The 242,866-nt window shown below is 40.6% G+C and overlaps 10 protein-coding genes across 21 annotated transcripts; 5 read left to right on the top strand and 5 right to left on the bottom strand.

Moving 5' to 3' along the window:
- Positions 1-3,077: 3,077 nt before the first annotated feature.
- Positions 3,078-8,158, top strand: ccnj (cyclin J). Of its 2 annotated transcripts, none has more exons than XM_085428816.1 (6): positions 3,078-3,233; positions 3,473-3,562; positions 3,911-4,121; positions 4,214-4,513; positions 6,726-6,885; positions 7,174-8,158. In XM_085428816.1, exons 2-6 carry the CDS (start codon positions 3,494-3,496, stop codon positions 7,496-7,498), a joined length of 1,065 nt encoding a protein of 354 aa, XP_085284942.1. In that variant the 5' UTR covers positions 3,078-3,233; positions 3,473-3,493; the 3' UTR covers positions 7,499-8,158. The 2 variants fall into 2 exon arrangements, with proteins under 2 accessions (XP_085284942.1, XP_085284944.1); XM_085428818.1 differs by lacking the exon at positions 3,078-3,233 and adding an exon at positions 3,257-3,362.
- Positions 8,159-19,223: 11,065 nt separating this feature from the next.
- Positions 19,224-38,219, top strand: btaf1 (BTAF1 RNA polymerase II, B-TFIID transcription factor-associated). Its single transcript, XM_085428814.1, has 38 exons — positions 19,224-19,632; positions 21,302-21,425; positions 22,233-22,347; positions 22,880-23,023; positions 23,618-23,817; positions 24,918-25,051; positions 25,224-25,353; positions 25,434-25,502; positions 25,603-25,692; positions 25,799-25,898; positions 26,443-26,615; positions 26,849-26,989; positions 27,105-27,229; positions 27,632-27,752; positions 27,915-28,019; positions 28,229-28,378; positions 28,986-29,128; positions 29,267-29,441; positions 29,572-29,775; positions 30,030-30,450; positions 30,604-30,788; positions 30,887-31,043; positions 31,340-31,449; positions 31,570-31,771; positions 31,906-32,054; positions 32,456-32,608; positions 33,114-33,235; positions 33,669-33,836; positions 33,983-34,060; positions 34,164-34,293; positions 34,394-34,535; positions 34,649-34,779; positions 34,931-35,053; positions 35,531-35,683; positions 35,888-36,099; positions 36,203-36,362; positions 36,635-36,805; positions 36,948-38,219. The coding sequence occupies exons 1-38, from the start codon at positions 19,619-19,621 to the stop codon at positions 37,092-37,094; spliced, it is 5,571 nt and encodes a 1,856-aa protein (XP_085284940.1). The 5' UTR covers positions 19,224-19,618; the 3' UTR covers positions 37,095-38,219.
- A 10,532-nt stretch (positions 38,220-48,751) lies between these two features.
- On the bottom strand, positions 48,752-87,929 carry cpeb3 (cytoplasmic polyadenylation element binding protein 3). 8 transcript variants are annotated; one of them, XM_085428800.1, is made up of 11 exons: positions 87,780-87,929; positions 85,183-86,084; positions 78,283-78,436; positions 69,482-69,538; positions 66,234-66,257; positions 64,693-64,860; positions 63,070-63,159; positions 55,056-55,174; positions 53,862-53,976; positions 53,169-53,350; positions 48,752-50,966 (listed from the first exon to the last, which is right to left on the bottom strand). In XM_085428800.1, the coding sequence occupies exons 1-11, from the start codon at positions 87,916-87,918 to the stop codon at positions 50,739-50,741; spliced, it is 2,178 nt and encodes a 725-aa protein (XP_085284926.1). In that variant the 5' UTR covers positions 87,919-87,929; the 3' UTR covers positions 48,752-50,738. The 8 variants fall into 8 exon arrangements, with proteins under 8 accessions (XP_085284926.1, XP_085284930.1, XP_085284932.1 ...); XM_085428804.1 differs by having other exon boundaries at positions 78,352-78,436; XM_085428806.1 differs by lacking the exon at positions 87,780-87,929 and adding an exon at positions 87,473-87,697.
- Positions 87,930-88,482: 553 nt separating this feature from the next.
- Positions 88,483-111,536, top strand: marchf5 (membrane-associated ring finger (C3HC4) 5). The gene is made up of 6 exons (XM_085428810.1): positions 88,483-88,930; positions 99,436-99,638; positions 107,392-107,522; positions 107,603-107,786; positions 108,268-108,434; positions 109,843-111,536. The coding sequence occupies exons 1-6, from the start codon at positions 88,887-88,889 to the stop codon at positions 109,957-109,959; spliced, it is 846 nt and encodes a 281-aa protein (XP_085284936.1). The 5' UTR covers positions 88,483-88,886; the 3' UTR covers positions 109,960-111,536.
- A 1,154-nt stretch (positions 111,537-112,690) lies between these two features.
- Positions 112,691-134,761, bottom strand: LOC146656008 (insulin-degrading enzyme-like). The gene is made up of 25 exons (XM_085428799.1): positions 134,586-134,761; positions 133,616-133,800; positions 131,525-131,732; positions 130,240-130,409; positions 129,283-129,405; positions 128,644-128,756; positions 128,373-128,535; positions 127,980-128,072; positions 127,731-127,822; positions 127,423-127,503; positions 127,181-127,284; positions 124,952-125,054; positions 124,733-124,855; positions 124,263-124,345; positions 122,927-123,071; positions 120,942-121,052; positions 120,733-120,853; positions 119,810-119,901; positions 119,087-119,198; positions 117,403-117,570; positions 116,694-116,966; positions 115,873-115,934; positions 114,436-114,508; positions 114,272-114,339; positions 112,691-113,603 (listed from the first exon to the last, which is right to left on the bottom strand). Exons 2-25 carry the CDS (start codon positions 133,773-133,775, stop codon positions 113,508-113,510), a joined length of 2,937 nt encoding a protein of 978 aa, XP_085284925.1. The 5' UTR covers positions 133,776-133,800; positions 134,586-134,761; the 3' UTR covers positions 112,691-113,507.
- A 499-nt stretch (positions 134,762-135,260) lies between these two features.
- Positions 135,261-162,769, bottom strand: LOC146656007 (insulin-degrading enzyme). Of its 4 annotated transcripts, none has more exons than XM_085428792.1 (25): positions 162,655-162,769; positions 158,844-159,028; positions 158,059-158,266; positions 157,068-157,237; positions 156,174-156,296; positions 154,781-154,893; positions 154,431-154,593; positions 154,063-154,155; positions 153,832-153,923; positions 153,525-153,605; positions 152,551-152,654; positions 151,605-151,707; positions 151,386-151,508; positions 150,918-151,000; positions 149,957-150,101; positions 148,003-148,113; positions 147,794-147,914; positions 146,635-146,726; positions 144,439-144,550; positions 142,799-142,966; positions 142,302-142,574; positions 141,885-141,946; positions 140,123-140,195; positions 139,959-140,026; positions 135,261-139,065 (listed from the first exon to the last, which is right to left on the bottom strand). In XM_085428792.1, exons 2-25 carry the CDS (start codon positions 159,001-159,003, stop codon positions 138,970-138,972), a joined length of 2,937 nt encoding a protein of 978 aa, XP_085284918.1. In that variant the 5' UTR covers positions 159,004-159,028; positions 162,655-162,769; the 3' UTR covers positions 135,261-138,969. The 4 variants fall into 4 exon arrangements, with proteins under 4 accessions (XP_085284918.1, XP_085284915.1, XP_085284916.1 ...); XM_085428789.1 differs by lacking the exon at positions 162,655-162,769 and adding an exon at positions 160,805-160,955; XM_085428790.1 differs by lacking the exons at positions 149,957-150,101; positions 162,655-162,769 and adding exons at positions 149,182-149,326; positions 160,805-160,955.
- Positions 162,770-163,452: 683 nt separating this feature from the next.
- Positions 163,453-190,061, top strand: kmo (kynurenine 3-monooxygenase). Its single transcript, XM_085428785.1, has 15 exons — positions 163,453-163,573; positions 163,824-163,893; positions 164,037-164,134; positions 164,691-164,780; positions 165,508-165,556; positions 166,984-167,071; positions 179,370-179,535; positions 179,635-179,706; positions 183,739-183,860; positions 184,348-184,495; positions 184,569-184,626; positions 184,719-184,801; positions 186,785-186,886; positions 186,984-187,043; positions 188,399-190,061. The coding sequence occupies exons 1-15, from the start codon at positions 163,511-163,513 to the stop codon at positions 188,543-188,545; spliced, it is 1,416 nt and encodes a 471-aa protein (XP_085284911.1). The 5' UTR covers positions 163,453-163,510; the 3' UTR covers positions 188,546-190,061.
- Positions 190,062-190,077: 16 nt separating this feature from the next.
- Positions 190,078-199,723, bottom strand: opn3 (opsin 3). Its single transcript, XM_085428786.1, has 4 exons — positions 199,282-199,723; positions 196,478-196,797; positions 191,343-191,594; positions 190,078-190,809 (listed from the first exon to the last, which is right to left on the bottom strand). The coding sequence occupies exons 1-4, from the start codon at positions 199,598-199,600 to the stop codon at positions 190,534-190,536; spliced, it is 1,167 nt and encodes a 388-aa protein (XP_085284912.1). The 5' UTR covers positions 199,601-199,723; the 3' UTR covers positions 190,078-190,533.
- Positions 199,724-223,405: 23,682 nt separating this feature from the next.
- Positions 223,406-235,156, top strand: LOC146656004 (E3 ubiquitin-protein ligase TRIM21-like). The gene is made up of 2 exons (XM_085428784.1): positions 223,406-223,549; positions 229,109-235,156. Exon 2 carries the CDS (start codon positions 229,118-229,120, stop codon positions 230,771-230,773), a length of 1,656 nt encoding a protein of 551 aa, XP_085284910.1. The 5' UTR covers positions 223,406-223,549; positions 229,109-229,117; the 3' UTR covers positions 230,774-235,156.
- A 316-nt stretch (positions 235,157-235,472) lies between these two features.
- Positions 235,473-238,615, bottom strand: LOC146656003 (uncharacterized). Its single transcript, XM_085427605.1, has 4 exons — positions 238,153-238,615; positions 237,007-237,155; positions 236,129-236,293; positions 235,473-236,051 (listed from the first exon to the last, which is right to left on the bottom strand). The coding sequence occupies exons 2-4, from the start codon at positions 237,061-237,063 to the stop codon at positions 235,884-235,886; spliced, it is 390 nt and encodes a 129-aa protein (XP_085283731.1). The 5' UTR covers positions 237,064-237,155; positions 238,153-238,615; the 3' UTR covers positions 235,473-235,883.
- Between the last annotated feature and the right edge of the window lie 4,251 nt (positions 238,616-242,866).

Raw genomic sequence — 242,866 nt, 5'->3', positions numbered from 1 at the left:
TCTTCAGAGCTGACCCACACTTTCTAAACCACCGACATGACCCTATCCATGGATTTTTAATTACAAACTGTGCCATCTGTCCTTTATGATTAGTTTACAAAAATCACTTTTAGATTTTAAAGTTGTCAGAACAATGCCCCCCTAACAGAGTTTAAATGAATGCATCTGGGCAGCATTGCAGATTTTAGCTGGGTCTCCAGAGGAATGTTGCCTATTTTGAGACACCAATGCCAGGAAGTAAACAGCTTTATGATGCTAACCTTAAATAGGATCAGTAACTTAAAGGTTGTTTACATCATCTGCCATTTCTCTCCATGTGCTTTTTGAATGACTCTGCAGTGGCTTGGTCACACTACTGAGCCGGACAATAGCTGTCAGCTGCACTCCAAGTAGGAGCTGCATGACACAACAAAGAAGAAGAAGAAAAAAGCCACTGGCTCCCTCCACCCAGGACACCATTCGTTTCCGCCGACAGACAGTTTCAGTCCTTTATAAAGACGGCTTCCCACCGCCTCAGCAATATCTACCACAGAGTGGTTAGCATTACCAATCCTCTTAACCCTCACCCCCTGCATGCAGCCACACTCCCAGACTGCTCTTTCCATTATTTAAATGCATCACGGAAGCAGTGTGGTGTTTTCTTGTAAAATGTAAAGTTGTTATGCGCCAGACAATATTTAAAAAGGTTGTCTTAAGTGATGTTAATGTTAACCTTTAAAATGTTATCTTCAAGTTACTGATCCATTGTTGCAAGATAAGGACTAGGTGTGGCTCAGTCAGTCGTACCGGCATCCTTATCACAGCCCCTGGGAAGCCACCAGGGAGTCGACCCTTCTTTGATCTTCCTTTGTCACCTGATAAAACTTGTCCCCAGCATTGGTGGCTCAAAATAGTCAACATTCCTCTGTAGCCCCAGCTAAAAATCTGCACTGCTTCCCGAATGCACTCATTTACATATATCAAATCAATTTCCCTCACCATCATCACTAAAATGGGTTCTTCTGCTAACCTGGAAAATCTGGAAAAGTGCATTACATAGAATTCCCCTTGCTCTTGAAGTTATAGAGGAACAGATGTTACTTTAACCTATTTGAGTTAAATTAAATGGTCCTGTGCCTCTGGGACAAACTGACCCATTTTGGAGTTGCATTACAAAAAGTGACTGATTGAATTACTTTGCCTGCACAGGGATTTTTTTTACATGTATATTGGAAAAACAATTATTCTTCTATTGTAAGTTTTAAAGGTCATCACACTCTCCTGGGAGTAGATAAAACTCAGTTAGGTAAATGTAGCCACAAAGAAAAGAATCACTTTCACATTTGTTATCACAGCTGTGTACACAAACACACGTGACGCACATGTAAATTCAATGAGCATTTTCTTTTTAGTAGATTTTCACCATATTTCATTCATTGAATGTGCTGCACTGATGGATTGGCCCACTATTTTAGTTTTTACTTTCACTTGATATTTTCACTTTCATGAGAGAAAGGAACAAACCAGTATCATCTAGCCTAGAAACCAACAACCTGGTTAGAAGGAATGGTTACAGTGACTCAGCACTACTGTGAGACAGCAAGACAAACAAGACAGATATGAGTTTCTCTAAAACTAATATAATATAATATAATATAATATAATAATTGAGAACAGAAAAAGTAAACCCATGTCAAACATTTATGAGAACACGAATAAGAAAAAGGTTAGTGACAAGAAGTGGGTGGGTTCTCAAACAACTTGTGAGCAACTGAAGCTGCTGTAAATGACACAGGATACTACTGATGGACTTATGACCTGACAGTAAACAGTGGTGATGCTAGAATCTGTAGGGGTCCTAGGCAAAAATTGACTTTATTCAAGTGTCTCTCCCTACTGTTCAGGCTAGACTAGCAGCATTAATTATTTCACATTATATTTAACCATCATTATGTTCATTATCTCCACTCACAACTGTCTTGCCGGTTTTCTCCACCTTCCCTTTTTTCTTCATTGTTTAACTACTCTTCATTTGTGAAGTGTCTTCTGCTGTTGTTGTTAGGGTAGTTTAACTTCTTCCCCTCTTTTATACCAGTACTTAAGTAGAGTTTTTGTGCCAAGACCTATCGTTCAGGAGAATACTGCAGAGTGCTCATGCTCCAGCACTGATATAAATGGTAAAGAGTTGTGGCGACGTCACTGCTTGTGCACAACACGACCAATGTGCTGAGTATAATTGCAAACTTTCAGTGTCACCATGCTGTAGGGTAAACCAGACCCCGCTGGTATGGCCCACCAAGAAGTTACCTCTCTTGCCTTGTGACCAGCTTGCAGTGGGAGTCAGTGGAGTCACATCAGGCCCCCCTAAAGAGGTCAAGTCTCTTTGACTGTCTCTGCAATTTTGTTTTTGTTTGCTTTTAATTCAAGGGCACTGGTTGCCACTGCTGTAGGTTAAAGTTTGTCAGCACTTGGGGGACCTCTTCTGGTGTTGGGCCCCAAGCACCTGCCTTTTTTGGCTGTTGGCAAGCTGGACCAGCTGTCAGCTTCAAAGCAATGCATGATGAGCTAATCACTTCCCATGCATCTTTATTGTTTATCTGAAAATGTGGGCAGTACAAAAAATGAAACTGCTAGAAAACTGTTCTTTTACCAGCTTTCTGTGTTTGGCCCGTTTTAACATTTTACAATTCAATATAGATAGCCTATAGGAACTGCAATATTGGGATGTGGGCACAAATTAGATGTTGCCATTCCCATTCATTGATCATTGGCTGCAATAGGAAAGCAGCTAAGCTGACTTTGCAGTGATTGGATGTTGACAGTTGTTGCTTATCTGTAATTGGTTGCAACCTGTGCAGTACTTGTAAAGACAATGGAATGATGCTTTCAAGTGATAATCAAAAACAAAATCTAACAGGTAAACTGTGTTAAACAGCTAGATGTTGCACCAAAATGTTTTACAATGCACATCTTTCAATTGAAAACATCTGTTGCACTTTATCGGCTACTAGGTTGGTTGTAGTGTAGTGGTTGTAATATTTCACCTCCAGTTTTCCCGGCTGTCTTTCGGTTGGTTGTTCACGAGGGGTCGCAACTTTTCGAACAGCACTTGAACGCACCAGTAGTGTTTGGACTCGTGTTGCCGACTCTCAGCAGCTACAACAATGAGTGCGAGCAGAGCTTGTTTGGCTAGTTTGAATTGAAGTTTTCTTCAGTGAAACTGCCCGTAATATTTCACTACATGTGCTCTCTGGGTGAGTCTCCGCTTCGGGTTAGACAGGAGTCGCGTTTCTTTTCACATTCTCACCTCAGAAAAAGAAGAGAAAGATGATTGACTTCACTGTTCCCACTTCTGATCCGCTATCGTGAAAAGTGACATGGCTGTGTGTTTGGAGATTTAGTGTCATTGTGCGGCTTTTTTTTTTTTTCCTGTGCTCTTTCTGAGACACGTTTTAGTTGATTAACTGCCATTCCAATGTTTTGTCTTTGCCAGGTTTCCAAAGCACTGTATTAAATGGAGCTGGAGGACCAATGGTGGAAAGGACAACTTGCTGCAGATATATACCAGGCGCTGCGATACAAAGTGAGTCACACCGGGTCATTTATGTGGTGGCTGCTAAAAATGATGCAAAAACTATGAGAAAGGTTACCTGTAGTGTCATCCTTCACATTCATCAGTAACTTCTTCTGTCGTGCTGTTTTACATTTTGATGTTGAAATAGCAGTGCAAAACTGTAAATAGTGAAATCTGAGTTACTCTTGAAAACGATATTGATTCCTTATTTTAATAGGCATGAACTTGTCTTTGCTCGCTTTAAATTGCTTGCTGCTTGAGTAATCTCATAGGACTACAGCAGAATAAACCTAAAGTCTAGTTCAGTTACAATGAAAGATGTGTCTTTTTGAAATCTCAAAACACGTTGTCCCATAGGAGCTCAAGTTACCTTCCTTCAAAGGTCAGTCCCCTCAGCTCAATTTGAGGCGATACTTCGCAGACCTCATAGCCATTGTCAGCAACCGCTTCAGGCTCTGTCCTACGGCCAGGCACCTGGCCGTCTACCTGCTGGACCTCTTCATGGACCGCTATGACGTCACGGTGCAGCAGCTTCACATGGTCTCGCTCTCGTGTCTTCTTCTGGCCAGTAAGTGTGCAGCTGACTTCACTTTTCAACACATCTAACTAGTAAGTGTCCACACTGGTGTGACAGATTGGGTGATTGTTCTTTGCTTACAGGTAAGTTTGAGGAAAGGGAGGACCGGGTGCCAAAGCTGGAAACACTAAACAACCTGGGTTGCATGAGCTCCATGAACCTGGTCCTGACCAAGCAGGGTTTACTGCATATGGAGCTGCTCCTGTTGGAAACTTTCCAGTGGAACCTGTACCTCCCTACGTCGGCCCATTTTACAGACTACTACCTCTCTATTGCGGTCCATGAGGGTGATCTGCATGATGGCTGGCCTATGACATGCCTGGAAAAGACTAAACTATACATGGCCAAATATGTGGATTACTTTCTTGAGGTTTCCTTGCAAGGTACCATGCATTTTGGATGTATTTGTGCAGTGCAGTCTTGCTTATCAGTATTATCAGTTTCTAGTGGAGCTGATAACGTTGATTTTCCAGTTATCAGAAGCTCCTCAGAGCCTATCCAGATAGCAAACAGTAGTTGAAACAGTTAAATCACTATTCGTCTGTCAACCTACATTAAATTGAATCAACGTTGATTATCAGTTTTGCACCGTCTGTTAATACTCAAACAGCACTGATCATCATTGCTGATGATCAGTGGGACGTCACTGGTATTTCAACTGATATTAAAGAACAAATTACTAATAATATTTTTGAAATATTGTATTGCAGAGGATGTTAGATTAAATATCTAACCTTAAACATTAGGGTTTAACATGTAAATACCAATGTATAACTTTACATCGTTTTAAAGCAAGAGTTTATTCTTCTTCTTTTTTTAGTGGAAGTTTAGTTTAAAGTCCTTTTTGGTGAATTCACTCCTACATTGTTTCATATGTAGGATTATATGGCTTCAGAACTGCCACAAATCTTTATGGCGCTTTCAACATGGTGCTGAAAACAATCCTCCGAGATTTTGGTTGTTGATATGTTGATATGATAGCATCACAGTGTTACTCCATGGTGCAAATCTCCTGTTCCACCACATTCCTAAGGTGTTCTAATTCACTTAGATCTGGTGACTGTGGAGGTCGTATAAGTACCATAAATTCACTGTCGTGTCCAAGAAACCAGTTTGTTACGTGCTTTTGTTCCAGCTGGGAGCAGCCATAAAGGCATGGGTACAGTCAGCAACTGTACTCAGGTAGGCAAAACAATGCTAAATTAGTAATAAGGGCACCAAATTGCACCAAGAACATATCTGCAACACCATTAAATCACCACCGCAACAACAACTGAGTGTCATTAAACCAAGGGAATGTTTTCTCAGTCTTCGCCTTGGTTTCCTGTTCTCAGTTAGCAGGAGTGGCACCCGGTGGGGTCTTCTGCTGCTGTAGTCCATCTGTTTCCAGTTTCAATGTGTTCTGCATTCAGATGCTCTTCTGCATGCCTTCGTTGTATCAAGTGGTTATTTGAGTTACTGGTGCCTCTTAGAGATGGTCACATGTGAAAATCCCAGTACATCAGCATTTTCCAAAATATTCAGTGCAGTGTGTCTGGAACCAATTCCAACAATTACGCCACATCCCAAGCCACAACAGCTCAAAAACATTTACCACTGTTTACCACACCCCAACTCAGCACCTACACTGGACAAATGTGCAGTACTCCTAGCAGGCTTGGGCAAAAACACTTTGAGGTTTTATCAATATTTTAGCATGAATCAAACATTTTTATAGCACTAAAATCTCAAACTTAAAGTTAACATTTTTTTTTAATGTTGTCTTGTAACATTGAGGGAAAGTTAAATTAAATTATTTATCACAGGTTTGCTTTCTCATTTCTTTCCATATTACCTTTTTAAAAAAATTCCACTAACTGCTTTTTTTAAATAAAACATTTATACCTACACATTCAGAATAATAAGGAAATGTAAGTGGAAAATAACAGTGTCCACCCACAAAAGTTGATCTTTGAGTTTGCTTGGCCAGTTTTTTAAAGAGAAGATGTACTTTAATTGTCATTCATGACTAGTGAGAAAATAACTGTTCTTTGTGTTTATCCTTCTAAAATTAATTGAATCCTAAAATAATACAGTATAACAGCTGCAGTAATGGCAGTCTAAATTCTACTTTCTAAGGCTATCTAGCATTATCAACAATTTAGCTAGTTTTATCTTATCTATCATAATTAGATTCTACATGCTAATTTAGATGATTTGAATAAGAAATTTACTTTATAGCATGTTGGTTCTATGTATATTTAAAATTTTCAGTCTGGCATTTTAAGTTATAAATGGGTTACTGAGAAAATACATTCAGTCCTAGCAATAGCTAAAGCTAGCAAATGCTGGCTATCGCAGTATTTAGCTTAGCACAGATATTTTAGGTCTTTATCTGTTTGTCTTTTGAAATGTCTGTGAAAGTAGCATCGATGCCCGATGGTTTAGCAAACTAGTGTAGTTCCTGTTAAGCCATAATGCAGCTACTGTAGCAGATCTCAGTTTTTAAATTCATTTTGGACATAATGTCTGTTTTCATGAAGAAAAAAATGTAAAAATGAGGATTGGGGTTTTTGGGGTGTTAAATCTGGGGTGCTTTTTTTTTTTTCTCCTCAGATCATGTCTTTTTGTGTTTTGCACCTTCACTGGTGGCTGCTGCGTGTGTGGCCGCCTCACGCCTGATCCTTCACCTGTCACCTACATGGCCACCGCGACTGCAGCGCCTCACAGGCTACGCATGGGAGAACCTAATCCCGTGTACAGAGAAACTACTCATGTGCGTATCTAACAATAACCTTGCACAAAGTTGACTTGTATATGTGCTGAATATGAAAGTGAACGCTCAACACGGTTGATTAAAATGACTTGGGACAGTTAGGTGCTGCGTTTCAGGTTTGAGTGTTTTGACACTGATGCCTCACAATGGCACAGCAGAACAAAAGAAGCCAAAGCACAACAGAAGCACACACCTTACACATACAAGAGATTTACATCAGCACTCGGTGTGCAGCATTGACTCTTTTTGCTAATCAACAGTGCAACTCTTTGCCCCTTCTTTCCACAGTGCACATGACAGTGACGTCAAAGAGGCCAACAAGCAAAAGTGTCAGCAGCCCAACCAGCAGCAGCAGCAGGGTCAGACAGCTTACCACACCTCAGCTCAGTACCTCAACCGAACAAATGCGCAGTACCCCCAGCAAGCTCCACAGCCAGTCACAGCCCCTAACCACCTGCCTGCCTCCTACCTCAGCCACTCCACTGCCAACGGCCCCCAGAGCATCAACACCCAAACCATCTCCACGTCGCTGGACCCAAAGTCTAACATTCCCAACAGGGCATTCCAAGTCAGCATGCACTATACTTGCGCTGCTCCGTGCTTTGACAGATGATGGATTTCCAAGGTTTAGTCATTTTGGAAGAGGTAGAGTTAAGATACTGCCATCGATTTCACCGGATCAGAACAAGACGAAGAGGGAGGAAAAAAGAAAAGAAAAAAATCTTGTTTTTAATTTGAAGAGTCTTGATGAGATTGGTGCAGCACTTTGAATCACAGTACACAATGTGCAATATGCCAAGTCTGCTGTAGTTTTCTTATTTGTTTTTCAAGATGGTTCAGGTAAGAATGTAGTTGTGAATTGCCTCTTGGCACAGTTTGCACCCTGTATCCACTGTCACTGTTACTGCGTTACAGACCAAAAGTCTCGTATTCAGTTAAGCCAAAGTATTTCAGAAATACTATATGTACAGTTACTTTGTGCCTTTAGCCATTGTGACTATTAGTATAAGTTAAAACTGCAGTAACAAAAGGGGATTGACATTGTTTTGTAGTTGACGTGAGAGTTAATGTTTCTGTAGCTTTGTGGGTTTTTTCCACAAAAACTATTTTTGTTTGTTTGGATGAATGTCATTTGTAAGACAAGGAAATAATATACCCCCTAGATGTCACAACGTACAGTATTAGCAGAGTAAATGTTCTCATGTGGATGGAGGACAGAGTGCATTCTACAATGACTGTTTTAAATAAAATATAAACCTGTGTTAAACTGTGATTCTAGTCCAGTGGATTTGTTGCAATATGTATCATTAAGTATAACTGCTGCTTGCATGACTGCAACTTACCATCACTTCTGATTCTCTGATTTAACGTTCAACATGTGGTGTAGTAATCATCTAGGAAAAACTCATTTCTGACTTTGCTACAAAAATATGACCAGCTTTATTCTTCAACACATTCTGAGTTCTCCTCGTGATTTCTTTTGGAATAGTTCTCCACACTTCTGGAAGGAGCTCTTCTTTGGGTGTTGGCTTTTATTCTGTTCTTTGTCTGCTATAATAATCTGGGCTCTAAGGAGGCCCATCAATGGTTGATGGTGTTGCATTGCTTTTATTGTATTGGCACTGTTTGGGGATCATTGTTGTACTAAAAATTGAAGCGGTTGGCAATCAGATGATTTCCAGATGGTACTGAAATAGATTATAATCTGATGGTACTTTTCTCCCCAACAGACTGGTTCAAATGCAGTCTGAAACCATGACACAGCTGCCACTATGTTTTACGGCTGTAGACACTCACTATTGTATCTCTCCTGACATCTTCTGTATGTATGACCCTAATTTGATTGGAAAATTTCAAATCTAGATTGATCACTCCATAAGTCTGTTTTGTATTTACACTGGTTCTCAGCGCAGTTCTTGTGTAATTTTGTATACCTTGGCATTTCTTAAGAAGAGAAACATGGTGACGGTTCTCCTGATGAAGCTTCTGATGAGGTTTCAGTGAGCAGTGGATGGATGAACAGAAGGTCCTGTGTCAGGTCCTGTAATAGCTCTTTGAGAATCATCTTGTTCCTGCAAAAATTCTATTTATGTCTATCAGACTGTGGTGTCTTTGGCATTTTCCAAAGATTCAACTAAAGAGATTGGAACAAATTTGTAACAGGTTTCAAGTAACAAAGTGCCTAAAATTATTTAAAACGGATTCTCTGCTAAGATGTCCGTAACAACAGAGGTTAATGAATAATTTATAGGTCATTGTCAAGTGGCTTTATCTTAATTGTACTGATTGTCCCTAGCAGCTGACTGCTCCATGCTAAATTTTAGTCATTCAGTCAGAAGAAATTTTTAACTTACACATAACCAATAGATTTAATAAGTGAAGCAGAATACAACCAAATAAATGTGTTAAAGTTAAAAATCAGTCTGACACCAAAACAATTGAAATTACTTAAGATGAGCAAAAACAGAGTTTAAAAATGGCTCGCTTAATGTAGTAAAAAGAGAATATTAAGTGACACTTTTGGCTCAGTATGAGAGCGCATACTGATGAAATGTCTGAGTGGGTGTTACATGTTGTGTAGGATCAAAATAATCAATTAACAAGACAAGTGTGTTGCGATCCAATACAGAAATTTTCCATGTTTTAATTTTGCAAAATCAGAGTCAGATCTATAACATCCCTGGTACATGTGTGCCTTCCCTACTCCGTTGTCATTTGTTTAACATTTGTTTGTTTGACACAGCATCCTGGTGGCAGCTAAAAGGAAAAGACAAGCTGTGAATGAGAGCATTTGTTTTATGTCTACATCTGTTATGCTTACATTGTGTTTCACACCTTTTACAATATGTTGGATATGTACATTAAGGACATTTTTTGAAAAGACAACCCACAGTCTGCAGAGGGCAGTGTGTGCCACATTTCTTATGCTGCTTTTCTCTTCAGCTTTACATCTATTGTGTATTCTCTCTTGTGAGCTATAAAATCATCTTTATCAGACAGTTGACCGAGTAATATCCTAAACACGTCAGCCAGCTATTCAACTGAGTGTGCGTTAGACTGCCTCTAAAATTATACAATTATGTGGTTAAAATGCAACTACAGTTGTTAAGCTCTAGACTTAAGATGTAAAACCACTCTCTTGTTGCTTAGATAAACTCTAAACCAATTTGGTTTCCTTCCACTTCCACGTTTTTATTTATTAACTCCCGGGTCTTTAAAGAAAACCCTAATTTCAGCAAGTTCCTGTTATAAAACAATGTGGTCAAGCCTGACTGAAACAACGCTTCCAAATAAACCTCTGAAGCATGTCTTCCTGCCTGTCGTGATGTGGCAAACCTACAAAAATAGAATTTCCGATCTAGGCTGTGGGCTGCAGAAAGCTTCCTGTGGAGGAGGACATAAAGTGACGTAGTCTTCTTGCTTTGTATATGTTGCTTCCTCTACTAATCTGTGCATGTAAGTTCACCAGAAGTTCACAACTCTGTTTTATCTTACTCAGATTATATCCTCCCATATTTTGGCATAAAAGCTGCAACTAACTCACACACCTTTTTTCTTTTATGTGTTTGGTGCGTGGCCTTGTCATTTCAAGAAAGGGCAGTAAAGGTTAGTTAAATGACCTATTGTACTTTTCTGTAGTAAAATTTCAAAGCAGCAGTAGACATATCACCACTAATGAATTAACCAGACTAACAGGTACATGGTTTGTTTACATAAAGTCTGACATTGCCTGGTATTCTCCCAAATCTTCTTTAAATCAGAAATTCTGGGATTGGAAGTTGCACATTGTGAAAGCAAATCTATCAACACTTTTGAAGTCTGAGATTTTGAGTTGAGCCTAAAAAAAAGTCAGCAACCTCACTAGCAGGCATTAAACCAAAGACTCTTCCACTGGGCTTTGTTTATTTGTTCGGTCAGTCTGTCATTTTTGTCATTTTTTGTTTTTGTTTTTTAGGAACATATGTCATGGAAAAACAGAATAGAAATAGAAACAAGTTAAACAGTAAATGCAAAAAAAAGTATTTGTCTGCCTTCACAGTGATTATATGCTCTAATTCATTCGAAAGGTGTTCCATTGACTTGAGGTCTGGACTCTGTGCAGGCCAGTCACGTTCTTCCACACCAAACCATCTCATCCATATCTTTATGGACTTTGCTTTATGGACTGGTGTGCAGTCATGTTGGAACAGGAAGAGGGTCATCCTCAAACTGTTCCCATATAGTTGGGAGCATGAAATTGCTAACAAATCCAGACTCGTTCATTGGATTACCAGTGGGGTAGCCTGTTCCATCACTCCAGAGAACATGTGTCCACTGCCCTAGAGTCCAGTGGTGGCATGCTTTACACCACTGCACCCAAAGTTTGCATTGCTCTTGGTGATGTAAGGCTTAGATGCATGCTGCTTGACCAGTGAAGCCCATGAAGTTCTCTACGCACTGTTTTTGAGCTCATCTGAAGCTTACATGAAGCTTGGAGGTCTGTAGCGACTGACTCTGCAGCAAGTTAGCGACATCTGCACACTCTGCTCCTGGGCATCTGTTGACCCTGCTCTGAGATTTTACATTGTCCACCACTTCATGGCTGACTTGCTGTCTTTCCCAATCACTTCACTTTGTTATAACACCACTAACAGTTGACTGTGGAATATTTAGTAGTGAGGAACTTTCACGAGTGGACTTGTTGTACATCCACACAGGAATTCACTAAGCAGCTGAGAGTGACCCATTCTTTCACAAATACTCGCAGAAGCAGTCTGCATCACTAGGTGCTTGATTTCATACATCTGTGAACATAGAAGTGATTGAAACACCAGGATTCAATAATTTGGATAGTGAAGAAATAATGTGCATAAAAAGAGTCTTTTACAGCAGAGTTTTATCTGCATAAGAAGGGCTTCATCCTTCTACATGTTATACTACTGCCTACTGCATGTTGCATATACTTACCGGCCACTTTATTAGGTACATTTTGCTACCAGGTTGGACTCTCTTTTGCTTTCAGAACTGCCTTAATTTTACATAGATTCATAGATTGATCCAACTACATGATGGAATCATTCCTCAGGGATTTTGATGCGTATTGATATAACACTATCACACAGATTTCTCAGCTGCATATGCATGATGCAAATCTCCCTCTCTACTGGATTGCAACAGGGTGTCTATGGAGCAACCAGCAGCTTGTTGGCCCGGTAGATCCATGTTTTTATTTCTTTTTATGTCAAATCTGACCCAACCATCTAAATGTTGCACCACAAATTGAAACCTGAAAACAACATTTTCTCCAGTCTTGTACAATCTTGGTTAGCCCATGTGTAGTCTCAGTTTCCTGTTCTTAGCTGAAAAGATTAGCACCCAGTGTGGTTTTCTGCTGCTGTAGCGCATCTGCTACAAAGTTCATGTTGTGCATTCAAAGATGCTTTTCAACATATCCTGATTTTAACAAGTGAGAATTCGAGTTACTATTGCGTTCCTGTCAGCTTGAAGCAGTCTGGCCATTCCTAAGATCTAGTATCAAAGAGCCAGAGACCCCAGAGAGCTGCAGGTCACTTGATATTTTCTCTTTTCAGATCTTTCTCTGTAAACCCTGAGATGGCTTCAACAACTATGCCACATTTAAAGTCGTGTAAATTACCATTTGAATTTAACCAGGTTGTCTCAACCACATCCACATGACTAATTCTAATTAGATATTTGTATTAACAAGCAGCTAAACAGGTGTACCTGATGAAGCAGCCAGTGAGTGTATGACATGTGTAATATACTGCAATCTGATAAAGTAAGTGGCTACGTCCTTAACTACACTACAAGGATAATAAGAGTGTATTATAAACAGAAACACCACTGTGATTTCACAACCCCATGCTGCAAAAGCCTCCTGTCCAAGTTCCAAGTTCAACTTTATTGTCACTTCAACCATATACAGTTTAAAAATACACAGTGAGGCGAAACAACGTTCCTCCAGGAACCAAGGTGCTACAAGACAAGTTAGTGCAAAAAAAATAATAATATATAATATATCTAGTAATAATATTGTGCAAAAGAGCATTTACAGGTTGGTGTGTGCGATGGTTTGGTGGTGTAGGTCAGTGTGTTTGCGCTTTGTGTTGGTTAGTCAGTCCAGTCTCAATGTTTTGAGGTATTTGAGTTAAGCTGAGTGATAATGTTAGTGTATGTGTGTGTGTGTGCGTGTTTATCAGTCAGTCCCTTTTTGCTGAGGAGACGGATGGCTTGTGGAAAAAAGCTGTTGCACAGTCTGGATGTGCGTGCCCGAATGCTTCGGTACCTTTTTCCAGATGGCAGGAGTGTAAAGAGTGTGTGAGAGGGGTGTGTCCGATCAGCCACAATGCTGGTGGCTTTGCGAATGCAGCGTGTGGTGTAGATGTCCTCAATAGAGGGTAGAGAGACCCCGATGATCTTCTCTGCTGTTCCCACTATCCGCTGTAGGGTCTTGCGGTCTGATATGGCACAGCTCCCAAACCAGACAGTGATGCAGCCGCTCAGGATGCTCTCAATAGTTCCTCTATAGAAGGTGGTCAGGATCGGTGGTGGAAGCCGGGCCTTTCTCAGTCTTCTCAGAAAGAAGAGACGCTGTTGGGCTTTCTTGTGCAGGGAGCTCCTTGACTGGATTTCAGAAAGAATCACAAGGAAACATATTTTATAGTAATCCAACAGGAAAGCAGCCCCCACAGTTTCAGTACAGAGAGTTCAGGACAAACATTTTTCAGATGGGTGTTGTTCATGTGTGATAACACACACACCTGATTTTGCTGGGTGCCGCACAACAGCACAGAATAACTCTTTCAGAATGGAGGTGAGACTAATGTCTAACTGGTTTTGACCAAAACAGTAGAAGTCTGTGGTTAGAAAATTGGTTAGCAAACAGGAAGAAGTTAGAAAAATAGACAAACCAAAATAAAGAGCAAGCTCCTCTCAGAATCAAGTCATTCTTTAGCTGTGAAGTTGTATCTGCTCCCTCAGGGTAGGCAGACAAAGGTTCTTGTTTCTCCACGTCTCTGTTCACAAGACAGCAGTAAAGGGAGATGAGTGTGAGGACTGCTTACTCCCAGGCGCACGTTGCAACACATTGCTGTGATTCATGTTGTTTGGCTGAAAACTGAGTTTTAAATTTGGAAAGACAATCGCAACGACTAAAGGAGTTTAACAAGAAAGATTTGTCATTTAAACTGAAATGAGCCCAAATGCGTTCACACAGCACAAACAAATCCTAGTCCTAGCTGCCGTACATTTAGTTGTAAAGCATTTTTGAGAAAACCAGAGGGAGAAGAAGCTAGTAGATTTTAATTTACTTGTCAAGTCACATAGTTATCAGTATGTAACTGGCCTTAAATCAGGTTACATTTCAGGTAATGTGATTAATTATCTGACTGTAATCAACAGAGAAGAAAACAGTCAAGTGTCACCAATGAAACAACAAGTAAAAAAGTTTTTTCTAAAGATATTTTCATAATGTTTTCAAGGATTTTATTTTTGTCTTCAGTTTGACTTTTCTCTTTCATAGCAACTTCTTTCAAAAGTGTTGCCACCTCCTCATCGTTTTTATTTCAAGCCAGTTGTATTTCTGAAGGTCACACTTTATTTCGCCGTGCCATGTTTCATGAGTTTTCTTGTCACCAACCTCTCACCTTTCTAGCTGTTCAAAAGTCTCCTGTATATGACTGTTTACAGCCTGTGTATTTAGTATTTTTTTTTTTAGTATTTATTTATTTATTGTCATTGTCAAGAACAATGAAATTGCGTTTGGGGCTTCCATACAACCCAAAAAAAAAAGAAGAAAATAATAAATACCCCTTAAAACCCAAGTGTACATATTTAACCCAGTGTGACTCCAATGCAATAAGACAATCCTTAGCAATAATGTTCGTAGAAATTCAGACAAAGACCTGAGAAACATGACAAAATACAACAATGCAACCCATTCAATATTATTGTACTGTGAGATATGATATCAGATATGATAGTTATCTATTTAAGAAAGGGGGGGGGGGGGGGGGGGGGGCAGGAGGGGGAAGAGAATAAAGATATGATGCACCAATGCAGACCAGTTCATTGCTATTAAGAAGTTGGATATGGTTATTGTCCGTGAGAGGGGGGCAGAGAGTTCAGGAGCCTCACAGCCTGTGGATACAGGCTGTTGGCCAGTCTGGATGTTCTGGCCTGTATAGACCTGTACCTTCTCCCTGAGGGCAGCAGATGGAAAAGGTGTGCTTTAAACAATCAAACCACCGGGGCCAAATTTAGCCAGTTCCTGCAAACTTCAGCAACAATGATGCCAGGGGAGTCCAGCTGCTGCTTTAACTACACAAAGACACAGAAAATAACATGTCTTTTGATTTACTTAGCTTAACAACATAGAGCACCTGTCACAGTTGACTGTTTGTGAGAATCGTTATTCACCTTAGACTCTATATAACATTTTTATGTAGCTGCTATGACATTGTCAACTGGTTTTGGACTTTTATTGAAACCATAAAATGTGTTTTTTATCACCTGAAGCTATGATGATGCTAGAAACCTTGGTTAACAACATAAATCCAGATGCTGTACTAGTGCAACAGGCCAACTGTATCAACTGCACACAGTCTAATAGAATAACTAATACCAGAAACTAAAAGTGATGTCAGATAGAGCATTTGAAATGGCTATTAGAGGATTAGAAGAACTTATTGGCACTTCAGCATCAGCTTCATTTGTAGTCCTTGAGGTTATCACTTGACTTCACAGTCAAAGAATGACTCATGGTTGCAACATGAAACATGAGACTGTCAGCAGCTGGTTAATTAAGTGCTATCTTGGCTTGAGGCATTCCTCAGAAAGATACAGTACTGTGAAGATTTAAAGGACCAATAGGGAGTAGCTTACACTGCTGAGAATGGATCTTATCGGTGCACTTTTAGGTCCACCCACATCTGAATGGTATAGTGTGAAAGTGACTCCTTGTCTCCATGCGCTAGCCAAAAGCAAAACTCAAACAAGCAAAGTGGATACTGGCAAGAAGGCATTAAAGAGATCCTGAACTGTCATTCAGTATCCCTGTACCAGGCATTTTGTATCAAAAATGTCAGTAGTTTTATCTCAAAATGTTTGTGTTAGTCCATTATTTTTATAAAAAGTAATGTAAAAGTAAAGTAATAACTGTTAATTATTTCTGTCAGTGTCTGAGCGGCACAGACATGCCTGGTTAAGTTATTTCATTTTGCTTATTGTCTTTAATTATACTACTTCATATTGTGATAATAAATACATATGTGTATTGTTTATTTTCCCCGCAAGCTACATAGTCAGGCTAAAGAGAAACTTGTTCAGTTTTAAAGACAACTAAAATTCATCTGTAAACCTTGGTTGTGACGTTTACATGGAATGTCATAATGTTGGTATGGCCAGTAAAAATGACCATTATTACTGGTCAATAATTCACAGTCCCAATTGTAATACACATTGTACCCTACTGGATTCACATCCAGGCTGTCAGTTACCCACAGGGTCATTATTTAACCTCAAACTGCTGCCTCCATTGTAATTAATTTATATTATTCTGTATATAACACAGTAATGATTGCCAACATCCACAAAACATTTTGAAATTGAAGTTTAACCTAAGGTTTAGCAGTACTTGCTGTAGGGTCTGTGCAGGCCTGATGATCGTCCAAAAAGTCTTCGACTTTACTTGAATGAATTGTTGTTTGTTTAGCTGTTTCTCTGTGATATTTAAGGACTTTATTTCTAATTCTTCATATTGCATTTAGTGGCAACTCAAACAAAATTCTGTGGCGGTCAGAAAATTTGATGATCTTTAAGCTACATGAGTGATATGGGTTGAGTATGACTTTTGCAACAAACGGCAAATATAACACCAAATTCGTGGGAGGATGATAAGATGAATATAATACATACTAAAATCAAACGATTTGGGATATATAATAAATCTTAAAAAAAAAAAAAGATGTTAATAATCTCTGTGATGATCATGCAAACTTCTGTTCAGATAGGCCAAACTGTTAAGGAGGAGATGTGGTGCATATATACATATATTCTATGATTGATCAATATATTTATAATCGATCTTTAAGATATTGCTTCAAAAAAATGCCAATAACCCCGAGGGGTTTCAAGATGGTTGTCAAGTGACAAGGTGCTAACATTAGCATGCTAACATTAGCTTTCTAATTGTTGATGAGATGCAGCGTGCTAAATTAGTTCTATGACACAGTAAAAAAGTTTTTTAGTTGGGTAAAATAATTCTGTTAGAGTTTTAAAGCTCAGTGTGAGACAGAGTGTTAAGCCTTCAAATGGCTCTGCTGTTTCTATAATCCAGTGTCACCTAGCTAGCTAAGCATTACAAACGCTCACACTGTACTGAGCTAACACGTATTCAGTAAATTTGATGTAATATTGTTAAAAGCGTGGTTTAGTTTTAATGAGAGTCCACTTACAGATTAAACAGGGATCACATTGGGACATTACACACAAACAAAGAGGAAAAATAAAAAAACAGTTACATTTTAATGCTCAACAGCAACTGATCCTCCTCAAGATTTATGAGCTCATACACTTTACACACACTGAGGGATAAAAAAGTGAAGCTCTAAGAAATATATTCTCTATCATATTGCATGTTTAGTTTATGTATTTGCCACAACTGCGTTCAAAAGACAGTACAGATAGTACAAATACATAAATATCATCGAGATCTTAGCAGTCAATTGAAAAGAGATGTGGGCTCCTGATATGTTGCACTGTGACTGTGGCTGTAGAATGTTTGTAGCTGTGATCTGAGAACTGTCAGCCCTATATTTATGATCGCTTCATTTCAAATAACTGCAGGTATTTCTGCAGAAAATCCACTTCAGGCATGGATGAAGTAACTCTCTTGTGATATTATTTTTTCAGACAAATATTGTTTCACACATTTTTACATTAGTTTTCCAATTCTTTGTCTAAAAAGTGTTCCTATTCTTTTTTAAACCTGTTAAAAAAAGCCTAACTATAGATGTGTTGTTGTGCAATCAGTGAAATCAACTGCACTTGATATCCAGCACAGAACAGACGGGAGGATGGTGACAGTAAATGTTCAGGTTTCAGTAAACTAAATCAAGAGAATATGTTCACTAATTTAATTATGTTGTGGAGAAAAAATACAAGATTAAACGTATTTGAATTAAAATGACTTTTATAATCCTCTCTAAACCTATATAAGTGGGATTTGGTGTAATCTAAATGTGAGCACAGATTGCATTCCAAATCGCACTGCCCTGTGCTTATTTTAGATATTGCATAACAATGTTTCATAACAAAAAAAAAATCTGAAAAAAGACAGGATATTCATTATGTGATAAAAAATCATTTCAGGTTCAAATCACTGAATTGAAATAATTCCAAAGGCCTGAGTTCTTTACAGTACTATCTATAATACTATCCATGACACTTAAAACTCTTTGTGCACTGTGCATGCTGTGCTTAGTCTACGTGACAGCTTGTGTATCTGCAATCTGGTGTTTTTTTTCTCATACAAAAAATATTGTTGTAGATGCTTGATAGACTAGAAAACTACACTTAAAATAAACAAAGAAGCTTGATTTGTATGACAGCACTTCACGAATCCTGTGGTCTGTGACAAGGCAATTGAGGTTTTTTAAATTCATCCTTTATGTCTCATTGCAAAGAAAAACAAAGGCCACATATTGGGATGAAAGTGGCTACACCACACATGAACACTGAATAATCACACTTTTGACAGAATTAAAGGCTATGAAAGGTGTCATTTAAAGACATACTGAGAAATGATAGTCGCCACTTTTTTGCTTGTATTCATGAGAACAGCTACCTTGGAAGTAAAGTGTTTGTGTTTTAGCCCCCTTTAGTGTTTCTTCATGCTTCTATAAGGAAGAAGACACAAGAAAAGCAAGAAACTGAGAAGATGAACCTTTCAGGACCATGGTCAGCTCAAGCTCAGTTGAGACGTTGAATCATCACGACTGAGAGAAATGTCTGCAATTTCTGTGGAAATACACTGAAACATTTAAAAAAAAAAATCCATCTTAAATAATTTTATACTAGATGCAAATTCAATCAATGATATAACTATGACACATATTCTGCTGTTAATATGTTAATATGATATAAGCTGCTAACATATAGAATAAAAAATAACTATAGCAATATAAGGTGCAACAATGTATAGACACATCTGAAGAAAAAAGTATTCTTTTCGGGTGTTTTTTCCCTTTCGATTCGTTTCCTCTTTTAACGCGTGTTTTGATTGGCTCTCTCCGACCCTTGTAACCAATCAGCCTCCGCCTGCTATGGAGGAAGGAATAAATGCAAGATGGCTCCTCATATAAAAACAGTCTTCTGGGTCGTCCTCAACGTGCAACAAAATAACTCTTTAAATCTTATCAGGTTAAAATATTTATCTGCGAAGAGTTCTGAGGGGTGAACTGGGCTTTATGTTAATGGTACTTGGCGATATTTTGTGGAAGAAGACAGCAGAGAGACGACCGGGGCAACTTTGAAGACATGAATTGGTTGTGAACTCTCTCTCTTTGGTAGACAGAAGCACACTGTTGGGGCCTCGGCTAGCTAGCGGTAGCTGCTAGCTAGCTAATGACTGTCTGCTGTTATCTGTCGTACTGGAAACAGCGTAGCAAGAAAAGTTTCAAGTTGTCGGGTGCCTGTTGGATGTAGGACGCTGAAGTGCCCACAATAACTGACCATGGCTGTATCGAGGTAAGATACGTCTGTAGTAGCTCTGTTTATCTATCCCAGGGTTTTTTTTTTTGCTATTAGCTAGCGGGCTTGCTAATACCTGCTAGCTTTTGATTAGGAAGAGAATGGCATGGCGACGCCTGACAAACGTTAGCAAGTGTAATGTTACAGTGTGAATTGGTCGCCTCTTGTGATATCCCTCGAAGTGTTAACGTAAGTTTGGGCTCGTGTTCACTTTCAGGTGCGACATTAAAATACATCCCAGTACTCTGTAACACTCTGCTGATGCCGGCGTTAAGTACAGGTTAATTAACGTTGCTGTGGAGTTATGTCAGTAAAGCTGCTTTGCAAACAAGAGATGCCACCACTGGCTAGCCGCCTCTGCATGCACAACCAGTTAATGTCAGTGTCCGGAACAGTTGCACCTGTAAGTCAACCGTAAATACACTCAGGTGTAGTCCACCTATAGTTTGTTGGGGGATTGTTGTTATGTTGTTTCTCTGGTACTGAAGACTTCACGGCTCTTGTGTAGCTGATGGCATGTAAGTCCAGTTTTCTGATTCCAGCCCAGCAGGTTTTCCTTATAGATCAAGAAGATCCTTTATGAAACTTCTTAAGTGCTCCAGTTCATGCCTTTGCATTGTAACAAAACACAGAGATGGCAGGGATAATTTTGACTTAAGTGTGTTTCAGGGGCTAGTTTAGTTTTCATAACAGCACACTAAACAGGGGTCACATAGGAACACTGCACACAGAAGGGGGGGAAAAAAAGGGGGGGGGGCATCCTTCTTACCTCCTCTGCCTTCAGAGTTCATTACACAGAGTGAATCATGAAAATCACACACCCACATCTGAAAGATTTTAAAAAACACAAAAGAAAAGCCCATTGCATTCCAAAGCAAATGCTGCATTGGAAAAGTTCTGAAAGTAAATGACTCCAACAATGGTTAAATATTAGAGAAGTATACTTCTCTAATATTTAACCAGTTATGTTAATATTAGAAACCTAAACAGTCACACTTCGATGATAGTTTTTTTTTTTTTAAGTCCAAATTTTAAAACTGATTTTTAGAGACGTTTGATTTCTTCCAAATATTCTTGTTGTAAACAGAATTTCTAAAATTTGTGTCGAGTCCACGTGTTGTGTGTATATTAGTGTGCGTTCATCTCTTGTCCAGATTAAGTGTTTGTAGAACCTGAAGGGATATCTGCACATCCCTAATCCACTTCACTTTATTAATAGACTGCTAATGACCTTGGTGAAAGACTGGAATCATTAGGCAGGTTGCTTGGGTGCAAAGCCAAGAAAATAAAGTAGTGACTCTTTTAATTAGTTTACATCTTTAATTATTTGCACCGTAGAGCATCAAAAACAGATGGACTGATCGTAAAATTCCAGGATGATGCAGATTTAATTAATTAATTAATTTTAAATTAACTCCAATTATATTAATGGGTAACATTGAGAGCTTCATTCTTAGGAAAAAAATGCTTTCAGTATCTTAAATCTTCATTACATCATGTTTGAACATTAAGTGATCCAACAGGTTAATGTTCTGCTGCCACTGTTAAACATTGTGTAATTTGCTGACTGGACAGTGGCTGTCAAGAAGGTCCACGCTGATGTTCTACTGACTACTTTCAACCTTGATTTGTTTTCTTTTGTGTGCTTCTTGTAACCTGTCTTTAGACTTGACCGATTATTTATCCTGCTCGACACTGGAACCACACCAGTAACCAGGAAAGCAGCAGCCCAGCAGCTTGGAGAAGTGGTTAAACTCCACCCACATGAGCTTAATAACCTCTTATCAAAGGTGTGTATTTTCATATAATTGTGATTAGCTGTGAGGGTTGTCACAGGCTATCGAGCAGAAAAAATATTTTTCTGTGTATATTCATGTGTACATATGTGACAAATATTTTGAGAATTTCTTGCAAAAGAAGAACAATATTTTTAAGTTGTCTGTAGTAGTGCAATGCTTCTGGTGACTTGACGCCATATTTGCTTTGCATGTTTGCTGTCCAAATAGAGTTGGTTATGCAGACTGCAACTGTTTTTGTGTAGTTGCTGGTGAACTTTTTCTCAGCTTCAAGTTGGGACTTAAAGGGAAAGAAAACCCAGCAGTATCAGAATGTCGTCTTTGTTTGTTTTTTCTAAACAACCCTGTTGGCTATACCAGCCTGAGTATCCATAAGTGCTCTCACACTCAGATGTGTGGAATATTAATAATGTCTTAAGGCATCTGTGTTTCCAACCAGATTAATGAGCTGAGCTTCATTATTGTATACAGAACAATCCTATAGTCTTGAGCTTTGTGAGATTGTATGGGGTTTAACTGGGGCGCTTTTCTCTTATCACAGTTTACAATCAGGTGTATATTAAGTTGCAGTGATGAATGCTCAATTTAAACATGGGCAAATTTTCAAATAACAATGTCAGATTATGTACAAGTAATTCCTGTGCATCACAAGATCAGACTCTATATGTTTTTGTTTTTGTCAGCAGCTGTCTTAAAATATGGCTATCTTGGGTACACCTCTTTGGCTGTATCTGTTAAAACTTTCTGTTTGCAGCCAATTGTACAAAGAGTCAATGCAATCTCTTTTCTGTCATTTATAAGGTCTTGACCTATCTAAGGAGTCCCAATTGGGACACCCGTATAGCAGCAGGCCAAGCTGTAGAGGCCATTGTGAAGAATATTCCTGAATGGAAACCAGCTCCAAAGCCTAAAGAAGGTGAGCATTTGTGCCTTCTCATTAAAATATTTAAGTGATGAGTTGGAGGTATATGCATCACAATAATCATTTGTTTTTGTGAAGTGATCTATTCTTTTGGTCAAACATGCTTATGAAAAAATTCAGACCACATAGGTTTGACTTAGGTTTCATATCAGTTCATAAAGTGACTGTTTTGTGTGAAAACTTGCGTACTAATTATTAGGTGCTTAAGGGTGTAATTGAATACATACTGGTTTAACACATGATGCCCTCTGTTGTGAACTGGAAAAGATGCCTAAAGTAGGTGTCCATGCCCCAAATTGATGTCTTTTTGTCTGTTTAGTTTCACACTAATTAATATTTTTTGTAAAATAGTGAAATGTTGCATCATTGTCTTTTTGTTTTTGCGAGTTATAACCTTCTCTGTGTTATATGCTCTGTGCTAATTTACCTACAATTTGAATATTGCACCTTCCCTTTCATTTTCACTTGGCTACACCATTTGAAATGACAATTTAATATTATGAAACTTTGTGTTTGTTCTGTAAAGAGTCCTGTGAAGACCTGTCTCCAGAAGAAACATCTTGCGACCGGTTGAGTTTCTACCACTTTGACATCTCCCGCCTGCTGAAACACGGGGCATCTCTGCTGGGATCTGCTGGGGCCGAATTTGAGCTGCAGGATGACAAAACTGGTTTGTAGTGACTCTTCAAATATTATTTCAGCTGCAATAACATCTATGCTCTTACACCCTCTCCCATGCACACGTCTGAACCTGCACGGCCTCTTGTCTGATTGTATGTGGCGTTTACCAAAGTGGAAGATTTTAAATCTGCATTTTCCTGCTTGTTTTTTTCCATTGAGGAAAGACATTATCTAATAAGTTTTTGATTTAAAATGAAGACCATTGTAACAGGTTGAAATGTGTTTGGACAAATGCCAGTCAAACCTGACCATTAAGACTGCTTTGTTACAAATTTGAATACAGTTTGAAAGGAGAAAGTTGTTCGTTCTTATCTTTTGGTGGTCATTTGAATTTGTAGTTCCTGTGTATGTCGTAACGCACGTAATGTCGTTTCCCTTTGGCCTCATTTGACTTCTCATTCTTGGTCCCAATATTACTGTTTACTAAATTTAACAAGTTCAGTGTGACATTCAAGACCATTCATAATGCTGTCTGTTGTTTAACGTAAATCTTTTGTTTGTTTGGGGGGTTTTTTGTCAGCTACATGCACTTTGAGCCAAAGTTTCTAAAGTTTCCAGCCAACTTCCTGTCATTTGTTCTCAGGTGAGATGGACCCCAAAGAACGTCTTGCATGCCAGAGAAAGCTTCTTCAGAAGAAGTTGGGTCTAGATATGGGTGCTGCTATTGGGATGAACACAGATGAGCTGTTCAACGACGAGGACCTGGACTATACCTGTCAACCCAATGCCCTCAGAGCACACGGAAGCAAAGCCACAGCTGGATCCAGCTCCGGAAACCACTTGGTGAGTCTCACTCGGACCTCTCGAGTCACCATATGTTAGCACACATTTTGTCTCTTTGAGTTTAATGAATTGTCAAAGGGAAGTCTTAAACATATCTCTCAGTGTAGCCAGAACTTTTTAGGCTTAAAAGATGCTATTGCAGTTTATACCTATACCTGTTGCACTGCAGTATTAAAAACTTGTCTGTGCCAGATTTGTTTTTGTTTTGTTTGTAAATGGGTCATGTAGTTTGATTTTCATGTCGTGGGCCCTTTTTGTGAAGTTCTGCACGCTTCCTGTGAGTATGCACGGCATAGCAATAGAGTAGATTCATCATCTTTTTTTATTTCTGCCTCATCAATATTTGTGGCAGCTTCCAGTTGTTGAAACTGTCACTATGGTTCTTCATTTGCTGGAACACTTGTTTGCAGAAAGTCAAGCACAGGATGAGGAAATTAAAATGGTTTGTGTGTGAATAGGCAGAGGGAATGCTGTTGTTAAGTCAAATTGTTGAATGTTGTCATTGTGTTTCTTAAATTTGTAAAGTCTTAGTTCAAACTATAGAATCAAAGACATTCCTTTGTCTCTGACCACCTGTCCAGCCAATTTGGTGCTGGGTGAGGCTGACGTGGGTTTTATTGTAGATACATTGTATCTGAAAGATCTGTTTCTTGTGTTGTACACTTCCTGCTTTTATGATCCTTTTGGTGAGCAGGAACACACACACATACACAGTGCCTTGTCTTAGCACCATTGGGGGGGTTTTACAGTGGGAGGTGCTTGTGCTGTGATGTGTATTGTAACAGTTTGTCAATAGAGAGCTGCTCTTTGAAGGATTTGGGCTAGAGACAGGTGATGAGCATTATGCTCCACCACCTGGTTCTGACCAAAGCTCTCCCTCGTTAGCGAGTTAAAGACCGGTTGAAGATGTTCTGTCTTGTTTTTCGTTCTTCATGAGGAATAAGTCTCTAAACTAGCGGGGCCTGTGGAAACAGACTCAACAGCTGTCAGCTTAGAGTTGCTGTTTATTATAATTGGAAAGTTTTCTTGAAACAGTATCCCCACTTTGAGATTCACTAGAGGAGGAATTTCTTAATTAACACCACTCTTTTGTTTTTTAGACCATTCAGGCAGCTGAATTGATCGACTCAGAGTTCCGACCAGGCATGAGCAGTCGTCAGAAAAATAAGGCTAAGAGGATGGCCAAGTTGGTAGCAAAGCAAAGATCCAGAGACATGGATCCTAATGAAAAGAGGTAGGACTATCTATATATTCTGGATTCTAATCAAAACTGTATGTTTGGAAGATTGCATGTGTTGTATTTTACATGGGGTTTTGTTTTGGGGTTTTTTTGTCAGCGTACTTACAGTTTTTTAAGATTCGAGAGTTATCATATCCTGTGACTTTCATTTGTCTTTAACCTTTAGTAACGACAGTTTTGAAGGTGAACCTGAGGAGAAACGAAGAAAAACCACCAACGTAGTCACTGAGCAACCAGCAACAGAGCATAAGATCCTAGTCGACAACGTTCCGGATAACTCCAGTCTATTCGAGGAGGTAAGCAATCAGAAACAAGTCGGTGAAGCTGGTATAGATGACAGTGTCAAATAGCTGATGCGTTATTGTTTTCTCCTTAGACGAACGAGTGGCCTCTGGAGAGCTTCTGTGAGGAGCTTTGCAATGACCTCTTCAATCCCTCGTGGGAGGTAAAAACACAATACTTATTTTCACTTGATAATGTAAGTTGAATGAGAGGGGGTAGAGTGGGCTCAAAGAATAACCACATGTGTTGTTTTTGTTTCTCAGGTTCGTCATGGTGCAGGCACCGGTCTTAGAGAAATCCTCAAGTCCCATGGTGCTGAGGGAGGGAAGGTGGTGGGAAGCACTGCAGAACAGGTAGGTCTCAACCACATCTTCAGGCTTTTTTTTTTTTTTCTTTTTTTTTTTAAACAGCTGAGTGAGAATCGGACATGACCCAGACTGTACTGATATTTTGATGCAGATGTTACGGCAGCATCAGGAATGGATAGAAGACGTGGTCATCCGGCTGCTGTGTGTCTTTGCTTTGGACCGCTTTGGCGATTTTGTATCTGATGAGGTAGGTTTGTTTGTTTATCAACAAATGTTTTTTGAACATATTTGTCCTAGAGTTTTTCCACTCCTTTGTACATTCCCTTACGCGCCTTACTGAAAGGTTCAGCACTCTCCATTCCAGGAATTTGCAGGCTGTGTAGGGACAATGCTAAAGGTTACTGTTTTGTTTTTTTGTTTTTTTTGGGGGGGGGGGGTTGTTTTGTTTTTTGTTTTGTTTTTTTTTTAAGTGTGACATGTATATAATAAACTTTTTTTTTTTTGATTGGGTGCTACATTTCTTTATAAAATTCCTTCCAAAATCACTGTTTTCAAAGAAATTAAAGTAAATTCTCAGTAAATTATTAATTTAGCATAAACTAGATAAACTAGGACTTCACAGATGCAGGGAATTGAGGTCTGATTGTGACAGTGTGTTACCATGTTTAGCCTGTAGGAGGAAGCCAAACTTTTTACTTATGTTTGTCAGATGTGTGTCACTCAGCTCAATCTGTGTCTTTGGCTTTGATTTAACTCTTTCTATCACAATCTTGCTCTCTTCCTTTTGACAGGTAGTGGCTCCTGTTAGGGAGACGTGTGCTCAGACACTGGGTGTGGCCCTTCGCCACATGAATGAATCTGGTGTTTCGAGGACGGTAGATGTCCTACTGAAGCTGCTGAAAGAGGACCAGTGGGAGGTGCGTCATGGAGGCCTGCTGGGAATCAAGTATACCTTGGCTGTTCGTCAGGTACACCATCTCTATCACTGTGCATATGATGAGTTTTGAATAAGAATAGCAAGATTCGACATTGTATTTGATTCAAGTAGCGTGTGGCCATGAATGTGAATTGTGGGGAACAGGAGGTGTTATACTTGGACAAAAAGCTTTTTTCAGACTGGACACATATGTTCTCGTTGTTATCTCGCTTTCTGATGCTGTATACACACATGCTGATTTTCATCTTCTCTTTTGTGTCAAAGGACTTGATTGCTGTTTTACTTCCCCGTGTGCTCCCTGCAATCACAGACGGCCTACAGGACTTGGATGACGATGTCAGGGCCGTGGCAGCTGCAGCCCTCATCCCTGTGGTCAGGGGCTTGGTGCAGCTACTGCCCAATAAGGTGTGAAACAAAACCAGTTTCAATTTCTGTGGTGAAATGTGCATTCTGTTAGTAGTTAAACTTTCTGCTGTCCTTGTTGCTTATTAATTTAGTCTGAAAACTTAATGTCTCTCAGGTACCCTTCATAGTGAACACACTATGGGATGCACTTTTAGACCTGGACGATCTGACTGCTTCCACCAATAGTATTATGACTTTGCTGTCCTCGCTGCTAACCTATCCACAGGTTCGACAATGCAGGTCAGTTTCAAGCTTATGCAAAAAAGAGACTAATAAAGTAATATATCAAAAAATACTGTTGATTTATTGAATAATAGGAGACTCACAATACCAGAAATTGGTTCCAGCGATTCCATATTTCAAACCTTGACTCCAAACCATACACAGCTTTTGCAGGGTGTCTTCATAAGAGCATTAAGTGCTGTCATAGAATTTTGTCAGTGACCTGACATTAACTGACATTATTAGTAACTTGGGGTGAAAGCCAACTCACAACAGTACTTTGTGTTAAACACTTTTTAAATGACCTAATTTTCCATAAAAGGGCACAAACAGACAATACACCCCACAGAACCACAAGCACAAAATTAGACGAGCGCCAACAATTTAGCTATGACCCTTTTTTTTTTTTTCTCATCCCAGCATGCAGCAGTCACTAACTGTTCTGGTTCCTCGGGTATGGCCATTCTTGAGACACACTATATCATCAGTAAGACGAGCAGCACTGGAAACGCTTTACACACTACTGTCTAAAGCTGACCAGGTAAAGATCTAACAATAATAATCGGATAGTACATCTACATGTATTTACAAAAATATGAGCAAAATATTTCTTTTGTTTTGTTTTTTTTAGCTCTTAAACCAGCTTTAAACTGAATTGCATCCCTAATAATAAGGTGGCGTTTTTGTGGTTTTGCTGTTCCAGAGCTGTGCAGTGTGGATAAATCCCATCCTACAAGACATGCTGCGGCATATCTTCCAGTCTTGCATACTAGAGAGCAATGAGGAAATCCTTGAACTGATCCTAAAGGTTTGTTACATGACTCACCTAACTACTTTGGGTTAAATGACAAACTCTGTCCAACTTTGGTTATAAAACACAGCTGGAACGATACAGACGATGCTGTATTGTTGATTTTTAATGTAAATGTTAAATTTTTTATTTTTTTTTATACTTGGATAGCACATATGGGAGACTTTGATTTTTTTGCATTGTTAATCTGCGTCTTTTATGTGCAGGTGTGGATGGAGCTGCTGTCTCAGGCCCCCCAACAGTATGTGGTAGCAGCCAGCTGTCCATGGATGGGTGCCTGGCTCTGTCTCATGATGCAAGCTTCCCACATTCCAATAGACCTGAACATGCTGCTGGAAGTAAAAGCCCGCTCCAAGGTTGTATACTTTATCTTTATACACATAAAAACTTTTATTTTCAGCGTATCTTTTGTTTTAGAAGTTGGAAGGAGCAATTTTACAGTGACAGGAATTAATATGATACATTTAAACAAAAGGTCAGCATGACATAATTTGGAATGATTCAGTGTTTCCACTTCTATTTTTATCAATGGGTTCATGCAAATAATGCAGATTCCCTATCACACAAGTCAGTGCACCTTGCTGTGGTTGCTAGGTTACAGACTGGCAGACAATAAGAGTCTTACAGCCATGTTCTGCATTTTTGAGCCAGTGGAGCTTAAACCTTAACCGTCTGGAGGAGGAAATAAGAGACAGGGGATGCACTGGCACACAGAAGCGTGCACCCACCCACCAAGTGGCTTAAATGCCGGTTTAACAAGGTGTGGCGGAACTGAGGAACAATAAAAAGAACTTGGGATGGACAGGTTTGCTTTGCATGTAATGAACTAATAGTGTTAAAAGAAGGGAAGCGGACAAATGTCTACAGAAGGTGTCTTTCCACTCTTAAAACCACGTCAAACATGTAGATTTGGCATCTTCTGAAATAAAACAAACTTTAACTAATATCATGTTGTTCAAACAGGATAAATGTGGCACAAAGGGACGTCAAGCAAGCAGTCAGGTGAAGGAAACTGTTCAGGAATATATAGCGGGTGCAGAGACGGTGACAGATGACCCAGTTACGAGGGACTATGTAGTAGTTCGTGCTCGACTTATGGCTGCCAAGTAAGTTTTCATAGTTATAATGGGAAGAAAACTCTTTAACTTAATGATCTTTAACTCTCAAGAAATAACTGGAATTGCTGACTAAATGATCGAGGTTGCGTTTGCACTGACTGCTCTCTTTGTACCTGTGTAATCCAGATTGCTGGGGGCTTTGTGTCGGTGTATTTGTGACCCTCAACTCAATGCTGCATCCCAGGAGATCAGACCAGCAGAATCTTTGGCTCAGCTATTGCTCTTCCATCTCAACTCCAAGTCTGCCCTGCAGCGAATCGCAGTGGCATTAGTGCTTTGTGACTGGGCTGCACTGCAGAAGGTAAAATTCAGTTGTTGAGATTTTTTTTTTTTTTTTTTTTTTTGTTAAATAAGATTAAGATTTATTGACTTGGCAGCAAAGCAGAATCGGGCTTTCAGAAGCTGAAAGGTTTTCTCTCGTATCTTTTCAGGATTGTCAGTCGGTGTCATCCACCGTGCTGCCTCGTCTTCTGGCCATTCTGTCTGAGCAGCTGTATTATGATGAGATCGCCATCCCCTTCACACGCATGCAGAATGAGTGCAAGCAGCTGATTGCACTGCTTGCTGATGCCAACATAGACCTCAAGGACCGCCTCAATTGTAATGTTTTCACCATTGATCAAGCCAGTGAGCTGGTAAGTCAATACACACACATGTGCACTGATAAACCTTTGACACACGATTATCAGATTGGTGAAGCACCGTGATCTTTATTAGGATTTTGCAGCATGTTTGTCATCTAGGTATGGTGTCTCAACAAAACCATGAATGATTTTTGATCAAAAACTGTAACAATTCTTGGCTTCGAAGGTTAATGGATATTGCACTCTGTAACACATCAGACTCTTTTTCAATCACACCCTTTATCCCCCTCCTGCTTGTTCCCTAGGTAACCACCATCTTTGCAGAGTCAACAGCCGGGTTTAATGTAAAGTCCAAACAGTGGCCAGCCCTGGACAGCAAACGGCAGCAGGCTCAAGCGACTGTGATGGAGACCAGCACAGAATGGCAGCAGCTGCATCTGCGTGTGCACATGATCGCAGCCTGTGCCGTGATTAACCTGCAGGTGCTCCCCGACAAACTGAACCCACTCGTCAGGCCTCTGATGGAGGCCATCAAGAGGGAGGAGAACACCCTGATCCAAGGTTATGCTGCCTCTTTTATAGCCAAGCTGCTTCAACAGTGTGCCGGACGCTCGCCGTGCCCCAACCCTAAGATCATCAAAAACCTCTGTGCCTCAGCCTGTGTGGACTCTGCAACCACGCCCTCATCTGCTTGCCCCGTACCTCCGACACAGGAAAATGCCAAAGGTGAGACCTTTTGAAGCTTGGCTCTATTTTCAGTCTGTCAGCTACAAACAGGATTTTAAATTTGGGGTTTCAGTGATGTTTTAAAAGGTTTGACTCGTGAATATAAAAATCATGTGTTAACACTGATGGTTTTCTTAATTGTCATGCTTTCAGGGGGTGGCTTGGAGAAAGACGGCATGCATCACACGGTCAATAAATCTCGAGGTATCATCACTCTGTATCGCCACCAAAGAGCTGCGTTTGCCATCACCAGTAAGAGGGGTCCAGCTCCTAAAGCGCCAAAAAACCCAACCACAGAGCTTCCTCCTGGCAGCACCATCAGCTCAGAGAATGATGAGGTACAGAAGAACTAAAGTACATTTTCAACACATTGAGCTTAAAACCAACAACGCCATGTTGTCTTTACTGTTCTTGGTCTTTTTTTCTTTCATTTCAGAGCAGGAAGCCATTTCTTATTCAGAGACGAGGTGCAGAGTTCGCCCTAACAACTATTGCACGGCACTTTGGTGCAGACCTCACAAAGTCTCTGCCATACCTTTGGGAGAATACGGTGGGACCACTGACGTCAGTGGCAACAGAAAATCAGTGCATTGGTATGTTGATTATGTTGATCAGGTTTTGATCTTTGATAGACACTGGTGAAAATATCGTCACCTTGATTTTCACCAATATAGACCTGTAACTGTCACTTAGGAACATAAACTGTGCTATTTTAGATTTAATTGTAGATATCTTAGAAACGAAAAGCTGTATAGAGTCTCACGATTCAGTGATCAGTGGAATGAAAGGCCTCCTTTCACCGAACCGATTCTCTATATCCTTCCATGTTTTCACATCGTTAAGATGTACAGAGTTGTTACTCTGAATCATTGTGTTTCATGTGTTGTAGATAGGCAGGCCCAGCTGGAGAGGGGCGACGCTGCAGCTCAGGAATTGGTCAACTCTCTACAAGTACTGGAAGTCATGGCAGGAGCCATGGCTGCCGAACTCAAGCCTTTGGTAAGTTTGATCCATTTTGACTGATTTACTTTGGTCATTTTTTATGATTATCATGGATTTGGAATCCGTGACATTTTATGGAGATTGTTGGACTTTTTTTTTTTTTTCCTTTTCCTGCAGTTATTGGAACACCTGCCCCATTTGTTCACCTGCCTCCAGCACCCATACACAGCAGTACGTCACATGGCAGCACGCTGTGTTGGTGTGCTTAGCAAGATAGCCACACTGGAGACCATGAACAGTTTCCTTGAGTGTGTATTACCCTGGTTAGCTGCTATTGATGACTGCACCAAACAAGAAGGCGCCATCGAGGCTTTAGCCTGTATCCTTCAGTGACATTACCTTTCAGTTTTTTTACCTTTCTGATATAAGAGCACTCCAGAACTGATTTATTTGTGCCTTTATTTAGTGTATTCCTGTGCTGTATTTTACTGTCCTTGACCAAGACTCCTGCAGGTGTCATGGAGCAGCTGGATGTGGACATTGTGCCCTACATCGTGCTGCTGGTAGTACCAGTGCTAGGCCGCATGAGCGACCCCAGCGACAGCATTCGTTTCATGGCCACACAGTGCTTTGCTACACTCATCCGCCTGCTGCCACTAGAGGTACGAGCACCCAGACAGCAGGCTAAAGTGCAGTTTTAATAATTATTTAATGTTTACATCAGGGATGTCAAACTCCTTTTACACTGTGACCTACATACAGGGTATAGAAGTTTAAGTACAAACTTGATCCCTGGGGTAGCTGTATATTAGAAAAAGAAGTACAATTGCCTCAAAATTTCTGCTGAGAAATAGTACTTTAGTAAATCTGTCGCCATGAATCCTGATCAGTAAGAAAGCTGTAAAACTTGTGAAAGTCCAGAATTTATACCTACCTTTACATTTTCCACAGCTGTACAGTGGACAGGATTGGAGCCTTTGCTGGGCAAATTTTGGCCCCCGAGCCTTATGTTTGACACCTCTGGTTTGGACTCTGAGTAATGTATTTTCCTCTTTTCTACCAGGCGGGTATACCAGACCCTCCTGCCATGTCTGCTGACCTGATCCGGCAGAAAGCTAGAGAACGTCACTTCCTGGAGCAGCTGCTAGATGGCAGAAAGTTGGAGAACTACAAAATCCCGGTGCCCATTAAAGCAGAGCTCCGGAAGTACCAGCAGGTTTGTGTCACGTTTAAGGATGCCCACCCTGTGGATATTTTGACACACGAACAACTTCTGGAACAGTTTAGTGCTTTAGTCTCATCACCTCCAGTGTGACCGTATTTCTGCCACATTAAAGACTGAGGTTCCCTTAAATGCGGAAGGCTGGCAACATAGATAGAGATGCTGACAACAAATGGTTTACTTTACAGTAAATTTTAAAGCAGTCAAATGGAGGTTAAGTAAATGTGCTGGCTCTTCTTTGAACTGGCTTCTAGCAGCTCTACTGAGAACGAATCTATCTCTGTAATACAGAAGTGAAGACATCCTGTTTGAAATGTTGCTGAAATCGCTGCCATATCCTCAGCATCACTAATGTAACTGACTCATAGGCACTGAAACTGATGGGTGTCATTGAAGAGATTGTTTTGATGACTTTTGTCTAATCATTAGTATGATTAACCAGTGAAACATTGATATTCAGTGTTGTGGTATTTGAGCGTTGGTGTGTTTAATCTTGCAGGATGGAGTGAACTGGTTAGCATTCCTGAACAAATACAAGCTGCATGGGATCCTATGTGACGACATGGGTCTCGGCAAGACGCTGCAGTCCATCTGCATTCTGGCAGGCGATCACTACCTCAGGTACTAACAGCACTGTTACAGAGATGGAGTACGTGCTCAAATATATTATCTGTTTAAACAGTGCTATGCTACTCTATGCAGTCATTGTCAGAGGCTTAATAAGTGTGAGTTGTTTTACGCCCATTTTTAATGTGGTTTAAATGCAGACAAAACACGAGTAACCTCCACGAGAATAATTTTTATAGGTATTACTCGTCCACATGCCTTATTGCCCTATAAAAGACAGAATATGGTTTGACAGCTTGAATACCAGCGGTGGTCTGTCCAGGCTCGGTGCATTCTTAAAGCTGCCTTTGATCTTTGACCTTTAAAACTCTGATCCAGTCTCATGTTTGAAGCGCTGTGTTAGAAATTGTGACTGTGTGTGTGTGTGTGTGTGTGTGTGTGTGTGTGTGTGTGTGTGTGTGTGTGTGCGCGCGCGCGCGCGCTTCAGGGCACAGGAATATGCCAAGACTAAAGCAGCAGACTGCAGCCCCCTGCCCTCTCTGGTGGTGTGTCCTCCCACGCTGACTGGCCACTGGGTGGACGAAGTGGGCAAGTTCTGCGCCAAAGAGTACCTCAACCCGCTGCACTACACTGGGCCTCCTACAGAGCGGATGCGGTAAGGATTAGTCAGAGTTGACTGCAGGAGAATGATTCATGCTCTCATTTTTTTTGTAAAATTGAATAAGTGAGGAAGAACAGTTTGTGTGTGGGTAGAGATAAATGCATTTATTTGAAGCTAAGTAAACATGTACTTCTTTTCAGGCTGCAACACCAAGTGAAAAAACACAATCTTGTTGTAGCCTCTTACGATGTTGTCCGAAATGACATAGATTTTTTTAGGTGAGTGCTACTCCAAAGGTTTTTTGTTTGTTTGTTTTTCTGTTTGTTTTTGTGTTTTCTGTTCTGCATTTTAAAGTGATTTTATTTCTTTTTACTTTTCTAGAAATATAAAATTTAATTACTGTATCCTCGATGAGGGTCATGTGATCAAGAATGGGAAAACCAAACTGTCCAAAGCCATAAAACAATTGGCTGCCAACTTCCGAGTCATTTTGTCAGGAACGCCCATTCAGGTGAGGCTTCCTTTGTGATCTGAAAAGGAAATGGAGATTTCCATTCTTTCCATGTTTTCTGCAGCTCAGAGTGGAATAATGTTTAATGCTCTAACTTCAGAATAATGTCTTGGAGCTCTGGTCGTTGTTCGACTTCCTAATGCCGGGCTTCCTCGGAACAGAAAGGCAGTTTGCTGCACGCTACGGTAAACCAATCCTAGCCAGCCGAGACGCCAAAAGCTCATCGAGGGAGCAGGAGGCAGGTATGTGAACCCCCTAGTTTTTGTTTGTTTTTTCAGATATTAGATTTTCTCTCATTCTATCTGGTTACTCTTACTGAATGTGGCCTACCATTAATGTTGCCTTCTCCATGTAGGAGTCCTGGCAATGGAGGCCCTGCATCGACAGGTACTACCCTTCCTTCTGAGGAGGATGAAGGAGGATGTCCTCCAGGATCTTCCTCCTAAAATAATTCAGGACTATTACTGCAACCTGAGCCCTCTACAGGTATTGACCCATAATGACCTTGGAGACATTCCACATTAGTATGATGAACAGTAGTTGGAATGTGTGTTTGCAAAGTCTTGGTTGGAATCCATGCTGGTAAAACTTGTTAGTGGCACAGTTTTATTGATTTTGGCTTCGTCACTGCCTGCAGGTTCAGCTGTATGAAGACTTTGCAAAGTCTAGAGCCAAGGCCAGTGTGGATGACAGCATCTCTGTAGCTTCTACAGAGGAGGAGGAAAAGCCCAAGCTGAAGGCCACAGGCCATGTCTTCCAGGTATGTGTGGTTTGATAAATGTGGTCTTTGCGGTTCATATGTGAAGAAAGTTTGTCCTGACCATAATGTGTAGCTTTGAATTGTTCCTTTCTGGTAAATGGAAAAGCAAATGTTTCTTAAATATTTATGCAGTAGAATATGGTGCCTGCATACCCCCCACATATTTTCCACACCATGGCAGAATATAAGACAGACAAAACAGTGGCCTGCTCATGAAAACTGTAGGCTTATAATCTCTCTTTTGCCTTTTACCCTTAAAATTTGACATTTGGAGATTTGACTCGTCAGTGAGGAAATTCTTGCTTGTCAGTGTCACACGGTTTCCTCATTTGTCCTCCTGATGACTGACATCTTAAAATCTGTATCAATGTTTTTTATTATTTGCATCTTATAAAACCTTACATGAGTTTTTAACAGTCTTTCCTTTGCTGATGGTTCGCCGTGTTAATAGTTGGGTTTATGTCTTCATTCTTTAAGGCGCTGCAGTACCTGCGGAAGCTGTGTAACCACCCCAGCTTGGTCTTGACCCCTCAGCATCCAGAGTACAAACGCATCACTGAGCAGCTGGCAGGACAGAACTCAAGCTTGCGAGACATTCAGCACGCGCCAAAACTATCTGCTCTCAAACAGGTGAGATATCACTCTTCAGGTCATCTTTCTCACATCTTCCGTGGACCAAGTGTTTGATCCTGATAACTTTTTGATTTTACACAAAGATATGTAGGAAGAAGAGATTCTATAAGGATGTTTGTTGTATTCAGTTATCCAACCGTTCACTTGTATCTGATTTCAAAGATGCCCCATGCCTTCAGTCTAACACGTTTCTGCTCTCAGCTGCTGTTGGACTGCGGACTTGGTGGTGGTGGAGGATCAGAGGGGGCCACTGAGGCAGTGGTGGCCCAACATCGTGTGCTAATCTTCTGTCAGCTGAAGAGTATGCTGGATATCGTTGAACATGACCTGCTGAAACCCAGACTGCCCACCGTCACATACCTGAGGCTGGATGGCAGCGTGCAGGCCGGCCAACGTCACTCTATAGTTTCCAGGTTAGCTCATCTGTACAGTTGCTCGCTGTCAAACACAGAAGTCTGCTCAATGCGAGTTTGCTAAATGAATGCAAGACTAGGATTTCTTCTTTCTGTGCCTCAGGTTTAACAATGACCCATCAATAGATGTGCTGTTGCTGACCACCCATGTTGGTGGTCTGGGTTTGAACCTGACTGGTGCAGATACCGTGGTGTTTGTGGAGCATGACTGGAACCCAATGAGGGACCTGCAGGCCATGGACCGTGCCCATAGGATAGGACAGGTACTGTTGTTGAACACACTTGCTCAGCAGAATATCAGTGTGTAGACAGATTTAGGCAGTCCAGGTTGTTTTGATGACTCTTAACCTTCCTCTGACACTGAAATTGCACAATCAAATCCCGCGTAAAGAATTGACTTTCTTTTAGTTTCACATTGGATCAGCCTTGGATTGTATCAAGAGGCTGCTGCTGTCTAAAGCTAGTGATGCAAAGAGAAGCAGTTGAAATTAGATTGGCATGAAAGCATTTAGTACGTTCCATTTGTCTTTTGCAGAAACGGGTGGTGAACGTGTACAGGCTGATCACACGAGGTACGCTGGAGGAGAAGATCATGGGACTGCAGAAGTTCAAGATGAGCATCGCTAACACTGTTATAAGCCAAGAGAACGCCAGCCTGCAGAGCATGGGCACAGACCAGCTCCTCAACCTCTTCACACTCGACAAGGTGAGAGCAGCTCTGTCCTCTAGTGTTTGTACTATTGTTACTGATTTCTAATAACAGTCAAATTTTTATGTTCTCCACTAACACATGCACGCATCTTTCCCCTGTGTTTGGCTGAACTCCCTTGTCTGTAAATGTGTTTCAGGAGGATAAAGGTGAGAAGGGCGAGCAGTCATCAACCTCAGGAAAGACTTCCATGAAGTCAGTGCTGGACAGCTTGGGAGAGCTGTGGGACCAGCAGCAGTATGATTCAGAGTACAACCTGGACAGCTTCATGCACTCTCTGCAGTAGCACTGTGTGCAAGTCCACCCAGCATCCATCAGGCGTCTTGCCCTCTGGCCGAGCAGGACCCGGTCAGAGCGCGAGGAGACCCCTATTGCTGCAGCCACATGCCTAACACCGCCACCTTAAATAGAGTAACGTTAAGGAGTCCCTGAAGGATAATACTCTCAGTACATTTCCCACTGCGATTACTTACCCACAGCCAAAGACCTGAATCGTTGTCGTTCTACAGTCGATAGGTATGCAGCAACATCACTCAAACTTATTCTCATGAGGTAAGTTACCCAGGTCCTTTGCAAACCTGAGAGAATAAAACCATGTGATGATGTAACAACTGTGAAAGACGTCGTCTACAGTAGCGGAACGTTTTCCACTCTTTCAAGTGCACAGTGTTTCATAAGTAAAGTTATCATTTATAGTTACAGCAGCAGGCGCTACTTTTACAGCCTTCTACCCTCTGCTCATATCACATTGCCAGAGTAAACAGTGTTAACTGCTTCAGATGTTACTACCTAGATGCACCTTCCTCATGTGCGCCCTCTTCTACTACCGCCGCCACCTCTCACAAAGTCTTAAAACACCGTTATACCCACCTCTCTGCCTGATGGATCCAAACATGTTTTTGTATGAGAAAAGGAAACAGGGAGAGAGTAACAAGAAGCCACAGGATGCCGTCACACAGTGCTGGCTTTTTATAGCACAACGCTGAGCTCAGGAGCGGGTTGTGCTATGTCAAGACGACTCCCGTTCTTCAGACCATGCCCTGGAAGAGTCTGTTCACAAAAAATGTGGTCATCAGGAGGCCCTGTTTGAGAAACTATATTCTGTGTCCACCTTCTCCACATGTACTGTAAAGAGACTGACCCGGGAAAGCACTGCGCGTCAAAGCAAGTTTACAGAGATGGAACTGAGGAGGCCAAGCTGTGGCTGGTACCTGAAACTTGTCATAAGTATTTTTAAAAAATGAATAGACTTGTACATAATTGTCTAATTGCTGCTTTTTGTTTATGATCTTGGGATTGTAATAAATTCTACAAACCTTTGAGTCATGTATTTTTCTTTGGACATCAATGGCCAGTAGATGGTGTGGTTGTACATCCAGGGAAAATAAAAACTAGAAGTGAATACATGTAACACATTTCCACATTGGTCTAATTTGAACCTAGGTAAATGCAAAATTTACCACTCCACAGGAAAGCATGGTTCAAATGGATCGGTGGGTAAATTTAATTTGTCTGATGCTAATTTGTAACTTTCTAAAGACATCTTGTACAAAAAGTGCTCAGAAAAGTGGGAATTTTATCAGAGGAAGGAGATTGTGCTATGTTTTGTTTCTTTTAAGCTAACGTTACAGTGTGTTTTTCATTCTCACAGCTTGACCTTTACATTTTCCAGTGTAATTTGTAAGTGGCCCAAGAGCACAGACCTTTAAATGTTACTGCGGGGGCCAAAGAGCGTAATGAAAGTTAGTATTGACAGATTTTTATTTTTCATGTTTGGGGGGGTTGCAGCAACAAACTCAGAAGCGGTAGTAAGCAGTAGCAGCATTAGAGCTCCATGTTTTTGAGTCACAGTCATACTGCAAATAATCAAGACAACAGAGGTCCAAGTCAATAATCATCAAATCCTCACAGAGGTGGAACCAGTGCTCCAGTCGGGTAATAAAAACTTTAAAACTAAAAGTCATTAAAAGCAGTGGGATGTTTTTTGTGGGGGAAAGGAGCATATTCCTTCATGTGATAAGATCACAACATGAGACCTCCAGTGTTCGTCTACCCAGGGAGCGCCCATGAAACAGCAGGGACAATGCGGTACGCTATCCAGATCGACATGAAACGCGTATCCGTAGACAGGAATGTAGATGGTAGATGTATAGATATAAAATGGTTGGCATCATCAGAATCATGATCTTTTTCATTTGTAGGCACACTTGATTAAACAGATATAAAATGTTGTCATTAGGGGGGTTTTTTTAGTGCCAAAGAAACTGGCAGGGGGGGCAGTTAACTTAGAGGGGTTGTGAAAAGCATTAGTATAAACTGGTTTAAAAAAAAAAAGGCCAACCAGACCAATACAGACATTTCTCCAACCTTTCTCCTCCCAAAACATCCAAACAAACTCAGCATTAGCTCAGAGTAGGTTCATTAATCATAGTGACCTGATTGTTTGATTATTATTGTTACTATTATTTGATTCTGCTTTGGCTCATATTTCTGCCAGTGGACACCTAAGCATGCTGTGAAGACAAAGCTTTGACTGACACTGCAGACTGCACCTACTTTGGGATCACCCTATCCTGATAAACCTATTCACCCAGACAGCGGATGAAAAGGGTGGATGTTTTGTTGCAGGAACGTGGGGAAGGACAAAGACCAGCAGGCCTTCCTTTAACTGCAAGCAGTAGCAGCAGCTGAAAAGGCATTCTAGCATCACATGGGCCTGTGAGCCATTCATATACATATTCATATGGTTCAAGCAGCCCTTCCACCTAAAACAAAGTTACACCTTTTCAGACCAGGAGACTGGGTGCTTATCGGAGATCTCCAGAGAACCAGCTGGAATGAGAAATGGTGGAATGGCCCATTTCAGGTACTGCTGACAATCCAGACAGGAGTCAAAGTTGAAGGCTGTGCCACTTGGGTCCCTGTCAGCCATTGCAAGAGGATTACAGAACCACAGTAATAACCCAAAGGGTTAAAAAAAATTCCATATTGACGATGAAGAAGACAACAAGGGTGTACAATGTGCTCTCCCCTTTCAACCTACAGCTATGCTGGAACGAAAGAGTGAGGGGTGAAAGAGCGCCCTCCTCCAACAAGAGGATTTCTTATTACTGCTATATTTTGCATACAAATTTTATACTACAAGAGTGATTAGAAATAATTAAAAGGGTGGAAATATAGTAGAAAAATGTGTGTTTCACCTTATTAAACCTCAGTGTACTGTTGTTATTTATCTGTAATAAACTAATTATAAACTGTGTTTATAATGATAAACACAAAGATTGTACCTACACTATAAAGGAGCCGTTATTATTTTGCCTGTTTGTCATTGCTGGTATGAACCCTGCTCTGGCTGGATTGATCCCTTTCAATAAATCTCAATAACTTTCTTTCAATACAGTATATCTCAGAAAATCAGTTTGGTTTTGATGCTCAATTTATTTTTCCACAACAGGAAACTGTTTGTGTTCTACACTTGACTCACAAAACTCAGAGAGATGGAACAAAAGGTAGAGCAGGCCACCTGCTAATTAGACGGTTGGTGGTTCAGTCCCCGTCTGCTTCAGTCTGCATGCCAAAGATCCTTGAGCAAGATACTAACTCCAAGTTGCTCTTTGATGGATGGATCCGTAGGACTATGAATGTGTGTGAATGATAGATAGAAAGCACTTACATAGAAAAAAGTGCCTGGGTGAATGAGGCAAGTTGTATAAAAAGCACTTTGAGTGCTCAGTTTTAGTCCATTTAGCTTTAACACACCCTTGTCGTGATTCCTGGTTCACTGACCCAGTATTTTGAGTTTTGTGAGTTCATGATTTACCTTGGGTTTATGAAGTTATTTATGTTCTTGCTCTTCAGTGTTTCATCCTTTCAGTATAATATTTTCCAGCACATCTCTGTAGTGTGCACTTCCAGTCTGATTTTGTCAGTGCCTTGTTTTTAGTTACATTTCTGTCATTTGCTGTGTATGTTATTTTCGTGTACTTAGTTTGGTTATAGTTCTTGTCTTGTTATGTTAGTGCACCACCTTCCCTCTGTCTCCCTCTCTTTCTCTGAACTGACAGATATGTGAAATTATCTGATACTTACCCTTCTTGATTCCTCCTCTTTAGCGCTAGCTAGATTCTCACGTACAGCGACTACAACTTTGTATAACTGCTATAAATTGTACTGCTGAACCTGAAGTAATGAGTCTGTTGTGAAAATGTAAGAAGCAGAAATTAGAGATAACATTTGTTTAAAAATGTCGTGAGTAAGTGTAAAAAGTGTCAGTTTCTCTGTCCTGGATTATTCTGTTTTAATGGGATAACTGACAGTCATCCCAGCAAGAAGGCACAAGGCAAGCCATTTGCTGCCGCCTATAGGTTAGTTTTGCACATTTACACTTCACTCAATCACCTGTTAAACATCACATGAAGCTGTCACAAGATAAACTGACTGTAAAGCAAATTGATGACTGAAAGCTGTTGGGTGTTTACTTACTTTTCATCTTTTAAAAGTTCATTATGAGCCAAACAAACACAGTGAACACTCAAGCACATTGTTCTAGATTATTATTGTGTTAATCTGAATAACCTTCCAATAATTCACAATATAACGTCTCTTTTTTTCCTTTTATTTTTCTTTTTTCTTTTCTTTTCTTCTCCTTTTTTTTCTTTTTCATAATATAACTTGAGCTGACCTCAAGAAGTATTAAATAAAGAATCCACTTTATTTTCTTTCTATGCATTTTGTAATGTAATATTTTTGCCAATTTATGGAAATGTCATGATGTGATGGACAGTGTTGGGCAAGTTACTTTGGAAAAGCAATTAGTTATAGTTACTTGTTACTTTTTTAAAAAAAAAAAAAAAAAGTAGCACAACCTCACATGTCATATTGTATTAACACAAATGATCTAAAATCAGACAAAAAAAAAAGTAACAACCACAAACATGTTTCATGAATCATTAACTTGAAATGCAACTATAAATTGTAAATTTTAAAAACCTATGCACAAGTTTTGTAAACAAGAAAGTTATTTGCAGCTATTTATGTACAGTGGGGCAAAAAAGTATTTAGTCAGCCACCGATTGTGCAAGTTCCCCCACTTAAAATGATGACAGAGGTCAGTAATTTGCACCAGAGGTACACTTCAACTGTGAGAGACAGAATGTGAAAAAAAAATCCATGAATTCACATGGTAGGATTTGTAAAGAATTTATTCGTAAATCAGGGTGGAAAATAAGTATTTGGTCACCTCAAACAAGGAAAATCTCTGGCTCTCACAGACCTGTAACGTCTTCTGTAAGAAGCTTTTCTGTCCCCCACTCGTTACCTGTATGAATGGCACCTGTTTGAACTCATCATCTGTATAAAAGACACCTGTCCACAGCCTCAAACAGTCAGACTCCAAACTCCGCCATGGCCAAGACCAAAGAGCTTTCGAAGGACACCAGGAAAAGTATTGTAGACCTGCACCAGACTGGGAAGAGTGAATCTACAATAGGCAAGCAGCTTGGTGTGAAAAAATCAACTGTGGGAGCAATCATCAGAAAATGGAAGACATACAAGACCACTGATAATCTCCCTCGATCTGGGGCTCCACGCAAGATCTCATCCCGTGGGGTCAAAATGATCATGAGAACGGTGAGCAAAGATCCCAGAACCACACGGGGGGACCTGGTGAATGACCTGCAGAGAGCTGGGACCAAAGTAACAAAGGTCACCATCAGTAACACACTACAACGGCAGGGAATCAAATCCCGCAGTGCCAGACGTGTTCCGCTGCTGAAGCCAGTGCATGTCCAGGCCCGTCTGAAGTTTGCCAGAGAGCACATGGATGATACAGCAGAGGATTGGGAGAATGTCATGTGGTCAGATGAAACCAAAGTAGAACTTTTTGGTATAAACTCAACTCGTCGTGTTTGGAGGAAGAAGAATACTGAGTTGCATCCCAAGAACACCATACCTACTGTGAAGCATGGGGGTGGAAACATCATGCTATGGGGCTGTTTTTCTGCCAAGGGGACAGGACGACTGATCCGTGTTAAGGACAGAATGAATGGGGCCATGTATCGTGAGATTTTGAGCCAAAACCTCCTTCCATCAGTGAGAACTTTGAAGATGAAACGAGGCTGGGTCTTCCAACATGACAATGATCCAAAACACACCGCCCGGGCAACAAAGGAGTGGCTCCGTAAGAAGCATTTGAAAGTCCTGGAGTGGCCTAGCCAGTCTCCAGACCTCAACCCCATAGAAAATCTGTGGCGGGAGTTGAAAGTCCGTGTTGCTCGGCGACAGCCCCAAAACATCACTGCTCTCGAGAAGATCTGCATGGAGGAATGGGCCAAAATACCAGCTACTGTGTGTGCAAACCTGGTAAAGACCTATAGTAAACGTTTGACCTCTGTTATTGCCAACAAAGGTTATGTTACAAAGTATTGAGTTGTATTTTTGTTATTGACCAAATACTTATTTTCCACCCTGATTTACGAATAAATTCTTTACAAATCCTACCATGTGGATTCATGGATTTTTTTTTCACATTCTGTCTCTCACAGTTGAAGTGTACCTCTGGTGCAAATTACTGACCTCTGTCATCATTTTAAGTGGGGGAACTTGCACAATCGGTGGCTGACTAAATACTTTTTTGCCCCACTGTAAAAATGCAGCCAAGTTTTGTTTTTTGTTTTGTTTTTTTTAAATAACCATTTCCAGCTATTTACAGAACAATCAGGTGTTCTGCATCAAATAAGATGCCACGCAAATTATTTGTGCCAGTTTAAAAAATAATTTTTGTCCACTTTAAGACAGACGAGAACATCACAAGCCTGATAGCTGCAGGCCTGACAGCAGGTGTATCACTCCTGTTTTCCACCTGGAGACAGCGTTGCAGTCTGCACGTCTTCAAGAAGAAGAAAGGCCTGAATCTACAGATCTATGAGCAAGATTTTCCTAACTGACTTCAAACGTTTGAGCTGTTTTTAATGATAGTGCATGGTTATTGATTACAGCAGATCATATAGGAGTATCAGGACACTGAAGAGACTGTTAAATAGATATGAGCAAAGGTGGAGTCTGTCATCCTTAAAATGCTCCTACGATAGGCAGCTGGCAGGATTGAATGACGCCTCTTTGGTGAAGTACAGATACAGGCTGTAAGCAACCATGAGCCACTGTGTGACAAACTAATAAACATGCATAATGTAGATTTGGTAAACACATAGGAGCCACTAATATGAGAAAATGAATGAGTTAGGGAGAGTTTGCTATCAGTCTCGGAACTGTTCAACTCAATTTTGTTTGCAGACAGAGCTAAAATGTTGCGACTTTGTTTAAAACTGGTGACAAAATTCTGATCAGATACAACCAGAGATGGGCAGTAACGCGTTACTTGTAACGTTAAAAGGTTATAAAACAAGTTTTAAAAAGAGACTTTTCCATTTGATTACATTTTGTATGATGGATTATGCAGAAAAAGTAGAATTGGGCTGAAAGATCTATCGCTTTATCACCTATTCAGGTTGTAAATCGTGTTTTTAAAAAGTAACTAAGTAACTAAGTAATTAATTACTTTTGAAAATAAGTAATCAGTAAAGTAACGGGATTACTTTTTTAGGGAAGTAATCAGTAATTAGTTACTGATTACTTTTTTCAAGTAACTTGACCAACACTGGATACAACTACATACAACATACAATATACACCACTGCTCAAGTGTTTGGGTCAGGTTGAGCGGTCCTTGTTTTTAATTTTTTTAAAAAGATCACATTTGATTTCCTGTAAATTCACCATACTTTCTTTGGTTGTTTTGTTCTTACTTTCTCTTTTCCCTCACCCCAGTGTGTCCCCAACGATGTGGCATGTGGCTGACCCTCACTGGGTCTGGTTTATCCTGTTAAGAGGGACTTTTTCCACCCCACTGTGTCCACATGCTTGCTCATTATTTGATTGTTGGTGTTCTTTTATGTGTATACTTTGTGTATGGACTATACTTTTGTAAACATTTTAGAAAAGATAATTAAATGCAGTATGGACATTGGGTGTAGGCTGCAGGAATGTGGAAAGATAAGAAACATGTGACCAACCCATCATTACACATGATTCTAAATAACGGTTTTAATTATGTTGTACACAAACATAACTGAAATGTGATTCTGATGATAGTTAATCATGCTTGATTGCTCAATACTGATACAAATTTAGGTGTTTCTGACTGTAATCCACTTTCTGTACAGTAGGCAGACCTAAAACAACCTTTTAAGCATCATTGTGTTCATAAAAATGGGCGTCATACATAACAGTCCATCATTTTTGGAGTTATAACTTTTAGAAATTTCTACATCAATGACATTGAGCCTTATTAAGGAAAGCTACCATACCTGTTTGACTCTTAAAAAGCTACAATGCTTAAACCGACACAGTGATGAGCTGTTATCGTGTTGGAGGACTACTTCCTGCACACAACTGCAGGAACTCAATACCTCAGGCCAAGAAAGCAGTTCATGAAAGTACTCGTGGCACTGTAATGTTTAATTTCTGCCGTTTATTGAGATAAAACGTAATCTCGATGTTGGTGAGCTTTAGACATGCAGCCTCTGCTAGCTCTGGACAACATAAAGGTTGCCATTTCTGAGCTTCCAGTCTTTTTTTGAGCTAAAGTTAACTTATCGTAACTGTAAGGAGGAAGATTAGGGCCAGTGAAGGAAATAAAGAACATTTATACAGTTCAGAGTTTTCTCATAATTGTGAATCTTTGAAATCTCAGAATCCTGAGAATTTAGTGAGAATGTTTAATATGAAGTCTGAGAATTCAGAATTTTTGAAGAAAAAAAGAAAGGGGAGAATTCTGACTTTTCTTAGAATTCTGCATTTTGAGAATTATGTTTTTGTTTTGTTTTTTTAGATTTCATGAATCCACATCCTTGGCGGAAAAATTCTGAATTCTCAGAATGCAAAATTCTGAAAAATCTTTTTTTTTTTAAATCTCAAAATTCTTACTTCTTACTTTTTCCTCTTTGTATTCTGGAAAAAAAGCAACTTTTTGATTCGCCCTACATAATGACTACAGCTTAAAGCAAACTGGCCCCCCAAAAAACCTCTCACCTCAGACCACTAAAGCTCACCAAGCTACAATACTATCACCTTAACAAATCTGTAAAGAACAAAATCGAACGAGATGCAGTTTTACAAATTCATTTCTGCAGCTATGTTCAATGCTTGGTTCAGCTAACAGCCTCCATGTTTATTGATGAATACAGCAGGAGAGACAGGAGTCAGTTTTTCTCAAATAAAATATTCAAACGTCAAACCGTTCTTTCCTTGAAGGCAGGAAAAAGGGTGAAAGTACAGATATATATAGAGCAGCCACATTAGGCCCATGCCTGCTATAAATGATTAATATTGTACAGGTCACACATGCTCCTTCCAATTTCTATATGTATCATACAGTGCAGCTACGTTTACATTCATACTTAAATACAGTCACACCGGTGTGCTCTGTGGGGACTGAACCACGTACAGCATGTGTCACTGGTGTTTTTAGAAGGATCTGCTGAGTAGAATAAAGTATGTGAGCTAATGAGTAGCAATTACTGGAACATAGCACTGAGTAGCAACAGCAGTAAACGGTCAGTGGTGTCACCCATCTTCCACAATTACATCACAACATACTACATGTATGCTCCATTCTGCCATTTTTATTTTATTGCCCATTCATCTGTTTACATTGCGAATCACTTAAACATCACCAACCACCAATCTGTTTCTTTGTGAGTAGGGTTTTTTTTTTTCATCTTTAGATCATTTTCACACTAATGTAAGCAACATCAGCAAGTTATAACACATAAAGCTTAGCATTTCAAGAAACGAGACACTTTAGTAACAATATTACAAAGGGGTTTTTTCATAGCTTCCAAAAAAATGAAAAAGTGAACAAATGGGAAAAAAAATAAACTTTTAAAGAATTAGCATAATAAAAATTAATTTATTCCAAGTAAAAATACAAAATAATATTAATGACATTGACCAGATATGAAAGTCTCCCCCAGAAATAACTATTAATGGTTGAGAAATAAGTCTGTAAAGAAAAAACATGAAATAAAAATGAAAATATGCAAATATGTTTAAATTCTTCTTTTGTTTTTTAGCAAAACTTTCTAAAAATAATGAAAATTTCTCAGTACAAAGGCTACATTACTACTGGAAGGTACTAGCAGGTAGAGTAGGTAAATACACAGTAGAAAATGATTTTTAGTGAATCACAATGCTTGCAATGAAAATAATTCTGCAGTAAAGATTTATGCCTCTTTTTTCTCGTTTTCTTCTTTTCTACAAACAGTACAAACAGTATTGCACATTACGACAAAGAATCAAGGTTGTTAGCCTTTAAAAAAAAGGGACTAATTCAAGTCTTGCTAGAATAGAAGGCCACCAGTCTATTGATGCACCTTGGGGGCTTCAGATCAAGTTACAGGTGAAAACACTTGTGTCTGTTTTGTGGTAAAAATAACATTCTTTTCACTCTACCTCCAGCCGTGACTCTCACAAGTCTTTCTCGTCAGGCTAACGAATCGGGGTTGCTCTTTTTTCCCTCTTTTTTTCTTACAAAAACAAAAAAGGGAGCACAAACGTTTAGGAAACATAAAAAACTTCTCTTAAAAAAATAACGAACAGAAGATCTCTTTCACAACTCTGGTCAGCATAGTAAATGATTGATTATAAATATACAAAAAGGTGGGAAATATGTGTCGTTTTCCTCTTTGAGCACCTTATATTCGATTTCCTTAAAGAGCTCTCCTCCCTCCGATGTTTCGACCAGTGGGGCGCTCACCCTCGCTGCCACTGTAATAAAGTAGACTCTCACTAACTACATATTATTAGTATAAAGCTCTAGCTCCTTCAGTTGTTGTCTTTTTCCAAAAAAATAAAATAATTAATTCTTAAAATAAAAGCAAACTTTAAAAAAAGCATGATAAGATTTAAAAAAGAAAAATCAACCATCTGTTAAATCATTTCTCTTGAAGAATTAAATTAATATATATTTCTCATCTGAATAAACTTACTTAGAAAATATCTTTTTCTCTCCTAATATATTTCAAAATTGAGGTATTGCAAAAGATCTTGTCAGTCAGAAAGCACACTTTATCTCTCTTTTTTTTTGTCTTTTAACAAAAAGAACAGCTGACTGTTGAAAACTGGTCAGATACAAAGAGTAGTGCATAACAAATAGCTATTATAGAGAAGGAACAAACATAGAAAACCTTTTTTTTTCTGGGTGGGGAAAGAAATGTCACAAAAAATACCCAGAATTCACTTTCATAGGGATGCTTATTATTACTCATGGTTAGCCTCAGTTAAGAAGAAAAAACGTATTGTTGCTTAGTTTCGATTTCTTGGTGAAAAAACAAACAAACACACAGTTTAACTGAGTAAAATGGAAAGAGAGGAGAGGGACTGCAGGGGCGCCAATCACAACTCACGGAATTAAGGAAAAGGGGAAGGGGTAACACGCGATAACTCGCAATGATGCAGGATCCCATTCAGATTGTCCACAAAACTGCTAAAACCAGTGTAATGTGGCCCAGCCTCCCAAAAAAAAAAAAAAAAAAAAAAAAAAAAAAAAAAAAAAAAAAAAAAAGCATACCCTCCCCGTCTTCAGCAGTCAATACTTAAAGTTTCTATGCATTGCATCCACCTACCCGCCCATTCCTGTTTAAACTGCACCATAACCTTTTGATAAAAACAAAAATATATATCTATATGTCCACCTTTTTTTTCTTTTTTTAAGCAGGTCCATTACTTCAAGCTTTGCAGGAAAATAAAAATCTGGATAAATGTGGTAATCCCAGTTTGCACATCTGCATGTTCCGGCAACGCTCCTCCTTCCCACCCATCCCTACCCCTTCCCATTTAGCGAGAGCATGTGCAGGGCTCAGTTTATCAAGTGTCCAGTAGCTTCAGTGTTAAGTTTGACTCCTCGCCCCTAAACGCCTCTCTCTTTTTTTTTTTTTCCTCATCCGATCTGCTGCGCCCACGTACCGTCCAGTTTCCTCATCCCGTGTGTCAGGTGGTCTCTGTTAAACAAAGTCGAACACGTGAGCTCTTTGGTTGCACTCTGGGACGTAAACGTGCGCTTTTTCTCAATGGTGGAAAAATAAAAGGATAATTTCAACTCAGTTCTCAGTCTAAGCTCACATTGGTTGCGTCTCCTCGGACCCAGTTAATGTGCATTTAAAAAAAAAAAAGATCGACAGCCGTCCGAGTACACATGTGAGAGACTTCTGTGTGTACTGGTGCAAGAGTGTGTGTGTGTGTGTACGTGTGTGCAAGTAGGTGTGTGTACAAGAGAACATATATACGTGTGCATACACTAGTTATGACATTTCACAGGACTTCTATGTCGGACACTGACGACAGTTAAAGCGAATCACAGTTCTAGGCATACTCAGACCTAACTACGTACTGTATAAAAAATTGCACAATTCTATCAACAATCACTGCAAAAAAGGGAAAAAAGTACTTCACCTATCAGACAGTTTTTTTGTTTTAATGGTAATCCTACATTTTTTTTTTTTGGGATTTGTGATTATTAAGGTTTTGTCTTTATCATATTATCTGGATGCCTGTTTGTGCAGGAACCCTCTGGTTCCTCTGACCAGCTTTTCCCTGTATCTGTCCAGTTTGGTGTGAGTCAAACCTACGTCTGTAGTGTGCTGTGCAAACATGGGCAGAATCGAATAGACGTGATATTGAAAAAGTCTATTGCATGCAGCAACCTGATTGAAATAAACATGCAGTTAGGGGGCGACCCTCCCCATCCCCCCCCCCCGCCCGGTCCCCACACACGCACACACAAGCACACGCACACACACACACAAAAGTTAGCCGTCTCTGCCTGGGGGCGCCCCCTCCCCCTGCCGCGGCTCTCATTTAATTTAGGAGGAAAAAAAAAGAAAACGTAAAAAAACCCACGAGGTGCTTCTCTCTACATCTGCTGTTATTTTACACCCTAGCCTGAATAAAGTTATGGTATCTGTTTATACCATGGATTTAGCAGCAAAGCTATTGCAGCATTACATTTACATAACACTAAAAAATAATGTTATTATCAAAAATAAAGACCTAGAAAGCAAACTGATCTGATTGCGCATATGAGGTATTAATATTTTCAGAGTCAAAATGGAGAGCGAATATAGCCGTGTTATTTTTTCTCTTTTTAACTCCACACTACTGGATAGCTGTTGAATCTTGCTACATCTTATGTCACCTATTTTGCTCCTCAGTATGCATTAATTTCATTTGCCTTTGGTAGTTCTTTTTTCTTCTTAAATCAGGGGCAATATAACTACAGGTTTTGAAAATAAGTGCATGCTCCTTTTACGTAAAATTTAAATTATCTATAGATGTATAGATAGGTACAAAACAAAATATATATATTTATATATATTTATATATGTATATTTTAAATATTTGCATGGTCCCACCTCTGTCTTAGTAAAGGGGAGGGAGGTCCAACAGGACGTACCGCACCACCTAGTCAACAGAACAGGGAACTAAAAGTAGCCAGGGGCCTAACATACCATCCTGTGTGCGTGTGTGTTTGTGTGTGTGTTTAGTAAGATTTTGTGCCAAAGTGCAAATTCTAAGCTCATGGATTTTCGCATTTCAATTCCCCCACAAAGCTTCATCGTCGGGGGGAACACTAGACGATGAGTTCAGAGCTGTGTGCTGTGAAGAAAGTCCCATGTGTTTGATGGTATCACTTCTGCCTTTTTTTTATCATGAGGTGTTTGTGGGATGCAGGGTGGATGGATGGGGCTTTGGGGAGGAGGGTTCCAGCGCTGTCCCAGGCTGCAGGAGGATTTTTTGGGGGCAGGTTGGCGTGGGTTCACTGGGGAGGAGGGGCGGGGGGTTAGGCAGGGCTGGCTCTTGGACTCAACCAACTCCCTCAGCTCCAGCGGAAGGACACGTGTCGAGGGCGGTCGCCCCCTTCCTTCACCAGTGGCTTGTGAAACTCTCGGCCGGCTCGTGAGTGGATGCTGGCCCAGCAGTACTCGCAGTAGTACTGCAGGCAGGTGACGTTGGCACAGAAGAAGGGGGCGAACTTGCCCCCACAGCGTGCCCCCTGGCACTCGTCGCACATCTGGTCGTCCAAGACGTACGGCTTGACCTCCACCTGGCAAAAAAAAAAAAAAAAATCTAAACAAAACCGCATTTTAGGTTATCATATCCAAAAAACACAGATTGAAGTGGCGTACGCTCAGATTCATAAAAAATTCACTTCCTGTTCAAGTAAACAGTCTTTGAAACAAAGGGCTCAGTAATACTGTATTCACGGCGACTGCTGCCATAATCTGTCAGCCTCAACAATGTTTTAAAGAAAAAGAAACCAGCTAATGCAATCGTGTTCACTGTGAATGAGAACAGATATTTTTAGATATGAAATGACAGACAAATCAAGGAAACCTGATAAAACAGATCAGCTGCAGCTGCCTCCCCGTCAACGAGCAACGAGAAACGGAAGCCCGGTTCAGTGAAACTACCATGTCCTCTGGGTGTCATTGCATGATAATCAAAAAATAGGGCTGCTATGAGTCACTGATGGATTTTAAGCAATCAATAAATAACTCCAGGCTACATCCACGATCCTTTCCACAGGTGTGGGGTCAAACAATTGGTACAGATCTACCGTTGCCATTAAACAGTCTGCATCGATTCCCAGTATAAAAGATGGGTGTATCCATCATGGCATCTCCCACTGGTTCATGAAACCACATGAGACTAATGAAAGCTGGATCAGTTAATTAATGTTGTGTTTTATTCAGTGATTCAGTAAAAGTAGTGATTGAGCCCATAAAGTCAGGAAAATGTTTACCAAGGTAACAGAGCAAAGATTCAAGGGCCATTTTAGCATGGACTGCTGTACTATCAGGTCTTTTTGCAACCAAAGAAGGCGCCCTCTACTGGCCATTAAAAATAAAGTATGCGAGCTGCAGGTTTTTTTTCCATTTCCTCCAGTTTTTTGTTGTTGTTGTGTATATATGTGATTTGCACAGTAACTGTGCTAGAATAACAGCTGGTTTTCTCCAGATGTGTTGCCCATTTAAGTCATAGTCCAGAACCCCCGTTCATTGTGATCCGTTTGACAATTTCTAAAATAAAACAGGACAGGTATCCACCCATCCACCAATATAATGAAGCCAGGAGACAAGAAATGAGAGCTCAGTCACCATGGAGACGCCTCAGCATACAAGCAGGCAGAGGTGGATGTTAACCTTGTTATAGTGTGGCCACAAAATGAAAGGTTATCAAATCCTTCAGCAGTGGGAGACTGTGCTTAGCCAAACTCTGCAGCAGCTACAGTGGAATATCCACTGCTGAGAGCAACGAGCTCACGGAAGACAAAAAAGCAAGAAAGCCAGAAAGAAACGGCCAAGCTGCCAGGCCATTAAACACCAATTTCATCTCGGTGGACACAGAGCTGACCAGAGGTAATTAGCTCACATGTGCTATCATCAAGAGCCATTTACAGTTAAGGGAGTCACAGACAATGAAGGCGAGAAGAAGGACGAAGAGAAAATGGCACCAGCTGGCATCCTAGTTTCTCACCACAACTGAACATGAATTTCAAGAATGCGCTCCACTGTCTGTGGTCTGCAGTGAATATAAATCCTTTCAAAACTCTTAATTCTTTCAACTTGAATCCTTTTGTTGCAGCCTAATGCCTAAAACAACAAAACAAATGTAAGATGGACATCTATTTACCGCATAAAAGGAAGAAATTTTGCTAGGTATCTGGTTCAAAGACATGAAAATAAATATTTTGTTGTGTGAATGTTTTTGATGCTGTAAAGTGGTGTTTTCGGCAAACAGTCCAAGTCATAATAAAGACACCATAAACCCCCGACTGAAGATAGATGGTGATAGCTGAGGTGGGTTGGACAGCCCCGCCCTGCAGAGGCTCAGCTTCCTGGCTGACAACCAGTCTCCCTCGGTCACGATCTGTCCCGCTGCAATTGGCCGGCGTGCCTAAAATAACCACCCAGCAGCACAGCTCCAGTGAATATACATGTATAGGGAACTACTATAATTAAACCATCCCTATGTGTCGGGACTCAGCCAAAGGCCATAGTCATTACACATCCAGGCATGGCCTTTCGTTATTGTAGGCTATGTTGGGTAGCTGGCTGAAATCCCTGCTATAATGAAAACTCTGATACATGGAGGACTCAAGCAGAGTTCAGCTCCACAGCTCGCCATAGGAATGACTGTGAAAACCTCACTTGTGGTCGAGACGCTGCTCTCTTTCAGAAGAGGGATCGCTGTGAACGAAGCTCACGAAGCTCACGAAGCTCACGAAGCTCACAAACTCACTCACCCTTTTGTCGATGTCATTGTGCTGCAGCTGAACGAAGCGAGCGCTGATGGCAGCGATGTAGCTCTGCTGATTGGAGAAGGCCACGCGGCCGGCTCCCTTTGGGTATTTGAGCTCTGGGTCCGTGTCGATGCCAGCATAGCAAACACCTCCGTACAGCCTGTCCATGATCATAGCCAGCTCCACTGCGGAGAAAGGAAGGGAAGAGAGGTGGGGGTGGGGAGAGAGATGATTAGTGCCACAAACTCCTCTCGGGAGTTTCTGTGAGTTTGCAAGTTCTGAGTTTAGTTTGTTCTTCAAATTGAAAGCCTTCAGTTACGCTTGAAAAAGCAAAAGAAGTGTCCGACATAAAAATCTGCCCTGCTACACTACGCATCAGAGCAGCAGTCTCAACTCAAACTGCTGGTGTAATTAGCAGGGGGTCACATTGCAGACAAGCCAGCAATGTTTAGCCCAAGAAAAGAAAGACTGAGCCTTCCATTACACCATGAATTCTTAACGTGATGACCACTTGGCCTCCGTCCTGGAAACCCAAGTAGAGGATTGTTTTCTCACAGGAAGAACTTTCATTATAGCCTCCAGCCTCTGAGCTCCATGCCAGCCAATGTTATAAAGGCAATTTAGAGGCTCTGGGAGCTTGCTGGGGGAAAAAAAAGAAAAAAAAAAGATGTCCTCTCATTCATATTTCTGACTTACCTGCACGCAGGGGCCGTGGCACCCCCCCAACAAAGATGGTTTTGCGGGGATCCAGAGGCTGGGAGCCATCCATGACAAAGTCACTGTCGCTCAGGTTCCAGGGACGGATCTGGACCTTTGTGTAAAAGAAAAATGAAATGTTCCCACTTAGAAGTCATTGTGTGGTAAGCTGGTTGTGCATTTGGTTTTAACTAGATAGCAGTGTGGTATCAATCAATTATGTTAACTATACATTAGTTTAATCCAGAGTAAATTAGAAAGATAGTAGCCCACAATCTTCTACAAATCAATGGTCCACAGACATTGTCTGAACAACACACCACACAGTTTATCTCAATACAAGTAAACTATATCTACATATATCTCCATCTCTCTCTCTCATATATATGTAGATGTATAGATGGATAGATGGATAGATATATATCTCTATCTTAATGTTACACAACTTATATGATTTCCATATAGAATGTACACAACTTAATGTTAGAAGCCTTAGAGTCTGTGCTAAAATAAGAAGGTTAACCAGCTAAACTTAAACACATAAACATGCTGGAATTGGCACTGAGAGCCAGACAGCATGCTAATTTTAGCAGTTGGCTCAAAGCACTACTGTTAACCTCACAGGCCACTAGCATGGCACTTGAATTTTTTTTTGGTGATCAACTGGACCCAGCACCAAATTTGGATTCAGGAGACAAACACCCTCTCTACTTTTAAGGTTGTGCTGAAATTTTATAAATATTAAAAAAAAAAGAAAAAAAAAAGAAAAAAGAGGGCTGCATCAGGTGACCCTGAACATTCCCTTAGTTATTTATTCTTTTCACTCTCTGAATTTGAATAAAAGACAGTGTGTCTTTTATTCTGTAAAGGGAGTTTTTCCTTGCCACTGTCACCAAGAGCTTTCTAACAGGGTCTAAGGCATCATTTGATTGTTCAGGCTTTTTGTATATTTTAGAGTCTTTACCTTACAATATAAAGCACCGTTACACACTTGTTCTTGTGATTTGGCACTATATGAATAAAACAGAATCAACTTTTTTTTTTAAGAACCGTGGGCATACTGTCTGGGCAATTTAAATAAGTGAACTCTCATTAATTCAAGAAAACACATGTACCCCAAGAAAATATGGAGGGAAATGTGGTAGCCATGTCAAAGTATGTTGCACCATTTCAAGAACTTTGTCTTAAACTTACTGGTTTGTCTTTGATTGTGGGACTGGATACACACAGGTAGAGTTTTCCATCTTCCTCAATGCAGGCATCAATCAGGGCCTGAACAGAAGATTCTTCCTGGAAAAGCAGGAAGGCATAGCCTAAAAAGGAAAAACAAAAACAGGGATTTTACAGGAAGAGAGAAAAAAAGAGTTTCCACAGAAACTACATTTCCTGTGTTTAATAGTCACAACCTTGTGACCATGACACTTTAAAGTCTGTCTTCAAGGCAAGAATTCATGGATATCAGACTTTATTTTTTAAATACAGTGTCACAATCCCATGACTAAGCCCCACACTGTTTTCCTTTGAACTATTCATAGATTCAGACAAGCAGGGCTCCAAGTGCACAGATGACCTTGCAGCCTGTTCTTCCATACTCATCAGCCTTGCATTCATATACGAGACATTCAGATGTTCCAGGCACCTTGCCGCCTGCACAGCCTCAGATTAAATGGCACGGAGTGCTTCACTCCTAAAGGAACCATGCAAAATTGATCAGCCTAACGCACTGCAGATCTTCCAGAGTCAGGTAGAGAGAGTTTGGTGATGTCTTTGAGAGGCAGAAAGAAAGAATGAGCAATTCAGACAGTCACTCTGTACTACTGAATTATTTAGCACGGAGAGCAGAGACCTCATCCAAGGTCAGAGCTATTAAGCCACTTCAGGCACCCAATTCAATAGGGTACATCCATCACGCGGTGCTACGGGGATAACGAGCAACAAAGATCTGATTTATAGGCTGAGCATCATGAGCGCCATATATTGAGAAAAGACAAAAAAAGAAAACTTTTTTGACAGATGGATAATAAATACAGGATGCATGTCTGAAACTGATAAAGGTAAATATCCAGTGCAGCACATCAGCCAAAAAAAGGCAGGAGATGATGCCACACAGTCACCTCTGAATAACACTAACCTATTATTTATTTCTCTATTTATGCCAGAAAGGACCCGGCAACACCTGTGGCACCCATGAGTCAGAGGATTACGAGCTGCTGTCTGAGGAGTTTGAGTGGGTTTCTACCGGAGGACACTCCGACTCCAGTCACTTCACCTATTGCGTATCTCTAAAGGCCATTTGTTCCAGTGAGAACCCAATTATCTTTGACATCGTATCACCCTAACAAATGCAAAACCCAGTGACACACACTGACATGGACAAATGCACGAGTGGCAATGCGACTTTGATGTTTTAACATTTCTGAGTAGAGTTGCTACAGTTTAGATAAGCAGAAACTGGAGGAGCAAAAAAAAAAAAAAAGGTCTGACTCAGCAGACCCCGTGGTGTGTAGATGCATCTGCGTGCATGTATTAGGGAAGGGGGGATAAAAGCAATACAAGAAAGAAAACTGCCGCCAGTCTCAAAGGTAAGCTGAAAAAAAAAGCAGGTGCGTAAGCAGATGCGGGTTTGTCCTTAGGAGAAAGGGTTTTTGTCCGACTGCGACTGAACGTGAGGCATGTGCCCTGATGCATGTGACGCGTCTCGCCATCGCAGTGATGTGGCACTGCTCTCCCTCTAGCAGTGATGACTACTGCATCTTCCTGACATCGGCATCTACAGCAGCAGAAAACACTGCAGCAGATTTCCATGCAGTGTATGAAGCTTCAGGATTGTGATCTGATGACTCTGAAGAGCGAGAAAACTGCGACTGCGCAGAAAATACTGAAAAGAACCCAAAAGCAGCATTTTTGCAGAAGCCACCAAACACAAAACTGTGTTGGAACTTAAACTGGTCAGTAGATGGGAAGAAAAGTAGTCCTTCCCTGAACGCCACACTCAGGATCTGCAATACAGCATGTCTACCACTTTCATGGTGAAAACCTGAGTGTGTTTAAGAATTCACCTCATACTTTGTAGAGCTACCTTTTGAAGCAGTTAGACTTGCAAGGTTCTCCGGGCACGTCTCTTTCAGTTTAAAACATCTGGCAACTGGGATTTTCGCCGGTTCTCCAAGGTGAAACTGCTCCGGCTCTTTCAAGTCAGATGAGTCGTACTGGTGTAAAGCAGCATCTTCAAGTAATGCCACAGATTCTCAATTGCACTAAAGTTTGAGCTTTACCTTTAAACCACTCCAATGTGGGATTAGAGTTGTGTTTAAGGCCATTGTCCTGCTGATAACAGACACTCTTGGCCTTTCTGGCAGACTGAAACTGAAAAGTTATGCTTTATTGGGGATTTATGAATCAGTGGCTACAACGTAACGTCAGACCCACCTGAAACCCTACGCTATGATCTACAGCTATTTGATGTGCACCTCCCCACACGAGTCTAAATCAGCTCTTAGTTTTGTCTGATCAGCAAACTTTTTTGGAAAATCTGCCACTTACCCTTTCCAACTCCAAATGTTTTTTACATACTGGCAACCTTTCCATATAGATCCACTCCATGAAATGGACAGTTTAATGCTGATCTATGGACCGATACTCCCATCTCCACTGTGGAACTTTGCCACTATATCAGTATTACCTTTCGTATCCACGTTAAATCTCTGAGATATGGGTGAGATATTCTTTCCATGTTCTTTTAATAAAAGAGTCATTTGGCTCCGGTTTATACTACTAATCCACGTGACCTCTGAAGTTAACTTGTTGGCATTGCATCTTATTTAGGGATTTACAAAGTAAATCAGATGAATCCATTAAGATTTATTTGTTCAATTCCAGGTTCATTTCACTTTGAAATTCATCACTAAATGATGGTAGGTGGGGGGGAGAGTTTTCCAAGACACCCCAGATGATTTTTTTTTCATTTCGTCTTCTGACAAATTCTTAAAAATGAGATATGTATTAACAGTATGTCAATTAGATAAATATCAGATTTTGCTAGCACAGCAGCAGTACACAACATTAAGTCTCTGTATGCATCTAAGCTTTATGCAAATAACCCCAGGGGACCTCACTAATTAAAGGGTTTTAGCTGTTGGTTTTGCAGGCTAATAAGCTCAGCGGGGCTATGATGTGTTCCCCAACAACAAACTGTACCACTGTGAGCAAAACAATAATATCCACAATGCAAAACTAATTAAAATCAGCTGCTTGAAGCGACCAACTAATCTCTGTCTTTTTTGTAACTGGTCCTTACAGAGCTAACCCCCGTCCGCACCACACACAGGAAATGCACAATCAGACATGACATAAAGAGGATTTTTGTGCATCACCATCTTCCTGCACGTGCCTCATCATCACCCGACATAAGACCCCCTGTCTCTGGGTTGCAGGCTTACATAAAGAGGGTTTGTCATTGGGAGAAATCATGTGGTTTAATGCTGACATTCCCCCTCGGAAGAGAGAGAAAAAAAAGGCAACTGCAGTCGTGCACAAGAGGGGGGGAGGCATGAAAAGGCAGAGCTAGCCAGCAGCTCATACAGTCTGAAGGAGGGAACAACGTGTTCCATGACCCAGGACAGAAGAGAGAGGCGGAGAGGGAGAAGGAGGAGGGGGAGAGGAGCAAGAGAGAGGTTGTTTTTTTTTTTAAAGTGAGAAAAGGTAGGAAGAGAAGGGAGAGAGGGTGCATGAATGGCTGCCTTACAAACGGAGTTTTAAAATAGCAGAGGCGGCTGAGGCGAATGGGAAGCTCCTGCTTTAATGTGCCCGGTTAGGAAGTTGTAGAGTTGATGCAAAAGACCTAAAAGTGATGCAGTCATTTCTATTTGCTACACCCCACTTTGCACTGCAACCAATACGTGAACTCCTGTCACAGCATTACACCTGTCGGAGGGGAAAATCTCTCAGCAAACATCCCGTTAATACAAACAAAAAAAAACTTTATACAGTCCTAAACTAGACTTCCGTGGTTGGACAGCTTCACCAGAATAAGAGCCTCATAATTCTACATGTCACGATCAAAATAATACTTCAGCCAAGGCTGCTTGTTAAAGTGGCCTGCGCAGATTCCTCTGGCCACTCTGTCCCCCTCCAACGCTCAGACATCTGAATGGTGCTGAGGATTTCTCTTTTTCCATCATCCTTGCGCAGTGCAGAGGCTTATGCCGCGGGAGGAGAGCACAGATCTGCATTGGCTCGTGCCTGAGATTTATAGGGCTTTGCTGCTGAGCTCCGAGCACTGTCTAGCGAGCGGGCTGGGGGTGGGTGGGGGGTGAGAATATGTACACCAGCAGTATTTCTTTCCTCCTATAGAGCGCAGTTAACAGACAAACAAAAGGCCCCCTCTTGGACAAACCGATGACTTCACGCAGGACCGAGTCTTTCCAGCAAAGGAGGCCAGCTGATTGACTCATGTGGAGAGAAAGTGTCACGTCAGTGGCAACAGGATGACATTTTGTGGAGTAAAACAAAAGACGTGAGCTGCTAGTTTGACCTTTTTGGGAGATCAGGTGGGAAGACTGATAACAATTTCATGTCTGCACAGCTAATATGAATACACTAAAGTGCTGAGAAGTAGTTGGAACCTTTAGTAAAGTCACAACAGTCGTTGTTTTCAGCCGTCGATAGAAAACGAATGCCGACATCTCTCTTATTTTTAAAAGAACGGCTCCATAATGACTGCTCTCTGAACTAGTTTCTACTCGATCTGCTTTCGTATCTTTGAATTTGATAGCGTGAGCTTGGACTTTAAGCAGTGCGCCAACATCTTTCCACTGCTACATCAAAGTCATACAGTGCAATCCTATTCTGCCCATTATCTCATCAATTCAAAGTTATGTTGACTTTGCTGAAATCCAATCCGCAATGGCTAGATAAGCTGAGCGAGCGTGGTCACAGTGTGCACCTCTCTGGCTTTAATGGGGACATTTAAATCCAGAGCTTATCATTAATACTCTCACAAACAGTGCTCTTGTGCACATACTTCAAAGACCTGGATGAGATGCAAAGGATAGAAGATACTAAACCTCCATGTATGCTATATGTGCTGTGAGAGAGGAAAGGCTGCGACTCTGACACAAAATGTAACGAGACAGGCCGCTGACAGCAGGAGGAGGAGGAGAAGAATAAGTAGGGAGAGGAGGAGGAGGAGGGCTTGGCTGGATGGATGAAGGGGGACACAAACATCTGCTCTCCTAAAAACAAATACAGGCCCCTGAGGCTCTGAAGCAATTGCAGAGTAGTCGGCGGTAGAGCAGAGGAGCGGCGAAGTGAAGCGTCACTAATCATCTCAATTTGAGGAAGTCACTCACTGGATATAATCCCCACACAAGTGCGAGAAGATAAATCAAGCCCTGAGTATTGGCGTGCCTCTGCAGCACTTCTCTGCTGCCATTATTTCAGCCTTTCAGCATTTAGATAAAGAGGGGGATGTAGATGACATTCAAACAAGTCTGGCACAAGGTAACTACAGGATGCAGAGCAGTATGTTTGCAGTGCTCAGGCTATGCCATGCAAACAACAACCACCTTCCTCCTCCTCCTCCTCCCTGGTCACAGACAGAAATAGCTCCCTAACATTTGACGCTCATTGCCAACAATAGTGATGACAGTGTTTAGGCGACAGGAGAGGGTGTGAGCGGCAGCCCCGCACTGACCAGAGCTTACTGTTCACACCCCCTCCCACAAACATCAAATAGGGATGTTCCATTTAGTTCATAAAAGCAAAATACCAGTATCATATAAAGCTGTAAGAGCTTGCACGCTTAAGGGCATCAGAAACACAAACATCTACCTTTTATCTATTTAAAACTGTTATGTGGAACATCAGGCATGCAGCTAACTCAGTGCACCATTTGCGATGGTTTGGGGTCTTGTGTCTGGCCACCTGATAAATGCAAGTGTAACTGTTAAGGAAGGTATGTCTGTCTTTAAAGAACCAGATACTGCACTATAGTAACCAGTAGGTAAATGTGTCCTCTGGTACTGAGGATAGCATCCTAGAGATCAGTGTATAAATGATCTCCAGAATAAGGTGATAATTGAACAAACTAAAAAGGCCTCTTTAACATACCGTATTTTCTGCACTGTAAGGCGCACTTAAAATCCTTTATGATCAGCGTTGCTGCTTTACCATGTGTAATAATTACGTTTAACATCCAGGCATCCATGAAAACAGAATTTATTAAATTTAACGGAGTTAGAAGTTAGCAGGAAGTTAGCTCGCTAGTTTCCACCTAAACATGATATAGCATGTTCTGACTGAGAGATTTCTGAAAAAATTAAAACATACGGCTCTGCTATCACTCCCAAAATAAATAAAGACAGAAAATTAAACAGCAGTGACGTTTGTAGGGTTACTGAAGTTGGGCTAGCTGGTATAGAGTGATGTGCTACGTGATCGCTAGCGACATAACATAAACAGTGAAGCTAGAGGATGAATGCTAACGTTTTTCGACGCGATAAAAGTTAGCGTGAGGGTTCCCGATGGTTAGGGACAAATGCAATCGCATGGCAGGATGCTGTAAACGGACCAAGCTTCAGTTACGAGAACAACTGAGATAATCCATCCACAATACGAGGTTAGTCATTAATATACTGCAACAACATGGCAATAGAGCAGCTGCAAGAGAATTCAACGTTAATGAATCAATGGTACGGAAGTGGAGGAAGCAAGTTTTGTTTCCCTTAATGCACCTTATAATCCGGTGCGCCTTATCGTCCAAAAAATACGGTGAGTCTTTGAATCCACTGTAACTACAACAATATTCCTTCTCCATAAAAGTGCCATGAGAATAACATGGCAGTCAAAGTAATTTCAAACTCTTTAAGCATTTTGGATCAGATTTGATTCTATACATGCAGTTCGTTTGTTTGTTTTTCTCTGGTGACCAAAGAAACTAAAAATTAAATTAAACTCTAAAATCAAAAACAGAGAGGCCAATAATAGACCCGTTACAGCATAGGAACAAAGAGCACAGCTAGTTCATGTTTGTCCTTACTCCAACCCTCTCCTTGCACCAAGAGAGTATTACCCAGCCCCTAAATTCAGTCTCGGCCACAATATGAGTCATCCCTGAACCAAAACGCTTTCATAACTGTAGTCACATACTCCCGGCAGTTAAATGTGAATCAAGGCGGAAAGTGACAGCCATCTTCCATTCGGTCAAGCTTGGAAGGACGTTTAACACGGGGAAAAAGGCAGATGACCTCTTGACGCCAATCCCACATTTGTAAATCATTCGTCGCACAGCGAGATGCACACACACACACATACACAAGTGTGTGTTCTTACTCTCACGCCCGGAGCTATTAGTGCTAAAATCTCTGTCACCAGGCATGTGTCCAAGCTCCCTCTGCCAGTTAATACAGAGAGTGTGATATAAACAGAATATTTTAGCGGTTTCTCTCTGAGTTTTGGGAGTGTGGTTTAAAATTAGAGCAAGAGATGAATTCCCTCTACTTACTGATGAATTCTACACAGATCCCCAGTCCTACATGTCTCCTCCCCTTACATGGCGGCATCCTAAGCTCATTCATTCCCCTAAAAGGATGCTGCATTTTTTCCCCCCGTGGTTTTGGATATTAGTAGACCCAAGCCTATTCAAAATAATCCTCCCAAGCTAAAAAAGAGAGGGGGATGTTGAAAAATGGGAGTGGGGGATAAATTGGCAGAGATTTTTGCAGGTCCTCCAGATGCAGTGTATTACCATCTGCCTATGGAATGTCAGTTATTTCCAGAGCGTCTTTAATAGCTTCCCTAATATGACACACTGTAGCTCCCAGGCCAGAGGGAGTGATGTAGAGGCTTTGAGGAGGGAGGCGCGACTCTGATCCGCTGCCAGAAAATGACACCCGAGAGCCTGTGCAGAAAGGCGAAAAACTTTCACACTCCTCAGGTGCTCACTCGAGCAAACACTTCTGGGGTTAAAACTCTTGGTGGCCAGTTATAGAGTCATTACACGCTGTATGTGTCTCTCTGTGCGATGCCTAAAGGTGGTTGCTAACATAAACAAACACCTCTGAGGTTGCCCAGCAGGATCTGTGGATTCTGCGTAATACGAATCTTTGCAAAACTCCAAAATGGCGATGCACCTGAGGTGATATTTATTGGTCTACACTTTGATGTCTGATGGGAAAATAGAGATTATGGCATGAGAACCTACTATTACCTTTAGGGGGGAAGTAGGATTTGCTCTCAGCTTTGTGGGGCCAGTCTACCACCAGGTGCCCATAGCGACGGAAACTGTTGGTGATTTCATCTGCGAAAATAAAGAAAAGACAAGAAGGAAACATGAAATTGAAAGATTCTCTCATGGTTGTTCATGTAAAATGTATGTAAAGGAGTGTATGCAGAGCTGCTTTCTATTTTTTGCGCTATTCCTTCTGCAGTAGTCGCTACTGCATTAAACGGGAACAGAAGCCGAGCACATCCAGTGTGCACTGGAAACTCATGCATTTTTCATTCTGGTTAGGGCAAAGTATTGTGCAACAACTCAGTAGCACATATGCTTGTTCACTATATGGACACAGACGAAAGAAAAAAAAAAAGACACAAAATGGATACATATAAGTAAATATCCCAAATTAATGACAGGTTGTTGTTAGGTCATAGATGTTAAAACATAGAAATCACCATCATTAAAAGAGAAACTTGGGACTAAGAGACTAAAAAAATGAAATCAAAATCAAAAGTAGATTAGCTCAAATATGATAAGGATTGCAGTGTCCCCCACCTCTTCCCTATAGAGCCAATCTGTAGCCGAACTGCAAAACATAACTAGTCGTTTTGTTGCAGTGATGCATGTGCACAACCGAGGCTGATGGTGACAAGGGTATCTAGGTTTTATTATGGTAAACATAAAGGTAAGTGCACCTGCTGTTTTTCTTGGTAAAAGCCCAAAGCCTTTAACCAAGATGGCTGCCAAGTGGTGAGACTCATGCTAAACCTGTTAAATGCTAGAGGCTAAACTAGCTTCACTAATGTTTAGCATTTGATCATGAAACAATATTTTCACTTCGACTTTGATAAATTGGTAAGATTCCTTTTCTTTTTTTTTTCCTTTTTTCTAAAAAAAAAAAAAAAAAGTGATTTATTGGGTCTAAATATACGGCAAATTTAATTCTGCATTTTTACTGAACAGGGGCTAAAATTCATACACTTAGCAGGTACTTTCTACGGGTCCATAAAATAATACATTGCGGGAAATGCATTCATTCATTTTCTCACAGGGAGCTTGATAGAAAGAGTGTGTGTACAATAAATATGATGATATGACTGGAAGCTAGTTAGCTTAGCTTAGCACAAAGACTAAAAACAAATGACAAATGTTAGCCTTGCTGAATTCATTGTCTTTCTAGTCTCTTTGCTAAACTAGTTTTACAAACTGCTGGCATTCGCTTAATATTTTCTGAGCACTTTATATGTTTTTATAAAAAACCAAAACAATAAGAGCATTTCTCGGTATGTGCTATGATTAGGGAATGGTTAAGTGTGACAGTGTCAAATTGTAGAAATTGTAAAAGTTTTAATAGTAGAAGTTCAAACTGGCGGTGTGTAAATTATAATCCTCAACAAGGAGTGTCAAATTGCCCTCAAGTACGACTCGCATATGCCAGTTTAACTTTCAGTGGCAAACAGCCAAAAACACAGTCTGCAGTTTGTGAAACTTGGAAGTTTTAATATATCACAGAGTGGTGCTGACACACAAAGAAAAAAAAGAAAAAAAAAAGAACCTGTCATTAAAGGATTGTGTTTCTCCAAATGTATAAATGAAAAATAATTCTTCCTCTACCTTCGTCTATGTCAGGAGGGAGGCCTCCAACAAAGACCTTCCTGGAGTAGCGCTCCATCCTCTCTCCGTTCTGACCACGGGTTGGCGAGTTCAGGCCTGGAGTTAAGGAGGGGTCACCATGGCCGTCGTCAAGAAAGCCATCTTCATAGGGAAAAAGACAGGAACGACCTGGGAGAAGAGGAAGAGAAGAAGGACACCAGGAAGACGGACGGGGGAAAACACAGGAAGATGGAAACGTAAGAGAGAGTGTTAAATACGAAAAAACAGAGGGAGGATGTGAGAGATGTGGTTTGTAGTAGCAGCAGCAATTTTAATATTGGAGATTACCACCATAATTCTGACTATAAGCTCTGTCTGCCGGGCAGTTTTCTTCCACCTCTTATTACGTCCACTCTGACTCTTATGTGATAAAGACGTTATATAAACATGCAGATTTATATCTGAACTATCAGAAATTCTGCAAAAGTCTCAGATTCTGCTGTAGTGTTACCTAAAAGGCTAATTGTAGCTTTTTGGAGAATTTAGGCAGACATATATGGACAACCATGCTAATGGTCTTCAACATCACCATATGGTTATAATGTCTGTGTGTCCACATACTTTTGGAAACAGTTTCCAAATCATGTTGTCACAATGTTATGCTAATCATTATTACAATCAGGTTTGCTAGCGTTCAGACACCACACTGCACGGCTGATAATGAGAATAGGTGGAGCTGGAACTGGTGCATTACTTTAGAGTATTGTTTTAAATTGTGGCATTCAGGAGAACCGTTCGCAGCGCATTATCAGACCTTTATTTGCGTCCATGTCTGTACTTAGGGAACAATTACAAAGCAATTTTATTCAGGCATGATTCACTGCATGTCACTGGCTTCACCATGCTAATGCTATAACCTATAATCCCCAAGCCCTGTGCTGCAGTGACCTTACAAATGTCACACAGTAGCTTTCCTTTTTACTCTAGAAGAAAGACAGAATTGGTTAAAATGCACATCAAATCAGAAATGAACCCTGCTGAAAGCACCCATCTTTGCCATCACGATGATTGGGTTACTTCTGAGTCAGCGTACTCTGTAAGGAAACCCTTAAAATCGATTTTGGAAGCACTTCAGCCAAACATGCTGGAAGATTGTTTGATTTGAATGATACCAAAGCAAAAACTGCTGATACTTTTCTTTTAAGATTTGAATGCATTTGCATACAACACCAATAATTTCACTACAGATCATATCGTAAATATTAAAGATGGAAATCTGACTCAGAATAGAGAGAGAAAAGAAAATTGTCGGATAGATTTTTTTTTTCCTCTCACCATCAAGCAAAATAAGAGTCATACAGAGAGATTTGATGGACCCCTGCACCCCTTCCTAATTAAATGCACAACATGGAAAACACTGTGTTGAAATTAATATGATTTCATTCCATCACAGCACAGGTGAAAAGCAGATAGTGACACCACACTAAGACCCCCCTCAGCCTCGGAGAAAGAACACGGCCGACATGGCAAGCAGAACCCCCAGAGAAAATGCCACACGTTACCTCTTCTTCGGCCATAGCTCCGGGCTGCTTGTCAGCACAGTGGGGGAAGGGGAGAAACACAAGGAGAGACAGAGGGTTGGGGCAGGAACAAGGATAGGAAAGAGATATAGAGACATGGGTATTGTAAAAGAAGAAGGAAAAAAAAACTAGGAACATCTCTAAGGCAACAGTGAAACCACAGATGGCCACACCTAAGCTTCAGCAATGGGACGGGAGTGATTATTACAGCCTGGCACCAGCCTTCAGTAAACCTGCTGCACCTGCCTTTGCAACAGACAGATACTGCACGGCAGGCAGGGAAGGCGATAGGTGAGGTTTGGCTACGGAAATGACCGAGATACCCGACAGCATAATGCAACGCCCCAGAGCTGGCGATTGTAATCTTGGCTTAATAAACCCGCAGTGGCGCGAGTCCGTCCTAATCTTCTGTGAATATTCACAAATGAGGCCATAAAGTGGAGTGCATGCAGAACAGCAGGTAAAGCAGGTTAGTCATTATCATGGCCTTGGTAAAATATTAAAAGGTGTTCTTAGGTCTGGGCTTGCAGACCAGGTCCAAGTGGAAACTTCCCACAGGATAAGAAGAGTGTACGGACGAGGTCGGCAGCGTTGGGGTTCTGAAAAGGATGGCATGCAGACGGGGGCAGTGGAAAGCAGGCTGTGATGTCACAGCTCAATTGATCCAAATATACAGAGGCCAAAGTACAGCACTGTGATCAGCTAGATCCCCAGCTAGACACGTGCGCCAGCTTTTAAACTGACCTCAGTTATTGTTTTTTTACATTTTACTGCTCATTTTACTGCCATGAAATGATAAGCTGTAAAAATATAGATAATGGAGGATATTAACAGAATTTGCTCACGTTTAGCCTTTAACAAACTGAATTAAGAATAAATTCATTATTAGAGTCAGAAGGGAGGGGTATTCAGGATATGTTCACTCACTAATGTCAATCACAAATGGTCAGCCTGTGAGTGTTTTCAGTCTTTGATTTGACAGCCACCCGTCGTTCGTCACATAGAGTTTTAAAACACCAAGACTGTAACAAAATTGGCATCTTCTGTCCTACTTCTAACCATTTTAAAATTCTTTACTGATCAGAGGTCATGTGATAATGTCTCCATCAACCAAACCTATTAAATGTGGAACTAACTAACTTTTAATGAAACAGTCGTTGTCTTTACGTGTGGTCTGTGGTTGAGTTTGTAGACATTTGTAGCATTTTCTATTATATGTTGTCAGACATTTGAAAATGTGAAAAAATTTTGGCATTGGTACAAATGCCACTTAACAGTGTTGCTTCTAAGTCTACAACCTGCTGTGTTTGATTTTCATTCACCATACAAGTCTGTAGTTTACATACTGGCCATACTGAAGATAAAGATGCTGAGACACAGTGACAATAAAGCTACCGAGTAGATCTAAGGGAGGAGAGCCACTGACTTATAATACTGTATCTGAGGCCAAAAATTAACTTTCATGCTTCATAAGTTTTGAATGCAAGAAAAAAATATCATTTCAGGACTTAATCTCTGAAAAGTTCCCACAAACAATTTAGCTTTCAATCTCGCTGTGATCCAAACTGAAGCCACAAAGCACAAAGTAGGCAAAATGCGGTGCAAATGCCAACAAACAGCAGGACACCCTCCTGCCCCTCTAAACTCATCAGTCACAAAGCAGACCTCAAAAACCAATATGGGCCTTTGCATTGTGAGAGCCCCATTATGCGACTTGCCCCTCTGGCTCCTCTCAGGGAGTATATATTGTCTCTGAGCCTCTTCTTCCTCGCTATGTTTTCATTAAGAAAAGATCTGGCTCACCAATCCAAAAAACCTGGGCAGTGTCTCTACAGCTTTGCCCTCTCACCGTCTGGCCTTGGCAGAAACAAAGTCACCTAGCAACCAGGGCAAAATGAAAAAAACGTTGTGCTGGGAAACCGTCAGATGCCTCTCTGAGAGAGAATACAGCCAAGGAGGGAGAGGAGGAAGGAGAAGAGTGAGGGGTTAAGAATACGTACAAACTTCAAAATGTGTGGTATCTGAGAGAGAGAGAGCAAATGCTTGACAGGAAACTCTTTGTTTCCTCTGGGCATGATGAGTTTGATGCGTCCTTCTCTACTCTGCTTCAAAAGCCTCAGAGACACTTCTGCTAAGCTGTCAAGTGAACAACACCAATAAATCCGGAAGGAGGACCTACAGTCATCACTTTCCCATCTTTTGTTTTTCACTTCAAGTTCCAACGCCATCTGCAGAAAGCAGAACCCTTGCAGGTTTTTACAGCCTGAAGCCTCAAAGCTAATGGGATGAAATGAAGGAGAAACACAGAGTGAAACTCTCAAAGTTGAAACCAAAGCTTCCCCTGTCTACACCGATCACAGGCTGCGGAGTCAGCTGACAGACGAGGAAGCTATGGACAGATCTGTGCTCGCCTGAGCGTTATCCCATGACACAACAGTTTAACATCAAACCGAGGCATGTTCTCCGAGAATAGAGATGATGAAAAGAAGAAAATGGGGAAGGAGCATCGGCGTTGTCAAGATGCGACAGTAAAAACTGCTTAGCTGAGAAATTTCCTTCTGCCTTTGCCCATTTCTGCACCCTGTAGGCTGACTGAAAATATCCAGAGAGGAAACCAAGGCTTCTCGGATTTGTTCTGATTACCAGTCATGAGAGAGATCCTGTATTTTTATTTTTTTTACTGAGGTTTGTACCCAAAAATGGAAAAAAAAAATAGATACTAATGATAATGATAAAGAAATATATCTTTAATAATCCAGGAAATCTCATCCCAGATCCCATCAAACAAAGACCATTTAGAAGGAAAGACCTCGGCTGAAAAATTCTGTGGCATTCAAGTAGCTGCATATGAGATAAAGAGTTGATTTTCCTCACTGTCTCATCTCCCGTCACTGTTGGGTCATCTGCCATCTGTTGGGACACTGAATCTAGCCTTTCGGGGTATTTTTGGATGTGTTTTGAGTGGTTAGTAAATAGCACTTCCTACAGTGTTAAAAGGTTTGTCTTAGGTTTATGGTGTCAGGGAATCCAGGGCTTCGTAGAGGGTGGGCAGGTGTACCCAGCTCATACTGTCAGTGGCCCCTGTGGCGAGGTCATATGTTTAACATGGAGGTATCAAACAGCGTGCCTCCCACTGTTGGTTATTTTTGAACACAGAGGACAAAAAAAAGCAATGGTGACATTTATCTTGAGCAATAATGATCAGCCCCTACAATGAAAATGTGACTTACTGTTCAATGACATTATGTGGTCCGCCCCAGGATGATGAAAGTTGAGGCCCATACGTCCTGCCAAAGAAAAAAAAAAAAAAAAAAGCACGCTTTTTACAAAGAAGGGAAAACGTGGAATTTTCTGATAAAAAGTCAGCCTGTCGACAGACATTCATTTTGATCTTCCACTGTACTGTGTGCAATGGGAAAATGCCAGCCAGGATGAGCATGACACAAACAGCAGACACATTTACACAACTTGGTAGAATGGCATAAAAGACAAACACAGACAACAGATGCGGGAAAACGAGGTTGAGACACACATCCTTTTGTTGTCACATATCTCATATGCACACATGCTCGAGCAAACAAAACCAGCTACAAGGCTAAGAATTCATCAAAGCTGCTATGGTTACAGTGTGCGCATGTTACAAGAACCATCTATCTTTGCTTTCTTGGAAGTAAGGTGTCTAAATGAAAGACTTCCTGGTTATCGTCCTTCTTGTACAAAAAACAAACGACAAAATGCACTACCTAAAGAACCTACCCATTTTAAATAATAAAATGTTACCTTACAGCCAATGTCATTCACAGTGACAGCCACAGAAACTCAAAAATATCAGCTCTATATTTTAGCAACAACTAAAGAAAAAGGGAAAAATAAAGCAACATATTCACAAACTTACATTTCACACATTAATATTAAGAAAATACCCTTTTGGTCCTTTATTGTTCACCTATGCAAAGTGTTATTTCAGTCACTTCAGCGACAATTTGCAAAGTGCTGGGGTTGGAGGGAACAACTATGTCCCTATAGGTTAAGTGAACTTTGACTTGCTTACACCATAGCCAGTCTCTTAAACGCTTCAAAATGTGCCCACAAAAGACAGATACTGGGGACAGCGAGGGGGGACTTTTCCTGGCTCGTGAAGAAGAGTGGAAGATGCAGATAGACCTGGTTGAAAACCAGAGAGGCAGGCTGGAGGGAAGGATAAGGGGGAGGCCACCCTGTAGCTTCACAGATGTGCATTTCCAAACTCCTCAAACCCAGTCAGAATCCAGCAGACATTAGGAGCTTGGAGACAAACAAAGCCAGTGCATTCACATTCAAGTGTCAGTAACCAATGATCATGAAGAGGTAAACACTAAAAAAAACTAGTATGTGTCCCTACAGTGGGGGGTGTTTTTGTTTTCCAACTCTTGACAAAGTTCATCCACTACGTTCTCTATCTCCCTACCCACAGTCAAGTCAGGCTGTCATCAAAGTTCAACAGCCCCAAGGGATAGCTGCACAGAATCATGTATCGGTAAACGTGTGGGTGGTCTATTTGTTAGTTCTTCGACCAAATTACAGGGTTTAAACCCAAATGTCTCGCTGACTAAAGTGTGCTTGAGAGGATCCAGTTCTACTTTCTAGCAGGCCGTGCACTTTAACCTAGTAATACTGCCAAGAAGATCAAAAAATACACACTAGATACTGGAGACTAGAGCGTGCGCACACACACACACAGAATACAGAAACAATAAAATGTTGCTGATTGGAGGGCAAATGTTGCAACAGGTCCTGAGGGCTCTTGCCTTTCTGCCGAGATTAGTCATTTTGGGTGACATGGGGGTACAGTTACCCTTCTGAAGCCTTAAAATAACTCTGGGCAGGTGCCATCTGTTTCCCCTAGGAGAAGAGTGGCAGGGCCAGAGGGGCCCCTGAGTTGCTGCTGCTGCCACTGCTGTTCTGGTGACATTTCCTCACAGAGAGCTATTCTCGATCCGTCTCTCCCAGCCGCTCGGGAGAGATCCACTACATTAGGCACGGCTCCAAAAGCACCTCCAATTCCCTCGCCTGACCTGATCCGCAAAATGGAAAATTACCTCACATCGACCACTTAGGTAGAAATGGATAAAGAGTGGGCTGTGGATAGATCATCAAAAAGCAAGTTGGCATCAATTTAGTATATGGCATCTCTGTCTAAGCAGAGCCATCGTGTTTAAAGTCGGTGAGAAACCTAGAAAATTTTGGTTAACAGTAAAGTAACAGCTATCATTGCTGAAACTACAAGAATCCTGTTCTGCAAGTTTTCACTAGAGTCCACGTGGCTCATCACCACATGTCTCACATGTCAACTGCTTTGCTAATGTTTTGCTTGTTCGTCTACCTTATAGCACATTTTTAACTGTGTGTAAGCGATATGTTTTTCCCCCAGTTGCCAAGACATTTACTTAGCAGGAGGGTGCCCCAAATCTACACTTCTTGCTGACTAATGCCAAAAAAATACAATTACCAGTACTAAAAAGGGAGTAAAACACTTTGGGGGAAAAGGGGAAAAAAATGCATTGACTTAACAGATGACTCAAAAGACGAGAGGAGTGGATGTTTTTCTTAGAAAACCTAGTCAGAGTTATTTTGTGTCTCTGTCAGAATAACCTACTTCTTCCCCTTCACACCAGCTCAAGCTGACACTAACAATCCACAAGATGATTGCAACAGGGTCAAAGTTCCTTTAACTATCACGCCATAATGTTCAAAAAGAAAATGGTGAGAACGTGTTTCTAGTGGTTAAACCCAGTGAGTCAAAACTGCTCCCCACAAAACCATGATATACCTTTCCAGCAATAACAGAGGATTTCCAGAATCCAGTTAACTATGATGCTCTACTTGTCTGAGGAATTAAAGCTTTCAACACCATTTCATAGTTTGTGAGATCTGGGCAAACCATGATTTTAATAAACTAAACAAGCCCAGGCTTGTTTTGTTGCCTAGGCAGGATTAGCTCAGTCATGCTTGCTGGAGTCATGAATTTTCCACCACAACAAAACATAACACTGACAGTGCAATTTATTGGAAGCAAGGTGTGATCTAACCTTTAACACAACCAATAAATACATCATCTTATCTCTATAGAGTCACCACTGTCTGTTTAAAGTACAGGGTTGTGCCTTTTAAGTTGAAATCATCTGGTGTGTTACGAAGGGTTGAAAGTTTAAGGGGTCAGAACAAACAGTTGCCCAACAAAGCAAAGTCCTTTAACCTTGGGTTAATTTGGTTCAACCCCTACCTCCGAACCCAAACCAAAGGAAGATTCTCATACATGACGGTTTCATACCAGTGTGATATTAAGTAAGAACAAACTTTTATCTTTCCTGGGGTCCTTCAAAGTAAATTTTCCCCTTATATAGGAAACAAAGTCCAACATTTAGGCTCAACCTTTAGAGGCTTTCAAGAAAAGTAGGAGAAAGGGTGGGTGGGTCTCCTGCTTTTCTTCAGTTAAGTGAAGAAGTGCACAATTAGATTGTTAGTCATCTCATTTGTATTATGTTTCCACTTTGTGTTTTCCATTACACAGCCCACAAAGTCAAACAGCACTAGTGTTTGCTATCCCTCGATTACTTTCTCCACTTGACTAAGTCTTAAGTCAAGATTTCAACGAAATGGTGCCAAAATAATGAAGGACCAGCATTAGGGTTCAACATTGATTCAGTGAAGTTAAAGTTGACACAGCGATGTTGACTGAACATCGTTCCAGTGATTGTTTACTATCCGGTTTATAATCAATCAACCATCATAACATAGACAGTACTAAAACACAAAACTGTCTATAAAACCTCAGTGGCAAACTGCTCGCAGTCTAAACTAGTTTTTTCTTTAGGACAAATGCTCAAGAAAACATTTCAAATGTGCAAATTAGCTGATCATTTAAATAGTCTAAGAACATCCAAACATACTGTAGCAACACGTAACCCCACCTCCCACTCTATGCAAAATCACAATTACCTGATAATATAGCTGGTAGTTTTTACGTTTCCAAAGCCCAGACTCATCAGGGGTGAAAATGGTGACACAGACTGGACCTTACTAACGTAGCCCAGGATCACCCTCCTCTCCCTATAACTAATGTAAGCGACTAACTACAGGGGTAGTGATTGATCTCCTGTCTCTTCTATTCCAAGCCACACTACACATGTATAATAAGGGGGATCTGTTCAGGATATGGCAACAAAGAGTGCCGAAATGGACCCAGAACGTACATTGTATCGGCTATTCAATAGAGTTCAAACAAAACAAGAACACAAACACAAAAACTGACTAATCTTATCATTTTATCGGTATGCATGAACAACCTTATGGTCTATGCTCTTTACAGCTATTGCAACTGCAAGACTGGGCTTAGACACGATGCTTTAAATGCCTACAACAATGCAAAAGCAATTTTTTTAAATTAATTGTGGTATCGATAGCATTAGCCTTCCGAGGATGAAGAAAACCAAACTATTAGGGGCATCAGAGTTAACCTTAAGCAGTGAAATCACATTCACCCAGGACCTTATAGTTATTGGCAAAAATCGTAGCTGTAATGTAGCATAATCCCAGAGCTAGCTTATCTTAAACTCTGTGGAAATAATGCTAAACCAACAATGTGATACTTTTACCCCCACCCACCCCACAGTCACTGTCTGTGTTTGCTTGTAATGCATGCCCCCATAGGGATCTTTCCTTTGAACGCAGTTTAGTCTAACTTCAAGCACCTAAAGATACATCTAAGTTATGTTCGCTACCATTTATTAAATCAAAAAAACTCAACAAACCTCAGAAACTGACCTTTCAGAGATGGCCCTCTTCAGTTTTTTGTACCAGGGCAGAGGTCAGGGGCTTTTTTGAGGGTTGTTTTTGAGAAATCAGAAAGCACGGTTTTATGTTTTCATAAATATAAGTATTTTTTTTAAACTCTTCAAAACTATAGAAACACCACAAATTTGGGATTCTGAACAGTTCTCCCCCGTCATAAGGTGATAGATTTGTAACCATAATGCTAAACTAGAGCAAACTACAGCAGCTGTTTCGATAGCAGAGCCTATCTTCTAATTGAAGTCTCAGAGGTGAATAAAGCCAGCACATTTAGCAAATGCTGAACCAACCCTTTAAATACACAACTGAAATAGTACCTCGTTATGAAAATAAACTACTTCCAGTCTTCTAAAGGCTGCTCTCACACACTGAAACTGATGCAAATTGTAACTGATGCAAGATCGTGTGATTCAGACCAGCTGAGGCAATGTGTGTGCGTGTGCATTAGGAGAGACACATTGTGGGTGGGGTGGGATCTACACAGCGCTTCCACGAGGGTTATAAGGACTTTCGAGCATCTCAACTCATTAGTGACAACATCTAGAAGTGTGTGTCTGTGTGTGTTTTTAAGGAGTGGCTGCAGTCACACCATCACACCTCTTGAGCTGTCTGATCCATAGACAGGAATAAGTGACAGCTCAACAGAAGAGTATATGAGGTGAGAGTGCTTTGCATGGAATGCCAGAGCTGATTTACATGTCAGCAAGAATTTGAAAGTGTGTTTCCTTCGTGTGTGCATGCACGTGTGTGTGCATGTGTGCATCAAATGCTACCACTGGCAGCAGAGGTAGTGGTTGTTGTCAGAGTGGTGGTGTTTTTCCAGCACATGTGTGTGTGTTTGTGTGAGTCTTTAGTCCTCCACACATGAGCTCAGCTGACCTGTGTGTGTGTGTGTCTGCAAAAAGGGTTCGTTTGTTCAGATGTCCCTGTGGCCCTGCTCCCCTCAACCAGGAGTAAAGAGCTTTTAGAAAGTTTAAAACATTGACTGTAATGGAGCGTGTCTTTGAAGCAGAAACTTCTCAAAACAAGAGCTCAGAAGAAACAAAATGAGGTGGTCCCACCCCTGTCTTTAAAGGGTGTGTGGATGAGGTCACCTCACTGATTCACACATCACAATACTGAGTACTTTTTCTTCTTAAGAAAGAGAAGGCGGCGCAGGGACTCATAAAACACTCAAGGAAAAACAGCTATTCCAGGCACAATGAGAACTATGTGAGAAATGTCTTTGATGGGATTGATGTGGGCGGTACCCACTCGGTTGGGAATGCAAAACTGAGCCTACTGGGTTAATTTGTTTTGACTGGTGGCTTTCAGCTGGTGAAGAGTCTCCCTAAAGTAAGATGTTGGAGTCGCTACAGCAGTAACTTGCCTGTGAAACAACAATAAGTGTACATTCAGTTAAGATTTACTGATCAGATATGTGGATTCTTAAGTAATGACAATGTTGTCGTGGATATTTTTTTCTAGTTTTTCAGAGATACTCTCGTTCTGAGTGTCAGAAAGTTTGATCAGGTTCGACAGGTCAGGCCTCAGTGCCTCTGGAACAAAACCTCCTGTTCCTATTGCCATTCATGCTAGCCTGGCACTACCCAAATGTGAAAGATGATCTTAATCCACAGACTAATAAAACTTAAAAAAAAAAAAAAAAAAGCAACTGCACCGTTTACAGCGCACAAACACACAAACTTTCACAAATTTAGAAAGTTACATATAAAAATGACATTTTCTTCATCCACTCAGAAATGATCAACCAATCAGATTTGAACAGTCAGGGTTAGGATCTTCTACCTACATGGCTAATTTTCTAGGTAGCCTTAATCAAGGCATAAGCTGCTTTTAATTTCTAGTAATGTCTAGTTGGGGTATTTTCTCAACGTTATTCTTGATCACATATTGCACTCAGCAGAAAACAAACAAGTTTGCCATTTAAAATATTCAGTATGGTTTCAGCCATGGAAGGCAGCCCACATTTTGCCCACTTGCCAATAAGGATCTAGTCTACTACATGTTTAAATGTTGCTGCCCTTAATAGTCAGTGACAGAAGAGTAGTCTGTTAAATGTATTTCCCCATTTCCTCCTTAACAGGTAGGCCAATCTGAATGAAACATTGCACAAACATTGTGTAGGTTAGCTTTGTCAGAATAAATTGGAATAAAACCAAGCAACTGTGTAAACATATTTTGTGCTGACACGAAATAAACCAAGGCTATTGCTGCTAACACTGGTAAGATTAGCCAAACTCTGCAAGCTAACCAAACAGAAAGTATTACATGCAGATTTTAACATGTGAGCCAGGAAGTTAACAACTAGCTAATGTCTGACATGAGTACATCTTTGTTGGCTGGTGTCCAGAAAAGATATGCAAAACCTTAAAGTTGTAGCAAAATTTAGAAAATTTCGTTACAACTTCATTGTTAACTAAAAATGATATTTCTGGGCTAGATACATTTTCTTGCAACCAACCAGTCAAAACCAAACAAAAAACAGAACAAAAACAGAAAATCAGCTAACATGAGGTTTTTAAACAGAGGAAAAACAAAACTGCAATCTGTCAACTTGTCACGCTAACCTGAACATGACCCCATATTTGGAGCACGTACGAAGTGATGCTTTCAAAATTTATGAGCCAAAGTTACATTTTTGCAACATTTCTTCAATTACTGGAATTTTGCTCGTCAACCCATTTGGGAAATCCTGCCTCTTACCCTGTTCCCTCTGGACCTTACACTTCTGCTTGCAACAAATGCTGCACATGACCACAGACGCAGAATTTCTTAATGAATTACTTTTGAAAATGTCACAACTGAAAGATTTACACAACTAAATGGCCCTGAATTATCAACACATTATATTGCAAAAAGGTTTCTTTACATAATGTGGTTGTATTAGTGTTACTTCAATACTAATTCAGCATTGTCAGGAAGATTTCAATCTAGGATTACACGGGTCAGATAATTGGAGTTAAAATACCTTCTGAGCCAGAAAAAAAAAAAAAAAAAGCACCAGCAACAGATTATTCAGCAGACAGGGCCGGGGCACAGGGCCCTTTTCAAACAGTGAGAAGGTACGCTAGCAGGGTGGAGCTGCTCTGTGGTTGGCACCGCAGTTTACTACAGCCCCGTGCTGTCTACATGACAAAGTGAGGGGTAAACAAGCCAGGAGAGAATCAGGAACACACACACACCCATTTTCATGATCCACCCGCCCTACTTTGCTCATATCTCCTACGTGTCCGTTGTGCTTTCACAAACAATCCCAAGAGAAGCCCTGCAGGACATTACGACACCTTTCCAGTAAAGTTAAGCCGGGGATGTGATGAGCGCGCAACAATGCTCGCTCAGCACAAGATTAGGAAAACAGACTTTATGCATGGGAAAATGACATTCTCCGCTCATTATGTACCCCTCCCACCAACCTTTCCATTGTTAAGATAGGAGGACAGAGAGGGTATAAAAAAACCTACACCCAACCTGACAGGGCCCCATCTGGGAAACAGGAGTTTTTACAATTGACACGTGACTGGTGCTACAAAAATATTGACTCAGAAGACCTGACCTACACCACACGGCCCAAGAATTCTACGAAGAGGAATTTTTAACCTTGATTTCACAATCTGACAACACTTTTGAGAAATGCAATTGTATTTTTAAAAAAATACATGTTAGTCTAAATTCATCTTTGTGTTGTGTTTCAAATCATCTGATATGCTATGTCTCTATTTCATCTATGACACATGTAAGTCCAAAATTACAGGCAAATAAAACATTAACCACAAATACACTCAATTGCGCAACACGTTTACCAAACAAAATACGAGTCTTGTGACATTATCTCTTTATCCATTGATTGTTATCACCATATACAGGAGGCAACAAAGACAAAAAGAGGAAGTAAAAGAAAACAACAAAACATTTGTACAAAGGACCACTAGGTTCACCTCTGGTTTAGAGTGCACACACAGACACAGACACACAAAACATATGTGAGGTTTTGCAGGTAAGGTTCATAATGATTCAGATTCACTTTAATTTTAAACAGAGTGTAATGATTCATACTGGATTGGTTAAGAGATCGGCAAATAGAGCAAATGAAAAACAGATGTATCCAGAGATGACATATGCCCAAGCGCAAAAATTAAAATTAAAAAAAAAAATTAAGCAACCTAAAAACTGCAAGCATGGACGTATGAATATTCCTAACCTGCAAAATGATTCCTCCATATAATATCAGCGATAGTCATTGGTGGGCCACCGGCAGGGTGTGGTTTACCTTTGTCATGGTCAGTCCTTATCATATCCATTAAGGAATTCTCCAAAGAGTGCAAGCTAAAAGCATCAAAGGGCCGATTCCGGTCCTGCAACACAGCAAAACAGGAAGAGCGTTCGCATTAGAGTCATCACAGTAGATCGCACGCAAAACAAAGATGGGAAAGTATCCTGTAATGCTACAATGGGAGCAGAACCGGTACTGTACTACCTGTTTAACACACATTTGAAAATGATAAGACAGTAAAATTATAAACCTGAAAAAAAAAGGACAAATCAAAAAACTATGATTTGAGGTGACAATTTTTAAAAATGTACTGAAGATTTAGATCTTGCAGATAGTTATTTAGAATAAAACTTGAAATAAAATTAAAAAAAAAATATATATATATATATATATATATATATATATATATATATATATATATATATATATATATATATATATATATATATATATATATATATATACATACATACATACACACACACACACACACACACACACTCTGAAGAGGGACGATAGGTTTCTATTTCTGCCTCGTCATCATTGTGGGAACAGCCCTGCATTCCAGTCGTGATCTGCTTTACCTTCTTCAAAACGTGGCAAACTTTAACTGGCATGTTTAGCTGTTGAATTTCTGGTTAGGTACCCTGCTCAAGGGCACATCGCTAGCAACGACTTGCATCTGTCGGCAACTCCCTTTTTTGTGTGTTAAAAAGAAAGAACATTCTTGCTTTCCCCATTCAAATGCAGCGTGTCTTCTGAGTCACAGGACTAATGGAAATAAGGGATCCAGACTTGAACTTAAGTAGGTGAAGTAGGCCCTGGAGATGCCAGTAAACAGGTGATACTAAGCAATGATCTATGAGTCAGTTGCCGGGCTATCCTGAAAGCATTTTAGTATTTCACATTTACTGTTTTCAGCCTATGGTTTCCAGTGTAGAAAAATAAAATGTCACTATTGTGTTGTTGAGATGTTCCTTCATTTTAATAGTCTATTGCTTGTTTGCACAAGGTGACACATGCACATCTTCTAGTCTTTTTCACTTTCACAACCAATTAGGAAATCAGTCAACGCTTGACTCAGCTCTTGATTCAACAAACAGGATCATCCGTGAACAGATTCAGACCTGGTGCTGGGATAAGATCCAACTTTCAACCTTTCACTTTCATACTAGAGTGACACTTTTTTGGATACCATATACTGAAGAACTGTGAAGTTGTTTCTCTGTTTATGAAGCTAATGAAGCCAATAAATCTAAATAATAAATCAAGCATACAAGGATTTAAAACAGTCTAAAACTGAACCCCAGATTATTATGTAAAGGTTATAAAAGCTGTCCCTTCTCGTCAAGTCAATCAGACAGGAACTCAGCTTCACTTGAGAAAACTGGTTTTGAAACCTCCCTCAATAGTTAAAGTTAGATGCTGCAGCTGTCATGAGGTACTGAGAACTTTTGTTTGTGTGTCCTTTGGTATGCATTTCTGCCTGACTGTTCACGAAACCTCTCAAACTTTCAGATCTTGTAAGGCAGGTCGTTCTACTACATCCCAAACAGTCGGATTAGTACTATATCAGACACCTCAAGGTTAAACAGCTCCCTGCTGATGAAGTGCATGTATTCCTGTTAGGTGTGAATGAATTCATGAGAACAACATGTGTGCCAAAGGTAAGGCCTGAAAGCGCCCAACCGGAGCTAGAGTGGCGCGGCCTTGGCAGCTGTGTCCTGTGTCCGCCGCCTGAGCTGGGCCTACATTGTTTGCAAACCACAGCTATTGTTGCCCATTCGGCTGAGCATTCAAAAGTGTTATTCCCCTCACTCTGGACCTGACAGCGCCACACAGATAAAAATCTGCCCACTTGGTACAAACCGTAAACACTTAAAACGCTGAGCTTTTAGTTTCCTCTCCCACCCCTCCTTTCTGACACATATGGATGGACGCGGTGATGGGTAGCAGGTCGGAGAACTCGCAACAGTGAGATATTATGCACTATAAATCGCAGACAGAGCTAATTCTTGAACTCTTTATGCGAGTTCCCAGAGCGTGGAATGCAGGGTCGACTTCATCTAGCTTGACTATGCTGCAGCTCATCTTTCCTTGTGATCCACACATAAGACATAAGAGCATTTATCGGGGAGATCAAGATAAGAAAAAAGCCAAACATGAGTATCTGTTTGTAATAAATGAAGGGTGCTCATAAGGTAGAGGGCTGGCAGATTTATCATTAATATATTTTTTATAAGTTATGCATTATTGTGACCTTCACAACGTCTTCTCTATAGCGCAAGAAAGCGATCGATGAGAAAAGTCCCAAAGGTAACAAGAGAGCATAATCGTTATGATTAAATTACAGGCTCCTGTTTCTCTTGAACAGCATTATAATGAGCCTTCCTAATACTGAATTAAGAATGATTAAATTCAATATGTGCTTTCCACTGAGCAACATATTTTACATAGGCACAATAAATTCATGAACTAAATGTCTGCAGCACATGCAGCAGAGTAGCATCACATTTATGCAAGTGGATCTGCTGAGTCATGATGTCATCATGATAAGCAGCTTTCTAGTTTATGCAATACACTACTGGAAAGTTAAACAATGACTCAAATATTTCCCCTTTTCAGCAAAACTTTACTGTGTATATATACTTGGTACACTGTAAGTATACTGTATACAAGTATACACACACACGCGCTATAATAGACAAAACTAAAGTGAAGTGTACACATTACACCTGTAGGAGCTGCTTGGCTGTGGAAACCAATACCATGAAGCTCCCAGTGCAGTTTTTGTGCTGATGTTATTGACAGGGGTGGTTTGGAGCTCTGCAGTTATTGAGTCAGCAGAGCGTTGGTGACTTTAATGCACTGTGCGCCGCAGCACTCGGTGACCCCACTCTGTAACTTTACGTGGTCAGACACTTCGTGGCTGAGCTGCTGTGGTTCCTAAATGCTTCCACTTTACAATAACACCACTTACAGACGATCACAGAATGTCAAGCAGGGAAGAAATATCAAGAACTGACTTGTTGCAGTCATGGCATCCTGTTACACCATGCTGCTCAAAATTCGATGAGTCTTTTAGGATGAGCCATTCTTTCACAAGTCTGTCTGGCATATGAAAAGGGAACACTTGTTTTTACATGCCATGTGTGCGCACAGCTATACCCCATCATAAATTAATCTGTTGTGCGGTTTGTTCTACAATTCTTTTGATTTGATTGTTGAATTTAAGACAGAATAAAATAAAATCAAGCAAATACCGATCTATCAAAATGTTTGATTACTCAAAAGAATGAAGTTTTGAGAAGATACTTTGATTTCCCCCAGAAATTTAGACCCTAGTCCTTTTGGTCGAAGCACAAAGTTGCTTTAAAGGTTCTTAATCTCGGAGGAAAGTTCCTAGGGTGGAGGACTTGGAGTTGTCAGTTAACAAACGGCATGAACCTTTTATCTGGCTCAAGCTGCCATGGGGAAAAAAAAAAAAAAAAAAAAAAAAAAAGGAAAACTCCATGCCAGCTATACCTTTTTAGATGCATTTGAATACAAGAGTCCACCTGTCCGTCTGTCTACTAACACCCTTCTGAATCTGTATGTGATTACAATCACAGAAGGCCAGGGTATCGCCCTGGAAGATCATGTGAATGTGTGTGTCAGGGTTCACACTGACATATTAAAGTGAATTCCACACATTCTTCTGCCTTCCGAGCAGCAGCCAGTGTCAGGCGCACATGTGACTGAACCTTCAGCCTGCGCTACATCGGGAGCATGTGAGTAATACCGAGGGAGAGCTAAACTATGACAGCAAGCACACCTGTCACCAGCTGTCCGCGTGGTTACCACAGGGTGTGTACCCTGCCTGCTGCTCATGCAGCAATTTCCCTGAGTTTCACTTTGGTAAACAGGCCAGTCGACATGTGGCATTCTGACCTTGCATCCTGGTGATAACTCCTCTCCAATTATGACGTTATTGCCAAACAGCTAAGTGTGAACAAAACACACGAAAGAGCAATGAGCCTGTCTGACTAAGAAATTCTTAAAATAGCTTAAAAACAACATTACTGGTGCAATAAAAGTCACTGCCACAGGAGCTGTGAGTTGTAAACATTTTTTGTTTTGTTTCCTGAAGAGAAACCTTGATCATAATGACCAGATATCACAATACATAATATAACAAAAAACGAACTAGAATCAGCTGACTGTATATAAGTCACTACCCTAATTATTCATCTGGCACCACATGAAAGCACAAGGCTGCTGTACTTCATCTCTGCGGTCTGCCTGAGTTTCACTTCAGTAAACAGACCACTCCATACAGCGTGACATGTGGCCCCCTGACCTTGTCTCCTGGTGATAAGTCCAGCTGTAATCCAGCCAAGTCAAGAAAGCTCAGGCAGAGGCTCTCGGTCAAGGGAACCGAGTAAAAAAGCCTAAAGAGTCGGACTGACAAACACAATCACTATCTCCTGAAAGGCCTATACATTTCAAGCCGGCTGGAATTTCACCCCGTGTCGAGTCACATTTCATCTGTCCTCTCTGTTCATCTGCATGTACCACTCAGGTCACATGCATCTGCGGCTACTTATCTGAAATAAGCGGTCATAATGTGCAAATACTCATGACTCACGACTTTGTGTCTTTGAGCTTATTGCCAAGTTGCAACTTGAGTAAAATTTCAAATCTTTTGTAACCCTATAACAGAGACCAAATAAATGTTTGCTGCTCATAATTAGGCATGTCATTTATTTGATCACAGGCCGGACTGTAGTACCGGTAGTTTCCGGCGTTTATCTGTCTTTTCCCGTGTTTAATATCCTTGCCTGGATTTAAAAACTAGGGTGTAATGAATTAATGTTTCACGACTCCTTAGCGTGCACCATCTGCATCATTACCAGACACACAATTTATACAAGTGTGCAAACTCCGGCATAGTTGTCACACTGTATTAATTGCTCTGGTATTTACATACAGGAGTTTGCAGGTTTTATAATACATGGTTAACATTACTGAAACTGTCTCCTATCCAAACCATGATCGTATGTTAAACCTACCCAGGTAGGTGTTTTTTGTTTATTTTAAACAGCTTCAGTACAAATTGGTTACGTGATTGAGGATGTATAGACTTCCTGTTAAGCTAACTCTTGTGTACGGTCTGTGAGAATCTCCAAATATCCCACATTTTATGAAAGATGTGAGTCGTAGAAGTGTAATATAGAAATTGGATGACTGGGAAATATGTACAGTGAGTCCAGTTACAGTTATATTGATGCAGCTTAAGCCAAAACAATGTAATATATATACACAAATTGAGCTTGGGTCCTTCAAGCTTGGGTCCTCTACCAGAGGCCTGGGAGCTGTAGGGTCCTTACAGACAATATCTGATCACATTTTAAGTTGGTTTACTTGGAAAAGAACAAACAAGGCAGACACGTGATTACCCATTTGAGAAGGTAATGCAGTATTTGGCAATGTCTCGTCTTCCAACAGACAAGTTAATGAAGGACGGCTCAAAGAGACCCTGCTCTCTAGTTTTCACACATACAATCTTAAGTATGGGCCAAGCGACGGGAAATAACACTGCTAACATGCCAGTGCGGAACATTTCACTTTAAAGCCAGATATACAGTCTTTATGTGGATGTTTATGCCCCTGATACCTTTACCCGTTTATCTGTTACCGTTACTGTGGCTGATGCTGGTGGTATTAATCTACAGCCTCAAGTAGTAGTGGTACGTTGTATTTGGACTTTTTAAAATAACAATTACTGACAGTTTTCTGTCTTAACATAAGAACTAATTCATTTGTTTAACCCGCCCCGCCCGTGCGGATTTTTTGACCCTGAATAACACTCTTGCTATCTTCCGGGTTGGACCTGTGAGTCATTTTCATACCGCCTACTTTTCCATCACAGGCCAATCAAATCCTTGTATGTTACTTTCAAGTACTGTGAAAAATGTTTGCAATAATGACGAAAGCTTACATGATAACGAAGACGGTACTGATACATATTTTCTCAAACATAATGCAGCCTTCAGTTGCCAGCATTAGTTACGACATATTATTTACTGACTTAAACACAACATGTCACTTATTCAGTGATCAAGCGGACACGACCCCGCCGCACTGAAAGTCTATAGCGCTGCCGTAAATATGAGAATATAGAGGATAACGAGGAGCACTTGAATGCATCGTGGGTCCTTTAAACCCCACTGAGCGTGAGCTGGCGCAGGAAAATTAACTATTAAGTCCAATGAATCGTGTCTATTTCTAGCACTGATTTGGCATGTTTCTTTTCGACTGCATAAACAATCCGTGATTAATACTTAAAGGTCACTGTTGTATTTGACTGTGAATTGACCTAAACAAACACAATCTCCCGGCACATACAAGCCACATAACGCTGACAGCTACCGGCAAAACCCGACTTTCAAGTAAACCGCATTAAGTCGCTGCTTAGAAACTGTCCGCATTTAACGTAAACATTGAAATTGATATGGGAGTCAGTTTTTTTTAAACCAACAACAACAAAACCCACAGACATTTGACCACGTTTATGATGCATGTGGGGAAGTAATTTGAATAACTAAAAAACATTCACCGTACGCTGATAAATAGACCTGTAAGGACTTCGTGGTGCTGCTGAGCTCAGGGTGATCTAACTTTTCTGTAGTTCTATCTCAGGCACTGGTGGCTTATTTACATAGACATATATTTATATATATAAATAGACCCTCACATGGCACTTATAGTGCCAGGGAGAGCAATCAGACTGAAACATAAAGCCTGGGCCTATACTGGGCCTTCTCTTACACCAGGGGAAGTGTTTACCTGGAAAGGCAGTATGCTGTTGCTGTTGTCAGTCCTGAATGCGCCGTCCTCCACCCAGGGTTTGGGGCCGAGTGGACCGGGTCGTGGGAATTTTGGGGGTGCTATAACATTGCTGCTATAGGGCTTTTTCATTGGGGAGATTGGGTTCAGGGGTGACGGCACTCCGACACCAACTCCAACCCCGACCCCTACCCCGACACCCACCGCTCTGCGTGGGTCCCTGCCTGGCTGCAGCCCGCTCCAGGGGTTCGAGGCTGTGCTCCACGCCGCGTTTTGGTGATTATTCCAAGCGGACGACGAAGGAGAAGACGACGACGAGGTCCCCTTGCTGTTATTCATGATGGTCTGATAAGCGTTTCTCTGTGGGAACGGCCCTTGGTTGGGGCTGACGGGGGATCTCCTCTGCTGGGGCTGCTGCTGCTGGGCTTGCTGCTGATGCTGTTGCGACTGGGGAGCCAGACCGATCTGCGGAGAGAAATTACCCCCGAATACCGGGTTGACGTGGTGGGGGAAGTTCTGGAAAAGCATCGTCCCGTTCACCGAGGGTATTCCCTGGAAAAAGCTATCGTCCACGGCATTTGTGGTTCCAGTGGACCAAGTGCTCCCAAACGATGACGGAGGGGAGGAAAGGGGGCCGCCGGTCTCCTGCGGCTGGTGGTGGAAGCTCAAGCCGGGTAGGATCGGCGACTCCATCGGCGCTTTGTCCTTGCTGCCGCTGCTCAGCGCTGAAGCCGCTTGGTTGTTCCCGGTCGACGGACTCTCCGACTCGGATGAAGAAGAAGCGGGCTCCGATGACGGGGTCGGTGTGGAGGGAGGAGGGTCTGCTTGTGTCGGATCTTGCTGATGGTGAGGCTGGGCTGTGTTTTTGTCCATCAGTAAATCATCCTGCATGGTTTGCTGAGCTGCAACAGGGGGAAAAGGATACGAGGAGTTGTTATTATTATTATTATTGTTGTAACTCAGGAGCTCATGCACCGGGCTTGCCGGGCTTCTGTAGAATCTGATGAACTGGGACAACTCCGAGAAGGATATGATGTTAGAGGGACCAGCCAGCTGCAAAGCGAATGCGTGATCACCCATTTAGACGAAAAGGAGAAGAAGGAGAAGAAGACGAGGACGAGGAAAAAGCCCCACTTCCCAAGACCAGAATGATTCAGAAATCCCGCAAATTATACACGGAGCATAGTATGGCAGCAGATATTCACCAGATTTCGCCACGTCTCGTTTTTCTCTTCCACACAGGAACTCCGGAGCTGCAACGTGAAACTGATTCAGTGTGTGTGCCTGTGTGCGTGTTTTTGCCCAAGGACCTCCCCTATATTCATTTACATACGTCAGTAAATACAGCTGTCCTTCAGCAAGGTTAAAGCCACTTCTACCTTGACCTACACACACACACACGACCACAGAGGGTTTTTGTTTTTAATTTATTTTTTAAATAATATCCAAAAAGACGCACACGGTCTTTTTTACGCATCAGAAATTAGGTGACGCACCTGAACCAATTGAATCGGTTGTCATAAAAAATAAAATGTCCCTAGAATAAAAAACAAAGTGGATATACAATAATTTAATAAAGACGACGAAGTTTACTGAGCAAATTCGATCATAAAGAAATAATAGCTTCTGCTTTAGACTCCTAGAAGGGATTTAATAGAGCGCAAAGAGAGACTCTGCCCGAGGTCCGCATTGACACAGCCACGGGTTGGCATTTACATAGTACAATATGTACCTTGCATTTGCAGTCAATAACTTTTAAACTAGGGCTGGAATTTAACTGAAAGTCTACTCTGTCTAAAGTAAGAGGCTTTACCTTTCATGCAAAATCATCCCCTCTTTGCATTTGGAGACAACGCCTTGGAAAAGCCCAATTAACATACACGACCTGCACTATTATCCCGTCAGCAAATTTACATTTAGAATTACATTAAGTGCCAAACACGCCTGGTAATCTCAACAATGAGCAGGCAGGGCAAGCAGAAATGTCAAACACAGCAAGATACTCTGATCAGGGAAACGAAATTAAGCAGCTGAGTATATATTCTGCCAGCTGGAGCAAAAGGCACAACTATGAGATATGACACTTTGGTGTCAAATCATTGTCAGACTCATCTGGTCTGTTGATCGGAAACTGTCTCCAGAGAGCTAACATACAACCTACACACAGGCCTTTCAATAGTAGTCTCTAGACTGACATAACAGATCATTTCAGTGCTATAATGACAGCAACACAAGTAAGAATTTCATATTTAATCGCAACAGCATTCGTTACACATACACTCTCACCCACCCCACCAGTTAATCCGTGTTTTCTCCTCCAGGATCTCCCGATTCCAAGGTCATCAAAGAAGCACAATCAGTAGGCTGTACAGTGGCTCACCTCACCGGCTCTTTACCACACACACAAGGCAAAACCTGACCCTTCAGCTGCCTGTTTATCGCGCTGATCGAGGCACCCGATATACATTTCATCAAGCTGTCTTGTCTTGAAATCCCTCTGTATAATCCACATGCTCCCCCTCCCTCCACAAAAACGACAAAACAGCATGCACACACAGCCTGGTTTTCTCTTTGCCTAACATGAAGTTTGAATTTACCTTTATCGTTCACCTTTTGGGGACTCTGTAAATAAAGATATTTCTTGTTTGCCTCGTCTAGGTTTAGATATGACAAACGAGCTACCCTTGTGCCGAGGTAGTCAGCAGTTGCTTGAACAGCTGATTGACTGCGGCGCATGGACGCTGGCGAGTAGCCTGCTGGGAGTTGTAGTTTCAAACGATAAAGTGGCCGGTAAGCAAAGGCGTCTGTCTTTCTGTCTGTCAGTTCCATTGAATTTAGTGTAACTTATACTGTATACTTTTTTTAAACAGGCACATTATAGGAAAACAAACGAGCACAAAGGATAGAAAAACATTATATTTTAAAAATATGTTCTCACATTCACAGATTGTCTTCTAAATATGTATAATCAGTTCTCACGCAATCACATTATGGATGAGGTTTCCTCTCTGAGATTATTGGACCGTATTTGTCACATTATTGCATTTGTCGTGGTTCACACTCGCGTACACGCATGTGCGTACGGGAATAACTACATTCGCAGTGCGTACTAGTGATGGCTATACACCTCTAATAGTCTTTCTTGACAACTCTGGAGATGATTCAGAGCTTTTATTTGGGCATTCGGCGAAGAGATAAAGAAAGCGAGAGGAGAGAGAGAGGGACATTGTGAAACTACATTTCCCATGCTCGCCTTTGCGGCGCTTGCTTTGTTTTGATTACGTAGATGCGCACCGACGTGGTGTCTTTGCGTTACCTCAGAGACAGCCTGTCAATGGAGTCAAACGGTCACGCCAAACGAGGCCGTGGCAGATGTAAAGAAGAATTTTGCCCGAAATAGCCTATCGAACGCATATAAGTGTTACGTAGACTGCGGCGGCGGAGGAGGAATATCTTTTTGATTAAAAAAAATACCGGTTCGTTTGCGGGTGTTGCGCCGCATCTCGACGAAGGCCTATGTAGCTTGTTAGCATTAGTTCAACAGCTAACTTGCTAGCAGGTGTTTTTTGTTTTTTTGTGGGGGGTTTTCTACGTCGACTTTAGCTGCAACAAATTAACGAGTACTAAATTTCGAATGTTTTACCTGTAACGCAATTAATTTCCTCCAAGAAGACAGCATCTGAACCTTTTTGGCCTCTACGACAATGGCGGAACAGAACGCAGTTGGCATGCAGCAGAATTTGGACAGGTGAGTTCAAGTTTGGGGCTAGCATGCTAATGGCAGCCACATAGCTAAACTTCAAAACAAAACAGTCGTCAAGAAAAATTGTGGGATGGTATTGTCAGAATACCGTCCCCCAATTTAGGCTTTAAGTGAGACACTATCATTTTTTAACAGGACACGAACTTTCAACTCAGCTCTGGATATCATTAAGTTTGCCTGGCCAGGGTATTTTTAGTTTACAAAGGAAGTCCTGGACTCCTAGCTCTGCCAATGAATTGGTGGATATTGTGTTAAGTAATCACTCTAACTTTCTATGGCCAGTTCTTTTGTGTTCTCAAACTGGATACAATTCATAAGGCCATGGAGAAATGTCCAAATATTTGGCTTATTAACTATTGACCCTTAGGCAGGACCCCGCGTCCAGTAAAATACCTGAAAATGTCACGTTCATAGTTCAGAACAAACCTGCTTATCTGTGTTACATCAGACACTGAATGTAATTTCTGTGGCAGCTGAAACGTTGATTAATTTCGAGGAGAATATTTTCTTTAGTAAGATGTCTGAACAAAGTTTGTTTTTACGTACTTGTACAAAAGCGAAAATCAGATACAGGGTGCTCTAAAATGTTTGCGGTCAAGTAGAACAAAAGGAGAACACGTGAATGTAACTGAGGAGCAAGATCAGAACTCCACAAGTTCATATACTATATACACTCATATAAAAGAAAAGAATACAAAACACTTACATCATGGGGAATCATTTTATGTTGTACAATCAGCGTCAACAGACGCAAACGTAATTGGAAGCAGATATAAATGGTAAATGGTAAATGGCCTGTATTTATATAGCGCTTTACTAGTCCCTAAGGACCCCAAAGCGCTTTACATATCCAGTCATCCACCCATTCACACACACATTCACACACTGGTGATGGTAAGCTACATTGTAGCCACAGCCACCCTGGGGGCACTGATGAGAAGCTGTTTCTGTAGCCAGCAGCAAAGCAAGTCTGCTTAAACATATTTTCATCAATGCTTTATCGCCATGTCATAGCTGGGATATTTCACAACAGAAAGAAGAAGTTCAACCATGGATTCTGTCAGGCAGCATTCTGGTCAAAAAGGGTCTCCTTTCACTTTCATCATGACAGAGTCGAAGTTTATCAACAGGCCGAACTTCAGTGGCATTATGGAGTGTAAAGCCACAGAATAGAAAGCTTTTAGTTCACTTGAAGCTGTATGAGGTCTACACTTTATCAAAGGTACTTTTATTCTCTAGTATAGACACAGCTTCCCTATAGTTTGCCTTCAGATCCTCACCTTGAAGGCATTTTCAATATTTGTGATCTGCCAAACTCCTGCAACGACAAGTTAATTCCTTTTCAGGAAAGAATTAATCAGCTTGTGTTCAACTTTGTTTTGTTTTTTTTATCTTACTTTCAGCATTTCGAATTGCTTTTAGTCATTGCTTATAAAGGATTAAGAGAAAAGATAACTTTACGTGGCAAAGTGTAATTCATGATGCAATTCTTAAAACAGAAGTTAAACAATTTCCCTGTCAAAGCAGCTATACTTTTGCTTTGCAAATACCTACCATATTGTAGTTTAAGTAATGAGGTTAAAGCTTAACTCGCCTAACAGGTTTATATACTGTAAGACTACCTTCACACTGCAGGTCTTAATGCTCAGTTCCGATTTTTTGATCAAATCCGATTTTTTTATTTATTTTTTTTGTCTGCTTGTTCACACTACAAATAAAATGTAACAGCAAACACGCTCTAGTGTGAACCCTCAAAGCGGCCCGCATGCGCAAAAGAAGACGTCACACTCTGTTTAGACCCAGAGCAAACAGTATTGACTGATGGCCCTTAATATAAAGACTTGTTTCGGACTTTACGTTTCCCAATTTTGCTTTAAGTTATAAAGTTATTTTGGTATTTACATATGGCCTAATAATTATCGTTATTGCTGTTTTAGAGAGGAGTAGTGCTTCAAAGGATAGTTGCAGATTTCTGTCAGAATCTGCAGATTATACAGTACAAATAAAATGTTCACGTTTCTCCAACATTGTCTTCCCAACAGTTTCACTGACATCTACACTGGATGGCCAGGAAGCGTTCACGATGTCTTCTTGGGCGCTGATAATTGGCGTCTGTCTTGTGTCAGTGACGTAAAAGACGGATTTCATGCGACATGACCATTCAAACAGCAGTCGCTTTCTAAAACACCAGCTATGTATCGGATTCAGTACCACATACAAAAGTGACCCAGGTCGGATTTGAAAATATCGGATTTGTGCTGATGATCGGATATGGATCGCATAGGGTCAAAAAAGTCGGATTTGATGCGTTTTCACCTGCAGTGTGAACGTAGCCTAAGAGACATTTAATGAGACACAAAAGAAGTATAAATTTTGCATGTGTTTGGAGCATTGTGTTGGTGGCCGTGGGTTGATGTGATGTCGTGTAGGTTTGGCTCCTGCTGCCAGATAAACTTTCTCATTTGCAGTGATTTCTTACATCACCAAGTTTTTAGTTAAAAACCCCTGCATATGTACAATAGGGAAAACTCTATTTTAGTTTACTGACTTGGTGGCCTTTATTCGTACTGTACTCAATTCAACAATTCTAGTAAAAATTTAATCAGCTGAACAAACCTGAGTGGGTAGTTGGCGTCTCGCGGCCATCAGTTAAATCACCTTTTCAGAGTTGGGATCTCATCTGCCCAGAAAGATCGGTCAACAACAGCACTTGCTTTGTGATATGTTTTGAAATACAAAGTAATCCAAGTCAGAGATTTGTAGGAGTGTTTTGTTAGGGTTACAAAATGTCTGTGAAAAAGGCCAAGTCATGCAAGTTATCATCTTACCTCTGCTTATATTGGCAATACACAAAAGTAAAGGACACAGACAAATCCTTGAGTGCTATATATTGTTAGTTGTGATAAAATCTTATCGTTCAAGAAAGGAGGGAGTTATGTTTTTAAATTGGATGTTGGTGAATCTTAAATGTTTTTTATTACTAATCAGACTGCCTGTGTTTTTTTTTTGTTTTTTTTTCTTCAGTATGTAAAAACACAACAGGCGTTCATGGGTATGATTAACTTCTTTGTTTATGTCACAGTGACATGACACGCTTTCCAAGTCTTCTCATGCGGCATGTGTGACCTGAATCTTTGTTTGTTGGGGGTGAGGTGATGCGTGCCATTTCCTTTAAAATAGCGTATGCTGTCTGTAAAAGACTTGGCACACAAGTAACGCAGCAATATTGAGTCAATATTGAACATTGGACTTTGAAATCATTTCCCAGGAACATAGTACAGTGGCAGAAAGAAAGGAAGGGCCCATGATCATTGTGAAACGTGCTTTAGCTGTGTGCTGCTGGTGCGTAGCAGAGGCAATAACCCGTGCAATGTTTGAGTAGCCAAAGGCAGGAAGATGTATGTCATGTCTGCTTACTCCTAGACAGTTGTGTACCCAGCCTCTATCACTGACAAACATGAGGCTCCAGAGGCTCTTATCTGGACCTGCCACAAACAGCCAGCTGCCTCTGCAATGCAGTGTTTCACAAATGGAAGTAGGAAGCACATTTTAATCCACATTTATTTATTTATACAGAACCTACATGTTTTATTCTTTTCTTGCTGACCCCATTGATCTCTGCGTGAATGGGTCGATAAATATGTGCTGTGCGTGCGCTAAGAACAACTGACCTTACAGTCATGATTTTGCAGTTTTAATATGGAACATTGTCAGCTTCTGCAGGCTCTTTTTCGACCTTTTCAAACGGTTGAGTGATGATTTGATTTTTTTTTCCTTTTAATGGAAAACAACTGCAGAGACTTTGTTATTTTGTTTGCATGGAGTAGATTAATGACATGTTCCAAGAAACAAATCAGTGGCTGGTCAGCATGTCTTTCCTTGGTAACCCACAGTTTGCATAAATAAGCTGTATTAGCCAGCATTAATGCCAGTGGAAGCTCATGCCACATTTTAAGATAGCTGGTTTAGATAACAGGCAGAGTTATTTAAATCACAAACTAGAGCTGGGCGATATGAGATTTTTTTCATTTTAAGAGGACAAGAGCGGCGAGGTCTATCGCAATAGTTTAATTTTTCTATCGAGAAAAATTTATTTCGCAATACATATCGTTATCGTTCTATCGCCCAGCTCTATCACAAACTAACGAGAATATCCTGTATATGTTGTTTGCCCCAAAGCAATGCTTTCTCAGTGCTGTTTGAGCCTTCATAGCTTTTTATGTACCATCAAAAATTACATTTAAACATTGAATCTGTGGCACGTCACTGCAAAAGGTTTTTATTAATAAAGTGGAGTAATTCACCACTTGGCTTTTTTTTTTTGTGTGTGTGTTAACTTTAAGCCACTCAAAGGCTATTTAAAGCATGAAGTCCTTTTGCTTTGTCGTACACCACAGATCACAGTGCTTTGTGGCGATACTAAAAGCACATGCATTTTTTTCTTAGGTAGTGCCCTCATGTTGTAATAGTTTCTTTGTTTGATATTTCATTGAAGTGAACTTTGCTTAAATTTGAGATTCTGCTGTGTTTCAGGTCAGACTCTTACACACTGGACATTAATATAAATAAGCCCCAGACTAATAAAATATCTGTAATGATTGAAATGTTTTTCCAGAGACTGTCATTGAAGTGTTGATTGGTATTGGTATTTTTAGAAGCTGAAGTTGCTACATTCAGTTGCACAATATTGAAAGGAGGACACTGTGTTATGTTATCAGACTTGTTTATTAAAGACCCATCACTCTAAAACCATGGAGACTTTTAGAGTCATTATTCCAGCTAATGACTTGTTTAACCCTCTGGCGTCCAGGGTTTAATTGGCTATTTTTCACTACTTTTGATAGTACATTTATATTTCACCTTTAAAAGTATTTACGCGGCCTTGTTTGATATTATTCTTTTCAGCACAACCTTACATGTGTGAAGTTACCCTTATGTTTTTTTCGTTTTGGTATACTGCATTAACACAGTTGGTCTAAAATCGCAAAGAACTCAACCACAAACATGTTTAACATATCGTTTTCATAACTTGGAATGCAAATATAAATTTAAAAGATAAATTTAAGAGCACATGAAAGGCCTAAAACCTGAAGACCTGACAACACACCTCGTGTTTTTTCTCCTGGAAACAGCGTTTACATTGCGATCTGCCTTTGGTGGCTTTTTGGCTGGAAAGTAGTGCCCTCATTGTTTTGACACTCAAACAACCGCAATACACTGAATACACAAGACAACAAAACACACAAGCAATATTCCAAACACACCAAACGTCACAAATCTCTCTCGTCTTAAAAATCGCTATCCAAATCCCTTACTCTCTCACTCGCTCTCTCACTGCCATCACTCTTCCTAAACAACCAAATGTCACGTGTCACCTTATTATTTTTTTGATTGGTTGACATTGTAAATTTTTCCACAAATGGAAAAGAGGCGTCATGTGTGTTTTTGTTTTGTTTTTCTCGCAAGAACTCGCTGTCCTTACAAAATGCCGTATTTACCGTTGCGATAGTATTCAGAAAAAAGCATTTTATACATACAGAATTTAAAAACTAGCATGTAGTTTGAAGTCTGCACTTTCAACACAAGTTGAAATGGAGACTTGGCGTGCATCTTGTTGCTATGGAATTTTAAATTGGGTATGTGATTTGGACATACTGGCTCGTCTATTGACCCCAGAGGGTTAACTTGATACTGACACACAAAGTTTAATGCAATACTAACACTTTGAGCTGTTATTTGACCAGCTTGGACAAGACAACATTGTGATTTCCCACAGCCACATGATCATTGCTGAGTTAAAGGAGCCTTTGTGGGGTGGCTTATGCTCTTCTTGAGGACAGGAGCCTGGCTTGTGAGACGATGAGAAAGTCACACTTAATACTAATATTAAGAGTGGCCTTAATATCTCAGTGTCAATCACATCATGGCCATGTCTGTGTCATCTTGGAGCTTTCTTCTATTATCAGAATAAAATCCACAGCTGAGGTGAAACGCGTGACAGTGTCCACAGTGCCTCTGTGCTGCACATTCTTTTGATCCCACGAGCTTGAAGGGTTTTCAAAATAACTGCCGAAATAAAAATGATAATATGCATTGCTGCTTGCCTGCCCTTGAAGTTTCAAAGCAGTCTCTGTGCATTAGGTGGATTAAAGCTTTATTGTAAAAACAGCAGAGACCCACATGAGTTTGCCTGTTTAACATGTAAATAACTTGGTGATACAGGAGGTCACCTTCCTTCAGTGGATTTCAGGCACGTCGCCATCATCGAGTCTCTATGTTCTTGAAAGTCCTTCAGCAACTTTATTAGCAATAATTCAGCATGTCAATCTGCAGATTTTACATCATCGTTTCAACATTTAAAATTGATCTTTTCATTGCATATCGGGTTAACATATTTAGAAAATTGTTGCATTCTGATATACAAGCCTGTTTTGTTTTTTTTTTTGTTTTTTTGTTTTGTTTTTTTTAATATATCAGACTGCACAGGATTTCTCAGTATGCAGTCGTCATTTTGGCTTATCTGGCTGACTGTTCTGTTAAACAGGGCTGAGGCGACGGCAAGCCAGAGATTAAGGTTTCGCACAGAAGATAGTGTTTCACTGCTGTTGTAATAGGTTCTGTCATGCTCTGGGGCTGGGTTACAGGAACAAGAGCCAGTGAATCTAAGGTAGAGATGGGTTTTGTTCTCCGCTGTCGTGTTTCTGTGGAGACGTCTGTCCACCGTTCTACTCGGCGTCTCATCATCGCTTTTTTTTTTTTTTTTTTTTTTTTTTTTTTTTTTAAACGGCAGCCTCATTTTCAGTCTGCAGTGTCTTTGAAGATCCCGTGGTGTCGCACATAAATTCCTATGATGCATTTTTTATATTTGTTTTTTTCAGTTTTGCATTGCAGATCAATGCGAGAACCCTATTTGAATTCAATTGAGTAGTGTGATGCCAGTACACATACATAGGGAGGGGTCAGCTATAGGGTGAACCGCAGTAAAGACTGTAGATATGATCTTGAATGGGGGGGTGATGTTTCCATCACACCACACATTCTCACTGACATGTCATCTGATCACCTCGACCTGGACTGTCCTCTCCTGCGTTGTCATATTTTATTCAACACCAGGGGGGTATTGACAAATAATTCATTGGAGGTAGCTACCTGAGCAAATAATTCAAATGTTGGTCATGCTGTCTTTGACAGAGCACATCTAGCTCTCAGTATGGTGGTGGGAGTCCACAGATTTGGCATCCATTATGGTGTTACATAGGGATATGCTGAGTGTTGCTAGTGGTGGTCAACAAGGAAAATGTCGCTCTAAGCTAACCAGTTTTACTTTCCCCCTCTCTTGACTAAAGTTAAGGAAAGTCACAATTGTTTCCATGCTTCATCCCTGCAATGCATGCAATGACGTTCTTTTAAAAAAAAATAGTACTTCTGCATGCCATGAAGGGATTCAACAAATGGAGCTGAGGTGGGGGGGGTGTTTCTAAAATTCCTGGTGTAAGAAACATTTTTTACTTCCTTGTGAGAGTAAACAGGTTTTCCCTGTTCCTGTTATACCTGTGGTTTAAAAACAGGAAATGGAAGAGTAAACTGCAGCTACAGCTTATCAGGTCAGACACAGGCACCTTCTTTTGCAGTGTGCTTTGGTTAGGTGTCTTACTGTTGGGTTGACCTTTGGAAAGTAATCTGCTAGAATTCTGAGCACAAATAATTCATAATGTGAATGATACCAAAATTAGATCATCACAAACTATGGGTGGGAAGGGGGCGTTCTTAATCAGTGTTTTGTATGCCAGAGATTTATGGGAGGTGTGTGTAGACTAATCATTTTTTCATTCATCCAGTGAAATGCCAGCTGTTCAAGGTTCAGAGTAATTATGAAAATGAGATCATAAATCTCACACACAAATGGGTCACAGGCAGCAGTCAGCTACCAAACCAGTGGATCGCCTGGCAACAGGCTAGTTTAAAAAAAAACCTAAACATTTTCCAGTTTTTAAAACCACATTTTAAGTGGTTTTCATTCATTTCTGCAAACTGCCAAATAGAAGTCTTTGTCTATCTGTTAGCTCTGCGACAGACTGGCAACCTGTCCTGGATGTACCCTGCCTCTCGCCCTAAGACAGCTGGAATAGACTCAGGCCTCCTGCGACCCTGAAAAGGATAAGCGGAAGTGGATGGATGGATGATTAGAAAACCATAATCGGTATATTTTGATGATATGATATGTACCCCAGACAGTATCACAGTATTACACAGAGGAATAATTTGGAAGGACCCCCCCTCTCTCCGATAAACAAATCCACGAGAGCTGATTATTTTGGGATATCTAAAGTAATTGCCTCTGCTTTTAGGTTCTTTTCAGGCGGACAGCGCAGATCGGTGGCATCAGCCTTGTTTCTTGCTGACATTTCTCCTCCGGATGTGCATGTGTGGCGCAAGTTGTTTGACAGGTTGTCAATGAGGAAAGGAGATGCGCACAGCAAGATACTGTTCATAGGCAAATGTTCATGGTATGATAGCCATCAAGTTTCATATCATGTTAATACTTGAAAACCAGTATACTGTTGCAACCGGAGAACCAGTAGAACTCCCTTGAACTTGGCGGAGTCGAGACTCTAGACATGCTGTTGATTTACTTACATCAATTATTCAGATCTAACCTGTGAAGGTTTTCATGAGTTGATGGCAGCTGAAGTAAGGTTCTGCGGATTCTCAAACTGAGCTATATGCAGTGAGACACCCTGGTGGTGACCCATCCAGCCAGTCGCACGTTGCTGATTAATTATGGAAATGCAATATGTCACACTAGGTGATGTGCTTTGTTAAGGTCAGGGAAGTTCGATATCAAATTGGCTTGCACATGTTGCGTTGCTTTGCAGTGGAGGAGGGTAAGGTTGTAAAAGACCGGCAGAACCTTCCTAAGAGGTAAAGAGAAGGTTTACTCCCATCTCTGTATGTAAGGGAACAGAGAAGGAAGATGTCACGGTATAAAATGTGGTTTGGCTTGAATTACGTTGTCATAGTTTTCATCAATTACTTTTTTTTTCTCACAACAACAACAAGACAAGCTTGGGGAGGAAGAGAAGAGTGGAGATATACCCACATTTCACATTTGAAGTCAAGGAAAATAAGATGCTTTGTAAACTGTGTGGATTCACTCTCACCAGTAAAAACACAACAAGCTTTCACACTTTATATTTTAGTCAACTGAATCACTTTAGATTTAGGATAATAATACTATAGTTTGAGTAAAACTAAAAAGAATTCAAATAAAATCAGCTGTCAAAATGAACACTGACCTGTTGATTCAGTGTATGAGTAGCATTGTGAATAATACTGGCGTCAAAGTCAGAAATGTGTAGCTATGGCTAGGATCAACGGAAGTAGAGAATCGGTATATGTGGAGCATAGGTTGCTTCTTTTACCAATGCTTGTTAGAAAAGGGAGCTGACACTGATGTGATCTGAAATGCAATCCTTTGGAAATTGTCTTGTATTCTAATGGCAGGGTGAAGGGCCTGTTTGTTTGAGCTGCTGTGTGTCCATTGAACACTTCTTGTCAGATATGCTTGATTCAGTCAGCATTGCAGCTTGTTTGCCTATAGGGTTTATGTATTGATCGGCTGATTTCTGATTACTGGTAAAGAGCTAGCAGGAGTCCTTCATCAAAGCACTTTGTAGCTGCTCCATCATCTGCCGTTTGTTTTACACAGAGAAAAATCTGCACCAAGTCTCCAGAAGCTGTATTAAAATATGCAGATGAACTGATAACTTGGTCTGATAGCATGTTTAAATGATACAGCTTAATGAAGGCTGACAGCAGCCATCCTATTTTACATGAGATACCTGCAGCAAACAGGGGTGAGTCTAAAGGGGGGCACAGGGTGTACTAGACTATATTAATTTCAAGACTTTTGTAACATTTTTCAGATTAAAAATGAAATATTATAAAACATTATATTCATTAAATTGCATTAATATTTAAAAATATAAAAACACCAACGTTTTTTTCACAAGCCAAAACCCCCCCAAACCATTAGCCATTAAACTCTGAGCCACTGACCTGAGGGTTGTTAGATTGGACACTGAATTATTAGATTATAAGATTACTCGATTACTAAAATAATCAATATTTGCAGCTCTATTTACAACCATGTCTTTCTTTTACCCTTCAGCTGTACAAGGCTGATGGGGCGCAGAGAATGGGGTGATGTAGGAGATTCGAATTGATACCATAGGTGTATCTACTAAAAATCTCACACGAGTTCAAACCTCAGTGACCTTCACCTCAAGGTCAGAGTAAGTTTTCTGAAAATCTTGTGAATGCGATAACTTCAGAACAAGGTGACGTACGATTTTGAAATTAATGGCATAAGTGTGTCTACTAGGAGACTGAGGGGTACAGCTGGTGGCTGCTAGTATTTTTATTTATTTTTTGCAGCCATGTTTGTTTCAGTGTCTCATCCTGAATTTGGGCATGTGTGTTTGTTTTAGGAGCTGCTGGGTGTGCTTTGCCACGGACGAAGATGACCGCACGGCAGAGTGGGTTCGCCCGTGTCGCTGCCGCGGCTCCACCAAGTGGGTTCACCAGACCTGCCTGCAACGCTGGGTGGACGAGAAACAGCGAGGCAACAGCACAGCACGCGTAGCCTGCCCACAGTGCAATGCAGAATACCTCATTGTCTTTCCCAAACTGGGTGGGTTGCATTTCTCTGAAAATAAAACCTTGTGGAAGCGTGATGAGATGGCCTCGAAATGTCACTAGCTTTTGTTGTCTTGTTGGGCTGAGAGGATTCTGTGCTTGAGGAAATTAAGAGGATAATTATTCCTTCAGCTATGTTTTTCAAGGTCTACTGCAAAACTTTGAGTGATTGCAGTACTCCAGTCTTTGAAGCTATGTGTGATTTATGTCTGTGGCATAGATTTTCAAAATGAGGATCAGGTATATTCAGGATCATTTAAAATTGAAAGGCTTTAGATCCTATAGAGTAGTGTGTGATGTACAGCATGGTTAAAATATAAGGATCGTTAACTTATAGCCCCACGCCATGCTGAGAAGCTGAGATAAATTTCTTGTTCACAAATCTAAATTTAATATAGTGTATTGCTGAGCTCTCATACAGCCTTTCTGGCAGTTGTCAACATCAAAGCAGAATTACAGAGAAAATTTCCATGTAAATAAACTCCTGTTTGAGTCACTGCCTGCAACTGTATCCAAACTTTGGGAACTGTTGAGTTTGTCTTGCCTCAGTTTATTTACTCGAGATCCAGCATAAGTTCTGTGGCGATCTGGGTAAATGTTTCATTTCATTGTGACAACGAACAGGGGCGTGCTCGCTGACTGACCAGCAGCTGCTGCCTCAATTAGCTCGACACGTCAGAGTGGCGAGGGCTTCGATTGTTCTCAAAAGCTATGACTCAACCAGTGAAGATACAGCACGCAGAGCTGTGCTTATTTGGACACAAGCTGCTCACAGCTCACTTTCTCAGATCTCTTCATAACTTTCTAAGACAGTGAATGACTCTCACAGAAAACACTGCAGTTGCATCACAGGAAAGTTGGTTTTATCTGTTAGATGTTTTGCTGCTGGATGTGAAGACTTGGGCATATTTGAAGTTGTATACTTGTCACTTGGTTACCCATCAGCCCCTGGCCCATTGCCATTTCATAGAGAGTGAGACGTTGAAATTTGAGACAGAAGCAAACATAGTGTTAGCCTGCAACAGGTTGGGCCCAACTGGTAAACAGGTTCATGTATATTTATAGTGACCAATGCTGTGCTGTCACTCACTTTGGTGCTTTAAGCTGAGCTTCTGTGCATGCTTCTCCAACCTCAAGTGTTTGTCTGACCTCTATCTACGAGCTCATTATTGGAATGTGGTTGCTGGGTATATGTGAATGTGTCTACAGCCCTTTTGTATTTGTATTGACTCAATTCCTAGAAGCACAGTTAATCAGTACTTGGAAGTAAAAAAAACCCCAAAAAGAATCAGTAGCGCAAAGTTTTATGGACCAAGTTTTATTTATTCACAAATTTGAAACATTTCTGCAGACAACAAAAGCATGCAGCCAATATGGGGCAATTTCTACCAAGGTTGGTTGTGAAATTGGTAGAAATTGTGACAAAATAATCAGTGGATAACAAACAAGTTTGATCCCCTTCCCTCAGGAATATTTATTTTTGTAAAATATGTGAACGGGGAAAGAATGGCCAAGAATGGCATCTTTGCAAAACCATTGTTAAACCAGTTAAATTCTCAATCCTTTTTGCAGCTTCTTGGCCACTGCTGTTGAGGTTCAGTTGGAAATTGTTCATTTTCCTGTTACTAGATTTATGGGGAGCCACATTAGACAGAGGAGGAAATCGCCACAGGTTTGAGACCCCTGCCCCAAAGCATAAAAAGAATACAGATAGAAATGGATATCATAGTTTAGCTTTCACTGGGGCTCTGACGTGGTAACGTCTTGTCCATGTGCAGCATGTGTAGCAGCTGAGTTAAAGTGAAACAAAATATCCATACAGTAAGTTATAAAGTCAACTTCTCATAGTGTTTCAGTTCTCTTTAAACAATCTTTAGGATTGTTGGCTGTAACAGGCCCTGCTCGTTCTGTTTGTGAAATCAGAATTGTCCTAATGGATCTGTTTGATCTGAATTTGCTGTTTATTGAAATTTTGTATATATAAGTATGTTTGTTATCTAATGTTAGTGTCTCACATGTTCTGGCTTTGAGGCACTTTATGAATTGAGCCTCTGTTGTACAGTGCGCCAGTGGAATTTACACTTTAGACTGACTGCATCAGTGTTTCTCACACTGCCGTATTATTATGATGGCTTTGCGGCTTGTTATTTTTGGACAGCTCTTTATAAAAAAGTCAGTCATAGAAGTGACTTGTGGCTAAATGTTTACCCTCAGTCTCCTGATGCCCACTCCACAGTTTGTTTTTTAGTCATGTGTTCAAATACTGAAGTGGTTTAGAGCATGGTGATGGATAGGCCAGCGGTTTATTTTGAAAGAGCTTCCTCGTTTCTGATCTGCTGGGTGACGTTGCCCTCGGAGAATGACACAGAAACAGCGTGCCACCATCACTCTTCATTTGCTGAGGTTGGTGTTGCCTTTGATGTAACTTTCTTTGGTTTCCCTTCAGTTTAGATGACAGACTGTGAGGATGTGTGGTGGAGTTTTAGCCTCAGGATGTTTTGGGAAGATTTCTGCAGATGAAGTAGCCTAAACTTTGTTTTGCCACTTATTCCAATTTCTGGTTGAGAGTTGGAAGTGAATTAATAGGCTGCAGTTAGCACACTGTCCACCACAGCTTGTGTGTGTGTGTGTGTGTGTGTGTGTGTGTGTGTGTGTGTGTGTGTGTGTGTGTGTGTGTGTGTGTGTGTGTGTGTGTGTGTGTGTGTGTGTGTGTGTGTGTGTGTGTGTGTGTGTCATAAGACGTTTTTTTCCTGCAATGTACTATAGCAGCAGGCAAATGTGTTTTTAGGGGTTTTGTTTTTTCACTTTTGCATTTTTTTAAATGCTGAAGGTGTTTGAATAGGAAATGGATAGTAGAGTAGTGGTTGGTTATGTGCACAGTGTTTGTTGAGTTTACCTCACCCCCACCCACCCACCGACCCCCAAATCCCTTTAGTGAGGGTCAGACGGAGGTGGTGTGCGGGGATGTTGGATGTGTCTGGATGAGAGGAGTGGGAGTGAAATTGGGTCACGGAAAGAGCAAACAGAGCAGCTCATCAAAGGCCCACAGCGACAGAGGAGATGAGCAGAGCTGCTGATGGATTCATGAAATCACAGCGTTTCTAGGTGATGAGGAGAGGATGTACCTCCGTGTTGTCCTTTCCAGCAGGGCAGCACATGCAAACATTAAGTGGCGATTCACGGATTTGCATTCGTGGCACCGCGTGACGTCAGACTTGGGTCAGACTGAATTTGCAAAGCATTTGGATTTGTTACGCAGGGTTTTTACTGACACGACTGCTTTGTCAGGGTTTGAATTTCCATGAGATTTTTCTTTGTTCTGACTGAGGACTTGAGACGCTGGCTGCAGGATACGCTGGGCATTAGTCCACTTCAAAGCAAGGCGGAGGAGTACAGCGCTTTTGGTTTTGCTGCATCATTGCTGCAGTGTTCCTCTCACATAATTTTTATTCTAGCCTCGTTCTCTTTATTATACAACGCCATGTCTAGTACAGAGACCCAGTATCTTTGGTCACCTAATGCACAAAAACTGTTAAAGCTTAGATGCACTCCTTTTTTGCGGTGTTTGCTCTGGTTTTAATGAACCCAATGAATACTATCAGTTTTCCAGCCCAGCAATAACAGCATTCAGTCTGGGCGGATGGAGTTAAATCTGTGGACGGGTAGAGATGGGGAGCACTGACCGGTCACTGAGGCCAGCTCATTTCTAGAGGCTGGATAGGGTTTGGTCACAGTATTGCTCTCTGCGCGGGGACCCCTGCCTGCTCTTGGAGCAAATGAGTGGGTGGATTCTGAGATACACATCATTTTTTTCTCTTAACTCAGGTCTTGATTGTTTTTCACTTGCTTACAGCCCCGGAGGGGGGGGGGGCAGAGTCATTTTTCAGCCTTCAAAGAGCAGGGCAGCTATATGCTGTTCTGGCTGCACTCCCACCAGCAGCTGCTGCAGAGCCAAAGCTAGCCCATCATGCTAATTTGGCTCGCTATATAACTCCTGAGGACGACGTGTCCTTGCTGCTCCTTTTCTGACACTCAGCCCAGAGAGTAAACAAGTGAGCTGGAACAGCGTGCCAATGTGCGTGCCCACTACCGAGGTATTGCAGTTGCACGGGGCCCCCTCCTAACTTTCCTCTCCCTCCCTCCTTTTTTAATAATCTTAATTATGGAATCTGCTACCAGCAGCCATTAAGGGCAGTCTAGTCCCCTTTGCCCGGGATGGCGTAATGCTTAGGCACGGAGAAAGCGGAAGAGATCCCAGTGCTGTCATCAAAATATGGCATATTAATGCTCTCGAGCATTGTGAGGTCAGTCCCAAAGGCAAACACGGGTGCAGTAACAGGAGGCCTGAAAGCATCAAATGGCTGCTGGCAGATAAGAGACAGCTGCTGCATTAAAAACTGTCTCAGACTCAGATACTCTTTAGAAGTGATAAATGCACCTCGCTCACTTTGAGCTCTTTCCTCAACAAGTGGACTGCAGCGCTGCAGTAAAGACATTTAGCACAGACCAGCACAGTGAATGCACTCAGCTGTAGAAATACGTGCACTGCTAACAGTGGATGGATTGTATGCCGCGTGTGGCAGGTACTTACGGGCACCAGCCTCATAGTGGCCAGGCTGCACAAACAATTTAATGAAGCCAGTCCAGAAACTGTAAAACTCCTCACGGCACCCCTGGAGTTATTTCAGGAAGCCGAGTCCTTTTACTCTAAGCTCATGTTGTTAAGGTTGTAGTTAGAGATGTGTCACCACTTTCCCTTCCTTCAAAAATGTATCTGCTCAGGTGTTTGTTTGAAATCTGTCCTTGTGCCTGACTGGGCCCTGGCAGTAATCCTTTTCCCAGTAACGGCCTGTAACCCACCGCCCCAGCTGTCCTTAACTCTAAGTGATGGCAGCTTTCTGTGCTATAAGGCAGAGGTGTGGACTCGAGTCACATGACTTGGACTCGAGTCAGACTCGAGTCATTAATTTTATGACTTTAGACTTGACTTGAAAAAATGTTCTAAGACTTGTGACTTGACTTGGACTTTTACACCAATGACTTGGGACTTGAATTGGACTTGAACCGGTTTACTTGAAAAGACTTGATATTTTACCCCAAATATAAAATTTAACATGCATATTATATAGAGATTGAAAATGTGACGTCATTCACGGGTAGAACCGCAAAGGATTCTGGGAACTCGTGGCAAGCGGTACTAGCGCACGCAGGCTTTCAATTGAAATCAGTCACACAGCAATAAAAAGAAACACAAAAATGTCAAGAAGCTGTTGTATTATTAACTGCAATAGCCGGTCGCATGACAGCCACGGGAAGCCGACGGGTAAAGAGATCGGTTGTTATCGGATTACGTCGTTGAAGAGAAATTGTTCGAGCCATGTTTCCGAAGTAACAAAGACGCGATGGCCTGGATCGCAGCCATTCAAAGATCAAATATAACGTCCCAGAACACTCCAGCTCACAGGTTAGTCTGCTCCAAGCATTTACACGAAGGTCAGTGTTTTTTAGTAGTTAATACGTCATTTTTCTTAACATAACTGGTGATATAGGTTACAAGCAAGTCTGGCGCTGAACAGAAATTGTCGCGCTATGCTCCTTTATTTATTGTGCATAAATAGTAAATTGTCCTGACACAATATTGCGTTTCGCTTCTGTTATTATGGTACATTGACAAGAACATATACTTTTATTCACAGGATAAAACAGGTTTTTTGTATCACTAATTGCTCAGTACGATTACAGCATACAGTATTGTTGTCACTGCTACATTTCTGTGATGGGTACCAGAAATTATTTCCACTACTAATTAATTACCGTTGAGCTCAAAGGTTATATTAATAAACGGTTAACGAATGTGTATTTATGACGACGATTTGTGAGACTGGTAAACTTATGATACGTACGATGGTCTTTCGTTCTACACGGTGCGTTTCAAGGTCCTGTACCCATCCGGCGGTAAACTGTACCTGGGCTTGTTGCAGTGACCTGAAGTTACTAAACTTCATGAGTGTGTGCACTCACTCCAAGAACCGTATGATTATAAATATGCATATAAATATGCTACGATGAGATAGCTGACTTCATCTAACTAGCAAATGTTGTCCAGGCTACGTTGGTGATACAGTTTTTTTTAATGTGTATGATATTTTTGTCATGCGATTTTAAAGCTGGTCCTACAACCGCATCCAAGAATAACATGCAGCTTATCTCAGAACTGTCGGTGAAAATTATTCTTGGAGCTAGGTTTAATTGAGCTGCATTTTAAAGAGGTACAATTTCACAATTTGTGTATATTTTCTAAGTTCACTATTTTGTCATGTGTTGAGAAAAACACAGATTTTAAAATTACATGGTCTAATATTTACATTTAGCATAACTGCAACATTATTTTTTCTTTTTTTTTTTTAAAGACTCGAAAGGACTTGAAATTCAAAGTTTCAGACTTGTGACTTGACTCGGACTTTTACACCAGTGACTTGAGACTCGACTCTGACTTGCCTGACATTACTTGAGACTTGACTTGAGGATAAAGACTTGAGACTTACTTGAGACTTGCAAAACAATGACTTGGTCCCACCTCTGCTATAAGGTCAATCAGGCTCTTTTTACTTGCTGTGCAATATATTTATCAGTGAGCTGCTGACATGGCCTGAGGAAAGGTGTTCTTGAACAAAGTCCTGCTTTCATAATGAGCAGTGACTCAGCACTGTTTCTGAAACAACTTGACTGCTTCATTTCTAAACTAGAGAAGAGATGCAGTGGTATCTCTGTCTGAAGTAGGATTTCAGTCACCGTCTGCTGGAAATGAGAACCGTGCATGTGTAACACTGATATTATAGTAAGGTGTTTGAGAGTGTAGGTTTTTCAGAGCCTGGAAGCCCAAACTGCTGTGCTCTGTGGATCTAATTTTGCAGTTTACCAAGTGCCAAAGCAGCACGCACACAGAGGCCCAGCACTGTCTTGCGCTCAGTCCCTCTGGCAGCCTCCCCGCTCCCCTCCCACTGACTCCTGGGCTAGTTATTAATAGGATGTGGATGGCTCTGTCTGGGTGAGGAAATCAGGTTGCCTTCCTGTAAATATTTCATGATTTCCCTCGAGTGGGCCCAGAATGCAAGAGACGGGAATGCAGCAGAGATGTTTTTTAAGGTCCTGCTCCTGGTGTCAGACAGGGATGTCACTACTCCAAAGGCAAGTTTGAACTTCAGATTAATTTCTTATTACATGCTGGTCGAGAGGCATCCCAGTTCTTTTTAATCTCAGTGGGCCCTGCCCTTGAAGCTCCTCCTTAAGTGTCAATAAACCTGCAAAACAAGGCGTGCACCTTACACAGCCTGCTTTAAACTTAGGAAAAGTCTGAGGAAGAAAGTTTGCTTTTGATGTCACTGCACTGTCGTAATGTGCCTCCAAGCATAGCACACCCAGTAACCCTGTTTCTGTAGAGGGGAGAGAGATGCATCTAATTGGTTGGAAATGAGGATATTTTGACAACTTGAGCTGTCAGGGAAAATAATGAGGGACATTTTCCTGACCTTTGATGCACAAAATGATCATTACATTAGGAGGATTATCAGATCAGTGGATAATAATCCCTGAAGTTCAGATTCTCAGTCAGAAGTACGCAGTAATGGTTGAAGTAGCTCTCTAAAACTACGGATAACAGTTATATTTATGTTAGCCAACAGTTTTACGTGTTATAGGTAAATATATTTCTCTTAGTTGTGACTTAAGTCTGGTGATGCCTCCATCAGGTCCTGTGGTTTATGTGCTGGACCTGGCTGACCGCCTCATCTCCAAGGCTGGCCCCTTTGCTGCAGCTGGCATCATGGTGGGCTCCATCTACTGGACCGCTGTCACATATGGAGCAGTCACTGTCATGCAGGTAAAGATATACTAGATAAATCTAGTATATACTTGTGTGCAGCTGTTTGCCACTCTGACCATCTCCTGTGCCTCCTCCAGGTCGTCGGCCATAAGGAGGGCCTGGATGTTATGGAGCGGGCTGATCCTCTGTTCCTTCTCATCGGGCTGCCCACCATTCCTGTCATGCTGATCCTCGGCAAGATGATCCGCTGGGAAGACTACGTCCTGCGCCTGTGGAGGAAGTACTCTAACAAACTGCAGATCCTCAACAGCATCTTCCCCGGTCAGGACACACTCCTTACGTTTGATCCTGAGAATGTGTATCTGTGTTTATATTGTGTTTGTTACGTGTATGCTGCACTGTGTGAGTCTAACCTTACTCAGGTGTAACTGTCAGTATGAAACGATGATGCTCTAATGTCTGCTGCTGCTAAAGAACAGCCATCACTGCTGGACAGACAGGATGTCTTTTCAAGGACAATAATATAAAACCATGTAAGGAGCTGAGTCAGAAACTTGATTATCATAACCTGATGATAGCAGAAAAGTTTCAGACAAAAACAAATAATATGGAGAGTTACTAACACCTCAAACACCGTCTCCTCATCCATCACAGAAATCCTCACTGCAGCTGGTCGGTGTTCACTTCATCACAGCCACAAAACAGATAAATAAATCAATCCTCAGCCTCTGAAACTCAACTGTGTCAGCAGCTGCGCCCTCAGGTTTACGCAGGAATAAAACTAATACTTGTGTGTGTGCAGGGATCGGCTGTCCAGTTCCTCGGATCCCCGCAGAGGCCAGCCCCTTGGCAGACCATGTGTCAGCCACACGGATCCTGTGCGGCGCCCTGGTCTTCCCCACCATTGCCACCATCGTGGGGAAGCTCATGTTCAGCAGCGTCAACTCGAACCTGCAGAGGACCATCCTGGTGGGTCCAACCAGACTCGCCGTATGACTCACCTGACGGTAGCAATAGTTCTGCAGGGGATTCGATGAGCAGAGTACAAACAACTAGTATATCCACCCCCTTGTTTTAGCCCTACTATTGAGTAAACGACCTCCTCTAATTTGGCCTAATTGTGCATCGTATGAGCCATTTAGACATAAGAGAAACCTTAAATGGGAGGACAGAAAGGTAACCAGAGCGGCTCATGCGATCTGGGCTGCACTGATACTGCTGAACACTCTGTCCTCACCTAGCAAACCTGCAGGAAGGAGAGCGAACAGATGAGCTGCATCATCAGTCAAACCTTTATTTGTTCTCGGCGTGATCGATCACTGTGAGACAAAAAAGAAAAACACACCACTGTAAATAATTAACTTTTAAAGCGCAATTAATGAATATTCCCACAAGATGGTGCTTCGTTCCTTTTGTGTTGAGCCAGAGTGGCGACGACTGAAACTTCACATCAGTATTTATCACATGCTGTATTAGTCAAAGTGCCAGTGTGGACGCCTCTGTTTACTTTTCCGACACACTTGAGTTAGTAAGTTAGCCCATGTTTGTTTAGTTTTACACAATCACAACCACTGACAGCTTGGACACTCCTGCCTAATCTAAAGGCTCTCAGCTCGGCGGGTTTGGATGGTTAGTATTGAGGTCAGGATTCAAAAAATTGTTTCCACTTTTCTTCTTCTAAATAGATTTTTGTAGTTTAAATTCAGTCTTAGCTTTTAAATTTTCAACAGTAAATACTGTTTATTTAGAGTAAACGATCACTATAAGCATTCATTTTTATTGCTTTTTAGTCTGTTATTAACCGTGTACTCGAGAAATTGTGAAAGTGCCCCTAGCAGTCCAGCCATAAGATCACAACTAATATAAAACAAAGTGAAGGAAGATTTTCAGGCTTCCTGTGACGATTAATGAGTCATCACATTTGCTGATTGAATGGATTCATTTTTTGTTTGCGCTCAAAGGCACATACTGGAAGAACAGCCCCGGCTTGAATATTATTTAGATACACTGTAATATTCATTCAGGTTGGCCGTTCAGACATCCACACACCTTTGTTCAGACAGACTGCCATAAATGAGCCAGTTTCCTGTTTGGGTTGGAAGGCTTCACTCTCCAGAAACCTCCACCTTTACTCTTGAATGATCCTTTTTAACCAAAATATCTGTAAGTGCTCTAGCATTCCTGGTCACAGCTGAGCAGGAAACAGACAGGAATCATCTGCATGTTTGTTTATGAGATGCAGTCGTGTGTGTGATAGTCGGTGTGAAATTAAAGTAAATCCTCCTAGAGTCCGCTGTGGGGGGAGAGCTTTGATGTGTTGAGCTGAATCTGTCTTTAAGTCCACTTTCAACACCATTTTGCTTTCCTCCACCTACAGGGAGGTATCGCCTTTGTGGCCATCAAGGGGGCGTTTAAGGTGTACTTCAAACAGCAGCAGTACCTGAGGCAAGCTCACCGCAAGATCCTCAACTTCCCCGAGCAGGAAGAGGCCTAAAGGAGGCTGTCAGAAGGGAGGACAGATGGATGGAGGAACTACACGCCTCCGCTTGAGGGGGTGGGTGGGATGAAAGCTCAGTGAGCAGGAAGTGCTGGTGAAACAGACTTTTGATCGTGTCATCCTCATTACCACCTCTTCCTCCTCCCCACACCTCGCCCCTCTCACCGCCCCGGTGTGACTCTTCACTGACATTTTGTGACGCTGGCTTAAAGTGAAGATGGAGACGTGCGGACTGGAGCATGTTAGCAGTTGATGTGCAGTTACAGTCACACAGTCTCACACACACACACACACACACACCTACACACACACACACACACCTGTTTCCTGAGTACGACTGCAGGGTGGATGAGCTTCAGCAATCACGTTAACTATTGTAAACCTACTATATTTTAAACAATTAAAACGTGGGGCATGTGTAATTCGTTTTATAAAAATGCAAATTGTTTTATATTGTTTATTTCGCAGCACCCCATTGGCTGATGATAGTGGCTTATGTTCAAAGAAGACTAATGTTGAGCATAAGGAATGTACTCGTGAGCAAACAGTAAAATGATGTGAATCCTGACGCAGAACAGAAAACTAGCCTCGCCACGTCATTGTGCCACTGCAGCTGATTATCTAACGGCGAACACGCCGAGCGCAGATCAGAAGCTGATACACAGCTGTTTACTTTGTTCACGTGCTTCGTCCAGTATTCCTCATCTCTACTTTTCAAAACGCTGTCATGTGATGTGTCTTGAAGCCTTGTCACCCGTCACAGTGCAGGTGAGCACTGTGCCGTGATGTGTGGATAATACATATATTAGAAAACCTTGGGGTGCCTGACTCAACATTCAGTGCAGCGCTTACAGGAGACGGACACTTGAGTTAAAGCCGTTGCCTCCAGATTTTAGAGGCAGTTCATACCCTCCACCCCCTCGGCCTGCCATGATGGGACTTCAGTTGCCTGAGCTTGGACCAGCTCAGGTCAGACTCAGGTACTTCTCTCTGAATGACCTCGGACACTGGTAACTACAGATGACTCACTGCAGCAGCCAGCACTTCTGAATGGAAATTAAAGGGTCAGTTCACTCAAATACCGAGCCGTATTGTCCTGCCCAAGTGGTGTACAGACACTTTGATTTTTAGTCTTCAAGTAGGATTTTATTGGTTTGAAACGGTGGAAAAAATATAGGGAGATGTTCAAGTTTAGCCACAATTTCTGGCAAATGTATTGAAATGTTGAGATATTAGGACGGATGAATATAGAGCTCTGATTTGAGTGAACCGACCAAAACAGTTTGGTTTATAAGACGTGAAGCCTAATGTATCAAACTCCTTTGTTCATGTGTAAATAACGTGGCTTTGAATTAACAAGTTATTGCTGAGATGAGAATCTGAGTGAGAGAGCCTGTTTAACACACTGTATAACCAACCACCTGGAATATTTAACCTGCACATGTCAACTTCTGTACAGGTGTTCTGAGATCTGCAGACTAAACCTTTCCCATCAGATCTCCTCAAGAGGCTGAACTGTTGTGCACACGATGCTTCTAACGTTAGACTTCTACAGTATGAGCTCTGTAAATAAATGTATTTTCCAAATGTTGACGTGCACGTGTTGAGACTGGAAAAGTGGGACAGACGAGCTTCCATTCAGCTGTTTATTAATTAGAAACACACAAGAAACATAAAAAGACCAAACTCAGCACTCTTCACCTGCCCATGACCCCCACCAGCCAATCACAGTCATTCTGAGTTGCTAAATACATCCAGAAATTAAAAATTTGATTTTCTAAATGAAAACCACTCACTAGGTAATTCACGTCAAACAGTGCACGGCCCGCCCAAGCCTGATATGTAACATTGGTTTCATCTAGAACGCTGTGTGAAAACTGCTTTATCACCGGCTCTCCTGAGACGCTGTGGAGCTACATGCTGTGTAAATAATAGACTAAGGCATGCTTCTGCTGCTGGTTCTTTGGGTTTTCACCACAAGGTAATATAGTGCCTTTTAAAGCAGTAGAAGTTGATAATGGACTTGTTTGAAATTAAAAAAACGAAATAGTTTGGATCTAATTGAGACAGTAAAATGCCGGGACATATTTAAGAAACTTTTGAAAAAGCAGGACTATTCATGAACTCTACCTGAGAGCAGATATGTTAGGGGAATGGGAAAACATAAATTAAGATTTGCGGCTCCACCAGCAGTAGTTTTTACACTGTGAAACTGGTTAGCACCAAGAGAGCAGGTCACGTTAGCACTGCACCAAGCAGGGCCAACAAAGCAATCAGGCTGGAGGCGGTCCTCTCTGGGGTTTAGGCCCACGCTGTTTCCTCTGCACAGCACTGAGTTTATTGCTTAGTGAGAGAAGTGCATATATTTCGGTAAAAGGATCCAGACTGGAGCGTTTTACCAAACTCTCGCCTTCAGACATCAATATGAAATGTTTTCTTGTTTTTAGAGAAAAAGTTCGAGCTGCTTTGTTTGACATCTATGCTTTAAGAGCTAATGCTCACCCAGAATTATGCTGGGGACAGAATGGATCCTCCAGGATTGTGCCTCAAATCAGACCAGGTTACAAACTAATCTGAAAGGTAGCAGCTGCAGAAAGTCTCTCATGCAGAGTGAACGGATCCTGACGACCTCCCCAAAGCTTTGGGAGAGAAACAAAAATGTCTCTACAGCCGTTACTTTTCAGTTTTCAGAAACCGATCACACTGTAAATTGAATAACATACTGATGTAGATGACAGACTAAATGTTTTTATTTTAATTACTAATAAAATTGAATAATAATAAAAGGCAAAACAGCATGGACATACCCCTGAGATGTCTGAGTGACATACTACTGTGAAACGCATTAAAAAAGAAGAAATGTACGGGCATGGTTTAGTGGTTAGCGATTTAAAAACAGCTCCTCATAGGATCCCAATATTTTAGCAGTTTACAGGCAAACACGTTAAAATTCAGAAATTTGACTTAAAAGATTTCATTTTCCCGAGTGCATCTTCTGGGATTTCTCCCCCCCAGGACAGCTGTGGTTCCTCTCAGAGAGTTACAAACACACCAGTCCAAACAAATAAAAGCAAAGACCTTCATGGAGCTACTGTCTTTAACCTCAACAGCTCATCACAATAAACCCACAATCCATCCTCAAAGCAGGATGTCTCTGAATAATCCAAATAAAAAGCCTCCTACTGTGAAGCTTCTGCAGTACACTTGAACTCATTAAAGGGTCCTGGCCCTCAGCTTTTTTCTTTTTTTTTGTCGTTTTACTTCTTTTTCGTCTACAGCAGCCTACACAGTGCTGTGAAGCGTGAGCTTACGTCTCCTATTAGAGACGTTACATGAGGTGATTCTGGTGTTACCTCTATAATTATCACAGCTACGTCAACAACTTTGTGATTCTTTTGTTTCCTCTTTGAGTGGCTCCTCCCTGCTACACGTGCACACACCCGCAGTCAACATGCATCCACGCAAACAAACACACTCATGCAGGTCTTCCTGATGGCAGGAGCCACCCTCCGTGCCTCCCTGCTGTGTCGACCTGCCGGCTTCGCTCACAGTTTGGCTGCCCTGAGGTTGATGTGAGGTTTGACCAGAGGGAACAGAGGCAGACTCCTCTTGAACTCAGTCATGTCCTGAATCACTGTGGGCTGCAAAGAAGAAAAAGATCAGAGGGAGGCTGACAAATGTAAAGACCCCTCTACAAATCAAGTTCAACATAGCTGGACTTTGTATAAGTTAGCTGGCTCAACCTATCACAGCGTAATGGATATGAACGTCTGAGAGTGGGTTGAACGTTCTTATTTAACCCAGGCTTCTTCTGTATGCCTTCACATAACTGGGGCTTTTAACACATCGTTTTCAAAACAAAATGAACCAATTAGGAGCTGCCTACTTTGGTCACATGAACAGATCATAGAAAATTATAAGAGCATAGAATTATGAAAGTCAAATGTAACACACACACACTGCACATGAGCCAAAAAAGCAGGATGGTGTGTGTGACACTGAAGAAATTACACATAAACTCACTTTAAAGGTTTCATTCACAAACATATTTTTAAGGTTTTTGAGTTGAGTGACAGGTTCATTATTTGTTGTTTTGTTTGTATGAGAAACAGGCCTGCCATTCCAGTCAGTTATTGGTTAGACGTATTGGGATATCCTGGTTATTGTCACCGTTTCAGGTCCTTTGGGTTTTCACCTTCACCGTTTCACATTTAAGCTGCGCATTTATAGTAATGTTAAAATCTGACTGAATATCAGCAGCTGGGGAATCTGTCAGGTTAACAAATAAAAATAAAAGTTTGATCCTTACCTGTGGCAGGGAAGGAGCAGGAGCCAGGTTGACATCATTCTGAGCGGGGAACTCTCCCACTACTGGACCTGATGTACACACAGACAGGTCAGACTGTCAGTGAGCGACCTCAGTGGGTGTCTAAATGAAGCCCATGTTATCATCTTGTGTCTACAGATACTCACAGGTGTCCATCTCCCTGGACAGCACGTGCACCGACACTTTGTGTCTCTTTGGGGCTTCGACCGTCAGTCGCTCCTGGATAGACAGACAGACAGGTGAGGATGATACATGGAGGTTGTCAGGGAACATCATCACCAGAAACTATTCCCTCCATTAATGGAATGACTCATCACTTTTGGGAAAGAGCTTTGCTACCACAGAAAAGAAACCCAGCACAGACAGGATGGCTGTGTGTGTTTCCCCACTGAGTGTGTGATCAGTTGTGACAGCCCTGTGGAGATTTAGCGACACAGTCGGGCTTCATCTCCGACTCTGGATGGAGGATTATATTAGACTGAACATTTGGCTCATCTGCAGTCAGACGGCGTCAACTGTGGCAACCAGAAATTAAATAATAAAAAAAGAAAAAGAAAAGACGCAGCTTGTGCGATTGCTGCTGATATGACATTAGAAATGCATTAGGTTTATTCTGCATGGGGGCTGTAATGGTTTCTGCAGGGCTCCGATAATGCCAATTCTTTCTGGGGCCAGGTGTCCTTGGGCTCTTTATCCCCCCGAAACAAGCCGGCTGGCTGTCATTATTGCCGCTGATATGCTGTGAGCGTCCTGTGTCAGTGTCACCTCCACAGCTATGAATAGAAGCAGGAGGCTGGATGAGATGAAAGCTAGGAGGGCAGAATGAATGCAGCGGATCTGTGTATGTGTGGACACACAAACAGAGTAGGTGGTGCTGAGAGCAATTTTTATCCTTATTTTACACCATAATTTTCTTGTTAGATAAGATAACCTCACAAATTCAGATTTGTCTGACATTTATCATTTCAGCGCTGCAACATGCGGGGTCGAGTATATCCAGTTTTACTAGAAACACTGCAAGTTCCTGCCACTTGAGGCATCTCAATCCCCCATACAGTCCCATGTTAAAAAAGCCCGTTGAGAACAGGATGGGTAGGGTGAATTTTTTCATGACACTTTCTTGATCAAGGCTTACAGTGAGTGACAGGTATGCTGATCGAGGAACTGCAGATAGATGCTCCTTGATCTGAAGTGATCCTCATCTGTGTTTGTGCTTTTGAGCTTTTGGTCTGCAGTGAGGTACGGCCCATCCAAGAAGTCGAGGTCTAATATTTTATTAGCATGTTGCAATTTAGAGATCCAAGTCTGCGTGATGCACTCATACAGTGCACAAATGCTTCCAGCTAAACAAGCCTGCTAGAATTAGCCATAACATAGGCTCCTACGAAAGTGGTCACTTATGGCTCCCCCCCCAAAAAAAATGTCAGCAGCCAAATTGCTAAAGTTCAAAATGTTCAAGTCTATCTTTTACATATAGTCTTTGATTATGAGTTTCCATAGTTACCATTGTCTTGTGCTGTTAAACGTCTACGAAACGTATTCCAGTGAAGAGGCATCATGAGACATAAAGCTGTACTACTTACTCTGTAAAACTCCATTATGTTTTCTTTTGTCAGAGTCTTCAGATACGCCACTTCAATGTTGTCTGCAAAACAGCAGGAAAAATTATTTAGTAAATTATTTAGAAACTTTTTAAAGAGTGCAGCCAGCATCCTAAATACTGCAGCACCAAACCAAAAATTCAAGAGTGACCCATCACGGTGAAAGTCAGCTACTTGTGTCAGTTATTACTACAGCACTTGGATGTTTAAAATTGAGTTCAGTCTTTTGCCTGTGCAACATATTGATATCAAACATAATGAAACTCAAATGAGCAACTTTTGGCCCAAATGTTCATGATTACATTTCACTGGAAACATGAAACTAACAGCCACTCTTCTGCGCTTCCATGAAGCAGACCTTGTGTAAGCTCTTATTCATAAATTGTGTTGCATGTTTCTCTGAGCTCTTGGTATTAAGCCTGTTAGCATGTTCTCCCGACACCCCCGTCTCCTCTAACACAGCTAGTGTCACCACTCCCTTGGCAGCACTACAGTGTTGCCGTCACTCGGGGCTTTAGGCAGATTACTAGTGAATCAGGCCCATTACAATCCATTACACTCAGCAGAGTGCTGGATGGGAGAGGTGTGCTGTGGCTGCAGATTATTTCAGGCTTTAATCGATCTCAGGTTGTGCTTGTCGAAGTAACATCCCACTCACCTCGGGGAGTGTCTGAAATATACTGAAATATAAGAACTTGTACTTAAACACTTAGGCAAGCAATCAGGAAAAACCCATTTGGCCTGCAAACTAAACATAATTAAGAGTTATTCAGGAGGTGAAGAGGACTGCTGGGAAGCCTCACCTCTATCAAAATTGTACTGCTGAGAGATGATCTCTCCCCAGTATTTAGCACACTCAGCAGACAGCTTCTTCGGTTTGTCCAGGCGGCGGATGGCCAGGGCTTGGATGTGTTTCTGGAAGGCTTCCTCGCTCATCTCCTCCACAGCTTTCTCCATAGTACACAGGAAGGCTTCCACTCGGCTCTCCAGGTAGTGGGGCGCCTTCTCCGACTGGATGAGGAAGTAGAGACCTTGCACTCCGTTAGCCCGACGTGGCCCACTATGCACGCTGTAGCCTTTTAGGGGATTAAGAGAAAAAGTATGTAAGAGCTTAGGAAATGGAGTCACAGTGCAGAAAAACTACATTTATATTATCATTAATAATAATACGCATGCACACAAAAACACGAATAAGGTACGTACAATAGGTCTACTTTTTTATTGCTTTTTATAACTCTCATTACAGTGATACTTAAGATGTGGTTAAGAGGTGCAACCCATTCATTCTCAAAGTTAATAAACATTCCCACAGCTGACAGCACTTTGCAAATTTCATTGCACTGTAATTCTCAATAAAATGCATAAATATTAAAAGGAATAAAACATCTAATTTAGCAAACTTAATACAGCTGCCACATTTTTTCTGTCTGTATAAACACTCCATCTCTGGAAAATGGTACCCATGTTATATAATGGCAATATTGCCTTATTGTCTGTGTTTTGCAGCCTCACCCAGCTGTTCTTTGGTTCTCAGTGTACTATAGCAGGGCTCAGAGATGATCTGAGCGAACAGCTCCAGCAGCATGTTGTCGTGTGTACTCTGCATGTCTATTTGGTAGTAGATATCGATGCCACAATCATTGTGCACCTCGTTCTTTTGCTGGTAAACATACCAGCCACCTGCAATCATGAAAAACAGAAGCACATCCACAGTGAGAGAGGAAGAAAGAAAAGGGCCGGGTTGCTTCATGTGGCCTTTAACCCCATGTACTCACCTTGTTTTTGTACTTGTGCAGTTATATGTAATATTAAAAAGACTAAAAACAGGAAAGAGAAAGACTAGATGTAAAAATATGAGCACCTGTAATTCTTCTGGCTTTGCTTTTTGGTCTGTGAAGGTTCAACAGGACCTCACTGAGATACGCTGAGAACTAAACTTGGCATGTGAGTGAGCAAAACCATCTGAAGTCATTTAAAGCACAACCCTTTTCATTAACCCAAAATCCACTGACTCATGAACTCTGATAAGCTTAGAAATGAATTTCACCAGCTGTGCTGTACAACTTAATACAATCCATCCCTGCACACTTAATCAGGTCTTTCAGTGCTGCATTAGAAACTTGCACAAGCAATTCCTACAAAAAGCACATGAGCTGTTTCATTGTAGTTTTACAGCTGAACTTCAGTACATTGCTTGAGCCATAGATAAGTACTGTACAGTAAAACCAGCACAGTTCAGATAGAGGACAGGGGACACTTCAATAAGACAGAAACAGCCCGTTGAATGCCAACAGCAATAACTCTAGTTTGTTTAAATCCACTGTGATCAAGTCTGCTCTGAATGCAGGACGAGTGCAGGCTGAGTAATGCAGGTGTCTTTATGCACATGCTGACTGAGCACTCTGGACCTGACACTCCCTGTCAAAAGTTCTACTCAGCAGCGCTAGTGTAACTCACTGAGTTGAGCAGGCAACCCATATGCGCAAGGTTAAGAGTGCCCCCCAGAGGGAATGTGAAAACTCCAAACAGAATGTGTATATTTAGCTGTTTTCTAGTCTTAGTCCATCAGTGTAAAAGTGACAGCTGTCTGAATTTTAAACAATGTGCTATCTTTGCTTATCTGCATTTAAATTACACAGTACCACTACCAGTGATGGATGTCTGACTGGCCACATTTATGATAACTTTCTGTTTGAAGCTTTGTTTGAAGCCTGTATGTCCTCTTGCTCTGCGTCTTAATGGCAGTCTGGAGCCCAGCCTGGAAAGTCCCTCAGAGAGACACAGGATTTCTCCAGGTGGCCTCGCACAGCTCTGCTTTTCGCCTCCACATCATTCAGCTTTCCTAATGTGATCTGAAAGGCAGTGCAGGTTTGCCTGTGTGTGTTCATTGTCTGAGCTGCTGACAGTAAGGTGTGTATGTATTGTAGCCAATGACGTCCATTTCCACTCAGTGACCATTATGTTCCTTTGAGGTAAATGTGGGATGCTGAATTCAATCAGGTCTTTTCTCAACAAACGCATGATGGTGCCACTGATGACGAGGGCGAGAGCGTTGGACAAAAACCCATCTGCACGGTCGCCGTGGAGACAGTCATGACTGGCAGATGAAGATTTAGAGAGCTTAACCTGTGTGTGTGTGTGTGTCTGTGTTCGTGTGTGTTCGTGTGTGTGGTTTGGAGGAGTAGAGAGGACCTACCGTCTGGAACCTGCACCTGTCTGTAGCGAATCAGCTGGCTCGGGAGGAGAGGCTTTGTGTGAGCATGCTCAATGAGCGTGTCCTCCACCATTTGCATCATGCCAAGAGCAGACTAGAGGAGTGACAGATGGAAATGAAATTCAAACATTTCAGTCCACAAACTCTTGAGTAACACCGGCTGAACTCTCAGAAAAACATTTTGTAGAGATCTAAGAATTTAAAAATTTTCTATGTACATTACTTAGAATAACCCAACTGGCTCTGTCCAAACTGGACCCATTTATACAACCAATTTCCAGTGATGGCAGATGTATATAACATTGATTTTTCCATGACCACCCCCGAACCAGTCAGTACTGTAGTTCGATGATGATCATTAGTCGAAGGGATCATTGGTCTATTTTATGAGTCTAATTCTCCCTCCAGCAGACTGTGACACTGTCATTACATGATAATGTTGGAGCTGTATAACAAAAAGTGCAACTGGATCACGGGATCTTATATGAGACAAAAATCCTCTGAGATATGAACAGAGGACCAAATAAATGTTGCGAAGGCATAAAAAGTGTAGTTTGTCCCACAGAGACAAATTCTTACACATCACTAAAGCAGGCATGAAAGGAAAGCTGCATTATTACAAACGTAGACGCCACAGATTTAGGAAACTTTTAACTTTAAACTGGTAGTAAAATAATAAAGTAGTGACTCCAAACACCAACTAACCTCCTTGGTGATGTTGCCATGAAGAAGGACTTTGATATGTAACCGCGACAACAGCTGAGGTATGAAGATGTTAAGGCGTGGGAGAGTTACATCTGCAATACAGATCACAGGCAAAAGCAATCAATCAAAGAGTAATTTTCCAAAGCTGGTAACAGACTGATTCAAAGAATAACTGCTGAGTGTGGTGACAGTTGGACAGTCTTCCTGCCACTAAGAAATCAGCACATCACATTTCATGGTGGTAAAAATCATACTTAAAGATTCAGTTACATGTGCATAAAAGTTTAAGCAACTGGTGGATGGGCTAAATCAGCACACAAACACTGATTATTTGCCTGTAGCAGCACCAACACAGCAGGAAGCAGGAGACTCGCAGCGTCTCAGAGATTCCAGACAGAGGAGGACGGCGGGCTAAAGGGACTGATAACAAAAACGAGCTGTGCTAATTGGAGGCCCAGGTGACTGAGCTCCAGGTCCCTACCCAGCAGGGTAATTGAGTCTCGTGTGAATCTGAGGATACTCTGTGTAAGCTCTGTGGTTAAAAATATAACAAGCTGCCCTGCAGGCTTCAGACTGGCACTGTGCACGGGAAAGACTGCAGCTAGGGAAGCAACTGCTAGAGGACAGCTTCAGCATTTAAAGGAGAAAAACTGAAAAGAAAAGACCCAAGGTGAGAGGAGAGGCCTCTACTGTGTGCAGAAACCTGAAAACTTCAGTGATAGTTTTACATTTTTCACTGCAGCTATTATGTTAACCTCATGCAATTAATTCAAGCCTCACTTTTCATTTCCTCAGCTCTGGCCTGAAGTAAAGCTTAGCTATGTGTTTATTCTGTGTTTTAATTAACTCTGTTTGGTCCACAGATGAAAAAGCAGCCAGTAAGCATTCCTGCTGAGACAGAAGAGAAACATTAAGAGTCTCACCATCTAGAGCCTCTCTGAGCTCATCTTTGGTCCAAACAACCTCGGTCATTAGAAGATGGAGGTAGTACATAGCATGATAGTTAGGCCTCTCAGCTCTGAAGTTATTCAAAGACCTCATGTACTGCAGAAAGAAAGAAGGCAGAATCAGATCACCATTAAAACTGAGACTGGAAGCTAAACTATTACTGAGTCAGTGAGTCTGAACTTACAGCTTCCTTGATGATGTCAAAGCGCTTCTCGTCTATCTCAAAAGTGGCCATCTTCTCGATGATCTTCTTCAGCAGGATGTGCTGTTTGTCACTGTAGCCTTTAACAGACAGCTGCAGCACACAGTGACAGGAGACAGGCGGCACATCATCACAAACAAAAGGATACATTAAGCTTATTAGCATAACAGTTAACATTTGTTGTTATGAAGGTTTTGCATTCATTTGCTACCATGAATACATGAATGTGTTCTCCATTTAATTCAATCGTGGGCTGGCCAAACTATTGTGAAGAAAATCTTTCCAGATTAGACCGACTCCTCACGGTGAAGAATAATCTGAATCTCTAGAGACTCAAAAACAAAAAGAATGTCAATGTTCTGCCTGAGTTCACTGCACGTGCTTGGGCATAAATGAATTTTCCTGCATCACGCACACCTAATGGCCCTTCAGGATTCAGCATAACCTCCCAGGGCTTCGCTGTCACAGCTCACCTCACCTTGTGGCCAAGCCCCTGCAGTGACACCTGTTAAAAGTAATCTCTCCAAACATCGTTAACCTTGACAAACGGCCAGCATCCACACTAACACTGCTGACTCAGATCAATTACTTGCAGCCCATCACACAGCTATACAGCCCTCTGTAAGGACACACCACAGTCATGAATTCACAGGTGAGAAGGGAGCTAATGAATGCAGGGTAGTTGGTCATTATGACAGCTGAAGAGTTGTTAGAAGTCAGCAGGTTTTAAAGAACAGTGGACAGACAACACCACAACAAACCAGCAAATATCACTTGAAAAAACAACAACAAACAAACAAACAAACAAACAAACAGGGTATCTGCATCAACTGACCTTATCCCTTATATCCTGTGGCACAGATGCCTTCTCATTCACTGTCTGGTATTACATTTACAATAAAAGTGCCAAAAAATAAGAAATAAAAATAGATGGCTACTTTTGCCTGCTCTGTTATTCACAAGGGGCCTCCCTCTGGGTACCTCCGTTTCATTTAGGGAACTTTTGCTTGTTAGGCAAACGTGTAGATAACCGTAATAATGGCAGCAAAAGACACTAAACAGAATTACATAGGCAGAGTTTTGCGTACTATTAAAGTCTGCACTAAACTTGACATTTTATTATCAGTATACTTTTTTAAAATAAAGATGTTGGCACGCCATAGAAATGTTAAAAAATGAAAAGAAAGAAGTCAAAGATTTATCCTTAGATGATAATATGAAGATAATATGCCAGTACGGGGCTTTACAGCAGCGGCCCCCAACCTTTTTTGCACCACGGATCGGTTTAATGTCAGACAATATTTTCACGGACCGGCCTTTAAGGTATCGCAGATAAATACAACAAAATAAAATGATACGGCCAAGACAAAAACTGTGGTACTTTTGTAAATATAATAATAAACGAGAATTCACTGTGTAATTGTGTAACTTTATTAGCAGCGTCCTCCTGAAATGCCCCAACAACAATTAGAGTAACATCCTCCTCTCTGCCCCTTAATGCTCTCTGGTTGCTATGGTAACGCATAAATATAAGACACACAACTACAACACGGGAAAAGACCCAGGGAAACCGAGTTAACAATAAAATCCCAGAAAACCATAAATTTCACAGCGGAGCCTCAACTCTTGCGGCCCGGTACCAAACGACTCACTGACCGATACCGGTCCGTGGCCCAGGGGTTGGGGACCGCTGGGTTAAAAGGTTTTCTGAAGTGATATAAAACACACGCAGGTTCAAAATCTCTACAGAACAGTCTCTAATGATCAAGTATGGCAAACAATAAAAGACGTTCAATATACGACAGTTTCCTGTTATTGTAACTTGCAGTCTGGCCACAGACGCGGTCAGATTGGAAGGTTAAGTCGCCCATCAACCCAGGCCTGCCTGAGCCATTGTAGCCCCGTCTGAGGATAATAAAGGGAAGAGAGCATGAGGTCGGAGACGGGAAGGGGTTATGAATACTTACATGCATTCCATAGGCGGTATTTTGGAGTTCATAGTTCAAGCCAGCTAGCTCAGCTGCATATGCATACTCGTTGAGGGAGTCCTTGAGGAGCTCCAGGTATAAATATGCCATGTTACAATGCAATGGGTCCACGTACGCAAACGGGCTGTAGAGAAAATGCCACACAAAGCATACAAATAAAGCTGCATGAGCTGATGCAAACTGCAACTACTGTATAGCATGTTTCACAATTTATGAACATATAATTAATTGTAGCTATCAGGAGTGTAACAGTGGAATTACTTATAGACTAATACTGTCTAATTTCAGCAGGGATTGGCTGTAAAATGTTGGAAAATATGGCTAAAAGCTGATCTAAGCTAATCCAACCTATCCTCTGAGGTGGCAAAAGTACAACAGTACAACTCTATTTGCTGTTGCCTAAATTTTAGATAGGGGGCTTTGCCTCTACACCAAACAGATAAATGAGTATAGCCAAGGGCTAAAGTGGGATTCAGCTCTTGGGGTAACCCTAAAATTGGCTGTAGTGGGGCAGTGTGGGGAAAAGAAATGCTTGCACCAAATATAAGCGGATATCAAACAAGCAATCATGCCAGATTTCCCACCACTAGGTTTCAAATGTCTAATTAGCATTATCACCTTGAATTACTTTGATGTCTGCTACCCCTGATGTAAACTAACATTCACTATTAACACCACAGCCACTCTGGACCAGTCCAACACAGTGCATTACTGTAATCGTCACCACAGCACCGCAAACTGACCAGTGTAGCCTGCACCTAGTTGTTGAGTACTTTCATCAAACCAGTAACCAGTATGTTTTGCGACATATTTCACAATACGAAAAAAATATAACTTCAACACTTCATGTATAGATTAAACATCTGTAAAACAAAACAAAACGAAATCTCTCTTCTTCCTCGCTTTCTTCTTTACTTCCTATGCCTTTCTCCACATCTAAAGTTATCTATCAGTATTTTCTCTCTCTGGGAAATAGAACAGCTGTACATGCACAATTATTAGAGGCTTTTTGCATATTTCATCTCTTCATGTGTAACAAGCACTGGCACTGGTTATTATTCCATTTAGGTTTGAATTGGATTCATATCAGCTACAGGGGTTGCTGACTTACAAACCCGATAACACTCATGCATAATTCGATATTTATTTTTGCACTTTGTTATCTGATTACTTTAAAACTTATTATGCACTGTTGTAGCAGCAGTACATTTACTATTTCTCATTATTGAGTTAATCTTAAGAGTCACAATTTACTTGGTAAGAATTTGTGTCCACACTCCAGCTGCAGAACAAATCCTCTATATTTACTACTCACCTGAAGAACTCAAAGTTCAGGCAAGCCTTGGGGAGGAAGAATTTGTCATCCTGCTTGAACCACACCTTGCTCATAGCAGTGTCCTGGAAGAAATGAAAACCAAACTTTATTTCATATTCATGGGAAGTCTTAACAAAGTAAGCATTGAAATGCAAGCAGAAGGTAAACTGTACAAGCAGACGACGCTCATTTAATCACAGAAATCTAACAGTGTTACTTTGATAAGCCATACTAACTTTTATTCAGTTGTTCCAACAGAGATGGGAAATGTAAGCTTTTATTAGCTGCTTAGTTCCTCTGATCCTGACACAACAACAACTAATGCTTGATGTCTAAATCACAATACCACATTTCCATATGAAAGCATAAGAGACTTAAGAAGAAGCAGGTAAGCAGGGACCGTCCAACGCAGTCAGACAATGAAAAGTGACAACACTTTGATGATGGAGCTGTGCAGAGAAAACACTTGCCTTGATTAAAGTGGGAACTGACGGAGAGTCTTTCTCAAGAGGGTAGATCTCGAAGTTGGTAGGGATGAACTCATTTTTCATTGGCAATTTGAATTTGCCGTTGAGGTCTGCATTTGCCCATTTCTACAACAGAAAAAGATAAACAATCAGAGCCTTATATAACTGATGTAGTGGTTATACGCTGATTACACAGCAGAAAAACTGGACACAATCATTCACCTTGATGGTCTCCTCAGAGATGGCCTCCTGTTTGTACTGCGTGCCGTACCACTCTTCTGTTATGTCTGTTTGTCCTTCAAATGATTTTGACACAACTATAACTCTGGAAAAGTAAGAAGTAGAGCAGGGCGATATGGCCAAAAATATTTATCACGATATATATTTGAAAATTTGCGATAACGATATAACCGACGATATAATTGATGCAAGACAAAATACAACTCCACAACATTACTAGTGCAAAAAGACAACCTTCCATTTATTTTCACTTAAACAAGAAGCTGGTTTTTATGTACATTAAAGCTATATAAAAATTTAACAGTGCGAATACAAATTCCTTGCTGAAAGTTTAACCAAAAGGCATTTCCAGTAGAAATGGGCTGACATATCCTGAGCATAACCATGTATAATATCCACTGAAGTTAAAAAGAGGTGCTTTGCAACATTAAACTGCAGTGTGCAGTACGTATTTTTCGGACCATAAGGTGCACGGGATTATAAGGCACATTAAGCGAAACAAGGCAGTCAGATAAATCAAACTTTATTAAACTCATTCTTCTTGCTTCCTCCACTTCTGTATCATTGATTCATTAATGTTGAATTCTCTGGCAGCTGCTCTATTCCCATGTTGTTGCAGTATATTAATGACTAACCTCGTATTGTGGATGGATTATCTCAGTTGTTCTCCTGACTGAAGTTTGGTCCGTTTACAGCATCCTGCCATGCGATTGCATTTGTCTCTAACTATCAGGCACGTTAACTTTTATAAGTGGAAAAGTGTTAGTGTTCGTCCTCCAGCTTCACTGTTTATGTCATGCTAACATAGCTGTGTTGCTAGCGATCACGTAGCACATCATTATATAGCAGCTAGCCCAACTTCAGTAACCCTACAAACGTCACTGCTGTTTAGTTTCCCGTCTTCATTTATGTTGGAAGTGATAGCAGAGCTGTACGTTTGAATTTATTCAGAAATCTCTCAGTCAGAACGTGCTATATCATGCTTGGGTAACTAGCGAAACTAGCGAGCTAACTTCCGCTAGCTTCCTGCTAACTTCTAACTCCGTTAAATGTAATAAATTTTGTTTTCATGGATGCCTGGAAGTTAAACTTCATAGTTACACCTGGTAAAGCAGCAATGCTGATCGTTTTATTAAAGATGACAGAATTTAGACAGTTTTTAACTCTCAGTGATGCTGCAGTGTTCGTTTGACCTGAAAGTTTACGGAGTTTAGGACCCAGATTACTCCCAGATTTAAGAGCATCTTAGTCCGACAAATACGACAATAACGACGGCCGCTTGCATGTTCTGCAAAAAAATGTGCTTTGTCGTGTATCTGACGGACAAACGCCAAACCAGTTCCACATCACTGAAGTTGCACCATTTTTACAAACCAATTCTGGTTCATTTGTTTCACTCAACAATCGGCCATGTGCGTATGAAAACAAAGGCACTGCGCATGCGCGTTTTACTCCCATTCTATCGCGATATTTCATTTTCCTATCGTTGCCTAACATTATACCGGTATTACCGTGAACGGTATAATATGGCCCAGCCCTAGTAAGAAGACAACAGGTCACATTATAGATCTATACAAAAAGCCCTCTGTGCTACTTAGTGCCTGTTAGCTGCACAAGATGTGAGTGCTTTTCCATTTCGATCATGTTTCAGGTGGTGCACAGCCATTGACACATCGTTTGGCTGGAGCTGTCAGAGTGCAGGTTTTTCCTAAGTTTGAACATTTATCCCATCAGTATGTTTTAGTTAAACAAAGTTCAAGGACTCAGTGTAAAAGGAAATGGTGTTTCTCTGTAAGTTCTCTTGCAGCTGGAATGAGATGGATAAATAAAGAAGCATTCGTTCATGAATTTAAAGCAGTTTTGGCAAAAGCCCAGAATTAAATGGCTACTTCAGTAAAGGAAGAGACTGGCATGCAAACTGTCAGGGTCAACCAATGACTGCATGCTGTCGTCTCCTTAATACACATTAAGAAATGGACCGGTTACAAGTCTGGACTTTGCTTGGCACAGCAGCTGCAACCCAGTAAATGAATTAAAGCTACACCAGGCCCACTTTTATTTCAGTCCAGTTATCCAAGTGGGACTGCAGCTGTAAAGTTTAGCTTAAAGTTTATCACACTATGTGCCCACATCTTCCTCTGAGAGGTACTTCATACTTGGTAACAGAAAAAGCAAGGTGAGCCTGACTACACATCACCAAGTCACACTGACCTGACGTGTTCTGGTCTCAGCTTATCCAGCACCATCTCGATTAGATCTGGCTTGAAGTCTTCCAAGAAGTACTCTGCTGATAGAACTTCTTCAAGAGGGTAGTGCTGCAACACCCAAAGAAACTTGTTAGCACTGTACTGCTTGAAAACACAAATCTTCAATTCTGAAATTTTTCTAAAGACCTCCATAAATCGAATCTTCAGTTTCAACTGGACACCTGATAAATTGGCTGTTGGACCTACCTGTAGTAAACCTGCTATTTTGGAAGTGTAGTCACGAGGGCGCTCCTTGTCTTTAAACCTGAAAGCAACTTTTTTTAAATCCTGCAGAGAGAGGCAGAACGGTTGATGGTATAACAGCTGAAGTAACAAAACATACAATTGTTACATTCAGTTTGAACTATGTACCCTTAATAGAACTCAATCAATAATCCATCTATATTCTATTCTAATTTTTATGACTTTTTAAACTAGTTTTTACAGTGAGGAATAGAAAATAAGTTTATACTGCCCTCCAGAAACAGTATTACTGAACTGACAACATAAATCACCTTGTACTCGTTAAACACCCACTCTTGAGGCCCTTCAGAACGGAGTTTCTGGATGTACTGGAACATGTGGAAGATTATGTCCTCAATGTTCACTGCAATGACACACAGATCATGCCCCAAGATTTAATATTCACGTATTTCTTGTTGCTTTATTTCTTTTACTTGTGCATAGTGAGGAATGATCATAATCACATGCAAAACACACAAACTAGATACAATACATGTAAAGTAGTGGGATGCATGACTTACAGAGGCCCTCCTCAGTCAAGTCCATCTTGATGTTGAAGAACATGAATCCTCTGGCTCCCTCTTTGTGTCCTCCAAGGATTGTGTCCACCCAGCCTTAGAAAGTAATTACCGTTACAATTTAGTAATGTGTTTCTTTTATTTTTATGATGACAGAAACCATTACTGTGAATGTTTCTGTACTAAAAGAAAATTAACTTCTATCCCAATCACTAAATTAGAGGCACACCGCTCTGCTGGGTAATGTTGTGTTACATTTTATGGTCGCAAAACACATAATTAAGTAACCTCTGAGGCAATAAACAACACTGAGTCAATTATATATTTTAGGATATGGTTTTACTATGTGTATCTCTTTCTCCTTATAATATTTGTCACCAGCTTGCAGTCTGCTACCTTTAGATTTTAGCTCAGAAAACAAACTTCCAGGTCCTTCATGACCAATCAGATGTCCCAGATAACGTCCTGGCTTCGATTTGTAGTACTTCTGTAGATCTGGGATGGGGAAAGTCACATAAAGTTTCCTAATGTCTTTGACAGGAACCACTTTGTAGAATTTCTGTAATAAACAGAAGCGTGTGTGATTCCCACAGTAACATGATAAAAAACGTTGACAGTCATTTTGCAATGCAAAAAAATGTAAAGGAGTGATAGGTAAGCAGCTCACTTTAAGGTGTTCTTCTTGTAAAGGGTGTTCAGGGAATTCTGGAATAGGCACATTCTTGTTTTCCACTTCTCCAAATAACTTAACCACCATGGCCGTCAACTCATCCAACGACTCTGTCAGCAAAGGGTTAAAAAAAGCAGTAAGGATGTGCTGTTCAAAGAAAAGCTTTAAGGATGTCAGTACTCATCATAATTACCCACAGTGCCCTGGTCCTTGGCTGGTAAGCAAGCTAGTAAATATATAAAACATGTTGTGATGCTACTAAGAATCTGTAAAATCTTATTTAAAATAAAATTAAAACTTAAAATGTATTATTTTTATTTATTATATTGTCCAAAAGCAATTTTGAGTCATATTTACTATTCGTTTAAAGTGTTTTAAGAATTTTTAAAAGAGTTGTTTCTGGCAGTAAATTACATTACGCCATTTCTTAGTAGGTTTTAATACTAATCACCGTTACTCTACCGAGTGGAGGCAACAACATTTTTAACTCATTTACCATTTATCAATTCATTGGTTAGTATGGTAGGCATTAAGAAGCCAGGACCTCACCCATAACAACATCCTCTTTAATAGTATCCAGTTACTCGCTGCATAGGTTGGGTGTAACCATCACCCATGTGAACAATGACATCTTACCTCTTCCTAACACACACAGTCCCATGAGGTTGGATGAGTAATACGTGGAGTGGAACTTCAGGAGCTCCTGACGGATATCAATCCCCTCTTTAAATGGTCTTGTCTCTAGTGTCATTTTATTACCTATAAGAAAAAGTTATCCCTTTTATTAAGCACACACATTTTCCAATTGTACAGTTAACTAATGATCATTTTCTGTTGTTATAGTTTTTCAAAGAGTCTAAATGAAATTGCCAGCAAACAAATATTTGTGTTAAATTCTTCAAAGTTGTAGTAAAAATTGCTTATTAACTACAAGCTAAAGCGTATGTAAATAAACTTGATTACAGTCTACATGTAGCACTGTATTTGTTAACACAGACACCATCAAAGCAGCAGTCAGAAGAAGCTTATGTTAGTCTGCTGAGTGCACTGCTTTCAGGTCTGTTTGATCCTCTCCTGTTCTTAATGGGAATACAGACGGTATAATTCAAGACTGCCATCAGGTGGCTATTTTGAGCTCACAGCTGCTCTGAGTATACGTCACTTTAATCTGGGATGACTTTAACAGAATAAACTCTTTTCTCAAAAAAACTTGACTAATGGCATGTTCATGTTTTTAAAACCAAAGCCATTAAGAAGTCTTTCTGGGCTAAAACAGCTGTCTCATAATAAGTAGGCTGCATGAATGTAAACCTCATTTAATCAAATATTAGCCTGCTCCAGTAATTTCTCTGACCCCTTAACATTAACATATGTGACTGGATTCTGCTCTAGATTAGTAGTCTAATACAAAATCTAAAACACATCATATCGACCCTATGAAGGGAATCCTTGCTTAAATATTCTGTGCAGGGCGGTTTTGCTCTCCAGTCAAAATATTCTGCTATAACAACTGAAATGTGATGCACTAAGCAGTCAGAATGAATGATGTAAAGACATAGTTTCAAAGTGAAGTCTGGCAAGAACAGTTTCTACCTGTTCCAAATTTACTGAAAGGGTGTTTTGGGTTGCCAGTGGCCTTTTCCAACTGAAACAGCCTCCAGGTATCATTCTTCAGGTTCTTCTCGTACTCAGAGTCCACAGCGTTCACCTCGCGGTCCTTGCAGCTCTCGTCAAACAATGGGCACAGAAAGAACTGGGCAAACCTACAAAGGTCAGAAGTTGCTGTTATCAAGGAGTACATTTCAGCATGTAGAAAAACCACAGGGTGTGATAATAGTTATGACCTAGCCGGTGGCTCAGTATTGTAAAATGCATAATCTTGTTTATTTTAAATAAAGATTATACACTACAAACATAGAGGGAGAAATTCAAATAAAAAGCAGTCTGCCATGATTACAAAAAATTAGGCACACAGATATTATGAAAAGAGATAAGAGAATAAGGCTAACTAATCGACACATATGATCCTTTCATTTTCCAGAAAGGAATCATCATCAATAATTCAGATCACTCCTCACAGTTCTTTCCTACCACTGAAGCCCAGGTGGCCTTCACGATTCAGTGGTGGAAGGGAACAATTAGCCTATGCGACAGAAACAGATGCTTGCTAGAACCATCATTCATTTCTAATTAGGTAAGCCTACACTGTAGGTTAATTTCCGACCACCAGAACGTCCTTTCCAAACCTTGAGTCCCAAGGGCTACACTTTATACTGATAACTAGATATTTAGACACCTCCCATAATTTGAAAAACACAGGTAACTATCAGTGCTATCCCTCAGCCTTTAAGTAGACACACCTGTGGTATCACTTTACAAATCCTGTGTTGCCTTATTCTCAAGTTATCACATTCAGATGATTTTCAGAAAAATTATTTTGTCACTGAGATTCAAACTCATCTGAGATTTTTAGTAGATGCAGCTATGGTACCAATTTGAAAATCCTAAGTGACTTTCTTCTTGAGTTATCGCATTCACAAGATTTTTTAGAAAACTTGACCTTGACATTGAGGCTGAGGTAACTCAGATTCAAATTACTCTGAGATTTTTAGTAGATTCATCTGAGATTGATACCTACAGTATCAATTTAAAACACCTACATCGCCTCGTTCTCAAGTTATCACATTCACAAATGTAGATGTCCACGGCACTCACCCCCCTGTCCGGCATTGCAACAACATAATACCCCATCAGCTTTTTACAGCTAAGGGGTGAAAAGGCAACCTAAACACAAACAACCCTGAGCTTTTAATAGTGCATTCTCTATCACTTTGAAGTTTCTGCCAAAATTAATACTATCAAATGAACATCAAAGTACCTATCTAATGCTCCTTTCAAGTGCTCATGGGAAACATCAAAGTAATAGTTGGTATGTTCTCTGCTGGTGAAGGCATTGGAGCTGCCTGCGTGCTCACTGAGGAACTGGCTGTACTCGTTCTCCTTGGGGTACTTCTCTGTTCCCAGGAACAGCATGTGTTCACAAAAGTGTGCCAGCCCTGAGATGTTTGGTGGGTCAGACAGAGAACCTGCAAATTAAGAGAAATTCCCAGAGAAATGTAGTTAATGGTGCTGCTTCTCTTTGATCAGAGAAATTTGTTCAATGCAACAGTTGTGACTTTTAAAGTTTGCCAGGTGAGAAAAACAGATCTGTAACGGCACCAGAACAGGAGGATTTATAAGCAATGAGATGCACGCTGGTAAGCTGTTCATCATTTTCAATTAAACACAGAAACTATTTCACACGAATTCACATTCTTCACGCACTCAAAGTATCTGTCTAATGCACTAGAACTACCAAGGAGGTTATTTTTGACCCCTAATCCCATCCCGCCATCTAATATTGATGAATTTTCCTAAATCTGGTTTATTCATTAGACAGTGAATTTTGCAGCACGAGGAATAAAAAAAAAAATTTAAAAAATAAACAAAACAAGACTTGTACCACAGAACTGCTGAGGGAGTCATTTCAATCCCATAGAAATCAATGTAAAACATTTCTAGCATAGCTGGTTGCTTCGCAGCATGTATTGTTTACAAACATTTTGATATGAAGACTGCTATAACACGACCAAGCGCTAGCTAGATGTGATCAACTGATAAATATATAGGAGACTGTGGTTTGATAAAAGAATAAGTACTGCAGAGCTGAATGGCTCAGAGATGGTATGTTGAGCCACAGCAGATCAGAGATGATCAGACAGTTTTATTGCAAAATGAGATCAATGGCTTAGTGAGCTATGTCAGGCAGTTTTCTGCATTCACCAAACTTGCTCTCTTTTCACCACAATAACTTATGCTGAACATAATCTGGTCAGTGGCAGGTTATGTTCCAAATTTCTTTTTTGCAGGCATACGGATCATTTTGTGCAAAAGAAGAGTCATAAAACCTGAAGCCCGAAGCACAAAGCCCTGCTCAACAGAGAAAGATGATAATCAGTCAAGAAACCAGTTATCTTGAACTGGAGTTTTAGGGAAGTTAAACCTGGAGTTAAACCAGCTAAGCCAAAGAAAGCCTGACTGTGTTGAGCTTTGCCCTCGGGGCAGACTATGAGACCAGACGAGTGAATTGGACAGGTTTCTGGCTGTGCTGAGCGGCTGAACTGAAGAGTGTAGTGTCCTATTTCAAGCAAATAACGAATGAAAACTGGAGGAGAACAAGTGATTCAGACAGTCTCAGATCTGAGGAGAGGCCCTGCAGACTGAGGCAGAGCTGTGAGGCTGAAGGTTTGGTGAAATGGAGGAGATGATGATGTATTCAATTCAATTCAATTTTATTTATATAGCGCCAAATCACAACAAAAGTCGCCTCAATTATAAACTTCTTAAAATGTGTTTCTTATTTGCTTTAGCAAAGTGTGAGGGCAGTTTTAAAATGTAGCCAATGACTGATTCAATCTGCTTCACAGTGCTTTTTATACCTTCTTTACTTTAGGCAAATACCACAGGTATTCACTGGTAACTTTTCCATAATGCTCCTCATCTGTTATTATTAAAGTTACTGCATTACATGTGGTGTTGTTTGTACCTGCTGTTTACTAGTATCTGAAACTAGAACTGAACTATGTTACATTTACACACTGTAATGAAATAAGGTTTCCAAACTGGTAGGGACTCACTGTTTGAGAAGTGCAGTTTGCAGATTTAAGTATGAGCATATAATAATATACTTGCTATTATAAACAGAAATACCAGATAATACAAAAAATACCCATCCAAAGCTTAAAGGAAGTTTGGCAACTGAGCATCTCTATGAATGGAATTATCCTGTTCGGCAAAGCACAGTTAGAGTATGATGGGGAAAATTTCTTCCTTTTCCATTTGTTTTCCAGATGTTCTTTGTGTAGAAAGCAACATAAAAAAAGGAAGTCATGATCACCTGGCAGGACAACAGCAATGAATGCCTAATTACCTATATGGACATCCAAAGCAGCTGAAGATTTGTCTGTGGTCGGGTCACTGATGAGCATTGCCTTCAGGCCATTGGTAAACTCCAGGCCCCTGTACTCCCGCTTGTCCTCAGGTGAGCGAATGACATCACTAACCACCCTCCTCACAACCTGGCCGGTCATTCTGAGTGACAAGGATGACACCAGCCTGCAAGCAAAGAAAACCAACTCTTGGAGTTTATTATATTCTGATTTAACGTGACATAATGGCCAAAGGGGATTTTAGTACTAAACATGCCTCGAAATGCTGGCATACTACACTGTGGAAGCACATTATCAGCCGACTCTTTCCTATTATTTTTTCAAGTAGTAGTCCTCGCGGACTTCCGTGTGCCTCTCAGTTTATTGAATAGAAATTATTTACTTTGCCGTCCAGCTAACCGCAATAATATGATCAAGGTCTAACACCTGTAGTGCTTTATAAAACGTGAACTGAAGCACAGTCTTTCTATACAGCCTACAAAGTAATTTAAAAAGCAGTTATTATATTATCATGGCTCCCCGGGTGTAGATGCTACTTAAAAAAAAATCTAAGTACAGTAATTGAAACAGCAAAAACAGGTAAAGGCAGTCAAGACGAGGGGAAAGAATCCCGTAGGAAGATGAAGACAACTGTCCGGCTGAACAAGAAAAACAACACACCTGCCAGCGATTAGCTACAGTAACTGACTAGGGGACATTAATTAATTCAACAAAGAAACTTTATTTTATCGTATTAAAGACAAAAGCTTCAGAAAGGTTCGCAATGTTGAAAAGTGTAATTGTTAATGTGAGCTTCTAGCCTCCACATAAGGTAGGCACGGCTAACAGTATCGCTTTAGCGAGGTTAGCTGGCTAACGGCACGAGCTGCTAGGATTAGTTTGGTGTAAAAAAAAAAAACCAACCCGCTTATTTTTAAATAAAAGTAACAATTATTATCTGATAGGGCTTACCTAACAGTTCGGTTAAAACAGAAGAGGTAGCCTGCTGACTCTTGTTGACTGGCGCTTTTGGTAAATGCACCTATACACACTTTGAAGCCTGAGACAGTATGAAAACAGTTTTGAACTGTTTGGATTTATGCATATAGAAAACGAAACCTTAATGTCTGTAGCGTCATGGTTTAACAGACGCAAGCAATCGATAGCAGAAGAGCGAGCGCCTCACTAGGGCAGGATGTCACATTTCTGTAAATGTGTCTTCAGTAAATTCTGACACTTACATCCTGGTATAGTTGAAGGTGAAACAGACGGGAAGCATCAGATCCTACAGAGTAGTAGTTCATAATATTGCGCACTGTCAGTGAATCTGACATCGATTACACTGCCGGGGTGAGGAGTTCAGCGTTTTGTATGGGTGAAAATGAAAAGTTGCGGAAAAATAACGGGAAAACAAACAAACAACCACTCTCTTTTCAGTGATTGTGAGCTCATGTGCGCACAACTTTGTTTGTGTTTATATGCATGCTTGTGCACATACAGAAAGGCACACCAGCAGGCACAAACAAATAGCCGAGAACAGAACTCAGGTGGCCCATTTTCTGTAACCCGTTAAGGTTAATACATAATGAGCACTGTTACTTTGTTTTTTAAACATAATAATAATAATAATAATAATAATAATAATAATAATAATAATAATAATAATAATAATAATAATGTTTAATGTTCCGGGATTTTGGAATCATTCTTATCTGTGATCACGCAATCGCTTTGCAGCTGGCTGGTCCCTCTAACATCATATCCAAGTTCATCAGATACTACAGCAGTCCAGGAATCCCGGTGCACGAGTTCCTGAAATACCACAATAGCGATAATAATAGCTATCCTTTCCCCCAAATCGTAGCTCAGCAAACCATGCAGAATGACTCACTGATGGACAAAAACACAACTCCGTCTTCTGAGTAAAATCCGTGAACTTCAGCATTGATAAAGGGATCATGGTGGGCTCCATCTACTGGACCGCTGTCACATAAGTGTCTACTTAAGTTAAGTTGAGTAAAGGCAACTGAATTCACAGTGCACAAAGCAGTTTCATGCATCAGGCCTGCTTTCTGTTTCTATTTTTAGATGTAGTGATGTTGAATTCACAGTTCAACTAGTTGGACTTGTGTGCAGCTGTTTTCCATCTCCTCAGGACACACTCTTTACATTTGATCCTGAAAATGTGTATCTACATTTATATCTTCATACTTTTGTTCATTAGCTGTATACTGCACTGTGTGAGTCTAACCGTACTCAGGTGTAACTGTCAGTGTGAAACGATGATGCTCTAATGTCTGCTGCTGCTAAAGAACAGCCAATAATAAATAATAAACAGACAATAATATAAATCCATGTAAGGAGCTGAGTCAGAAACTTGATTATCATAACCTGATGATAGCAGACAAGTTTCAGACAAAAACAAATAATATGGAGAGTTACTAACACCTCAAACACCGTCTCCTCATCCATCACAGAAATCCTCACTGCAGCTGGTCGGTGTTCACTTCATCACAGCCACAAACAGATAAATAAATCAATCCTCAGCCTCTGAAACTCAACTGTGTCAGCAGCTGCGCCCTCAGGTTTATGCAGGAATAAAACTAATACTCGTGTGTCTGCAGGGATCGGCTGTCCAGTTCCTCGGATCCCTGCAGAGGATATTGGAAGACCATATGTGGGCCACACGGATCCTGTGTGGCGCCCTGGTCTTCCCCACCATCACCACCATCGTAGGGAAAACTCATGTTCAGCGGCGTCAACTCAAACCTGCAGAGGACCTGGTGGGTCCAAATACACTTACACTGTCAACAAGCATGATCAAAATTGTTTTGCACATGGCTTTGATGAGCAGGATAAAACCCTGGCACCTAAGTCATCTCCAATTTTCAAAATCCATCACAGTGCTCCTGTTTCAGTTAAATACTGTGAGGTAATGCTCAAGTTTAGCCACAATTTCTGGCAAATGTATTGAAATGTTGAGATATTAGGACGGATGAATATAGAGCTCTGATTTGAGTGAACCGACCAAAACAGTTTGGTTTATAAGACGTGAAGCCTAATGTATCAAACTCCTTTGTTCATGTGTAAATAACGTGGCTTTGAATTAACAAGTTATTGCTGAGATGAGAATCTGAGTGAGAGAGCCTGTTTAACACACTGTATAACCAACCACCTGGAATATTTAACCTGCACATGTCAACTTCTGTGCAGGTGTTCTGAGATCTGCAGACTAAACCTTTCCCATCAGATCTCCTCTCTGCCGAGAGGCTGAACTGTTGTGCACACGATGCTTCTAATGTTAGACTTCTACAGTATGAGCTCTGTAAATAAATGTATTTTCCAAATGTTGACGTGCACGTGTTGAGACTGGAAAAGTGGGACAGACGAGCTTCCATTCAGCTGTTTATTAATTAGAAACACACAAGAAACATAAAAAGACCAAACTCAGCACTCTTCACCTGCCCATGACCCCCACCAGCCAATCACAGTCATTCTGAGTTGCTAAATACATCCAGAAATTAAAAATTTGATTTTCTAAATGAAAACCACTCACTAGGTAATTCACGTCAAACAGTGCACGGCCCGCCCAAGCCTGATATGTAACATTGGTTTCATCTAGAACGCTGTGTGAAAACTGCTTTATCACCGGCTCTCCTGAGACGCTGTGGAGCTACATGCTGTGTAAATAATAGACTAAGGCATGCTTCTGCTGCTGGTTCTTTGGGTTTTCACCACAAGGTAATATAGTGCCTTTTAAAGCAGTAGAAGTTGATAATGGACTTGTTTGAAATTAAAAAAACGAAATAGTTTGGATCTAATTGAGACAGTAAAATGCCGGGACATATTTAAGAAACTTTTGAAAAAGCAGGACTATTCATGAACTCTACCTGAGAGCAGATATGTTAGGGGAATGGGAAAACATAAATTAAGATTTGCGGCTCCACCAGCAGTAGTTTTTACACTGTGAAACTGGTTAGCACCAAGAGAGCAGGTCACGTTAGCACTGCACCAAGCAGGGCCAACAAAGCAATCAGGCTGGAGGCGGTCCTCTCTGGGGTTTAGGCCCACGCTGTTTCCTCTGCACAGCACTGAGTTTATTGCTTAGTGAGAGAAGTGCATATATTTCGGTAAAAGGATCCAGACTGGAGCGTTTTACCAAACTCTCGCCTTCAGACATCAATATGAAATGTTTTCTTGTTTTTAGAGAAAAAGTTCGAGCTGCTTTGTTTGACATCTATGCTTTAAGAGCTAATGCTCACCCAGAATTATGCTGGGGACAGAATGGATCCTCCAGGATTGTGCCTCAAATCAGACCAGGTTACAAACTAATCTGAAAGGTAGCAGCTGCAGAAAGTCTCTCATGCAGAGTGAACGGATCCTGACGACCTCCCCAAAGCTTTGGGAGAGAAACAAAAATGTCTCTACAGCCGTTACTTTTCAGTTTTCAGAAACCGATCACACTGTAAATTGAATAACATACTGATGTAGATGACAGACTAAATGTTTTTATTTTAATTACTAATAAAATTGAATAATAATAAAAGGCAAAACAGCATGGACATACCCCTGAGATGTCTGAGTGACATACTACTGTGAAACGCATTAAAAAAGAAGAAATGTATGGGCATGGTTTAGTGGTTAGCAATTTAAAAACAGCTCCTCATAGGATCCCAATATTTTAGCAGTTTACAGGCAAACACGTTAAAATTCAGAAATTTGACTTAAAAGATTTCATTTTCCCGAGTGCATCTTCTGGGATTTCTCCCCCCCAGGAGAGCTGTGGTTCCTCTCAGAGAGTTACAAACACACCAGTCCAAACAAATAAAAGCAAAGACCTTCATGGAGCTACTGTCTTTAACCTCAACAGCTCATCACAATAAACCCACAATCCATCCTCAAAGCAGGATGTCTCTGAATAATCCAAATAAAAAGCCTCCTACTGTGAAGCTTCTGCAGTACACTTGAACTCATTAAAGGGTCCTGGCCCTCAGCTTTTTTCTTTTTTTTGTCGTTTTACTTCTTTTTCGTCTACAGCAGCCTACACAGTGCTGTGAAGCGTGAGCTTACGTCTCCTATTAGAGAAGTTACATGAGGTGATTCTGGTGTTACCTCTATAATTATCACAGCTACGTCAACAACTTTGTGATTCTTTTGTTTCCTCTTTGAGTGGCTCCTCCCTGCTACACATGCACACACCTGCATTCAACATGCATCCACGCAAACAAACACACACTCATGCAGGCTCCGTCAGATGAAGGTCTTCCTAGTGGCAGGAGGAGGTGAAGTGGTTAGATGTGAAACAGAGCAGGGCCGCCCTCCGTGCCTCCCTGCTGTGTCGACCTGCCGGCCTTGCTCACAGTTTGGCTGCCATGAAGTTGATGTGAGGTTTGACCAGGGGGAACAGAGGCAGACTCCTCTTGAACTCCGTCATGTCCTGAATCACTGTGGGCTGCAAGAAAGATCAGATCAAAGGGCGGCTGAAAAACGACCCCCTCCATAAACTCCAGAAATAGTCCAGAAACAAACAAATGCTATTCTCTTTCTAAATGACATGTTATAATTTGGAGCCTAAAAGCAGGCTTTGACAAAGTGTTAGACACTACAGAACACAATGAACACTGTCATCAACAAATGGAGAAAAGGAAAAACTGATCAAAAGAGGCTGCCAAGAGGCCTCCAGGACATTAAAGGAGCTGCCTGAATGTCTTCACTGAGCATGGCTAGAATAGCAAGAAGAAGATGCAATTGAAAGGTATGTCCACCTCATTTGACACAAGCTGATGATTAACAAAAAAAAAAAAAAAAAAAAAAAAAATGTCAGCGTGAAGAATTTTAATTTATATTAAAAAAAAGAAAAAAAAAGAGATAATAACATCTATTTGAGCAATTCGGTGTGTGAGACAGTGACAAGCTACAAATCCACCCAGGTTAATGGTGTGGCAGTTCTACCCTTCAGTTATTGGTTAACGAGATGTATTGGGATGTCCTGGTTATTGTCACCTTTTCACATTTAACCTCCTAAGACCCGAACTCTTTCATGGCATGCATTTTTAATTTCTCTTTGCTTGGAAACAAAGAATTACCAGATTTTTTTTTTAACCCAATTTTTGTTTCTGAGAAAAATGAGATCCACATATGAGGACATTTGTTTTATATTTCAATAGAACAGTGGTAGTATAATGTCCTCGTCAGTGCATATCAAGAAAAAATAAAAAGTTTGATCACTGTTCACCGTTTCACATTTAAGCTGCGCATTTATAGTAATGTTAAAATCTGACTGAATATCAGCAGCTGGGGAATCTGTCAGGTTTACAAATAAAAATAAAAAAGTTTGATCCTTACCTGTGGCAGGGAAGGAGCAGGAGCCAGGTTGACATCATTCTGAGCGGGGAACTCTCCCACTACTGGACCTGATGTACACACAGACAGGTCAGACTGTCAGTGAGCGACCTCAGTGGGTGTCTAAATGAAGCCCATGTTATCATCTTGTGTCTACAGATACTCACAGGTGTCCATCTCCCTGGACAGCACGTGCACCGACACTTTGTGTCTCTTTGGGGCTTCGACCGTCAGTCGCTCCTGGATAGACAGACAGACAGGTGAGGATGATACATGGAGGTTGTCAGGGAACATCATCACCAGAAACTATTCCCTCCATTAATGGAATGACTCATCACTTTTGGGAAAGAACTTTGCTACCACAGAAAAGAAACCCAGCACAGACAGGACGGCTGTGTGTGTTTCCCCACTGAGTGTGTGATCAGTTGTGACAGCCCTGTGGAGATTTAGCGACACAGTCGGGCTTCATCTCCGACTCTGGATGGAGGATTATATTAGACTGAACATTTGGCTCATCTGCAGTCAGACGGCGTCAACTGTGGCAACCAGAAATTAAATAATAAAAAAAGAAAAAGAAAAGACGCAGCTTGTGCGATTGCTGCTGATATGACATTAGAAATGCATTAGGTTTATTCTGCATGGGGGCTGTAATGGTTTCTGCAGGGCTCCGATAATGCCAATTCTTTCTGGGGCCAGGTGTCCTTGGGCTCTTTATCCCCCCGAAACAAGCCGGCTGGCTGTCATTATTGCCGCTGATATGCTGTGAGCGTCCTGTGTCAGTGTCACCTCCACAGCTATGAATAGAAGCAGGAGGCTGGATGAGATGAAAGCTAGGAGGGCAGAATGAATGCAGCGGATCTGTGTATGTGTGGACACACAAACAGAGTAGGTGGTGCTGAATAAAGTCCTTTTTTCCCATTAGTACCTTCTCGCAACTCAGCTCGACTCGTTTTCCATTACAATCGAGTACCACCTAATGTGTGTGGGGTCATTATTAGCAACGCAATCGAACATCCCGTGACGTCACGTATGTGACACGAACGCTACAACAGAGGTGGACCTGGAGGCGATGTTATACCTGCTGCTAGGTCTGTGGCTTTCTGTCAGACATGGGGACCACAGTGTTGTTTCTGTGTAGCCATTTCTCTTATGCCGGGTTTCAGAAATGGTAAATATGGTTTTCGTACAGGAGACACTCTCGTGACTCATCGAGTGATGCCACTGACTGCCCAATCGATGACATGCAGTCTATTGACGCCACATTTTCAGATCGCCTCTGATCGCTATGAACTCCAGTTGAAAAGGTACTAAAAAAAGTACCTAGTACCAGGTACTACCACCTGATGGAATACCCTCAAAACATGTCGAGCCGAGTCAACCTGAGTAGATACTAATTGAGTTTTGTCTGACATATATTCTTTCAGCAGTGCAAAACGTGGGGGCGAGGATATGTGACCTTTGAAAATAAAGATGCTGATGAAAAACTGTAGTTCTTTGAGTGGCCAAACTCCCACAGAGTCCCATACTAACAGCCTCAACTTCACAGCATTAAAAAGCATGTTGAGAACATCTGTAAGTTCAGTGAAGTCTTTTCATAATGTATCCTTTGAAACTTCATCAGGCTTACAGTGAGGGGCGTGGCCACTTTGACAGGTATGCTGACCAGGGACCTGCAGGTAGCAGCTGAGTAAATGAACTGAACCTCATCTAGTGCACAAATTGATCCTGCTTAACGAACCTGCCAGTGTCTAAACTATGATTAGGAGTTGCTACAGTTACCCTAAAAAAAATAAAAATAAAAATAGCTACAAACAGTTTTGTCTCAAACAGGTGTCAGACTGAGCAATCCAGCATGACACAAGGACATGTCTCATGCTGTTAAAAGTCTTCCAAGGAAGAGGCATCATGAGACAAAGCTATACTACTTACTCTGTAAAACTCCATTACGTTTTCTTTTGTCAACGTCTTCAGATACGCCACTTCAATGTTGTCTGCAAAACAGCAGGAAAAACAGAAGTAAATTAATTAAATTTAAAAAAAAAAAAAATAGAAAAAAAGAAAAAGACAATAGTTCCCGTTTGCAATGCTTAAGAGATGGACTCAAGAGTGAATCCATGATTAAATAAGGTAGGCTATTTTAATTATCCTTTTATATATGATTAAAGGAAGAAACCTCTGGCTGAACCAGGCCCAGGGAGGGGCAGCCATTTGCCACAACTGGGCGGATTGCTGTCTTTTTGTGTTACACAAGCTGGTAGATCAGGAAAAACCCATTTGGCCTGCAAACTAAACTAAACATAATTAAGAGTTATCAGAGAGGTGGACTGGACTGCTGGGAAGCCTCACCTCTATCAAAATTGTACTGCTGAGAGATGATCTCTCCCCAGTATTTAGCACACTCAGCAGACAGCTTCTTCGGTTTGTCCAGGCGGCGGATGGCCAGGGCTTGGATGTGTTTCTGGAAGGCTTCCTCGCTCATCTCCTCCACAGCTTTCTCCATAGTACACAGGAAAGCTTCCACTCGGCTCTCCAGGTAGTGGGGCGCCTTCTCTGACTGGATGATGAAACGCAGCCCTTGCACTCCATTAGCCCGCCGTGGCCCGCTAAAGACAATGTAGCCTTTTGGGGGATTAAGAGAGGAAGTAGGTAAGAGCTCCAGACTGCTGTAAACACTGTTCCAGAAAGGTTTTTGTAAACCATTCCACTATGGACCAACTAGATGCATGAATAATATAAATAATAAACTTGATAAAGCTGACACTGTTTGTATAAACTTGAAATGGTCTGGAAAAAGGTACCCACGTTCTGTGTCATGCCCTATCATGTGTGTTTTGCAACCTCACCCAGCTGTTCTTTGGTTCTCAGTGTGTTGAAGCAGGGCTCAGAGATGATCTGACAGAACAGCTCTAGCAGCATGTTGTCGTGGGTGGTCTGCATGTCTGTTTGGTAGTAGATTTCGATGCCACAATTGTTGTGTACCTCATTCCTTTGCTGGTAAACATACCAGCCACCTGAGAGGAACATAAGAACATACATTTATGCTGTAATCATGGAAGACAAATCGCTATGAAAAGATGACCACAAACAAACATCACCAAAATAATCCCCGCAAAGCAAAATAACTGGACCGCCTTCATTCATGTGGCGATAAAACCATTTCATTTTATGGGGAAAACTGAATGACACTTCACATCAATGTATTTTATTAGGGTTTTTTTTTAATATATTTTTTTCAACTTTAACCCCATGTACTCACCTTGTTTTTGTACTTGTGCAGTTATATGTAATATTAAAAAGACTAAAAACAGGAAAGAGAAAGACTAGATGTAAAAATATGAGCACCTGTAATTCTTCTGGCTTTGCTTTTTGGTCTGTGAAGGTTCAACAGGACCTCACTGAGATACGCTGAGAACTAAACTTGGCATGTGAGTGAGCAAAACCATCTGAAGTCATTTAAAGCACAATCCTTTTCATTAACCCAAAATCCACTGACTCATGAACTCTGATAAGCTTAGAAATGAATTTCACCAGCTGTGCTGTACAACTTAATACAATCCATCCCTGCACACTTAATCAGGTCTTTCAGTGCTGCATTAGAAACTTGCACAAGCAATTCCTACAAAAAGCACATGAGCTGTTTCATTGTAGTTTTACAGCTGAACTTCAGTACATTGCTTGAGCCATAGATAAGTACTGTACAGTAAAACCAGCACAGTTCAGATAGAGGACAGGGGACACTTCAATAAGACAGAAACAGCCCGTTGAATGCCAACAGCAATAACTCTAGTTTGTTTAAATCCACTGTGATCAAGTCTGCTCTGAATGCAGGACGAGTGCAGGCTGAGTAATGCAGGTGTCTTTATGCACATGCTGACTGAGCACTCTGGACCTGACACTCCCTGAGCACCGAGCCACAGCTCCTCTCACATTGTTCTTAACATGTCAAAAGTTCCACACACACTGAAGCAAGCAATAGCTCAACATTGCTGTCGGACGCATCCTTTGAATACTCAAAATACTGATGTGATGTGTGAAAATGTGAGTTTCTCATTGTAGACTTTGAGTCACAGGGAAACCGTTGATAATTTTCTGTATAATTTATAGCTCTGCTTTTCGCCTCCACATCATTCAGCTTTCCTAATGTGATCTGAAAGGCAGTGCAGGTTTGCCTGTGTGTGTTCATTGTCTGAGCTGCTGACAGTAAGGTGTGCATGTATTGTAGCCAATGACGTCCATTTCCACTCAGTGACCATTATGTTCCTTTGAGGTAAATGTGGGATGCTGAATTCAATCAGGTCTTTTTTCAACAAACACACGATGGCGTCACTGATGACGAGGGCGAGAGTGTTGGACAAGAACCCATCTGCGTGGTCGCCGTGGAGACAGTCATGACTGGCAGATGAAGATTTACAGTGCTTAATCTGTATGTGTGTGCATGTGTGTGTGCGTCTGTGTTTGTGGTTTGGAGGAGTAGAGGACCTACCGTCTGGAACCTGCACCTCTCTGTAGCGAATCAGCTGGCTCGGGAGGAGAGGCTTTGTGTGAGCATGCTCAATGAGCGTGTCCTCCACCATTTGCATCATGCCAAGAGCAGACTAGAGGAGTGACAGATGGAAATGAAATTCAAACATTTCAGTCCACAAACTCTTGAGTAACACCAGCTGAACTCTCAGAAAAACATTTTGTAGAGATTCAAGAATTTTACATTTATTGTACCTACCAACATTTACTACATTACTCAAAATAACCAGCAGGTGCTTTTTAAGAGCACTTGTATAGTGAACTGTGATAGAAGTTATTCTCAATATGCGTGGTAAGCATCTTGACTTCACTGATATACAGTGTAGACATTTTGCCAAAGGCATTTTTAATTTCCATAAAAAATTAAACATTGTATATTTTATAACATTAATTGTGATATGATTGGTAATTTATTTCAACATGTGAACAATATACAGGTACATTTAGAAAAGAAAAGAAAAAATACTATACAAAATGTTCTAATTTACATGTTGAAAGGGAGTGGGAAGAAGTAAACACTTATTTAATCCCACCCCTTTGCCATAAATTATCAGTTAATATTTAGTCAGCTTCCTTACTGATATAACTTGTAATAAAAATAGTGAACAGATTTCTGATATACTATATACTATAATATCACATGAGTTTTTTGTTTGTTTGTTTTTAAATGGAGACATTCACTTAATTTCAATATTTTCCTTTTCTTTATAGTTCGAGAAGATCATATTTTTATAACTCTTTTTGAACAGTTTTATGTTCGGACATTGCTTTAATTCCATATTCAGTTTGTTCCATAGTTTCACTCCATGAACAGAAACACAAAAGCCTTTTCTTGTAGTACGTCCCTGTTTTGAAGTTACAAAAACCCCTTAAATTATAACTTCCTTCGTTCAAAAAAAAACACATACTCAGAATATTACCTGGCAGTTCTTTATTTTTTGCTTTGAATAGAATTTGTGCTGTTTGGAATTTCACTAGATCGTCAACTTTTCAATATTTCAGACTGCAAAAATAGTGAGTTTTATGTTCCCTATAACCTGCATTGTGGATGATTCGAATTGCTTTTTTTTAAAGAGTAAAAAGTGAATGTAATGTGGTTTTATAGTTGTTGCCCCAGACCTCTGCACAATAGCTTAAGTATGGTGAAACCAGTGATCAGTATAGAATATGAAGTGATGTTCTGTCGAATATTTGCTTTGCCTTGCTTAGTATTGCAATGCTACGTGATACTTTGGAATGAATATATCTTACGTGAGCTCTCCAGTTAAGTTTTTCATCTATTATTACCCCCAGAAATGCATTTTCACTGACTCTTTCAATATCAACACCATTTATTAGAATCTTTGCATTTGTATTTAAACTACTATTTCCAAATAACATAAGTTTAGATTTATTCAAATTTAATGATAATTTGTTTTTATCAAGCCAGAACTTCACTTTACTTATTTCATTAGTCATATCCTCCAATAAATTCTGCAGATCATCACCAGAGCAAAAAATGTTTGTATCGTCAGCAAAGAGAACCATTTTTAATACTTTGGACACTTTACAGATGTCGTTAATGTACAAGTTGAAGAATTTTAGACCCAAAACTGACCCTTGGGGTACACCACAAGCAATGTCCATACATTAGGAGCAACCACCATTTAATTTCACAAACTGCTTCCTGTCACCTAAATAACTCCGGACCCAATCTAAAGCTACCCCTCTGACACCATAACGTTCCAGTTTTCTTATTAATATATCATGATCTATAGTGTCAAATGCCTTTGTCAAGTCTATGAATAACCCAGCCACATATTGCTTTTTGTCTATGGAATTTGTGATGTATTCTATTGAATCTAATAGTGCCGATGATGTTGATCTGCTTGATCTGAATCCGTACTGACTCTCGGTGAGTAGTTTATGTTTATCTATAAATTTTTCCACTGATATAACTAAATCAGTTTTGTTCTCTCACATAAACCCCTCAGTTAGTTCATCTTCTGCTGTTAGAGAAGCTGGTCATTATTATAATTTGATGATCACAAAAGGGATCATTCCTCCATTTTAAGAGTGTTATTCTCCGACGAGCAGGTTGAAGTGCAGGATCTGATGAGACAATAAACCTCTGAGATATGGATAAATAAGTAATAATAAGTAGTGACTCCAAACAAACCTCCTTGGTGATGTTGCCATGAAGAAGTGCTTCAATATGTAACCGTGACAACAGCTGAGGTATGAAGGCCTTAAGGCGTGGGAGAGTTACATCTGCAATACAGATCACAGGCAAAAGCAATCAATCAAAGAGTAATTTTCCAAGGCTGGTAACAGACTGATTCAAAGAATAACTGTTGAGTGTGGTGATTTCATCGGGCAGTCTTCCTGCCATGAACAAAGCAGCAAAGCAGCACGTCATATTGCAGTAGTAAAAATAATACCTAAAGACTGAGTTAGATGTGCATAAAAGTTTAAATTTAAGTCATGACACTCACAGCGTCTCAGAGACCACAGACAGAGGAGGACGGCGGGCTAAAGAGAGTGATAACAAAACTGAGCTGTGCTAATTGGAAGCCCAGGTGACTGAGCTCCAGGTCCCTACCCAGCAGGTTAATTGAGTCTCGTGTGAATCTGAGGATACTCTGTGTAAGCTCTGTGGTTAAAAATATAACAAGCTGCCCTGCAGGCTCCAGACTGGCACTGTGCACGGGAAAGACTGCAGCTAGGGAAGCAACTGCTAGAGGACAGCTTCAGCATTTAAAGGAGAAAAACTGAAAAGAAAAGACCCAAGGCGAGAGGAGAGGCCTCTACTGTGTGCAGAAACCTGAAAACTTCAGTGATAGTTTTACATTTTTCACTGCAGCTATGTGATTTAACCTTTACAGTGTCTGGGTTAAATTTGACCTGTTCTGAGACTTGACTACAATAATTCAGGTCAATTTGATTGCTTTACTGGGTTTAGTCCACACGCTTCAAGTACTTCACATTCATGGCCAATTTAGAGTCACCACTTTACCAAAAATGCATGTCTTTGGACTGTGAGAAGAAGTCAGGGAGCACAGGGAAAACATGCTAACTCCACACAGAAAGGAGTTGGAACCTTCTTCCCAGGAACCTCCCTGCGAGGGGGTGGCGCCAACTACTGCACCATCCTGGGACCTGAACTGACCTTTCAGTGAGTGTGGAAAATGCCTGTGGAAGTTCCACACAAGTTGTTTTTTTTAAATGTAAGAAATGCTCTGTATTATGTGTTTTAATTAACTCTGTTTAGTTCACAGATGAAAAAGCAGCCAGTAAGCATTCCTGCTGAGACAGAAGAGAAACATTAAGAGTCTCACCATCTAGAGCCTCTCTGAGCTCATCTTTGGTCCAAGCGACCTCGGTCATTAGAAGACGGAGGTAGTACATGGCATGCTGGTGAGGCTGCTCAGCTCTGAAGTTATTCAAAGACCTCATGTACTGCAGAAAGAAAGAAGGCAGAATCAGATCACCATTAAAACTGAGACTGGAAGCTAAACTATTACTGAGTCAGTGAGTCTGAACTTACAGCTTCCTTGATGATGTCAAAGCGCTTCTCGTCTATCTCAAAAGTGGCCATCTTCTCGATGATCTTCTTCAGCAGGATGTGCTGTTTGTCACTGTAGCCTTTAACAGACAGCTGCAGCACACAGTGACAGGAGACAGGCGGCACATCATCACAAACAAAAGGATACATTAAGCTTATTAGCATAACAGTTAACATTTGTTGTTATGAAGGTTTTGCATTCATTTGCTACCATGAATACATGAATGTGTTCTCCATTTAATTCAATCGTGGGCTGGCCAAACTATTGTGAAGAAAATCTTTCCAGATTAGACCGACTCCTCATGGTGAAGAATAATCTGAATCTCTAGAGACTCAAAAACAAAGTCAATGTTCTGCCTGAGTTCACTGCACGTGCTTGGGCATAAATGAATTTTCCTGCATCACGCACACCTAATGGCCCTTCAGGATTCAGCATAACCTCCCAGGGCTTCGCTGTCACTTTCATCCCACAGCTCACCTCACCTTGTGGCCAAGCCCCTGCAGTGACACTTGTTAAAAGTAATCTCTCCAAACATCGTTAACCTTGACAAACGGCCAGCATCCACACTAACACTGCTGACTCAGATCAATTACTTGCAGCCCATCACACAGCTATACAGCCCTCTGTAAGGACACACCACAGTCATGAATTCACAGGTGAGAAGGGAGCTAATGAATGCAGGTTAGTTGGTCATTATGACAGCTGAAGAGTTGTTAGAAGTCAGCAGGTTTTAAAGAACAGTGGACAGACAACACCACAGCAAACCAGATTGATTCAGGCCATTACTTTGATGTACAACATTAAATCTCACACATATGCACACAAGCAAATTGCTCATTCATAAATCAAGGAAACAGAAAAACACCTGATTTAGTGATACACTCCTAATGATGTTAAACCTCCTAGATAAACCTGCACAGATCTTTAAATTTAATGCCGCATTCTACATACCTAAGAACAAAGGAGTGATGTCACTCCCAGTTTTGTTATTTGCAAGAAAATGCATATTAGACTTCTCTCTCAGATTGAACAAGCAGGATTTCACACAATCAAGAGTGTAGAAACCACAACCGCCAAGTTATTTTCACTCTGTTAAAGCCTCAAAGTGCAGCCTTCACTGGCACCCCATCTTCCCTCCAGACTTCAAACGGCTTACTTACGAGGATGGCATTCATCCCTGAGGCTACACCATACACCAGCCCAGCCAGGCGGGCTGCATATGTATACTCTTTTAAATCATCCTTCAGTAACCTGAGCAACAAGTAGGTCATGTTGCAGTGCAGGGGGTCTGCGTAAAGGTAGCGACTAATGGAAGGAAAAAAAGAAAGAAATGAAACAAATAAATGTTTGTTGGGAATCAAGTGTTGCCCAACACTAAATAAAAACACATATGAGAAGAATGATAATGAAGAGTATGTATATGCAGCCACATGACCGGCTTTCTGTTCTGCACTGACTGACAAAAACTTTTTGATGGAAGAATAGTGGCTGACTTTCAAACCTGATGCCTTAATTACAGGTGTGTGTTTAACCCCAGCACACCTAAAGGATGATTTGATATGGAGAGAATAAAAGCCCTCGCAGGTAGGCATGGTGTTTTAACAGGAGGTTGATGAGCAGTTATAAAAGAGGGAGTTGTAAATAAAACAGATACTATGCCAGCCGGGTACAGGTTAGAAGGTGATGTAAAACACACGCAGGTTCAAAATCTCTACAAAACCGTCTCAAATGATCAAGCATGTCAAACAATAAAAAACGTTCAATATACGACAGTTTCCTGTTATTGTAACTTGCAGTCTGGCCACAGACGCGGTCAGATTGGAAGGTTAACGTCAGCTATTGACCCAGGCCTGCCTGAGCCACTGTAGCCCAGTTTGAGGATAATAAAGGGAAGGCGGCATGAGGTCGGCGATGGGAGGGATTGTGAATACTTACATACATCCCATAGACGGTATTTTGGAGGTCATAGTTCAAGCCAGCTAGCTCGGCTGCATATGCATACTCGTTGAGGGAGTCCTTGAGGAGCTCCAGGTATAAATATGCCATGTTACAATGCAATGGGTCCACGTACGCAAACGGGCTGTAGAGAAAATGTCACACAAAGCATACAAATAAAGCTGCACGAGCTGATGCAAACTGCAACTACTGTGTAGCATGTTTCACAATTTATGAACATATAATTAACTGTAGCTATCAGCAGTGTAACAGTGGAATTACTTACAGACTAATACTGTCTAATTGTAGTCCCACCTAGAAGGGTTTGGCAGTGTTTGTCAAGAAGCTGATCCAAGTTAATCCAAACGATCCTATATTACACAGTAGCTAATTCCAGAAGCATTTAATCCTACTAAATTAAATCAACACTGAACAAGGGAACAGCCACCTACCTTGAATAAAGAAGACAACCAGTAGAATGGTGTGTCCATTTATGTGGAGTTACACATGGCACTTATTTAACTTTGTTGCTTTTAACATGCTGACCTGTGACCATCCACAGTCAAACCTGGACTTATTTTCCAGAAGATCTGCATTTTAAGTGTAACCAATATGAGATTTACTCTCCGGTACAGTCGTAAAAGCTACTTTTAGTTGCTCCCTTGTCACAATGGGTCACCAAAGTAGGTAACTTTGGCAATTTTACATCTTACACAACTTCAAAGAAAATGTGTGTCTCCATATCACATTGGGAAACCTGATGACACTAATAAATGAATATTTTGATAATTATTTTTGCACTTTGTTATCTGATTACTTTAAAACTTATTATGCACTGTTGTAGCAGCAGTACATTTATGATTTCTTATTATTGAGTTAATCTTAAGAGTCACAATTTACTTGGTAAGAATTTGTGTCCACACTCCAGCTGCAGAACAAATCCTCTATATTTACTACTCACCTGAAGAACTCAAAGTTCAGGCAAGCCTTGGGGAGGAAGAATTTGTCATCCTGCTTGAACCACACCTTGCTCATAGCAGTGTCCTGGAAGAAATGAAAACCAAACTTAATTTCATATTCATGGGAAGTCTTAACAAAGTAAAGCATTGAAATGCAAGCAGAAGGTAAACTGTACAAGCAGACGACGCTCATTTAATCACAGAAATCTAACAGTGTTACTTTGATAAGCCATACTAACTTTTATTCAGTTGTTCCAACAGAGATGGGAAATGTAAGCTTTTATTAGCTGCTTAGTTCCTCTGATCCTGACATAACAACAACTAATGCTTGATGTCTAAATCACAATACCACATTTCCATATGAAAGCATAAGAGACTTAAGAAGAAGCAGGTAAGCAGGGACCGTCCAACGCAGTCAGACAATGAAAAGTGACAACACTTTGATGGAGCTGTGCAGAGAAAACACTTGCCTTGATTAAAGTGGGAACTGACGGAGAGTCTTTCTCAAGAGGGTAGATCTCGAAGTTGGTAGGGATGAACTCATTTTTCATTGGCAATTTGAATTTGCCGTTGAGGTCTGCATTTGCCCATTTCTACAACAGAAAAAGATAAACAATCAGACCCTTATATAACTGATGTAGTGGTTATACGCTGATTACACAGCAGAAAAACTGGACACAATCATTCACCTTGATGGTCTCCTCAGAGATGGCCTCCTGTTTGTACTGCGTGCCGTACCACTCTTCTGTTATGTCTGTTTGTCCTTCAAATGATTTTGATACCACTGCAACTCTGGAAAAGTAAGAAGACAACAGGTCACATTATAGATCTATACAAAAAGCCCTCTGTGCTACTTAGTGCCTGTTAGCTGCACAAGATGTGAGTGCTTTTCCATTTCGATCATGTTTCAGGTGGTGCACAGCCATTGACACATCGTTTGGCTGGAGCTGTCAGAGTGCAGGTTTTTCCTAAGTTTGAACATTTATCCCATCAGTATGTTTTAGTTAAACAAAGTTCAAGGACTCAGTGTAAAAGGAAATGGTGTTTCTCTGTAAGTTCTCTTGCAGCTGGAATGAGATGGATAAATAAAGAAGCATTCGTTCATGAATTTAAAGCAGTTTTGGCAAAAGCCCAGAATTAAATGGCTACTTCAGTAAAGGAAGAGACTGGCATGCAAACTGTCAGGGTCAACCAATGACTGCATGCTGTCGTCTCCTTAATACACATTAAGAAATGGACCGGTTACAAGTCTGGACTTTGCTTGGCACAGCAGCTGCAACCCAGTAAATGAATTAAAGCTACACCAGGCCCACTTTTATTTCAGTCCAGTTATCCAAGTGGGACTGCAGCTGTAAAGTTTAGCTTAAAGTTTATCTCACCATGTGCCCACATCTTCCTCTGAGAGGTTATACACTCAGATTAAAGTAAAAGAAGCAAACAGAAATTTGCCCAACAAGTTCACTGCTGCAGAAATGATCTAATCAGCAGGTTATTTTTTGCTTGATAAACACAAAACTCAGTCTTCTTTTACAACTGTTGTTATTGCCTTAATCTACTTCTAGTTTTGTGCAGTTTATTACTTGGTAACAGAAAAGGTAAAGTGAGCCTCACTACACATTGCAAAGTCACACTGACCTGACGTGTTCTGGTCTCAGCTTATCCAGCACCATCTCGATCAGATCTGGCCTGAACTCTTCCAAGAGGTACTCTGCTGCTAGAACTTCTTCGAGAGGGTAGTACTACGACACACAAAGAAAGCTGTTGGCATTGCACCGTTTGAAAACACAAATGTGTAAAAGGCCTCCATAAAGTAAATTCTAAACTTCTACTTAAAAGGACCGACGATGAATCTCATTTACTATTAAAACCTCGCTGTGTTTTTGGAAGCACAGTAGCTATACAAAGTTGTTACATAATATCTTACAATGACTGCAAGCTCTCAAATGTATGGAGATGTGCATGTATTCCATCTTAAATATGCAAACACAACCCTTTGTATTAAAAATAAAATAAAGGACCAAGGCCCCACTTTGGAGCCATGTGCTTTAGCCCATGGGATCCAGCTGGCCTTTGCCCAAAGAAGCCTACATGGGTCTAAAAGGGCTGTAGGGGCCCATGTTGAGTGGGACCTTCAAAGGTGAAGGTCCCAACACAATCCCCGGCTTCCATGTACTTGCTTGTGGTACATGAACTGGATATAGTGGGCTCGCCTCAACACATAGCTTGGGCTCTGGAACAAAGCTCCTGGGGAAGGGCTGGACTCTGTTCCACTTTGGAGCTGCACTAGGTGAGAAACAGCGGCAGGGGTGGGTATTTTGCATGCATTTGACCGCATGCCCTTACCCAAGACTCACTGGAGATCTCCTGTCTGACAAGAGAAGGACTCTTTATCTCCCTGGATTCACAGGAAAAACTGTCTAATGTGAGATAAGTCTTGGGTTTCCTCCTTAGACTGCTGTCCCCAGAACCCAAAAAGTAAATTAAACATTTGGTACCTTACTCCACCTGCTGCAACAATCACATACTGTGCATTTTGATACAAATAAAAACTAGCTTGATTCTGACAAGGCTGCCTGGAAACAATGACTGCAGATAAAAGAAGGACCTACATGTAGTAAACCTGCAATTTTGGAAGTGTAGCCACGGGGACGCTCCTTGTCTTTGAACCTGAAGGCAACATTGTTTAAATCCTATAGAGAGAGACAAAAAGGTTGAAGGTATAACAGCTGAAATCACCAAACATACAATGACTACATTCATTTAGCTTATTGATCCAGATCTATTAACTGTGATGCACATAATGGAATCCATATGCTATTCTAATTTCTTTTTTAAAACTAGCTTTTACAGTGAGGAATAGGAAATCCGCTTATACTGACTCTTAGAAAGTATCACTGAACTAACAACATAAATCACCTTGCACTCCTCAAACACCCACTCTTGAGGCCCTTCAGTACGTAGTTTCTGGATGTACTGGAACATGTGGAAGATTATGTCCTCAACGTGCACTGCAGTGACACACAGATCATGCCCCAAGATTTAATATTTACATTTCTTTTCCCTACACATACTGTGATTGATCATAATCACATGCAAAACACACAAACTAGGTACAATTCATGTAAAGTAGTGAGATGCATGACTTACAGAGGCCCTCCTCAGTCAAGTCCACATTGATGATGAAGAACATGAATCCTCTGGCTCCCTCTTTCTGACCTCCAACAAGTGTGTTCACCCAGCCTTAGAAAGTAATTATTGTGAAAATTTAGTAAGGTGTTTCTTTCATTTTTATGATAAAAGAAACTGTTACTGTGAATGTTTCTGTCCTAAAAGAAAACTGACTTCTATTCCAATCACTAAATAAGACGAACACAGGTCTCCTGGTGTTACATTTTATGTTTTTATACATTTTAACACATAAGTAACCTCGGAGCCAATCATATATTTTAGGATATGGTTTTACTAAGTGTATCACTTGCTCTAATAATATTTGACACCAGCTTGCAGTCTGCTACCTTTAGATTTCAGCTCAGATAACAAACTTCCAGGTCCTTCGTGACCAATCAGATGTCCCAGATAATGTCCTGGGTTAGATTTGTAGTACTTCTGTAGGTCTGGGATGGGGAAAGTCACATAAAGATTTCTAATGTCTTTGATGGGAACCACTTTGTAGAATTGCTGTAACAGGAAAAAAGAAGAACACCAACCAGAAATGTGTTACTAAGGGCTCTTTCATCTGACACTTCAATGACTGTAGTAAACAGAAGAATTTATGAATCCCAAAGTAACATGTTAGGGGAAAAAATGTTTACAGACATTTTGCAATGCAGTAAAAATGTAAAGGAGTGAGAAGTAAACAGCTCACTTTAAGGTGTTGTTCCTGGAAGGGGTGTTCGGGAAATTCTGGAACAGGCACGTTTTTGTTTTCCACTTCTCCAAATAATTTAACCACCATGGCCGTCAACTCATCCAGTGATTCTGCCAACAAAGGGTTTAAAAAAAAAAAAAAAAAAAAAAAAAAAAAAATCACAGATACTGAATTTACAATAAAGTTCCCCCCCTTAAAAAAATAAAACAAAACCCCAAAACAGTTGATTGGCTAGCTATTAGCATTTCAAGCCTGTAACTTTTAGCTGTCAAACAAACTGGCTCAAGTAAACCTTGCTTGCAGTCTGTATTTTAACACTAAAGCAGATTATAGGCCATTCTTAAAGGCCTATAATGGAATGGAAAACAAATGCCACAAAGAACTGTGTGTATCCTGGTTTGAAATTAGACACTGTTAAGTTTTAATTTAAAAGTACATTGCTGAACATTTGGCACTTAACATTTGTATTTTGTTTTGTTTTTTTAAATCTACGTGCTCTTTGTCTAAGAGTATTTGAAGTAATAGTTCAGCTTACTAAAATGTATTAATTTGGATAGGTAATACATTTTAGTAGTGTTTGAGTCATATTTATAATTAACCCAAGGTGTTCCTAGGTAATATAAACTCTATCAAACCAACACAATTTTTTAGTAGGATTTAATGCTACAAAATATTTCTCCACAAAGTGAAGCTAACAACTTTGATTTCAAACTGAGTCTTGAAGTTTTAAATATTAAGAACGCTCACTGATTAATACAGCTTAGTACAGGAGGACAAGAAAAGAAAAATAAATCTGTATGACACCACACCCACATGACTTATAACACATCTTTACTTCTAATTACTAACTACATGCGTGGGTGAACTGTGGTATGCAGGATCATGTGTCCTGTATGGACTGGAAGGATGGTGAGTCTACAAGTCCAGCATTCATTTATTCATTTTAAAGCTTTAATTTCAAGTTATTTTGCAACTTTAGATTACTTATATAAATCTATTAATAAATGAAAATACATTAATATAGCTTACTTTATACAAAATTAGCTCTTTTTTTAAGGCATGGCAGCAGCACTTGTCCATGGTACCACTAAGTCAAAAATGTTCGACAACAGGTTTAATGTCCCTAAAAGCCAGTAACTCAAGTCTCTCATCACTTTCACGTTATTCGATGGAACGAAACAGATATGTTATCTTGAAAGTCTCTCGTTTTTGGCAGTGACACCAAGGCACATTATCACAGCTGATTTGAGAACAACACATCGTTTTGCTCTACAATGAAATGTGAAATACTAGAATTCAGGCGACATTCATGCATGACTTGCACATTGTTCAGGTCAGATGATTATTTTGCAACATTTAAACATCACATGCGTGAGCAATGTCATCTTACCTCTTCCTAACACACACAGTCCCATGAGGTTAGAAGAGTAATATGTAGAGTGGAATTTCAGAAGCTCCTGACGGACATCAACCCCCTCTTTAGATGGTCTGGTCTCTAGTGTCAATTTATTTCCTATAAAAAGATCAGCAATGTACATTTTAATGTAATTAAGAAAAGGCAACACACTCCCGTAGTGAAATTCAGTGAAATTACATTCCATAATCAATTTCTATATTATAAAATCAACCCCCTAAAACAAGTGCTACAGTCTACATGAAGCACTTCTAAGGCAAATTAAGTGGGGTTTTTTTGTTTTTTAAAAGAGACACCATCAAAGCAGCAGACAGGAGAAGCTATGTTAGTCTGCTGAGTGCACTGCTTTCAGATACGTCTGATCCTCTCCTGTTCTTAATGGGAATACAGACGGTATAATTCAAGACTGCCATCAGGTGGCTATTTTGAGCTCAGAGCTGCTCTGAGTATACGTCACTCTGATCTGGAATGACCATCAGAAAACTCCTAAACTGCTTTCTCAAAAAACAAACTGAAATTAGTTCATGTTTAAAATAAAAAACCAAAGCCATTGAGAAGTATTTCTGGGCTAAAACAGCCGTCTCTTATAATAAGTAGGCTGCATGAATGTAAACCTCATTTAATCAAATATTAGCCACAGTTAACATATGTGACTGGATTCTGCTCTAGATTAGTAGTCTAATACAAAATCTAAAACACATCATATCGACCCTATGAAGGGAATTCTTGCTTAAATATTCTGTGCAGGGCGGTTTTGCTCTCCAGTCAAAATATTCTGCTATAACAACTGAAATGTGATGCACTAAGCAGTCAGAATGAATGATGTAAAGACATAGTTTTAAAGTGAAGTCTGGCAAGAACAGTCTCTACCTGTTCCAAATTTACTGAAAGGGTGTTTTGGGTTGCCAGTGGCCTTTTCCAACTGAAACAGCCTCCAGGCATCATTCATCAGGTTTTTCTCATGCTCAGAGTCCACAGCGTTCACCTCGCGGTCCTTGCAGCTCTCGTCAAACAATGGGCACAGAAAGAACTGGGCAAACCTACAAAGGTCAGAAGTTGCTGTTATCAAGGAGTACATTTCAGCATGTAGAATAACAACAGAGGTGTGTGATAATACTACTAGATTTCAGATTTTCAGCATTTTCTGGTGTGTACAATCTTGTTTATATTAAATACAGATTATACGTTATGACTGTTTGGAAAATGAACAAAAGCTTTGCAAGAGTACAAAGTCAGAGCAACTGCCATGCAAATGAGGAAATGCTAAGCACACTAAAATTCATAGTGTGCATCTAAAGATGTACACAGCAAACATTATACTGTAAAAAGTAATCACTGTAGTTCTGTCACATCATAAGACTGCTTAAAAAAAAAAAATCAACATTATTGCAAAGGAAATGGACCATGAACTTCTTTTAATAGATGTTGTATTCTTAACATACAAACTCCAAAATACTAATAATCTTTCACTGTTTACCTCCTAAAACCTAGAAATGTTGGTTTAATTAAGTAACTATAATTTTAAAAGAAAAACCATAATATTCAGATATCTAGTTTGTATATATTTTTAATAAGAATAGGAAAATTAGGCTGACTAACTGAATTATACGATCCTTTCATTTTCCACAAAGGAATCATCATCAATAATTCAGATCACTCCTCACAGTTCTTTCCTACCACTGAAGTCCAGGTGGCTTGAACAGCACAAGGGAACAATTAGACAATGTCACCAAAAATATATATATAATTTTTTTTTAATCTATCTACTAGAAATGTAAGACCACTGAGCTTTTAAATGTGTATCATGTATCACTTTGATGTTTCTGCCAAAATTAATACCATCAAATGAACACCAACATACCTATCTAATGCTCCTTGCAAGTGCTCATGGGAAACATCAAAATAATAGTTGGTATGTTCTCCGCTGGTGAAGGCATTGGAGCTGCCTGCGTGCTCACTGAGGAACTGGCTGTACTCGTTCTCCTTGGGGTACTTCTCTGTTCCCAGGAACAGCATGTGTTCACAAAAGTGTGCCAGCCCTGAGATGTTTGGTGGGTCAGACAGAGAACCTGCAAATTGAAAAGAAATTCCCAGAGAAATGTAGTTAATGGTGCTGCTTCTCTTTCATCCATGCAACAGTTGTGACTTAATGTTTGCCAGGTGAGAAAAACAGATCTGTAACGGCACCACAACAGGTAGATTTATAAACAATGAGATGTACATGACTAAATTCTTTATCATTTTTATTCAACATATAAAAAGAATGTCACAGGAATTTCACAACTTCCTCAGACATTCAAAACAACTATCTAATGCTTAGTCAGTGAGAACTTTAAGCTGTGAGTCCCAACAGTTACATGTTATTTGCTGGTGAAAAGCTATAATAGAGAAACCCGATAAGTACATAATGTCATATCTAGTTTGCAAACAGAAATACTAGATAATAGACATCAGAAATACCCATCCAAAGCTTAAAAGACGTCTGGCAACTAATGAGGCAACTCTATGCATGAAAGTATATTGGTCAGCAAGGCACAGTTATATTATGATGTGGGAAAATTGCTCTGCTTTTCCAAATGGTGTGATAGAACACGGAAAAAAATCATGGTCACCTGGCCAGGACAAAGAAAATTAAAACCTATTTACCTATGTGGACATCCAAAGCAGCTGAAGATTTGTCTGTGGTCGGGTCACTGATGAGCACTGCCTTCAGGCCATTGATAAACTCCAGGCCCCTGTACTCCCGCTTATCCTCAGGTGAGCGAATAACATCACTAACCACCCTCCTCACAGCCGGGTCGGTCATTCTGACTGACAAGGATGACACCAGTCTGCAAGCAAAGAAAACCAAATGGACACTTACAATTAAAATTGTAATATGTTTTGATTTAACGTGACATAATGGCCAAAGGAGATTTTAGGACAATAGATGCCTCTAAATGCAAGTGAGCTTAGAAGTCTATATTTGGTATGACCACCTTTATTCTTAAACACAGTGTCATGCTAAAAATGAACCAATCAGACACCTTCCAGATAGTACTGCATAGTTTGTTAAATAGGTTAGTAATAATTCATCAGTTTTTACATGATTGCCAACATCAGTCCCAAACCATGACATAGCCTCCAACATGTTTCACAGATGACTGTAGAAACTCACAGTTGGACCTCTCCCAACCACCTCCATATATACTGCTGACGACTTGAACTGAAATGTTCAAATTTGGATTCATCACTGTGTAAGAATATTTTGTTCTTCCACTGGTTTTAAGTCCTGTTCTTGTGTAATTTTGCATTCTTTAAGAAGTGAAACATGGTGACATCCATTCTTCAACTGAGAACGTTTCTAATGAGAGTGCAGCGATGAGCAGATGGATCATCTGAAGGTCCCAGATGCATCTTTCAAGTATTGACAGGATGTCTTTTTCCTCTATTCCTTAAAGACATGACTTTAAGATACGGTTCGTCTGTTGCAGATAAAAGTGACAGGTCTAAAACTTCTTTTAACCAATTTCCTCAAATTGCAGGATACACTGCACAAGATGTTAACATATGTCATACATTTTCAGCTAATAGCTCTATGGGAATCACCTGGTTAGTGTTAAGTGTCTTAACAAAATTTAAAAACCAACATCAAAAAGATTATTGTGAAAATGATCATGTACAATGGCTAAAACCGACTCAAAAAGCTGCCAGAGTCCAAATAAAAACTTGTGTCAGAAAAATGTAAGAAAGCCTGGAGAACTACTGCTCAAGACCAATAAAAATAAATAAATAAATAAATAAATAAATGAAAGAAAGTCTGGGTCCTTGGAAGCATAAAGAAGTAAAGCGTTTCTAGATAGTTGTGTATATAGAAATGATCTGTCTGAATGAATAAGAAGGAAAAAAAAACACCCATAAGGATTTAGCTGTGTTTTAACAGGTGCCGTGACTCACGTAGTTTCCACACATCACTGTAAGAGCTGTTAAGCAACACATGGCTCGTTTACTGCAGTTTTACTGAAATATTACATGAAATCTTTAATGATTTTCGGGAACACTGTTTTTGAACAACAAAAAAATCAAACGAAACCAGCAACACAGTTTAGATAACCAACTATTATTACTGCCTTGGTGTAATTGCTACTTACGTACAGTAAGCTAAACAGCAATGACAGTTAAAAGACAGCCACGACGTAGATGTGTGGAAACATTACATCTCTCTGGTACTGAGCACAACGGGGATTACAGTGTGCTACAGTGACTCAGTAGAGGACACAAATTAATCCATTACGCAGAAAGCAAAGTCGCGCTAGCTTATTTAATGAGGGATAAAAGCTTCAGAAAAGTTACCAAGCAACCATGTGAGAAACGGGATGTCTTGTCTAACTCGCTGGCAAACATTTGGTTCCGCAAAGCTAAAAAGTGTATTGTAAGCGATCACGGAAGCGCAGGACACAAATACACAATGTAGGATCAGCTAACATTTCGCTTTAGCTAGTGAGGTTAGCTGGGTCAAAAAACCGGCTCGAGCCGCTAAGATTAGTTTGGTGTTTAGCCACCTCGCTGCTCGGTGTAAAAATAACTCTCCTATTTTTCAGTTACAACACTTACCTAAAAGAGCTCACCTAAAAGGTCGGTTAAGACAGAAAACGTAGCCTGCTGACTGAAGATATCTCGTAAACTGGGCCGTTCGGTTAATGCACTTAAACATACTTTGCACCCATGAAAAACAAACCTGGGCTGTTACGGCGCCATCTTTGACTAGACACAAACAATCGATAGAAGAGCAGAGCGCACCTCATAGAGGCAGGTTGTCAAATATTTAATAGATTCTGCCACTGACGCCTTAGACCACGACAGCGTCCGTCGTAAAGCCAAATACTCAAGATTATAATGGCAACGAAGCGCCAAACTGGCTAGAGTAGTTCAGAATATTGAGCACTGTCATTGATTCGGAAACCGATTAGACAGTCTGCGTGTAGATTTCCTTTTACGTTAAGCATGACAGATCAAGTTTCCAGCCCTTTGTCAGAGTGAAAAATGAATAAAGCTGCTATGGAAAAACAGGAAATTTTATAATTTGGTTTTCCTAAAAAAATATTATTATTAATAATAATTTTTTTTTAAATCACAAGGCTTGTCCGTGGTCCTCCATCTCCTCTAAATGTATAATACAAGCAATCGGTAGTTAATATTTTATTTTAAAGTCTCAAAAGAAATTACTATATTAGCCTATCTACATTTGAAAACTGTGTATGACTATAAGTGTGCATAATATTATGGTTGTTGTGTGTAAGAAAATATGACTCAGTCGTTAAGAATGAATTTAAATAACCAAAAATTGCTGCTCTGTACTGTGCTTTGGGTCGCTCTCTGCATTATCCTTTCTACACTCACTGGCCACTTCTTTAGGTCCACCCGTTCAGATAAATATATATCTAATCAGCCAACAACATGGAAACAATTCAGTACATTTAGGCATGTAGACATGATCAAGACAACCTGCGAAATTTCAAACTGAGCATCAGAATTTGAAAGAAAGGTGAAATTAAGTGACTTTGAATGTGGCACGCTGTCTGAGTATTTCTAAAATTACTGATTTTGTCCACAAAACAATCTGTAGGGTTTATAGAGAATGGTCCAAAAAGAGAAAACATCCACTGAGTAGCAGTTCTTTGGTTGAAAATGCTTTGCTGATACCTTCTGATAGGAAGACATCATTAAGGTATGTAGAAGAGCATGTCTGAATGCACAACACATTTTACATTAAGGAATATTAATATGAAATTGTTACACAGTTGGTAACACAGGTTTTTACGGTGGTTGAGCTTTTGCCCGTCTTTACTGATAAACTCTGCCTCTCTAAGAATCTCATTTCATATCCAGTCATGTTACTGACTTATTGCCGGTTACCTAATTAGTTGCACAGTGTTCTTCCAGCTATTTCTTTTTAGTATGACTTGCTTTTCAAGCTTGTTATTGCAGTTTTTTTTTTTACTCAGTTTAAAAATTTGCCATGTTTTTATATGACATATACCATGTCACAGGGGGAAAGGCAGTGAATACCCTAGACAGGTTTACAGTCTACTGCAGTGTAAATACAGAGAAACAGATGTCCATCCACACATATGGCCAACTTAGAATCACCAGGGAACCTGACCCTATGCATGTGCTTCTTACTGTGAAGCAGCAGTGCTAACCAATGATGTTCTGCCACATGCAAGGCATTGCAACCACCCATCTCAGCACTGCCAATATTAACTCTGTATTGCCCATAGTTGATCAGTTGTGCATTATCATGACTTACTAACCTGCTTGCAAGAAAACAAACAAGGAGACAATTCACATTTTAAAAAGAAGGTCAGAGCAGTCACAAAGAATTCAAGACAGGCCTAAAATATTAGTTTTTACATCACAAGGCAAATGCATATATATATAAAACAGGCAGCATTAAATGTATTAAAAAGAAACTAACCGGCTATACAGCTAGCAGTAGGTTACCAATCCAAAATGCTTGTTGTTTCCATACCACACCTTACTTATCCCATAAGTTGGCCACGACTGATATGACGCTTCTGTTTCTACTCCGTTTTTTCTTTTTTTCTGTTTTTTCTGTTCAGCTTACATATATATATATATATATATATATATATATATATATATATATATATATATATATATATATATATATATATATATATATATATATATATCTCGCCGGTCTGATTTTGACATTTCCGTGCGCTCGGGGGCCCCCTGCTGGTTGGTGTGGTAATTTCGCCAAAGCGATATAGGAACCTGTAGCCACTAGATGGCAGCAGATTTCTTTCCTCATATATCTATAATTGACATCATCTGTTCTGATCGGGAGCTCTAATCCGTCACACTAGGCACCTTTTCCGTTAAAGATTCAGGTAACGTCCTCCCCAAAAACATATGTCTGTTGTGAATTTGTGGTCACTCCTATTACGAATGAACTCTCTGAACTCAGGAAAATCTGCAAAGTCTAGTCTAAGGGGGTTTTGGACGTGAGGAAGGTGAATGTTTTCACTTTCAGGATTAATATTGCAATAAGGTAGAAGTTGTCATAAAGTTAAACTTATGCAACTCATGCATAAGTTTAACCGAGGGACATCAGATGCTTTGTGTCAGCAGAGATGCCCAACACTGTTTGGACAATCCTGTTATCCGTTGCACGTATTTGCTTTCAAAAGGGGAACTGATTATGAAAGTAAAACGCTCCTCCTCTTTTAAATCTTAACTCAGCTATCCCGCCAGTCCCTTTGGACTGGACACCGTGTGGGTCAGAGAGCTGGAGCACCCTGAGCACAATGGAGAAATCAACAAGCAGACAGAGCAGGAAAAAAGTTGTAGCAGTGGTGGGAGGTGGTTTGGTAAGACAAGAAACTCAAAGTGAAGTATTATTAATGTGCTTTTTTTTTTTTCACGCCGTGTGGCCTTTGACTTTCACACTTTAGAAAGTGTATTTGCATTTTAAAGGCTTCATTTAAGGGGAAAGATTGTTTAGCAGTGGGTATATGCAGCTTACATATTAATATTGTTACTTGTTTGACCATAAGATAATTATGTATACAAGACCATGCAGAATGGGATTGCACAAAGTTTCTACAATCTATCCTTTAGGTTGGGGCACTGAATGCCTGCTTCTTTGCAAAAAGAGGCTTTGATGTGGAACTCTTTGAAAGTCGGGAAGGTAGCAGTCAAAGCATTTTTTTCCTTTAAACTTTGGTTTTCTCTGTAATTGCTATCATCACACACTACTCTCTGACAAATATACCCACACACTAAAGAACATTACACTAACGTGTAAAACCTGTGCATGTGGTCTCTGGTCAGATATCCGACGTGCTAAGATTGTGAAGGGGAGAAGCATCAACCTGGCCTTGTCTCATCGAGGCCGGCAAGCACTGAAACATGTTGGACTGGAGGAGAAGGTATGCCGATTTATTCACTGTTTAAGTAGTAAAGCAGAGGTAAGGCAAAGTTTACAGGAGGGGGGCTTGGTGACCCCCTGCCACAACTCCCCACCCCTCCCACTTGTTTATTGGACCAAATGAAAGACCAAAGTGCATGGAGGCAAACCTCCTTTTGATTTCTAGCAACAAAATAGCATGAAGCCATTCCCCGGGAAATCTCCCACTCTCCTATTTTTCTTTCTTTTTTTTTGCTTGAGTCCACTCAGGATGCTTTATAATAGCATCTAAGGTCACTGGCCCTTTTTTTGGTGCTCCAAATTTGCTGCGCTGATCACGTCATGAGCGAACTCTGCATCAGTCCCTTATTTTTACACATGCATGACTTTTCAGGTTGACAGAATAAGGCCCGCTCCGCCACATTTTCACATATACTATAAAGGGCAGACACTGAGTCACAAGCTGGCTGTCCATAGATTGCCCTTGTTTAACTTTTGTGCAGAAATGTCTGCCGTTATTTATCCCCAATGGTCCAGTTTTAACATTTAAGATGTTCTGCAATTTTTTTCTTTCTTAGATTGTTGCCAAAGGAATCCCGATGCATGCAAGAATGATCCATTCGCTGAATGGGAAACAGTCCCCAATCCCTTATGGCAGGAAAGGCCAGGTAAGCCTTACCAAGTGCATGACTGCTGTCAGATAGTACAGAATTTTCTAATTCTGTGATGTCTCACACTTACACAAAACCAAAAAGTCTAAATGAACCAGATTACACTGTGAAGACTGATTAATGAGCAGAAAATATGTTACTTATATGATATGCTGCTCATTACTGTTTCTTTTTGAGGGCTGTTTAACTGACTGCACATCCATTTTCTATCATTAGTTTGCTGAAAAATAATGTTACATAATAGTCTGTTTTTTGCTAAACATACTGTAAGAATTGCCTCATGTGTACAGATACAGCCTGCAGATGAATAATTTACTTTGCTTGCTAAATCTCCCCTGTGTTAAAACGCGTACCCCCCCCCCCCCCACACACACACACACTGGTAGTTGTTTGGTGAAGTAACACAAGAATTCACCAAAGGATGACAACTACAAGTGACAGGCTGTGCAGTGAGACTTGAGTTTTTGTCACACGACAGTATAGAGTTTGTTTGCCTTTACAGACTGCAGACTTTTAGGGTGTTGTTCGATTAGAGTGCTGACAGTATGGCGAGGATTCTTCACCTCGTGGTTGGGGAAAAAAAACAAAATTATACAGTGAAGATAGTGAAAGCAGAGGCAGGCATTCTAAACCCTAGAGACTTCCTGTTTCCATATGAAAATGAGCAGAGTTGATAAGCTGTACCTGTACAATTGCACTACATTACAGATTGTTCTCCTTTCAGTACATCCTGTCGGTAGACCGAGCCAATTTGAACAAAGAGCTGCTAACAGGTAAGAACATAAATAGTGTCTCTGGAAGTGAGATGACATTACCAAGCAACTGTCACACCAAAATGGAATTTTTATCAGCCAAACGCTGAGTCTTTGTTACAAGGAAATGAGTCAAAATGTTTTTTGTTTTTTTTTTGGCATAGGTTTTCCTTCTTTCCGACATACAGCCTATATGGGCAGTTTAACTTGTTGGGGTTCAAATAATACAGGGGTGTCAAACATAAGGCCCGAGGGCCAGAATCGACACCACAAAAGACTCCAATCCAGTCGACTGGATGACTTGGATGGGACAAACTTTGGACTTTTAATAGCATTTTCATAAGTTTTACAGCCGTTCCTCATGATCAATTGCTCCCTTGTAGCTATTAACACAACGTCAAAGTGATTAATTGATAAATAATTAAATGAAAATAAATTACTGGAGGAAAAAAAGGGACATTCTTTCTGAATTTAAGCCCAGTCATACTGACACATTTTTCAGTTATTACAGCAGCACTTTTTCATCATGTATTTATGCATCTCAGGGATTTAATGTGTACTTAATCTTTTCTACAATGACAGAAAGGCGTGTTTCACCGGTCCACCCCACTTAAGATCAAAGTGGGCTGCATGCAACCTACGATGTAAAATGAGGCACTGAAATAAGACATAAATGTTACAATGACATGTTTGCCACACCTGACCTGCAAATCCCAAAAGACACAAAAATTTCAGATCAAACTTAAAGTAGAGCACATGAATTAATCAGCATTTAACAAGAGTCCCAACTATATGTCTTGTCATTAAGTGCTTTGTGCTGGCTAATGAGCTTTGATGATGAAAAGTGATGCAGAAATAAACAAGTGGATTCGTTCATGTTAAAGGATACTCTCTTTCAGCAGTTGTCCTAATTTTGTTTGATTGTTATTGAGCTGAGCCTCGACCACCGCAGATGCCCGCTGTGCAGTAGCTTTATGCACGCCTTCGAACCGGCTGAGTGCGTCACGTGACGTCAGAGGATATGTTAGTGTTTCAGCTAAAAAGGATTTTGCCTAATATTTAATGAAGAGCCTCAGTGTACGTTTGGAGATAATGTGCGACAGCATGGGTCTACATTTAATTAGATTGCCTGCTCGTGCTGAAAGAGAGGCTGATTACAAAGCCGTCACTCTTATCAGGGTCCATCCAGGCTTCTGGAGCGAACGCCGAGATAAAGAGATTTTGGAAAGTGTGACAGCCTAAACATAGGTTTTCATAAAACCACTGTCAGCTGTGCTGTGTTGTTCATGAGATTCGTCCTAATTGCCATGAGGCCGTATTCCCTCAGTGGCTGAACATTTCCTGATTGTTTTAATGAAGTATAGAGTGGTCATATTAAACTGATGCTGTTGTGTCATGCTTGCATCAGTGCTAAAAAAACAGTTTTTGTAACATTTTTCCCCTCACAGCGGCAGAGACATATCCAAACACAAAGATGAACTTTGACCACAAACTGCAGGACTGGAATGCAGAAACGGGCCTGATGACCTTTGCCAGGTAAACAGTCACTAATCTTATACATGCCACATGCAGACAGTCACCTAAGGAGAGGGTCTGCACTTTGGGATTCTTTGTTTTAACTCTGGATTTATTGACTATGGGCCTGTACATGTTAAACGCCTAAGGCTGGAGTTGGTGAAAAACAAGCTGTACTTGAAACCTTGTGGTGGGACTTTCTAGTTGCTCTGTAACTGGTTCTGCTTGAAGTAAATGTGACAACTCAATTAACACTGAAAGACCTCTGGGTGTCATAATCCGAGTGAGTGTCTGCTGTTTTGGTGTGTGTTGGCTGCCTGTCAGCTACTCCTAAGTTTAGTTTTGCCGTTCGTGAAACAATACTCAACTCACCTGCAGCTCGCTTTGCACGTCCTCTGCCACTACTGTGGCTGCACAATCATCGTTGGCTATCTGCCATCACTCATCCACTCAGGCTACACGCTACAGCCGCATCCACGTCACCTGCCTGCCATTGTCAATCACTGGGAATAAGGATTGGATCAACCACCTCTCTCATCCCGCTTCGCAGCCAGGACACTCCCTTCAAAGAGTTAATTTCCCTTCAGCTGAAAAGTAAGCCATTGCTCCTAACTCACTTTTAGCCAGTGGTCCACATGTCAGAGACTCGCATTACATTTTCCTTGTTTCCAGTTTTGTTTCCCTGTGTTCAATAAAGCACTGTCAACTGCTCGTCAGTTGTCTCTAGGGTCTGTTTTTGGGTCCACTCTGACGTATCGGCCTTCTGTCCACTGACAGTACAGAATGGCCTAAAAGAATCAACCCAGCAGATCTAATTCTGACCACAATATCCAAACAAGTTGCCATTATCGGTTGGCCTGAGTGGGCCTCCAGTTTCTGTGATGTAAACCCATGACAAGGAGGGGGAGATTCTTTCTGCAGTTCAGGGGCTCTGTTCTGAGGTCACACCTGCTGCTCACCAGCCTCCAGCCTTCAAGAGCTAAAGAAAACTTTTGCTCATTCAGCCTCTGAGGGAAGAAATTAATAAATCTGTGTCGAGCTAAGCGTAGTGTGGCCGAATTTGTTGTCGATTTTTGCACAGGAGCCCTTTGCACGCCTTATACGATCAAATGAATCATCAACTGGCATCACGGGACAAGCCTGGTTCGTTTGAGGATTTAGTCTCTCTTTCTCTCTCTCGATTGATAATCATCTGAGGGAGAGAGGCTGAACAAGACCATTAATCTCATAAAACAATGTTCCAATCCTTCCCTGTGTCCATTTTGCCATCTCTGGAAAAAACATCCACCATAAGCTCCACCATCCACCTCTCTCTCTCCTCCTTATCCTCCACCCGAACCTATGCAGATCGGGCGATCTTGGCTCACTTAGGAGGAAAGAGAGAGGTGCTTTTATGCCCGTGAATGTTTCTATTATGGGAATCCAGATCATTTTCTTGCTGCATTCCTTCTTCGGCCAAAAAATTACCCACCCCCGTAATTTCAGGGATACAGGTGGAAGGCTCGTCGATTACTTCCAAACCCTGTCTCCCGCTACCAGTCACCCTTCGCTTCAACCAGGTCTCCAGTTCCCTCCATACTCTTATAGATTTTGGTGCTGAACAAAACCTCATCGATCTTGAGTTAGTCAAGCAGTTGGACCTCCCACTCATCCCCCCCTACCGGCCACTGGACTAAACAGCCAAGTTTTTGCTCACATTCACACCAAACCAAGCCCATTTGTTTATTCTCCTCCGGAAATCATTGGGAATCCATTTCATTATTCAAATTCGCTTCACCCGACACCTCTTTGATCCTCGGCTATTCATGGTTGGAAAAGAAAATTTATCATTGATTGGGCCGGCAATAAAGTAGCTTTTTGGAGTCTCTTCTGTTTGGCAGATTGCTTACAATCGGCCCTACCTACCGGTTCCTTTGACTCATTGCCACCTGCCAACCAACCATCGGTGCTATCCTCTGCTCTGAAGGAGTACCATAACCTACAGGAAGTAAAGATAAAGCTGTGTCTCCTCCTCCCCACAGGCCCTGTGATTGTGCCATTGACCCCCACTCCCTCAGTTTCATGATCCAAGTGAGTTTCTGCTGTTTTGTTTTGCCATGCTGGTTCCAGCATCCACACATTGGGGTGGAGGTTCATTTCTACACCTGTGGTCCATCAGTGGCAATCAGCAGACTGGCTAATTTAAGACCAGCTCAGCCTTCCACTCATTGCCTGTCTGTCAGCTACTCCTATGTTTAGTTTTGCCGTTCCTGGAACAATACTCAACTCACCTGCAGCTCGCTTTGCACATCCTCTGCCACTACTATGGCTGCACAATCATTGCTGGCTATCTGCCATCACTCAGTCTACACGCTACGGCAGCATCCACATCACCTGCCTGTCCTTGTGAATTACTGGAAATAAAGGATTGGATCAACCACCTCTCTCATCCCGCTTCTCAGCTGGGACACTCCCTCCCTCCACGGAGCTCATTTCACTTCACCTGCATTTCACGTCAGAGACTCATGCTACATTTTCCTCAACTCACCTGCAGCAGTTTCCCTGTGTTCAATAAAGCACTGTTAACTGCTAGTCAGTTGTCTCTTCAGTCTGCTTTTGGGTCCACTTCCACATATCTGCCTATTGGCCTCTGACACAGAATCTTTTTAGACATGATCAACATATCCATGCCGTAAAATATTAACACAGGATGCACGAGCACAAACTCCGCTCAGTCTGATCAGAGGGTCCTAAATTGAAAGGAGCCTTATCTATAATGTGTTTAACAACAACAACAACAAACATTTGATGTGTATGCTGCCCTATCTGCTTGAATGAGTCACTGTGAAGTTACTGCACTTAAAAAAACCCCACTTTGATTAAAAGAAGTCTTTTGTAGGCTTCAAATGCCACCCAGTCTCACACACCTTATGCATCCAGGGCACGTCTCTCCTGTTCTGCTGTGGCTGAACTGCAGCAGGATGTATTTGCTCTCTCAAGTGTATATAATTTAAAGCACACGAATAATCTGCTGGTCCTGTCTGTAGTTGCATCATCCCATACTAGGTGGGAAATGTACAACAGAAAGCCATCGGCATGAAATGCGTAAATGCAGATGACCTCTAGTCACAGAGTGTGACTCCCTTAAATCCATGCAGTGCTGCAAATGTAAATTAAAAACAATCTGAAGCCAGACTCTCATCATTACAAAACCAGATGCTGTTAGATTTACTATGCACTGGGTAATTATGCACGGCTTTATAGCTGGTCATTAACAATAATAAATCCACTTAGCTAATATTGTTGTAATGGTATTTAAGCAACTATCTGTATTCAGATGTTCCTGTGACCTAAACTCTCATTACTGTGTAGACTGGAAACTGCATTCAAAGTATGTATGGCAACCAAATGAAAGATTTAATGATCTTTTATCAGGAGTGTTAGCATTTTAACTCCATCTGCATCAGGACTAAAGTGGAGCCCTGACTCCTCACTCTTCTTGACTTAGGATGTTGGCTAATGGAAGTAATACTACCATATCCCTCTACTGCATGACTTTTTAATTTTTTGGGGAAAAAATATTTCTCCCTATTTTGGGGGAGCTTTAGGGTTCCTAATAATATATCAATCATAAAATTTGACCCCCCCCAAACAGATATTGGTTTGTTGCTTCAAGGCAACACTGTGCGATAACGGTAGTAAAATGCCAAGTTATTCTATAATAAGTTGTATTAGTACAACAAGAATGAACAAATAAATAAACAACAAATAAACAATGTAAACATTTCACAGAACAATAAAACACCAAAATGCATCCAACATTTGACCCTAACCACGCACACGCACATGCATACCTTGTGTTTCCATCACTTTTGGGGACATTACATTAACTTACATACATTTCCTGGAGACTTACCCAAGTCCCTGCCTGAACCTTACCCTAACCCTAGCCTAAAATTGAATGATTTAACCTGCAATTTGTCCCCATAAAGTAGGCGAGACCTCACAATGTGAGTGTGTACACAAATTTGTGTCCCCACAACAATAAGTAATACACGACCACACACACACACACACACACACACACACACACACACACACACAGCAAAATTGGTATGGCCCGGATCAGGCTCACACAATGTGCTTACACATGGCCCACATACCACAAAGAATGACGGCCCTTTGGTGGCCCAGACCTGGTTTGCCAGAGGTGGCCCACACATGGGCCAGCACAAGACCAGTTTCAGACACACTGGTGGCCCTGTGCTGGCCCATGTTTGGATTAACTCTGGCAAACCTGATCTGGGACACCAAAGGGCCGTCATTCATTGCGGTATGTGGGCCATCTGTAGGGGATGTGCAGCCACGGGCCAGTTGTAGACAAACTGCTGGCCATGTGCTGGCCCAGAACAGTTTCAGCTCTGGCCCCAGATGTCAGCCTAATGTGTAACATGCCACATTCACCCACTTTAGCTTAACTGAGTGCTTCCTAACTACATTCATACACATTCACATTCTTGACATGCAGACTGGAGGAGCCAGGGATCAAACCACTAACCTTCCGATCAGTTTGTAACCTGCTCTACCACCTGAGATATGGCATGCCATCGCATAAACGGTGGCGTCATTGCCAGACCTAGCACACATCTGGTTGACATACACTCTGCCAAAACACCAGTCAGTCAGAAGTGCCAGCTTGATGCCAGATCTGGGCCAGACCTGTTTTCTGTAGGCCTGGGCCACATAAACCAAGCCACAATCAAGCCATTTATGGCAAGCCATCACATAGACAGTGCCATCTATGCCAGGCCTGGCCCATATCTGGATGACATACGTCTTATCATGCCAGAAGTCAGCCAGCAGTGCCGACTTGATACCAGATCCTGGCCAGACCTGCTTGCTATGTGGGCACTAACACAGACACAGTTACTTTACCAACTGACCCCTGAGCTCCTAAGTGTCCTTCAAACCTCATTCAAGGATCCACTCCTCTACTTCACTGTCACTTCCTGAAAGCTCACTTTCTGAGGACAGAAAGTGCACATTCCCTTGGTTTCCTTCCATAAAAGGTATTTACATCCATGTCCTGTAATTATGAGCAGATTGTAAAGTAAAAAACATTGACTATGATCATATAAATGCACACAAACACATCTCTACACACATGCTAATGCATTATATTGCCTGAAAGAAACTGGGCTAACTACGCAGTGTTGCCTTGAGGCAATGAATGAAAATGAAAATTAACAGTTTTACTGCATAAATAAATTTGCTGCTAATATGCTTCTTAACGTATTCATGCACATACAAGTATTTTTAATATACATTTATTTTACTATAAACATGTAAAAGAGTGATCTTTATCTTGCCTCCTAATGGAAATGTCTCTCATGTAGTGTAGCTTGTGGAAAGGGGTCCACTACGGTGGCCCTGAAGTGCAAATCACACCAACAAATTGCTAAACACAACAACAAAATTGAGAGGCCCTGAAGTGCAAATCACACCAACAAATTGCTAAACACAACAACAAAATTGAGAAACACAAAAACAAATGGAGAATCACAAAACAAAATTGAGAAGCACAAAAACAAAATTGAGAAGCACAAAAACAAATGGAGAATCACAAAATCAAATTAAGAAGCACAAAAACAAAATTGTCCAAAGACATGCAGCTTGAGGGGATAGGTTAATTGGAAAATCCAAATTGCCATTGTGTGAATGTGCGAGTGAATGTGAGTGCGAATGGTTGTCTGTCCCTGTGTGTTGGCCCTGCGACAGACTGGCGACCTGTCCAGGGTGTACCCCGCCTCTCGCCCTATGACAGCTGGGATAGGCTCCAGCGCCCCCCGCGACCCTGAAAAGGATAAGCGGAAGCGAATGGATGGATGGATGGATGGAAAAACAAAATTGAGAAGCACAAAAACAAAATTGAGAATCACAAAAACAAAATTGAGAAGCACAAAAACAAAATTGAGAATCACAAAAACAAAATTGAGAAGCACAAATACAAATTAAAAATCACAAAAACAAAATTGAGAATCACAAAAACAAAATTGAGAAGCACAAAAACAAAATTGAGAATCACAAAATCAAATCAAGAAGCACAAAAACAAAAGAAGAATCACAAAAACAAATTGAGAAGCACAATTACATTAAGAAAACCGGAAAGGGTAGGTACCAGTCGGCAACAGGAGACATCACTGATTTTTGAATCACTGAATATTGTGTATGTTGGAAAAGTGACAGAAATGCTGGACACTATTTGTAAATGGTTTTATTAAAGAAAATTTTTAATGTTTCCTTTTGGTTAAATGTTAATATTTAAATCCATGCCAGTTGCTGTATATTATGAACAATATTATATTCAATTTAGCAAGAGGGAAAGGAAACACTACTAACATTAAAAAATGAAGGAAAAACAGAAGGGCTGGAGCACTCAAGTAAGTCCAAAGGTTTTATTAGGTGCAAAAAAAAGGAAAGAAACTAACGTTTCGACACAGTGTGTGTCTTCGTCAGAGTAACTCTGACAAATGTCATTACAAACTGAAGTTCAGTTGGTATCTAAAACCCAGCTATGTCCTTCAGGGCCAAATACAGTTCTGTGGCTGATTCCCAGTCTTGTGGCTGCTGCAGTGTGTTTTGTTGTACAGCCTGTTGTAAATATTCCTAAATGTTTGGATCACCACACAATCCAACCAGTAGCCCCTCCTCGGGAAACACATCCAGTTCCCTCTCCTCAACAGCAAATCCACAGTCTCTTGAACCATATCTGCAAAATGAAAATAGAACAGTGAAGGATTTTTGCTGACAATATGGAACTATATAAATCAACGCATGCAGTGACATGTTATAAACTGCTCTATCATACTTATGTGTAAAATTATGAATATATATTAACCAACTTAAGCAATAACAACACCTTGCATTTAGTTTGATGCAAAAGGTTAATTCATTTTCAAGGTTAATTCAGGCAAGAGAGAGTTCGTTTGGAATCCCCCCTGGACACGATGCAAGTCTGCTTGGCCGGATCCTGTGTTTGTTCCAGAGGTCTATGCATTCATCCAGGCCTTTCTGTAGAACCCCTCTGAAGCAGAATCTCAGCAAGCATTGGTGTTCGTGGCTTCCATTTAAGTTTCCAGAGTCTCTTAGGTCTCCAAACAAGTCCATCCAAAACTGAGACCTGGGTATATAATTAATATTTAAGAATCAATTTAGCTTTGTTCTTGGTCATTTTATAGGGTTTGTTACATTTTGGTCCCATTTAAAACATGCCACAAATGGATGTCAAACAAAGTAATGCATATTAGTTTTCCATAAATATTGAAGCGACCCTGCAGTAATGTTCTTGTTAAAAATGCTGTATTCTTTTCACTCTGTTCTGTGTGTTGATTGTGAGGAGTGGAGAGTTTGGTCTGAGTTTTTCAATTTGTATTGGCGTCGTTAAATCTAGGCAAGCATGCTCATTTCGGCACAACAGCTGACAGTGACCATTTTGAGTTCCTGCAATAAAGTGATGGCTGTTAATGTCTATCTCATCCAACTTTTCAACACGTCCAGCAGGACGCTACTCTATTTTCTTAAATGCATGTAAAAAAACCCAAAAACGATCTGATCAGCTTTCACTGTAGCTTACACCTACCAGACACAAATGTACCCACCTTCCTCTTCTGAAGTAAGACCACCATGACTCTATGCACTGATTCCCAGTAGATGATCCGTAACTGTGGCTTGACGATCCAGCATAATAGTCCGTGTGCGCGTGACGGAGGGTACACTGTATTGCTGCCATAGTCCCATTCTCAGTCCCGAAGTATGTTCGTAATCTCATTGGTATCACACCAAGACTCTTTACACAGTTTATATAATTGTGAGCTATAACAGCCGGGTTGTTGTTTGTTGCTCCACACACAAGCCACATCAGTCTTGTTAAGATATTCATTGTGTGTACTCATGTTGTACAGTGTTTAACTGCATTATGGTTACTGTGGTTTAACAGAGACAGTATTTTAGTTGCCACCACAAGGAGGCACTGTTTCATTGTAAGAGCACGGATGCTGCGTCATCACGCCCCTAAGGAAAAAAAAAAAGTATACCACAACGAAAATGGCACCCATGAGAAAAGTTTTGCCGCATGTTGATGAGGAATAAAGTTCCCAAAATATTAAGGACATTTTTGCCTCCGTCGTCATTTTCCTTCGAGTTGATCGCTGTCGGTGCTGCAATACTCAACAAGTCTTCTTGAAAAGCCATCTATACATCCTGACAGGGCCAAGCCAAAGGGTTTCAGTTTATCATAGCCATCTACATGCCATATGTAATTGGGCCCCATGGAGTGATACGTGCGTCTTGTGAACCTCCTTCGAGTTCTCAAAGCGATTCCTTGAGGATTTAGTTGTCTCAACAGCCTCATAACTACATCACGCTTGACACGCAGCTTGTGTTTTTGTTTGAGAACTTGCCACATGGTCCGATATCCAAACAATTGTCCTGGTCCTCGAAGCTCGGCCAAAATGGCACGCCTCACCTCAGGAAGTGGAGAATAGTTGCCTCGTCTGTACAGTCCAGATTCTTTTAAATGCGTTTTCAGTGTACGCATACTAATTGAAATGTCACGATTACACTTGAGCATATCCAGTATCACCTCATATGTATGTCCTGAATCAAAATATTCTCGAATAGCAACAGCTATGTTTGGGTCACCGCTAATGTTCATGTTTGAAAAAATGCGCTACAGGCAGAGTAACTTCCGGTTCCAAAGATGAACAGCGCGGACGTCCAATCAGTGATGTCTCCTGTTGCCGACTGGTACCTACCCTTTCCGGTTTTCTTAATGTAATTGTGCTTCTCAATTTGTTTTTGTGATTCTTCTTTTGTTTTTGTGCTTCTTAATTTGATTTTGTGATTCTCAGTTTTGTTTTTGTGCTTCTCAATTTTGTTTTTGTGCTTCTCAATTTTGTTGTTGTGTTTAGCAATTTGTTGGTGTGATTTGCACTTCAGGGCCACCGTAGTCAGAGGTGGGACCAAGTCATTGTTTTGCAAGTCTCAAGTAAGTCTCAAGTCTTTATCCTCAAGTCTCAAGTAATGTCAGGCAAGTCAGAGTCGAGTCTCAAGTCACTGGTGTAAAAGTCCGAGTCAAGTCACAAGTCTGAAACTTTGAATTTCAAGTCCTTTCGAGTCTTTAAAAAAAAAAGAAGAAAAAATAATGTTGCAGTTATGCTAAATGTAAATATTAGACCATGTAATTTTAAAATCTGTGTTTTTCTCAACACATGACAAAATAGTGAACTTAGAAAATATACACAAATTGTGAAATTGCACCTCTTTAAAATGCAGCTCAATTAAACCTAGCTCCAAGAATAATTTTCACCGACAGTTCTGAGATAAGCTGCATGTTATTCTTGGATGCGGTTGTAGGACCAGCTTTAAAATCGCATGACAAAAATATCATACACATTAAAAAAAACTGTATCACCAACGTAGCCTGGACAACATTTGCTAGTTAGATGAAGTCAGCTATCTCATCTTAGCATATTTATATGCATATTTATAATTATACGCTTCTTGGAGTGAGTGCATACACTCATGAAGTTTAGTAACTTCAGGTCACTGCAACAAGCCCAGGTACAGTTTACCGACGGATGGGTGCAGGACCTTGAAATGCACCGTGTAGAAAGTAAAGACCATCGTACGTATCATAAGTTTACCAGTCTCACAAATTGTCGTCATAAATACACATTCCTTAACCGTTTATTAATAGGACCTTTGAGCTCAACGGTAATTAATTAGTGGAAATAATTTCTGGTACCCATCACAGAAATGTAGCAGTGACAACAATACTGTATGCTGTAATCGTACTGGGCAATTAGTGATACAAAACAACTGTTTTATCCTGTGAATAAAAGTATATGTTTTTGTCAATGTACCATAATAACAGAAGCGAAACGCAATATTGTGTCAGGACAATTTACTATTTATGCACAATAAATAAAGGAGCATAGCGCGACCATTTCTGTTCAGCGCCAGACTTGCTTGTAACCTATATCACTAATTATGTTATGAAAATGACGTATTAACTACTAAAAAACACTGACCTTCGTGTAAATGCTTGGAGCAGACTAACCTGTGAGCTGGAGGGTTCTGGGACGTTATATTTGATCTTTGAATGGCTGCGATCCAGGCCATCCGTCGCGTCTTTGTTACTTCGGAAACATGGCTTGAACAATTTCTCTTCAACGACGTAATCCGATAACAACCGATCTCTTTACCCGTCGGCTTCCCGTGGCTGTCATGCGACCGGCTATTGCAGTTAATAATACAACGGCTTCTTGACATTTTTGTGTTTCTTTTTATCGCTGTATAACTGATTTCAATTGAAAGCCTGCGTGCGCTAGCACCGCTTGCCACGAGTTCCCAGAATCCTTTGCGGTTCTACCCGTGAATGACGTCACATTTTCAATCTCTATATAATATGCATGTTAAATTTTATATTTGGGGTAAAATATCAAGTCTTTTCAAGTAAACCGGTTCAAGTCCAATTCAAGTCCCAAGTCATTGGTGTAAAAGTCCAAGTCAAGTCACAAGTCTTAGAACATTTTTTCAAGTCAAGTCTAAAGTCATAAAATTAATGACTCGAGTCTGACTCGAGTCCAAGTCATGTGACTCGAGTCCACACCTCTGACCGTAGTCCTCCCCCCCAAATGAAAGTCACACCACCTTCAACTCATCATTTTATTGGAAAGAGATGTGCCTGGTAGCATTATTTAAAAAAAAAAAAAAACACCTTTTTTTTTTTTTTTTTTTTTTGAAGGGCCAGTGTGAGGCATGAAAAGGTGGTTTGTTGCCTCAGGGCAACGCTATGCAGTAGAGGGATACACACACACACACACACACACACACACACACACTCTGAATATTGTGTTGACATTCATGGTCAAGAATGAATTTCCAAAAAAATTGCGTTGTTAATATCTAAAAGAAATTTGTGTCAGGGCTCTGTCTGCAGGCGGATGGAGAGGAGGATCCAAATGCGAGACTCTGGAATTGAATTGAGACTGAGAACCTTAGCTTTATTGCTGGCGACAAACGAAAACGTGAACAGAACAATGACACCGAGAACTGAACACACAGGCATAATTCTGAGGGTACGACGCGACACCGAGCATGGGAAAACACAGGGCTAATATACACAGGGTAGTAATGAGGAAATGGGCCACAGAAGGGAGACACAGCTGGGGGAGATCAGGGCTAACGAGACGGGGGAGCTAAGCTGCACACACTAACAAAAGACAAAGACTTTCACAACAAGACAGGAAGTACTAAACCAGATGCAGACATGACGCTGAGAGACAGACTAGACACTGAACAGAAACTGCAATACACATGAGAACCCAAAACCTAAGAACTGATCCCTCACCAAGAATAACAGAAACAGATCCATAATGATAATAATAAACAGAGCACCAGAACATCAGAAAACAATCCATAATGCAAAAATAAACCAAAACATAATAAACTCAAAATACTGGGTCCAACGGACCCAGAACCGTGACATCTTGTATTATCAAGATTTTTTGGGTTTTGAGGTTTTATGTACTCCACCTCAGCTTTGATTGGTCAAGCACTTTAATTCTTGAGAAAACGCATCTAACATGAAATGAAATATTTGTGTGTTGTTAATAATAAAGTAATAAGCTAACTGTTTTTTTCTGAATAGATGGACAAAAACTGAAATGTTGTCTTCAGAACTTTCTGCCAGAAAGATTTTCTAAGATGTAGTTACAGACAAAGGAATCTATTCAAATCAAACCAGGCTATATATATTATAAAGTGTTATCATTAAGTTGAACTTGCTAAACTTTAACTAGATTAAGGTTAATGGGTAGCTAAGTAAAAGTTTTAATGACCACTAAATGATCATCATGTGGCTTTTGATTCTAATAATAGTGACATTCTGACATTGTAAATTTAATAGAAATCTGCTGTATCTAATGGAACATTCAAGAAGATACAGTTTAAGTCAACTCGGGCTTTGAGTCAGTAGTTCATTTGTGTCTCATTCAGACCTTAAGCTAATAGCCTCGAGGCTGAGCAGTTACCTTATTTTCTCAAGTATCAGAAAAGAGAGGCTTTCTATAAAGCCAAGCAGTGACAGCTCTGTACGCGATAGGACACTGCTTCCAGTAAGCCTTTGCTCATTACACGATTCAATTCTTATGGGTATTTTTTGTGTAATTAGGAACTCTGTGGCTTAATCATTAAAGCAGTTAATTCTTAAAAATAACCTCCATGTTACTTAGTTTTTAATGAAGTTAACTTGTCATGTTGCTAATGTGTTTCTCAGGTTGGACGGGTCCAAGGAGCAGGTCAAGGCAGACTTGATTGTGGGGTGTGATGGGGCTTTCTCTGCCGTACGTAAGCAGTTCCTTCGGCGTAGCCGCTTCGACTATAGCCAGACCTACATCCCTCATGGCTACATGGAGCTCACCATGCTACCCATTAATGGAGAGGTCAGCACGCTTCTAGTATTTGGCTCAGCAAAATTCATCTGCAGTGGTAGTTATCTTTCTGCTCATTTAATTTCTGCTGGCTGTCTTCATTATCCCCAGTTTGCTATGAAGCCTAATTATCTACACATCTGGCCACGAAACACATTTATGATGATCGCCCTGCCCAACTTGGTAAGTGTGAACTGATTTCTAAACTATATCAGTGAAATTAAGCAATTCAAGATTTGTTTATTTGTAAAGTTACTACTGCATATTATGTGGCAAGCTAAAGGAAACAAACACTAGCACCTTTCAGAGCTTGACTGACCTCTGGGATGTCCTCATGGAGTTAATTAGGCTCACTTCATAACTATGAAGTGAGGCTTACTCATCAGAAGTATCTTGGCACCCTGAGGTTCACCCTACTTTTCACACAGCAGTGTTGCACTCCTTCCCACCTGTGCCTCTGCATCTTTTTCTCTGACTCAACAACTCTGTCTTTCCTTTATCTGGTTAATCCCATAATGATTTGTCTGCGTGGCTGAATCAGCACAACTCTTTTCCTCGCCTAAAGGAGACTAGGTTAAGGCAACTGACTTTTGAGTGCCTTCACACTGTCACTCACTCCCCATTTCCCAGAAACACATTTCACACGGCTGTGAAAAAAAAAATTGTCTTCCTTGCTGTGGATACCATGGTAACAGTGCTAAAATGTCCACGGGGAGGACTTTGTGATGTTGATAGATGACACCTGCTCAGAAGGACAGATAATGGCACATACACAACCTCAGTGAACTTCCATCCAGTGGTGTCTGGCATTCCGTTTACATTGAGGATGGAAAATTCTAAACTATGATCAGCAGGGAAGATTTCTCAAACATATAAATTCATCCTTCCATTCTCTTCTGCTTATCCTTTTTCAGGGTCGCGGGGGGTGGGGGGTTGCTGGAGCTTATCCCAGCTGTCTTAGGGCGAGCGGCAGGGTACATCTCTCGTGCATCTGTGGAAACCCACTGAAGCATTTAGACAAAGTTGCTGACACTTGCAATCTAGAAAGCGATGTGATTCACTTTATTCAAGTGTTTAGTGTGTGAGGTACCCGTTTAACTGCCTGACGTTTTAATGTCATCTGCCTAATTAATTTTTAGGAGGGGCTATGCGTTTACCTGCTGCTCTCTGGCAGGTAGCTCCATGCCCTCCTGGGTTTTAAATGCACCTTAGAACACACATGCATCAACACTACAATGAGCGGGCGGAGGGAGGTTTGGAGTCTTCTCTCACCCCCGTTCTCTGCGACCTGCTGGAGCGGGGGGGCTAGGAGGAGGAGTTGGCTGTCCGACTGCGGTCTGGAGTGTGGGGCCTCCCTGCAGCTGCGGAGTCGGGGCGGTCTGCCTCTCCCCACCGCAGGGAAAAGGGTAACACCACCTGGGTCTGGGTGCAGTTCCCCCCTCCAGGGGCAAGGGTACCTAGACCCGGTTCGTAGAGTATGCTTGGGGAGTGTGATCGTGTGTACAGCGTCTCTTTATGTCTGTCTCCACGTTGGTTGAGTGTGGAGTGAGTGCATATGAGAGCATGAGGGTGGGAATGGATGTTTGTATCTGTGTGTGCCTGTATGTCTGTGTCTATATGTCAGGTTGGGTATCAGACGCCACCTCTCTGGGGACATCTCAGGCCCTCCAAGGTTTGGAGGCCTATCTCCCCCCACCACCACTTCCCCTGCCAGTGGCGGACTCCCTCAGGTGTCGGTGCGTTGGTGGTTCTTTGTGTCTGGGGGTGGGCGTCCAGGTACACACCGGCTCACTCCTTGGCGGCCGCTTATCGGGGCCTGGAGCCTGGGGCTCGCTCGGGCCACTTCGGAGGTGGGGTGCCCCCGGCCTCTCGGCCTGGGGCTCGGTCACTCAGGCACAGCTGGCTGCCGGCGGAGCTCACGGGCGCGTCACTGCAACTCCCCCTGGCTTCTGCTCCGCGGCTGCTGAGTGAGCCCTCATCTGGGACTCTCCTCAGCTCTTTCTGGGACAGTGGCGCGGCTGCCCCTCTGTTGGTCTTCCTTGGTCTCTTGTGTTCTGGGGGCCTCTGGATGTCTGGAGTTTTGATCTCCTCCATACCTGCTTCATGCCCTGGAGGACGGGGCTGTGGCCCCCCCACACTCCCTAGCAGATCATTACATGAAGGAACCTTTTAAAAAACAAAAAACAAGCGCGTCCATGCTCACAGGTGTACACACGGGTGATCACACCCACAAACTACACCCTTTTTGGCTCCTACCTCAAAGCACACTGTGTTCTGTTGATCTTATGTGCTGCACAATAATGTTTAATATTTAGTATTTACTGTCATATTCCCATATATCATTGTGATGTTGTTTATTCTATTACTCTTGTTCTCTTCTGCTTGTTTTCTTTTTTCTTTCTCAACAGGTGATCCAGGTGATTGATATATGCATTTTCTTTTTCTTTTTTCTTTTTTTCTGCCCATTCTGTTGGTTTTTGTCTTTTGCCCTTCTCCCCCGTCCCTCTTCTCAGCTGTTTCTCTTTCCCTCTTTCTTTCTCCCCTTCTTTCCTCCAGTCAAGTCTGTCCCGTATTCAGCAAGTGAAAATAAAATAAACAATAAAAGGTGAATCAAATGGACCATTATGGCAAGGCTGGGATGGTCAATTTGGTAAAGTAAATCAGTTGGGCATCTTTCTTTGCCTTTAGACAATAATTCTGATGGCAAAAGAGCCAAACGGGACAGGCAAAAAAAAAAAAAAAAAAATTTCATTAAACATTTGTGATGGATTTAAGGTGAATGTTTTTAAGGCTTTTAATAATCAAACTGTGTTGATTATATTGTCATTTGTGTACTGTGTGGTATGCAGGGTGTGAGTGATTTTGTTTACTTCAACCAGAACGATAATGATGAAGGAGGAATGAACACAGTGGCCTTCAGTTTTTCTTGATCTTACTTTTACTTGAACTTGCTTCCAAAAAGGAACAGGAACTTTATCGAGACCCACTAATATGTACATGTACATCACATGTAAATCACAATGGCTGTTACCTTTCCCCATTACACAGTTCCTGCATTAACTTAAGATTTTCTTTCTTTTTTGTACATGCCAGGGAAGTTGGCATTCCGTCCATCCATTCATCCTCTTCCGCTTATCCTTATCAGGGTCACAGAGGGGTCAACAGCAACAACACTTTTACCTTTTGGTTCAGAAAAGTCTTCAAAAATAGCTCAACTTTTATTGAAGCCTAAATGAAATTATCATTAGTAAAATGCTAACATTAGAAAACTATATCACAGTTGCATGACTTAATCGTCACCACCAAACTGGTGACACCAAATGGTAGCAGAATTTATCCTTGTTGGGGAGTTTGTAGGTTCATTGGCCAATCACTTTAAGTAGAATATCCCTGAAACTACTATTCAGTGGCAATCTACGAAAGAGTACTGGGAATGAAAAAAGAAAGAACAATCCTTATGGATTAATGGTATTTCTTTATAGAAACGTCTCTTCCTATGTCCCAGAGGACAACACAGATTAAAACACAAGCATGTTAACTAATGCTTTATGACCAAATATCAGTAAAACTAAAACTAATAACATTCGTCCTTAACTGTACTGTTACATAAGGAGACAAATTATGCTAATGCTTAAAACTTTAATATCTTTTGATAATTGAATGTTAATCATTATTATTGCTATCAATATACTATAATTATCTATGTTTATTTAGCTGGTCTATTTTCCAGATTTAGATGATTAAAGCCATATTATTAAAAAGTGCAATACATAGCTGGCAGTGTAAAACCTGCAGTTAAACTCACATTAACAGCAGCATTAGCATAAATAATAAATACAGAAGATAATTAGATATTATTCTGAAACTGACCATTCTGCAAAATAAGTGCTTTGGGTACTTTGTTTTTATGGTAATCTCCTACATTTACTGATGTTGTAATAAAGGTGTACTTATTTTGGCCTGTTAGTATGCAGTTAGCATAGTTTGGGGGAAAAAAACAAGATTCAATGTGCCAAAATGAGTGAGACCACACAACAGTCTAATCTTTCATTTGGATGTATAACTTGGCGTGATGCTAACAGTTCAGTTCTCATGTATCTCTGCTGGAACAACAGGCAGTAAAAGGTTAATCATGTGAAGCATCCTGTGGTCAAGAGTGTCACGATGGATTTGGGAGCTAACGTCTCTGTGTACTCTGTTTACTTTCTGATTTAGGACAAGACATTCACCTGTACCCTTTTCATGCCCTTTGAAGATTTTGAGAAGATCACCACAGGAGATGAAGTCATCGAGTTTTTCCAGAAATACTTCCCTGACACCATACCACTAATAGGAGCGTAAGTGACTTTCTCCCTCCCCACCCATTTCCCTGAATCCCCCGTCTGCCTTTATCTCTTCATCCGACCTGCCAAAGTGTCTTCAAAAGGCCTTTTATTTCCCGTCATCCCATCAGCTCCAGCCACATCCACAGCTCTGTTCTGTGAAGTGTGAAATTGCAGACTTACAGTTATATGGATTTTGTGAGGTGAGGTTCTAATTTGAGGTGAACCATATGTTGCGGGTGACAGAGGTGGGGGGCTGTGTGAGGCACAGAAACGCTTGAAGCTTTCATTCAGTTACTCATTCAGAGTGCTTTGGCATAAACGGCTAAGTGCCTGCTTTAATTTCTCAGTTTAGCTGCTTAGTTAGACAAACAGAGCATAGCTGTGTTTGTGTCTTGTGATAAATGCTCTTTTGGCAAACACAAAACAGTCTGTTGCAACTGTCAGATTAAATTGTGCAAAATGAGTTTGTAATTCTTGAATTTCAATTTTTGTGTTGCAGGGATACTCTCCAGAGAGATTATTTCCGATTGCCTGCGCAGGCCATGGTGTCTGTCAAATGCAACCCATATCACATTGGTGACGCGTGCGTCCTTATGGGTGATGCAGCCCATGCAGTAGTGCCTTTCTATGGACAAGGAATGAATGCTGTAAGTAGCACTAAATGAGGGGAGGAAAAGGCAGAATTAGACAGAGACTAATTCATCTATTCATGTTTTATAGGGCTTTGAGGACTGCATTGTCTTTGACGAGATAATGGATCAATTCAATGAGGATTTCAGTAAGCACTTTTTAAATGACCAAAGATTAACGAAGAGAGAAAAGCTGAGCATACAGAATAATTTCCATACGGCCCTTTGTGTATCCCGCTAGGTGCTGTTCTGCCTGAGTATACCAGAGTTCGGGTTCCAGACGACCACGCAATTGCTGACTTGGCCATGTACAACTACATTGAAGTAATCCACATATTTTTTTTAATATGAAAGCAGGAAGTTGTGGTCAAAATTTTATACACTGTATGATTTACAGTGTATGAATTTGTTGAGCTGTTTTTTGTTTTTGTTTTTTACATAGTGGGATGATTGTACAGCATACATATTTAATGAATTTTAAAAAAAGTATTGGGTGCACAAGTTAGATTTTTTTATTTTATTTTGATTTTCTCTAATCCACAAATGGTCAAATATATACTTATACTGCCATGTCACGCTGTGTGGCAGGCAGGATTGGACCCAAACGCAGGACTCGCAAAACACAAAGGGATGAATTAAGGGAGGCAGCTTTATTGTGCTGAAGAAAACTAACATACAGAATACAAGAAACAAAACCTAAAACTGGAAACTAGGAACAAGAACAGAAAAGCTAGAAAACTAAGAAACTAGGAGCAGACTCTGAAGAAAACCAGGGAAATGATGAGCACGGAGAAACATACACAGCAAATGGGAATGACACGACAACCGGGAGAGGAGAACCCAGGACTTAAATACACAAGGGTGTAACGAAGGAAACAGGAGGGAAACACAGCTGGGGCTAATCTGACAAAATGAGACGGGGAGGAAGCAAAACTGAAAACACTGAGACTGTCAAAGTAAAACAGGAAACAAGAGACCTACACAAAGAAAGTGACTTGACACTGTGACATGGAGGCATGACTAACTAGGGAACCAGAAACACAGAGACAAGAGTAACTAACCGTGGAATATGGAAGGCACAGTGACAGAAAACTAAAAATATAGCACAAGGAGAAAACGATAAAGAGAACCAAAAATGTGAAAAACAACAAATCAAAGAATATAACTTAATCCAAAAACCCAAAACACTGGGTCACAGGCCCAGTACCGTGACATATGATCCCACTAATATTTGGTGAAATGTCACGTAAATTGGTTGGTTTCTTGCCACGGCACAGCTTCTAAGCATAGTGGGTTGAAGTTTCAGTTTTTGTGAAGAAAAGGCTTAATGTAAGCCTGCTTTATCTGTTCCAAATCCTGTTTTGATGTTTGCTTTTTCCAAACATTCTCCCGTTGTAATATCCACTTGTGTCCAAGTTTCAGGTGTTGAGCTGTTTGAGGTGAAGTTGAAGAATTTGTCAGTAACCCTTGTTCTTCATTACTCCATCCATTTTGTGCAATGTACCAGTAGCACTGGCAGCAAAACAGCCCTACTACCACCACTATGCATGAGAGTTGTTACAGTGTTGTTAGGTTTGCACGCCTCGCCTTTATACCTTCAAACATACCACTTGATCATTGATCATTGTCTCATCTGACCATAGAAATTTTCTCCAGAAGGCATTTTGCTTGTCCATTTGGGAACCTGTGAATTGCAGGTGAGCTTGAATGTATCAGAGTTGGGGCAGGGGCTTATTTCTTGGTCAGCAACGTCTCAGACCACAGTGATGTAAAACTCACTTGAAGGGTGGACAGTGACACTGCTGTTCCAACAGTTTCCAGTTCATGGCAGGCTTGATCCTTGGTGGTTCTTGGGTTGTTCCTAAACATCCTAACCAATTTCCTCTCATCTGAGGGTGACCGGGTGACCCATTAAACTTTTGAAACGTCCATCCTAAAGCCATTTTGAAGTACATTTTGAGAACCAACTGCTCAATAAAATGTATTTCCACTGACCTTAAAACTGAAAAACAAAAAGGTGTTGATGGGCATAAGTGATGAAAATCCTCTTCATCACTTCTGAAGCAGAACAGTTCTCTAACCTTCTGTGCATTTAAAGTCTCTCTCTCAAAAGTAATGGATAAAGCAATTAAAAAATAGCAGGACTATGTGTTGGCTTAACAATACTCTTGATCTTCCACTGCTGCAATTATATCGAAAGGCAGGAAGAAGGAAGTCTAAAGTTTCTCATATGGCTGAAAGATCTACCTAATGATATCATAAAATGGACAAATGGCTGACAAACACATTTGTTGTATTGTTTCATAGATGCGAGCACACGTCAACTCCAAATGGTTCCTTTTCAGAAAATATGTTGACAACATCCTCTACTTCTTCATGCCAAAGACAATAATTCCACTTTACACAATGGTAAGTTGGATACAGTATCACTAATGAATAGTAACTGTTTCCACATCATTTTGTCTGAAAACTAAATCTGCTATTCTTTCTGTTTTCTTGTCTCTAGGTCACTTTCACTAGGACCAGATACCACGAAGCAGTCAAGCGGTGGCACTGGCAAAACAAAGTAAAATACTTGGGAAAAAATGTGCACTACACATGAATGCAATTTAATTTTGATGGGACTTTTCGTACCTTTGAACAGCTAAGCACTGTAATTAGCAAAGTGACAGTGTTATCAGAAGCAGCACTAAAGGTGGCTGCGACTCTTGAGTAAACAGTTCTCCATTTAACACACATCACGGCCGTACGCGTTTGTGGTTTCTCTCGCTGGGCTGTAGATAAGGCTGTTAGTCCTTGGCTCTGTGTTGAACTGTCTGATTTGCCTGTGCTGGCGGCTTCTGCTCTAATAGACAGTTGGACAGCCGGGATTTTCACAGCCTCCCCTGTAAATTGATTCAACCCGTAGGGCTGTTTGGGCAAAGGGTGAAATGACCTTCATGGGAGAAAGAAAAGAAATATTATCTCTGAAGCATTACAGTTAACACGATAATATGGCGTGATACTGAATATGGAATGACAGGTAAAAATATAGGTCAGAGACAGGGTGGCAGTGAAGTGTAAGGATGTATTATAAAAGTGTCAGTAACAGCAAGGTCATTGATTGGGTGAAGGGATTACTTCACTTTAGGTAAGCAACTGAACTACAACAATTACCCAATTTCCTTCGCGGTCAACCTTCAGGATCAATAAAGTTTTATTATATTGTAATTACATAGAAAAAAGATTTTAAAAAGGTGTCAAATTATTTAATTTACTTTAAATTTTTGAAACAAACACATGTTGTTTATTAACCCTATGACAATAAATGACCTACAAATCATTCAGTTATAACATAACTCAAGGAACCATTGTTATGTCTCTACCTAACAGGGATCATGTTGACATTAAGTTATGTATGTACATATACAATGGTGCCATGTTTAGATGTAATGTCATGTTATCAGTTTGTCTAACAGGCCAGGTGAGAATGGCTGAAATCTGAGCATTTTGCATATATTGCAACAGTTTTATTTGTACAGTGTTTCAAAAGCTAGATGCTTTCCTCCGGGCAGCTCAGCCACAGAGTTTGCTGGTTGGCACCTCAATAACTCCAGTCTCCGCACATCTCTGCACCTCATCTCTGGTCCTCAGCGTCACTATAAAAAGAGGAGCGTTCATTAATTAAATCCCTTCCACCCTCAGCCTCGCTGGCACTGCCCCTCAAGCCCGCTGCACCATCCCTCCACTGCAGCAGAGCCAGAGACCACACCCCTGTCACATACTGCCATGGATCTCCAGGGAAACAAAGCCTGGGTGTTTTCTTTGCAGCTATGTTTGGGATACTGATGTTCATGAAACTGGAAGCAATTTACCAACCTTTGTGTGATTTGTGAAGCAAATAACTGAATTCAAACTAATTATCTATTCATTTCTTCACAGGTGATAAACCGTGGCCTGCTGCTCAGTGCTGTGGGGGCTGTTCTTGGTGGTTCCTACCTGCTCATTAAAAATCCTCCAGATATCAACAAGCTCATCGTCTCTGCTGAGAAAATGTGGGACAGGCTTGTGGCTCTCAGGACGCTCTGAGCACAGGCATCATGACTGATCTGACAGACAGGTGTACAGACTTAGAGTTAAACACTAGAAAAGAATTTAGAGGCGCCCAAATATTAATTAGATTTTGACTAAATTATCTAATTCACAGCTATAACTCCAGCAATGGCAAATTACTCCAATAATGGCTGCCCTCACTTCAAGGACTTAGTGATTGATCAGAACGACTTACATCGTTTCATTAGTGTTAAACCGATAATGATCAGCAGCGGTGAGCAGAACACTGCTGTTTTAATTATTAAGCAAGTTTAATTCAAGAACACAGGGTCAGTTTTAGGTGTGTGTAGAAGTTTTTACTGTTTTTACACAAGAATGATGTCAGCTATTTTTCTTTGTCTCCACTGGGCCCAGTGACATTTACTTCACGCAAAATCTGGGATTTGTTTTTGTTTTTAAAGCTGCATTATGTTTTTGCAATGTTTCACTTATACATACATTACTGTGCAAATATATTGAGCCAACCCTTATTTCTTTATATAGGTGCAGGGAAATAGGTGCAGTGATTTATTGAAACATGCTAAAACATAAATGCAAATATAGACGACAGAATTGTGTACAACTCTTTGGATGTTTTGTTCTGTGGTCTGTCAAGATCGTGTCACACTGCTTCAAGAAAGGTGAAAGTTTCCTATTTATTAAGGATATGACTATCAAACGCTGTTCACCTGCAGTATAGGTTTAGATCTGCCAGCCCTCCACTTTTTTAAAGACACTTCACACCACTCTGAGATGTGATAGGTATTTTCTGCCTGTCAGACTGTTATCTTTGATTTTATCTGTTTATCTTTTTTGTAGATTTAACTAAAGAAATTTTTACAACAGCCTGCTGGTAACAAAGATACAATTTTACATATGTACTTCTGACCAACCGGCAATGTAGTATTTCCTCTCTTTGGGCTTGGAGTTTGGCTGGTTTGTCCACTTCAAATGTGCTGCTATGCTCACCTATATAAAACAAGTGAAGATGACTGGTTTTAAGGACTTTTATTTACCCTTCATGAAACTCATTGATCATTTTCACTCTCTGGCAAAAAGCATAAATGTTAAATTTCCAGTTTTGTCACCTATGGACACAGCTAGGCAAGTTTTTTTCTGTTTCCAGTCTTTATTATAACATATGCTTCATAGTGAAAATACAGTAAGAAATCAACCAAGTCCCAGTTTTCCAACTGTCTAAAAAGACAAAATCCCTCTCACTCGTTCTCACATCCACAGTTAAAAGGGTTTTTATCAGCTAAGGAAAACCATTCATTAAATCTATTCATAGCTGACAGCTCAGGAGGAAATGAAAGGAGTGTGTCACTAAGGTCTTAGTCTCATTTCCTCTTAGTCTTCAAGTAGGGCTACTCCCATCGTCCTAATACATACAAATCTACCAAGTGTAATTTCACAGTGACTGATCTTGTCACACTTGATATTTACATTAAAATAAGATGAGCTTAAGTAAACAGGCTAGATAGCTTAAAATAGGGTCTCTTTATTGAATCCATACACAGTAATGTCAGTTTGTGCATTATGGGTTATGGCTAAGAATCTAAGGCTTGTATTCCATTATACACAGTTGGGTACCAACCAAAAAATGAAAATGCTACCACATGTTAAGCCAAACTCAGGTCCTCAACTGCCTTTCATATACTCAACAAAGTCCTACAGCTGTCACATATACTGTATGGCATATCTGACAAATGCGTGTGAGAAAAATACCACCACTACTACATTAAGTTACTTATATCACAACAGCCGATGTTAGATGAGGATGTCAAACTTTCATACTACTCAAACTGGTTTATTTGAGAACTTGGGCTTACAGTTGGGTTTATACATGAAGCTGTAACCAGGCTGTTACCACGTGTGGACACAGAAACAGCCAGGGAGGTCAGACAGGATTGTTTTGGCTTGGAGTTGCATGTTAGGTCCTAAGGCATACGGAGTGGTGGGGTGAGAAGTCCGGTGTTTTTGGCTCACAGTGGCCTCACTTGGATAACATTAAACTGCGTGGAGTTTCCAGCCTTGGAGGTCACATCCAGGTGCTGGAAGTCATCGCTGGTGATGATGAAGACGATTGAGGAGGAATTGAAGGTCACCCTCTTCTTGGGTCGCGCCTTGGTGCTGCTGCACATACTGGACACAACGATCGGTCGGATGGGACGCTCGGTCGGAGCCAGGGGGCGCTCTTTGAGGTTGCGCTGCAGCCAAGAGATCCGAGAGCAGAGCAGCTGCAGCAAACAGCGGCGGAACTGTGGAAGAGAAACAGAAGCAAAGGCTGGTATTTAACAACAGCCTCCTTTCTTCACTCATTAGTATGTCAAACACACAAGAGATCAGCCTCTAGCCAGCAAACCAAGACTAGTGGTCCAGACCATTTCACTCTGACATACAAAATAAAATAAATTTTTATGCTCACCATATTAAGGAATGGAAAAATATTTTTAAAATAGTGACATTTTGTGGGAAGATATTCCTGCAATTTGCTACTTAAAGCTGCAGTTACACAAGAGGAGACGAAACCGTCCCCTCACATTGAGATGCTATTGATTTGTTGTGTTTGTCCATATTTAATTATGGGTCAGCTGTGGTTACTCCGGGGGAGGGATGACAAACTACACAGCAAGCGGCTATTCAGAACTCTCAAGTGAAATATATCATGTATTCTAGACAGAAGCCTAACCTGGGCTGATTTTCGAGCAGCAACACAAAGAGATTGGTGCTGGAGAGGTAGCCTCACCCCAAACATTAAAAAAAAGAAAAGAAAAATAATTTGATTACAAACCTTTCTGCTCATAAAGACGTAAATGAGGGGGTTGTACGCCGTGCTCGACTTGGCAAAGAATGATGGGATGATGGCCAGAGTGGGCGAGACCATGCTCTTCCTGCCGAAGGCCTCCATCATGGAGACGACAGCGTAGGGTGTCCAACAAACCAGGAAGCAGGTTATCATCAGGAGAAACATCACGGCGACTTTCTTCTCATAACGCAAAATCTTGATGATTTGAACCGTTTGGAGGTCTTGGAGAGAGCGCAGCTATAAGAAACAGGACAGAGCAGGATGCTGACATGATGGGATATTTCTTTATCAAGCAAACAAGTTACAGTGACACTTTGTCATAAAGTAAATTTATGTCACAGTCTTTGATTTTGTTTTTTTGCTTAGCCTCATTAGTTTATTCTACTTATCTAAGACAATTTTATGTTATTTGGGGGGGGATTAATCCTAATTTCTACCTGCTACACCAAAGTAATTTCTCAACTCTGGGATATATATCAACCTGTGCTATATTATTGATCTCCCCATTCTCCCCTGTCTGTCTTGTTCCCTCAGCAGCTCTTCTACTTCCATAGTCACATTTCAGTGGTTTTTATTCCGTTTTCCTTTGCTTTATTTTTTATCATCCTAAGGGCTTTTGCCTGTGTTTCATCTTGGGGCCTGTTCCAGGAAGCAGGCTTAGTCAAAGAGACGGTCAGTTACCATGGCAACAGACTTTGTGAACCTAACCCTCTTGCTGGTAGGATTTGTACAACAAACCTCCCCTCCTGCTAACTTTGCAGGAACTGCTTGTGTACATCCATATAGTCAACGTCAAAACATATACCAGAACAAATTAATCTGCAGGAGTTAACATTCTTCGGGAAACAAATATTGGTAAGATGTTATTTTGCTATCCAAGAAGTATCTTCAACTGCCTTTAGACAGACACAGAGCACGTGGACAATGTGGATTTCATTCTCGTCTCAGAATCAAACCTTTGCAATGTCTTTCTTTCTAACACTGCGATTCTGTGCACATTCAATCCAGTTTCCCTGCACTGAAATATTTAGTGTAATTTACTGTTTGGGCAGCATTTAAGTAGAAATCAATAAATGTGTAGTCATTTTGAGCTCTTTGCCTGTTAATCATTGTACAACTTTAACTTGTGACTTTATAGTTTAACCACTAGCTTTTGTGCAAGCACAGTGTGTGCTCCCCATGTTATGATTGGCCTCTGATTCTAAGACATGACACACTCTCTCTCCTGGCTGCCATCACTAAGATGGTGATTGGACAGCTGTCGAGTCCAGCTCTCGACTCAGATTAAATCAATTTAAGCTCTGTGTCAGGACGGCTGTTATTTGGAGTGAACATCCCGGTTCTGTGTCTCTTGTGGTAAATTTATTGGTTTAGCAGCCACATGGATGGATGGAAGGATAGTTAAAAAACAGAAAGTTAGTTTTCATTTTCATTGGGAGTTCTCTCTATTTGTTTTATTTCTTTTTATATTTAAACCCACCAAAGCTCTACAGCTGTCAGGCTAGTTTACTGGTTACAATAAGATAGATTACATTAATTTCCAGTTTTATCTCTCTTCTCCTCTTGAGAGTTGTATCTTAAGATGTTGGTAACATCGTAAAAGTTGTGAAAACATGATAATGCCTTGGTAACAGGCTGGGTTCACGACACTGCAGATCAAACCTACCCTTCAGCTAAAGAGATGTGATGATAAACAATATAGCTATTCTCTAGACTCGCTCAAAAAAGAACACAGCAGCTGAACGTAGACGTGAATACAATACTTATGACTTTACAATTTGTGCTCTTTATGCTCTTTTTCTTATTAATCCACAACCTTTTGCAAGCTTAAATTCTATTGTTTCTCCAGGCCTTCACATATCTATAATAAGATTTTCTTTCTGTAGCAAAGCCGACCAGCTGCTCTCGTATCAAACCAGAAATAGTCTGCAGGGTACTGAGTTATTCCTCTTTGAAGATGTTCCCAAAATACTGTGACATGTGACAAATCCAACCAGGCCTCTGAGGTGCTCCAAGAACGCAGCAGCTCACACTTCCTGCATGATTGTGCATATTTAAGAAAGGAAACTGATGCAGGAAGGCTTGGAAATCAGTTAGTCCCTTTCTCATTTACATGTTTCATTACAAAATGTGCTGTGTCACTTCAGCAGTCATCTCTTGAATGATGACTGCAGATTCCTTCACAGACAAAGTATTTTTTCGTGACATTATTAAAATAAACTGAACTCATGTCACTTGTCCTTTGCCACAAGAATTTAAGGCAATGCTTCTAAGAAGCACAATAGTGAGTTTTCTGGATGAGTTCTAGCATACAGGACAGGTCCCAAAGGCACAGAGGAATGTAATGATAAAACAGCCGTTAATGAAAAGGGTGTGAAATGAATGTCGCAGAGTCTGCATTTTCAATCTCTGGCTAAAAGTATAAAATAATCATGCAAAGAGATAAAAAAACAAAAAACTTTTGCAACAGTAACTGAGTTACTAACAATTTGAGAAGCTATTGACTAGTATGCTTACTTAGCGTCTGGAAGTGACGACTTGTTTGTTGTGGCTTCTTGACTAAGACTTCCTGTTCCATTCGCCAATCAGTTTGTAAATGCCGACCATTTTTAGAGCATTCGACTAAAGGCCCAGTGAGCTTATACCATGGCAAAGTGTCAATCTACAATCCATTCCACACATTACAATAACCTGTGAAGTGTGATGGACTGTGAGGTGGAGCCACATGACTGATGTTCTGTTTTAAACAAACTAAAAATTTTAAATTGTCAGATGTCTTTTAAATTAGATTTCACTCAATGCAACCCCTCAGCTGAAACTACACAAATATTTAGTGATATTCCAATATATCAGCCAATACTTACAAAGTAAGTACATAAACAGATTTCCCTAATATTGGTTATGTTTCCAACAGTGAAGTCGCAGAGTGCTCTCTGGTAGACAAACAATGCAATGCCAAGACTCATAACATGGTTTTCCCCTGTCTTTATTACTTTTTTTTATTTATCAGCTGCTATAGAAGCTGATACTGATTGAATATGTTTGGCGTATCATTCGTTCTATTGGTGTAAAGTCTGCAGAGTTCAGTTCAGTATCTTCTACTACAAAGCTATGCTGTTGTAATATCTGCAGTATGTGTTTTGGCATTGTCTTTCTAAAATAAGCAAGGCCTTCTCTGAAAAAGATGTAATCTGGGTGTTGCTCTGAAACCTGTAGATACAGCATTCGTGGTGTGTTTCCAGATCTGCAAGCTCCTAATTCAATACTCCCTAATGTACCCCCATAACACCAGAGGCAGGCTTTTAAACTAAGCACTGAGGGACGCTCCCCTCTTTATGCTTTTTTGAAAACAGTTTCCATGTTTTCCAAAAATAATGTCAGATTTTAAGGTTGCTTGACCACGGAACAATTTTCCATTTTGCCTTAGTCTATTTGAAATTAAATTTAGGGCAGAATAAACAGCAGCATTTCTGGATCATGTTCACATATGGCTTCTTCTTTGCATGACAGAGCTTTAATCTGCACTTGAGGATAGCATGGTGAAATGTTCACAGATAATGATTTCTGGAACTGTTCCTGAGCCCATGTAACAATTTACATGACAGAACATTTCAACGTTTTCAAATGAAAATGCATCTTTTTCTCTCTGTTTTGGCCTTCCGTCCACACCGGGACGGTGTTTTCGGTCAAGGAAAACACAGTGTTTTGAAAACGCTCTCCAAAGCAGATGCATTTGAAAACGCCGTTTTCACGTTGCAGTGTGGACAACGAACCCGGAGCCTTTTTGAAAACGATGCCACATTTTAGTCATGTGACCAATTAAACAAAGATAGCGGAGGGCCATTATACAGCAGTTGTTTTGTTTGCTCTCAATTTTGACAGCCCTATTAAAGATTAATATCAGTCTGTACATGCTTCAGATAGCTTTTCTTCAGATTTTTTAATTCTCATTCGCTTTTGCAACTTTGTACTTTTGTGTTACTCGCAGCAACAACTCCACCTCATTGTTAGTCCATTTAAAAAACTCGGCGCTTTTCCTCGACATTTTGCCGCGACGTTTCAAAGAGCCGGAAAGTAAATAAGCGGCAGACAGAAATCAGTCAGGTCGAATCGTCTTGCGTTTCATGCATGCGCAGTACTGGAGCATAAGCGTTTTCGTCCGTTTCAATCTGGACGCACAACTCTGTGAAAACGACTGAAAACGATAGTTGGACGCGGAGCGTTTTCAGACGAAAATGCAGTTTTCAAATCTATCCGGGCTAGTGTGGACATAGCCTAAGATGGTGTTTTTATACCCAGTCATGTTTTTTACCTGTTGCCAGTTAACTTAAGCGGTTTCTGCTTAGGTAAGCTGTTGTTCCTCTAGCTTTTTCTTTTTAGTTCCACTTTTTTCTCTTCTTTTAAACAATTGATTCGTCAATTTGGAGATCAAGTGATGACACTGAAATATCCTTTGTAAGTTGGTATAAAACGCTGAAATGTTCTTTCGCTGCATGTGATGAACTGACCTCAAAGTCAGCTGAAGTGGAAGTCCTGCGACACATCAGTGCTAATTCATGTGTAAGCTGAAAGACAGCGACACTTCAAGTGTTACATGAACTGAGGTGTTAGCACTCAAAGCAGCTGGAGTGTGTTTACACACTGGAATTTGTTGTCGGGTATAAGAGCTGGAGTTTTGTTTTTGTATTGTTCTCTGATGTCTCACTTTTATTGTACATGCTTGCACAGTTGAGCTGTCAGTTATAAGACAAGGGAAGAAAACAGCAGTGAAAATTCAAGTTACAGCACAAAAAAGATGTTTCAGGAGTATGACCCAAAACTAAAAATGTGTTTTGTGCAAAATCTTAAAACAACTGAAGTCTACTATTCTGGAAGTGAGAAATAACAACGTACAAAACTCTACATCAATAAATCGATAAGCATCTGAAATGGGGGTTAATATTTGAATAGAGATGTATTTTTGTGGGGATGTGTACCATAAGTTTTGACCGTCGTGGTTAATGTTTTGATAGGCTAGCCTTCATTTACAATCCCATGTTGTTCATTCAGTTTATTAATCTTATTGTTTCTAAGAGAAGCAAGCAATAAAAAAACCCCAAACAATCCTTTTTATTCCTTACCCTTTGCACTGTATACAGGATGTTCCCATAGCAGTAGATCATGACACCAACAGGCACAAAGAAACATGCCAAGAGGAATAAGAGGATGAATGAGGCATCGTTTGGGTCCTTCGAGGTCCAGTCCAGAGAGCAGCCCAGCCTGTGGATCTCTAGAGTGTAGCGGTTCCACCCGAGCAGGGGAGCACCTGTCCAGGCCAGGGAGTAGAGCCAGATGTGGGCGATGGCTCGCCATGCCCAGGGGAAGTCCACCACCTGTGCATGGACCACCCGGATATAGCGCTCATAAGCCAGGGCCGCCAGAGTCATGATGGAAACGATGCCTGGCAGCAAAGGGAGAGAGACAACCACGCTGAGTAATGCAGACCGCGCACTGCAGGATTTGGGTCAGTGGCTACTCAGCGTGTCTGGGTTGAGTGTACATCGCACTCAGTGTAAACACAAATCTGAACATCTTGTGTCTGGACATCACATTCAATCATTTTGGTGCAAAACCCTGTGAAGATGCACAGAAAGAGGCTCTTGACTCCTACGCACACACACCTTTAGGACCCGCATCTGCATTACACAGCCTGCTTTTACCACACGTACTGAAGTGTCTTGTGTGCATAGCTGTCGCTCTTTTGTTCCTCCTGTGCATCATTTTACTTATAAGCATGCAATCTTAAGAGCACCTCAAAGGCTACGTTCACACTGCAGGCGAAAGCGCATCAAATCCGATTTTTTGGACCCTATGCGACCCATATCCGATCATGGTATGACAGTGTGAACGGCACAAATTCGATATTTTCAAATCCGATCTGGGTCACTTTCGTATGTGGTACTGATTCCGATACATATCCGATGTTTTAGAAAGCGACTGCTGTTTGAACGGTCATGTCGCATTAAATCCGTCTTTTACGTCACTGACACAAGACAGACGCCAATTATCAGTTCTGGAGAAGACATCGCGAACGCTTCCTGGCCAATAAGTGTAGATGTTAGTGAAACTGTTGGGAAGACAACATTGGGGAAACGTGAACATTTTACTTTCACGTATATTTTATGTACTGTATAATCTGATTAGTTTAATTCTAAAGTCCGAAGTCTTTATATTAAGGCCCATCAGTCAAACAATATGGTTTGCTCTGGGTGTACAGAGCGTGTTGTGTGTGACGTCTTCTTTTGCGCATGCGGGCCGCTTTGAGCGTTCACACTAGAGCGCGTTTGCTGTCGCATTTTATTTGTAGTGTGAACAAGCAGACACAAAAATCGGATTTGATCAAAAAATCGGAATTGAGCATTAACACCTGCAGTGTGAACGTAGCCTTAAAGCCCTGGTATAGCATCTACGATAACTTTGCTGAAATTAGGTCAATATGCCAGGGAAAATATTTTTATTCAAACTTCATCATACACCCTCCCCTAACCTATATACATGTATAGCCAGTTATGTAAGCTCAGATAGGTTTATTATTCTTTTGTTACATACGAATGAGACAGATACAGCATCAATAGGTGGATGCACAGATTACAAAGGGAGACGTTATATAGTATGCGCTAAGTTTGAGCCACAGCAAACCAGCTGAAGGAAGGATGTGCTTGGACAGAACAGCCAGGGCTTACTGCTGCAGCTCCTGTGGCCCTTTGTGTGTCAGTTACTGAGTCACACTTAAAGTAATGTGCAAAGAAGACATCTTATTTGTGCATGGATTATTGGAGGGCACACGTACTGTCAAGCCAAGGGGGTTATCTTTATATACCTCAATTGTAACAGTATGCTCAGTGTAAGCAGGTTCTCTGGATTTGCAGTGCTCACACCCACTCAAGCCATGACAACCTGTATGACCTTGAGTTTTTCACATATCAAATATCACACAGAATCCTTTCCCCGGGAGGTTATCTAAGGGCCAAAGAGACAGAACGCAGCATCTTCTCTCTTCAATGCCACTTTATTCACGAAAGACTTCATCTTATATAAACTGTTATATCAACACTATCTTTGTATGCCTTTTGGTTCTGAATTCTCCTGTGACATGTACATTGCAAGCCACAACCACTGCTGCAGTGCTGCACACCGGACACAGGCGGGCAAGTGTGCCCTTTGGAATATGTGGAAAGAAGACAATGTCACTTAAAGGACAGCAGGATGACAGAAGTCCAGCTGGTTCGCTGGGTTTCATTTGCTGAAGCGGGAGAAAAAAAAAATAAAAGAAGAAGACTTGGAGGCTATCACTAATGAGCTCATTACCACACATGAGTCCTTCTGAGCTCTAATTCCTACGCTGGTGGGACCCAGACAATGACCCTCAATGTTTATTCACACTTCCCAGATGAATAGACTTATGCTGGAAATAAATGGACACTTTTGCTAACATAGAAGGGCAGGCGCAGGGAGGTGTCAAAAGATTCCACACTGTATGATGCAAGTATAAATACAGGAAGAAAAAAATACACAATATAAAGCTCAGCATAGCAGCTAGATATTACTCTGTATTTTAATACAATTGAAGAGAGGAAATTTTCACAAGAACTCGTAGATAATGTGTCATTTGAAAAAAAAAAAAAACCCCCCAATTATATTTAGATTTATGTTACTGATAACGTCCTTCATGCCTTCGTAGTGCATTCTTTGTTATTAATGAGCTTCTCTCCGCCTTCTGCCTATTTACACTGAGCCGCTATTTCCTTGCATATAGTGCGAGACACACAAAAATGTAACAGGGTTAAAGAATTATATTTGTAAATTATTTTAATAAAAACTATTATTAAATGTTAACACATGCTAGCATAAACGATTAAATTACTTTATTTTTTTCTCCTCTCACCAAATAAGCTGTTGCTGAAGCCGTCCCAGATGCACGTCGACTGGCTCCAAATCCATCCGCCTTTAACGCACGAAGCGAAGGTAAAGTTTATTCCGATGACAGAAACTAGAAAATCACTCAAACTTATGTTGACCAGCAGCAAATTGGTAGGCGTCCGGAGTCTTTTGAACCTACAGTAGAGTATTATGACAAAGACGTTATTGCAAAAGCCGAATACTCCGATAGTCCCAATGGTAAAAGCGAGAAGTTTGTAGGTGCCAAGTGCGAAAATGTAATGTTCTGTACTTCTCCCGGCTCTGGTTTCGTTAGGGAGATTCATTTCGCGGATGGAAACTTGGTTTCCAGCATTGTGCTGCGCGCGTCTCTGGGCACGAGAGGCTGTGCGCTCGTCGGCGCTCCCACACCGGCTCCTCGCGCGCCGCTAATTCAAAAGCCAACCTGAGACTGCTGTTTGCTGAAACTAGGTCAATATACCAGTGACTAGTCAGACCCAACAGGAACGTCAGGCTTCCGTTTATACTTTCAAAGTAAGGCTTTTTGTATTCTTAGGTCTATATTTAGGTCTACTGAGATTATGAGTTTGGCTGTACTTCGAAAAAACAAAAAATAAAATAAAAAGTCAAACAAAGACATACATGTTGAAATAAAGGCGTTCTTTCTTTCTTGAATTACCTCATAGCTCAAAGTCAAAGTCAACTTTATTGTCAATTCTGCCACATGTACAGGACATACAGAGAATAGAAACTTCGTTACTCTCAATCACTAGATAAAATAGAAAATGAACATTTAAATATAAGAGTGATTAAAAATGCAAGTAAAATATTTTAAAGTAAAAAAATTAAATAATATAATACAATTTTACATATAACAAGAAAGCTATACAATATACAATATAAGGGTAAATGACATTGAGTGCAAACCAGGCAGAGTAGTGCAAATAGGCAAATAGTGCAAATGGAGATTTAGTAATGTACGGTAAGAGAAAGTGTAACAACAAAGTCTTATGAGGTAATGGCAGTCCAATGCTCCACAAAGTGACTGGTAACTGGTGCAGGCCAGTGAGTGAGTCAGAGAGTGTGTGTGTTTGTGTGTGTGTGACAGAGTTCAGTGAGACCGTGGAGGAGAGAGGGGAGAGGGGGCAGAATCGGGAGGGAGTTAAGCTTCCTGACAGCCTGATGGATGAAGCTGTCCTTCAGCCTGCTGGTCCTGGCCTGGAGACTCCGCAGTCTCCTCCCCGACGGCAGCAGCTTGAAGAAGCTTTGCATTGGGTGCGTGGGATCAGCCGCTATGCAAAGGGCTTTTTTAGTGAGACGGGTGCTGTAAATGTCCTGGAGGGAGGGGAGAGAGACACCAATGATCCTCTGTTAACTGTTAACAGATAATGCAGCTGACCCTTTAATTTGACTTGTGCTTTCAATCCACCGCTTTTATTTTGAAATTAAAATATCCTCTCAATCTCCAGGTCCTGACAGGCAGATGAAACGAACCAATTTAGCAAACATCAGCATTACTTACATGCATTTATTTTACCCTACTTCTATTTCCGTTTAAGGCCTCCGCATGTTTTAAAATGGAAATTCATTTATGACTTTTAATTGAGGACTGCTGTAATCCAATTAAAACCCCAAATTTCTTGTGATGCACATAGGCTAATTATATCACAATAAGTATAATGCAGAGCTTAAAAATTTTCTCTTTGCCCAGCATCTACCAGCATTAATTTCTGAGCTGTGGATGAGGAGGGTTGTTAGGAACACACACCCAGACTTCACAATCCTGTGGTTGGGCCTACGTCAACTAAGGGTGTATTGTGAGTAAAAGGTCAAAACACTGATGAGCAAGGGCGTAGATTTGGCATGGACGGAAGGGACGTGTCCCCACCAATATCCAGCGATTATTGAATTGTCCCCACCAATAATTTGATCTCTTCGAGTAAAGAAAAACAACCCGATAGAAAGAAAACCTAGTAGCATGGCAAGCCTGCACTGCGAGGAGAAGAGGAGGATGGCAGCAAAAAGGAAGAACCTGGATATAAGAAAGTATTTTTCAAAGAAACCTGTAAATCACTTAAAGTCAAGTTCACTCATATAATGTGTCCGTCGCAATAACGTTACAGGCTATGCTAGACCATACATGCCAACACTCCCGATTTTTCCGGGGAATCCCGAATTTCAGTGCCCCTCCCAAAAATCTCTGGGGGCGACCATTCTCCCCAATTTCTCCCGATTTTCCACCCGGACAACAAAACTGAAAAACCATATCCCAGACTGGCCCAGCCAATTCCAGTTTCCAACAATGGCTACTATTACTGCAGCTGCTTAGTTTTACTCTTATTACTCTTTCTGGGTCGCAAAATAAACTTTTAACACATTTTCAGGCGAGAATGTATCTGTGTAAACGTCAAATAACTTAAACATGTTATTGTTTGGCCTTTTTCAGTGCTTTAGTTGTGTTTTATTTGTTGGTGAGTAAATCGGTTTGGCTGAGATTAAAGTTATTCGATTACAGTTTTTTCTGTATGCTTAAGCAAATTTTTTGTAACTATTGGCTAATTTTGCAAAACTCTTCACACAAATAAGAAAACCTGTCACCCAATAATCAAAACATTGTAGTTCTCTTGCAAAAGCAAACACAGCTAGATTAACTCTTCACACCTTCGTAAAAATGGTGTTTCCGTATCAAACAGTACACACAAGCCATCATCTACTAAGCACACAATGCGCCAACTGCACACTGATGGTATGAATACAAAACACATCTGGCTTTTGCTTTCTCTGTGCACAAGGTAGGCTATGTCAGTTTGAGCTCATACTTCTGTCATAGATCCATAAGCATAGAGGGATCCAAACTTCAAGTACTGGTGTTTATTCAAACACATCAAAACAAACACAAGTGTTTATTTCCAAGTATAGGATTATTTGCAATCGCCATAATGACTATATGGGTTACTTGGTCTGCAGTGAACATGCTTCCTCTGCCCCAGCATCTGGTCATCTAGCAATTCTGTAAAGTAACAATTTCAGTATTTTTACATCAATGGTATTGGTGTGTTTCTCATTGGCATATGGCAGTGCTACAAATCTTTGTGCGACGTGACTGTACTAACCGACCCTCAGGGTCATTCCACGGTTGATTACATGGTCCACTATTGTAGCTCTGATGTTATCAGCAATTCTATTTCTTACTCTTCCTACCCTTCCTCTCCGCTCCTCCTTGTCCTTGTCGTCCTCTTCATCCTACTTCTTCACCTCCACGTCCTCTTCCTCGGCCTCCTCTACTTCTCACTCTTTCTGCTCCCTCCATTGTACTCCGCACACACAGCTTACCTGTATTATAGTGCTTAGGCTGATTGCAAAGTGAACTAATTATCTAAGAAAGTTTTCACATGTGAAAGTGTGCCAGACAGTTGGCAAGTTAGTGTTAATGATAGCCATACATGTGTATACTTTTGCTAGGAGTGTGTTGGAAATTTGGTAATTGAGTGTTGTGCAGTGAATTGTGCCTACAGTTTTGCAAAGTGTGTGTTACAAAATTGCAAACTGAGTGCAAAGCAGTTTTTGTGCTTTTAGTTTTGCAAACTCAGTGAGTGGTTTTGCTATAAGTCTGAATAGTTTTAGAGATTGTGCTACAGGAATCACAGTTAGGGTTTAAGCAATCAGAAAAAACTGTAAACTAGATTTATTAATCCCTCAGGAGGATTCCTCCGGGTTCTCACACTTTATTCGACCATCTACGCCAGCGTCCGGTTATATTTTAGACAGCAAGGAGCAGACGGCAGGTGACGTAATTCTGAAGGCTAGACCGTCCAATTTCACAATCGCTCATTTCCGGTCTACCCGGCTTTTGGAGGACCCGGCCCACTTAGACCACAAAGGCCGGGTCCTCAGGTGGACGCAGCCTCTGAATTTGGACACCCCCGGCCTGTTTAATAATAACGGTATTTTATCCGATAAATAAACACTGTAAGATTCAAGTTTTTTGTATATATATATGTACATGTATACCCCCCCCCCCCAAGGTTGGCAAGTAGGAGCTTGGCCCACATCAGTCTAAAATTGTATGTAACCATGAATAATGTGATGCCATGTCCACCAGGAGAGACTGGACAGTACAGATGTAAAACCAATATGCCAGCAGTTCATTTCAGCTAATGAGAGGAGCAGGCATGTGTTTGTTGTGTGGGCATGTAGTCCATGTCTGTTGCTGTAACAGTAGTTCATGTTGAGAATAAAACATCCCAGCTCACTGATCTGATAGAGGGCAGTAGTGCATAATGTTGCTGAGAGACCTTTTACTTTGTGGTAATCTTAGACGAGTAGTTTTATGGACAAAAACCAACAGGTCATTCAGTGTTCCCTTAGTGCTAATGTATAAGAGATGTTGGTGTACTGTAACTGAACTAATGTTGTTAATTTCTTAAAGTCATATTCTTTTATTGTCATGACTGTATTTGAAGCTATTTTTATTTTTGTATAATACCTGATTTATATGGAATATGGCTGAAGTAAACTAAAGCCTAAAATACTTAGTCGGTCATTTGTTTAATAGTAATTTAACATTATATAATTCACATATAAAACTATGAATTGTAATTTTAAATGGTTTAAAACCATGTAGAATAGCATATGTAGGCAAGTATATTTCTCTTTCTTTATCAAGAAGCAAAAACAAAAAGGAAAAAATAAGAAACAGGGCAGGGTTCGATGGTTGAATCATCCGTCCCCACCAATGCCACAACCAAATCTACACCCTTGCTGATGAGGAACACCTGAAGTCATGTCCCTAACACCTGCTGGTAATCGATTGAACAGTAATCTTATGCCTGACAGATTAGAGAGGATGGGGATGTTCTCCAACTGTTTTTATATTACCAGTGTAAAAAGGGGTAATGATGAGATTTCACATACATGCTTATATTCTGTATTGTAAAACTCTGTAGGAAACTTCTCACACTCAGAGTCTCACGTGCACTCGAAACCAAATGGTGACAGTTCATTAACTGTTCTGATTTTCCTTTTTTTTTTAAACAAATGCGTATCTGTGGGTCCTGTGACATTTTGAGGTGGTCTTCCTCCACCTCGTTTTTTTCCACAGAGAAATGTCATTGTGCTGCTGAAGCGCAGGGTTCCCAGGGCGACGTTGTTTGTGTCTGACCTCGTTTCTCTGCGCCTACAGGTTGATTTAAAATAGCAGAATTCACTTTAAGACGTGGGGATGTCGCACAGACTGGAAGTGCTTAAATTGTGCAGTTCACCCACTGACTCACTTGCTCACGTGCCGTTCATTCACCACTTAAAGGTTTTTCATTCAAGGCATAGAAGGAGCTTTATGTTCCCCCTCCATACAGCAGGGATTTATGCCACAGCTCGACTCTGTAATAAAATATGTTCTCCTTTCTTGCCAAGGATATTGTAAGGGAGGGTAAGTCGTAAGCCTGTGATTATTACTAACTGTAATAATCTGTGATGCAATTGTGCTGTTATGCTGGGAAACAGTGGTCCATCAATATATTGTTCAGACCAGCAGCACTTGAAATTAAACTATTATCAATAAATAGGTCAACAGCATTCAGATATAGATATCTAGTTAAGTTTTTGTTCTGTGTAGGCATCCTTTTTATGTTTAATCTTATTGCTTTTACTGCTATCCATAAGTATTTAAATTTAGACAAGTCTTTAATGTTTTTTCTCCTCTTTTTCTATCCGATCAGACCTTCTCTCATAATTTAGCGAGAGGCCATATGTTTAATTAAATGGAATCCCTCTACAGGTGATCTCTGAGCATATTTCAGCAATGCACATCTGCTTGAATGTACAAAATCACCCACTGCTTTTCTCCCTGGAGATGCAATTATTGTAAAGCTACTCTCACTGTGCTGGGAATTAGCTCCATAATGAACTTTAAAGTAGCTTTTTTTCACCTCTCCGTCACAAACATTAGCACTTCAAACATGACAGAGCTCTATCTCTGGCAGTTCTACCATCACTCAGACATCTATAAGCATCAACACACGCTTCCTGACTCTCTCCAGTCAGGCTGCAGCGGTGAACCCGGCTACCCTCCGGTGTCTTTTAGAGAAACCCGTGTGGGGCTCCAGAGGTGATATTCAGACCCTATGAGCTCGTTCAATCATTACAACTACTTTCATGCATGACCACACGGCTTTTGGCAGAAATAAAGCTGATTGCTTGCTGACTTTTTCTTTTTCTTCTTGGCCTTCTGAAAGGCAATTCAAGTAATCTATTCTTCACTCAAAATTACAGTCCTTATCTGAAATGTTTCACACAGAACTTTTTTTTCATTATGTTTTAACTTTTTCCCTCAAAGAATTTTAATTTCAAAGCCATTAAGTATGGTTTCTTTGACGTTATTAAACAACTGAATGTAAAATTAATGTGAAACAGCTTGGCTTAATGAACTCGCTGCACCCCTACTTGGGCTTCCCAAATGTGATTTCACTAAAGGGGGAAGCAAACATTGGAACCCTGATGAATATGCATCTACACACAAATATTAACTCGTTTAAAGATAATTCAAAGAAGACACGTGCTCATTTTAAATCCCCTGTTTTCTCCCTTGCATACTTCAGAGTTTTATTAAGCTTTGTGTAGCTTATTCTGGGTCTTGGTGCAGACCCTCAGTTCCTCCCTGAAACAAACCATTTTAGCTCCGCTCTCTTTATGAGCGGAGCTAAAACACTCAAACATAATAAGTGAACAGTAGTGCGTGTGTCTTAGGTGATCATATTAAGGATATGTGTTCTAAATGACATCATACAGAGCTAAGAGTAGAAAAACTGTCCTAAACAGAGCATTTGGAAGAAGTTGAAGCCTGAATCCTTGGTGGATAGGGATTGCTTGTAGCTATACTTATTTCATTTTATCTAACTGTGGACATGCTTAGTACAATAATTCACCATGACATGAATTTATGAAAAGGATGATAGGTTAATTTATGGATTACAGACCTGTTAACACAGATTGTTTTGTGGGGCCAAGCAATTTACCTCGGCTGCTCTTAGCTCCGAGCACAATATCTAGTGAAATTATTGAGGAGAAAAACAGCCCAGTACTTTTGCAACTAATGATGTTCATTTTTTTAATAATAAGTCACCACATGACTAAAACCCACTGATTATTTATTTACTATTGCTTTGACCCAGATGGGCAATTTGACGAGTCACAAATTCAGATTGTCTGATGCCACAAACAGCTGGCATGTATGACGTGGCTCCTGACTTACACTCGGCCCACATCCACTGCTGCAACAGCTGGCGTCTGCTCATTTTGTTAAATAGCAGAATAAAGCATGTGGCCAAAACCAGGTTCTCTCTAAAGGCCGTGTGTCCCATCATCCCTGCCCTCTCCGAGGGATTAACAGAGGAGAGGATTTGAACTTGGAAGTTGAGGACAGAGCATACTGCAGCTTTAATACATTGCTGTAGATGCAGCGCATTCTCAAGTTTATAAAAGTGTGCTGTCTGTGTGCTTTTTCACGTTTCCAGCCTCGTTCTTACAGCTAAAATAATTGTTCATTTTCAAGCTCGCTGCTGGATATAAGCTTTTTAATTGCGTAAACAATTCTCTGTGGATAGCGGCTGTCATTATTATTGACACGCTTATGTTCAGTGCCTCTTCACTGCCACGGCTAAGCGTCTTTGAAATTTTGCCAAAGAATCTCTTCTGTCAGAAATAAATAAAAATGTTAGCGTCACTGGAGAACAGGGATGTGCACGTGTGCATGGCGACACGGTGATAACACGTCATGAGTATTCCTCCTTTAAAATCTCATTTTAACGTTTCACAAGTCAAAGTCCATGTGCAGCTACAAGGGCAGCCAGAATTAAACTCTAATCGCAGCGAGTCACAGATTGGTGGACTCGATTCTGCCCCTGCAAACAGCAAGTTAATTACGGCGGGCAATTGTGGCAGCTGAATTCGAGAAATAATCTTTTAAAGGGATTCTGAGGAGCACACTTTAGACTGACACACTAACCTCTGTGGTGCATCCTTATTGCGCTATGAATAATTCATTACAGTAAACCATAGCTTGTCCTCACAGTAATTGGATAAGATAGACATGTGTGCATGTGTGAATGAGCATTTCATCAGAGCTGTCAGAAATGGAAATTAGAACATGCCATTGTGAGAGATAGAACACCTTTGTTGATTCCGTGGTCTGCAAGTCCCAGAGCCGCAGAGGAGGAGTAAGAGTGTTCTTGGATGCTCTGTGTCCTCATTGAGTCACAGATCCAAAAGGGTTTTAGCTGCCACACCTGTGTTATATTGCACAATGTTTCCAAACCTGGTGGCTGGCTATTAATAAAATATATTTTATTAAGGATTTTATGCTGATACCTAATGGCAGTCAGGGTGCCATTGCTCATCTCTGCATGAATATGCCTCCCCAGACCATTACTGACCCACCGCCAACTCAGGTCATGCTGAATGATGTTACACACAGCATAATGTTCTCCACGACTTCTCCTGACCCTTTCACGACTGTCACATGTGCTCAGAAAGAACCTGCTGTGAAAAGCAAAGGGTGCCATCGGTGGACCTGCCAGTTCTGGTATTCTATGGCAAACAGCAGGCAGTGAGCACAAGGCCCACTGTAGGACATCGGATTCTCAGGCCATCCTCATGAAGTCTGTTTCTGATTGTTTGGGAAGAGATATTCAACACCAGTGTCTTCCTTGCACAAAGGAGCAAATACCAGTCCTGCTGATGTGTTGATGACTTTTAATGATGTGCCATCCTGGAGAAGCTGGACTACCTGTACAATCTCTGTAGTTATCAGAAAGATCAGGAGGCAAAAATGTTGTTTGCACCCATTTTAACACAGTGATGGCCAAAACCATGGCCACACTCTGAAGTCTGTAACTCTTGTGTATTTTTATTTCTTCATTTGAACACAGTAACACACTTTAGTTTCTAATAAGTTTATTGATTGGTTTAAGTACATTTGTCCTGTTTGTAAGCACGCACATTTAGTTTACTTATGTAAGCATACCAGTTGATTACTTTGTTTCTTTTACCTGTTTCTTACCTGCCATGATCCCTGGGAGTTGCCAGACAAAAGGTGGTGGCCAGGGTTTAAAGTCCTTAAATACAAAGAAGGATAATTGGACCGCACCACCACTTCCTGCTGAAGGGGAGAATGTGTATTTTCTTTAATTAAAATTTAAAAAACGCTTTTGTACTTAATTAAATATTTGAGTTTCGGGTTAGTGGTTTTGAGTTTCTTCTTTGATGTTTAGTTTATTAACAAACTGGACTCTTCTGCATCGCTTTTGTTGTTTATGATTGTGTTTTGTTTAGTTACCCTGTTGTGTCGTAGTGGTCTGATCTGCAGTATATATACCCCTGTGTGTCGTTTCCTGTTTAGGTCAGTTTTGTTTGTTGAGTTCACAGTTGTTTGACTGAGTCTAGGTTTGTTTCTTTGACCTCTTTTATGAGTTCAACATTTATTACTTTTGTAAATATAATTTTTGGGTTAAATAAATGAATACCCTATTTTTCTAACAATTCCCGTGACTCCTCCTGTTTTTTCAACTTGGTCCATCACAACACATTACTCCCAACTCTCTAACCTGTAAAAGCGTATGCTGGTTTTCAAAAGGCACCGAGGCAGAATTGGCTGTGCCTAAATGGGATGCAGCTAACAGTGGGGAATTTAGCAGCAGAGGAGCTGGACTCTTCCACAGGCAACAGGGTGAGATAATGTGAAATGTAGTATTCATTTCATTTTAATTGCATAAAAGCGACTCAGGCAAAGTCAGCGGAAATGGAAGAGTTTATTTTTCTCAGTTATTTCCAAAATGTTTGTTTGCTTAAGTAGAAGAAGAAAAATCCTCTCTTATCATTTTGTTTGCAGAGATTCTTGGTTTATTTTCACAAATATTTCTGCTTGTTTGTGTACACATCCTCAGCTTCATTTCTCCACCTCAATTTTATGTATTTTCAGTGATATTTAAATATGTTTGTGTTTCAAGGTGTTGGAATAGATGTTGCTTCATTTTTCTGATCCCGCACACACACTCTTGACCTAAATCTCTCTTCACAGATGCAGTTTGAAGCTATAATGTCGGTGCATCAGCACTCGCTTCTGTGCACGTCTGTTTCTTCTGCCGATCTCTCTTCTGAGCCCCCGTCACTCCCCAACGGTTCTTTCAACTTCCCTGCAAAAACTTTGACGTCAGCACAAACCTACTCCTGCACAAATGCAGATGCTGCCTGACTCACTGCATGCTAGAAGTGTCAAAGATTTATCTTTGTAATTAGTTTTTTTTCTTTTTTTTTTTCTTTTTTTTTTTTGCAGATGCTGTCTTCAAAGCTTGTGGACATTAAATACATTCAAACACAAAGTCACCCACTGGGACCTGCCAGTGTCAGCTGTCTATTTTCTGCTTGTCTCCATCAGCCTCTGTCCTCACCTCATCCCTGGGTGATCTCATGCCACTTGGACTCTGTTTTCTGAATCTGCCATTAGAATAAGTGCTCATGCTCGGCTAACTTCTCTGCAGTGGTCATCATTATATAAATATCATATTTGCCAACAATGTCTTACCACCTCACTTTGAAACATGCACTGCAAGCAACCCCTCAGTGTCATCTTTGATGTCCTTCGCTGTCATGTGAGAAATGCTGAGGATGCTCGTCCACGTCGCATTAATTGGATTGATGTTCACAGCCTCACACAGGCGTGTGCATGTCATTATCATAAACGCGTCTTTAGGATTGGTGCTCATCCAAAAAAAATTTCATCTAAACTCCACACAGGGGAATCCGGAGGATGCTTCGCAGAGAAGATGATGGCTACTTGAAAACAATTTTCTGCAATTTCACACATTTGATTTGCATAATTAATATCTGAATTACCCTCTGTCTCACAGGCCAGAAAATCACGGCACCCCCGTCAGTAGGTTAGATGTGATAATTTATGTAAGTGCTTCCAGCAGCGCGGCACATCCCGCTCGAGGTGACTTACTACACGTGGCTCTGTTTGCAGATGAAGAGGCAGAAAAATGAACAAGAATCCAGAATAAACATCATAAAAAGTAATTGCTTAATTAATTGCTTTGGGACAAGCCATCAGTTTGAGTTGCTGCTTTAATTCCGCTCCGGGTCAGCAGCTCCTGTTATAGTTTATCAGGCAAAAGGTTATGTATTTTTGTAAATTTGTCTCTGTACACAGCCACTGTGGATTCTACACCAGACGATCAGAAGTGATCTGAACGTCATGTGCACAAGTGAAAGGGTCTGGAGCTGACCTGGTTATTGATAGTTAAACTTCATTTAGTTACTGGTATGCCAATCAGGTTTGATTCAACATAACAGGATAGAAGCTGATTTAATGAGGGACTGTGCTTTTTATCTTTTCAATACTGTGGCACTAACTGTTCCTTCACTATCAGATCAGCTTGTGACTCAGTCTGAAAAGCATTTGAAGCCTACTTGTACACACTGGCATTTGTGTAATGCATTTTAAAAAATGGTCTCTATGAATAATGCTGCTCGGTTTTGGGTTTTTTTTTTTGTCTGTTTGGTGCTTTGAAGCTGCTCTCTTGTGAATTTGTGAAGCACATTGTAGTTCTAGTGTTGCAAGAAATTATAGAAATAATATTTTAATTATTATATGTTAATCTCTAAACCACACACCATCACCTAATTGCAGCACATTGCTAAATATTTGTTGAATCCATACAGAATCAGCTGCCTCTAATCTTTGTGCTAAATCAGACATGTCAAAGATACTTTGAGTTTCAGTTTTCTTTTTTGGAAAATTGCTTCTACATTTTCAAACTTCCTCATGCTGCTTTCTCTTCTCTTTATCAGTGACCGTGCTCCTCATTTCACCTCCTCGTCTGGCGTTGGCCTGTGCAGCTGGCTGTGTGACAAGCCACATTAGCCAGAGGATATGCTGCTCTTGTCTCCAAGGACACACTCTTCTTTCTGATTGACACACTCTTATTTTCTTTGTACAAATGAACGTTAAGTGCACTCACAGATAAACAACACGAAGTGAAACGAACGTATAGTAAACACCAACGGTCTTTTGTTACTGGCCGCGAGCCTGTTCTAGGTTGAGTGGCAATTTATCAAAAGCTAATAGTTGCTCATGATTAATAATGGCATACGTTAAATGTGTTGTCAGAGGAAACAATGGCCTATGAGGAGGAAGAGGTGTGCACCATTCTTTGGTGTGTCTGCGATAAAATGCAAAAACATGGTGATTATATATCACTGAATTTAGCTCAACATCTGAGCTAGTGGATGCTTTCTGAGATATCTTCATCATATTTATCAGGATTCACTTTTTCCTGCAAAAACATCCTCCTAGTGCTCCGATAGAATGCCCCATTTGGTGTTTTTCCACCCCAAATTTACTTATTTTGACTCATTTCAACACATAAAGCATGTTTTGGAATGATTGTGTTAATTTTATTTGCTTTTTATATGCTTTTTGTAGTTTGGATAAAAAAGTTAAGATATTCAAATGATTTTGGGCACGATTCTCTTTCATAATATCCAGAGTGTCCTTACTCTGACAGGGTAAGGTGTCCTTGTCAGATTTGTTTAAACTTTTCATTCTGTTCAAAGACTGAAACCTTTTAACATATTATACAAAGGAGTGCATAGGAAAGAAATCCTGGTGTTGGGTTATTGATTTATACTGATATAAAACGCTGCTTCTTTTCATTTTTGCTTTTAATCAGCCTCCAAAATGTAAGAAAAAAATAAGAAATAAGTGTCATATTTAGACTTGGTTACTTTCGATCAATCACATCTGGTATCACTGACAAGACCAGCATGGTGCTGTGGATTGGATTTTTAGTCTGCAGGTTAGCTAGACACATGTTAGCATTAAAATCACAGAATTACAAATACATAAAAAACAATATTTTAAATAATAGGATCCAATCCCTACCAAACTAACTCCAGATAAGCCAGTACAAACATGTCAAACGAGCACACACGGTAATACTTGCTGTTTACCATTGTCTGCCTTCTCACACCAAGAAAGCCGGAATACCAGGTGCCATGGGATGAGCGGTAGGGTACAACCTCAGTCTGTCAGAGGGTTAACACAGAGAGACAGACAATCATTCGCACCTATGGGAATTTAGAGTCACCAATTAACCTAACCCCACCAACTGCATGTCTTTGGACTGTGAGGAGAAGTTTGAGTACCTAGAGAGAACAAGCACAGACACAGGGAAAAACATGGAATCTCCACACAGAAAGCCAGTTGTTGGATTCAAACCCAGGACCTTGTTGCTGTAAGGAAACAGTGCTAACTACCGTGCTGCCCTGCTTTCCAAAATCCTGAAAAAATGTCATTTTCATATATACTTTTTTGTTTTCATTTTCTGTTGACACAAAAGTACTGTAATTCAAAACACATTCCATTACTGCCACAAGTAACGTTAGCATACTTTCTCAAATGACATCTTATACATTTATACATGTGCTTTTGTGCTGCATGAAACATTTATGATAATTACCTACTGGTAGATCTATCCGATTGTTAAGTGATGACGTGACGAATCCTACTTCCGGGCCTAAAGTAGTCTGCGTTTAATATGGCTTTTGTGTCGTTAACATGTTTAATGTTAGGGGAGAGTGAGGTAAGATGAGCCAGTGGGTAAGTTGAACCTCCCCTTGTATCTAGGTAACTGTGTACATGTTTTGTTATGTGACCATAAATCCAGGAAGCACTCATCATTTCCATCCTGCTATATTAAAGAGGAGCACATTGGAGAAGGGGTAAGTCTGTATTACACAAAAAAATGTTTTCTGCTTGTCAAAGTAAAATTTCTGCATATCAGGTAAATTGACTGTAATATTAAAACAAATGTATCTGTGTCTAAAATGATATATTATACATGTTGGTGGGTTTCTAAAATATAATATCATCTGAAGACGTTTTCTAAAGATTAGCCTAAATTGCTAAGCTAGCCCGTTTTTTTCAAAGTGGTGGCTATGGGGCAAAGTGAGCCAAAGGCTATGGGGTAAATTGATCCAATGGTTCAACCTACCCCACCATAAGGCACTGAAATTTATTTAAGGCTCTGACTTATTAAATAGTATTTTAGTTCAGTATACTGAACCCTTTTGTTGTATTTGTCATATGTTAACTATTATAGAAAAGATATCATGCCAAGGACCTACAGACGGAAGACCAGCTGGGGCTCAACACCCCTGGAGGAGATTGAAAGGGCAGCGAGTGAAGTCAAGGGAGGAAAGTCCATAAGATCAGTGGCTAAAGAAAGACAAATTGACAGGTCAACCCTCAGGAGATATATTAAAAAGAGGGACACACAGGAGGTCAAATCAGTTGGCTATAGTGGAACAGCTTCAGCAAAGAGAGTCTTCTCTGAGGAGGTGGAGAAGGAGCTAGCAGAGCATATCAAGAAGCTTGCAGAGCAGTTCCATGGCATTTCCTCAAAGAAATGCCGTGAACTGGCATTAGAATTGGCAGGCAGAAACAACATTCCTACTCCCAGCAACTGGACAGAGAAAGGTTTAGCCGGTAGGAAGTGCAAGCAACAACATTTCAGTAGGTTGGCACAGACTAATGTATTTTGTGTAGTTTACTACTTTACCATTACATTTTTTAGGTAAAGAATGGTTCAAGAATTTTTTGGCACGCCACCATCTCTCTTGTCGTATGCCTGAGGCAACATCTTTGGGAAGAGCTACAGCCTTCAATAAGACTACAGTTGGGGAGTTCTTTGACAATCTGGCTAAAGTGATCGATAGGTAACAGAATCCAGGAGCCACCATTACATTGGCCTGGTTGACAGGTTTGCAGACAACGAAGTGAGTGCCAGATTTCTCAGAAGAATCCGAGGGATCACTAGCAGTAAGAAACCCACGTTTGTGTTCAAGGAAAATGATGAGGCATCTTTCCCACGCAAGGATGTGCTGAAGAAGCTACCTCAACCTCAACAGGCTGGAGGAACTGCAAGGAGGGAGCAACAGTTCATATTCCCCTGCAACCTTGATCATTGGAATATTGAATAGTTCTTTTGAATAAATGGTTTTGAACTGGTGGTTTGTTTAGAAACCACCAGTTTCCAGGTTTGTTCTCACAGGTTTACAACTGTTAAAATGGTTTGTTTTCACAATATGATCAGTTTTACATTTTAAAAACTACATGGTCAGTTTGCCCCAAGATGGCTCAGTTTACCCACTGACTAGGTTCAATTTACCCCTAATCTGGGGCAAGTTGAGCCAAAGGAGCATTTTTTTTTAATAGGTCATTATTTTGGGCAGCGTCATCAGACATAGATTCTGATCATTACATTTGAAAGGAGACATCCTGAAATAAAGGAATATGTTATCATTCTATTTCTGTGTCATTTTTTTCTCACATCCAGGGCAACATGAGTAAAAAGTGGATCATCTTACCTCACTCTCCCCTATGTATTTTCTTCTATTTAATCTCAAAAAGCTCCTAAAACAGTCAGTGATCACTGTTGACCTCCCTCGGCTTTTATTACCGCTAATCATTTATTTAAGCTCAGTTTTTAAAACCTTAGGATGTAACTACAGCCCAGCCCATGCAGCAGTATATGAATGACTAACCTCGTATTGTGGATGGATTATCTCAGTTGTTCTCCTGGCTGAAGTTTGGTCCTTTTACAGCATCCTGCCATGCGATTACATTTGTTCCTGACCACCGAGAACACTCACGTTAACTTTTATCGAGTGGAAAAAAAGTTAGCTTGTTTATATTATGCTATCATAGCTGTGTTGCTAGCGGTCACGTAGCACATCATTACATACCAGCTAACCAAACTTCAGTAACCCTACAAACGTCACTGCTGTTTAGTTTTCTGTCTTCATTTATGCTGGAAGTGATAACAGAGCTGTACGTTTTAATTTGTTTCCAAAACCCCGCAGTCAGGACATGCTATATTGTATTTAGATAGAAGCTAGCGAGCTAACTCCCTGCTAACTTCTAACTCCGTTAAATGTCATAAATTCCGTTTTCATGGATGCCTGGATGTTAAACTCAATTGTTACACCTGGTAGAGCAGAACACTGATCATTTTATTAAAGATGAAAGACTTTAGACAGTTTTTCAACTCTCAGTAATGCCATAGTGATCATTTGATATATGGACCTGCAGCGGAGTTTAGACCCAGACACGGCTAGTGATGTCAGACTGAACAACCGGATACTGCTTGAGCTTGTTGTTGTTACAATTCTGCACACTCTGTACTACCTCAGTGCAGCAATCAACACAACCTCTCATAAATAAAAGTTTCCTTAGCAACTGAACTGTAGGAAACACAGAACAGCTTATTATAATATGATATAATATTTAGAAGACCTTCAGAAACTTTTCTTTGGATGCTACAACATTAATGGGCAAGTGGAGATATACTGTGAAATTATACCTTTAATGGCGCTAACACTTCAAGTTAATCACAAATGGATTCATTAACCCAAGAAGGGAGAAGTTGCTACATCATCTACGAAATTAATTTGGTTTAATAGTGCACACAAAACTAACACCTACACCTACTTTAGAATCACCAATTGACATGCATGTTTTTGGACTATGGGAGAAAGGAAAAACAAACCCACAGGCACATGGAAAACAACTCTCAGTCTGAAAAATCATCACACTGCTGCAATGTGGTCCTGCACTACTGCTCAGCAGTTTGCAGGGTCAGTAAACCAGCTTTGACCAAGCAGAGTGAAATGCACTGAAGCATTCAGATGAATAGACAATATTAAGTAACAATGTGTGCTGAGTAATAATAGCAAAAGATTTAAAAGAAACAGTCTGAGACAAGAATTAGAAGTTTAAAGCTACAAAGTAAGAACACAGTACACTAACAGTGAGGAGTTCTAAGACAAAAGGTCATAACAGACTAGGTGAGAACCATCCGAGCAACGGGACTGCAAAATCCTGGATTAGTGCGAGTTGGTGGCAGATAATATAGTAACTCTGTATTTCATGTTCATGTTCTGGAGGACTAGGAAGTCAGACAGCAAGTGGATAGAAACACACTCAGTATTTAAAAGTCAGGTAAATGTCACACGTCAACTGGAATACAACAAGTATTGACAAAGGAGCTATCCGCAGAATATCTCATTACTTCTATTGATGTTCTGGTTTTACTGCGAATGGTATATTCAATATTTGCCTGTGCAGTGCCTGTGGTTGATTATGTTGGCACTGCAGATTGATTGCTGCAGTTAAATAACCTCCTGAAAGACAACCAGCTTTGAACGCTCAAGGATTTTCTTTGTTAATCTTGATGCAGAGAAACACTGACACAAGAGAAAAATGTACACCAGCTCAAATACAAATGAATTACAGAATGGGGGATACACTGAGGCAACTTTTGCCGTTGACAAATACATTGCATTTACCTCCAACAGCCAGAAAGAAGAAGAGTCTGGCAGTTGATATAACAGCATGGCCCCTGCAGTGAAACTGATGATAGATAATGAAAAGAAATTAGAACTAGAACTAGGTTTTCCGACCCCCACTGCGTCGGAAAACCTAGATAGACAGGTGGGGGTGAAACCAGATAACAAAGTCAGAAGAGAGTAGGGTTGCCAACCGTCCCTTAAAAAACAGAATCGTCCCGTATTTAGAAACAAAAGTACACGTCCCGTATTGAGCTAATAAGGGACGCACTTTGTCCCGTAATACAGTGAGAATCAAAAGTAGTCTATAAATGTTTATGGAATTAACGCTTTGTTTGAAAACATAATTCCCAGCCCCTCTCCTGCTTTGTGACCAATGAGCTGACAGCACACTTATGACAATTCGAGTATGACAATTCAGATTACCGCTTATCTCATTGGTCGAGGAAAGGTCGCTTGCGGAGAAAATACCGGAAGACAACAGATGACCACAACAACAAGCATGGCCAACAGGGAAACAAACGCCGACACTGCGGTGCAAGTCTCGGACGACAGTACACCTAAAGCTGGGCAGACACTGTGCGATTTTTTCAGTCACGTTATTCAGCTCCTGCTCAAACTGCACGATTGACTCACAGGGGTTAGAAGTTCATAGGTCACGATGCAGGTCTCACACTATACCGCCCGATGCTCTGATGAGACCTGAGTGCTCACACTGTGCCTCCATAAAATGAAGGTTATAACAGAAATTCTGTCGCTCGCTCTCCCTCTCTGTCTTTCACTCACACAGACACCCCACCACCATCAACTTTGCTAAATTGAAAAACATTGATCAGGCAGCTGTGATTGAGCAGCAGTGTAAATCAAACTATTTTCACGGTTGTTGTGGTCGTGATAATTTTGTGATGCCACATCGAAAAGGCTCGGATGAGCTTTCCAAAGTTCTACAAGTTGTGCCTCCATCGCTTGGGTCCAGATCACACGCCGCACAGCCATGCTGCTCCATCTTTTTCACCAACGTTTACGTGTTAGCGCGTGAGCGGCTGTGTTGACACCCTCACGACCGATTGATGATCGGGAGCTGGTCGTGAGGTGTTAATCGCTTCTCGTTACCCCACGTATACTACACGATGCACGATGAAGGCCAAAATCGGGCCGATCACCAAATCGGTCGCACGACTCAAAAATCGGCTCAAAATGGGCCAAAAATCGCACAGTGTAAGCCCAGCATTGGAGCAGCAATGTTTGTTCGCTCAGAGAAAGAAAAAAAGGCTGCAAAAGTACAGAGAGGAATGGGAAAAGGAAAACACCTGGCTGGAAAAGTGCACGATAACACCTTTAAAGCGCACTGCACTGTGTGCCGGTGTTGTGCCAAAAAGTGATTGTCTGCCAAAAACTGATTTCCAGTGTTTCTGTGTATTTTTTATGTGTAATATCTTTACGTATGTTCGTAAATAGACTTCAGTGAACAGGGGATACAAAGGGGTTACATAAAGAATTAAAAAATTATCTGTTTTTTAAGTATCTTTACAACTTGTACAACCAATCCGGTCCTTTATCCCCACTTAAAATATTTTTACAGAACTATTGTAATATTTGCTGCCGTTTCTGCTGTCCTGTTGGGCAACTTACTCTTACAAAATACATTTTTAATGTTAATGAGATTTTTTTTACTGCATAAATAAAGGTTATATAAAAGTCGCTGCCAAAAACTGATTGCGGCTTGTATCTTGTTACACGAATGTTGTTTGTGGCTCAAGATGACTTTATGTCATCCATAAGGGATGCATTTGACATATGTTTAACATATTATAGCCCAACAAGTTACTTATAGCACTTTAAATATGAGCAATCGCTTTTTGGCAAATACCGGAAATCAGTTTTTGGCAGACAATCACTTTTTGGCACAACACCGGCGCACTTTTTCCATAGGCATGCTTCTAGTGGTGGGCACAAGAAGAACATGAGGGGTGTGAAAGCTCAGGGAACCCTTAACCATTTTTTTGTCCACCAGGCCACGGCAGAAGCAGATATGGTATGTAAACATTGGTTTGTTTTTTTAAACCCTCTGGTTAAGGTTATTATGGGCATGTGCAGTGAATATCAGCGCTATGTGGCCAGAAGTGTGATAATATAATTTATTTTGTGTAATAAACAACTGCAAGGATAGATGATTACAACAAATAGATGACTAATACATAAAAGTAATACATAGATGAATAATGATGATGAGTTAAGATGCGTAATCATGGGAACAAGTGGGTTTACAAACAGGAACAGCTGATTAGCATTAGAAAAGCTGAAATAATACCTCAACTGAAGCCAATTGTACTATATGCACTATATGTGCACAGTTACAGGAATATTTTTTGTTCTATTGCTTTCTATTAATTTATATAATTTTAAGTTAAGCAGGACAGAGTTCTTTTAAAGAAAGATTTACTTATATTCTCAAAAGTTAAGCATGGCAGGCTTCTGTTTAAGAAAGAGACCTGTTTTACTGTGTTAATGTTGTCATTTTGAGCTAAAAATAAATGGCTAAATGATCATTTGTTTCCCATATGGTCATATCACAAAGAATATGCATCTGCTTAAATCAAATTCAAGTCAAATGGTTAAAAAATAATTTCACACACAAAAAAAATAGCTACCACACTGGGAAGGGTGAAGACAACTGGGTTGCCCGGCCCTGGCCACGAGATGTCCCTTATTTATTTTTCAGCGAGTTGGCAACCCTAGAAGAGAGTGAGAATTTCGAGGCCATCCGATCCTCTTAGAGTCACCCTAGCTGTACAGCTAATCTCCTCATAATGAGACTAGGCTTCCAGCTATGTCCAGGTCAGGTTTGGGGTGAATGAAGGTTAGGCTAGCTCATCTGGAAAGTTACTTTTGATACTTTAAAAAAAGAATCACTTCATTACTTGCAAATTGTTACTGTAGTAAGTCATTATTAAAACTAATTTATTGGGAACTGATTTTTCACATTTGAAGGCTTGTTTGTTTACGCTACATATAGAAAATGATAATCTCAGTGTGAAGAAATGTGACCTCTGTAATGACGCACACTCCCCTTTTACGTTTGAATTAAATGCAGCCATATGAGAGGCAAATACAAAAGACATGCAAGCTAGACTGACAAACCATCCCATTGCTTAGTGGAATTAATTGCTTCCAGCAATGAAGCCCACACACTGTGATATCTCTTACCTCCATCTGGAGCAGGTGGGTGAGACGGAGGGAGACAAGTACCTGCAGTTAAACAGCCATTTAGCATTCTGGGATGTAAAGCTCCCACTGTCATGCTGTCATTTAAGACCCCACTGCTTTAAATAATCACTGTCATTTATATCAAATTTATAGTTATTTACCTAAAGTTTTACAAACTGGGTATCTTGGTGCGATATTAGATGTGACCGTACATTTTGGTGCATCATTCAGTCACTTTTTGACACATATTAAATAAATGATGTTTACCTGGTTAGTAAGCTTTCAAACATTCAGTTTTGAACTCACTAATAGCATTTTGGCTGCTGCTACATTGCTTTCCCCCCCTTTTTAATCAGGAGCCGGAGTTCTAAATTATCAGCTGCAACTAGCAAGCTGTTTGGACATTAAGTAATTGAAATTTGCCAATTCCCCCACCCCCAGATCTCTATTACTGTATCTCTCAACAAATTGATTCAGCTAAATCTCATCAATTCTTAAAAAGGAGCCATTCAGTAAAATTATGACATCAAGGGAAAGTAGCTACTTAGTACACTGCAGGCTGCAGTCAAGAACCACTGATGCTAATGTGTAGTTTTTATCATGCTTTAGCATTAGGTAGCTGTGCTAAGTGTGTTAAAAAAATATCCTGAACACAAACATGGTGAAGAAAGCTGGATAGTCTAAATCCACATTTGGTGTTTTGTTCAAAAATAAATGTCTTTATCTCTTTTACAAAGACAGTTGCACTTAGATGGAGAGCGTGGTAGCTAATAGCCTCGCCTAGCATAAATACTACAGTAAGCTATTCCCGATATAAAAACCTGTAAAGACCTCAGTAGGAGATTAGAAACCACTGCTTGCATGATAACCATAGTAAAGGTTTGCAAATAATTTAGCCTACATTTTTAAAGTACTAATCACCTGCTATCAAATTTCAAAGTGACAAATTAATTTGATATTTCTGTAGAGATAAATCAGCCCTGAGTTTTTATACCCAAAAAAAACAACTTTGCAGCATACAGAAATCTGTGTGTAGACTTATCTGGCATGAAGATTAAGAATGTACCATTTTTGCTGTGTGGCCTCAAAGCACATTAAGTTGAGCTACATTGTGTGTGTGTGTGTGTGTGTGTGTGTGTGTGTGTGTGTGTGTGTGTGTGTGTGTGTGTTAGTATTCTTTTAATGTATTATGGGAGCCATAGCTTCGATTATTTTTAAGACGCTGGTCAGATTACTAAAATTTCAATATGATTCTGTTTTTAGGAATATTATATGCGTGAGTACTTTGTTTCCTCGAAGAGATCGCTCTGTTAGGGTATCAGCTATGAGAAAACAATATTCCCTCTCTGGTTCTATAACTCAACTCCAAGAGGTGGTGAATTATTCAGCAGTGAGCTTCATTTTATAGAGAAGTGGACATATGGAACAAAGTCCTGAAAAGGATTATTTGAGCGCTTTCAAGTAAAATAGCAGCAGAGTGACCCAGATGCATACAGCTATACAAGAATTCATTTTTGGTTTTCATGATGCACAGTTGAAGCAGAACAGTGCCACGCAGCACAAAGTCCAGCCAACTGAGTTTTCTTGTAAAAAAACAAAACAACAGCAGCCTTAAATTTGGGCCTAAAATTGGGTCAGTGGAACAAAGATTTGACAAAAATTCGTAAGGAAAGTGTTATTTCTTTGTGAATCTGAAGGCTTAACTTTGTGCCTATGATTCACAGCTGGAAGCTCTTCACTGGGTCATCCCATGTTTATTTCATCAAATGCCTCTAACCTGACCAATTTCAGATCATCCTGAAAAAAAAAAAAGGGAAAAAAATATGCTTCTTAAAAGGAAAGTTGGATGCCATTATCTTAAAAATTAGTTGGGGTAAAGGTTCTTCAAATGCTTTATGGTATTTGTCTGGTAGCATGGCTCAAACAATTAGTGATGTGTCGGTCGCGAACGAAATGGCTCTTAGAGCCGGATCTTTGACGTGAACGACGCGAGCCGACTCCTTATAGTGAGCCGTGGGTTTTTTTTTCTTTCTCTCACCCTCTCTCTCTCACATTTTTTCCGCTTCACTCCGCATGCGAGCCTTGTGCTTTGCGCTGGGAAGAGGGGGGAGGGGCGGTAGAGAGGGAGAAAAAGAACCAGGGACAACAACGTCACATTAGAAAGGTATAGTAATCATAAACAACTATTTTCAGTTGCGGATGATAAAGGATTCAGAAAGTTTATTCATGCAGGCCCATATGACAGAGAATGTGCATGTTCTTTTTGTTTTCATATTATAATTTATATTGTATTGTGTTGTGGTTTGCAGTGTTTTGTATTGTTTCACTTTAAATTTGTTTAAAAGGAAAAAGCTGAAAATTTAAATAGTTAAAAGTTGAAATGTAAATAGTTGTTTTTTGTATTATATAATTTATTTATTACATTTTATGAGGAGTGAATAAAGAAAAGTATATTTACTACAGGCCCCTAGAGACAAAGCACGTACCAAGTCCAAAACACATACAAACCTCAAAACACATGCAAATTCCAAAACACGTGAAACCTCCAAAACATGTACAAACTCATCCTGGAGCACACAACGGAAGTGCTCCAGGGTGCTAGGGGCAGTGTTGAGCTTTTGTTACTTAGTTGTTACACAAGCCAGGAAGTACCAACCCCAGTTTTGGTGTGTGGTAGTAACACGTAAATGAACTTTTTTTTTTTTTTCTATTTGAATATATATGAGTGTTTGTGTATAAATAAACAAAGAATACACATATGCTTTCAACTGTGTAATTTAAGTGATCTAGGTAGCTCTGTTTTGGAAGTTCAGTTAAAGCTAGCAATGTGCTTTGGAGTTTGCACGTGCTTTGTCTCTAGGGGCCACCGTACAAACTCCAAAACTCGCCTTGAGGCGACTGTTGTTGTGATTTGGTGGTATATAAATAAAATTAAATTGAATATATTTATATATAAACATATATAAATAAAACCACATTTTTTACATTAGTAATTCCTTTTGTGCATAATTTTATATTGTTGTTGATAAATTCATTAAAGCAACAAAACAACCTGAAGAGCTGGTTGGGAGTCGAAAGAGCTCTTTCGGTTCTCTAGAAAGAGCCGGAATTCCCATCATCAGTACGGTGGCCGGCAGGCTGAAACGCGCTGGTAGTGATGCGCTGGAAGTACACCGTACTTCCCCTCACAGCGTCAACGACCAGAGCCAGGCTAGTCGGTTAATCCAGATTACTACTACTAATAATAATGATAATAATAATGATAACATTATAATGCTAATTACAATATACTGTAATTAATCATAATTAATGTTATTGTTGTATATATTTAAGAACACTAATTAGAAAATACAAATATATATGAACATAAAAGTATATTTACATATTTTAAGTAATAAAAATACAGAAATGTAGATGAACAACTTTTAACCTGATGTCGCCTGTACCTGTAGCAGGCTGAAAGGAGAGAATTTCTAACATCTGCCCCCTGCTAAACCAGTTGGCGGCTACAAACCAGCTGATCCTCTAATGCAGGAAATGCAAACATGTACATGCAGAGGCGGAGCAAGAAGTGGAATGTATGAGGGAGCAGAGCTGCAGTTGCGTCCTCTTTGTCTCTGAAAGAAGATTCAGCCGAGTCCATCAGGTTTTTCTCAGCAACAGTGGTGAGTCACTCTGTTCATCACAGTCACATTGGTTCAATAGAAATGTCCTCATATAGCCACTGATCTACTGTAGAAACATGGAGCTGCTGTTTGAAAGAGTCTTGCTGTGGCACTGCTCAGGAGAATAAACCTCTGGGTGTCCACAAGTACCTCCTATCTCATATTCCTAACCTGCTTTCCTTGACCTCAATGAAAACACTGAGGTCAAGGAAAAGTTGTTAGGAGATATGATAAGGACTTAGGAAAAGAGAAGAGCTGTGCACTGAGAACTGCAGAAGACTAGAAAACACTGATCTTACTTAAACACCAGTGTTTTATGGAGGTCATAAAAAACAAACAAAAACCTAAGAAAGAGGCTCAGAGTCAGTTTGAGACTGAAAATTGTGCACAGACGTATTTTTGTAGCTGGCCTTAAACCATATGTGTGTAAGAGTTTCACTTTCAGGAGGACATTTAAATGAGTCATATGAACGGGGCTGGCTCTACACTGATACAAGAGGAGGCAACGCCCCTTAAGTCAAGCTTTTAGAAGTTGAGAAAGAACATTTCACTAGCTGGGCCCACATCCTCATTTTAGGTTTGACAGCGTTTTAGTAGTTAAAAGTGAATGCTTTGACATGAATTGAGCTGCGGTTTGGGGAAGACCTCGACGGAGACTGGCGATGGCTCCCGGGCCTGGCAGATCCCCATGTATTAAATAGAAATGAAGAAGTTACAGAATTGAAAACAAGGAGGGAGGGAGGGTGGGGCACGTAAACAACTTGCAGAACTGGAGAACTGGGGGAACCTGATGATATCCGGAAGGAGACGTTAGTGTGCTGCCCAACTTGCATCACGCACATATTTATTATTTTATGGTCCTAAGTGTGAGTGCATACACTCATAAAATGTTTAGTAACTTCAGATCCCTGCAACAAGCCCTGGTCCAGTTTACTTTGGTGATTTGGACTATTCCATTTCACAGCTGTTGTTAATTCTTTTTTTCTTTATCTCCTGTACAGGCCAACGCAATCTATTTGTCTTTTCAGGTTGTAGTTTTACACAACATTTTCAGATCCAATAGAAATAAAATAAGTGTTTCGTAATTCATTCAATTTGTTGTCTTGATTTATAACTGGCATTATTGTTTCATTCTATTATAGAATCTTACAAGAAAGAGGCAAAATTATATTCCATTGTGCTTTATTAGCTGCTTCGGTGAAAAACAAATCAACAATGCAAACAAAACAAAAAAAAAACATATCAAAACAACATACTGGAAAACAGTTATTCATCACTTGATTGCGTCAATACAACACTTGAGCACATATATGCGGGACTTTTTGTGGCTGTTTTGATCTCACTCTCTCTCATAACCGAGCAAATCTCGCTGTGGTAGCAGGCTTAAACTCGGTATGACCCAGGTTGATAGAGGGGGCCCAGTCTGGATCGCATTCCAGCATTTTGTAGGCTGGTTTTCCTCCAAAACACAACAAACATTAGCTCGCAAAGCCACAGTAAACAAAGCAGCATAGTGCAACGAATTCAATTCAAATCAATATAAGACTTATTTGTAACCTACATCAACAATTATGTTATGATAAATTACGTAATAACTACAACAAAAGACTTACCTTTGTGGAAATGCTTGGAGCAGACTAACATGTGAGCTGGAGTGTTCTGGAACGTTATATTTGGTCTTCGAATGAGTGCAATCTAGGCCATCTGTCGGCTCTTTGTTACTTCGGAAACATGGCTTGAACAATTTTTCTTCAACGACGTAATCCAATTAAAACTGATCTCATTACCTGACGGCTTTCTGTGGCTGTCATGTGACCGGCTATTGCAGTTAATAATACAACAGCTTCTTGCCATTCTTTGTGTTTCTTTTTATCGCTGTGTGACTGTTTTCAGCGATAGTGGCTAGTACCACTTGCCACTCGTACCTACAATCCTTTGCGGCTTTGCCCCGGAAATAATGTCACATTTTCAATCTCTATTCTTTCTCTCACCCCGGTCTGGGGGAAGGGGCGGTAGTTACACTGGCAGCAGCAGTAGCACACAAACAGAGCAGGAGGAAGAGAGGGAAAGAGAGCCAGGGGCAACAACATCGACACATTAGAGAGGTATCATAAGGAAAATGAGTAACGCCAAGAAAAGAAGCAAAATCTGAAACCATTTCAATTTTACAGAGAATGCAAAGGCAGAGTGTAGAGTCTGCAAGAAAAGGATATCACAGAGAGCCAGCTCCACAAACAACCTGCACAGGCACCTGAGAACTGTCCGCCCATCAGTGCAATGGGAAGATCACACACAGACAGCTGAGTGTGATATTAATGAAGGTGCATTTTGTTTCTTTTGGTTTTGCATATTTTAATCTATATTTTATTGTGTTGTGGTTTGCAGTGTTTTGTGTTGTTTCGCTTTAAATTTGTTTAAAAGGAAAAAACTGAAAATTTAAATAGTTAAAAGTTGAATTGTAAACAGTTTGTTTTTGTATTTTATAATTTATATAATATAATTATAATATTTTATAATCTTTTTCATTTTATGTGGAGTGAATAAATAAAAGTATATGTGTTATTTATATAAGATAAGATAAGATAAGATAACCTTTATTAGTCCCACACGTGGGAAATTTGTTTTGTCACAGCAGGAAGTGGACAGTGCAAAAGTTATGACGCAAAAATTAGAATACAATAAGAATAAATACAGTACACAGCTGTACAGAATAGAATAAAATAATATACTATATACAGTAGAATAAAATAGAATAAAAATATACAATAAGATAAAAATAGAATACGAATGCTATATACAACTGAGTAAAAATACAACGATGCCAGAAAAGATTATTGCACTTAGTGTTATTGCACATGTGTGGATGTGTGTGTTTGTTCAGTTAAAGTCTTTGTTGTGGAGTCTGACAGCAGTGGGGAGGAAAGACCTGCGAAATCTCTCCGTCCCACACCGTGGGTGCCGCAGTCTCCCACTGAAGGAGCTGCTCAGTGCTGTCACAGTCTGCTGCATGGGGTGGGAGACGTTGTCCAACAGGGATGACAGCTTAGCCGCCATTCTCCTGTCACTCACCACCTCCACTGGGTCCAGAGGGCATCCTAGAACAGAGCTGGCCCTTCGGATCACCCTGTTCAGTCTCTTCCTGTCCCCAGCAGAGATGCTGCCGCCCCAGCAGACCACACCATAAAAGATAGCAGAAGCCACCACAGAGTCATAGAAGGTCTTCAGGAGTGGGCCCTCCACCCCAAACGACCTGAGTCTCCGCAGCAGGTACAGCCTGCTCTGCCCTTTCCTGTAGAGGGCGTCTGAGTTATGAGTCCAGTCCAGTCTGTTGTTCAGATGAACACCAAGGTACCTGTAGCTGTCCACAGCCATATAATAAACATATAATAAACATATATAAATAAAAACACGTTTTTTTTTACATTAGTAATTCATTTTGTGCATAATTTTATATTGTTGTTCATAATAAATTAATTAAAGCAACAAAATAATCTCAAGAACCGCTTGGGAGCCAAAAGAGTCGGCTCTCTAAAAAGAGCCAGAATTCCCACCACTAGTTTGTGCGCAGACTCACACAGCACTCCGCAGAGATTGCTCCCTGCAGCTAAACATCCAATCACTGTTAGTATGCAAATGAGCCAGTGTCAGGTTTCTCAGAGGGCAGGGCAGAGCAAAACAAACAACTTGGATATGGATGAATCTGTAAGGGAAGCAGGAGATTGTTGTTGTAGAGTGGATTGAAGAGAAAGGAGAGTGGAGCTGTTCAGCTGCAAAGAGAGCTCAGTTCCTTGCAAAACAAACAAGCTTAAAACAAGAAAAAAGTTCAAATGTTCTGTTCTGAACCTGCTGTGCTCTACACATTAATTTTAAAATTGTAGGAAAAGACATGGTGATTTCTTTTATTACCATGGCAACCCTTTTTAGTTTTCTTAATATTGGCAATAGCAAGAAATGTTATTGTTATATTTGATATAGGCCATCCAATTAAGGTAAATGTCATGTTTTTAGTTGTCGGAATCTGATGAGAAATATTTTATTTAATTTTTTGTTGTTTTATTTTTCAGTTAACGTAGTCAGGGGGTTTGCGTGCCTCAATGACCTTGTTTCTTTGGAACGCACCTATCTTTTTGACTTCAGGCTGACTCCACATTTCCTCTTCTTATTAGTGCTTCTGTTTCCTTTAGCTCTTTCACATTAAAAGCAAAGCGCAGGCAAACTTTTATTGTGAAGCATTGAGAGGAAATAGTGTTTGTCACAGAGTGAGGAGAGTTTTGTTAGCTGAGCTGTCTCACATACCACCATTTTCATCATGAACAATTGAAACAGGAACAGGAAGTTAAATAAAGGGTGGTGCAACACCATCAGCAAACCTCATCTATCCATTTTCATGACTACTGATCAAATTCAGGCTCCCAGATGATACAGGTTGAGAGGCGGGATACACCCTGGACAGGTTGCCAGGCTACTGCGTGTCTAATGCTGCTGAGCAAACTCATCCTGTAAAGTCTCATTTGGACACGCACTAATAAAAATCTGAACAATGCAAAAGACAACAAATGACAATTTCTTAATTGTATATAGTTGAATTTCAAAATATTGCAAACAACATATGTTGAACACTTTTAATATGGATTTCTTAGAAAAAATGAAGAAAATACTTTTTCCTTTCAAATTTCATTCTGAACTGAGCTACTGTGAACAAGTTTACCACTACACCAACAATATCAGTAGACTGTCATCAAAGATGAGGGTGAGGACCCAGGTACTGACAACACAGGGAGACAAACAAAAGGCGGGCCGTTTATTTAGGCAAAATACACAAGACTACAAAAATAAGAAAAACTAATAACTAATGTAAACTGGGAGAAGCTAAACTCAGAGCACCGCACAAGGAAGGCGGAAAAAACTAGAGACTGGGAACATGGGGAAGATGAACAGACAACCTGACAATGAGCAAAGGGAAAGCAAACTGAACACAAAGCATGTGAGACAGGGGACTGTCAAAATAAAACAGGAAGTGGCACACTTCACAGGTGAGACACAGTAACAAGAACCTAAAGACTAATAAAACAAGCGAACAGGAAACACAAATGATTAAACCGGGAAGAGCAAGGAAACAGAACCATGACTAACATCAAAGAATAGAAACCTAACCAGAACATCAAACACTGAATCGCAGACTCCGGACCAATAGATCAATATTCTGGAGTTTCCAAGTTCTACTCAAATTCTACTCAAATTTTAACTGAGAACACGTTTTGTTGTTTTTAGAACATTTGCTGCTGCTTTACTTTGCTCAAGAACGTTATGGTCCAAGAACCATCAGAAAGTAGAAACTCTGCCAATCATGTCTGTTGTGGCCTTGACAAATGGCATCATTCTGGTGATTTCCACATTTTTCACTCTCACCTGGAGGTTTGTTAATTCAGAGGGTTAAAGTGCTTCATCTGCTCATCACAGCAATAACTCAAAACGATTAAAAGACTGACACACTCCTTTTTCTTTCTTCTTAAACATGCAATTAAATTAAAACTTATTTTTCTTTTCCTTCTCCCTCAGAGTGCAGACATGGCTGCTGCCAGTAACCTGCAATCTGAAGATCAGTTTCTGTGCTCCATCTGTCTGGATGTGTTCACTGATCCAGTCAGCACACCATGTGGACACAACTTCTGCAAAAACTGCATCACTCAGCACTGGAACACTAATGGCAGACATAAATGTCCTATGTGTAACAGAGTGTTCAAGAGACGACCCGAACTAGACATCAACACTTTGTTCTCTGAGATGGTTGCTCAGTTCAGACGTGAAGCTCAGCAGAAAGCCAGCAGCAGCAGCTCAGAGCAACAAGCTGCTAAACCAGGAGAAGTTCACTGTGACGTCTGTACTGGAACCAGACTGAAGGCCCTGAAGTCCTGCCTGGTGTGTCAGACTTCCTACTGTCAGACTCACCTGGAGCCTCATCTGACAAAGAAAGCTCTGAGAGGACATCAGCTGATTAATGCAGTGGAGAACCTGGAAGACAAGATGTGTAAGAAGCATGAAAAACCTCTGGAGTTGTTCTGTAAGACCGACCAGACATGTGTCTGCATGCTCTGCTCTGTTTTAGAGCACAAGAACCACGAGTTTGTTCCTCTGAGAGAAGAATATGAAGGAAAGAAGGCAGAGCTGGGGAAGACAGAGGCTGTGATTCAACAGATGATCCAGAAGAGACAACTGAAAATTCAAGAGATCAAAGAGTCAGTGAAGACGAGTAAAGGTGCTGCAGACAGACAGAAAGCAGAAGGTGTTCAGGTCCTCACTGCTCTGAAGGAGTCTGTTGAGAGACGCCTGAAGGAGCTCAAAAAGGAGATCGAAGACAAACAGGAAACTACAGAGAAACAGGCTGAAGGTCTCATCAAAGATCTGGAACGGGAAGTCTCTGAGCTGATGAAGAGAAGCTTTGAGGTGGAGCAGCTCTTACACTCTGAAGACCACCTCCACCTCCTCCAAAGCTTCTCGTCCCTGAAAGCTGCTCCACCCACCAAGGACTGGACAGAGGTCAGAGTCCATCCACCATCATATGAGGGGACTGTGGTGAGAGCTGTGGCTCAGCTGGAGGAGACACTCAGGAAAGACTTGAAGAAGCTGTTTGAGGCTGAGCTGAAGACGGTCCAGCAGTATGCAGTGGATGTGACTCTGGATCCTGATACAGCGTATCCTAATCTCATCCTGTCTGATGATGGGAAGCAAGTATACTGTGGCGATGTGAGGATGAATGTTCCAGACAACCCAGAGAGATTTTCTGCTTGTGTTTGTGTTTTAGGAGCGCAGAGTTTCTCTTCAGGCAGATTTTACTTTGAGGTTCAGGTTAAAGGAAAGACTGACTGGGACTTGGGAGTGGCCAGAGAGTCGATCAACAGGAAGGGAAATGTTATGCTGAGACCTCAGTATGGTCTCTGGACTGTAGTGCTGAGGAATGGAAATGAATACAGAGCCTGTGCAGGGCCTTCATTCCGTCTCTGTCTTTATTCTGGCCCTGAGAAGGTGGGGGTGTTTGTGGATTATGAGGAGGGTCTGGTCTCCTTTTATGATGTAGGTACTGGAGCTCTGATCTACTCCTTTACTGGCTGCTCCTTCACTCACAAACTCCACCCATACTTCAGTCCCTATCTGAATCAGGGTGGTAACAACTCTTCACCTCTGATCATATGTCCTGTCAGTCAAACTGAGTCGATCAATGACTGATTTTATTTGATGAACTGATTGAAGTAAAGGTGGCACCTGTGTGTTTGGCACACCGTCTACCGCTCTTTCTTATTTGTCTCATTTTATTATTTTTAGCCAACGTTGTGCAAGATGTCAGTTCCACGCTGTCTTATGATCACCTGACGTTATTGAAAACAGGTTCATCCACCAAAGTTTTAGTTCAGCTTGATGAAGCCAGGGTTCTTTGCCTCCCTATCTGGAAGCAATACCATCGTGCCGGTGTTGTGCCATTCCAACGCCACCAGCTACGTGGAAGCGACGCAGGATACGGGGTCCCCGTGGACGTCGCCTCGTTAAGCTGAGAATCTGGATTTCTTACCTTCCCCACGATCTTCACTCCATTCGTCAATCTTTTCCATGACTCCTGGTGCCATCGCTTGCTCTGGACTCTGTGGACTCCTGGTTGGTTCCCGTTGTCGGCTCTATCGAGAGGAGCCCTCTTAAATCCTTCCCGTCGACATCTGCGTTGGCGGGGAGCGGATCAATCAAACCTTTCGACCGGTGGATTGGGTAGTTGCTCCCACAGAAGTCTATGACCCAGCTCCCCTCAGGTTGGGTTTAATAAATGCCAGATCGGTGGCAAACAAAACTTTCATTTTGAAGGATTTCTTTTCTTCCCATGCGTTGGGTTTCCTCCGTCTGACTGAAACTTGGACTTCACCTGGTGAGTTAAGTGCCTTTTCTGCCGGCTGGCTGTGCTTATTTTAGCGCCCCGAGAGCTTCTGGTGGTAGAAGGGGGTTAGCTGTTGTTTTTAAAGCACACTTTGATTTTAGGCAGCTATCCTCACCAACACGCTACACCAGTTTTGGACTTTGTGTGAACTAGTGAACTAAGCCACTCGCCTTCGTTGCTGTATGCGATAGTTTACCGGCCTCCTAGAAATAATAAGGATTTTTAATACGAGTTTTCGGACTTCCTTGCTGACTGTGCATCATGGTACGACCAGATCCTGCTGCTCGGTGATTTTAATTTTCACATCTGTTGCCCAGGGAAGCCACTGGTTAAGAACTTCATGGACTTAGTAAACTCTTTTAATCTTGTTCAGTCTGTTAAAGGTCCCACACATTGGACTTGGTGTTATCTTATGGGTTATCCGTATGTAACTTACATGTCGAGGATGCCTTATTCTCTGACCATATGTCTGTAACGCAGACACTAAAGCGGTTGCGCCACAATGTCATGCTAAAAAGAATGATTCTTTAAAATACAAGGGGGAGCAAGCGAGTCAGATACCAAGGGCACACAGATGAAGCAGGGGATGTTTGGGCCCTCGCACAATATGGCAATAAAACAGGGATGATTCTGTCATTGACGTTATTGGGCTCATGGAAATCACTGTATGTGAATACAGGTTTCTGTGTCACTCACAAATACAGGTTAAAGTGCTATCATATAAAGAAGAAGCCATAAGTGAATGGTGCCATTTGCATGCTAATTGTGAATACATTCATTCAAAGTCATCTTAGTGGAAACCAACTTAAGATGATTATTACTTTCAACATTAATTTGAGTGTATAAAGGTAAATCTAGAATATAGAATAGATCGAAAAAAGCTTAATGCACAAATTTTCTGTGTGGTGTTTAAATATTTTCTTGCAAACCTCCTGTTTTTAAAAATGTCTCTTAAACGTTAAATATATAACCACAAGACTTGTTTGATGTGTTTACTACCCTTTTTTCTAGTAAGTTGGTGAGAGTATGTAGACTAGACCATTAGTTGTACCCCCACAAAAACTACAGACTTTTGTCTTCTGTTTTTTCCCATCATTATTAAATAAGCATGCAAAGTTTTACCAGGGTTGATTAATTATTGCATGTGCCTGTCAATAATAATACAGCAGATAATCAGTTAATAAACGGCAATTGCCATAAGGGAATTACACACCTTGATTTATAGTTAATGTTAATGAGTAATGAAGTAGGAAAAATCCATTAAGAAGCTGCTTGGGTCTGTTAGACAATGTTCCAAATTTTATAATTCTGGATAAAGGAAGAGGTAGCTGTAGAAATCTAAGCGCACATCTTTTAAAACATCTGCTCTAAGGATTTTCATCATCCACAAAAGATCTAGGTCAAACTTGTGAATATAGAGCAATGAATGTGTCTCGAAGTGCCAACGGAAGACAGCGGCAGGTAAAAGAAGATCAGTTCATCTCATATTTTATGCATTGCTTCTCATCTTTGTGGGGGCAGAGCTGAGTCTGAGCCCTGTTTGAAATCTCCCAACCTCATTAGGAACTGGCTTGCTTTTGGGGAATCGGGTCTGTTCTCGTGCCTGCCTGTGAGGAGTAAGACTCTAAAGGAGCAGGTTTGGATGCTTCTTTGATGTTCGCATCGAGGGGATTGTGTGTTTCTTGCCAGGAGATTGATCCACTGTGGAAACTCATCTCTTCTGAACTCATTCACAGGAGCAAACACAAGCACAACAATATACCTAAATATCAGAATCTTTTTCAAACCACACAGTTTTATAAGTAGTATCAACAACATATTCTGTGATTATTAATTTGAAAATCCAGGGTGAAGCAGCAGTTTTACATTTTATTTCAGGCTTTGTTGCCTAGTCCCTTAAATTGGCACATTGTAATGTAGCAGTGAACAGTTATCTTGATTAAAATGTAGTGTCTGTTTTGGTAATGACATACTCGCTAACAGCAGGTGTTTCCATCTTGCTGGGATTACAGGCCTAGACTGTGTGCAGGATGGAATTTTTCTCCCTGTTTAGTGTCATAGTGATGAGTCTCAGAGGAAAAGTCTTTGATGGGATAATGAATTCTCTTTATGGATAGTTGTTTGAGCTGGAAATGACCTGCCCATGTAGTGTAGTTCTGTGTTAGAGACGAATGTCGATAGTGACAGAAGCAATCTTGAAGCAATGAAAAAGGATGAAAGTAGATGGCTTTTTTCCCCTTGCAAACCCAGTTATTTTAAAGAGGGGTGCAGACTAGTTTATTTCAGGTTTTAGGACATGGTAATAGCTCATGTGGTTCATAAGTCTTAAAAGTGTTAAAAACTGAGCATTAATAAAACTAAACTGATAACAATCTTTCTTTACTCTTCATTTAGATTCGCCTCATGGTGCTTTGAATGCACATCTTTTCGGTCTCTCTTGCAAAGATTTACTGTTATAACCATGGCAAAAGTCCTTGAGTTTAATGGTTGTTCAAAGTCAATTTCAGAGCTAAAGAAGATAACCTCAGTGCTTCATCAATCTCTCATCTCCTGGCAGCAGTCTTCATGCTATATCTGAATGAGTAAGCAACACCTTAACAATCCTCCCTGCTGCCATCCATCCATCTGTAAATGAGGGAAGCACCCGTTATTCTAAAATTAGTAACAGTGAAATGACTAGCTAAAAGTGCATGGAAACCTGTCTTTTGCGTACGAATGGTTGAAAAATGTGCCGTCTAGCAGAGTGAGAGATCGGTAGGCTGATTTCGATGTGTGAAATAAAAAACCTGTTTGTTACAGCTTGCTGGAGGTTTTAAAGACCTTAATGGCGTCATCAAGTGGGATAGGTGCAAACTGACAAGTAAATTTATATTTCTTAGTGTGTCAGCTAAAGTCAGCTTATAGTAGTCTCCCCAGATATATTAACCTTATATTGATTAAAAATCAGAATAGTGTACTTACTACCTGTTTGTGCTCTTAAAGCTTTTCAACAAGTTCAAATTTTGTCTACATGATTTTTTATTATTATAATTTTTAATATGTTAATGTGTTTATAAAGGTTAACAGTGCACATGAAATACTGGAGCTTTTACATCAGACACTTAATGTGCAGAGTACAACATGGTTTTTAAACTTTCAGGGTTACATGTCTATGTCAGGTGACATGATCTTAGCATGCTATTAGCTCCTCTTGTGCATTTTTGCTTTTTTTGCAACAATGTCTCCAGTCTGTTTGTAGTTCAGATCAAGCACTCTTTTAAAATAGGTGTTTAAAATTGCTTTTTCTCTGAAGCAATATTTCCACGAAATGTGTCCAAGTAGATCAAGCACTCACAGCATCTATACCTAACAAAAGTTTTTTCTCATTTCCTTTAAAGATTAGTATAAGATTAGAGCCTGACCCAGTCTTGGTTCTAAAGATAATGTCTCATATCATCATATCATAGTCATATCATTTTTTAAAAACTGACAGTGCCTCAAAGTCTCAGTAATTAACATGTTGAAAGGAAACAGGAATATCAGTCTCAATTTTATGAAACAAGCTGTTTCTCTTTTTTTAAGCAAAAAAAAGCACCTGTAAGTATAACGTATTATTTATACTCCATACTTGATTTATAAACACCTATACATTTTTGATGGTGTCATCTCAGAAGTCCAGAAGGATATATAAACCTACACTCAGAAAAATAAAGGTGCCAACTGGAACCAAAAGTGGTTCTTTAGACTGATGCCATAGAAGAACCTTTTTTGGTGGCACAAAGAACCTTTCAAACAATGGTTCTTTGAAGAACCATTTCTTTCAGTGGTTCATTGAAGAACCTTTAATGGTTTTTCCAAAGAACCTTTTTAAAAAGGTCCTTCAAATGGTTCTTTAAAAGAACCATTTTAAAGAACCTTTTTTGAGTGGTTCTTTAAAAAAACCATTTTAAATCTTTCAAAATAAAATGCATCATAAATTGAATTTGAGTAGGGTAAAATAAATACGAGCACAGCAAAGACATATTAATGGTTTATTGTCATTTTGTAGTATACCAAAAGACAAAAAGGCATTTTAACCCTCAGCACAACATCACTACTAATACATGTCACATATTAGTGTTTTAAACAGTAATAATTAAATATATTGGCTATACTATAAATAAATATATATAAATACTATAGCTACAGATAACACAACAATACATGTATTGTTTAATTAGTAAAACATCAGAAAGTGATAAAACACATTAGAAATAGCAATAGCTTCATAACAGACCAATAAATCAACACATTTTCATCAGCAGATGTTTGCATGTTCAGTAAAAACATTTCAACAACAAGTTTATGATTAAAATGATCAATGAACTTCAGCCTTACGCTATGTAATGTACGTTTGTTAGTCCAGTTTAGGACAATGTCTCTGACGTATGTTTCATATCAAATATATGTCATATCAAAACAAGCCCACACCTGCAGTTGTTTCAGTTTTTCACTGGTGTTTCCTGTCAGCTGGTCAACCTCACTCAGGCGGACATCCATATCAGCCAACCAAACGACAAGTTCCTCCCTTTGTGCTTCAAACCCCTCCCACTCTGAAACAAGGAGCTGAAAGAGAGAGAAAAGAGTCAATTATAAAGAAGAGAGAAAAGTGAAACCCTCCTCAGAAGGTCTGACTCGCATACCTGCAGTTGACCTGTGATGGACTCCAGTTTGGCGTTCACGTCATCCCTCGTCGATGCCAACAGCAGAGTCTGCAGGGTGCCCTGGAAGAGCTGAGTTAATGTTCGACTCCTCCTGGTCAGGCTCTCCAGCTGGATGACCCGAGGTCTCCCCTCTCGCCGCTGCCTCTGAACACAGAAACACAAATTGCATCTGAAGCAGGAGGTGGAGATTTTTTTTGCTATTCTTTTCTAAATCCAGGCTAGATCACGTGGAGGTATTTGGAAAACTGTTTTGGCCAGTGGACGACTGTTGTCTTGCAGAAAGTCAAATCAATCAAACATATGCGATACACAATCAATTCACAAGAACACATTGTAAAAAATAAGTCCAGTTCTTGCCTGATTTCAAGTGAAATCTGCATCAAAACAGGGTAAAATGAGTGTTTGCAGCAAATGTGAGCACAAAGCCTCACTTTGTACAAGCCTGCTATTACAGTTCTCCTCTATGCAGACGACTTTCCTGTTTTCAAGGCACAACTTGGATCTGCTGTACGAATCTTATGGATACACACTAAATGAAACAAAAGTGTGCATGACTCCAGATTCTGATCCCTCATCCTAATATGGTCCCAACATAGCAACAGCAATAATGCAAATGTTGAGGCTTCAAAATACAAAGTCCATAAACCAATGGCTGACATGGGTTTTATCATAAGGGTGATAAATATACAGATTTCAGTCTGTCTTAGAGATTTGATGTTCATTTACCTGCAGATGCACTATACGTGCCTGCTCTATGGTTTTTCACAACATTTTGCACATCACTATTTAATACAGGAAGTACGTGAAATAAAACAAGTCATCTCTCTTTGTGAGAGGACCATATTAATGAAACCAACCTCAATGACATCATAGGGATCCCTAAAGATGCTCCTGCTGCTTCTCTTCCTCCTCATCCAAAGCTTCCTTCTCCTTGTCCTCAACTTCCATCCAATTGTAATTCAATCTAATTGTGTTTCTGCCCCTCCTCTTCCTCATTTTGTTGGAGCTGTGAACACAGTTAATGTGAATCTGGATTAATTTGTGCAAACAAGAAAAATCTACAGCTTTTTGGTCAGAGTGATGGAGAGTGGTCTTGTGATTTAAGCCGGGTAGAGTAGATTTATGTGTTGATGCTACCTGCTTCAGCTCTGGCTGCTGAGTGATATTTACACCCTGGCTGGATTACAAACTTTAACCATGTGCTGAACTTTGGCCCAGCGTTGATACCTCTTGTTAGTATAACGACCTCTTCTTAGCTTGTATGTATGATGTATGATGGTGGATAAATGAAATATACAAAAAAATTTAACTATATTACAAAAGAACATCTATCTTGGAAACATCAAATGACCGGAGCATAACTTGTCAACTAGTCCGAAACTAAGTTATGCAGGAACAGTCAAAGACACACCTTCTCATGTTTGAAAGGTTCTTTGTGGCACCAAAAAAGGTTCTTCTATGGCATCAGTCTAAAGAACCACTTTCTATTCATTTCTATATAATTCGATTAGACAATAAAGAGTCATCTAATCTAATTATTCATTCAAAACACTTATGCATAGCTGTATTTTATACAGCTCATACAGAATTCAAAGTACAGGTTCATGTGAGTATTTAATGTACAGCTCATATCTACAGAATTTCAGAGTTTCTAGAGCAGACACAGAGCTCACGCCACAACAGGCTTCAGGCGCCATTTTAGTGACTTTAACAATATATTAAATTTTAATTTCGGTCTAGCTGACATTAGGTTATGTACGCAGCACGCAATTGAACCACATATTTTAGAAGCCAAAGGTTCAAATTAGCTGGGAGCACCTTCACTTAATTATAACAGTGGTTTTGTTAGGAAAACAGTTTCTGTATACCGGATACTAAATTGCGCTGACCTCAACGGCTAACGTATCTAGCTAATCGCTACTGTTAGCACAACATTAACAGCAAGCTACAAGGACGAGTAACAAAAACAAAACAGTAATAAGGTTTTAATGAAAATGTTTTACCTTTTCTAACAGTCCCAGAATCCAGAGCTTCAAAGTCCGGCAGGTACTGAAGACTGTTATCCGTTTCGCTGTCACCGTCCGTGAGTTTTTTTCCCCGAAAGGTCAAGGCCCGCCGCTCGCACACTCTGTCTGCGCATGCGCATCCCAACGACTGACCCCCTCCGTCCGCTCCCGGAAGGTTATAGTATGACGTGTTCTGACGTCACTCTCTCTCCCTGTCATTTATTTGGCTCGAAACACATATTAACAAATTGCTCAGTGATGAACAACTACTCAGATCATTTACCTAAGCTGTGCTTTGTCAAAACGAAGTGTGTGTTCATTACACTGACATTCTGTTCTGCAATTGTTATTTACTTGTATCTTATAATTTGACTTTACATACTGCTGGGTGGTTTGTAAAGTTTACAATAACTAGTATTATCATTATGCTATATTTTCAAAAGTATATAATAATCTCAAAAGTAATGCCTTGGAGTAGAAAATAGTAATGCTTTATTAAAATTTAAAACTAAAGTACAGTATTTGAATGTGTGTATTGTGTCTACTGTTTGTTAACTCACCTCACCATATTCATAATGTGTTTGTGGGGTTAGGGGTGTGTGTGTGTGTGTGTGTGTGTGTGTGTGTGTGTGTGTGTGTGGGGGGGGGGGGGGGGGTTAGGGTCTTTAGGCTTTGGCCCCCACCCCTGCCACCAGTATATTTTTAAGCAAATATTTCTAACTTTTATTTGAATATTCAGTTTCCTACCATCTTCTCTTAAAGGGTAATTGCCAGGTAACCCGCCCTCCCCCTTCGCACACACATGCACACAAAGAAAACACACAGTATAATTCACAGCCTCGTTATAGTGAATAAATATTTATGCCATTTACACCACCAAACTTAGATTGCTAAGGATGAAGAACCTTTTGTTCTTTAAAGAACCATTTGTAATAGCTGAAGAACCATCCACAAAATAAAAAGGTTCTTTGACGTATGATGGTTCTTTAAAGAACCATGAAGCCATCTGAAGAACCATTTAAGAACCATAATTTTTCTGAGTGTATAGTAATGGCTTTGTCTCACATCCACATATTGGTCTTGATTTTAGTGATTAGTTCCTGTGACCTTTGAAAGCCTTGTACTATATTGCACAAAGGCACAAAAGGGCTATTGCACTATTGTATATCATATTCTTTAGAATCTTTATAATACTGAACAGTTAATCCTGAGTGAAATAATGACACTTTTAGTTCCTGTATAAGAGGTGATCACTCTGAGTTTATAAAATAGGCTAGAGTTTGACAAGATTTGCCTTGTTTGCTGTGTTCATTGACGCAGGTCACTCTTGTTTTTGTCCACATTACAAGGTTCAGACTAAAATCTTGGATGGGTTGCCATGAAATTTGGGGGAGATGGCTACACAGTTTGTTTTTTCAATTTTTAAATTCAATTCAATTTTATTTATATAGCGCCAAATCACAATGGGTAGACCCTACAATAATACATACTGAGAAAAAACCCAACAATCATATGACCCCCTATGGTCAAGCACTTTGGCGACAGTGGGAAGGAAAAACGTCCTTTTAACAGGAAGAAACCTCCAGCAGAACCAGGCTCAGGGAGGGGTGGGACCATCTGCTGCGACCAGTTGGGGTGAGAGAAGAAAGACAGGATGAAAGACATGCTGAGGAAGAGAGACAGAGATTAATAACAAGTATGATTCAGCAGAGAGGCCTATTAACAGACGTTCAGTGAGAAAGGTGACTGGAAAGGAAAAACTCAATGCATCATGGGAATCACCCGGCCGCCTACACCTATAGCAGCATAACTAAGGGAAGATTCAGGGTCACCTGGTCCAGCCCTAACTATATGCTTTAGCAAAAAGGAAAGTTTTAAGCCTAATCTTAAAAGTAGAGATAGTGTCTGTCTCCCGAATCCAAACTGGAAGCTGTTTCCACAGAAGAGGGGCCTGAAAACTGAAGGCTCTCCCTCCCATTCTACTTTTAAATACTCTGGGAACAACAAGCAAGCGTGCAGTGCGAGAGCGAAGTGCTCTAATGGGGTGAAGTTTAGAATAATATATGTGCTATATATGTGTCAGGCCAGTAAAGCAGCAATTTATTTCATATCGTTAGCTTCATAGCATAATTGCCTAAGTCATTTGACTAAGTCAATGACTTAGGCACTTATGCTATGAAGCTAACGATATGCAAGTGATAAGAGCTGGGTCTCCAGCTATGACCTTAGGCATAATAGCAATTTTCAGGGGAAGTGTCAGTAAGTAGCCAAGCCTGAAGGCAGTGCATCAGGTGAGAAGTTTAATGGTGTTGTGCTAAGTTGGAGCCTTCCGAGCCGAAAAGTGAAGCATGAAGACGCTTTGATTGAAAAGTGAGCCGACACAAACATGGCAGCTGTCTGCTGCCGCCTGCTCTCACCTCCGCTCATCAGAGTCACTGAACCAGACCTCTCCACACTATTTGTGGTGCGGCTGCCTTTTGGAACATTTTATTCAATTAGCAGAATAATAAAATAACCTGCTGTGTGTGGCTGATATTCCAGCTTAAGCTTCAGAGGATATAATAAAACAGAAAATATTTGTAACTGTGCATTTCACTCATGCAGTTCGTGGATAGAGCTTCGTATCAAGCTTACTATCATTAGCTCATACTTTCACACTCTATATCTAAATGTCACTTCTAGCTCCAAAAATAACAACATGCTAGTGGTGTAAATGCCAAAAGCTTTTTTTTATAAAGTGTTGAGCAGTGGCATAATTATGTTTCAGTCTTAATGTATATTTCCATTCCTACAGAAGTTTAAACTGTTTCTGTGTCCTGACTAACCAACACCAGGCTGATGTTGGAGTTTTTTAACAACATTTCTCTTTTTATAGCTAAAAACTCATAACGCTGCTTTGGTTCTGTCACATCACTTGAAAACATAAACAACAAAACCTTTTTATCATTTTATTCATGATGTTTGTCACAAAATGATACCAATAAATCTGCACATTGTGTCATTAACTGCGTGCACAGCAAAGTTTTATTTAAGATGTACCATATTGAGGTCATTGGTCATTACAGACAACAGAATATCTGAGGGAGTTGACCTGCTGTATCAGGCAGATCTATGAGCCATTGCTTTTGTTATGTACTGACGGTCATTTGCAGTTGTTACTGCATCAGTGCATCTGTAGAGGCCCATTTGTTAGGAAACTAATATCATGAATCACTTTTGCAAAAGTTAAGTTTGACCCCCTGATGTGATTGCATCCTTGACATTCTAATTATAGTTGATGAGCTCGGCTGGGAGATTAAACGCATCTCTGTCTGATGTTGAAAAGGTGTGTGTCTCTGTGTAGGATGCACAAAATGTAATAATGTTACACACAGTATTTAAGGTAGGAAATTATGCACATTTATGATCTGATGTCCACCTACCAGCAATGCCTCGATTGATACTGTCACAGCAGTTTCATGCAGTCTTTCATGACTAGTGTACTGTGACTGAAAATTAGGAGCGGTGGCTTGTGCACAAATAATCTTAGCTTTATTTCAAGCCAAGTTCCCTCTGACTCCTACGTTGGTTTCAAACAGGGCTGATGCAGGCATGCCGCCTGCATCAGAAAATTATCCTGAGAAAACAGCAACCGAAACAGAAAATAAACTGAGATCAATACGCTGCTCGCCTCTCACATGATGACGTGATGGGATCATGTAACATTTGTGGCAGTTAATGTTAATCTCTTCTAACATTAGGAAATACATCAATCAATCAATCAATCAATCAATCACTCAATCAATCAATCAATCAATTTATACCTAAATACTTATAGTTTGTGGCACACTTTCAGATTTCTTAAAGCATAAAAATCTGGAGGGCATGTGAACCTGAGCATAGAAAGTCCCTGTTTGCGAAGCATGCCTGTCCTTCACACCAAGCACTCAGTATCAGCTGCGAGTGGGACATGAGAGGCACTTTAGTCGGTGCTTTGGGAAGGTTTACAGGGAAATGGCATCACTGGTGGACTACAAGCTCTGAAGCATTGATCCAAGCTGCCGTGCAGGACCTCCACCTGGAACAGTGGGGCAATAACAGCTGTCTAGCGTTGGGATATTTAAAAAGGACATCGTTGAAATAAGATCAGCAATGCAGCTCTTTGCATGCCTGGATATCTCCCAGTGCACACACTATGGGATAAATAAGGATGTTCACTTGCATGGAAAAATTTAGTGAACCAGAGAAACCAGTGAAATGATGTTAACTCACTTTAATTAATTAATAATGTGTGTAATCTGTAACAGTGTGAATCTTTTTGTGAAGATTATGTTGTAAGTAGCACCCCGAACCTCCTATTATGGTTATGTATCATTATGTTCCACCTTGTAAGTGCTTTTCCGAGTCATTACGTTTGCTGCTATTCATTTATTATAATTTCATAGCTTTGTTTATTTTCAAATAACAGATCTCAGATTGACTGATTTAATGAAGGAAGCCCCATCACTGAGACACTGGAAAATCTAATGGATTATAATCAATTATTACATAAAAAAAAGATTTTTCACTCCCATTAATAAATAAATAATAAATAACTACTAAAAATGAAGCAATAATTTCAAGTTCATTTGACCAAATTCCATTAAATGTAATATTTTACATTGTACTTATGCAACAAAATGACACGGAAACTTTACATGCAATTAAATTAAAGTCAGCAATTTGGGCATAA

This window comes from Rhamphochromis longiceps, linkage group LG13, assembly GCF_057381845.1.
Source record: "Rhamphochromis longiceps isolate RC_006_pf linkage group LG13, R_longiceps_female_GT1.1, whole genome shotgun sequence".
Classification (NCBI taxonomy): Eukaryota; Metazoa; Chordata; class Actinopteri; order Cichliformes; family Cichlidae; genus Rhamphochromis; species Rhamphochromis longiceps.
Note: the sequence above shows the minus strand (reverse complement) of the source record. Positions and strands in the feature narration are given on the sequence as shown.

Coding starts and splice junctions, on each gene's coding strand:
- marchf5 (XM_085428810.1), top strand. CDS start 88,887: ATGGCGGAACAGAACGCAGTTGGCATGCAGCAGAATTTGGACAG. Junction 88,931..99,435: donor ATGCAGCAGAATTTGGACAG/GTGAGTTCAAGT, acceptor TGTTTGTTTTAG/GAGCTGCTGGGTGTGCTTTG. Junction 99,639..107,391: donor CATTGTCTTTCCCAAACTGG/GTGGGTTGCATT, acceptor TGCCTCCATCAG/GTCCTGTGGTTTATGTGCTG.
- ccnj (XM_085428816.1), top strand. CDS start 3,494: ATGGAGCTGGAGGACCAATGGTGGAAAGGACAACTTGCTGCAGATATA. Junction 4,122..4,213: donor CTCGTGTCTTCTTCTGGCCA/GTAAGTGTGCAG, acceptor CTTTGCTTACAG/GTAAGTTTGAGGAAAGGGAG. Junction 6,886..7,173: donor TGTACAGAGAAACTACTCAT/GTGCGTATCTAA, acceptor TTCTTTCCACAG/TGCACATGACAGTGACGTCA.
- LOC146656007 (XM_085428789.1), bottom strand. CDS start 160,890: ATGTTTAAGTGCATTAACCGAACGGCCCAGTTTACGAGATATCTTCAG. Junction 151,708..152,550: donor CTGAGACCAGAACACGTCAG/GTCAGTGTGACT, acceptor TTACTTTTCCAG/AGTTGCAGTGGTATCAAAAT. Junction 151,001..151,385: donor CAGTTCCCACTTTAATCAAG/GCAAGTGTTTTC, acceptor CATTTCTTCCAG/GACACTGCTATGAGCAAGGT.
- cpeb3 (XM_085428802.1), bottom strand. CDS start 86,262: ATGGGTGATCACGCATTCGCTTTGCAGCTGGCTGGTCCCTCTAACATC. Junction 55,175..63,069: donor ATCCTACTTCCCCCCTAAAG/GTAATAGTAGGT, acceptor TTTCCTTTTTAG/GCTATGCCTTCCTGCTTTTC. Junction 53,351..53,861: donor GCCACGGCCCCTGCGTGCAG/GTAAGTCAGAAA, acceptor CTTTCTCCGCAG/TGGAGCTGGCTATGATCATG.
- btaf1 (XM_085428814.1), top strand. Junction 28,379..28,985: donor AAGTAAAAGCCCGCTCCAAG/GTTGTATACTTT, acceptor TTGTTCAAACAG/GATAAATGTGGCACAAAGGG. Junction 32,055..32,455: donor TCCGCCTGCTGCCACTAGAG/GTACGAGCACCC, acceptor CTTTTCTACCAG/GCGGGTATACCAGACCCTCC.
- opn3 (XM_085428786.1), bottom strand. CDS start 199,600: ATGAATCTCCCTAACGAAACCAGAGCCGGGAGAAGTACAGAACATTAC. Junction 191,595..196,477: donor TCCTGTATACAGTGCAAAGG/GTAAGGAATAAA, acceptor TGTTTCTTATAG/CTGCGCTCTCTCCAAGACCT. Junction 190,810..191,342: donor ACGTCTTTATGAGCAGAAAG/GTTTGTAATCAA, acceptor TCTCTTCCACAG/TTCCGCCGCTGTTTGCTGCA.
- LOC146656004 (XM_085428784.1), top strand. CDS start 229,118: ATGGCTGCTGCCAGTAACCTGCAATCTGAAGATCAGTTTCTGTGCTCC.
- kmo (XM_085428785.1), top strand. CDS start 163,511: ATGGAGAAATCAACAAGCAGACAGAGCAGGAAAAAAGTTGTAGCAGTG. Junction 164,781..165,507: donor CTTATGGCAGGAAAGGCCAG/GTAAGCCTTACC, acceptor TTCTCCTTTCAG/TACATCCTGTCGGTAGACCG. Junction 179,536..179,634: donor TGCTACCCATTAATGGAGAG/GTCAGCACGCTT, acceptor CATTATCCCCAG/TTTGCTATGAAGCCTAATTA.
- LOC146656008 (XM_085428799.1), bottom strand. CDS start 133,775: ATGACCGGCCAGGTTGTGAGGAGGGTGGTTAGTGATGTCATTCGCTCA. Junction 128,536..128,643: donor TACAAGAAGAACACCTTAAA/GTGAGCTGCTTA, acceptor TGTTTATTACAG/AAATTCTACAAAGTGGTTCC. Junction 127,823..127,979: donor CTTGACTGAGGAGGGCCTCT/GTAAGTCATGCA, acceptor GTGTCATTGCAG/TGAACATTGAGGACATAATC.
- LOC146656003 (XM_085427605.1), bottom strand. CDS start 237,063: ATGAGGAGGAAGAGAAGCAGCAGGAGCATCTTTAGGGATCCCTATGAT. Junction 236,294..237,006: donor ATCCCTATGATGTCATTGAG/GTTGGTTTCATT, acceptor TTCTGTGTTCAG/AGGCAGCGGCGAGAGGGGAG. Junction 236,052..236,128: donor CCATCACAGGTCAACTGCAG/GTATGCGAGTCA, acceptor TCTCTCTTTCAG/CTCCTTGTTTCAGAGTGGGA.